This window comes from Protomyctophum parallelum (assembly GCF_964188405.1).
Source record: "Protomyctophum parallelum genome assembly, chromosome: 8".
NCBI classification, from domain to species: Eukaryota; Metazoa; Chordata; class Actinopteri; order Myctophiformes; family Myctophidae; genus Protomyctophum; species Protomyctophum parallelum.
Window position 1 is genome coordinate 47758724 of NC_139703.1, and position 288358 is coordinate 48047081.

The 288358-nt window shown below is 43.5% G+C and overlaps 7 protein-coding genes across 17 annotated transcripts in view; 5 read left to right on the plus strand and 2 right to left on the minus strand.

Annotated features, from left to right (window-relative positions):
• The window catches only part of id1 (inhibitor of DNA binding 1, HLH protein), a 1339-nt gene extending 66 nt beyond the window's left edge, over positions 1–1273 (plus strand). Inside the window, exons 1-2 of the mRNA XM_083770791.1 lie at positions 1–456; positions 719–1273. The exon at positions 1–456 is cut by the window's left edge and continues 66 nt beyond it. Coding sequence (XP_083626917.1) covers positions 94–456; positions 719–754 — 399 coding nt within the window. The 5' untranslated portion in view covers positions 1–93 and the 3' untranslated portion in view covers positions 755–1273. The remainder of the gene's footprint in view (positions 457–718) is intronic.
• Positions 1274–5802: 4529 nt separating this feature from the next.
• Positions 5803–56055, minus strand: ncoa3 (nuclear receptor coactivator 3). 5 transcript variants are annotated; one of them, XM_083770703.1, is made up of 23 exons: positions 55955–56055; positions 33527–33596; positions 29592–29696; positions 28332–28492; positions 25405–25505; positions 25019–25193; positions 22950–23126; positions 22644–22730; positions 19964–20107; positions 19660–19807; positions 18942–19516; positions 16676–17655; positions 16448–16571; positions 15593–15847; positions 14508–14720; positions 13231–13348; positions 11712–11883; positions 10914–11258; positions 10467–10685; positions 10012–10267; positions 9042–9243; positions 6581–6758; positions 5803–5984 (listed from the first exon to the last, which is right to left on the minus strand). In XM_083770703.1, the coding sequence occupies exons 3-23, from the start codon at positions 29675–29677 to the stop codon at positions 5973–5975; spliced, it is 4728 nt and encodes a 1575-aa protein (XP_083626829.1). In that variant the 5' UTR covers positions 29678–29696; positions 33527–33596; positions 55955–56055; the 3' UTR covers positions 5803–5972. The 5 variants fall into 5 exon arrangements, with proteins under 5 accessions (XP_083626829.1, XP_083626828.1, XP_083626825.1 ...); XM_083770702.1 differs by having other exon boundaries at positions 28332–28495; XM_083770699.1 differs by having other exon boundaries at positions 22950–23129; positions 28332–28495.
• A 9113-nt stretch (positions 56056–65168) lies between these two features.
• Positions 65169–94827, plus strand: zmynd8 (zinc finger, MYND-type containing 8). 3 transcript variants are annotated; one of them, XM_083770707.1, is made up of 21 exons: positions 65169–65290; positions 74313–74383; positions 74753–74904; positions 75621–75845; positions 76503–76616; positions 79729–79794; positions 80046–80138; positions 80220–80307; positions 80392–80447; positions 80534–80611; positions 80732–80847; positions 80939–81432; positions 81556–81690; positions 82461–82616; positions 83630–84160; positions 85741–86250; positions 86395–86594; positions 89413–89493; positions 89600–89678; positions 89798–90037; positions 92352–94827. In XM_083770707.1, exons 1-21 carry the CDS (start codon positions 65277–65279, stop codon positions 92519–92521), a joined length of 3669 nt encoding a protein of 1222 aa, XP_083626833.1. In that variant the 5' UTR covers positions 65169–65276; the 3' UTR covers positions 92522–94827. The 3 variants fall into 3 exon arrangements, with proteins under 3 accessions (XP_083626833.1, XP_083626835.1, XP_083626834.1); XM_083770708.1 differs by lacking the exon at positions 65169–65290 and adding an exon at positions 66207–66289; XM_083770709.1 differs by lacking the exon at positions 79729–79794.
• A 490-nt stretch (positions 94828–95317) lies between these two features.
• On the plus strand, positions 95318–121693 carry dido1 (death inducer-obliterator 1). 4 transcript variants are annotated; one of them, XM_083771412.1, is made up of 17 exons: positions 95348–95450; positions 97830–97938; positions 98285–99380; positions 100108–100513; positions 100624–101349; positions 103735–103960; positions 107568–108156; positions 108305–108464; positions 109348–109464; positions 110645–110806; positions 111125–111287; positions 111571–111639; positions 111673–112036; positions 112432–112579; positions 112704–112793; positions 113840–114035; positions 116036–121693. In XM_083771412.1, the coding sequence occupies exons 2-17, from the start codon at positions 97863–97865 to the stop codon at positions 121102–121104; spliced, it is 9657 nt and encodes a 3218-aa protein (XP_083627538.1). In that variant the 5' UTR covers positions 95348–95450; positions 97830–97862; the 3' UTR covers positions 121105–121693. The 4 variants fall into 4 exon arrangements, with proteins under 4 accessions (XP_083627540.1, XP_083627538.1, XP_083627539.1 ...); XM_083771413.1 differs by having other exon boundaries at positions 110645–110758; positions 111571–112036; XM_083771411.1 differs by having other exon boundaries at positions 98297–99380; positions 111571–112036.
• Positions 121694–123031: 1338 nt separating this feature from the next.
• On the minus strand, positions 123032–129548 carry LOC310863679 (opioid growth factor receptor-like protein 1). Its single transcript, XM_083772178.1, has 8 exons — positions 129017–129548; positions 128162–128224; positions 127935–127967; positions 125818–125875; positions 125595–125673; positions 125290–125356; positions 125047–125195; positions 123032–124221 (listed from the first exon to the last, which is right to left on the minus strand). Exons 1-8 carry the CDS (start codon positions 129500–129502, stop codon positions 123588–123590), a joined length of 1569 nt encoding a protein of 522 aa, XP_083628304.1. The 5' UTR covers positions 129503–129548; the 3' UTR covers positions 123032–123587.
• A 7692-nt stretch (positions 129549–137240) lies between these two features.
• LOC310863061 (potassium channel subfamily K member 15-like) lies at positions 137241–206343 on the plus strand (the record flags this gene model as incomplete). The annotated part of the gene is made up of 5 exons (XM_083771183.1): positions 137241–137523; positions 138350–139096; positions 202475–202517; positions 202635–202668; positions 206257–206343. The coding sequence occupies 5 exons, from the start codon at positions 137241–137243 to the stop codon at positions 206341–206343; spliced, it is 1194 nt and encodes a 397-aa protein (XP_083627309.1).
• Positions 206344–283850: 77507 nt separating this feature from the next.
• cdh4 (cadherin 4, type 1, R-cadherin (retinal)) overlaps positions 283851–288358 on the plus strand; it is a 310166-nt gene continuing 305658 nt past the window's right edge. For both annotated transcript variants that reach the window (XM_083771514.1, XM_083771515.1), the window contains exons 1-2: positions 283851–284046; positions 285358–285469. In XM_083771514.1, the coding sequence (XP_083627640.1) occupies positions 283990–284046; positions 285358–285469 (169 nt within the window). In that variant the 5' untranslated portion in view covers positions 283851–283989. The remainder of the gene's footprint in view (positions 284047–285357; positions 285470–288358) is intronic.

Genomic DNA, 288358 nt, shown 5'->3' on the forward strand with positions numbered 1-288358 from the left:
TTTTGCTATCACTGTAACTTAAGCTACTTGGCTTTCCCCCACTATCGTTTTCCCTCGCCATTCTTGGAAACTACACCTCAAGTACGCGTCAAGATGAAGGTTGTTGGATCTACCTGCGCCCTGAAGAGCAAGGTCGGCGGCGAGGAGATGGTGCGCTGCCTCTCGGATCAGAGTCTGGCCATCACCAAATGCAAGATTCCGCTGCTCGACGAGCAGATGACCGTCTTTCTCCAGGACATGAACAGCTGCTACAGCAAGCTGAAGGAGCTCGTGCCCACCCTGCCCACCAACAAGAAGGCTAGCAAAGTAGAAATCCTGCAGCACGTTATCGACTATATCTGGGACCTGCAGGTCGAGTTGGACGAGCCGGAGAAGAGCCGCCAGCACGGCGCAGGCAGCCTGCCTCGCACGCCACTGACCACCCTGAACGCGGAGCTCGCCAGCATCTCAGTTGAGGTAAATATCGCCATCAATGTATATAGCCTATTTTCTCGGTGACTCGAATGTCTTAACACAACAAGCCTGAGCCGGTGGCAAGTTGTGCGTTGAGTTGCGTTATAATGATTCATTACGCATGATAAAGCAACTCAACGCACAACAATGATGGCATTATCGCTATCGATAGCTATAGGCTATGCTTTGTAAATGGGCTGCTGTCCCTGATTCCCTGTTGATGTTATGATTATGTTCTAAATATATTGTGTTTCTTTCCTTGCAGAATGGATGCTCGGACGACAGAATCATGTGCCGCTAGAATCCATGTTGGAGCATCGTCTCATCATTCCAGCAGCGAGCACTATGAAGAACGAACAAGGCTACTTGATGTGACTTTCAAACACATTTTAAAAAAGAACCTTGAACCGAGTAGGGACGTTTCGAACTCCCATGCTAGAAAATAACACTCTGTGGACATTCTCTTGTGGAGAGGATCTGTCACTCGAGGCCCTCGATTCATCCGAGGTCCTTTGGAGAAAGACTGGTGTCCAAATAGACTGGGTTAGCCGGGAGATCACGGCAGTTAGGCTTCCAGCGCAACGTTGCTTGTTGCTTGTAGAGTTTCTAAAGAAAGCTAATATTTCTGCTACGTTTTTGTATCTTGTGTAAACAGTGTAGAAATTTTTTAATTTTGTTAAAGGAAATTTACATTTCTCAGATTCCTGAGCGAAAGATTGTATTGTATATTACAATGTCACGTTACGTGAAAGCTATTGTTTCTTACAATGTACTTAATTGTGTTTTTATTAAAACATGACAAAATATTTTTGAACAAGAATATTGCTTCACTGAACTTTATTGTGTGTGTGTGTGTGTGGGGGGGGGGGGGGGGGGTTTACAGTGCAAATGTGCAATATACATTTCTCCTCACCTCACATAAGGGTTATCTTAAAATGCTAGGATGGGGTTAAAGCACATATTAAATAAGTGTAAATTAAAACATTTATGGTGATGTGTTTGGACCTAATCTTAATATAAACTGCAGTCTGCAGATGATTTGCTAAATGGGCTCAACTGAAGAGGCTGTCAGCAACAAGCTAAAGCAAAGAATAAATGAAGCCAACTCATTGTTGCCTCATGTAACATAAAACCAGGGCTGGTGGCCCAGTCATACCAGCTAAATTGGTAATTTGTTTTTGTATGGCTCATTAACGTATCAAATTACAAGAGGAAGTATCCGTTTAGTCCAGAGATAAGTAAAGTACCTAAAATCAAAAATATGACAATTGCAATGCTATATATGTTATTCAAAAGGGCTACATATGACTATAGGGTGATTTTTATGAGCCATGTTAGTTGGTGTAGACAAAATAATACATATGCACAGTTATTGAGTTAGGGTTAGGCCTATATTAGTTTAAAAGTTGATTTAGCCTATAGGCCTATATACTTCAACACACATAATTTGGAAACCAATATAAATATAATAGCCTAAATCAGATCTTGAGTGGTCTTTCAGCAGCAGGGCACGGGTTAAAATGGTTTGGAGAGGCAATTCGTTATTTGATTTATTCTGTCTCCCTGGTGCAATGTTTTTCCCATTTCCCTGCGGTGCGATGCGCACAGCTGCAGGCACGGCCAGTGTGTGATTGTGTTTGTGTGATAGCTTTGTGCCAAGGGCAGGGGAGGGCGACGGGGCCCAGACTGAGCGGCGCCTCGGCACACCTGGGGAAGTTCAGGTTAAATAGCTCCACATTCCTCAACACACAGCTGATTGAAACATTAACAAACAGTAATCCACGAGCCAGGCCACAGATGGGCCGGGAACGCTGCCAAGAGAGAGACTCTTGCTCTCTGTTATAGATTCCCACACAGTACAGTAGTTATAAGCCTGCCTGCTATTAATATACACTACGCCTTTTTTTCCCCCTTCTTTTTTTTTTAAAGAAAGAAACCTAGGCTATACAGTCTTTGGGTTCAACTCAGAGAAGCAGCATAATATTGAAAAGCAGAAACTTAGCATGTCATACACAATTATTGAACTGCTTCTTCTTCTTATTATTATTATTTTTTTTGCTATTCAATAAAACGTATGTGTCATCATCTACACATACATTTGACATATTCTGGTTGAGGCTATTGTGGTCTCCACACGACCACACCTATTAAGTAAAATAAGCTACTATGCATTTTATTAGGCTACTATTAAATCAGGGTATAACGTCAAAAACATGTTTTTAAATTCAGCATACCTTATATTATTATGTCTCGTTAAGTACAAGTCAATTCGAATTGTTGTTGTAAATTAATGCCCTCTTGCGGCCGTTTAGAGAATTGCCATCGGCATCTACTACCGTCAACTCCATTGAACCATAAGGAGTAACGACACGAGTATAGACAAGAGCGCCACCCTCTGTCTTCTAGGGTCATTCGACATGTCTACTCTTGCAGTCAATAGTGTTGGTCGGATCCAGAAATTATGATTTTGTCGTCAGTCTCCGTTTTCGCCCCTGTCCGTCAGTCCGTCCCACTGACTGGACCGATCATGAACTGTGCATAGTGCACGCCTGTGTGGGGCTACCCGACTGTCTGCCCCGCATGCAGGTCATTATTATTTTTTGCCAAATAGCCTACATTGTGATATTATACTCCTACAGATTGTTCTAAACATCACGCTAATTATACGCTGTATATAATTCAGGACGCGCTATAACTCTTGGTACTAGGTAGGTAGTATGGCCTAAGAGAGTTTAATGAAGAAGACCAGATGACAGCATGTGATATTTGGTAAGAATGTCTTAAACCTAGAATTACAAGACATAACTTTAAAGTCCCAATCCAGGTCACATACAGTAGGCTACATAAGTTTATATTCACATTCTTTTAGTTTAATTTTTATAATAGTTTGGAACTTTGGTATTACCCCATCACACTGTATACAAGCATGAACAATAAACAACCCTACATATGGAAGCATAAAGCTGACAAAAGCAATACAATTTAAAAATTGTGACATAGGGACGCCTACTGTGGCTGCCACACGATTGAAGATTCCCAGGCCACTATAGGCTATGTAATTACGAGACATGAATGCAGTGGTTATTGTATAAAACTAACCCAGTCACAAGATGTTTATATTGGACACATGAGTGTCTCATGTGGTCATTTAGCCCATTCTGACCGGGCACCCATTTTGGTGTCAGCATCATGTTATGCTTTAGCTATTTAAAAATAGCAGATCTACAAGCTCATATCGCGCCACCGAGTGGCGCGATACGAGCTTGTAGGTCTGCTATTTTTGAAAAATCGAAGAGCGACTGACATTTTTAGAATCTGATCTCAGGTCAGAATGGGTTCATCAGGACCAGTGTGTGTCCGGCGGAAACCTCGTATGAATCTGATCTCAGGTCAGAATGGGTTAGAGCTCTAAACGAACATCCTCAAAAATAATTAGCCATCTAATAGGGTTAGTCCCCTGTCAAGAGTTGAAGTCAGTTAAGACTTGAGAATAATAATAATAAAACATGTGTCTAACCATTTGTTCATTTACATTTTTTATCTCAGCCTGGATTTTTAAGAAGCCTATTGAATACAGAACCAACAAAAGGACATTCTGGAGACAAAAGTGTTTAAATAGAAATTTGTATTTACATCAATATCAACATCAAGAGAAGAAACAAAAATCATCTGTAATATACATCCTATCCTGTAAAATGACAGCTTATCTCATTTCCAAGAATGATCTCCAGCCTTACTGCTTTTCTTTTGCACTTCATTTTGTGTCCAGATTTAGTTAACTTCAGGAAAATGAAGTTATTTCCTGAAAAATATAAAAGGGATTGATTGACATGTAAAAAAAAAAAAAAAAAATGAATTTCATCCCATTGGTATTCGTCATTCACAGCCAAAATCCATAATTCTTCCAAATGTAGGACTTCTTACTACGTGGTTGGAGTTGACAGTCCTCAGAACAGCACAGATAGCTTCCCACTGCCCCCCACCCCCCCCCCCCCCATATGATATGTACCCATTTACCAGTGGCATAATATAATGTATGTAATAATATAAAATGTACACCAGCGATCTCAGAAACTATACAAAGATGTGGAAAAATATCTTTGGGATTGTGCATGTTTTTAAAAAGGTAGATTTCTCAGTGAATTGAGAAGAACAGTCAAAGGAAAATAAGAGGAAGGGTAAAAAAAATACACTCCACAGCAACAGTTTGGTAGAGGAGGCAGAACGCTGTCAGGAACAGACCTGGTGGAGTAGCCAGGAACGATGTGTTCCCATCCTCGTGGTACTGCAGACACACACATACACACACACTGCACCAACCACGCTCCAGCTCTCTCTCACTCACACACGCATATCGCTGCAATGAATAAAATCCTCCATTATATTGAGGCTGTCCTGGCAGAGTTCACTTCTACAATCTATCAATATATGATAATACGAAAGCTCCAGCCTTCTTTCTATCCATCGGATACTTGTCGGTAATAAAAGTGTCTGATGAAAAACCCATGGCTGTTATATTTTTTGGGGGGAAGAGAAAAAAAAGTGTTTGAATTTACCAAACAAAAACCCAAGCGCCTGCTAATATTTGTAATGGTTAAACGAAATAACTGCAAAATCACCCAAAGCGGCATTGACCTATGAGCAAATACAATTTATACTCTGTGCAATAAAATGGGTCTATAAAAAGCATGGCCGATATATTTTGTAACATATTTACAATTCATATTCACAGAGGACATTTGTGACATCTAATACTGCAGTACCATTTCTTTGCTTGTTGTGACAGGGATTATGTTGCTCAGGTTCAGCCTAAAAGCTTAGAGAGGCAAGAGTTATTGCTCCAATCTGCATAACGTAGAAACAACCTGTGTGCTTATAGCTCCCATTGACTTCTGTAAAAAAATGAGGCGCATCCGAAAGGCTAAGAAGTGAAAGTGGAAACCCATTGGTGTGAAGGCATTAAATCTCTAATAAGGCTGTAATATTTAAGAAATATTGCAACAATCCTTTTTCCTTATAGAAGCCTCCAGGTAAAGTGCAGCCACAGCCAGTTGTACCGCGTAGTCCCAATCTGCTTGCAGCCACGTGGCTGAACACTGCCTGACAGTTCCATGTTGCTCATGCACAGATTCATACATGTGTGCACAGACATTGACAGGATCTTCCATTAGTGCAGGGGTCAGAGGTCAGGCTAGTTAGTGAATCTGAGGAGGGGGGAAGGCATCTCTTTATTTGGCCCATTGGGTTGTCCCTGTGGTGTGACTCAGGTCTACTAGAGGTCTGGGATGGAGGGGGTGTGTGTGTGTGTGTGTGTGTGTGTGTGTGTGTGTGTGTGTGTGTGTGTGTGTGTGTGTGTGTGTGTGTGTGTGTGTGTGCGTGCGAGCGAGTGTGTGTGTGGGGCAGGGGTCCCCGAAACCCAGCTTGTCTTCTGCCTCACACTGCTCCGCCACAGCTGGAAGACTCTGGAAGATTCTACTGCCCTCTTCATAAGGACTCTTTACTGCCGTCAGTGATCCTCCTCAGCAATATTTCTGCAATGACAAAAAGATATGTATGGAAGAATATTTTACAGTTTAACAATAGACTTTATTGTCCAAAATTATATCAGTGCATTTTAATTGTAAATGTCACTGTAAAGTTAATAATAATTATAAATCGGAACTATAAATAAATATCAAACTAATTTCTACAAGCATCATTTTCTGCCATAATATTCTGTAAAAAGAAGATAAGCGCATTTCGGATAACATACGGATACAGTATATCTGTGATAACGAGTATACAGTCTCTATTTAAAGACAACATCTACACATCCCTGTGCCCACCAAACACTTTCTTTTCAGATAATTTAACAATGCTAGTCAAACAGTGTGACCCCAACCGAAAGAGTGGTTTATAGCGATTTAAATAAGTTAAATTTCTGGCACACGCACTTTGAGTAGAGAAAAGACAACAAGCTGTTATCAAATAACGCAAACAAATGACAATAGAATCCATCAAACAAATGACAATAGAATTCAATGCTCTGAAGAGATGTTTGCAGGGGTTTTCTTTCCTTTCTTTGTTGTTCAGAACAGGATTATAACATGGTATAAAATCTATCACTGCCCCTGTCCTGGTTATGTACCTGATCAGGTCCCATCGGCATTCGGCCCATTCCCATGGAGTTCATGCCCATTTGGCCCTGCATCGGTCCTGCTCCTGGCCCACTGACTGGCCCGGGACCACCCATGGAATTGTTCATCATCATCGATCCAAACTGGCCCTGGTTGCCCTGCTGGGGGAACTGCTGCTGGGGGTAGGCACTGGACAAAAAAACACAAAGAAATACATTAGATATATCCACAAGGAAATATGAAATTATATACACACTAGTCCAGTGTTTCCCAACCTTTTTTGTGCCAAAAAATCCCAGGGCACACTAGATATACAGGGGGTGGGGGGTATAATGTATATATATATATATATATATATATATATGTTCTCATATAAACAAGATGGCAAGTTTTATTTAACAAAAATATTTTTAATATTTATATATTTTATTTCCTGACCTACCAATTCGAATACAATTGCTTTCATTACGTCACGCATGATCAATAAAGTTTTGAGTGCATGCAGTGTCACAAAGTCACTTTCTGATGTCACTGCATGCTAGTGTCTGTGTTGTGTGTGTGCCCGTGTTGCTCGCAATCTGGACACGGTGAATCACACATGTTTGTTCACGGCAGTCAGGCAAGAAAGACTTCCTAAAGTTTCCATAAAGTTCACTTGAAAGTTACGTTTGAGAAACGTATATACTTATGAAGTCACGGTATGACAACAGCGAACGTCATGAAACATGAAGGACCTGGCTACTGCTTCTCTCTCTTGTGTCGTCTCACTCGTCGACATGAGTTTAGCTGTATGTAGCTCCGTCCTGGCGATTTGTAAGCCCATCACTGCCGCTTTTGCAACACAGTGTGGGCTTGTAGGTCAGCTTAAAAGACAACAACAAGCCCAGGCGGTGGCGTAACCGTCTGGGCACCCGACTGGTAATCCAGTCGCAGTGTGCCGCGGGTTCGGGTTCGCCCGAGCCCGACGCGGCCTTTACTGCATGTCTTCCCCCATCTCTCTCCCGTTTCCTGTCAGCCTACTGTCTGTCCCTTCAAAAACCAATAAAAGGCGTAAGCCGCAAAAAAAAATCTTAAAATAAAATAAAAGGACAACAGCAAAAAGCAGGCTGGAACGCACAGAGGCAAGCAGTGTTTTTTTTATACAGTACGTGCCAGGAGAGTAGGTGATCTCCTCATGTAAACAAAGCCATACATTAGCATTTCTATGGCAGAGGGTCGTTAGGCTGGTGGGGATTGGGCAACAACAACTGCAAGCAGCCCAGTATCTATTGCTATCGGGGGGAGGGTCAGGGTTACTTTTCTTCCTGGAAATAAAAACGTCTGGGTTCCGAGGCTACTTTTGTTCAAATCAAACGGCACACCTGGCCATTTCAAACGGCACACTATAGTGCCGCGGCACACAGGTTGGGAATCACTGCACTAGTCCATACCATGTTAACCCATTATGAACGGGCACCCATTTTGGTGTTAGCATCATGTTATGCTTTAGCTATTGAAAAATAGCAGATCTACAAGCTCATATCGCGCCACCGAGTGGCGCGATACGAGCTTGTAGGTCTGCTATTTTTGAATAATCGAAGAACGACTGACATTTTTAGAATCTGATCTCAGGTCAGAATGGGTTCATCAGACCAGTGTGTGTCCAGTGGAAACCTCGTATGAATCTGATCTCAGGTCAGAATGGGTTAATGGTGTGTGTGTTGTCTCGACGTGCACACACGTGCACACACTAACAACAGATAGCCATCCGAAGCTAATGTGAGTAGCCTTTCCACTAGATCGAATCAAACACATTTATACAACTGAATAAATGTAGATACGTATTTTGGTACCGTCGCTTCCCGACAAATAACGCAGACTACGTTTTTTTACTGGGGAAAAGGTTAATAATGATATTGATTGAGCACAACTGGTGAGACAGATGACTCAGTACTCACTGTGGGGCTGGGGAAGAGAGTTGTTAAGAGATTAGCTTGGGAACTGGGAAAAAAATTAAATAAATGATGAGTAGACTAAACAAACAGTACAGAGGCTAAAGTTTTTCTGACCCGTGGTTAGATTGCAAATTAGGCGACACTGTGCTAATGACAGACGGAAAATTAAGGCCCGGCCCTACCTGGGCCCTCATCAAACCCTGTACACTCAAGAGAATGTCCCCGCTACCATACTGTATGGAGCTTACCTGACATTCCATATGTTGATCTGACCTCATCAAACCCTGTGCACTCAAGGCATGCTCCTTATATGTCCAGTACAGAATTCATTCCATGTTGATCCAACACCCCATGCCAAAGCACCAGCTGCCGTCAATGAGGCGTCTTACTGGTTTGTAACGGTCATATCTTTGAGATTCCATTCTAAATCGGCTACGATTAGCTTTTTCAGATTTACGGGAGGTGCTCATTTGGCGTGCAATTTTGCATGCAGTTTAATAGCCAGAAGGCCCCCCCGCCGAACTACCCCTCAACTTACTTGTTGCGTGGCATGCCACCCTGTGGCATGCCCTGTGGCCAACCCTTCATCTCAGCAGACTGGTACATCGGTCCTGCCTGGGGACTGCCCGCCATCCCTGGCATCATGGCATTCTGAGGAGGGCCTCCCATTCGCCCAGGTATCATGTTGCCTGGTGGGCTGCCTGGACCAATGAACGATGACTCCCCCTGCTGGTTCATGCCTGCATGTGCACAAAGAACAGTCTTAACCCATTCTGACCTGAGATCAGATTCATACGAGGTTTCCACTGGACACACGCTGGTCTGACGAACCCATTCTGACCTGAGATCAGATTCTAAAAATGTCAGTCGTTCTTCGATTTTTCAAAAATAGCAGACCTACAAGCTCGTATCGCGCCACTCGGTGGCGCGATATGAGCTTGTAGATCTGCTATTTTTCAATAGCTAAAGCACGACATGATGCCAACACCAAAATGGGTGCCCGGTCAGAATGGGTTAAGCACTGTAACGTGGGATGAATAATTCACATGGAAATTGTACAGTGCATTCTAAGGTACATTAATATTATGAAATATAAAGATTTATTATATCAATTAAAACACAAAAGAGGAAATGTGCCATATGTTATAAATAAATAAATGGTGCATTTATATCGCGCCTTTATCCAAGGCGCTTTACAGAGATTGTGCATTACATTCACCCATTCACACACACATTCATACACCGATGGCAGCGGAAACCATGCAAGGCACCAACTAGCACATCGGGAGCAATTAGGGGTTCAGTGTCTTGCTCAAGGACACTTCGACAGTAACTCTGGGGGAGCCCGGGTTCGAACTGGCAACCTTACGGTTACCATCCAGGCACTCTACCCCTGAGCCACCGCCGCCCCCAGTTCAGACAGTCTGAGAGGTGCTCACCGGAGGCTGTTAGTATATATAGTATAGTATATATGCCTAAAGTACATGAGAAAGAAAGTGGTGTCTTACCATAATTGCCCCCATAGTGTTGTCCAGGCTGGTTCATTGGGGGACCACCCATGGGGCTATCCATGCCCGCTGGAGCTGTGACATTAGGAGGTGGGCTGAAGCCTCCAGCTGGCCCTTGGCCTTGCTGCTGCTGCTGCTGCTGCTGTTGTTGCTGCTGCTGCTGCTGCATCAACATCATCATTCGCTGTCTTCTTAGCTGCATAGTCATCATTTCCCTGCTGCGCTGAGCAATCATCTGGGCATTCAGGAAACCAGGCTATGGAGGAATATGAGCAGTTCAGAGATCAGCTACTTGGTAAAAACATTTGACCTGTGAGACATTCAGCCTATTCTCTTTTACAGATCTGCTTGCAAAGGAGGTTTAACTGTAGAATAAACGTGAATGTATTTACATCTGATTTTACTCAAGAGTGTTGAGTGCATGTGTATTGCATCAGGGTGAGGCGACTACATACCTGACCCATGCCAGGTTGCTGCATGCCAGGTTGCTGCATGCCAGGTTGCATGCCAGGCTGCATGCCAGGCTGCATGCCAGGTTGCATGCCAGGTTGCATGCCAGGCTGCATGCCAGGCTGCATGCCAGGCTGCATGCCAGGCTGCATGCCTGGGCGCATGGCAGGGTTTCCTCCAGGGGCAGATTCCATCTTCATGCCCTGTCGAGTCTGGTTCATAAACTACAAGATAAATATACAAGGTTTAATTTGACATTTGTACTGGACGTATTCTAAACAAGCATAATTTACATTGATTCTAAAATATTTTGTTCCAGGGAGCACCAAAAGCAAAGATTTTAGTTCAAATCTTTGCTTAAAAGAATATATATTATCAAAGATTTGCACAAATTGTTACAAGCTTGTATATCTTTTTTTGTGTGACAAACAATGGATTCTGTGATCACTCACCTGCTGCCCTTGTAGTCTCTGTTGTAACTGCAGTCGGAGGGGCTTGGTGGCATTCATCATGCGTGGTCTCATCATGTTGGCACGGGGGTTACCCATGCCGGCAATACCTGGGAAGCCTCCCGGCTGGCCCATCTGGTTCATCATAGGGTTGAAGCCTGCAGGAGACTGGCCCTGCATTGGGCTGCCGCTGTAGTTGGCCTGCATACCCATGGTGGAGCCACCGGGGGGGCCAGGGTAGCCCTGGCCATACATGGGTTTCTGGTCCATGACCATGGAGGAGTCGGGCCCTGGAAAGGGTTCCGATGGTTGACCCTGACTCTGCTGTTGGCCCTCAGGTCCCGGACTCTGTGGGGTTGAAAGAGTCATGATTTAGAGTTTAGAGTTTTATAGTGAAAATGCTCTTGTATTACAATTCCTAAATGGATATGCTTTTCTGAAATGTCTTCCATTATCAATGCATACAAGACTACAAGTACCCATTTGCTTACCCGTACTATAGAACTACAGTTTAACCCATTCTGACCGGGCACCCATTTTGGTGTCAGCATCATGTTATGCTTTAGCTATTTAAAAATAGCAGATCTACAAGCTCATATCGCGCCACCGAGTGGCGCGATACGAGCTTGTAGGTCTGCTATTTTTTTTATTATCGAAGAACGACTGACATTTTTAGAATCTGATCTCAGGTCAGAATGGGGTTAATCAGACCAGTGTGTGTCCGGTGGAAACCTCGTATGAATCTGATCTCAGGTCAGAATGGGATATACTGTATATCATAGCATGAGTTCTGTCCATTACCTGGCTCACAAGGTCAGCGATGCCCAGAGCTCTGTCGATCTCCTCCAGAGCGATGACATCCGTGTTGTTGAGAAGAGAGTCAAGTTGGTCCAGCAGGGCACGCTCGTCACTCTGCCCCTCGCTGGTGGACGGCGGCACCAGGAGCTCATCCAGGGGGTTCCCAAACTGGCCCCTGGAACAAACACATGTTAGGAGCTCATCTAGCCCATTCTGACCTGAGATCAGATTCTATAAACGTCTTCTACATCCTGACAGTTTTCTGATAAAGCTATGTTTCTATGTCAGTCGTTCTTCGATTTTTCAAAAATAGCAGACCTACAAGCTCGTATCGCGCCACTCGGTGGCGCGATATGAGCTTGTAGATCTGCTATTTTTCAATAGCTAAAGCAGAACATGATGCTGACACCAAAATGGGTGCCTGTTCAGAATGGGCTAGGGGGTTCCCAAACTGGCCCCTGGAACAAACACATGTTAGGAGCTCATCTAGGGGGTTCCCAAACTGGCCCCTGGAACAAACACATGTTAGGAGCTCATCTAGGGGGTTCCCAAACTGGCCCCTGGAACAAACACATGTTAGGAGCTCATCCAGGGGGTTCCCAAACTGGCCCCTGGAACAAACACATGTTAGGAGCTCATCTAGGGGGTTCCCAAACTGCCCCCCCTGGAACAAACACATGTTAGGAGCTCATCTAGGGGGTTCCCAAACTGGCCCCTGGAACAAACACATGTTAGGAGCTCATCTAGGGGGTTCCCAAACTGGCCCCTGGAACAAACACATGTTAGGAGCTCATCTAGGGGGTTCCCAAACTGGCCCCTGGAACAAACACATGTTAGGAGCTCATCTAGGGGGTTCCCAAACTGGCCCCTGGAACAAACACATGTTAGGAGCTCATCTAGGGGGTTCCCAAACTGGCCCCTGGAACAAACACATGTTAGGAGCTCATCTAGGGGGTTCCCAAACTGGCCCCTGGAACAAACACATGTTAGGAGCTCATCTAGGGGGTTCCCAAACTGGCCCCTGGAACCAACACATGTTAGGAGCTCATTTAGGGCGTTCCCAAACTGGCCCCTGGAACAATAACACATGTTAGGAGCTCATCCAGGGGGTTCCCAAACTGGCCCCTGGAACAAACACATGTTAGGAGCTCATCTAGGGGGTTCCCAAACTGCCCCCCCTGGAACAACACACATGTTAGGAGCTCATCTAGGGGGTTCCCAAACTGGCCCCTGGAACAAACACATGTTAGGAAACTGAATGACAAAGAAACTAAATGACAGCTAAACTGAGAAAAAACCACCCAACAACAAAAACGTGAATAAGGGAGGACACGTGTGTTGCAAGGACTCATTATGAATCACTAATCATAAATGCTGAGGGGTGCAGATAGTTGGGACTACATGGCATGCATACAAAGTATCTAGACTAACAACATGACTACATCTAGTCTCTGATACATACAGAGCAGTCTGGGAAGGGGCTGTTTGGAATGTCGCATGCATAACAGTCCATTGTGTTCACCTGTTGGTGTTATTCTGTGGTCTGTCCATTCCTATGGCAGAGTCTGGCCAGGAGGGGGACTGGGGTGGGGCACCTTGTCCACCATAGGGACTCATGCTCATATTGGCTTCATTGGGACCTACAGAGATGGCAAAACGTATATCATTCAGGAGGAGATATACAACATACAACAAAGAAAACATCAAGCATAGAATGACTAATGCTAATAGACATGGATTACATTGTAGAACTGGTGTTGATGTGGCAGGCCTGTAATAATGTCTCATCAACAAACTGCTAATAAAGATCTTGTAATTACATCAAACTCAAACCACACGTCAGGCTTTGCAAACGTTTGGGGACATTGACTTACATTCATTAATCATTGTCAATCTAATATGAACACAACTGTAGAGGCTTAATGTTCATATTATGACTGCAGTAAAGCCACTTTAGGAACACTGTTGTCATCGCCAAACTGCGTCATACATACTACACTTTTTATGATCGTTTTTGGCTTTTCTGGGAGAGAGAGACAGGGAGTGACACGAAGCAGTAGTCAGACCCACGACTCGCTGTCAGAGCCTATGTGGTATATGCCTTAACCACTAGGCCAATGTTTGTCATACTACACTATTTTAGGATGGCAATTTTATTCATGCAATTCTTCATACATATAACCCTAAACCCGATCTACAAGCTCACGTCACAACACGGCGTAAGAATGCGGTGTGCGCCATTTATGGTGTGCGACACCAGTATGCAATGAAGTATACTAAAAACCTAAACTATATAAATTAGTGGTGCACGATAAAATCGGTAGCATATAGAAATCGGCCATAAAAATGCCATATTGGTATCGGATCGGTCTCTAAATAATGTGACTAATGACTGTCACTTTTGTTTTGTGTATTTCTCTCTTTTTTTTAAGATATTCTTTGGGCTTTTTTGCCTTTAATGACCGACAGGAAATGGGGAGAGAGATGGGGGAGTCGAACCCACGCCATGCCGTCAGGCTGGCTTAGCAGCCTAGGTGCCCGGACGGTTGAGCCAACCGTCCGGGCACCTAGGCTGAATCGGTCAGAATCAGTATCGGCAGATATGACCCTGTAAATAATTGGAGATCGGATATCGGTCATAACTTCATAATCGTGCAATCGCTGTAATATAAATGCTTGATCCTAAACCTGAAGACATCATTTGAGGACCAGGAAAAGGGAAAATCTCTGAAATTCTACTGTAGTCTTGGCCCTCACAAGTACAGTAGCACCAGTACACACACACACACACACACGTACCCATATCCAAGAGTTGCTGCTGCAGCATGGACCTGCTGTTGCCAGGCACACTGTTGGAGCGGTTCATCATGGGTCCTCCCATCATTCCAGGACGGGCCATACCAGGGTGCCCCGGTGCTCCCACAGGGCTGGCACTTGACCTGGGCATTCCCCACTCTCCTGCCCCCGTCATGGGTGGACGTTGGGGCATTCCCATGCCTCGACCCATACCTCCTTCACAACAAACAGATCACGTGTCATTCATCTGGCCCACTTGGCAATAGTCAGACTAAGGTGGCAAAAATGGTGACACCAATATGATGATGATTTTCAACATTGCTAGTTGTCTCACGCTGTGTTTCTCTGAAATGCTGCTGAAGTTATGTGGAACAGTACATCACTGGGATCAAATCCAACCCTTACTTCCTGTTTTTTAACCGCTGCCTGTTCAGTTTATGGCAAAATTGTGGTAACCACCCTAAAGTCCTCCCTTATCTTTACTGTATAGTGTATACTAAACAATGCCTAAACATAACTTACAAACTGAATTAATAAAATCATGTAACTAAATGTAATGCCTGTCCATGGAATGCAATCATGGGAATAATAGAAATAGAGAGAAAGGCCAAAAAAGACAAAAAGGTGTATGCTCTCTGTGAATATATATATATATATATATATATATATATATATATATATATATATATCTTAACCCATTCTGACCGGGCACCCATTTTGGTGTTGGCATCATGTTATGCTTTAGCTATTGAAAAATAGCAGATCTACAAGCTCATATCGTGCCACCGAGTGGCGCGATACGAGCTTGTAGGTCTGCTATTTTTTTTTTAAATCGAAGAACGACTGACATTTTTAGAATCTGATCTTAGGTCAGAATGGGTTAATCAGACCAGTGTGTGTCCAGTGGAAACCTCGTATGAATCTGATCTCAGGTCAGAATGGGTTAAAACATTTTATGACTGCTATAAACAATGAACTAAAATGCCTATACTGCCATTTGAGAAAGGTCATAGGAGATCTAATGCAGTTTCAGTTTGTTTATTTTGGACAGTGGTGAATAAACCAGAGGAAGTGAATGAGTCAGTTACTTGTGGCGCCACCCCGTGGTGGACAAACGCCCATGCCTCCAGGGAACCCGTTAGCCATGGTGGCTCCGGTACGGATGGGAGTGTCCATGTTCTCATGCTTGACCAGGGTAGGACAGGGGACATTCCTCCTTCCAGCCAGCCCTCCTCCTACTGCTGCTCCGACGACTCCTTCTCCACTGAGGGGCTTGGAATCCACGGAGAGGGCCCTCTGATAGGGTCCTCGTTGACCGGCTGTCATGGGGCCTCTCTCTCCATCTGTAGTTCACACAAAGTTAGGTTACAGTTTTCCAACACATACCGTGGTTTGTTTCAGTTAGGAGGAAGGCCCTGGATGCAGGCCTTTTCAGTACGGTGGGGAAATCAACTTATAGTTGTGTTTTAATGCATTTTTAACCCATTCTGACCTGAGATCAGATTCATACGAGGTTTCCACTAGACACACACTGGTCTGATTAACCCATTCTGACCTGATATCAGATTATAAAAATGTCAGTCGTTCTTCGATTATTCAAAAATAGCAGACCTACAAGCTCGTATCGCGCCACTCGGTGGCGCGATATGAGCTTGTAGATCTGCTATTTTTCAATAGCTAAAGCATAACATGATGCCGACACCAAAATGGGTGCCCGTTCAGAATGGGTTAAAGTCACAGAAGGAAGGAAAGATGCAATTCCATGATTTATTAACTGCACATTTACTGAATTAGAAAAATGTGATCATGTTTTAATGATTTTGGAAACAATGTAAAGTAAAACAATAAATAAACCAGCAAAATCTAAAACTAAGCAATACTATAAAGGGCTGAGAAACACCCACCACAACAAGAAGGTCAAGCATTTGGTTTTGTCACTTTACCATGTAAACTGTCAGGAATATTCCCCTGTTTGTTTGCTCTTTCTTTTGCAGCTCTTGAGTCTGGTTCAGGGTAGAAGGCAGAGTTGTTCCTGGGCCCTCCAAGAATCGTCTCCAGGGTCTCCAACTGTAAGAAGATGCAAACATCATGAGGAAAGCAGGAATCTACAAATGTTCAAACTATACAGGTACAACATTTACAGCCATCTCTTGTTGGACAAGTATGCATACCTCATCGGTTGGCTCAGTCTTAACCTTGCTGTCCATCGAGTGAGCGTCAGAGCTAGTGACCCCTGACGCCTGGGCTCCCCCCCTGCCCTCCTGCTCCTCTAGTTTAGGCTTGATGTTGCCACCTTCTTTGGAGTCATCCTTGTTAAGGAGGTAGTGAAGGAGGGCATGGGTCTTCTCCTTCTTGGGACTGTGCTGCTCCTGTTTCACATCCAACCCCCTGGACGACCCTGGCGCCGTGGTGGCAGACTCCACCCCTCCAGTCTCCAGGGAGGTCTTACCTGTAGCCTCGGCCGTGATACGGGCCACCTCATCGGGAGTGTTCCCGTTCTGCAGGAGTTTGTGGAGGATCTTGTGCTTCTCTTGCAGGGACTGGTTGCTGAAATGGCCCACCCCTCCGGAGGAAGACACTGCCCCCAGACCCTGCTGGCCCAATCCGACTGTGGAGGAAGTGGGGCTTGTGACCCCGGGACCGTCGCCCTCCTTGGCCTCAGAGGTGGATCCGGTACCGGAGCTCGGAGCGGGGTTTGGTGGCACCAGGTCGTCTGTAGGGGAGGTGAGGAGCTGAAGAAGCTTCTTGTGACCCTTTGTGTCGGGGCCCCGTCGACTGGGCTCTAACCCGGCGGGACCCGCGTCTCGGCTGTCCTGGCTGTCCAGCTTTTCGGGGGGAACATCGGTGGAGGTGGTATGTGGGTGCTGCTGCTCCCCTCCACCTCCCAGCGAACCACACGGACTCTTAGAGTCAGAATGGGCCAGGGTTCCCATTTTACAGAGTCCTCCTGGAGCCTGGCCCTGGCTGCTAGAGTTTACACTGGGAGAGTTGTCTGGTTTGTGGGGGTGAGGAGAGCTGAGGGGGGAGGGCATCGGGTTGCCCACTCCCTCACTGATGGCCTGGAGGGCGTTCAGGGAGCTGCTGGAGAAGGTGGCTCCTCCTCCACCTCCAGAGCCACCCGGGTGACCAGAGCTCATGGGAGAGTTCAAACCTGCAAAAAACACAAGCATCAACTTAGGTGCTATTTACACGAGGATGGTGTTCATAGAAAACGGCAAAATAAAGTATCGTTTGCTGCTGTCATTTAGACGAGAACCGTGTTCTCAGGAGGTGAAAACGCAACGAAGTGAAACCACCTCCCAGAGTGGAAATCTTTGAGAACGCCGTTTTATCCCTTCTCCGTGTAAACAGGCAAAACGGTGAATCCGCAAAACTTATGACATCATGGCTCACGTTGGCTTACAGCGCATATGTTTATTACATTGATGCAGAGCCATATACTATGATATAATGGAGTTCCTGAACAAGCCCCCCTCCTCGCCTACAAAGTGCTGCTCATCAGCGATGGTGAATGTAAAACCATGATGTAAATAAAAAGCCTTGTGATAGGCGGCAGCCGCGGCAGCAGTGTTGCGCGGCACTGTTTTTTGGCAAATCTAAGCCAGCAAATTTAAGACGATCTTTTCAAAATAAGAGTACCCTCTAGAGTATTTAAAAAAAGTTATTTGCACATTAAAACTACAAATTAAGCATTTAACTGATGCTATAAGACACACATTATGTTTCTGTGTTATTTAATTACTTATTTTTACACAGAAACATAATGTGTGTCTTTACAATAACTGTAATGTAATAATAATACTAATAATGTAATTATTTAATTAACTACACTTTTATTCTGAAAGCAACCGAATGTCTTAAATTTGCTAGCTCTCAAACAGGAAGTTCTAGATTTGCCAAAAAGACGGAGCCGTGTTGCGCAGGCTTGCGTGAAGGGGTTCTTCTTCTTGTACGTGGGTGACTGGTCTATTTGGCAGCCCGTTATCGCCACCTAGCGACATTATAGCATAATAGCACATTATAGCATAACGTGTGCGTTCTCGTGTAAAGGGTCCAACAAATGTTGAACGCAACGGAACTTTGACGTTTTATCCGGAGATGGTCCTCGTGTAAATAGCACCTTAGTGCAGTCCATAGCTATACCAGCATCTTAACCCATTCTGAACGGGCACCCATTTTGGTGTTAGCATTATGTTATGCTTTAGCTATTGAAAAATAGCAGATCTACAAGCTCATAGCGCGCCACCGAGTGGCGCGCTAAGAGCTTGTAGGTCTGCTATTTTTGAAAAATCGAAGAACGACTGACATTTTTAGAATCTGATCTCAGGTCAGCATGGGTTAATCAGACCAGTGTGTGTCCAGTGGAACCTCGTATGAATGTGATCTCAGGTCAGAATGGGTTAATATCTAAAGAGAGGTTTCACATCTGTGTCATACCTCCGGGTGAAAAGGGACCGGAGCCCATCTTGGGGCTCCCCCGGACCCTGGGAGAGCCCATGACATTGTGTTGGCCGCCATTCATCCCTTGACTGGCTTGTGGGGGGCTGGTCATCCCCATGCCGTATCCCCCTCCTCCTCCGCCTCCATGGAACTGACCCATCTGCTGGTGTGGATGCTGCTGCTGCTGCTGGGGGTGCATGCCGTGGTGTTGGTGGCCCATTTGGTTCATCTGACCCATGGACCCCATTTGGTTCCCCCCGGAGTTCATTGGATGCATGGAGCCCATTGGATTCATCTGATTCATCTGGCCCATGTTGTTCATCTGATGCATGGAGTTCATCTGATGCATGGCGGGGTTCATCTGGTTCATTGCGTTCATCCGGTTGCCCCCTGAGCCGTGGTATGGAGGCGCACCTCGCTGTGGCATGGTGCCCTGTTCGGCCATGCCGTAGGTCCTGTTCATGCCCATGCCCCTTCCTGGGCCCACGCTCATCTGGGGGTTAGGGTTGTTAGCGGCCATTGCTTGAGGCCTCATGCCGCCCCCCTGGTTGTTCCGGTAACCGTTCTGCTCCCTGGGGGAACAAAAGGAATGCTCCAAGATGTAATATACATTCCAAGGAAAACAACAAACTCACCATTTCCAGCCAAAAAGGACAAATCACTAAATGTTTTACAATCAATGTGTTAAAATATTCTGTGTTGAGTGGCCTCGAACCTTTGGAGCAGGTGTGTGGACAGGAAGGTAGGCGGTTCGCTGGAGTTGGGGTTCCTGCAGAGGTCACTCCTTGTCTGGGCTGTTACCGGGGTGCCATCGGCCATCGAGAAGCGGTAAAGAGGCGTCTCAGAGTGACCGTGGATGAAAGCTGGAACAGAGATAAGTACATCACTTAACATTGTAAACTAAACATAAGAAGTATTGTAAAAATAAGGTGACGTTGTTGATTGAAGTTTGACTATGTTTAGTTAGGTAATAATACTGTAGGGTTTGTCGGGGCAGAGAAGGTTAAAAGTGGGCATACCGTCATGGTAGTGGCGCTTGTATGACCAGGGCTGTCCCTCACTGCGATGGAGAAACATCTGCATGCAACGCCTCACCAGGTCCTCCCAGCCCGGAGACATAGTGGTGTGGAGGGTGTTCTGCTGTTCAATCTCAATGAGCTTACCTGGAAAGTGGCAGATATACAATGAATGAAGCTCTACATGGCAGCTGCCGATTGTAAACAAGTTTTATTGCTAGTTACAAGGAATACTGAAACAGATTGTGCAGCTCAGTTTGTGTATGTCTATGCAAATCACTGCAGATTGTACGTTAAATACATTAAGCTTTAGGCTACATCTAAAGCCCAAACCACACCAATGGGTCGCCATGCAACACCTTGCAACTAAGTGGTTGTGAGTAGACCATAGACTGTAAAAAATATGGACAAAGCGTTCCCCGGGTCTAACATGGACGTAAAATGAAGCCTGAAATCCCTTGCATTCTAATGCACTGTAAGTCGCCATCTTTCTAGATCCGTTTTAGCCCAGCTGGCCATTGGCTGGCCCAGACAACGAGGCGGGACTTCCCCCCTTCTTCTCCGTTGGTTTTTATTTTGACTCGAGTGGGTGGGGAATCCCGATCATAGACTGTAACGGTAGCCACGCCCCTCAGAACATGCGCGACTTTATGGTCATTTTTTAAATAAATGGGACCATAATTTTCCAAAAAGAATATTATGACATTAGAAATGAGACTTTAAACTAGTGACTGGAAGCAGAAAGTATTCATGACCATGTTTATTAAGGTAATACAGTCTAGGTGAAGTTGGGCCCAAATACATGGCCCTCTATGGAGCTATGGGGCTTTTTGGGTCCAGTCCAGCGCCACAACAGGCCATTATATGAACTACCGATTTCAAATGAGGCTTCACGAAATATCTGGCTGACTGCCCCCCTGGAGTAGACCCATGTAGACGCATGTAGTTGTAAGGTACCACTGAATTGAACCAATTGAATCCCTTTGGCTTTGACTTGGGTCAACCGGGGTAGACATGCACCAACGTGCAACAGGACATATCACACCGCTGGGACCAACACTAAAACCGCTTTGTTGCGACTCTCAACCGATTGCTGTGGTTTGGGTAGAGACAGAGTCATCTGGAATAATGTTGCTTGACAAAACATTTAACCAGGCTATTGTGCTGAATATAAGATTTTTCCCAATGGAAATATCCTTAAAAAAAAACAGGGTCGTATTATAAATCGGGGACTAGACTATTTGACATTCAATGTTCTTTTTCCACAAATTAGTCTTGAAAAATGGGGGTTGTCTTATAATCAGAGTCGTCTTATATTCGGCACAATACGGTACATAGATTGCTGGCATAGGTAGTGGAGTCATTCCCACATTGCCCTCCTTAATGGTTAAATATTCTGTCCGTCTATATATTTGTCCCCACGTTATATGAATATGTTCTGTAGATAACCACTCAAACCCTCAGCTCTATAGAGTGTCGCAGACAGTCCCACCCCCCTACCAATGTTGTCATGAGTTGTCACAACTAGAGTTGGCTTTGTCCGCGGCGTAACCGTCTTTAACCCATTCTGACCGGGCACCCATTTTGGTGTTGGCATCATGTTATGCTTTAGCTATTGAAAAATAGCAGATCTACAAGCTCATATCGCGCCACCGAGTGGCGCGATAAGAGCTTGTAGGTCTGCTATTTTTGAAAAAAAATCGAAGAACGACTGACATTTTTAGAATCTGATCTCAGGTCAGAATGGGTTCGTCAGACCAGCGTGTGTCCAGTGGAAACCTCGTATGAATCTGATCTCAGGTCAGAATGGGTTAAATAAATACTTTTTGAAATGTCTATGGGACAAAATGCAGTGGGAATCATTTCCTGGGCCTGGCGTCGTCATGAAAGGGGGCAGGACTGCGACGCTCTATACTTAGTGTCTTTTCGGTTTTTCGCTCTACATTCAATTTCTTCGCTGAAAATAGGCGTGGCGGGCTGGGACTATGTATAGGCGTGGCGGGCTGGGACTATGTATGGGCGTGGCGGGCTGGGACTATGTATGGGCGTGGCGGGCTGGGACTATGTATAGGCGTGGCGGGGCTGGGACTATGTATAGGCGTGGCGGGCTGGGACTATGTATGGGCGTGGCGGGCTGGGACTATGTATAGGCGTGGCGGGCTGGGACTGTGTATAGGCGTGGCGGGCTGGGACTATGTATAGGCGTGGCGGGCTGGGACTATGTATAGGCGTGGCGGGCTGGGACTGTGTATAGGCGTGGCGGGCTGGGACTGTGTATAGGCGTGGCGGGCTGGGACTATGTATAGGCGTGGCGGGCTGGGACTATGTATAGGCGTGGCGGGCTGGGACTATGTATAGGCGTGGCGGGCTGGGACTATGTATAGGCGTGGCGGGCTGGGACTGTGTATAGGCGTGGCGGGCTGGGACTGTGTATAGGCGTGGCGGGCTGGGACTATGTATAGGCGTGGCGGGCTGGGACTATGTATAGGCGTGGCGGGCTGGGACTGTGTATAGGCGTGGCGGGCTGGGACTATGTATAGGCGTGGCGGGCTGGGACTATGTATAGGCGTGGCGGGCTGGGACTATGTATAGGCGTGGCGGGCTGGGACTATGTTTAGGCGTGGCGGGCTGGGACCATGTATGGAACAGCAACATAATACTGATGTTCATGATAAATGCTTACCAGAGAGTTCATGGCGGGTGCTGAACCTTTCTGTCCTTTCTACTGCGGTGATGCGACGTGCCACACAGATCATGCATGACTGCAAGTCTGGAGAAACCACAAACAAATAAATTATGATTCCATTTTAGACTGGATAGCTTAGGAAATAAATGTATATTTGATAAAATAAAGTGCATACTGTGCATTGCATAATGTAAAAATGGACTGGAATTAGATAAAGACATATGCTGTCTGTCTGTATCTTTGTACTACATGTGCCTTCTTCAGCACATGGCCTACGGTCAATAAAAGATATTCATCTCCTACCTTCTCCCTCTTCCATCATGGCACGGGGCTGAGTCAGGGCGAAACACTGCATGGTCTCATAGCGCCCTTCCTGCGTGGGCCCGTGAATCTGACCATGACTAAACTTCACCAGCATACGACAGTTGAACGTGTGGCTCTTCTGCCTGGGTGCCTCTCCACCCCATGAGCCGCCATTTGCTGCTGGTTGACAAATATGGGAAGATACAAGTGTTATACGTTTCATAATGAAGGGGGAGAGGGAGAGCGCGGCTTACATGTAAAGGCCGATTTATACTTGGAAAAATTGACATTAAATATGGATATAAAACGGACGGAGAAGCCCCGTCCGTACTCTGCTTTCATTTCATCTGTCTTTCTGCACGTTTTCTGAAAGCTTGTGGAGGTTTCAGTATAGACCGATTCCGTAGCTGGTCTCATGGTCGCAGCCTACGTATTTCCTGTAGGCGGACTCGACGTAGCTGCGGGAGTAAAACCCTCGCCAGGCACCTCTTCCACTACAGTGAACTGCAGAGTGACTGATGTTAGTTTGCCTCAAACTTTACTCCTTTACCTGCTTTTTTACTAACACTAACATTACAAAGATGCCCAGAACATCGAGATGAACCTGTGTAGTTTATGGCTGCTCCAACAGTAGTGGCAACATAAAAAATAAAATAAAACGGAATGTCTAATATCCACCGCGGTGGCTGAGACCAGAGCAATAATTGAGTAATGGTTGAGACGAAGCAGTGAAAGTCCGCCTACAGGAAATACGTAGGCTGCGACCATGAAACCGCTACGGAATCGGTCTATATACCAGGTAGATACATCCACAAAACCCCCTCTACGGTGGCCATGTTTGTGTCAAAGAGAACAGGAATCAATGTCACCTAGTTTGCACAGGAAGTGTTACAAGGGAATTGTACAGGTTGGTAGATAATGTTGCCCAATCCTGCCCTCTAGAGGCTGAAATGGGTGAACTTACATAATTAAGAATGGTAAATGGTGCATTTATATTATTTACATGCATTACATTCGGCGGAAACCATGTAAGGTACCAACCAACACATCAGGAGCAATTAGGGGTTCATGCTTCGACATGTAGACGGGAGAAGCCGGGATTCGAACCGCCGACCCATGGATCATTGGACGACCTGCTCTACTTCCTGAGCCACAGTCGCCACAGTCGCGCGAATGGATTAAAGTACGCGAGCAATGACTTTTGAACATATTATACATACATTCTTTTTTTTTTTTTATGATATTTTTTTGCGGCTTACGCCTTTATTGATTTTTTTTTAAGGGACAGACAGTAGGCTGACAGGAAACGGGAGAGAGATGGGGAATGACATGCGGTAAAGGCCTTGTCGGGTCCGGGAGTCGAACCCGCGGCACACCGCGACTGGATCACCAGTCCGGTGCCCAGACCGTTACGCTACGGCCTGGGCCTATACATACATTCTGAATGGGAATATTACTAAATGAGAATGATGACTGTGTGCTCATGAATGTATCACTGTGCTTTCAAGTCACCATGAACTCAGATTATGGGTTAATGTCATTCAGGGTTAGACATACAATAAGGAATGCATTGCAGTAGGATTGTGTGTGTGTGTGTGTGTGTGTGTGTGTGTGTGTGTGTGTGCGTGCGTGCGTGCGTGCGTGTGTGTTGCTAATTAGACCGTATTGATACCTCAGGGAAATTCCGTGTTCAGCTTCACCCAGCTGATTGCTGCTAAAGTGTTCAGATGGAGCGCAGGGGGAGGGCAGCGCAGAATAGGGGGTTAACCCATTCTGAACGGGCACCCATTTTGGTGTCAGCATCATGTTATGCTTTAGCTATTTAAAAATAGCAGATCTACAAGCTCATATCGCGCCACCGAGTGGCGCGATACGAGCTTGTAGGTCTGCTATTTTTTGAAAAATCGAAGAACGACTGACATTTTTAGAATCTGATCTCAGGTCAGAATGGGTTCATCAGACCAGTGTGTGTCCAGTGGAAACCTCGTATGAATCTGATCTCAGGTCAGAATGGGTTAAGTGTCTCGTGTGTGTGTGTGTGTGTGTGTGTGTGTGTGTACATGTCTCACCATTGGTCTTGGGCAGGTTCTTGTGGAACTCCTCCCGGTCGTCCTCATGGAGGATGTTGTAAACGCTGGTGTTGATCAGCTCTTCCTGTTTGTACTGCAGGTACTGAGTCACATTATCCGACACGAACACAATGCTGGCCTCTCTGTTCACCACGAACAGAAAGCCATCCAGAGCCTGAAGGGGACAGAGAGGGTCGAATGGGTTGAGAGTTATTGATGTACATATTTCAATTACACACAGGCCACTCGATCACTGGCTGACCTCCTTCATCCCCCAGAGAGCCCTCTCTAAACTTAGCCTACATGTGAGTGACACTGCCAAAGCATTGGTCTAATATTCATGTAAGTTGGCCTTGTGGCCACTGGTGAGTGTCCCCCGGGCTGACCTGGAGAAGCAGTGGTCCCAGGTGGTCCTTGTCGATGACTCCCTGGCCGGTGGACGACACATCCGCCTTCTGAACGTCATCGTCGTTATACGAGTTCTTGCCTGGGGGCGGGAGAACACACAGACACATTGTGTCAACTACAGGAGGGTGTTATGTGTCATGCATGTATTAGTACTTTACTGTGGTGAATTTACAGCAATGAAAGTGCCTGAGAGGGTGACACTTTGCTGTGAACCATTTGTTTAGGGGACAGGAGCAACAAGAAAAGAAACAGCATAAATTAAGAATATAAATAATCCTGGAAGTACAGTAGATCTGGCAGGAATGTCATCTTGTTCACCAGTAGGACTCTTGACTAACAACTAACAATAATCATTCCATTGGGATAATTTAGTATAATACAGTGGTTTTTCAACCCTTTTCATATCAAGGCCCATTATTTTATTTTGCATTTGATCCACCATTTGATGACATTTAGGCTTGCAGACGACGCGAAACTAAAGAATTTGTACATGTCCATGCTGCATTGATGTTGGTACTGCTTGAATCTATTCTACGTCCGCCTGCCACTGATTAGCCTACCGACACTGCCGGCCTTACCAGACTTTCCTCCGCTGGACAGTCTGATGCAAAATACAAGAGAATGACAGCTTGGTGACACACCAGAATGCAGCCTTGTAACTTGTAACTTTTATTTTTGTAGAAGAGGCAAACTATATTGTTTATGCCGTTTGCTTTGATGGAATAATTGATTGAACACGTATGCCGCAATAATATATTTGTATGTGTAAACTTGTTGTTATTGTACTGTAAAAAGGTCTCCTTTCCCTTCATCTTTATCGTGTATTAATCTAATTATGTCAACTAATACTATTATACTAAACACTTTACTTAGAACACACCCAAATAAAATCATACTGTAGTACAACATATACGTGTTCAATCACTTATTCAAAGCACACGGCATAAACAATATTAGTTTGCCTCTTCTACAAAAATAAAACTTACAAGTTAGTTCTCTTGTATTATTTAACCCATTCTGACCGGGCACCCATTTTGGTGTTGGCATCATGTTATGCTTTAGCTATTGAAAAATAGCAGATCTACAAGCTCATATCGCGCCACCGAGTGGCGCGATACGAGCTTGTAGGTCTGCTATTTTTTGAAAAATCGAAGAACGACTGACATTTTTAGAATCTGATCTCGGGTCAGAATGGGTTCATCAGACCAGTGTGTGTCCAGTGGAAAACCTTGTATGAATCTGATCTCAGGTCAGAATGGGTTTAATCAGACCAGTGTGTGTCTAGCGGAAACCTCGTATGAATCTGATCTCAGGTCAGAATGGGTTAATTACCACCGTCCACGGAGTAACCTCGCATCTTGGAGGACAGTCAACACGGGCAGTGTCGGTAGGCCAATCAGAGGCAGGCGGGGGGGCGTTACCATGTCTATGCTCGGATGTAGAATAGATTCACGCGTTGGTACCATAGGAGAGATAACAGGCAAGCGTTGATCAAAATAACAATTCTTCTACATTATCTAATTCTGTAGACAGATGTTTACCAATAATGTAACTCTTGGAGTGTAAAATGAAACCAAATGGACCCGTACGGGTCCATTTGGTTTCATTTTACGCTCTCAACTCAACTCAACTCAACTTTATTTATATAGCACATTTAAAACAACCATAGCTGCCACAAAGTGCTGTACAGTACATAGGTAAAACAGTAAGTTAAAGATCTATATTTGGTTAACCAACTCTCCCATCATTTAGCAGGGGACCACCTGGAATCCACCTCAAGGACCACTGGTTGAAAACCACTGGTCTAATAGAAAGCTTCAACACTGTTCTGACTGGTTGACTGGAACCCATCACTGAGCATAATGGAATAAAGTACTGCCAGTGGCCACCTGGTGGCAGCATGAACCATGAGCTCAAAGAAAACGACACAGCTGACACACGTTTCCATTTATCCATTTTGTGGCTGAAGCTTTGTCAGACACTGCTCTACATGACATGAGGTGGGACTTCTAGGCCACTGATAAGGGGGACATCAAACTGAATTATATTGCATTTCATTTGTTGGCATGTCAAAATGACAGCCTGATAACAGAGGGAGGAACGGAAATTATGCAAGGGGGGGGGGGGGGGAACACAAAAAAGCATCTAGAAAAAAGAAGGGAAGAAAAGGTTTGTGAAAAACAGAGCGCTGGTGAGAGAGAGAAGAGGAGAGAGAGAGAGAGAGAGGGGCCCTCCATCATTCCTCTTCTGTCACTATGGCAACCTGGCTCCACAACGCTGGGAGCAGTGGTAACCAGCTGTGACCCTCTGGGTAGATTCCAATATGATAGCGCTGCCTCTGTCTCTTCCTTCCCCACTTAACCTCACAGATCTCATCAGGGGCCAGCTAAACAAGGTGGGAGCAAATAGCCCTGTTACCTACCCAGAGTCATTTCAGATCCGCACAATTGACGGGGGGGGGGGGGGGGGAAGGGCCTCGGGACGGGATGCAGAACACATTTCTACTGGGACTGGAACGGGATCCTGAGTGGCCAGTGTCATTCTTCTCTGAGAGCGAGGATAGTACTGGCACTATCATGCTACTAGTGTCACTGGCAGCCTTGAGCCATCGTCACCACTGTGGCTGAGGCTCAATTACTGGTGACGGTGTTCATTTCCCCTGGTGATGCAAACAGCCAAACCTGGCTGGTTGAGGCCGCCCGCCTGGCCTTGAATCTGGCACACCATGCTATTATTTTGTCCTATTAAAAAGCTAGCTGGATAAGACTTTAAATTATTCATTATTTACTTACTCTCCCAAAGAAAAACATGACGATGTAATTTGATTGCAATGCACAGACCATAATATACAGTTTTGATGTTTAGCTTTGGTAATAACTGGGTACAAATATGGCCGCTGTGGTACCTTGCTCTTTGATTTGTCTGATCTGCCGTACGGTCTCCTTGAGGATGGCGCACTTGTCAGGCTTGACGTTAAAGCTGTCGATGTTGGAGAGATTGGCAGAGATGAGCTCGGCCAGCTCCTCGATGTACTTGCTCTCCTGCTCTCTTCGTCTCTTGTCACACCTGCTGGGGCATCAAGGGGTCGGGGGAGTTAGACACAGTGCTGCTATGACAACCACAACCCCGTTCATCTGTTATGGCCTGCACGTAGCCAGGGCTCAGATGCTCCTAATGTTTGGCTCGTCGTTAACGAGAGGCTTTTAAATGAGGGATAGGTACAACAAAAAGGACAAAATATCTACACTTACACTTACTAGTTCATGCTGTGTGCATAAAAAGAAAAATAATCACACCCGTGTGAAGTGAGGGGCGCTCTTATTATACGTCATCATACATCATCTCGTTCTGGCCAATCACAATTTGCGTCCTCACGTTTTGTCTTCAATGTTTGCGTTTACACATGTTTGTGTTTATACACTTTTGTCTTCAAGCTGGACATAGGATTTTATAACAGAAAAAAACAAAAGTAATAATAATAGTATGACCTTCTTGCTCAATGGATAATATTAAGTGATGTTTGTGAATAAAGCTGCAGTATTCAGTGGTGACTATACAGGCTGGCTGCATGTCCTAGTAGTGTGATGATGAGGTCAGTCAAATGCAAATAGCGATCTTTACAAAAACCTCACCTATACAAAAGTGCTTCACAAGAACAATGTTGGTGTGACACCCAACTGTGCCACTCCCTTTGAGTCTAACTTTCACCAGGCACTTCCTGGTTGTGCTGAATGTCGATGCTGCATTAATGTATGACCAAAGGTGGTTCTGTGCTATGATGACATCATGCAAATGGCGAGTCGTTTATTGGCCTACGTTTGAGAGGACAATGGGACATACATACTGTACTGTACAGACATGCACTGTTTTAACCCATTCTGAACGGGCACCCATTTTGGTGTCAGCATCATGTTATGCTTTAGCTATTTAAAAATAGCAGATCTACAAGCTCATATCGCGCCACCGAGTGGCGCGATACGAGCTTGTAGGTCTGCTATTTTTTGAAAAATCGAAGAACGACTGACATTTTTTAGAATCTGATCTCAGGTCACAATGGGTTAATCAGACCAGTGTGTTGTCCAGTGGAAACCTGGTATGAATCTGATCTCAGGTCAGAATGGGCTAATGAACCACTGACAGGGACTCGCCAGGCTGTGTCACTCACCCGGGGCCTGGCGTGTCGCAGGTGGACAGCTTGCGTTTCCGGTCGGAGCACAAGGGCTCCAATGAGTTCTCTCCTACTCCACTCATTCTCAGCGCATATTAGCACCTGTAGAGAGAAAAGCCTACAATTAATGTTTATGCAGGCACACACGCACAAAATGTTTATGTCCACATAATCAGAAGTACAGGAATACCTTGTACAAAAAGAACATAAACACAGCCAATGCAGTTAAACGATAGGAGAACACAGTTACAAAGTGCATAGACAGCAGAACATGGTTACATACAGTATAGTTGACATACATGTCGGACACAGCAGACATAAATCATGGGTAAAGGCCAACGCCTCCTCCAAATTGAGCGGCTTCCTATAATAATGGCTGATACTGAGCAGTCGGATGATGTACTCTGATGGAGTGCCCCTCCTGAAGAACTACTAGTCCTCATCCTCATTTGTTCTCAGCATCGGACACAATTGGTGATAATTAAAGTAATGGTCTCAGCTTCCTCACTAGGAGCTTTGGAACTTTATCCTCTTTTTTATTTTCAACACCAAACAATTAATAAATTAGTCATCTGGAATTTCATTAGATTTTTGTTATCCATGACAATCTTTTTGTGTCCTATCCTGAAATCAATGTCTATTATTGTGCTTAAATATTGCATATTGTGTACACATTCTGTACCTGTTGTATTTTTGTATTTGTGTATATTTAAACCTGTCATGTTTATTATTATTAGTATTGTGACACTGGAAACTGGCTAATTGGTTTGGGCTTAGGTGGCATGAGTCACCACCCATCGTTAGAGCCAATCAGTTGTACCCCTTCCTGTATATAGGTACACACCCATTCCCTGTCACACTATTCCTGAAGAAGATCCTAAGGGATCGAAACGTTGAATCAAATAAACCAGTGGAGCTGAGTTTTTCATACCAGTGTTGCAGACTATTTTTTCTCTCTCTGATACTGAGCAGTACCTTGCTAGTCCCCCCCCACACACACACACACACACACTAATCTGTTTTTGTGTGTAACATAAAATACTGGTAAGGATGGTATAGGGCTGGTCGATATTGTAAAAAAAAAAGAAATTATCACAATATTTTTGCCTGCCACCTGAATACCTCAATATCAATAATGTGAAGTCAAATGGCATATAATAATTATTATGATTATTACAATACCCATTAATATATCTCTGACATGCAGAAATTCCGGAAAACGACCGGATTAAAGGAAGATCAACAGACACCTCAAAGCTACTTTGTATTAATAACGCATTTGATCCTGGGAAGATTCCGACAGATTTGTGAAGGAAGACTAGTTGGTTAGTGCAGAAGCCCTTGGTTTCTGTGTGCAGCGCCTGATGGGAGTGAAATCTCATCTGTTCCACTGTGAGGAGCGACTGATGATGATGTAGTGATTTGGAGCCTCGGGGGAGATGGGTCATCCTGCGTTCAGCCAGCCAGCCTGCCCGCCCGCCTGGCCACTAGAGCTGCTACCGGCTGGCTGAATGGTGCCGCTAAAACAGCAGAAACACACACCAGAGTTCCCAGAGCACATACATGCTCAGGCATGTAAAGGCACGGCATGGGCAAGGAGATATTCACTAGTAAACCTGTACCATTACAAGCAAGAATAAAAGGCGCTGCTAGAGGTTTTCGAGCCTATAGAAACAACTCGGGCGTCACGGCAGGCTGTATTCCATCAGCTAGAAGGAGTTCTGCCTTTTCCGCATTCTTCTGTACTTGGCATTCTCCATAGTAAGCTACATCCGTTCTTTCTTCCAGTAGGTTGCGACTGCTATCCAACCACCCCTCCCCCCATCTCTCTCTCTCTCTCTCTTTCTCTGGGTGTAGCAGTGCTGGGCCGGGGACCCTGCCCTTGTTTTCCTGCTCTGGCCTTGCCCTGTGACTGACCCCCTCAGGGTTCACGCCAGAGGAAAACCTCTAAGGTCACTGCTCCTTCCAATTCCCACCCAGAAATGCATTATATACAGTCACACACACACGACTGGTGTGGATGGTGTACAAATGGACTTATCCAATGCACGTTATCTACATGTACTGTACATATGTATGCATCTAAAGGCATGCGCACACACATTTGTAGAATGAGTTCACGGTAGAATGGAAAAAAGCAGGACAGATGAGTCGTTATGCAACTCCGACTGCAGGTTGAAACGTGCCTACTAATACTACTACTACCACTACTACACAGCAAAATCATCTCGAGTGTAAAATGGACCCTCAGTCAGAGTGAAATTATTACTCCAGCTGAAAATACAGTAACTACTACAATATTGTCAGCTCAAGACTAAAAAAAAGATAAATTTGGTGCCCCGGCCGGACCACAATTTATATAAACAATATATTATGAATTAACCACTTCAGCCCTATAATATATTAGATCTACTATTTTCATTATTTATTAAACATTTTTATTTTTTATTTGTGGTATTCTTTTTCTTTTTTTTTTTTAAAGAGAAAAAGAAAAAGCTCAGGAAAAGTCTAATCAATTTTACTCACGGCTCATAAAAAGATACTAATGGGTCTGTGACCCAAAAATGGGTCCTGCCCCATTGTTTGGGAAACACCGTCGCACCGAGTCTCAGACACGCGCCGTGCACCATAAATCTCTGCTGCGTGCTCCCTGTCCGTTTACCTTTCAGCACCTCTCTCTCTCTAAAGGCTGATTTATACGTAGGCCGTACGACGGTGTCCTGCACCGAGAATAGCCGAGCTCACACAAACGCAAACGCCTCACTTCTATTTTCGGAGAGCGACACCACCGTACGAGCATAAGTAGTATAAATCTGACTGCCCCCTTTCTGACTTAATCTCTCCCCCTCTCCAGTCTACCGCACTCCACTCTCCCTTCCCTTCCCTTTCTTCCTTCCTTCCTTCCTTCCTGGTTTGTGGCCTACGGCTCACCTCTGCAGCAATGGAGCAAGATGACATCAGCCTTCAGTCAGTCAGGCCCACATCCTGAACCACACAAACAGAGCTGGAGGAGCCGCTCGGCTCCGAGGCCTTTTTGAAAAGGTGGAATTGGAAATGTAGCAGCAGGCCAGGGTCGAACTTTTTCTGCCCAATGGGAAAAAGCCAACATCTCGTGGCACATCTGTATTCATAGCGAACATTATGATCTCTACACTACAGGCTCAGTAGCTCACCACGCATTGAGAGCTTGAAGATGTGCCATTTTGGCAAATTTGGTACATTTAAAATAAAACGCCATGACCAAAATAGGGATGCCAAGTGGTTAAAATATATTTTTTTTAGGATTATAGAACAGAATTTGCCTAGAGGGAAATTAATATGCACAGAGGAGTAAATTAAAAGAAAAATGCACTATTGTATAGCAATACATTTGCTATAATAATGTGTGGTTGTCACAATATTCCACACACACCTGGACTGCCTCTGTACACAGTTTGGGAACCACTATGGAGAGGAATGAGAAAGCCTCCAAGCTATGGCAAATAAACTTCAAAGCCAGAAACATTATTTGTCCTGCATGATGAAGAGACATCTCTGGACAAAAGGATTACAATTGTGTGCTCACTACTAGTGTTTTAACGTTTTTAGTTGACCAGATAAGACAAAACCAATCGTCGTGCGACGTAGAGTGATAAACTCTGAGAAGCCGTCCACCTTGCCACAGATGAGTCACAACAGGGCTGACTCTGACATTATGCAAATGTACCTGAATCTATCACTTCTGACAATGTGAAACTTGCCCAAAGATAATTGTGAATATGTGCTATTCAAACCATCAGTTCCACGCACAGCTGCTAGACAATTCTAGAGTATTAAATATCGCTGGTTGCTAAAAAATTAAATGGCATTAACCTATGAAGAAGCTGTCTGGTGCACGTGTGTGTGTGTGTGTGTCCCACATATGTAAGTAAAAAAAATAAAAAAAGACTCACCTTTGCCAGTCCAAGCATAATCCAGCTCCATCCAGAGTCTGTATGGAATTAATGGTCAAGCAAGCATATCCTGAAAGAGAAAGATTTACATAATCTTAACTGTGCAATTCTTAGTTCTTAGAATCTCACGCGCACACACACACACACACACACACACACACACACACACACTGTATTTCCCGTTCCAAGTGCGTTTGTCATATGTAACGTCATTTCAAAGCCACCTCAGGTACATTGTTTAACCCATTCTGCCCGGGCACCCATTTTGGTGTCAGCATCATGTTATGCTTTAGCTATTTAAAAATAGCAGATCTACAAGCTCATATCGCGCCACCGAGTGGCGCGATACGAGCTTGTAGGTCTGCTATTTTTTAAAAATCGAAGAGCGACTGACATTTCTAGAATCTGATTTCAGGTCAGAATGGGTTAATCAGACCAGTGTGTGTCCAGTGGAAAACCTCGTATGAATCTGATCTCAGGTCAGAATGGGTTAACTATTTTCAACAACTGGATAATATATTATTGGTGGGTAGCTCTTGTTGAGCCGGTCATTTTGAAAGTAGCTCTCAAGTAAAAATCACACCCGTGTGAACTGAGTGGTGCAGCTCCCCTCTCTCTCTCTCTCTCTCATTAGCAGGCACCATTGCAGCACTATCCCTCTGTTTCTGGCGCCCCCTACTGGTACCCTATAGTCATATACTCGTCCTCATGGCCACATAGGCGGGTGGGTTACATGGACATTGCTGGTTGTAGGAGTGGTTGCCCCACTCAAAAAGGGGTGGGTACCCCTGGTATACACATTGTGCGTGTATGCACATATGCATGTATGCATGCATGTACACACATGTGGAGAGTGGGCGTCAAAACGTAACATGCCCATATGAAATAGAGACCACTTAAAAACTTAGTATATATTCCCTTTCCTTTCCTTTCCAATTGCCCCACTTTGAAAACCTAAAGCCTTGTGACCTCCCATTATTCATCTTGTTAGTAGTGCCTAACATTTCTTAGATCCAACTAGTTTGACTGAACATTTCATTAGACGGAAATTCAAAACAGTACCGGTGACTAGTATTGTAACATATCGACATTATCCAAAGAGGCTCTTTGATTGGTTGAATAATATATACAACAAACAATCTATGTTTGATGATGACACTGCTACACTTCCTGTGAGAAACAATATTTTCCTCTTCCATTTTGTGGTTACCTTAGTAATTAATGGGAATAAAGTGATTTCTAGAATTGCACAGGAAGCGACTGCAGATAGCATCCTGTTTGCGTCCTCCTTCAAACTGTCCCACTGCATCATCACTTCCCCTTCCTATTTACATATTCTCTTCATGTTGCCTGCTCACTGCCTTTCTGCTTCCTGCACACACCTTGTACCGTTGCTGTTGGTAGAGTAGAGCATTTCCAGTACTGCTTAGTTGATTGTCTTAACAAGTTATTGACTACATCTTCATGCCTCTATTAATCTGCTAATACGAAAGTGTAGGTGATTTGATTCAAACATTGTCATGTCCTGACCCCAAAGTTGGGTTATTTATTTTACTTACTAGTACTACTAAGTTATTCAACTACTACTAGTAGGGCTGTGTATTTAGCAAGAATTTGGTGAAATTATATGCATCATGATACAGGTCAGGTTTGCATTCAGAATTTCAATATATTGCAATATATTGTGATATTTTAACCCATTCTGACCTGAGATCAGATTCATATGAGGTTTCCACTGGACACACACTGGTCTGATTAATCCATTCTGACCTGAGATCAGATTCTAAAAATGTCAGTCGTTCTTCGATTTTTCAAAAAATAGCAGACCTACAAGCTCGTATCGCGCCACTCGGTGGCGCGATACGAGCTTGTAGATCTGCTATTTTTCAATAGCTAAAGCATAACATGATGCCAACACCAAAATGGGTGCCCGTTCAGAATGGGATAAGCAAGGCAATTTTATTTAATTTTAGGAAAACTAATAGTACAAACCATGGGAGGAGCGATTCTTAAAAAAAACCCTCCTGTGAGTGTGTGTTTACACACCATTGAGTACTACCCGTTGTTAGTATACAAGTATCCAATGCGGTAACCGTGGGCACTAGCCTACTCCGGAACGACTGGGAGGGAATGCATTTTTGCAATACCAGTTGTACTTGTCAGAATATCCCCAGAATAGGTTCTTAGAGTACACAGTGCAGCATCCACTACCATATGACCAATCGCTCATGCCGTCAAGAATTGCTGATGTTGTGCTGATGGAACATGAGCATGGCGAATGGAGCTGGTGCACGCTATCGCTTACACTGTTGACACAGCACAAACAACAAACATGATGCAAAGAAGCTCAGCCAATCAGTGTGAAAGTGAGCGGTCAAGTTGGCCAATCAGGTAAGCCGAACACTTCTGTGGGACCTCCACAGACTTGATGACAGACAGATACAAACACCAATGTGTTCTTGATAATGTTGGTCCGACCAAATTCTGCACTTTACCCCCCGGGTCATATAGGAGTCAGGACACACACACCACGTTTTAGGTCAGTCAACTGTCGGTCTGATTTATACTTGGTAGAATGACTGCGTCATGCACTGAACATAGCCAATCTACAAGCTAACAATGCATGGCATCCAACGGGTAGTGCGGGACACCATCATACGACAGAGCATAAATTAGGCATGTTGCACTGCTGTGTTGTTGTTGGCTTGTAGATCTGGAATATAGATGCGTTATCACTACGTGACGCGTTGTTAGGAGAGGTGCAAGTTGGGAATGCAATCAATGCATGCCCCACCGGATTATGCAATACCTGTTGTACCCAATATCAGAGTATGAATGAATGAATTTTATTTATATAGCACCTTTCCAAACAAAGTTACAAAGTGCTTTACAGACAGGTTAGAAACAACAATAAAAAACAACACCAACAACATCAGAAATAACAAAGGATAGAATCACATCAAAACACATCAAGGAAAAAAAAATATATATATATACATACAGGTCCATCCCAACTAATTAGAATAATCTGAAAAAGTTCATTATTTGCCATAATGTAATACAAATAAATAAACTTTAATATATTTTAGATTCATTACACAACAACTGAAATAATTCAAGCCTTTTATTGTTTTAATATTGATGATTATGGCGTACAGCTCCTGAAAATCTAAAAATCCTATCTCAGTGAATTAGAATATTTTACGAGAAATGTCGACCATTTGAAAAGTATATTAACCCATTCTGACCGGGCACCCATTTTGGTGTCGGCATCATGTTATGCTTTAGCTATTGAAAAATAGCAGATCTACAAGCTCATATCGCGCCACCGAGTGGCGCGATACGAGCTTGTAGGTCTGCTATTTTTGAAAAATCGAAGAATGACTGACATTTTTAGAATCTGATCTCAGGTCAGAATGGGTTAATCAGACCAGTGTGTGTCCAGTTGAAACCTCGTATGAATCTGATCTCAGGTCAGAATGGGTTCATGTATGCAGTTACTACTTGGTCTCAGCTACTATTTCATCAATGGGGTGATCAACCTGTGGCACTGTTGAGGTGTTATGGAAGCCCAGGTTTATTTTGTATTGTTCAGTCTTTTATGTCTCACACCTTCCTCTTGACAATACAACCAAGATTCTCTGTGGGCTTCAGGTCAGGCCAGTTGACTGGACAGCTGGAAAGGAAAATTTGCATCTACATGAAGCTTGTCAACATACTGAAGCACAATGTACTCTAAAAAGATGGCTGTGTTGAAACCATTGTTACATTTTCAGTCATGAGTCAGTCAGTGGATCAACACCAGCAGGCCTAAATCATCACTGTGTTTTGTCATGTCCAGAGTCTCAACACAACCATCTATTGTGATATTTAACAGCACTGTGTGCTTCAGTATGTTGACAAGCTTCACGGAGATGCTAATTTCCCTTTTATAGCTCGATTTGACAACTGCCCACAGTGCCAAAACTATACTAGTAACTGGTGTACTGGAATACTGGACAACACACCCCGGTGCGTGCCCGTTTTTCCTCCCGGAATTTTCACCAGTGAGGGGGAAAACTTTGTAATATGCTATTGGCTTTGTATTCTTTTTGGAAAAATATAAAAAAAAGATACTCCTGTGGAATATTATTTTACTTATATTGACCCTATAAACAATTTAGTATTGTTTAGTATATGTAAGGTTTTGCACACTCAAATGGTACCTCGACAGATAATCCCCACATATCCTACAACAACTTCTGTGAACAGACTTCACTGTAGTAGCTTTTCATAAATTATATTTGTACAGACAGCTGTCTGTTGTCATGAAAGTTTATAGTTAGAGAAAGAGTCTGCTGTCCAGCCTCTCCCACCCCTCACTGGGGAACATTCTGGGAGGAAAACAGAAACTGGGGTGAGTTGTCTTGTTACCGTGTACTGACCATGGTATTACTGTGCTTAACTGTCCAGTCAACTGGCCTGACCTGAACCCCACAGAGAATCTTGGTTGTATTGTCAAGAGGAAGGTGTGAGACATGAGACTGAATAGCAGTGAATACAAATTAATTTACGGCTGTTATCAAAGCAAACCTGGGCTTCCATAACACCTCAACAGTGCCACAGGCTAATCACCTCCATGCCACGCCCCGTTGATGAAATAATTTGTTCAAAAGTAGCCCAGACCAAGTGCATACATTAATATACTTTTCAGATGGTCGACATTTCGTTTAAAAAAAAAAAAAAAATAGATAGGATTTTTTCATTTTCTTTTCATAATCATCAATATTAAAACAATAAAAGGCTTGACTTATTTCAGTTGTGGACCTGTACACATATACATATGTATACATACGCCTACATACATAATATGTATGGAAGTATGGATCCATTGTACGTCTCTTAGGGTCTGTGTGGGCAGTTTCTCGATATACACAAAGAAAGACAGATATAAACTCACGCACGCACATCAATTCTACTCGAGAACTGTCCCGCTGCGGTGCCTAGCTGGTGTGAAGTCAGTTGGATCGGTGGTTCTGGATGTATAGCAAGAATACTAAGTTGGGAATGATGAAAGTTGGGATCGATGTCCAACACGGTCATACAAGAGCTGTTGTACCCATTGTACCTGCCTGTCTATGTCCCTTTAACCCATTCTGACCGGGCACCCATTTTGGTGTCGGCATCATGTTACGCTTTAGCTATTGAAAAATAGCAGATCTACAAGCTCATATCGCGCCACCGAGTGGCGCGATACGAGCTTGTAGGTCTGCTATTTTTTTTAAATCGAAGAACAACTGACATTTTTAGAATCTGATCTCAGGTCAGAATGGGTTAATCAGACCAGTGTGTGTCCAGTGGAAACCCTCGTATGAATCTGATCTCAGGTCAGAATGGGTTAATGCCCATATATGGATCTGTCCGCTATATCAGTGGTTTTCAACCAGTGGTCCGGGCGGGGACCACCAGTGGTTCTTGAGGAGGATCCAGGTGGTAAAATTAGTGTAAAATGAAACCAAATGGACCCTTAAGAGTTTCATTTTACACTCTCAAGAAGAGCTAAATTATTAATTGTTAAACATCTGCATTACTTGATTTACAAGAAGTCTACACAATTAGAGAATGTAAAATATAAATGCTTATTTTGATCAACATTTGCCTGTTATCTCTACTAATGGTACCAACATCAATACAGCATGGAATTGTGGACATATTCTTTAGTTTTGGTTGTCCACTGCCCTATATGCCTACATATGGAGAAATGCCCAACCACCGATCCGACTTATTTTACACCTCACACACACACACAGATTTCGCACATTTATAGTTTATTATGCATGAAGTTAACACACACACACAGAAAGTCATATGGTGTTATGCCTTCATACAGCGCTACATGATCTTGGGCAGTTGTGCGTGTGCGCGAGAGCAATTTTCCTCCACACAGATCACACCAGAGGCCCTCGCTACCGAGCTAAAGCTGCAGCTGAATAATTAAACGGACACAGCGTGCCTCATACCATCAATGGCAGAAGAATCCACACATTTGTCCTTCAGACAAATAAAAGTCAAGTGAGGCAACACACACACACACACACACACACACACACACAGTCACACACACACCTTAAGTCCTAATTCAAAAACATAACTGATCGATCTCTTAAAGTCGGGATACATTGTGAGCTTCTGAACATTGTGAATTTTGAGTGGTGCAACCACTCCAAGGATCAGCAATGTCCGTTCACCTATGTGTGTGTTCACCTATGTGGTTCATGAGCACCAGTATGACTACCGTACCAGTAGGGGCACTGTTGTGCCAGAAACAGAGAGAGAGAGATAGTATTAGTGCTGCACTGTTGCCTGCTAATGAGAGATAGAGATAGAGATAGAGAGGAGGGGGGGGGGAGTTGCAACACTCAGTTCACACAGGTGTGATTTTTTTTACATGCCCATAAAAAGGGACACCAGGTTGAAAGCGGTTAAAGAAATGAATGAGGTGGAATCCAGAGCAGAGCTGGAGAGGTACCGGGAGGGGAAGGAGAGGTACAGGGAGGGGAAGGAGAGGTACAGGGAGGGAAGGAGAGGTACCGGGAGGGGAAGGAGAGGTACAGGGAGGGGAAGGAGAGGTACAGGGAGGGGAAGGAGAGGTACAGGGAGGGGAAGGAGAGGTACAGGGAGGGAAGGAGAGGTACCGGGAGGGGAAGGAGAGGTACAGGGAGGGGAAGGAGAGGTACAGGGAGGGGAAGGAGAGGTACAGGGAGGGGAGGAGAGGTACAGGGAGGGGAAGGAGAGGTACAGGGAGGGGAAGGAGAGGTACAGGGAGGGGAAGGAGAGGTACAGGGAGGGGAAGGAGAGGTACAGGGAGGGGAAGGAGAGGTACAGGGAGGGGAAGGAGAGGTACAGGGAGGGGAAGGAGAGGTACAGGGAGGGGAAGGAGAGGTACAGGGAGGGGAAGGAGAGGTACAGGGAGGGGGAGGAGAGGTACAGGGAGGGGAAGGAGAGGTACAGGGAGGGGAGGAGAGGTACAGGGAGGGGAAGGAGAGGTACAGGGAGGGAATGATAGGTACAGGGAGGGGAAGGAGAGGTACAGGGAGGGGAAGGAGAGGTACAGGGAGGGGAAGGAGAGGTACAGGGAGGGGAAGGAGAGGTACAGGGAGGGGAAGGAGAGGTACAGGGAGGGGAAGGAGAGGTACAGGGAGGGGAAGGAGAGGTACAGGGAGGGGGAGGAGAGGTACAGGGAGGGGAAGGAGAGGTACAGGGAGGGGAAGGAGAGGTACAGGGAGGGGAAGGAGAGGTACAGGGAGGGGAAGGAGAGGTACAGGGAGGGGAAGGAGAGGTACAGGGAGGGGAAGGAGAGGTACAGGGAGGGGAGGAAGAGGTACAGGGAGGGGAAGGAGAGGTACAGGGAGGGGAGGAAGAGGTACAGGGAGGGGAAGGAGAGGTACAGGGAGGGGAAGGAGAGGTACAGGGAGGGGAAGGAGAGGTACAGGGAGGGGAAGGAGAGGTACAGGGAGGGGAAGGAGAGGTACAGGGAGGGGAAGGAGAGGTACAGGGAGGGGAGGAGAGGTACAGGGAGGGGAAGGAGAGGAGAGGTACAGGGAGGGGAAGAAGAGGTACAGGGAGGGGAAGGAGAGGTACAGGGAGGGGAAGGAGAGGTACAGGGAGGGGAAGGAGAGGTACAGGGAGGGGAAGGAGAGGTACAGGGAGGGGAAGGAGAGGTGAATAGGAGGGGAAGGAGAGGTACAGGGAGGGGAAGGAGAGGTACAGGGAGGGGAAGGAGAGGTACAGGGAGGGGAAGGAGAGGTACAGGGAGGGGAAGGAGAGGTACAGGGAGGGGAAGAAGAGGTACAGGGAGGGGAAGGAGAGGTACAGGGAGGGGAAGGAGAGGTACAGGGAGGGGAAGGAGAGGTACAGGGAGGGGAAGGAGAGGTACAGGGAGGGGAGGAGAGGTACAGGGAGGGGAAGGAGAGGAGAGGTACAGGGAGGGGAAGAAGAGGTACAGGGAGGGGAAGGAGAGGTACAGGGAGGGGAAGGAGAGGTACAGGGAGGGGAAGGAGAGGTACAGGGAGGGGAAGGAGAGGTACAGGGAGGGGAAGGAGAGGTGAAGAGGAGGGGAAGGAGAGGTACAGGGAGGGGAAGGAGAGGTACAGGGAGGGGAAGGAGAGGTACAGGGAGGGGGAGGAGAGGTACAGGGAGGGGAAGGAGAGGTACAGGGAGGGGAAGAAGAGGTACAGGGAGGGGAAGAAGAGGTACAGGGAGGGGAAGGAGAGGTACATGGAGGGGAGGGGAAGGAGAGGTACAGGGAGGGGAAGGAGAGGTACAGGGAGGGGAAGGAGAGGTACAGGGAGGGGAAGGAGAGGTACAGGGAGGGGAAGGAGAGGTACATGGAGGGGAGGGGAAGGAGAGGTACAGGGAGGGGAAGAAGAGGTACAGGGAGGGGAAGGAGAGGTACAGGGAGGGGAAGGAGAGGTACAGGGAGGGGAAGGAGAGGTACAGGGAGGGGGAGGAGAGGTACAGGGAGGGGAAGGAGAGGTACAGGGAGGGGAAGGAGAGGTACAGGGAGGGGAAGGAGAGGTACAGGGAGGGGAAGGAGAGGTACATGGAGGGGAGGGGAAGGAGAGGTACAGGGAGGGGAAGGAGAGGTACAGGGAGGGGAAGGAGAGGTACAGGGAGGGGAAGAAGAGGTACAGGGAGGGGAAGGAGAGGTACATGGAGGGGAGGGGAAGGAGAGGTACAGGGAGGGGAAGGAGAGGTACAGGGAGGGGAAGAAGAGGTACAGGGAGGGGAAGGAGAGGTACATGGAGGGGAAGGAGAGGTACAGGGAGGGGAAGGAGAGGTACAGGGAGGGGAAGGAGAGGTACAGGGAGGGGGAGGAGAGGTACAGGGAGGGGGAGGAGAGGTACAGGGAGGGGAAGGAGAGGTACAGGGAGGGGAAGGAGAGGTACAGGGAGGGGAAGGAGAGGTACAGGGAGGGGAAGGAGAGGTACAGGGAGGGGAAGGAGAGGTACAGGGAGGGGGAGGAGAGGTACAGGGAGGGGAAGGAGAGGTACAGGGAGGGGAAGGAGAGGTACAGGGAGGGGAAGGAGAGGTACAGGGAGGGGAAGGAGAGGTACAGGGAGGGGAAGGAGAGGTACAGGGAAGGGAAGGAGAGGTACAGGGAGGGGAAGGAGAGGTACAGGGAGGGGAAGGAGAGGTACAGGGAGGGGAAGGAGAGGTACAGGGAGGGGAAGGAGAGGTACAGGGAGGGGAAGGAGAGGTACAGGGAGGGGAAGGAGAGGTACAGGGAGGGGAAGGAGAGGTACAGGGAGGGGAAGGAGAGGTACAGGGAGGGGAAGGAGAGGTACAGGGAGGGGAAGGAGAGGTACAGGGAGGGGAGGGGAAGGAGAGGTACAGGGAGGGGAAGGAGAGGTACAGGGAGGGGAAGGAGAGGTACAGGGAGGGGAAGGAGAGGTACAGGGAGGGGAGGGGAAGGAGAGGTACAGGGAGGGGAAGGAGAGGTACAGGGAGGGGAAGGAGAGGTACAGGGAGGGGAAGGAGAGGTACAGGGAGGGGAGGAGAGGTACAGGGAGGGGAAGGAGAGGTACAGGGAGGGGAAGGAGAGGTACAGGGAGGGGAAGGAGAGGTACAGGGAGGGGAAGGAGAGGTACAGGGAGGGGAAGGAGAGGTACAGGGAGGGGAAGGAGAGGTACAGGGAGGGGAAGGAGAGGTACAGGGAGGGGAAGGAGAGGTACAGGGAGGGGAAGGAGAGGTACAGGGAGGGGAAGGAGAGGTACAGGGAGGGGAAGGAGAGGTACAGGGAGGGGAAGGAGAGGTACAGGGAGGGGAAGGAGAGGTGAAGAGGAGTTAATGCAGATCTAGTGGAATAAAGGGAGGAGGAATGAGAGAGAAGAGGGAGGGCAGTGTGCTGTCCCAGAGCTGCAGCAGTGTTGCCATGTCCGAATATATAAGCGACTTTGGGCTTGTTTTTCTGTAAAGTTGCTTGTCAATTATTCGTGTTTGTTTGTATTTGTTTTGTTTTGCAAAAAATATTTATATCATATTTTCAAATATCCGATGCATAGGTTTTTAAAGTGCTCATGTGGCCTATAGTGGCTTCTTTTGGGCTTGTTTTCGGGAATAAACTTGGTTGCTTATTTCTCTCACATAATCTGGCAACATCGTCACTCAGTCAGGACCAGAATAGTGAGGACATTCCAGCTGAGCCTGAAATAAAGCCTGCAATCTGAGCTCCCTGAGACGACGACCCGCAACAAACACCGGCCCACTCAAAACAAAGATCACACACACGCACAAACACACACACACGCACACCTCAACATACAAGACGTATAGGTTCTAAAGCAAGAGGGGTATAAAGATAGTTAAAACACAAGGTTTTGCCTTTTAATTAAATAAATCTAAAACTCGTTCACTTCCTGAAACCATTACATTCAGGCTTTCGTTCACTATACAATAGACATTGCAATTGTAATTGTAATAAAAGGTATACAGGCTACTGTTGTTCCTGGAAAAAATACCACATTTAAGTATCAAAGTAAATAAATATCCTAGAGTCTCTAGGACCTAGACAAAGAACAGGTATTGGTCAATTAACATCGAAGGTGCAACTATTATGCTACAACTACTATTCAGTGTACTGACTTAATTAGGTTGCTTTGTATAAAATAAAAAAAATTGTGGAAATAATTCTCGACAGATAAAAAAATACTCCACAGGGACGGAAACGCCACTGAACATTGAACGTGAACAAATTTGAACATAATCATTCGTTCCCTGAAATTAATGTTTTTTTTCCCCTACCACTATAGACAATTAGGGGTGGCCCGCCCATCACATGATCACACACACACACACACACACACACACACACACACACACACACACACACACACAGGAGTTTAGAATATCAAGTGCAAAGAGGAAACAAGAGGACAGAATGACTTCCTGTTTTTCTTCAAAGAGCTGTATCACAAGCACAAACATTTACTGCCAACCATATACCACACCAGCATTGATTCAATCTGTAGTCCCTTCTGCCGCCAGATTAAGCCGTGACTTTTATTTTGAAGACCCCAAAATGAACAGGAAGTGAACTCGCCTAAAACTAAATTTGGCTAATTTTGTCTTTTTATAAGTTATCCGAAACGCGAGGTAGCGACAATTTAGTGATGAGCCACTAAACATCAGCGATGGCAGTCTTGACATTGTCTTCACTTGAGAACCATTTATATAAACAGAACCTGCATTATATCAAAGCCAATGTTGGAGCGGACAGCCATTGTTGTAGAGACTGGTGCCTAGTAGGCCTACTCCACATGATTCTGATAACAAGCGGGACCATGAAGAGCTGGGCCTGGGAGGAATAATGGGTGAGACGGAGATGGTCGACGCACAATGGGACGCAGGTTTTGTCTAGTGGGGAGGGAGGACGACATATGCCAAGCATGTGTGTACATGTGCAGACTTCTAAAAAGTTGAGCAGTAAAAAGTGTAAGAAAGCCTCCATTATCCATTCTGAAGCGTGCTGGCAGCTCTGAAATTCCAGCCAGGCCCCAACTCAAGACACACAGACAGACAGGCCCCAACTCAAGACAGACAGACAGACAGGCCCCAACTCAAGACACACAGACAGACAGGCCCCAACTCAAGACACACAGACAGACAGGCCCCAACTCAAGACAGACAGACAGGCAGGCCCCAACTCAAGACAGACAGACAGACAGGCCCCAACTCAAGACACACAGACAGACAGGCCCCAACTCAAGACACACAGACAGACAGGCCCCAACTCAAGACAGACACACAGACAGACAGGCCCCAACTCAAGACACACAGACAGACAGGCCCCAACTCAAGACAGACAGACAGACAGGCCCCAACTCAAGACACACAGACAGACAGGCCCCAACTCAAGACACACAGACAGACAGGCCCCAACTCAAGACAGACAGACAGACAGACAGGCCCCAACTCAAGACAGACAGACAGGCCCCAACTCAAGACACACACACACACACACACACACACACACACACACACACACACATCTAGACATGCACACAAACACACACGCATATCTAGACATGCACACACAGTACACATCTAGACATGCACACGCACGCACACATGCATATATAGACATGAACACGCATGCACACACGCATATCTAGACATGCACACGCACACACGCATATCTAGACATGCACACGCACATCTAGACATGCACGCACACGCGCATATCTAGACATGCACACGCACGCACACACGCATATCTAGACACACACGCATATCTAGACACACACACACACACACACACATGTGTTGTGGCCTCATAAATACTTCTTGTATCTCCATGTGAATATGCAATCAAATCAAACCTAAAACCAAAATTAGGCCTAACTGACTGAGCTCAACAGGTCAATTTTACATACATAGATTACAGACAGATTTCTGCTCTTTCCACCATCCCTGAAGCTCAGTCAAGAGACTCAAGATACAGCCTTTACATGTGAAATAAATGCCTGAGCCTCAGTGAACAAAAGCTACAGTTTACAGTCACTATTACATTCCCATGGGGAGACTGCTTGTGTTGGCATGAAGCACACCTTTTAACAACCAACCATGGTGACGCAGAGTGGGAGAAAATATATAGCGGTAGTGATTCTTCATTCTATTAAACCTTTTTCATTTCAAGAGCAGTCCAAGAACAGTGGGATATGCATTAGGCCACAGACCCCCATTTGATGATATTCTATTCTCTGGGACACAAATCTGCAGTTTATGTCTCCATTGCAATCTGAGAGTGTAAATTGAACCAAATGGACACTTACATGTCCATTTGGTTCCATTTGTTTTACCCTCAGAATTACAGACCTCTAAGTGTCCATTTGGTTCCTAAATATCAGTCAGTTTGCAGGGGACCTCTGGACGAAGTGGAGAGCTAGAGAGTAAACCTCACTGTCTTATTGGTGTCAGCAAATCATTGGGGAAATAAATATATCGTCACCTTCAGGCAGAAACATTTCATCTCTACATTTCAATATTTTATGTATTCTTTTGCAGAAATTGGCCTCCTGGTGGCGCTATAACAAGGCCATGTGAAACATTTGGGAGAGTGGTTCAGCTCTGGCATCCAAGGAGTGTGTGTGTGCACAGTTTGGCCAACGGTGGCAGAGATTAGCTGTCCACAGATGGACACACACACGGACGGACCGACGGAGTGTAAAACATACTCTCCCAATGCCTTCGTTCGGACTGGTGGAGACAAAAAGTTCCAGACAAAAGTGGCCGACCTACAACAGTACAACGCGTTTTGAGCTTGTTGATGTGCCATTTTCACTATTTCTTAAACTTTTAAACACACCCATCAACATTGCAATGTTGCTAGGGTGGGAGGGCTCAGGGTAGACCAGGGGTTCCCTAGGGTGGGATGGCTCAGGGTAGACCAGGGGTTCCCTAGGGTGGGATGGCTCAGGGTAGACCAGGGGTTCCCAAACTGTGGCGTGCAAAAACGCCCTATAGGGGGTGCATGACATGAAAAGGGTCATGGTAAAACACTGTTGTAAGGAGATGTATAGAGCAGCTGTGGGAGTGTGCATACAGCAGCTGCATGTCTCTCATTTTGTGATTATTTGCCATAATCATATTAAAACATTTATCATTTTTTTGCCATATTTGGCCAAATACAATGAGACTGAGCGTTGGGAACGGGTGAGTCAGCTAGGTCAGGAGGTAACAGGGGGGAGCACGGCCAAAAAGGTTTGGGGACCACTGGGGTAGAGGATAAAGAAGAACAATAACTTGCAATGGGCCTGGTCGATACACTACTACACCACAAAGACACATATACCTGTCTAACTACTTCAAAAACATCAATGACGTCCACAATCACAACACCAGAGGGAGCTCCACAAATCACGTTCAACCCAGACTCAAACAAGGGATATATTTTTCCTTCTATGCCACAAAAAGGTGGAACGCCCCAACAACAGTCATAAAGGACCCTACTCTCCTTTAAAACCGCTCTTTAAACTGGTCGGAATAACGTGTCCCTTCCACGCGCTACGTCCGGCCGGGGAAATTCCCCTCTGTCAGGTGAAAAGAAGCAGCTTGGACTCCTCATGCATAGAAGGAGGCATGAGGTCAGTCCGCTGCCCCCCCCAGGTTGGCAGAGAAGTGTAAGCGCCCAGGATTACATTAGATAATTGGCACTGGGTGAAAAAGAAAAACTGGGTTACAAAATCGTGGGATAAAAATTTAGTAAAAAAAAAACGCTCTTTAAAAAAAGAAATAGCATTTACAGGTGGCTACAATTCACAACTGGGCCCAGCAAAATCCCCCCGTATACTGTTCATAATTTTCTTTTCGACTTCTAACCATTGATACGGTAAGATGTTTTTGCATAGTATAGGATATTTGCCGGTCATTAAATGTTTAGACCCCAATGGAAACAAGCCATATAGGCTTTCTTGGGTTTAGAATTCTCTTAGACCTTGTATCAAACTATACTTTCCTGTGCTGCTAATAAAGTATTCAATCAATCAATCTACACAAAGCCAACTTATTGTATATACACCCAAAGTGTAAATGTGCACAACAGCTGCTGAGTCGACATCCTCACTCCCTGCATATGCCAATGGTCAATGCCTGTGTGTGCAAGTTCAAATCGATTGGTCAACCCACTGGGGAGAAAAATGTTTTATAGTAGGAGCCAGGATAGTAAGATACAGTCATGCCGACTATCCAGAAACGTAAAGCTTTAAACCATTTGACAGATTTATTTTATAACTTAGTTTTACATTGTAAAGGATTTTTTTAAGTAGTAGAAGTAAGGCAAGAAGGGTGCCTGGTGGCTAAGCCAGTGCATGTGCTCCTTTAAGCACAAGGACTGACCTGGGTTTGAATCAGACTCCCATCTTTTCTTGCATGTCTCTCCTCTCGAAGCACTCGATTTCCTGTCTCTCTACACATTCCTATCTGAAATGGAGCATAAAATGCCTCAATTAAATCTAATAAATATGGTGAATAGAACATGAATTAAAATGTTGGCTTGGCCAATTAATGTGAAATTATTTTGAAGTAGTTACATTTTACTGAGAGGTACTTCAAGAACACACTCTCCCTCTCTCACACACACACACACAGTCTCGATAAAAACACCCTTTTGTTGTACCAGTATCCCTCCCTACAGACACACACAGCCTATATGGATGAAGGTGGTGAGTGAGAGAAGGTAGTTCAAAGCAGAGGGGAAAATGCTCTCAGAGAATTGCCTTTTCCTCAAGAAAACATCCCCCACCTCATAGCAATGCACCTAATGTGCACACACACACACACACCCCCCATTTTTCCTCACACAAACTGCAGCGTGCAGAAAAACCAGGGAAAATAAATGAAGGTGCAGACAAAGAGATGACAGATTCCTGTGTGTGTGTGTGTGTGTGTGTGTGTGTGTGTGTGTGTGTGTGTGTGTGTGCGTGTGTGTGTGTGAGTCTGTGTGTGTGTGTGTGTGTGTGTGTGTGTGCCCTGCATGCATCTTCGACCACGATCCATCATTAATACAGACAAAGAGCCAAGAGGGGCAGGACAGGAATCGCGCAGGCACGCATACAGACTCACCTACACACACACACAGAGAGCTGCATAAAGCCACACATCCCTTCCAGCCATCCTCTAGAACTGTTATGTGTGTTTATGTGGGAGCTGAACAGATATGATTTGACCACCCCGATAAAGAGCATTTCCCACAGAACACTGAGGCAGTGACCAAACCCATTGTGAGAGGCTGTGTGTGATCTCACAAGGCTAATATTATGGAAATTAGTTAATTAATCAATGGCTAAACAGCCTTTTATCTGGCAAGTCAGAGCGCCAGGCTTGATCAGCCTCCATGCTGTCCAGGGTGATAACAAACACATTTTCTATCTGCAGAGGCAGTGGAGAAAGACAATCTAATCTAACCACGGTCAATTTGGCGCGACGATGCCAGCCATTGTAAACACTTTGAGATATTGAAAAATAAAATAGACCTCATATCAAGGTTCAAACTAAAGTCTACAGTAACCTTCTTTGTCTGCATGCTTCAGCTGTGTCACAAAAAAGAAAAGGCCACTATTCATTTTCAGAATGCAACGCAACTCTTTGCAATGATTTTTCCTCACTTGCTCGCTCTCTCTCCCTTTCCTCCCTCCCTCCCTGCTCTATCCCCCTCCCTCTCTCCGTCCCTGCTGGATTGGCGGAGTAAACACAGGAAGAGAGCGGGCTCTGTTCCACCCAGCCAAAGCAGGGGCTGGGCGTTCCTGCCAAGCTCCTGCGCTGGGGTCAAAAGTTTACTGTGGTTTTTGTTTCACCTTTCCTCAGCCAATCGCAGCGCCACGCTGCGGCGGCCTGAACTCTGAACCCTGCGAAGAATTCCACTCAAAAGGAGGGTCTGACGCCAGTTTCACAACTAGAGCCCTCCCCTCCTCTCCATTTCCCCCCTTCTACTCTTTCCTTCCCCCCCAACTGGCCAGTTTCACTTGTTGACAGAACTTAGGTAAAAGAGATTCCAGGAGTGAGGTATGGGGAGCCGTATGAAAGAGGACTGCAGATACTTACACGCTATAATCAAGCATTGAAATGAAACATAACAAGTCTAGTTAAACATACCAAAGCCATTTGAATCCCCAAAACATCAAGGATTGGCAAAGATTTTTACTTCTTTTTTTGCACAAAGAAACAAGCTTTTTTACAGATGAAAATTTCTAACAATTTACATTTTTATTCCATGAGCAAACTTGTGGAATCATAAAAATATCACTTCAAAATGTCCTTTAAGTGGATGGGTTCTCTCTATTCTCCCTGCAGGAGTGCAGGGCCAATGCATGTATCCTTCCCACCACATGCCACCCAGATTCAGGTTAACACTATTAAAAGCGTGTTTAAATGACTTATGGGGACAAGCTGGATACAGGGGTCACAAAGACCAAGTGTTGAAAGACAAGACAGACCGAAAGCCAACGACGGTGGAAGACAGAGAGAGAGAGAGATAGAGAAGGGAGGAGAGGGGGAGGGAGGGCATACTATGCTAGGCAGGCGGCCGAACGCTCAGGGATCGTTTCAGAATCAAATCAGAGTCACTCCGTCTGACTGGACACATGCGCACACGTCCTGAGCAATAATCCTACTGCGGGTTTGTTTACGTCTCTGTGGCGCTGTGCTCTGCTCCATCTGCTGGGTGATTAAGCGTGCACGGCTAATCAAGTCCCTCACACAACAAAGCACCACGAGAAGGCCTGCAGGCGCTGTGGTAGGAGCTGACCGTGTTCAGGTCACCAACAGCTTACAGCTACAGAAAGAAAAGATGGGAGGCCGGCGTTCAGGCATTCATATTCATTTTAGAATATCTGCCTAGTTGCTCAATTAGTGGTGGCTTGATGAGCAAATTTGAGAATTGATGAATCGGGACAAAAGTATTGGTCAATATAAATATTTGTTACAGTATGCTGCCACACCAGATGGCCTTCTAACTCACACTAGCAGCATGGTCGCACTTAGTCATGCAGCTCATTTAGGATCATCACAACATTGCTAAAACTGTACAGTTACTATAGGAGAACTAAAGAAATGTTAATGTTAAATGATAATCAATTTAGTTAGTGGCTGCAGCCTTTGTGTCAATATCAACGCGGCAACGCCTACAATACAACATGAAAGCTACACTGAGGAGGATGAAACTCATCCTCACATGCTTTCTTGAGTCCACATGTTCGTACAAAAACATAGGACGAGATAATTGTGAGTGACATTTGAACATGTTTACAGTTTAGGGAAAAAGTAGCCACAACTTTGCTCCAGATGATAAGTGTCCCAATATATATGTTTTCATCCGACAGGCATAGATATGTTGTGATGTTTCCATTATGAATAATTGCCAGTCTGAATATGCTGCCAATAACGACTTTAAATTGAGTCCCTGGATCCCGCATTCTGGATTTGTCAGTAACATGCAATTGTATAGCGATACGTTTATTTTAAGAATTACGCCTATCTTAAGATAATTAAATTTCTGCTTCATCAGAAGACTTACTTCCTTTTTAAACATTGCAAATTCATGCTACATGCCCAAGGTTCTTACGGAAACTGTTTTAACAACAATTTTAGGACAATGTATAATTTACGGATACAAAAATGTTGTCATACAACTGTTGCTGTACTGTGAAACATGGCATGAGGAACACAGAAGTGGAGACTACTACTGTAAAAACATGAATATGTTGGAATATGCCCGTTTCGGTTTCGTGTTAACAGGAACTCTGGACTGGAATGACCGTTACTTGCATAAACAAATATAACTAAATTAAAATCTAGCTTCCATAAAACCATAAGAAACATGAACAAAGCTGCCTGATATATATATATATATTAACATTTCACGTTGAAGAGGGGGCATGTGTATATTGTGCTTGGTGAGTAATAATCCAAACTGATAAAAGCATTTTGTGTGCCCAATACTAGGACTAGGACTAACATCATTTGCAGTGTGATGTTTTGGCAATTAAATTCAACTATCGTCAACATCAAGTTTGGAATGATACAACATCATTGTTACCCCAAGTGTCAGCCGGGCTCTTCAATAATAGGGACAATGACAGGGATCAGATGAGCGCCTCTTTGCTAGGAGCGTTGCCTTAACAACAGACCACATGAACAGGAGTGACGTCGCCGTGCACAGTCAACAGAAGTTAAATGTCAGGAGGGAACATTTTCCACTTCATTCAGTTTAGGGGTGGTTCTCAATTAAGAAATATAAAATTGTTTGGATTTTATGTTCAGCATAAATTAGCTGAAACGTTCCTAGCCAGTGTTGACGGCGCACTGTAGTAAATCTGGAGCCCACTTGTCTCCTGGACCCAGAATAGCGAGGGGCCTCTCGCTTCGAAACCTGGAATTCTGTGTCACTCAAGACTCGACTTTGCGCCACACTGAAGGGGCGGAGGCAGGGCAAACGCAGGGCAGGAAGAGGGTGGGCAAAACGCAGGCAGGAAAGGAGGGCAAAATGAAAGCAAGGTGGCCAATGTAGTAGTTGAGGAGTTCATCCAGAAAAGACATGCTCACAGGTTTTCCTCTTTTCAGACGAGAGAGAGAGAGAGACAGAGAGAGACAGAGAGACGGAGAGACAGAGAGAGAGAGCGCATCTGGCAACATTTATCTCACTAACCAAACTTTTTTCTCTTCACCCTCCCTTTCTGCCCTCCCTAAACTTTATAAAAAGGGGCCCTAAACAAAACACAAACACCATCTTGCTAACATTTTACAATGGTAGCAAAACCGGGACAGGGAGCTACCCTGCAGTTGGCTTGTTCAGGTGAACCCATTTTACGAGCATTCTTCAGCTGAGGGAGAGAAAGTTAAAGGGGGAGTTGAAGTTAAAGAGGAAGGGCAGAGAGGGGGGGGGGGGGACAAAGCCCTTGGCACCCCCCTTCCCTAATAAACCCTTGCTTCATCCAATCAGCAGTGACTGCAGAGAGTGAACTTTTCCAAAGGCTTGCTGGTTATAAACTGGAATTGGGTGCAATGATTGCTTCAGGCTGCCCGTTTGGCTTTCAGACGTGTGCATGGCTCACATATGGCTCAACTAGCCTAGCATTTGGGTATTACCTCAGAGTTGAAGAAGAGGGGAACGAGAGAATGAATGAGATGTGACTTCAAATACAGCCAGACTCCAAACTGCACAGGCTGACTTGGACCACAGCGATGCAGCTGGCTGGGTTTCTCTAAATAGTGAATAACAATCTAGATCCAGGCTCTCTCATTTTATCCCCCCTCACTTATTCAGGCAACATCGCAGTGAAAGTATTTCAACAGTTGCAACAACTATCTTGTTGAGCAAAGGCTTCTATATTTAGCATTTTAGGAGTGGGCAACTAAACTAAACCTACCTGTTGAGTAGTACCATGGACACTAGCATGTCATGTGCAGTCTCTGTTCTGCTCAAAAACAAATGAATGTATGAAATGTTTGCAATATAAAAAAATGGAATAAAAAAAAACGCAGTGGTTTGAAGCTGTCAATCTAGTTTTGGAGTCCTATTCAAGCAACCCCCACCTCTTGTCCTGCAGCCTGACAGAAAGGTACGACAGAGAGAGATCATATTTCAATTAGGGAAACAATCAGGCTTTCCTTTCAGCACACTGTGTCTTCAGGACTCCTCACATAGCCAACGATCCTCTCTCTCTGCCCACCAATTAATGTTACATTAAACACACACATACCTCGTGATCATTGGCAGCTAACTCCAAACGAAACTTATTATCTCCCTCTCTCACTCCCTCTCCCTCTCTCTCTCGACAACACGCACACAGACCCTGACGACACACTGAAAGAATGCCATCTATTCAGACATCAATGGGGCAAAAAATGCAGCTCGACAAAGACAGAGTGTAGACAGTTATCAAAAAGTGGCCTCTCTGCCACACAAGGATTGGTGACTCCTATGGGTCCATTTGGTTGCATTTGTACACAGAATTAACACTCAGGATTTCACTATGTAGTTAAGAATATATGTTAAGCAGATTTTTGAAATGCTAGACCAATCTTCTCATACAAACATTGTATTTAAGGTTCTATTTTACATTCAAACTAATGTACAGCCGACATTATCAATAATATCACAAGATCAATAACCAATAATTATCAATCAGGTAACGGGTTGTCTTCTCTGACCCCCAGTAACTGCCACCAGAGTCTTCTCTTCAATCCCATGAGAAAAAAAGTGATAAGTTAATGAATTATTGAGAGCATTGGGGCTGGCAGACAAAGACCAAAAGCCATGCATCCAAGTCACTTCTTCACCCCATCTGCAGTCAAAGAATCCCCTCAAAGATTGATTCATTGTTAACACAGCCTGACACCCTGTGTGAAGGGGAGAATGAAAAGGGGAGATAAAGGGACAGAGAGGGGGGCTCCATTTGCCAAGAATATGAGTAGAAGCAGTTCATTGGACGGGTTCCCACAGTGGTCAATTCTGCCACCTACAAAAATACCACATGCACAACCTTGAGTAATGACATTCCATCAGACACAAAATAAAGACAAATTTAACCCGCCTTGGGATTGATGTTCCTCAGTAAGCTGCACCCATTCCCCAAATTCATGACAGTCACACGAGTCTATGTTATTGAAATGGCACAGACATCCATTGAAGAAAAAAATATATATATTATAAACGCATCCAAATATATCAGAGAGAAGACAGCTGACTGACACAAAATAATGCCTAGAATAAACAAACAGAGGCCTAGAAAAATAGTTAAATCGTTTTAGACTGCTTTAGCTGGTCATAGGCAAGAAATGCCAAGAATAAAGTAGCACCACTGTAGATGCCTGCAAGTATTGGCATGGATGCCTCCGGGCACAGAGAGCGACAGGCAGGCAGCACACCTAGACCTCAATCGTTTCATTTAAATGACTAACCTGCCTCTTCGCTGTCTGTCTATACATGAGCAAGCTCTCAAAGAATGTTCTCTCGCTGTTTCAGAAAAGTGACTGTTCAGCATGCACGTTGCACGCACATAGTGAACGAGTTGGAATCCAACCTGAAAGCTCCTGCATGTATTCCATCCATGTGAAAAAACACACACACACACACACACACACACACACACACACACACACACACACAGTCACACACACACACACACACACACAGTACACATCGATCACAGATGAACACATAACTGCTACATCCAAGCAATAAACGATGTACTGTCCGCCTGATCAGTGTGGCACATTTACAAATTTAGCCAATAACAAACCCTCCCAGACAGTTCAAGTTGAGTTGCCATCAGTCAGTCATAAACAACGTTCTGCACAGGAAACTTGACAAATAACAACTGCTACATTGTAGCTCGCGGACCGTATGTTGCCAGTGAACACATCGACAATTTCGTGCGCGCGTCGGTCACGGCTACTACAACTGGCTGGTGCAAAAAGCAAAAAAGGGAAACAAATCTCTAGGGGAAAAGTCAATAGAAACATAATCGGGGAGAAGAAAGGAAAACCGAAGGTTTTCTAAAGTTTAAATGTAAATGTGGTGACGAGCTCACCTATGTGATATTCTCGTCCATAGCAGCCCATCCGATCATAAAGCCTATCTATCCTATCAAATTAACTTTAAAGCTGATATAAGCTATATTGGATATATTAAAAACCACCAACGCCAGTATAAGAAGGACATATTAAACAGGGCGATATCAAAGTGATCCTTGTTTGCAATAAAGCAAATCGCAAACATTCCACAACAAATAGGCACTAGTCGTTGTATCGCGGTAGAAACACAGCTCTGTTCGGCAACGGAGCGACACAAACTGCATCGCTGGAAAAATGCACACGAATAACAAATACACACAACAGTGTTCAAATAAATCGGGGGTTCAACAAAATTGTACTAAATAGCTGAAAACTCACCGGCTTCGATGTTTTCATTGAGTAGACCAGTTTCTTTTATCACCTCTATAAACTCTCCGCCATCTTCAGCAGGACCGTGTTTGTTTAAATGGGAAACACTCCCAAAGCGCAAGTCGCAAGAAGCCAGCTTGTAGTGGAGCGATTGGCCTTCTGGGTAATGGAGTTGTATTCAACCTAGATCCTTAACGAAACCGAATGGCTCGTTCAGAAAATGAACTACACGTACACGAATACCCATTATGTGATATTATGAGCAGAGCAGCGTCCAAGGATATTATTAGGGGACAGAAATAAAAAACGCATGGGTCTTTTTATAGTATAGAAGCTATGCAAATGACGATACAATTGTATTTTTAATACAATTCATAAAACAAACTCAAACAAACATCCCATCAAGTAGGCGGCGGTTATATGTCAGCTATGAAACATGAATGCAACATGTAAGTATTACATTGTGTGCACTACACTTTATGCACAGTAGGCTATAACACATTAGTAAGTAGGCTAATTCAGATTTTTGATCCAATTGACAGTAGGCTATAGTTTGTCAGTGAAGTTACGGGAGGTGTGCGTGCCCTGGCAAACCAACAGGAGATTGTGGGGAGCCATGGACGATGGAAGAAACTGTCTCCATGGTGATCTCGTAGGCACACTAGTGTAGAATTTCAACTGCTGGGGAAGGAGTGAGGCGGGGGAGGGCATGAGGAGGAGAGGGGGGATGGGGGAGTTACTGGGTTTGAGAGAAGAGGAGGCGGTGTAAAATACTAGGTAATTAGCTCCTTACTTGCTCTTTCCTGTCTGGACATAATTCTATCCACAATCAGTACCAAAAACGTTTGAGGTGGAAAAACGAAAAGGGGAATGGAACAAATGACAGAGGTGGACATTTAAGAAAAGAAAAAAGTTTTGCTCAGAACCTCTAGGAAGCTTTGTCTTGAATGGAAGAGTTGAGAAATCCAGTGAAGTTCATTACCTTTGGCAGTGGCTATAGTTTTAATACTAATATTCATAGAACATGCCTAAATGAATGTCTGTGTATTGGCAATGGACATGTTATAATTGTTATGTTACTAATACATTGATAAATAATCATCCAGCACACAACTTACATATGGGTCACTTGATGCAGGCATGATTGAGCACAAATCAATAAAGAATAATTTGCCAGCTTCTAAGTGAAGCTTGACACATGACATATTGAGATATAACGTCATGACAGAAACAACGCTAAACAGGAAGCTTTGCACACTCCTGGTGTCAGTGGTGTGCATGCTTATTTTTGTTGTGTGTGTATGTATGTACTATGTCCGCATAAGTGAGAGCCTCAATTACATTCCACATAGACCAAAAAGGGGGGGGGGGGGGGGGGATGTTTGTGCCCCTTCCCCCACAAAACACCAAAAACTGACCTCCCCCTCTGACAGAGAGTGTGAGCCACTTCATCCCATCCCCCCTCCTCACTCTTCAGCCTCTCCACTTTCAAAGGACAGAATCACAGAAGATAACAGTTTGAAAGGACAGGAGATAGCCCCATAATCATTCATGCATTTAGATTGCTTTACCTGCAAACAACTAAAGGCATGCATGCCTTTCTTTGCTCCAATCCCCCACCCCCACTTCTTCTCAGCAGTGGCACACATATCCAAAATATAACACAGCATAAGGGCCATCAAAATATAACATGCCCACTTGCAATAAGTGTGTGTGTGTGTGTGTGTGTGTGTGTGTGTGTGTGTGTGTGTGTGTGTGTGTGTGTGTGTGTGTGTGTGTGTGTGTGTGTGTGTGTGTGTGTGTGCTATTCCTTGTTACTGACTAATGTGCAGATGCAGTATGGGTTTGATTGGCTATATATACATACATCTGGTATTTCTTCCACATAACAGCTGGAAGTGTGTGTGTGTGTGTGTGTGTGTGTGTGTGTGTAGTTGCGTCTAACCTCCAGGTTGGGAACTTTTGGGCATTAAATAAACTGTGAAAATCACACTGAAAGTCATAGGAGGCAAGAGCTTCAGGCCTATGATTGATTGTTTGCTTGAATACTGCAGTTTATTCGACAGAAATGTAAAAAACAAAAAAAACAGCAACAGAGTACAACTAGACACAGGTCTCCACCATGGAGGATAGGAGTGTGTGTGTGTGATGTTTGGCAAAATGTTTAGGAGTAATATAAACATAGTTAGTTTGTTTCTTGCAACAATTTTCTTCATTTTGTTGAGGAAATGCAGAGCCAGATCACTCATAGCATCTCTGAGGATAGAATTCTGGATGAGCAGGATTTTGTAAACAAAATGGGCTACTCCTGAAAACTTTGGAAGGCAATCTTAGCTAATCAGTGTAGAATCTGAGAAATCCAACAGGCTCGTCTTGATCACATGACTACAGAGATCATGTGTACCGATTTGCGTGAGATTTTAAACAATGTGTTTTGCAGAAATCGGCCTCATGGTGGCGCTATAACGGACAGATGTGGAGGGATGCAGGGAAAATGCTTTTCAATGGCCTCTAGGGAGTGCGCATACATAAGTTGTCGATGCAGTTATAGGAAAATACACCTCTTCAGACTCCATTTTAGCCCGTATCACTCCGTAGAGACTCCATATATGGATATATTTCAGAACCTGTTCTGACATTCCATATGTTGATCCTTCCCCATCCATCCTTCCTCTTCGATGTCTCCCTTTTGACTTATACCTGTCCATTAAAATTTCAAAATCTAGACGGGCCTGCCCCAAAGTTATTAGTGCAGCCGCGCCCGGCAGCCGGCAAAAAATAGTTCTCAACAGGACTGAAAATTAAGGCCCGGCCCTACCTGGGCCCTCATCAAACCCTCCAGATCTCCATATACTCTATGGAGCTGACCTGTTCTGACATTCCATATGTTGATTGTTGATCTGACCTCATCAAACCCTGTACACTCAAGACATGCTCCTTGGCCAGTACAGAATTCATTCCATGTTGATCTGACGGTAACAAGACAACTCACCCCGTTTTCCTCCCAGAACTTTCCCCATTGAGGGGTGGGAGAGGCTGGACAACAGACGGCTGGACTTTGAATTTCTCTAACTATAAACTTTCATGACAGCAGACTAAGTACAAATATAATTTATGAAAAGCTACTACAGTGAAGTCTGTTCACAGAAGTTGTTGTAGGACATGTGGGGATTATCTGACGAGGTACCATTTGAGTGGGAAAAACCTTACATATACTAAATAATACTACATTGTTTATAGGGTCAATATAAGTAAAATAATATAGCCTTTCCACAGGAGTATCTTTTTATATTTTTCCAAAAAGAATACAAACAGCCAATAGCATATTACAAAGTTATCCCCCTCACTGGTGAAAATTCCGTAAGTAAAAACGGACAAGCACCGGGGTGAGTTGTCCAGTATTCGATCTGATCCCCCATGCCAAAGTACCAGAGCTCGCCCAGCAGTCTGCCGTCAACGGGGCGGATGCGTGCATGCTTCTTGCCCTCATGCGTCTTACTGTTGTAACTTAAATAGCATTTTAATGTAGACATATAGCACTCTATATAGTCAAGTGTATACGCATAGTTTCATAATATAGATATTCATTCCACTGTTGGGTTCTTAGCCTATGTATGATTCTTGATGACAATTTTTTCTATGTATTAACAACCATATTTTTGTTCTTACTTAATGTAAGTCTGCTAAATGCCTAAAATGTAAATTGTAAAAGGGATAGCACCAATAAAGGTCTTGTTTCCATTTAGGCCCTATCCAATCTAGAATCAACTAGAACTGCACTCTGTCGAGTGCCTACTTACGCGTTGCACACAAGTAGGCATATAAATGGCCTACTATAGTGCGCAAGCAGAGCGCGCAAGTACTGTCGACCGCTACGAACATTCAATCTCAGCCTCTCTGTGAAATATTGGTTTCAATATTGAGTTATTAGGTTTTGCTATGTGCTACGTACCTAGTCATTGGAGGTAAAAAAAATATTATTTTGAAGTATGGTAAAAGAAATACAGTCCCATTTAGTAGTGTCCAGGATCCACTTGTAGTTTCTCAAATAAAAATAAAACATGGATATCAGATGAAAAAGATCTATATCAGTTGAAAAGATAAAATATATATTATCACGTATATAGTATAATATTATTTATTTTAAACCTTCAATAACCTTGCTTTCACTTAATGTTGGATTATAGTGATATCAATACTAAATCATGGTCTGAGTAATAGGTGTCTCTAACTTCAATATTTGTATTGGTATTTTCATATGTTACTTAAAATATATCTAAAATACTTCTGTAGTTGGATTTGTGACTAATTGCTTAAAGCCTAATCCGGACGTATGTGGGATTTTGTTCCAGGTAATCAACAAGTAACTTTCTTAAAGTTTCTGCATCCATTATCTTTATACGTAGGTAATTATTCATATGTAAGTTGTATATGTATATGTAATTTGTAAATTGAAAAGTAGTATGATGTGGTCACTTGGGTTGTTTTATGCGTATGCCGTGGTATTGATTTTGAGTGTGACGTAATGAAGACATGTATCAATGCAGGGATATAACTGGCTTTCGAAGGTGACGTAATAAAAGGTAGGTTTCAGATTACATACATATGTATGTAGCAATGCGCGGAAAGCAGGGATTGAACCCGGGCCTCCCACTGTCGTGCCAATGGGGCTGAGCCCGATTGGCAGGGTTGTTGCAGGCTGGGTCTTGGCTGGGGGCTACATATATATAGAGGCATTACCTTGAATCCACCCGACACTGAAACATATCTTTATTACATCACCATCGAGAGCCAGTTATACCCTGGCATTGGTACATATCTTCATTGGTCAATCTCAAAATCAATACCACGGCATACACATCGAAGTGCCGGACAAACCACATTACTTGCATGCTCTGCTTGCGCAAAACGTACGAATATACACAACTATATAGTCAAAACAGGAAATCATCATAGAGAAGGTAAAAAGGGAAAAGAAACATATACAGTGAGGGAGAAAAAGGGATGGGTGGGGGATTCAGATTTTACAGGGGCCAGTTTCGAATTGCAGCCGTCCGTAGGTGCCCTTTGAGAGCAGTTTTTATGGAGTCAAGGGATTCGCATGTCTTCATGACTGTTGGTAGGGCGTTCCACATTTTGGTGGCATAGGAGCGAAATGAATTTAGTCCCTTGTTTGTGCCGAATCTGGGTTGCACATGGTTTGTTGAACTACCTCTAGTGTTGTGGGTGTGGACTTGACATTAAGAAAGTATTTAGACAGGTACATCTCAACTGGTATGTGTAGAAGGAAGGCACTGGAGCAAACTCTGACAATTAAAGCAGTTTAGGGTGCAGGCAAATACTGTTGCAACAAGCAGCAAGTGTTGAAGCGGCAGCTTTATATTCTGATAAGCATTTCTTATCTGATAGTGATAGTGTTTGTTCAGTAGCAGGAGTCTCCCCATCTCTCTAACTCGGTCGGGATACACATTTTATTCAGGAGGGACTTTTTTGATATATACTTTATTTTGTATTATCTTTGTTTTTTAATAACAAGCGGGTCATCTTGGACATCACAGTAGGCTACAATAAAATGAGTACACTTCAGTAATTCTTTTAACACTCATTATGTTACGGGCTATTCAGTCCAGAAGAGTGGGATCCGATATTAAAGCAACATCAGTCCTCTACAAAGTTCTGCAGTCCATGGCAGTTTGCCAACAGATATTCCTTTGCCAGCTATGCTGGTGTAAAGTCTCTAACATTATGCCACCCATTTTAATAACGTATCTCTCTTTCTCTTTCTTTACATTCTTTAAACCAGATATTTAGTGGAACCTTTGTCCAATTACTTAATTATTTTGAATGCACCCTAATGAGAGTTTTATCACCCATGCAGAATGGCTTGGGGAGTAAGAAGAAAAGTCACCCTTTTCACATTGGCCTATTATAGCGCCACCAGGAGGCCACAATCTGCCCTGCCCTGGTGGAGACCTGTGCCCCGAGGGGCACTTTTTCTAGTTTGTAGCCTACAGTTTTTATAGTGCGAAAAAAAAAACTATGATTGATCAGTTAGGTTTTTGTTAAGACCACACAAGCTCGAGGACGCCATCTAAAGGACTACAGTTCGAATTACGAGCACGTTCAATGAAGTGGGAAGAAGCACACGTCCTGTCGGAGGGAGAGACGCCGTCGTCTATTCTTGTTCAATGTTCTGGAGTCTGGACATGATGATGATGCAGCAGAGAGCTTTGGTGAGCGGAATAAAACGTGAAAGCGTTTGGTTAAGATATGAGCATGCGAAATATGATTTGGCAAACGGACAGACCCCGGAATGCATTGCACACCTTGGGACTAGTTGGTATTTCCTGCAGTGGCACTGCTGTGTTCTCTAGCTCTAGTGTAGTCTAGCTGGCATACTAAAGCTAAATTAGCGGTATTGGAATTCACACCTTCAGCAATAAACATGCCAAAAAGCCACATATTAACGTGTGCCTTTTAGAGAGGTCATGCAGGGACAGGTTGTCAGTCAGTGTTGTAAACACAGTGACTCTCACGGACTCACGATGCACATTGTGATTTAAGGAATCATGGATAGCATTGAGCAGCAGATATGTCGTTGTTCCCCCACAAGAGGGCGTTGTTATAAAGGTTAAATCATCCTGGGTCGGGCCATAGTCGGGGCCCAGTTAGCTCTGGTCCATAGCCTTTTTGATTGATTGATTGAAATATTTATTAACAGTTTGCAGAATTTACAGTACATTTCAAGCACAAACTCAATACAAAGACTGTTAACTGTGAGTGGACGACCCAATTAAGCATTACACTTGTTTACAACAGGGTCCACATTGTTCAATTCATCAAAACATTTAGAGACATACAAATAGACATTTCTATGTAGCTAAAGAACAGAACAGGAATTCATCATATAGGAAGCAAAAAGGGAAAAGATACATATACAGTGAGGGGAAAGGGGGGGGGGGGTGGGGGGGGCATCCGTAGGTGCCCTTTGAGAGCGGTTTTGAAGGAGTCAAGGGATTCACAAGTCTTAATGACTGTTGGTAGGGCGTTCCACATTTTGGTGGCATAGGAGCGAAAATAATTTAGTCCCTTGTTTGTGCCGAATCTGGGTTGTACATGGTTTGTTGCACTCCCTCTGGTGTTGTGGGTGTGGACTTTGTTTACATTAAGGAAGTATTTAGACAGGTACATGGGTATCTTGGTGGTGTAACGAATCTTGTGGACCAGACCCATTGCAAGATGCTGTACTCTGTCGTTGACCCTAAGCCATCCCAGCCTGTCAAAGTGGGCAGGGGTGAGGTGGGTTCGGGGGGTGAGGCCAAGTAGGAGCCTAACCAGTTTGTTTTGGGAGGTCTGGAGCCTTGTTTTAAGGGCCTTTGAGGTGCTGTGGTACCAAGAGGTGGATGCATAGTCAAAGAAACCTTGAACGAGGGCTCCTGTTAAGGTCTTCAAGGTGTTTTTGCTGACCAGTGAGGAGATCCTGTAAAGGAATCTTGTTCTTTGATTTACTTTTTTGATTACGTTGGTGGCCATTTTATCACCGGAAAGATTGGCCTCCAGGATGGAACCTAGGTAGGTAATTTGATCTTTTCGTGTGATAATATTGTCACCCACTCTAACCAAGAAGCCATCTGCCTTGCTGAGATTACTATTTGATCCGAAGAGAATGGATTCAGTTTTTCCCAGGTGTAAGGATAGTTTGTTATCAGCGAGCCAGGTGCAGATTCTACCGAGTTCAGAGCTGAGGGTCTTTTCAACCTGCAGTTTGTTCCTGTCCGAGACCAGCAGTGCTGAGTCATCTGCGAACAGGAACAAGTTGCAGTCACAAGCTGATGTCATGTCATTAACATATATTAGGAACAGTAAAGGCCCTAACCCTAACCCTAATGCCCTTTGCTGCCGTTACATTAAAGGCATAGGAGCTATGGATCAGAGTTAGGGCCCAGTATGGTCGGGACCAGAGCCTTAGATATAGACAGAGTTACGCAAACTGCGTTCACTTCACGGGACCAGTCCAATGGCGGCTTCTCTACATAGACAAGTCCTGGACCCGGAAGTAGGCAGAAATGCATTGGACTCAGGCAACAACCCAGTTTTAATGATCTTAAATCCCTTTATTTTAATTGTTTTGTAGTAACCGTACAACAAACATTAAAGACACTTTAGTTGTTACCGTACAATACTTTAAAACAGTTGTCATGTTGCACACATGCAGTTAAAATAGCTCTTATTTGCGCCGCCCTCGTTGAAAACAATGTATTTCCAACTCAGTTCAGGCTACATGAACAGCGCTGTTCCTGCCCAGTGCCCCCTCGTCGCAACTCTATTAGATGGGTCTGGTCGGGACGAAAATAACTGTGGCTATGTGTTAGCTCCATAGAGTTATACTCTAAGGTTAGCTCTGGTCCGCATAGACCATAGCCTTACTGCTCGAGCTATGGACCAGAGCTAGCTATGTGTGCTTACCGCTTATATCCATGTTTATCTAATTATCTTAGAAACGAAATAGCTAGCTAGTGTTTCGAATTTCGAAAGAATTGCAGTTTCGAAATACATCTATGATAGTCTTGATCCAAGGCTATCGTGACAACATGCACTGCAGGACTACGTTTCTAACATGGCCTTCGTACCAGTTACTAGTTCGATAGCCTTGTACACGCAATGTAGCTCTGTTTGGAACCTCTCAAGTGACGAAACAGATTTCACTTCTTTAACCAAGCGTGTGCTTCCCCGTAGCTCGTGCTATTTGTATAACAGGTTTTTATTCACCCCCCCTTCTTCCTGTCAGCGGATAGTTTAACTTTAGGGTGGGATCTACTGAGACAAAGGCCTCCTTGAGCACATACAGGCCTGGGGCCTGTGCACTACTTTTATCAAAACATCTTTTTCAAGGCCTCTCCTTGAAAAATACAAACGGATTCAATGTTGAATGGCAAGGTGACGAATCTGACAGCTGTGCTCAACAATTTTGGCAGTCTGATCTATTTTACGTTATGTTTGATTTGGACCCAAGCTCTTCTCTGTGTGTTTACAGCGATTCAGCCTGCCTATTGCCTACTATGCCTAGTGCGAAACAAAAGACGAGCAGCAGCCAGGAAATGAACTAACCAATCAGCACCGGCCTTACATCTCCTCTGTGCGAGCGGCCACTCCTGGCGCGCCTTGCTTCTATCAGAACAGTGAATCATACACGCACACACACGCACACAGTACACACAGCCCTGCCTGGAGAGAACCGTGGCTGCTGTGCTGTCTGACTAGGGTGAAGGCTGACAGTGCTGTCCTCCATGTTTTAATAAGCATTGACATATCACACTGAGTTTTGTTAGGCATGCATCCACAGAGGTAAGCCTGATTTTCATTCTTTCACATATACTGCTCTGTTGATAAAGCTACCAGCCACCATGTGAGATCTGTGCCTGAGTAATACATAAGAATAAAGGTTTGGCTGAGAGGGAGGGAGAGAGATTGCTTCTCCCCCCACAGTACAGGAATGGAGCCTAGAAAGGGGTGTAAAGCACAGTACAGTGCGTGTCCCAAGTCCAACTGGGTGACTGCCTGGACACAAAAGGCATGGAGTGGACAGTCACTGAGACATTCGTAGTCATAGGAGTCCTGTTTTCTATTGTCAAGCCATGGAGAGGATTGAGTTGTTGTAGGAAGCAAGAGGTTGGCTTTCACAGGCCTGTGCTGTCAAAATGGCAGGCCTGAGTAGGAAGGGGGCACACGGTTGTTTGTAGCTGCAGGGTGAGAGAGGGAACACAGAAAGAGGGGAATGCCTGGTGGAATTAACAGATGGTACAACTGACAGCACAGCAGGAATAATTTAGGCCTCACAGTGGCACCAGAGCAAGGGGGGACGCGTTGTTAATCATATGCCAACCTTAAGTAATGATCCTGAAAAGACCTCATAGCTGTGTTCTATCAAGACTGTTTTTAACGCATGTCATCCAGAGCTCAGTACATCCTTAACAGAATTAAACCCTTTTTAAATGGCAAATGACAAAACATGTATTAAAAAAAAAAAAAAGGAGTAGGTCCTGACAATTTCCTAAAATAAAAACAAGACAAACGTTAAATGCAAAATAAGCTTATTCTTTCATGGCATGGGGGAGAATTGACTGGTTCTGATGGTGTGCTCTGTTTCACAGTGCTCAGTTCTCTGCTGCCGAGCGGCAGCCATTTCATAGAGCTTCCCTTTTCTGTCCCTCGGTTTGAGGCATGCTGGGTATTTGTATGTGAGGGAGAAGGGAAGAAGAGGGGAAGGACTTGCTCTTGAAAAGATACTGGATAGAAAGCCCATCCTGCACACAGAGACTAGAATATCCGTTTGATCTCAATCAGGTTTGAATGCATGTTATTGATACATAACTATATGTGTATGCTTTTAATTTGTATTTCCAGTATGTATCAGTCCTGATTGAGTTCATTTCTCTGTGTGTGAGGTTTTCAGTGAAAAGGTTTAGATCAGTTTCGACATTTCGTTCATTTATTCCAGTTTTGTAAAGATGAGGAGTTTATACTCCCCAACACGTGAAATGTGTCAAGGGCATCGTTTAATGCATCATTGTTGTATGTGAGGTTGCCTGCTGACAAGTATGCAGTCTTACATGTATGACCATGGGGGAAAAAATGGCCCAGATATAATGTCACACATTATTGCCCAGCTAGGGGTTCATCAGCCTTCTGCAATTTATTGAGAGCAAATCTTTTCACCCCCTGGCTTTTTTTTGTGTGAATGGTGTGCGGTAATGCCTCTAATCCCATCATTCCTCTCTGGAGTGTGGACTGGCATTACTGCACTAGAATCTGTTTTGCATCGACACAGTCTGTTCGTAGGGTAAGAATGTGAAAATCCTTTTCATGGCAGTCTGTCATTTTCAAATTATTCCCCAGACCCCTATACCACCTGACCTTTCCAAATGTCCCTGCGTAATCCTCACCCCACCCCCCACCCATTTGTTTTCCTTCTTTCCCTTATTATATGTACGTACCTCTCCATTCTATAGCATTGTTCAGGTTTGTGTTGTGTTGCAGTGAAATACTGAATAGAAGAGGTCTGTCTGAAATTAATTCTCAAGAAAGAATCATACAATGTCACTTTCACAGCTGGGTCTGTGAATGTTTCTGATCAAGCTCATAAAACCTCAAGCCAGCATTGATTTTTGTGAAGGTATGCTAATGGCAGAAGAGAACACACTACTGATGAAAGAAAAGGATTGTTGGCAGTAGCCTGTATATTACGTAAATCGCAACCATTTTGACTCGGAGGCCTGTGTGACATTTGCAATCCTGTCTTTGTGCTCTGTGGAAAGGCCCTTGCTGCCTACCACCCTGCTGGTCTTTCTCCAATGCACTCGGAATCGCAGTCAAATTGAGGTGTGTTTATGTGCTGTGTATGCAGCAGCAGGGAGAGTGTCTTCAAAATGGACGACACACACACATACACACACACAGAGTGCAGTGCAGTGAGGGAGGGAATTTGATCTTCACCCTCTCAAGCCTAGGCAACTGCATCTCCTGTTTGATTAGAGAAGACATGCTCATGCTGTCAAGGTGGCCTGGGTTTTAGGGAAGTGGAAGGTTAGTTTCAGTGGTTTCCCCAGCTATAGGTGAGCAGCAATACACTCTGCATTGCAGCACTGCATATCGAGAGCGGGGAGAAGAAAGCCTGTGTGGCACACTGATCCCACACCCAATCAGGCTCCTCCGTGTGGCGCTCAGACCAATCGGTAGCCCACGCTGAGGTTAAAGATTGAGAATCGCAGGGAGAGAGAGAGAGAGAGAGAGAGCAGCAGGGAGAAAGGGCCTTCTGGAAAACCTGCACACATCCATGATGGCTCATACCCCCAACGACCTCAATAACTGAAACAGATTAAAGAATAAGCTGAAGAATCTGTGTGTGAGTAAGGCAACAAAAGGTATGCTGTTGAATTCCTATATTGGAAGTATATAGAACTATGTTGTATCAATAGTGGGTGTAGGAATGTCAGTAGGAGGCAGTTGGTTATATTGTGTGTGCTCTGTTTTAAATGTCAAGTGTTTTGTCTGAATGAGCAGATTTGTTTTTGTAATGTTTTTATTTCATTGTTATGCTTTGTTTCTGTATCCTGGCCTGGCCAAGGGGAGGTGTTGCTGAGGTTGTGATTGTCTGGTTGTTGTTCAGGGAGTTTGGATGAAGAAGAGGAAAGTGGTGCTATTTTGTTTTCCTCTCATCTCAGCATGATTCTAACTTTTCCTAGTGATGGGAGGATCAAAACATGGAAAATGCAGTACTTATCATGTAAGACTATTGTAACAGTACTCTCTGCAAGAGCTAAATAAATTACATTGAAGCCAATTCAATGTACTGTGACAAAATTGATACATCAACAATGGAGTTTATTTAGCCTGGGGGAAAAAAGACGATTCACGTCGACTCTGATGTGATAGTGGGTAAAACCTGTTGATTTCAATTATGTTATGAAATGGTTAATGAAAACAAAGAAAGGCAGGAGCGCCCACCACTAGTGGGGAGGTGCTGAAAATGGGAGACAAACTTGAAAAAAGGGGAAGGAGAGGTCGCACAGCTCGTAGTCATGCGAACACCTTTTTTTAAATTAGATTACCGCACACTGCCACTTGCTAGTTCAGAGCAATTTTATTAATTGAGCAACGTTTCGGTCTTGCGACCTTCCTCAGGCTTAATTCAAGAATGGGCTGACATTGTCACTAAATACATTTCAGGAAGTGTAAACAACCAATCAAAATGCGTGTATTGGTTGTTTAACACTTCCTGAAATGTATTTAGTGACAATGTCAGCCCATTCTTGAATTAAGCCTGAGGAAGGTCGCAAGACCGAAACGTTGCTCAATTAATAAAATTGCTCTGAACTAGCAAGTGGCAGTGTGCGGATGGATGTCCCTTCTTCCACATTGTATACTCTTTGTCATCATCGCACCTGCTCCAAATTGCCTGCCGGGTGTGCGGAAGTCTTCTCTCTATAAAATTAGATTACCAACATTTGGCAACAAAATGCCTTCTTCAGGGTATGAAATAGTTAATACCTAATCAATTTCATTAACCCATTCTGAACGGGCACCCATTTTAGTGTCGGCATCATGTCATGCTTTAGCTATTTAAAAATAGCAGATCTACAAGCTCATATCGCGCCACCGAGTGGCGCGATACGAGCTTGTAGGTCTGCTATTTTTTGAAAAATCGAAGAACGACTGACATTTTTTAGAATCTGATCTCAGGTCAGAATGGGTTCATCAGACCAGTGTGTGTCCGGCGGAAACCTCGTATGAATCTGATCTCAGGTCAGAATGGGTTAAGCACTTGAAGTCATAGGAAGCTGGATGGATCTCTTTCTTTAAAGGCCCACTTAATGTAGACTTGGTCATTGAATATATGTCTTCACTTACCAAAGTGCCAAGAGGTCAGAACTCAGGAAAACCACAAGGGATGTGAGAAGAACTGAGCCTACTGTTGGTCAGGGACTCAGGGCCCAGTGCTCAGTGACCTAGCTTTGAGGTGAATCAGTCATTTAATAAACACTACATCCATATCTCTACAATTGCAGTAAAATAATTGATTCATGTGTTATGTATCTTTAATTTGACTTGAACATGAAACTACTTGAAACATCAGTCTGAACTTGAATCAGACTGTGAGCATTCTGCCTCACTACTTTCTGAATAATCAGATTCATCATCTGCTTCACTCTCTTTTACCTCGGTGCTCTCTTCACCTGACCCTGTTGCATTTGCAGGTAGATGTTTACTAGGGAGATCAGGTTGTGTGGGGTGGACAAGACATGGACAGGGCTATAGCAACCACCATTCCCAGCCATGTCCGAGTGACTAGGAAGGAGTGCAGCTTCAGGGAGGAGTGAAGTCGGAGGAGTGGCTTATTTTCGGTATCAGCCGGTAACACGTTGGTGGATATCTGCATCTGGAGGGAATTATTTCTTCTTCGTTTTCCCACTTTATAGCACAGACTTCAGCCATCATGCTACCGTTCTTGTCACAATAGATCACTTAAGGTCAAGCTATCTCGTAGAGCTGCATGAACGGAAGAGGATGGTGTCAGCCTCAGCCTGGTCTAAACTGTAAGTCTGTATTGATTGGTGCAGTGAAGCCAACAGAGTAGATAATCTCTGCATCTTCATTCTGTACAAGATCAGTCAGGTAACTACATATTCGTTTTTTGCAGCCACCCCTTGTTACTGACGCTACACAGCAGCGTTTTGAATACTCTGGCACAGGTGTCACCCTGTACCCACAGGTCTCGCTCGTCATCTTTAGTCGTGTATTTGCTGCCTCATAACGGCTCATTCACAGATGATACAGTGAGCAATGAGCATGCATCACTACAAGAAAGGTGGATGGGAGTTTGTGGATATATTCAAACCACTTGTATGATATGCCAATCTGTGCCAAAATCTGCCGCTCTTCTGTTGATGGAGTTGCCATCCTCCAGATCATGCCCTTGTCAATGAGAGCAATGTCGGATTCCTTCAGATCTACAGATTGGAGAGAGAAGATCTGGATGATGTTGCTCTTCTGTGTCTTCCTGTATAGACAAATCCACAGAGGGGTGCCCTGGGCACGGCCATTACTGAGGCGTAATCCATGGAGCAGGTGCTCCGTAGGCCAGGTGTGGCTAATCAGTGCTGCTGTGCTTAATGGTACACCTCAGTAATGGCCGCACCCAGGCAACCCTCTGTGGATTTGCCTATATGCCATTGGAGTTTAATAAGGGCACACACTCCTCAACAACACAACGTCCCTCCCAGAATGTCAGGGAGGTTCACACAAGTTGACTGACCTCAATCAGGTTGATCACAGCCATCATGCCGTGAGAGCTTTTCACACATCTGAGCAGCTCTTGCCTCAAGTTCCTCCCCCGGCCTTTCCCTGCATGGCCCCTTGGAAAATGTCAATCGTTTACTCAGATGGATTTTATTTTTTATTTTTTAAGATTTATCTTTGGACTTTTATGACTTTATTGATAGGACAGTAGACTGACAGGAAATGGGGAGAGAGATGGGGAGTGACATGCAGCCGAGGTAATCGGGAGCGGGATTCAAACCCGCAACACGCTGTCAGGTTTGCATTAGGCAAGTTGGAAATAGAAGTCAAATCAATCGTCAAAACATCTGTTTCGAGGTGTTATTAAGTCCAACAGATGGAGGATGAATGTGTCGTTACTTCAGGATGAAACCTTTTCAAAGGTATTAGGGGAGGATCTTAAAATGTTTCTTGATACGAACATAGGATCAGTAGAGAGAATATGTACGGTTTGGGAGGCCTCCAAGGCATATATTAGAAAACATCTGTTTCTGATTCTACCGTACTATTGTGGTTTAACTTCTAACAAACGCAAATATATTTGCTTAAACATCAACAATATCTCAGGTTTAAAGAAATGGACATAATGCCTATTTTATATGCAAGGTATGTTTCAAGTGCCAGATATGCTCCAAATGCAGGCTATATTGCGGAGTCAATATTTAGCCACGAGCCCTAAATTGTGAAACATAAGATGTGCTGATGAATACCTACCCGGTGATATTTTAGGAAACTGTTTGTTTTTCAATTGTCAGTCAGTAAAGTACTGGATTCCATATTCTAGACTAAAGATGGTCCTAGAAGTGGATGCTGTTGAAGTGGTAGCTAGTGTAACGGTGACACAATGTAGCAGCCTTTAGTTGGTGGTTGCTTTTAAAAGTCCTGATGAAGATAAATGTTGACAAATAATAGGAACTTTTTCTCTACTGGTGTGCAGGCTTTTTCCATTTGTTGAATTGTTTGTTCTCTGCACCTCAGCGTTTCTTTCTATTGCTCAGGAACTGTTCTCACCACTGTACAAGCTGGGCACTTTAGGGCCATAATCAACTAGTTTAGTGTGACAAAAGAAATAACTCGCACAGACGGGTGAGACAGTTTAAACAAGAATGACTCAGTCATAACTGCCAGGTGCAGTGCAGACTTTTTTTTTTTTTTTTTTTTAAGATTTGTTTTATGCTTTTCTGCCTTTTATTAATTGTATGTAAGGGGTTTGGGCTTTTATGCCCTTCAGACTATGGGTAAGTCTCCCATTGGCTTAGAAGCAGCCAATCATGAAAAAATGTCTACTAAGGTCGTCTTTACGGTCGCGAGAAGTAGCAATGTAGACCAGGTGCTTTTCAAGCACCTGGCAAAAAAGCTAATGTTCATGATTTGCGGCATTTTGTACAAAACGGGCCACACTCTAAATCTTAGCCAATTAGCAGGGAATTTGGGAAATCAAAGAAACCCGTCTTGACCACATGACTATAGACTTAGAGATGATGTATAACGATAAAATCTGAAGGAGTAATATCCAAAAATGTGTTTTACACTAGAGGTTTCCATTTACATCTAGTAGCGGAGGCCCGTACATCGTAGACACACGCAGACCGTTCTGTAATGTCCTGTAAACAGACGAATGTTACAGTGAATTGTAGACACGCAGTTTGACGAGCCTACTAATTAGTGTGTCTAGCACACTTCATTAGTATTCATTGGCAGGTCTATTCACATCAGACGGCAGACGCCACACAACATTATCACGAAAAAGTCCCCTTGCTGCCTTTAGCCCCTGCTCCTGCGTATCAGATACACCCTTTTGTCAAGGGCATGTGCTAGTCGTCATTGTGTTCTAAACATCATATGGCGTGTTGAGTTCCACTTCCACGGTAGAACACACCACTGCCTTTCGTTTGGCTGTTGGTGGGTGATAGCGGCGAGGGATGGGGCGATGGGCACAGTGGACATCTGTCCCCCCCCATCAAACAGGGGCGGCACGTGTCACGTGACAGTCAGTGAATAGCCAATCACTGCGCTGTATCTGTCCAAAAGGTGCAGGTGAAATTGTATAGGGCACTTTATGTGGTGTAGCTGCTGTAACAGAAGAAGCTGGTGATAACATGACATCAGGGTAACACAGAGAACTGTGGCCTATGATGCTAGGGGACGGGGGGTGTTGTGGGGTGTTGTTTTGGTGAAAATAAAGTAAATATTGCAAGCACGTAGAAGTTGTTGAATGGAGTCACAGATGGTGTCACTGATGTCGCGGGAGGGGAGTGGAGGCGTGTGGTCTGCCGTGACATGACGTGTGAACATAGAGGACAATCAATGCGGAGGGGAAGTGAGTGACGAAGGAGGAGCAGTAATAAGTACAGTGGGGTACAGTAGTTTCCGACCAGTGTTGGCGACGTCACAGTGTGTGAGTTGCGGATCTGAACTGTTGTGGGCGTGGCATTATGCCAAATGTTCTTGTGGGCGTGGAAAAAGCCAAATGTAATAATGGATAAGTCGGCCTCCTGGTGGCGCTATGAATCGCACATGTGGAAAATGCAGGGAGTGCACGTACAACGTTGTACACAGATCGGTGCAGTTATAGGTAAAATACTAAAGACACAAATCGGGCAGTTATAGCGCCACCATGAGGCTGATTTGAAATTGTGCCATTTCGTCCTCTGCCTAGTATAGTGGGAGCTAGTGTTGCAAAATTTCACAGAAATCACACTATGTAGATGTTTTGAGGCAGTTTGTTTTATATTAAAACGGAGCAGTCCTGCAAACTTTAGAAGCCAATGATTGCCACCCCTAATAGCAGCTGATTGTGCCTTTTGCCAGCTCAAGACGACATATTTTAATGCCAATAGAAAAATGTTATTGATTGATTAATTGATTAATTTTTTTAAATTTCCATATCACACAACGGTAGTGCTGGATTTTGTGATTAATTACGCCAACGGGAGTCTAAGGGTTTTAACTACCGATTTGCTCAGACACATATGACTCCATTCATTGTCAATGGCATTTGACAGGTTTGTGTTAGCACAAAAATCTACATTATAGCTGAATATAGGAGGTGCTAGCGCCCCTCAAAAATCTGAAAGACTCGTTTAATTGAATGACTATAGAGAGACTGTGTACCGATTTGCGTGATATTTGCACAGAATCTGTAGGTGTACTGTCCAAAAATGTGATTTGCAAATATCGGCCTTCTGGTGGCGCTATGATGGGGCCATGTGAAATAATTGGGGTAGAGGTCAGAAACACGGACGGACGGAATGAAAACATACTCCCCCCATGCCTTCGGCCTGGTGGAGCCAATTACAGAACTCTGATCAGATATGTGATGGCATCACACTCTAAAAGCATATTCTTATGTTATCAGTGTAAATCATTTACTTGAATCATCAGATACAAAATACAAACCCAATGATAGTCGTTACAGTTTGCAATAGGTTTCGTCGCCCTATTGTAAGTCACTGTACGGCTATATGAGGACTCTTAAGGTTATTGTGGACAAATCCTTGATGATGCCTTGCCTTTCTCCTCTCTGCGTCAGTGTGTCTGAGGAGGAGGGGAGGACAGAGATAGATGCAGCAGAGGCAATGGAGATCTCAACACGATCCAAAGGTAAGAAGATACAAGGCTGTTTTTAGAAAGCTCAACAGAGCTGTTTTTATCCCTACCTACGGGAGTATGCGGTAATAGTGAAAGTGTTTGGTCTTCCCTTCAGGGGTGTGTACATGCTTTCACTGTGGTTTGCGTGTGTGCATGCATGTGGCAGTGAGCTGCAAAATAAACAAGATGGAGGATTACTTTATATACTGCTGCTTTTTACATTTATTTTATGTCAATATCATTATGGTTACTAGCTGCAACCCCCTGTATGAGTACACGGCAACACTCCTGGATTGGAGATCTGGTGTAATTGTGTCAATGCCTTTTTAAATCAGAACTGTGTCATGCTGTGTTTGTGTGAACTTCGACCCTTATGTGTAGGTTCAGACCCAGGGTCAGCAGAGAGGATGGTCCAGAAACGCAAGATGCCCAGTCCCTGTCACTCATCGAATGGTCACTCCTCCGCTGAAACCTCCCCTAGCCCAACAAAACGGAAGAAGAAACCAGGGGCAGTCGGCAGTAACAAAGACCAGGTACAGCCCCCCATCCCCCCGAACAATCTCTTCTTCGTCCATAAAGAAAAAATGTAATCACTTAACCATAAAAATGTTGCTAGATCACAACACGTCACTATGGCGCGTTGTAGCTGTTTTTGTGTGTGTGTGTGTGTGTGTGTGTGTGTGTACTGTGTACCTATAATGACGTCCCAAAATTGGATACCAGAATAGTTTAGAAGGGAATCACCTACCTTTTTATTGAAATATTATATTAGCTGCAGCCAAGCAGCTAGCATGAGCGGCAGAGCCAGAAAAGCCACTCTGTCAGACGGTTGGTGTGTCTGTCGGTCCAGAACGTAAATGTATTTAAAGACATTGTAACAGTTGCAGATAAATTAGTATTTATTAAATGTAATGTACGTACATACTTACTTCGAACCTGGGCACTGCCAACCCAGCGCATGAGTAGCTAGCGTCTTTTTTCAGATTCCAGCAAACCTAACCGAAAAGTATTAATTATAAAGTTGAACAGCACATTCAATTAAGAACAGCAAACGTATAACATTTCAATACAGTTTTACAGTTTGAATATATAACACGGCTGTTGCAGTATGTACTGTTTTATTTACTATAGAAGTGTGTGTAGCCTGTGATTTCAGCATGCCCATTGCCCACCATTGTCCATTCTACAGATGTTTATTCTCCTGTAGTCTCATTGCTATTTTGATTTGTTTCTTTTGTCCGCATTCCAGTCAGAACTAAGACATGGTCCCTTTTACTACGCGAAGCAGCCAGCACTCACTAGTACGGACCCTGTTGATGTTGTACCACAGGACGGCAGGAATGACTTCTACTGCTGGCTGTGCCACCGTGAGGGCCAAGTGCTCTGCTGTGAGCTCTGCCCCAGGGTGTACCACGCCAAGTGCCTCAAACTCCCAGCCGAGCCCGAGGGCGACTGGTTCTGTCCAGAGTGTGAGGTACATACTCATGATCGTGTATAGGGATGCACCGATCCGATACTCGTATCGGAGATCGGCGCCGATCCAGGCTAAAATTCTAGATCGGGTATCGGATCGGTGGCCGATCCATTATCCGATCCGATCCGATAATTATGTGTAATTACAGTATGAAAACAACTCTACCTCCTCTGTGACACAGCAGTGTAGTATTGACAGTATAACATGTGGAATGCAGCCAGGCTAGCCTGCGCACACATTAACCTGGTCTAATTGTTGCACAGTTATTTAATAAATAATTCAGTGCATTTATATCTGTGTTTGTTACATTTTGTTTTACAAAGTTGGGAAAGTAATGTTTAAGTCAAGCCTTGATGTTGCCTTACACAAAATAATGATTCCAGACTCCACACAGTGAGGCATACAGCTTAATAGGTTATTACGTTTCTTTGTGGGGGGTATCGGATCGGTACTCTGTATCGGCAGATACTGGACCCCCATGTATCGAAATCGGTATCGAATGCCAAAAAGCCGGATTGGTGCATCCCTAATCGTGTATACGGGTGATGGGACCCCTGTGTAGCTGTAAGCAGTCAGTTTCAATCAATTCTGGATGACTTTTCAGGAATATGTGGAACTCCTCAAATTGTCAACTCTTTTCTTCTTGGTGTCTTTCAGAAAATAACAGTTGCAGAGTGCATAGAGACTCAGAGCAAAGCAATGATGATGTTAACTTTAGACCAGCTGTCTTACCTGCTCAAGTTCGCCCTACAGAAGATGAAACAGCCAGGTGTAAGTACATTGACGATTGCATTTTAGTGGAGAATTTCACCTGATTAGATTAGGTTTGGGGTGGGAATCATTTTCACTATAAAGAAGGGCTGGGTGATATCATATAAAAACAAAAATATCAACTATATTAGATTTTTTCAAATCACCAATTTAGTCATAATGCCAATTCCACCTACGTACATGTTTATAGACCCTGAAACTGGCAACCCTACTGTTTGGTCTGAGAAGGGTATAGAGTAGTGAGTAGACAACCACATGCCTCCTTTCAGCGGGAGGACATAACATGTGCAGAGGAACACACTATACCTCCCAAATTTGCTCCTAAATGAACAGACGTCTCAAACAAGCTGTAGGAGGCACTAGTTCAGCGTCAGAGAAGGCCCTCCCCTGCCAGCTTTGCACCCACAAACATGTGAGTGTCTGGCCAAGCTGGAGGTGCTGTGGGGGAATCAACCACAGTAGTGGGAAGATACTTTACCCCTGCGGCGCAACCCGGTCGACCCATAATTCAATGTATATATATCTATGCATTTTCTTTAAAATTGTCTTTTTTTATATATATTTAATATTCTTTCATAAGTTCTGCTTTGTTCTTGATGGAAATGAGAGTGACTGTAAAGGTGGTAGAGAGAGAGTGGGAATGACATGCAGCAAAGAGACTTGGGTTGGATTCGAACCCAGGCCAGTTGTATGAATGTTTACCCCGCAAAACTGCCTTTATCAAATGCAATCAGATATGCACAGAATAACAAATATTATTATTATTATATAGATTATGCTTGTGTTTGTAAGAACAAAAAAAAAGTCAGCTGCGGCGGGACCTCAGTGGAAGCGAGCTGCAGGGCCTTAAGAGGTGAGCTGCAGCAGCGGGGCCTCAGAGGTGAGCTGCAGGGCCTCAGCTGAGCTGCAGCGGTGGGGCCTCAGAGGTGAGCTGCAGCAGCGGGGCCTCAGAGGTGATCTGCAGCGGCACAGCCTCAGAGGTGAGCTGCATCGGCACAGCCTCAGAGGTGAGCTGCATCGGCACAGCCTCAGAGGTGAGCTGCAGCGGCACAGCCTCAGAGGTGAGCTGCAGCGGCACAGCCTCAGAGGTGAGCTGCAGCGGCACAGCCTCAGAGGTGAGCTGCATCGGCACAGCCTCAGAGGTGAGCTGCAGCGGCACAGCCTCAGAGGTGAGCTGCAGCGGCACAGCCTCAGAGGTGAGCTGCAGCGGCGGGGCCTCAGAGGTGAGCTGCAGCGGCACAGCCTCAGCGATGGAGGCTCTGTGGCGCTGAGCTGCCAATGGGCGTCACTGTGCGGCCGTGGCAGGATCTCGCCGTCACCGTGTGGCGGCCTCTCTGCGTTGCTGTGCAGCGGCTGAGCTTCTCTGGTGCTGATGGCCGGTGGCGATGAAGCCTCTCCGGTGCTGGGCTGAAGCGTGGGCTCTGGTGCACTGGGAGGCAGTAAGGGCTCCTGGGCGCACTGGTGCCAGTGGGAGCGACCACGCCTCCTCCTGGTGCCCTCTAGACAGACAGGTTGAGGGGGAACGGGGTCTGGGCAGGTGGGTTCCAGGCTCATGAACCCAAGCCGAATTGATGGAGCAGGCTGGTCGCTAGCCAACTGGAGGCTAGTAGGCCTGGGGGCGGGGCTAGCTGACTGGAACACAGGCTGGGGAGCAGGACAAACTGGAGGTACTGCTTCCAGCTGCTGGTGGTTGTTGGAATGCCAAGGATGCCAACATAGCAGTTAATTGCCTGTTGGCTGTTCCATCCACCAGTCATGCTAGTACTGGTTTCTTCTTCATCGAACAAAATGTCTCTTTCAATGCCAACCGTAGAGCCGTTTCCTGCTGCCTAATACAGGTGGTGTTCTTAATAGCAACGAGGTCGTCGTCGAGTTTTGGACCCAAGTGCAGAACCACGCAGGCCGGCAGATCAAGTTCAATGATGATTTATTAACCCATTCTGACGGGCACCCATTTTGGTGTTAGCATCATGTCGTGCTTTACCTATTGAAAAATAGCAGATCTACAAGCTCATATCGCGCCACCGAGTGGCGCGATACGAGCTTGTAGGTCTGCTATTTTTTTTTAATCGAAGAGCGACTGACATTTCTAGAATCTCAGGTCAGAATGGGTTAATCAGACCAGTGTGTGTCCAGTGGAAACCTCGTATGAATCTGATCTCGGGTCAGAATGGGTTAACAAACTGGACAGACATACTGTTGGGCAGGACACACCCCATGACAACAACTATGAACTGGCAACACAGAGGCTTAAATAGACACAGACAAACTAGACACAGGTGAAACATTAACTACAAACAACACATGCTTCTCTGAGACTTAACTGGACATAGGTGAACTACAATTGTTTGTTTAACTGCTGCCCTAAACAAACATTAAAAGTCCATAGACTTGGCTGCCATTCGATTTATGTCATAAGTGCTCTAAAAACAAACAAGCCCGTAGACTTGGTCACCATATGACGTCATTTTCAAAAACCATGCATTGGAGGGGCTGGTGCCACTCAAAAAGCACATTATTAAGATAACCGATATATATTCAACATTTAAGATGTTTTTTGCAGATACTTTTGTATCTTCCAAAAACATCATCACAAATATATCTTATTGCCCAGCCCTACTACAAATAGGTTGCTCTCTGTTTACTTTTTTTTTCTTTCTTTTTCATTGCTATACCTGTGCTAAATATTCCACATCCCACAAATTGTATCTATTGAATAGTGGCATGAATTTGTTGTTACCAGTCATTGTTATTCCAATAACGCTCACAAAGCAAATCACAGTTGAATGTTATTGGGCTTGTTTTTTTTGCCGTCATGCTTTTCCTATTCCATTCCATAATGCCTGATGCCAGTTTTTTAAAATATTAACTTTTGTGTCTTTGGCATGATGAGTTGATTATATGCATGTACTATAAGGCATGTATTACGCCACTAACAATCAGACTCATAAACTGTAGTTGACCTGTGTGATCTGGCTGGAGTTCAGAAAGTTAGTAGTGAGGACACAGCTGCCTCTCTTTTATACGTCGTCGTATACGACCCTTTCACTTCAACGACGTTTGACAACAGGGTCGTGCGACAAAGTATAAATTAAGCCTAACTCTCTTTCAGGACCAACCCCGCTCGTCACCTTTCTCCCCACACGCAGCTTCCACGCAGAGAAAAGCTTTTAATTGGGTAATAAATCACACCACTAACAAGACCCCATCATAATTTTCTTCTTCTGTTATGTTTGTTTTTCCTTCTTTTGTTTCAAGTAGCCTTTTTTTTTTTAGAGCTTTGTTCGTCGATATTGTCTTTCCACGGGGGAGGTTTGAACAGCATGTTGTTATTGTTGTGGTGTGCAGTGGTGGTGGTGGTCAGAGCTGTGGAGTGTGTTGCACCCCTTTGTTCACCGTATGTTTCTATATTCTGTGCACCGTGTCCAGACGGAACCCTTCCAGAAGCCTGTATCTCTTGAACAGCACCCAGATTATGCAGAGTATATTTTCCACGCCATGGATCTCTGCACATTGGAGAAGGTGAATCAGAGCATCATGCATTCACTTTGAGACAATTTGACAGGACACTCACTGACTTTTTTTCCCCCTTTATTTTTACAGAATATCAAAAAGAAAATGTATGGTTGCACAGAGGCCTACTTGGCAGATGTAAAATGGATTCTTCACAACTGTATCATATACAACGGAGGTATGTTGCTCAGCTTAGACCTGCTACAAGTTTGATCCAGCCTTTCAATCAGTTGTTTAATACAGACGAATCACCTTCTTTTAGGCAATCACAAACTCACAGCTACAGCTAAAGTGATAGTGAAAATCTGTGAACACGAGGTGAGTATGTGTGCCGATAGGGGAGGGCACAAAAGGATTTAGTTGGGAACTGGAACTTCATACATCCTTTGTTGCTTGTTTTGCAGATGAATGAGATTGAGGTGTGTCCTGAATGCTATCTGTCAGCATGCCAAAAGAGAGACAATTGGTTCTGCGAGCCATGTGTAAGCTCACTAATTTCAACTATTTGATGATGATTATGATTCTACACAGTTTTATTGATATATTCTCTTATATTCTTCTACACAAAATCTCTGCATCTCAACTGTTTCTCATATTTGCAGAGTAATCCACATCCTCTGGTCTGGGCCAAACTGAAAGGCTTTCCATTCTGGCCTGCCAAAGCACTGCGAGATAAAGACGGACAAGTGGACGCTCGCTTCTTTGGACAGCATGACAGGTAATGGCTCAATGTGCTTTAATTTCTTGGACTGGGAGGCACCTCACTGTGTCACATGGTGGGACGTTATGGTGTTAATCTTTATCCTCAGGGCTTGGGTCCCTTTAAACAATTGCTACCTCATGTCCAAAGAGATTCCATTCTCTGTGAAGAAAACCAAGAGCATCTTCAACAGTGCCATGCAGGAGATGGAGGTGTACGTAGAGAACATGAGGAAGAAGTTTGGAGTGTTCAACTACGCCCCCTTCAGGACGCCCTATGCCCCTGATAACCATTTTCAGATGCTGCTCGACACCTCCAACCCTGCGTCTACCCCCATCAATCCTGAGAAGCAGGAGAAGATCAAGCTGAGCTTTGATATGACGGCGTCTCCCAAGATACCACTCGGCAGAGGTGTGATGTCTGGGGCTGGAATAGGCATGGCAGGCCGGCGAATCGCTGTTAATGACGTGGCTCGTTCGCCCATGAGCACTAACTCCTCTGCCCATACGGGCTCGGATGGGGAACAGGACACGGCAGACAAGTCCCAGACAAAAGCTGCAAACAGCCAGTATAGCACAGGGGAGGAGTCCATGGACTGTACAGGTATACGCAGACAGACACTTTATCATGTCTGCATCCAGACACAATTTATGCATTTTTTTTTTTGTATGTGTATTCTAGGCCGGATTGCACATAGGATACTTAACAATAGTTTTCTTCATACAGCGTCACCTGCCTATGGACGATCTGTTGCTGCAGGCAATGCCTTGGACAGTCCCAAACCATTCCATTCTCAAGCCCCCCTTTCTGCCAAGCAGGAGAAGACTCCACCAACAGGAAGCATTTTAAACCTCAACCTAGGTGAATCTCTCATTAGGCATAGGATATTTGTGGCCATGCTTCATAATGGCTATTCTCTATGAGCAAATATAGATATGGTGAACTAAACTTTTAAGGTAGCTCTCCACTGCACCGACGTTGGCGGCATAAGTGTTGGAAAGTGTCTGTTGCCACAATTCTGCAGTTAACTGGGCGGTGGGTACACTGGGCGGTGGGTACACTGGACAGTGGGTACATTGGGCAGTTAACTGGGAGGTGGGTACACTGGGCAGTTAACTGGGAGGTGGGTACACTGGGCGGTTAACTGGGCAGTGGGTACACTGGGCAGTTAACTGGGCAGTGGGTACACTGGGCAGTTAACTGGGCAGTGGGTACACTGCCGCGTCTGGTCGCAAGTTGTAGGGAAGCGGTGAAAGCCAACCCAGCAAGCTTGGTCGACTTCCGACCGTCTACTAGCAGCGGGCTTGTTGTTGAAAAAGATATCAAGCCATATGCACCATAGTAGCCTTCTGTCTGTGTCGGCTCTCGGGTACGTTCACACCTTTTTCACACCTTCCAAATCCAACTGACTTATCTTCCGACTTAATTCGACTGCTAGTCTGTAGTAATCTACCTTTATTGTTAGTTGAGCCGTTGTGAAGAGGTGAGTGCATAACTATTCTAATGAGGCTGTCTGTACGTATGTCACTGTCTGCACAAAGTGCACATTGTCCACCAAAAAGAAGGAGCTATGCACACCTCTAGGCCTAGGCTTTATTTAGATTTTTCGATTGTGTGTTGTGTCCTGCCAGATCGGAGTAAAGCAGAAATGGACCTAAAAGAGTTGAGCGAGACTGTTCAGCAGAAGCAGGGGCCCATGCCGGTCCTCACCTCACCCAAAAGACAAATCAAGAGCCGCTTCCAACTCAACTTGGACAAGACCATTGAAAGTTGCAAGGCCCAGCTAGGTGAGGGACTGTTTTCAGTGAGCAGGTAGAGTAAAAAGAGTGATTGAATGAAGCAATAACATCCCACGTGTAATAATGATTTAGAAGTTGGTGATGTTGAGTTACACCATAAAGGCCCAGGTTTGATTCCTGGCTGCGGTGCCTGTGGCTCGGCCAGGCCATCCAATGAACACAATGTAGTGAATGTACCCTTCGCTTCGCTAAGCCCCACCTACTCCACGCTGCCAGACCAAGGACTGGCAAGCTGGCCCTCCAATGATGGGCCGGGCCTCCAACACTTTGTGACTTTTTCCTCCAGAACTCTTCCCCGAGCCCATCCGAGGGGACTCCTCGCCTGGACACATCTCTTACATTATGAACGACGGATGTAAACAAAAAAAAGAAAATAATTGTCGAGCGATACAAATACGTGATTTAGCGATAAATCCACCGTCCACGGTTGGAGCTGAGAGGTGCGCTCGGCATGGAGTTTATTTACCGGTATTTATTTTTTCGCCTCTACCACTGGTGTAATAACATCAGAATTCGGTAAGGAAAGGGTCAGGGTGAAAAGACCCCTTCCAACCGTTTTCTGAGTACGTGGAATCTGTTGCTGGTTCCTAGTCACCATCAGAATATCGTGATATTCCTATTGTTTGTGTGCGGGCGTTGGGCGAAATAACATCGACAGTTATGACAGCTTGCCAGACGTTGCCAGACCAGCGACGGTTGCTAAGCTAGCATTGGACAATCACTTTTGGGGTGGGCTTTAGCGAAGGGTCCATTGTTTCCAGTGGTATTTGTCCTTGACTAGCGATTCCTACTGGTTGGTGAGGTACCTGTTCTGTAGAAGGGGAACTGCAGAAGATGGAGTGAAACTCCTTGCTGTCAGGTAAAACACAGAGACTATAGTAACTCCATGTTTATCAAGGCTGGCAGTGATAGAGACTGTGGCACATAGGGAATCGCCAATGACTCAATTTGTTTAAAAAGATAAGTTGAATGAAACCCACTGTTTTCTTGGCTTTGTGCAGGCATAAATGAGATCTCTGAAGATGTATATAAGGGCGTAGAGCACAGCGACTCGGAGGATTCTGATAAATCGGACTCCAGTGACAGTGAGTATGCCAGTGACGAGGAGCAGAAGCCCAAAGAAAGACAGGATGCTCCTTCTAATGACAAAGGCCAGAAAGAGCCTTCCAAAACCCGACTGAAGGACCAACCTCCATCCCCAAACCAAGATAAGGACAGCAAATCTGAGAATCCGGTGGTATCAAAATGCTCTTCAAGTGACGAAGGTGCTACCGTTTCTGATACCGCAGGGAGACCATGTGGCACATCTGATAAAGAGGGCCGAGAGAAGACAAAAGCAGCTCCGGCATCAACTGTTCCCAGAGAGAAACCTCCGGTCAAAGAGGAGGTGAGGCAGCCGGTGCCAGTAGACGACTCTGATTCAGAGAGGGAGCTGGTCATTGACCTGGGAGATGAACAAGGAGGCAGAGAGAGGAAGCGGACTAGAAGAGACAACACTGCTGTTAAAGAGTCGTCTGCCAGTAAGACTGAGGGTGAGTGTTCTGTTTTTTCTAAGGATGATGATATTACTCTACTACTGTGAGCTCAGTTATTGCAAGGGTAAGTACCGGTAGTAAGCCTTGCCGAGCCATGAGGCCCATAGGGCAGGAGCCCATCTCCTGTTTCTGTAGTGTGAGGCAGCTTGATATATAAGTACACTCCCTGGACATGCGGTACAACTACAACCCTTGGACATGACCCTAGTATGTCGCAGGGCAGAGTACCTCTAATTTACCTGTTCACCACCGCTGTGTGTCTAAGGGTTCGAATCCACCGTGGTGCATCTGGTTTGGCGGGTGTGTTCGGGGGAGGGTTAGTAATAATGACTCCTGTGGGTTGGGGACTGGGGTGGCGCTTGTCATTCTACCGGTGGGGGCTCCTCAATGGCAGGTGAGCAATAAGTGTACAATAAGAGGGGGCAGTTAATTGGGATGAAAAAACAATTGCTATGCTCCATGGATTGCTGTAGAATTTGCTCTCCAGATGATGGCCCCTTCTGATGTTGGTGATACATGGTATTTGCCATCATTAGGTCTAAATCTTAAAACACAAGATACAGTATCTCAAAATATAATGGGCAGATGGCCATGGGAATGGGTAAGGCCATTTATGCTCCCTGGAGAATTAAACTTCCTCTAGTGCAGGGATGTTAACCCATTCTGACCTGAGATCAGATTCATACCAGGTTTCCGCTGGACAACACACTGGTCTGATGAACCCATTCTGACCTGAGATCAGATTCTAAAAATGTCAGTCGCTCTTCGATTTTTCAAAAATAGCAGACCTACAAGCTCGTATCGCGCCACTCGGTGGCGCGATATGAGCTTGTAGATCTGCTATTTTTCAATAGCTAAAGCATGACATGATGCCAACACCAAAATGCGTACCCGGTCAGAATGGGTTAAAAGAAAGGAATAAAAAAGATAGAAGGCGTGGCCGAGACTATGTTTCGACCCTATCCATCCGTCCGTGTATGTGTGGGTATGTGTTGGTCCATCTGTGTACAGCTTATCTCCGGCACCGTTGAACTGATCAGCGTGAAACTGTGCACACACACTCCCTGGAACTTCATATCAGCCTGTTATAACGCCACCAGGAGGCCCAATTTAGCTAAACCCATTTTTGGATTACTCCTACAGATTTTGTCCAAACATAGCACAATGTGGTACATATTGGGCCCTATCTTGCATGCCGTCTTACCCCTTATCGCTAAACTTCAATTTTTTTCAATTTTGAAAAATATTTAAAAATAGTTGTTTTCTATTTTGAAAAATATTTTAAAATAGTTCAAATATAGCCAATCTACAAGCTCACAACATGTCGATGTAGATCGGCAAGTTCAACTATTTTAAAATGTTTTTTTGTTAAATAGTAACATTTTGCTAAGTTTAGGGATAAAGGCTAAGGCATGCAAGATAGAAGATTGCTGGGAAACATTGCATGCCCACTAAGCCAAGGAAGAACCTCCAAGTAGTGCTTTTTATGGCAAAAGGCAATTAATTTCACTATATGAAAACATTCACAACTTTGCTGAAATTATATTAATTAGCATTCTATGTTTCCCTCTGTGCAGGTAAAGCCCCCACTCCTTCAGCTTCTCAGTCTCAACACAACAAAGCCACTTCCTCAACCTCAACCAATGTCAAAGACTCTACACAACCCCCTATGGCCCTTCCCCTTACTATGGTCGGCTTCACCACTGCCTCTCCTGGAGCCATGAGCCCCGCCACCACTCTGTCCAACGCCACCCCAGCATCGACCCTCGCCTCCTCCTCAGCTCCAGCCACTCCGGTATTGAAAAAGCAGCGCCCTCTGCTGCCCAGGGAGACTGTGCCAGTAGTGCAGAGAGCTGTGGTCTGGAATCCCACTGCTAAGTTCCAGACCTCTTCTCAGAAGTGGCACATGCAGAAGGTGCAGCGACAGCAGCAGAACCAGCAGTCTACGACGACTGCACAGCCACAGGTGCCCTCCCCAGGACAAGGCCAGGCAACACTCAGCCAGGCTCAGGCCACGGTAGCAGTCCCCACAGCGGCGTCTATGTCAACACAGAGCACACGCTATCAGACCAGGCAGGCTGCCAAAGGTACATCAAACTTGGTACAGGTTCTAATGATTTCCAAGTGTAATGGACGATTCAACATATACTGTGATTAATCGGTTCTAGCCAAAAGACGTCCTGGTTTGGATGCATTATTGTCAGTGATCAGCTGTCCTCTTCTCATTCTAGCTGTTCAGCAAAAAGATACTCCTCCACTCGTCATGTCCACCTCAGCTGTAACCCTGGTAACCAGTGCTCCAGTCTCTGTGGCTGCGACGACAGCGTTGGCTCTAGGCACAGCCTCTTCCTCCTCCTCAGTTTCAGGAGACGTGCAGATCCCCATGGCCTCAGCAGACATTGCAGCAGACATCACAAAGTACACAAATAAAGTGAGTATTCGTAGATTGATCGCTAATAGTAAGGCAAGGCCAGTATGAATGTGTAACACATTTCATGCACGAAGGCAATTCATGAATTCAAGGTGCTTTACATAAGACTGCACAAGTTGGCACTCAACAGAGTGCAGTCCTAGTTGTCATTTGTTGTGATACGGCCCACCACCACTGTGTCGTGAGCAAACTGGGCAGTTCTTGGCCACTGATGACCGAGTGTGCGGAAGGTACAGCAGGGGACTCAGTATGCAGGGGGGCTTGGGTTTTTAGGGTGAGGGTGACCACTTGAGGTCTGGCAGTCAGGAACTACAGTACCCAGTTAGCAAATACGCCCTGCCCTACTAGTAGTAGCCGGCGGGGTAAAACGAGCACTCCTACTAATACAATATTAGCACTTTAGGGTTCGGTCACAGGTCTGCCATCTTGTTAGCCAGCCTGGTGAGGACTATGGTATTAAAGTCAGAGGTCTAATCAAATAACAGCCTGGCATATTTCCTCTCTTTGTTGTTGTCAAGGTGGGAGAGGGTGACATGTGGAACCTCAATGAATCTATTTAGTTCAGTACTGTAGGCAAACTGCAATGGTCCCAAGGTGCTGGGGGGAGAGGTGCCAATGTGATGCTTAACTAGCTTCTCAATTCACTTCATGACTGCTGACGTCGGCACTACTGGGCACGGGTGGTTGTCGTTCAGGCCAGCTGGAGTCATTCTTGGGTACTGAGACAATGGTGGACCTTTTTTTGAAGCATGTGGAGAGTGGAGACCACACACTGGGCTGAGGAAACGTATGGTGGTGAATACTGCCACCAGGAGGTCAGCACAGGTCCTTTTTTCACACCCCTCTCACATCCTGTTCATTAAATACGGGCGTGTTTACTTCCACAGGGGTGGAATACTCCCTATCCTTGTTGTCTCTAGGGCTACGTATGTATGCCAGCTGCGGGGCTCGCATTATTAACCCATTTTAGGCGGGAACCCCTTTTGGTGTTAGCATCATGTTATTCTTTAGCTATTGAAAAATAGCAGATCTACAAGCTCATAGCGCGCCACCGAGTGGCGCGCTACGAGCTTGTAGGTCTGCTATTTTTGAAAACTGTCAGGATTTAGAAGACATTTTTAGAATCTGATCTCAGGTCAAAATGCATTAAAGAACCACCATTCTTCTGTGCGTTAGAATCTGGTCTCAGGTCAGAATGGTCAGCCTTCATCCCTCCTGCATTGTTCTGTTGGACCTGAGCCTCCACTTGATCCATATAACACTGCTTTGCATCAGTTAATGGGTTAATCCACTTCGCTCATAGCGTCCCGCAGGGATGGTTTTTCCTCAGAGCTCTGCTGCCTAACCTCCTACTACTACTAGTTAGGTAAAGTTAGCGTAAATTGTGACAAATCTGCAAAAACAACATAATCTTACCACTAGCTTTCTTCACAGATGTGTTCATAAAGGTGTCTATCACAGAAACATTTGTTCCAACCCAAATGGGGTACCATTATCAACCAATATAAGGCAAACAAAAATCATTATACTTTAAGTAGCATGTGACATGTCAAACTAGGGGGTTTTCATGATGCTGAATCCATTCCAAGCATGAGTTTTGCACGAGAATACTCCTTGGGCTAAATTCGGCCATAGTCACTTGCCCAAATGTGCTGACCTCATCACATTTGTGATGACTGCTATGGGCCGGCTATACCAGAGTGAGAAGAAATCGCATTATGATCTGAATTCCCTATACCGCTAGCCTGTGAGACAAACCACATTTAAATTATAGTATCTGAAGATAAAGTTTAACGGAAATTGATGCCCGTTTGTGGACATTTGTTCAGGCATATTCTGTCAAAGCTGGCTATCTGGCTAAAAGTCAAGCAAAGAACAAGATTTTTGTACTGGTCAATAAGAATACATTGAGGACTCTTGTAGTTGCACTCATCTGGGATCCGATGGTAATTCCGACGGAGCATTAGTCCGACATCCGGGAACAACGGTCGGACTAGCGCTCGAACATGTGCTGCTCCCATGCTTGCGGTTATGGTTAGGTTAGGTTTTGAGGTAGGTTGTCAGTCTAATAACTGCAATTCGGAACTGGCCCCAAAAAAGGCATAGCCTACCCGTCCCCCTGAGCTGTTTACTTACATATATTTAGCCCCTCCTGTGCCCAGCTTTCCGGGTTTGTGTAAACACAGGCAAAGTGAGTACGCAAGTTGTGATTGGCCGGTGTGGTTGGGTGGGAGATGTGCCATTGGTTGAGCATCGCATAACGATTGTGCCACGGGGGACACCCCGTTGTGTATATACAGTATGTATATGTGGCTGATAGAGAGATGTCTGACATCTATGGGGATGAGCACCCCATAGCGATAATTTGATTGGCTGAGCACCGCATAGCGATGATTTGATTGGCTGAGCAATGTACGTATTGAGCATAAAAAGTGAGGACAGAAAAGTGAGATTGCCAATTGTGATTGGCCGGACTGTGATGATGTATGATGATAAGAGCACCCCTCACTTAAGTTCACACAGGTTTTTTTACTTTTCGTTTTCTACCCGTTTATATGACGTTTTTGCATAGTACATTTAATGATAGACAAATGTCTATCATTAAATGTTTGAGTACAAAAGGACCCCAATGGAAACAAGCCAAACCTTGTATTGTACTGTACTTCCCTGTGCTCGCCCACGCAAACTCTTAGTAAAGTATTCAGTCAATCAATCAAAGCTGCCCACACGTTCTGTGACCATGATTAGCTATGATTTTTGGGTAGCAATTTAAACGCTCTTTATTATTTTGTATCTGAATGTTGCTGTCTTCTTTCAGATTGTGGATGCAATCAAAGGAACAATGACAGAAATCTACAACGATCTTTCCAAAAGTACTTCAGGAAACACAATAGCAGAGGTATTGTTTTTGTTTACTTCAGCCCTGGGAGGATGGACACAGAACTGATCATGCAAATCATATTCAATGTCATGAAATGAGTGTCTTTTTGTCTTTTTTGACACAGATTAAACGGCTGAGAATAGAAATAGAAAAGTTTCAGTGGTTGCATCAACAAGAGTTATCAGAAATGAAACACAATCTTGGTAAGAAAATGGTTTTAATTGGTAAAATACTACATCCATGTAGTGGGAGGTAAATACTACATGTAGGCTTGTGCGTTTATTCAAGTTTGTTTGCTTGCATACTGTGTGCACACATGCAGAGTTGACGATGGCAGAAATGAGGCAGAGTCTAGAGCAAGAGCGGGAGAGGTTGGTTGCCGAGGTGAAGAAACAGATGGAGGTGGAGAAGCAGCAGGCGGTAGATGAGACCAAGAAGAAACAGTGGTGTGCTAACTGCAGAAAAGAGGCCATCTTCTACTGTTGTTGGAACACAAGCTACTGTGATTACCCTTGCCAGCAAGCTCACTGGCCAGAACATATGAAGTCCTGCACACAGTCGGGTAAATAAGTAAATAATTAGAAGAAATACGCTCAGTGGCCACATTAATAGGGCCAGTGCATAGGGAGGCGTTTCACTTTCACAGGTTATTCTGGTTGCCACTTTCCTGCCTACCAGTAGGCTAGTAGGCTATAGTAGTAGGCTAGTCTGCTATGGGGGAGAGCATAGTGACGCGTTCGGTAGGATTTTGGTTTATTTGGGCGCCATATTGCTGGATGCTAGGCTACTTGGCTGCCAGTCTGTAGTTCGTAATTTGCTTGTCAGTGACGCTGGTGTGTATTCTGTGACTGCAGTACACCATCTTCCATCTCTCTATTATCTTTGACTTGTCACAACCACCACGAGAGTGACGAGTGATCAGTCAAACATCTGTTCTCTCCGCAGTAAATAAATAATCTGTCTGTATGCGATCTGACCATTATCATTCTTATTACACGGTCATCCTCGTTTGAGGACAGGTAGATGTAGCAGATCTAGAGCAGAGCATAGCCTACATGTGTTTGGGAATGTTGCTGGTTAAGGTTATGTTATTTTGTCAGCTGACACCCAAATCAAAGAAACCATACAGAGTGTATTTCATTATTTGATATCTCCGTCAGTCAACGCACTGCAAGGCTACAATGGAAGCATCATTCTGACGGCCCACGTGGAATGGACAAGTTAGGGTATAAACTAACAGGGCAGACCCATTACTGTTGTGGATCAAGGTTATGTTATTTTGTCTATAAAGGTATATGTCTACAGTGAGGCTGGAAAATGTAGCCTCGCAGCCTACTACTATAGCCTACTAGCAGGCAGGAAAATGTCAACCAGAATAACCCGTTCTGAGTGAAACTCACGCCTATAGGGCACTGGCCCTATAGGCTACATTTTCCAGCTTCACTGTGGAGACATATACCATTGTAGATAAATTAAATAAACAGTGTGGTTTGGGTGTCGGATGACAAAATAACATAACCATGAATGCAGTGCGTTGACTGTCGGAGATATCAAATACACGCTGTATGGTTTCTTTGATTTGGGTGTCGGCTGACAAAATATCATAACCTTCAGCAACATTCCCAAACACATATTCTCTGCTCTCTACCTGTCCTCAAACAAACGAGCATGCCAGTGTAATCAATATATAATGGTCAGATTGCATACAGACAGATTATTTATTTACTGCAGAGAGAACACATGTTTGACTCATCACTCGTCACTCTCGTGGTGTTTTCCCCCCTCTCCCTGGTTCCATAAGGATATGTCCACATGTCTTCTCGTCAAGTAACATGTAAACATTGAGAACTGTTTTGACGTGAGGTGAGGGGAGGGGAGATCAGTACACCCGAACATTTTCTAACGGCGAATAATAATAATGCCACCACCGCCGATCCAGAGCCATAGAGTAGAAGAGTTGTGACAAGTCAAAGATATTAGAGAGATGGAAGATGGTGTGCTGTAGTGACAGTGTACACACCAGCGTCACTGACAAACAAACTTACGAACTACAGACTGTCAGCCAAGTAGCCTAGCATCCTACTAGCCTACATGTAGGCAGGAAGATGGCGCCTAAATAAGCCAAACTCCTACCAAACGCGTCACTATGCCCTCCCCCTAGGTACACCTGTTCATTAATGCAGACTACATACTCCTCCAAACAGAGTGACGTGGCTGCAACTCAGTATATAAACTATTGGATGCAGAAAGGGCTAAAAGGTTCGGTTACAGTTCCACCATTAGAATGAGCAAGTGACTTTGAACATGTTATGATTGTTAGTGCTGGACAGGATGGTTCCAGCATCTCTGATAACCTCCTGTACAGCACTGCTTCTCAACGAGCATCCAGTCACTTTTTTAGTGAGAGATGACTGGATAGTAGGTATTGGATGGAGCCCGCACACCACGGGTATAAGAAAGACGTTCTTTATTGAAATACTGACTGGATAGTGACACACTTGATACTAAATACGTGTGTACTGTGTACCTAATACAAATGGCCATTGAGTGTATGTATTGCTGTATTGTCAATACAAATCATACAGTATTCATCTATGTATGCTGGCAAGGATTTGTACTGTAGATATACAAATGAATGTCCACTTAAAGCATGCTCTCCTCCGGTTAAAGATGGAGTGCCTTTGATTGTGAGCCCCCCCCCCCCAAAAAAAACATGATCATCAGGTATATGATTATACTAGGAGGAAGTTTATTTTATTTTTTTGTACAGAAAGTGTTAAAGATTTGTTTGGCTTGTAACTGCTTTTTGTGAAAAGGTTAGGCACATAACTTTCATGTATGTGCGGTTTATAACTATTTTGTTATCTAATTTCTAGCAACAGCCCCACAGCAAGAACCTGAGTTGGAATCCACAGCAGATCTTCCTCCAAACAAAGGTTTAGGACAGTCTAGCAGTGGCCCAATGCCACCTGCAATCTCTGCACCATCAGACAAAGACTGTGACATGGAAAAAAAGACTGACAATGTTGCTGTAAGTTTGTCATAATCTGTCATTACCATACTTCAAGCTGTGGACATTTTGTTTGTGTACATGGATATTTCTCTGTGCCATTTTCTTAAACGGCTGCTACTGGAGCAACTCATTTTTTATTTATTTCTTATTACCAGTTGTGGGCTCACATGCTATATTCAAATACACTCCCCATTTCAATTTGACAGATTGACAGCAAACAGCAAATAACCACTAGAGGGGGCCAGTTCCATGCAAAGGCCTTCAAAGCACTTTAATATTTCCATGTACACCTTTGCAGTAAATTGGGTGTATGCTAGTGCTTGACCTGAAAATATTAGGCTGTGAGCATAAGCGATTGGAGAATTTGTTTACAAAAATGTAATTCCATTTGACGGACCATTTAATTTTTAGACTGTTGACACAAATGTCTGTAAAATACTCAATATTATATGTTAACTTATTTGCATTACTGTAATGTTGCTTGTTCAGTAGCGCTCAGAGAAAATAACAGGTATAAACATTTTACATAGGCTGTTTATATATTCAATAGAAATACCTGCTCGAGAAAGAACAGCAGAGAGTGAAAACACTTGGAATTACAGATTTGTTTTTAAACATGATTTATGCCTTCCCTCTACCCCCCGATAGTACCTACTTCCTCATGCACTAGTCTTACTGAAAAATAAACACATTCTGTAGTGGGATTACATGTACGCCTGCATGCATCAAAAGGACAAACACATTTCAGACAACTGAAATGGGGGGAATTAAATGCTTCTATCATGCTGTTCAGCTGTTCACATTTGCACATTATGTTCGGCAAGTGCCCATGGCTGCAAGCAACTAGATACTATTTTTGATATGTTGAATATAGAGTTGCGACACCAACCATTGACAGCCCTAGCCCCTCTCGGAATCCTACATAAAGCTTTTCTGAAATTTGTATGAGTTTTATGTAGGGTCCCTGTTCATGACTATATTTCCGTATGGGAATTCTCGAACGCGGACATAAACATGCTCTCTAAGATTGAATCTGCGCCGTTTTACGGCCTTTTTTAGTTTGCGTTATTCTGAATTCGGGAACTTTAAGTACCTATACATTCCGCTGCGAATATCTCCTGTGGCGCGGAAGCCGTTAAGTATTTTTAATCTTTGTTTGACCGATTTGGTCGCTTTATTTCTTGTTTGTTTACCGTTTATTGTACCGCCTCCCGGTGTGCGGTTGGCTTGTGCGGCTACGTCCCTGCCTCTGATCTGCTCTGTCATAGCTATAGCGCCACTAGCTAGCCAGATAGGCGGTACAATGAGGTGTCAATAAACAAGGAAGGAAGAGAAGAATCAAAGCGACCAAATCGGTCAAACAAAGATTAAAAATACTTAACGGCTTCCGCGCCACAGGAGATATTCGCAGCGGCATGTATGGGTACTTATACTTCACATATTCAGAAACGCTCACACGGAAAAATGTCGTCAAAGAGCGCAGACAGGCGCTAAACATGTTGTTTATGTTTTATGAATGGTTGCGTACCAGGTGGCATGGTAGTGATGCAACAGGACCCAATGCACTGGGTCGAACAAATGTCAGAAACTTCAGTAGCATTGGGTTCTGCTTGGAGGGCTATGACAGCCCATGCATCCAAAGTTTCCAAACAGAAAAGTCCTATTTGATTGTATTAAATGATGTTAAACTCGCATTGCCGCTGTATGGAAAGCTTGAATGATCCTCTTTCTTTCTATCTGCAAAGTTCTTTTGTTTCATAAAAATACACCGTAGACATATTATTAGCTACTTTCTGACAAGAAATTCTGTGCAGGTGATACTTTTTCTAAGTGTTGGAGTTTGGAAGCGCTTGTTTTCTATAACGCAACGTCCTGCTGCCTCCTGCATATGTGCATTTTCTACACAGGTGGTACAAAGGGCTGTTGAGTGACTTCCAACAAGCACTTCCAAACTCCCAACGTTCCAAAATTTCACCTGCGTGGAATTTCTTGACAGATCTTCTGTTTTCGATGTATGGGCTGTCAATGGTTGGTGTTGCAACTCTCGATTCAACATATTAAAAATAGTATCTAGAATTGCTTGTGGCTACAAGTGCCACAGTTGACAATTGTATTGCCTATGTTTTGGGTGCCACTGTAATTCCCCAACAAATTGTTCACAAAAGGTTTTCTGTCATCCGTTTCAGTATATTGATTTAACTCTTGAAATAAGTTGTTTTACAGTATTTATTTAAAAAAAACTATTCTTTACTGTTTCTGTATAGTTTGGAAGTTCATACAAACTGTATATTTTTGTCAGCACGACAGTGTCATTGCTGATGTTTACATTCTGTACAATAAAAAAATACATACAATATTTTACCCCGTGGTCTTTATAAGGTAAGGCTGGCCTTATATACAGAAGAACTGCGTCACATTTAAGGCTGCATCAGTGATACACTTGCATAAACATTGGGCTGCCCTACCTACCACAAACATTAATGATAATAGCACTGGAAGGAAACATTTATTTTATTTTTATCTAGCTGACTGCTCTTTAATAGGACGGCAGATGTTTAAAGTTAATTCTGGTTATGGTTGAAATAGGTTTGTTTGTATTAATGTTTCATTAAGGACAGGCCTATATTTTAGTTTCATGATGTGGTAAGAACGTTCAAATAGCATGGGCTATTTATTTTACATCAAGTCTTAAGTATTTCAAAATGCATGTTCCTCCATATCCCATGTTCCTCGCCAGGCCCTTTCAACTGTAGTTCCCCTCCTATCCAGCAGAGGGGCTGTGGGATTCTCAAGGCCGGACGGTAAACGGTCAGCCATCTGCCGCAGTCAGTAACAGGCAGCAAGTTGTAAGCGCGAGACGCGACGACGACGGACGACTACGAAGCCAGCAGGTCAGGAATGGAAAATGGAGGAATGCCCGAAGAAGGATCTTGCGAGAACATATCATCGATAGTTTGACCTGGTATGTGGGTGAAATAATGCAATATAACAAACACTGGCGTCTGGATGTACGTGTGCATGGCGTATACAAATGTTTCTGTTGTGTTCCTGCGCGCCATAAAATGTAAGACTGTCGAGGATGGCCGAGACAAGGTTGAACATGGTGCAGCTAACGGTTAGCTACAAAGCTAACGCACCGTAACCTTGTTTACCAACGTTAAACCGTTACTTATGCTAACGACTAGACTACTGTAGCTAGCCACACCGACTAGCTTACAGCATATACAGCACGACCACAGCGATCGATCGTCACTAGTATTGGGTTTTGGATTTCGAAATAAATGTGCTTTAGTTTAGTGCATGGCGCTGTGCACAACGAAGGAGCAGGCAGTCACAGACGGTTCGTTGTGTTCACATTCCTGCTGCAACTGTCTGGCACGCGGCTCGGCTCAGCAGTTGTTACTTCCTTGTAGGGTGGGAGAAGACGAGAAAATGCACCCAACCGTCATTATTGGAGCACAGTGGTTAATTCCGCCATTCCATGTCGTCGAACGTATACGTGCTGATGATCGGAAAGGATTCCTTTCCGTTTGATCGATGATGTATCTGCTGGTCTGAGGTTAGCCTTTTTCCTGACATGCGGGTTATTAAGTAATCGGGTAACTTAATATGATTATACACAATGCCTTCCTACTGATCTTGTTAACCGACAATGTTTCTGCGTCTAAAATGGTGCTGGGAATAACGGTGTGCATATTTGATGTGGGTTTAGGGCCCTTCCTAGTGAGGCCGCCTGTACCTTGCATCGGCGCGCACCTTTCACTCATACAGTAGCCTCGGAGACCAGACAACACAACACAGGGTTTCGGTCAGACGGGCGACGGCGACTAAACACGACGTTGCTGTTTAACGGCGTTTATTTAGCTCGGTTTACTTAACACTAAATCACGTGTGTGAACCTTTGTATATGTGATGGATCAATGGGCTCCTCCCATACTTTTTTTTCCCTTCTTGGCAACAGTTTCTCCCTCTCACGTGGCACGGTATCGTGACCACATCCTTTTAAATGTATTTGGCCATTATAGATGGACCGCAGCGTCTTGACTTCTGCATGGGCATTGATGATAGATAATGTCGCATGGTAGATGCTTGCGTTCATTTTAAATGGAATAGCTGACCCCTCCATGTCGATATAATTTAATAAAGTAACCACTAGTTATGAATGCTTTGGTGTTCTAGACTAGAGACAACTGACTGCAGATTTGCCCATCCAAGTCTGTATACTATGCAAAGCCATTACTGTAACTGCGGATAAATTAAACAAATGTTTGATTTACGCTTTTCCTGTGCTTCATTTGACATGTCCCGCCCCCATGTCTAATCTCCTTAAATATTTCCTGTATATTAGTCTTGAATAATTGACTAAATTTTTTATATGAAGAAGTGCTGTGCTTTCCAGTTTTCCACCGTTACTGAACTTGCAGGTACATACTTGTCCCTCCTATATGAACCCATTATAACTCATTGAAAACACTTTCTGATTCTGGTGACTGACATGGTCCTTTTTTGTGTGAGGGGGACTTGTTTTTAAATTTTATTATTAATTAATAAAACAAACAAAATAAATTAAATCAGTGGGAGTGTGTCTGATTAAAAAAAACCCTCAAATATCTAAATATTGAATCAAGCAACCTAAAAGTATCTGGGTTGCACACAAAAGTTGACTAAATTTTTTATATGAAGAAGTGCTGTGCTTTCCAGTTTTCCACCGTTACTGAACTTGCAGGTACATACTTGGGCCATTTTTTTTAAACAAAGTTTGTTATGAAAGGCCAGCAAATTCACCCGTGTGAAGTGAGTGGTGCAACGTGTGTGTGTGTGTGTGGGGGGGGGGGGGGGGTCCCCGGAAGCTCCAAACCCACAGGAACGCACCCAGGGTGCCGGTTCCGGCGAGCCGCTCCGCTTCTGAAACGGTAGAGAAATGACAGTTACCATGTGGGGGTCCCTGGGGGGTCCCCAGAACATCCAGACCGCCAGTTAATATTGCATTTGTGTTAGGTTGCGCACAGGTGGTGAAAAATAACCATGCTGTTTTCAAGCTCAGACCCACCCAGCCACCCACACACACAGCTCCGTAAGGGAGTGGTTGCACCACTCAAAAAAAACGAGGTTTTATGATATGCCACCGTGGAACCTTTGTCTTTATGAAAGCTTGTTTGCTAACCAAGGTGTTAAGTTAACAATAACTATGGTCTGAATCAGTGTTTCTTCATTGCCTATTAAAGGCTATAATTGGCCATAATGTTAAAATTCCATTGTAGCAATGCTGTCTTAAGTGTTGCAATACATTTTTTATGAACTGAAGTGTGACTCATAGCTGCTCTCTTGTTTTCTTCTGTAGACAATCAAATTGAAAGTAGTGGTTGACTCCATCATGGAGGAGAATGTGAGCCCTGAGCTCTCTCTAGCTCCAGAGCAGAGCCAGGACCATATGGCTAGCTGCTCACAAGGTATCTCGAATGAGCTTCTTTCCCTAATTAGTGAGGGGTGGTTGGTTTCATTGATAACTGGGCACAATTTAAGTGTTGGGTTTGATGTGTTTTGGTGAATTGGGTTCAAGGGTAAGTGAAAATCGCCCTTTTTCCCCCTCCATTGTAGCTCTCACTTTAAAAAAAAAAATCTCTTCTTTTTCACACTTCACCGTCACCTCCTTTTTAAGGGTTAAGGCAGCACGACCACAAAGCAATCCTAAGTTTCATAGAGATAAGAAAACTATATTGTGGCTCTCAGCCAACCACATTGCAATGTTCACGTGCCTCGTTTATTTGCCTCAACTTTCTGTTATTCTCTCAACAGCTGTTGCAGAAGAAGAGGAAAAACAGTTTCACGAGCAAAACGAAAATGCTACTCAAGACAAGGTAGAGAAGCCAGAAAAATTGCCCAAGGCCACAACTGAGGTGAAGAAGACCTGGGGATTCCGTCGGACGACCATCGCTAAGAAGAGAGACATGCCAGGGGAAACGGCTTCTGAGAGCCAAGACAACCGTGGACCCGTACGCCGTAGTGGTAGGCAGCCGAAACGTACCGACAAGTTGGAGGAGTTCCTCTCCACCACCAAGAGAGGTGGAAGAAAGAGCGCTCCGCCCAGCATTGAGAGTGGCGACCCCCCGTCCCAAACGCCCACCGATGCGGAGACCGCCTCGGAGGCCAGCTTCGACGGCAACGCGGATGCAAAGACTGTTGATGACGACAAGGCCGATTCTCCAGATAGGCGGACAAGGAGCAGCAGTGCCAGGAAACGGACAACGGGGAGGACTCGGGGCGGCAGGCGGACGCGGAGTCGAGGTGGCGGAAGTGCAGCCAGAGACTGCGGGAGCTCGGAGAACGAGGAGGACGGAGATACCGTCGACAAAACCCAGGTCCTCATAGCCGAAGAAAGCCAGTCTAAAGAAAAGAAGGACCCCTGTTCCAAGCTGCTAGCAAGCGGGGACGTGGCCCAGCCTCCGCCAAAGCTGGACTCTGAGAAGGAGGAGGTCACGGAAGAGGGCACAATGGAACAAGATGACACGGATGACAAAGTGGAGCCAAGACCAGAGACTGAAGATAGCGAAGGGGAGAGCGAGGAGAGGCCTCCCCGTTTTGCAAAGCGAGGACCAATCAGAATTTATGTTAACAAGAAGAGGGTGGCCAATAAGAATTCTGCTCCTGTCAATAAAGCAACAACCGTCAATAAAATCCCTGCTACTACACCACTTGTTAAGAGCACCACTCCGGTCAACACCAAAGCAGTGCCAGCGGCACCAATGTCCAGCAAGTCCCAGGACGTGGAAGGGGGAAAGGAAGTCGATGAAGACACTTCGACATCTACATCCTCATCATCCTCTGACGCAGACGACGGAGGATATGACCCCAATGCACTGTACTGCATCTGTCGGCAGAAACACAACAAACGGTACATTTTATCTGTCTTTGGTCCTACTTATCTACTCTTTTGTTTGAGAAACACTAGTCCTCAATGTGTCCATGAGTCAGAAACTTTACTAGGAGGACTTGTGTGCAACTGTGCACCCCAGACAGTTTTTCGAGTAGCTTGATTCAATAGTTAGATATTGGGTATTCTTTTTATCAGGCATGTCCCTCCTATATGAACCCATTATAACTCATTGAAAACACTTTCTGATTCTGGTGACTGACATGGTCCTTTTTTGTGTGAGGGGGACTTGTTTTTAAATTTTATTATTAATTAATAAAACAAACAAAATAAATTAAATCAGTGGGAGTGTGTCTGATTAAAAAAAACCCTCAAATATCTAAATATTGAATCAAGCAACCTAAAAGTATCTGGGTTGCACACAAAAGTTGTTACAATGATCCCAGAAATGTTGCAATGTCACCGCTTTCATTTTTATCTACATTATTTTAATTACATTTCTTATTGTTTATTGTTAATTTTGATTGTTTAAAATGTTCTCAAATTGAAATCTAAATCAAATCGCTGTAAATTAAGCAAAACAATAGAGAGATGAATTGCAGCCCTTTGTTCTTTTAGTAATTTAGTAATTGCTCTTTAAAATTGCAGTCCTAGTCTGAAAGCATGCAGTTAGCCTGAGTGGGAGCCATCTGCTCCTGCCTTCCCATTGCATGGTGATAATAACAGAATTGCCCTGTGTTCTGTCCAGGTTCATGATCTGCTGTGACCGCTGTGAGGAATGGTTCCATGGAGACTGTGTGGGCATCACAGAGGCCCGCGGACGCCTCATGGAGAGGAACGGGGAAGACTATGTCTGTCCCAACTGCACTGTGAAGAAAAGCCAAGTGGTCAAGCCAGCCACAGCGTCCCTGGCTGCAAGCACCGAGACCGGGAAGCCCCGAGCAGATGGAGCAGCAGCAACCCCTGCTGGTTCCACATTCGCTGCTGTGACAACAACGGAGGCCGGTAAAGTGGACCCCGTCGCTACGGCTGCCAGCCAAATGGTGGCCGCTGCATCAGATGAGAAGGGAGGAGGAGAGGACCCAGGCATCAAAGGCAGAATAGAGAAAGCCATCAATCCAACTGGGAAAAAGAGGATAAAGATCTTTCAGCCGGTAGGTGTTTTTTGTCAACTTCATTTTCTTTAAGCCTGTGATATTATGGACTTTGAAAAGTTGTGTTGTGCATGTTGTAAGATTCTCTCTACTGACTTTGTGTCTTCCAGCAAGCCGCACAGCAGACACTGGGGCCGAAGGCAAAACCAACGGCAGAGCAGAAAGCTGTACCAGATGCAGCGCAGATAGTGGCCTCAAATGTGGAGCTGGACACAACACCAGCAGCAGCGGTGGTGGTTCCCAAGGTAGAGCAGACCATGGTTCCCAAAGTAGAGCTGCCCACGGTTCCCAAGGCAGAGCTGCCGACAGTTCCCAAGGCAGAGCTGCCCACGGTTCCCAAGGCAGAGCTGCCCACGGTTCCCAAGGCAGAGCTGCCCACGGTTCCCAAGGCAGAGCTGCCCACGGTTCCCAAGGCAGAGCTGCCCACGGTTCCCAAGGCAGAGCTGCCCACGGTTCCCAAGGCAGAAGAGACCACGCTTCCCAAGGCAGAGCCGACATCGGTTCCCAAGGCAGAGCCGTCATCGGTTCCCAAGGCAGAGCCGACATCGGTTCCCAAGGCAGAGCCGACATCGGTTCCCAAGGCAGAGCCGACATCGGTTCCCAAGGCAGAGCCGACATCGGATCCCAAGGCAGAGCAGACATCGGCTTCCAAGGTGGCAGAGGAATCTTCTCTTCCCAAATGTATCGGGCCTGGTTGTGAGAAAGATGCCCAACCGGACTCAGTCTACTGTGGCAACGACTGCATCCTGAGGCACGCCGCTGCCGCCATGAAGTCCATCACCACACCCAAGGAGAGGGCCAAGGCTCAGAAGAAAGGCACCAAGTCTGCACCCAAGGTAACTCGGGACAGACATTCTATGGCTTTTACCTGTCCCTATCACAAAGATGTTGACATCACATTGATTTAACCCAATTTGCTTGCTAAGTACAAATTGTACAGTATATAGTAGCATAACATTTTCATAATTTTTTAATAAATATTTGAACATTTTCAGAAAACTTAGAATATAATTTAGAATTTAGAAGGTGTTTTTAGAAGCGGCCACAGTCTTAAATGGGTTAACAAAGGTTGTGCAGTGAATTGGACATAGACATTTATAGAATAGAAACTTAGCTTCATGAGAGATGTTATTTTGTCTCCATGGTAGTTGAAGTTGAAAAAGATAATCAATTAAACTAAACTTACCTTTTTTGTAATAAAATAATTTGTTTAGTGATGTCATGTAAATGTGTGCCAGAAAAAGAAGAAAAATATATATTTACACAAGTGTGCGCACACAAACTTGTAACATTTCAGAGTTAGAATGCTTGTTTTGTCTTTGTTTTGTCCACTGAAAAATTGAGGTCCGGTTTCTGTTTGGAGTCGACCTAAATGATGAGAATTTCTCATAATTTATTGCTTTATTATTTATTTATTTTTTACTAACATTTCATGTTCTGAATTAATAACATGGATTCATTGAATGATCAAGAAAATGATACAGATTAAAAATATATAATTGTTAGTTGCAGCCCCGTTAGAAATAGTTAGGATGCAGTAAATGCAAAATTTACCATCACACCACAACTGTATGTCCATATAACTGATGCCAGCACATAGTGATCATTAATAATAATATAATAATCCTGAAGCCATGGTTTTATACTCTTAAATTGGTTGTAAAACATGTACTATATTGGATTTGTTCTAATTTCTGATCAAAGAACTTTACTTAAATGTCTGCCTGCTGGATTCTTGTTCTTGAGAATGGTTTGTTTGCCCTCCTTTCTGAATGACCTTGATTACAAGTTATAACACAATTTATTAAGATTTCTGTTGAGAGGGGGCATGGAATTTTATGTATTTTGTCATCTTTTATGTATGAAATATTTTCATATTTAACTTAATAAACTTAACTTAATACATTTAATTTCATATTTAACAATGAACCAGCCTTCTTAAATACATATATTGTTGTTGTCAATTACTGTTAGCCAGATTAGCCATCTGCCCTAAGCATGAGGCTGGTATATTCAAGAGATTTGTTTGATTGGATTGATTGTTTGATATGCCCTAAAAAAAGAATCAAACAAGGGTTTTGGCATAATATGAAGATAGATGGAAAGTAAGATAAGTTATCATGGCTCGTGCTTGGATAGTGAGATGGTGAGTTTTGCCCTAGAACTGGGTATTCAACATTTTAACATTTTGTAACAATCATCAAGAAAAAACGTATGGCTATTGAATCCTCTTTGCAAAGAAAAGGCACTGTTGAATGTGATTCTAATGCCTCATGAGGGAAAACTTGTCTTAAAAACCAAATATAACAGACACAAAAAAGAATAAACTTTTCTTTAGTTGCATCCCTATTAGAGGTGGGCATGGTGCAGTAAATGTAAATTAAAATGCTAGTCTCACTTGCACAGTTAAGAGTTTTATGGGGTCCACACAGAACATAAAAACATGACATTCGACAGTGATATATAAATAACATAAAATGCAAAAAAAGGGTAAATTTCCTTCCAACAATTTCATCCAGCTTTCTCCGATTCCCCATTTTCTTTGAAAAGAGAGAGGAAACAAAAACGATAAGAAATGAATTACATATTAACATTCCGTTCTCTTAAAGTAGAAAACAAAATTAGAGATATAAATTGAAACTATAATCCTAATCATGACTGAGTGTTTGTGTGTGTGGGTTCAAGACGCCTCTTCAATTGTCTCTTGAAACTTGATTTTATTTTGTGATCATATCTGGCAATTTGTTCCACTCGGCCATGGCTCTATACAGTGTATACACAGCATGGGGACAGTTTGAAAGGTTGGATTTAAAAATGGTTTAGAATGATGTGAATTTGATGTAATTCTGACTAAGATAGGTGTTTCCAAATGATGCAATGTAACTGTCCTCTTAACCCATTCTGAACGGGCACCCATTTTGGTGTCAGCATCATGTCGTGCTTTAGCTATTGAAAAATAGCAGATCTACAAGCTCATATCGCGCCACCGAGTGGCGCGATACGAGCTTGTAGGTCTGCTATTTTTGAAAAATCGATGAACGACTGACATAGAAACATAGCTTTTTCAGAAAACTGTCAGGATGTAGAAGACATTTTTAGAATCTGATCTCAGGTCAGAATGGGTTAATATCAGGACCCTGTAACCAAATGATCCTCAGTTGCAGAATCCTTCCTTTTATGCTGTCATTGAACTGACTCAGTGTGTCTGTGCGTCCTACCAGAGAACAGCCGCTGGTCGGAGGAAGAAGAAGACGAGGAAAAAGTCCACAGAGGAGGAGCTGCTGTCAGACAGTGAGGAAGACGCCGATCCTGAACCAAATCACGAAGGTGAAGACGATGCAGCTGAAGAACCACCGGCCACAGCATCCTGGTCCTGCGACCATAATTACAATGCAGTAACGCCAGAAAAGACTTCACCAATAGCACCAACAGTGTTAAACAAAAAGTGTATGTATCTCTTTGAAGGTCTTGACAAATCAATCCTAACCATCTGTCTCTTCACATTAGGGGATTGTGATACAGGGCAAATCTGTTGTATGCATTTGGCCGTTGCTGCAAAACCACATTGTCTTTTTTCCATTATTACATTTGTAAATGTGGTTCCTGTAATTCATTAGAGATGGTCCACTCATGGTGGAGAACCACCAAATAGTTTTATAGAAGAGCACACCCTGATATCAGTTTTTATTGATTTACAGAGTGTTATGAATTGGTTAATGTTAAAGTTGCTTGATGAATTATGCACATCATTATAAAAAGGTAAGTGCCAAATGTTGCTATAGGTAAGTATTATTCAGTAATCCTGAAGAGTTGTGTTTTAGAATCTCATGGTTAAAACGTGAGTGTTTGGATGAAGACCTGTGAAAGTAACATGACAGATGAATACACACAGCTTGTCATCACTTACTCTCAGTTTAACATAATACAGTTTCCATGAAATGTATGATTGTCGTGGAAAGGTTGATTCTGATGTGAGCGTGTCAAATTACCTATTTTATTTGCCTGTGCAAGTGTCCCTGCACCCTGATTCTTCAGCTATAATGTCGCTCTCAAAACAAGTCCTTCCCGGCTCTGCAGCAGGTAGGTTTCAGTGACTTTTTCTCCCTGATTTTTCAGGGACTCACTCAAAGTTTACGCTCATATTGAGCTGATGATGACCAGCTCATATTGAGCTGATGATGACCAGCTCATATTGAGCTGATGACATCAGGAAAAAATGGCAGTCTAACCCTCAATTCTGAGGGTTAACATGGCTGGCCTTTTTCATACTTTTTTATGCTTGTTCAATGTCATGCATCACAACGTGGGAAACGTTGCTATAAAATAAAAGGTATTACGACAGATTTTGGATGCCTGGCTTGATTATGTGAGCAGTGTCGGATTGCTGTAGGATGTCCTGACCAGTTCAGCTCAGAGAAGCATATGCCACTCCTCTACACACACACACAACACGCCAAGGAAATTTGACGAGCCGCCGGATGTGAAGTTGGGATTGAGAAGAACTTGATTCTGCCAGAGACCAGACCATCTTGGGATACTCCACTAAATTCAGAAAGGCGGCTGCAGCAGAAGATGGCACTTGAAGATGAGGCCATTGTACTCACACTTATTGGCGAGATTCACATTTAAACCTTTTGCACTCAACTGCATTTGATATTTGTTTGGATTGTGTTGAGAGTTTGCTTTTTGCTATGAAATGAGGACATTGTCATCTACGAGGACTCTTGGAAGGCAGTGTTAATGATTTGACCTGACAAATTTAAGTGTTTATAAAGAAATCACTGCTCAAAGAACCTAGTCTATCCATTATGATACAAGGTGTGCAACATATGTTTTATAGTTTGAGGAACAAACATGGTTCAGTGATTGGCTTATTTATGGCCCCATGCTATTTTGATGACTGAGCAGATTTATTTGCCATTCAGTAGATGCATCTTCTACTGCTTTGGCTCTACAATGTGGCTCTGCTTTAAAAAATAATAATCTGAATTCACATTGTAGAAAATGACAATTTTAGCCATTAACGTGCACAAAGTGGGTTATACTTTTACAACCATTTTGAAATGGGACATGTTGTGAGGAACAAACATGGTTCAGTGAAATGGCTTATTTATGGTCTCATGTTATTTTGAACTTGGTGATATTGAATCAGGGAGAAGATTTATTTGACATTCAGTAGATGCATGTTCTACTGCTTTTTGGTCTACAATGTGGCTCTGCTTTAAAAAGATAATCTGAATTCACATTGCAGGGCCGAATTATCCATTGGGCCGTGGCCAGGGGCCCTTGGCTCTCAGGGGCCCTTTGGGGAAACTGGGTTTGAGGCACGGCATTGGGTTTGAGGCCCTTCATTGGCCATTGATTGTGTTAGATTTAGGTCAAAAAAAGATGATAAATGTAAAAACTGTGCGCTATGGGGGTCCCCAAACACTTACAGGCCCAGGGGCCCTTGTTGGGGTTAATCCGTCCCTGTCACATTGTAGAAAATGACTCTTTTAGCCATTAGCATGTGCACAACGTGTGGGTTATACTTTTACAACCATTTTGAAAATGGACAGGTTGTGAGGAACAAACAGGTTTCAGTATTTATAGCCTCATTCTATTTTGAACTTGGCGACTGATATTTTGAATGAGGGAGCCCATTTAGTTGACATTCAGTAGATGCATGTTCTACTGGTTTGGGTCTATAGGCTCTGCTTTAAAAAAAACTGAATTCACATTGTAGAAAATGACATTTTTTGCCATTAGCATGTATGCAAAGTGTTAGTTATGCTGAAATGGGACATGATGTGAGGAAGAAACATGGTTCAGTGATTGGCTTATTTATGCCCTTGCGCTATTTTGAACTTGGTGACTGATATTTTGAAAGAGGGAGCTGATTTATTTGACATTCAGTAGATGCATGTTCTACTGCTTTGGGTCTATACAATGTGGCTCTGCTTTAAAAAAAAAATCTGAATTCACATTGTAGAAAATGACTTAGCTATTAGCATGTGCACAAAGTGCTGGTTATACTTTTACAACCATTTTGAAATGGGACATGTTGACAGCTGAATGAAAACAAAGCTGATGAAAATAATTATGTTATGGCCATCAGCTTATCGTAGAGTTGGTTAAAGTCTACAAATGAATTGCGCCACAGCGATGCTTCAATGAGCAGTTCTTAGGGATTGTGGATGGAGTGGAGAAAATCAATTGGCTAGTAGTGTAAAGTTGTTACTGCACCAATGGCTTGTGTTAAAAGTATGTTGATGTTTTATGAGATGTGGTAAGTTGTCTTGGTATTCAGGAAAGCACAAACACATTTTCTCTGATAATTTACCTCCTAGATAACCACTCTACATGATGATTTTTTACTATTTTAGTTTTAAGATGTCTTCTCAGAAATACACTGAGTCAACTTTGACCCTGGTTTCAGCAGCATGTCCACATGAGAAATGTGACTTCACTGTGGGAAGGAGTTGCTTGTATGTTAATGCAGCCGAGCTGACAAGGAATGTACGTCATCAGAATTATTGGGTAAATGTTGGCACATAACAAGGGCTGCAACTAGACATTTGTTGAGCAAGTTGCTCAATCCCTCAGCTTCACAATCAAACATGGGTTTAAAATGTTAGGAAACTAACATCTTTGTCAATTGGGGTTACATTGATCTCTCCATTATCACCACCATTTCAACTGTTAAATTCAAGGCACTACCATTGAAACTGTATCGCCATCCTCTTCAAATAAAGAGGGCATTAAGAACAAGCTCTGTGTCAGTTTTATTTTTTTATTTAACAATATTTGGTTTATAGTGCTGAGATTGTTGGCAAAATATGTTCATGTAATTGTTTTTATTGATTGTCTCAAGGAAGTCCTTATGAACCTAAAATGGATCATGGCCTTTCTCAAAAGTCACTGTCAATGTGATTTAAATTATTTTTTTGCGATCTATGACTCAATGACCTCTTACAGTTGGTACAGTCATTCCTTGTCTTGCAGCCATTAATGAAGTGTAAGTGGTTATGGCATCTATATGTTTTAACACTTTACTGTTGTGTTTGGTTTTCAGCTCCACTCAACGAGGAGAAGCAGACCGAAAAGGAGCCCAACGATCCAGCACCTGCTGAGAAGTCCACTACGACTCCAGTCAAAGCAAGTAAGAAGTCTCCAGGCACTAGAGGCCGTAAGAAGTCCCCAGCCGTCAAAGGAAGTAAGCGGTCCCCACGTGCCAAAGGGGGTAAGAAGTCCCCAGGGGTCAAAGGAGCGAAGGGTAAGAAATCTTCTCCTCAAGCCAGCGGCTCTAAGTCCTCCAAGAAACCAGTGACGCCACCTAGTAAGATGGCACAGTCCAAGAAACCGGGTCCATCACCTACCCCATCACCCTACCCTTCCGGTCCCATTCACATCACGGGGGCGCTCAGAGTCCAGAAGTCCAACTTCACCATTCCTAAGAAGCAACCACAGCAAAAAGACTCCCACTTGGACAGTCAGTCATCCCCCAGAGTCTCATCTTCCTCAGCCCCCTCCAACCACAGTCAGTCATCCTCCAGACCTCCCCAGCCAGCAGCTTCAGCACCCCCCATGTCTCCTACGCCTCCACCCAATAATCAGATGAGAACGAACATCCGCCGCTCACTCACAGACATCCTCTACAAGAGGTGAGTGTCCTGCCAAGATTAAAATGTATTGTATGTAAGAATCATGGAATCCTACCCTGGTCCCTTGAATAAAATGGAAATTATGTTCATATCATGTATTGTAAACACTTGGTGAATACAAATACTTATTGGCATTGTGTATCACCAGGGTGAGTGACAGTGATGATCTGAACATGTCTGAGAGTGAGATGGCAAGGCTGTCCGTTGCCATTGAGAAGGAAATGTTCAAGCTGTGCCTTAACACGGACAGCAAGTACAAGAACAAGTACAGGTCGCTCATGTTGAACCTGAAGGATCCCAAGAACAAAGTGAGTCAAAGTAAACATGTCATAATTTGTATGGTTAGCCTTTTCACACAGTTGAATCGCACGTAGGGAAGCTAAGGATTATAGCTTGTCATCTTCTAATCTAACCCATTGGTTTCCAACCTATTTATACTGAAGTACCACCTAAGAAAAGATTTGGCTTTCTAAGTACCACCATAATAACTCATGTTAAAACACAGGAGCGCATACCTGCCCTTTTTGTTCCATTCCTAAGCTGCGCATGCAATGTGAATTATGTGATGATTTGATTGGTTGAGCACAAAATGTGATGAACAGTTCAACCAGCTGAGCAGAATTCCTGATGCTGCTCTGACAAAACTCAGTCTAATCACTTATCAGAACAACTAATATTTCTAATTCTATTAATCTGTTCTGTAATATAAATATTTCATTCTCCTCTGTGCACCACCAGAGGGGAGCTCAAGTAACACCAGTGGTACTAGTACCAATGGTTGGGAACCTTGGATCTAACTGCATGCTTTAACCCATTCTGACCTGAGATCAGATTCATACGAGGTTTCCGCCGGACAAACACTGGGTCTGATGAACCCATTCTGACCTGAGATCAGATTCTAAAAAATGTCAGTCGTTCTTCGATTTTTTCAAAAATAGCAGACCTACAAGCTCGTATCGCGCCACTCGGTGGCGCGATATGAGCTTGTAGATCTGCTATTTTTAAATAGCTAAAGCATAACATGATGCTGACACCAAAATGGGTGCCCGTTCAGAATGGGTTAAAGACACGAAAAGAATAAGGAGATAGCTTGTCTTAATTATCATGATCTGTGCACAATTTTAAGTGTGAATAAATACCTGGCTCTGCCTCATTTATATGACTGTATAATAACGGCATATGTTTTCTCAGGGCTTGTTCTACAGGGTGGTGTGGGGCGAGGTCTCCCCGTTCAGGCTTGTGAGACTCAGTGCTGAAGAATTGCTCTCCAAAGAAATCTCTGAATGGAGGAAACCTGACCATCCTGAGGTAACTGTTATGAATAGAAAGGGAGTCTACCAACGCGCCTCAAGCCTAAAACGGCTGATCCGGTGCTTCACAGGTGCAGGGACATCAAAGTTGCATAAGGAGAAGAGACTGGAGCAGCACGGACATTTAGAGCCTTTTATTTAGGTGCTGAGTATACAAAACGACTAACGTTTCGACCTTGCGGTCTTCATCAGAGTCATGAGTCAGTTGACTCTGATGAAGACCGCAAGGTCGAAACGTTAGTCGTTTTGTATACTCAGCACCTAAATAAAAGGCTCTAAATGTCCGTGCTGCTGCTGATGTTTTGCATAGAATCATTATTGGAAGCATAGTCTGAAGAGTTTCCTAGTGATCTTAAGATCGCTAACGCAAGTGTGCTATCTTTACACTTTCATTTGTTTTTGTTTTTGCAGAATGGACACCTGCCATTAGGGCTGGGTATTGAGACAACCTCACGATCGATACGTATCACATGATACAGAGACCACAATACCATATGTAATCACGATACGCGTTGATTTTAAATGACCGTGTGTCCTACTAAATTTACTAGAGACCACGACTGCCGATGTTTTGACAAATAAATTGTCCGAAAAGTTTCCAAAACAATTTGAAAAAGTTAGTGGATAACATTTAAACAAAAAGCAAGGAAAAATAATAAATTTTTGATGGATAAACATACAAATGATTTAATCAAATATCGTAACTGTCAGAAACAGATTCTGATATTTATTTGTTTTTAAAGCCACGTCTCACACAGAATTTCCTGTCTTATCGATATGGTTACTATTACTATTATCGGCAAGGGATACGATTATTGCCATATAGATGAATTGAACCCCTACCTGCCATGTGCCAAAGTCTTCACCTGTGTAAACTACTTGGGTCAAAAAAGTAATACTAACCCATTCTGACCGGGCACCCATTTTGGTGTCAGCATCATGTTATGCTTTAGCTATTTAAAAATAGCAGATCTACAAGCTCATATCGCGCCACCGAGTGGCGCGATACGAGCTTGTAGGTCTGCTATTTTTGAAAAATCGAAGAGCGACTGACATTTTTAGAATCTGATCTCAGGTCAGAATGGGTTCATCAGACCAGTGTGTGTCCGGCGGAAACCTCGTATGAATCTGATCTCAGGTCAGAACGGGCTAATATATCACTTCATTGTCATCACTAGGTCCAGAATGCCGGTGCTCGACCTCATTCAGGTCAGGCCAAATCCAGCCAGAGGCGTGAGTCTGGCTCTCACAGTGTTGACGTGGAGGATGCTCCACCGACGTCTGATGCAGATGTATGTATCTCTGCAGCCTCTTCATCTGCTCGCATGGCTACTGCTGCAGTAAGTGGCAGCATGCACTCCTTTCCTTTCTACTCACATTTCCTATTTCATTTCTGCTTGGGTTTGTCACTGCACAAAATACTCTTACCAACTTTATAGGAAGCTTTATATGCCAGAGATTGACCGATTATTAGTTGATTTGCACACTGTCCTGTTCCTTAACATGCTTTTCTCTACTTTAATCAACTGTGCCCAAAACCTTGATATACCTAAAATTCCCTCCTGAATTTCCATCTCAGTCTGCCATTCTTTATTATTAGTTCAGTAATAGCAATTACAATTAGATTTGAGGGAGATTTCTCGTTCCAATGTCCACAGGACCATGAGGATTTCAGCACCACTCCTTCAGTCTCTGCTCCAGGCTCTGCTGTAGAGGGGAACGGTGGCGGCAGCATGCCAGACATTTTCAGTACAATGCTCAAGGACACCACGGCTGAACACAAGACTCATCTCTTTGATCTCAACTGTAAAATCTGTACAGGTAAACCGGAATATTTACATGATGTCTTGGTCCCTTTCAGCACCATAGATAGACTGATTGATTGAAGTATTTATTAACAGTTTGCAGAATTACAGTACATTTCAAGCACAACTCAATACAAAGACTGTTAACTGTGAGTGGACACTTAATATTTACAAGAGGCTCCACCTTGTTCAATTCATCAAAACATTTAGAGACGTACAAATATACACTAATATATAGCCAAAGAACAGAACAGGAATGAATCCTAATACCTAATACCTCATCTTAATAAATTTTCCAGGCCAGAAGTCAGAAGATGAGCCCGCATCTAAGAAAGTGAAGCTGACCAAAAAACAGGACCTGCTCTCGGGTCCCTCACCCTATCAACATCAGGTCCCTCAAGTTTATCAGCAACAGGATACACTGGGCTACCAGCCTGGCCATGAGATTCCTGCAATAGACCCACTGGCCCAGCCGCATTACCAGGACATTACTAGCATGATAGCTCCACCTCAGGCCCCCACGCCTGTCAACATCCCTGCCGTCTCCTCTGTCACCATCACCCGCAGAGATCCTCGCATGAACCGGCACAGCGGTGGTGTGACGGCCACTGTCACTGTCCCTGAAGCGCCCACAGTGATGCCTGCCTCTACAGAGGCCGCCATCGTGGCGGTTTTTGCTCCAGTGGAGGTGGCACCCAAGGGGCCCTTACCGATGCCGCCAGCTGCGCCGTCTTTGCTGACTGTGGCTAAAGCAGCCAAAACCAGGTATAAATCAATACAAAAGACTGTTGTATGGCTCTGATTGGTTGCTTTGCTTGTAAAACCACTACTTGCATTGTTGTTTCCAGTATTGAGACCCTTAAACACAAAAGGCATTATTTTGCCCCAAAGTTTTTATTTTGTCATTCGTACATACACACAGAATGTGAATATTACTTTAATCCGAACAAGGTAACATTTTCACTGTAAATATGAATAAAGGTATCAACCTGTATGAATGCGGAATCAACTATGATAGTGATACCAAATACTTTATTGTAATTTTTAGTATTATTTATTAATTCTCAGTGTGTAAAGACGTTTAGACATATTAGCCCTCAGATCATACATACACAGAGCAATATCACTCAAAAGTAAAAAATTATTTCTTTTTTTCCCAGCACATCAGCGCCACCTCTTGAGGGTGAAACTGCCCTCTTCCTCCATGGTCAGGAGAAGATTTGGAAAGGTCTCATCAACATGCAGTCTGTGGCTAAGTTTGTCACGAAGGCCTATCTAGTTTCTGGATCCTTTGAATACTTGAAAGAGGTTTGTGATTTTGCATGTAATGTGTGTGTGTGGGTGTGGGTGTGTGTGTGTGTGTGTGTGTGTGTGTGTGTGTGGTCTCATAATTAATGGTCTCATAATTAAAATCTCAAATGTGATTTTGCAGGATTTACCAGACACCATCCACGTGGGAGGACGCATATCTCCCAGCACTGTGTGGGATTATGTTGGGAAGCTGAAGACCTCTCTCTCAAAGGTTTGTTTGACAAAGCTTTGTTTTAAAACGCTCTTCCAAGTGATTCAATTCACACTTAGAATTGTGCATCTTTTAATCACTTGAAAATGTTTTTGATGATCTGATTAATATATGCAATTTAATTTACACCACAAAGTGACTGTGAAGATGTAATCTGTTTGTTTGTTCATCCAGCAGTGTGATACATCACACAACCAATTATTTGATTTAATTCTTTTTTTAATTCATTCTGTTGATCGACTAATCCAGTGGTTTTCAACCTTTTTTATGTCGAGGCCAATTATCTATTCAGCATTTGAGCCAGGGCCCACCATTTGATCAGATTTTAGCCTTGCAGACCCAAAAATAAAGAATATTTTGTTATTGTTGGATAAGGTTTTGTCCACAATGCCATGCTGTATTGATGCGGTACCATAGTAGAGATAACACACAAACGTTGATCAAAATAACACATTTTTCTAATTGTGTAGACTTCTTGTAAATTAACCCATTCTGACCTGAGATCAGATTCATACGAGGTTTCCGCCGGACAAACACTGGGTCTGATTAACCCATTCTGACCTGAGATCAGATTCTAAAAATGTCAGTCGCTCTTCGATTTATTAAAAATAGCAGACCTACAAGCTCGTATCGCGCCACTCGGTGGCGCGATATGAGCTTGTAGATCTGCTATTTTTCAATAGCTAAAGCATAACATGATGCCGACACCAAAATGGGTGCCCGGTCAGAATGGGTTAAGTAATGCAGATGTTTAACAATACTTGAGAGCGTACAATGAAAAGCGTGCAATGAATGAATGAAATGAAAACCATACAATGAAAAGTGGACCCTTTAGTTTCATTGTACACTCAACAGTTAAAGATTCTTTTAGGGTCCATTTGGTTACCAACTCTCCATCATTTAGCTGGGCACCACCTGGAACCCCCTCCAGGACCACTGGTTGAAAATCACTGGACTAATTGATTATTCAATTAGTCTGGGGTCACTCAGTCAGTCACAACATCTCTCTCACTCTCTACCTTTCTCTCTTTTGTGGCTGTCCTCAGGAGCTGTGTCTGATTCGTTTCCACCCAGCAACGGAGGAAGAGGAAGTAGCGTATGTGTCTCTCTTCTCTTATTTCAGCAGCAGAAAACGTTTTGGCGTGGTGGCCAACAATAACCGCCGCATCAAAGACCTCTATCTAATCCCACTGAGTGCCAAGGAGCCATTGCCCGCCAAGCTTTTACCCTTTGAGGGGCCAGGTAAGATTTCACTGGGATTACACTACAAATCTACAATCATATGTTGTGTTTTGAATGCAACTGTAGAAATGTAAATGTTTTTTTTTTCTGTCAATTTTTTTTGATATTTTGTATTTATCACTGGAGGCAGGTTACCCACTTTCAGCTGGCGGTCCCTATTTCTGCCATGTCTCATTATAGGAAGAACAAAAGCAGATTTACAAGCTTATGGGTCAAATGAGAACTTCTATTATTTCTAGTTTGTACTGTAGGGGGCACTCCTGTGCTCTTGGTGTTCCACATTCACCTCTGTACATGTGACCACTTAATGTGTACTCTACTGTTTCCATGTAAATGTCTTTGTATCACTCATGTTTCTTATAATTTGTAATAAAGGAAGTTGTGCATCGCAGGTGGGTGCCATTTTAGTTCAGTCTCAGCTTGTTGTTTCTTTAGGGTTAACTCTTAACTTGATATCTAAGTGCTTTGTACCTCCATGCTGAACATTTTCCCAGCATACCTTGCTGCAGTACTGGATATGGCATCTCTCTGGACATCTGGACTAAAGCATCAATCATCAAACCATGATACTAGACCACACATCATAAATACTGTATAGAGGGTATGCAAATGCATAAAGTGAGTGGCAAAGTGAGTTTAATGTTGTTTAATGCAACCAGATAGGACTTTTAGTAGTAGTTTGTGGTAGTTTTTTTTGCCACTCAGTAGGCTTCTGGGTATGATGATTAGGGGTGGGCGATATTGTGATAAATATCGTTGAGACAATACAATGTCTCCACGATATGCCTTTTCAGAGATATTGTATATATATCCGGATATGATTTGTATTTTGGTCTAAATGGTCTGTTACCACTCTTACTTTTAGTTTGTGTTACCTTGTAGGTGGTTGAACTGTTCATCACATTTTGTGCTCAACCAATCAAATCATCACATTGCATGGTACAACGTTCACACAAAGCTGTCCATAGGAGGGGCTCAACAAAGAACCATGAAAAAGTATTGTGATAGTCTTATATCGTGATACTGCTTGAAAAGAATATTGTGATATCTTTCCATATCGCCCACTCCTAATGATGATGATGTCACGCGCATACCCTCTATATGCTAGGAGAGTCGATGTCAGAGGAGTCAATATCGCACATTCTCAAAGACGGATCCACTCATCCACATCCTGAACATTGGATACAGAAAGAGGACTCTCTAAATACTGAGAATGAATAAAGCAACATTATACAACTGCATAATATATTCTATTGTGTATAGTATACTGTATATGAACAGTAAATTGGTACATCTTTATTGATATTATAAGAAACTCCTTTACAAACGGGCAAGTACAAATTACTCATGACAACACGAGATGATTTGATTTGATAAAGGATGTCAATGCAAGAATATTCACCCTGGATTATTTGGATGTAGTGGTAATATTCCCGAAGTTGTATCTTCAAAGTCACAAGCACAGACAAATAATGTCATATTGAGAGATGTATTATATTAAATTTGTCATTGGTTGTCTGGTATGAAATGCATTGCGCCAACAAGTGGTTAACTCATTGTCAGGCCTCCTGGTTTAAAGGGTTATTTTCTTTCATCAATGATGATGGTTGTGTTTTATTTCATTTATTTTATATCCGTTATTGAACAATTAATTAATTAGTAACTGATGTATTACTGTCTGTTTAATTGCAAATATGGAAAACTAGGTTTGCCTGACAACAGTATACTGTGTTAATTGTTTGTTTTTATTGGTAATGTATGTAAAGAAAGCTCTCATTTCTATTTGTCCATTTATGTGGTCATTACATTTCTGAGATTTACGTGTTTTACATATATGTATAACTAGTTCTTAAAGTAAATTGTATGTTCATAGCACACACACACACACACACACACACACACACACACACACACAGACAGACAGACAGACAGACAGACACCCATGTGACTCCATCAGAGCTGGTCTTTTCTAAGTTCTTTTATTCCTTTCTGTCTTACAGGGCTCGAACCTGCACGTCCTAACCTGCTTCTGGGCCTGCTCATCTGCCAGAAGGAGAGAAAGCGGGCTGGTGCTCTGGTAGAAGGTGATGAGAAACGTTCCAAGACCCACACTAAAGATGTGGATGAAACTGGACTTCCAAAACCATCCACCTTGGTCAAAGCTGAGAAACGGCAGAGCCTGGAAGTTGCGTTCAGCACAACTCCCCCAGGATCACCGCCAACCCTCGGTTTCTCAGATGCCACTGGCAGCCCTGTTACTGCTTCATCCGTCCTGTCCATCTTGTCTTCTGTCAAAGTACCTCCCACCATGTCCACCATGACAGGCAGAGATTCCCCATCCTCGGGGGGCTCTGTTGCTTCTACAGCAGCCAGTGCCACGCCTCTTCAGACTATCCTCAAAACTCTCTTTGGGAAGAAGAAGCATGACTCGGCCTCCAACTCTCCCTCTGATCAGGGTGGGGAAGGCTCCCTCCCACCTGCTACAATGCTAGATCCCATTGTCCAGCAGTTTGGACAGATATCCAAAGAGGACCAAGAGGATGAGGATGAGGATGACCGGCCATATGACCCAGAGGAAGAATATGACCATGGCTACAATCCACCTAAGAAAGCTGTTGATGTGGTCAAAGAACCTGAGGTGTGTAAGCAGCCTGAAGAGATGGTCAGTGAGGTGGATGATGTGGCTTACGACCCAGAGGATGACTCCATCTTTGATGACGTCAAACCAGCTGTCCCCGACCAAACAAAGGCCACATCTGAAGGATTGACTGAACCACAAAGATTGACTGAACCACAAAGACTCCCTGAGAGCCTCAGCAAGCTGTTTGAGGATCAGAAAAAGCACAAGGAAAAAGGAGAGCAAGACAATCTACAAATTACGTGCACAGGGACTTCAATTACCCCATTCTCCCTCACAGACACTCTATTAACACAGCCTACAAAGTCACTTCTAGTCAATAGTCAGCTGCTGCAACTGGGCAAACAGGTTGAAGAACTAGTAAAGTCTTCATCTGTTGCTCCTTTGATCAATCAGAGAAGAGACCCACGACAGAGTAAGGACCCTCGTCAGGCTGTAGCTACCACGAAATCGACAGATGAACCGGAGGAGAAAGAGGAGTCACCTGCTCTGATTACGGAGCAGGTGACCACTCCACCAATACTGCCTCCAGTTGAAGAACCACAGGATGAGGAGGTAGAGGAGGTTGAACACACAGAGTCTCCACAAGAACAAGAAGAAGAAACACTGCAAGAGGTAGAGGAGGAGGAGGAAGAAAGTGAGGAAGAAAGTAGTGAGCCGCTTCCATTCTTGGATTCAGACAAGGTAGAGGTGTCAATTCCCTTGTTAGGAGAGAAGATGGAACATGATAAGGGGGTCAACTGCAGGGAGGAAAAAGCTAAAGATGAGGAAGCCGAGGCAGCCAAGGCTGAAACTGAGAAGGACAAGTACAATGTGTGGCCCAATGCTGCCAGTATTTTAAAAGCTGGCGAGGATTCAATGTATGCCCAGAACAGTCAAGATTCACCCACTGACTATTATAATACATCTTCAAACATCTCTACAGTAACATCCGCAATCCCTGTACTTGTTCCGAGCTCTGTGATGGATGACAGTCGTTCTTCCTACATGTCCCACATGTCACATGTGATGGATGACAGTCGTTCTTCCCACAGGTCCCAGATGTCACCACCACATTTCGTAAATGAATATAGACCTCCAGCAGCTGACATTCCCGTTCCAACTCGCTTCTCCCCACAGAGTCGCCCTCCGATGCAGAGACCACCCCCAATGAATAGGCCACCACCAATGTCTATGCCTCCGGCCATGCAAGGCCACCCCCCAATGCAGGGACCCCCTCCACACATACAGGTTCCTCCAGCCATGCATGGTCCTTCCCCCATGCAAGGTGACAACAGCCAGAAGTATGGCCGTCCTCCAAGTACCTATCCTCCATATCAGAACCAGTGGGGAGGCTCCCAGCAGCAACCGCCTACTGGACCTCCTCCCCAGAATGTTATGGCACCTAGGGGGCCACCGCCATTCCCACCAATGGGTCAGAGAGGACCACCTCCTCAGATGTTTGATCCATCCAGGCCTCCTCAGCACATGAGACCGCAAGGTCCCATGCCTCCTCAGCACATGAGACAGCAAGGTCCCATGCCTCCTCAGCACATGAGACAGCAAGGTCCCATGCCTCCTCAGCATATTGGACAGCAAGGTCACATGCCTCAGCATTTGGGACAAGGTCCCGTGCCTCAGCATTTGGGACAACAAGGTCCTGTGCCTCAGCATTTGGGACAACAAGGTCCTCAGCATTTGGGACAAGGTCACATGCCTCAGCATTTGGGACAAGGTCCCGTGCCTCAGCATTTGGGACAAGGTCCCGTGCCTCAGCATTTGGGACAACAAGGTCCTGTGCCTCAGCATTTGGGACAACAAGGTCCTCAGCATTTGGGACAACAAGGTCCTGTGCCTCAGCATTTGGGACAACAAGGTCCTCAGCATTTGGGACAAGGTCCCGTGCCTCAGCACATAAGACCGCAAGGTCCCATGCCTCCTCAACACATTGTACAGCAAGGCCCTCTGGGCCATCCTCCACCTCAAAATTATGATGGACAAAACAACGTACCTCCAAGATTCGCCGGTCCTCCTCCACCGTTCAATTTCTCTGGATCCAGAGGCCCTCCACCGCAATTCGCTGGGCCACCTCCTGGTCACTTTGATAACAGATTACCCACGCCGTCCCACTTCCCTGGACCCAGGGGTCCCCCGCCATCTCAGTATGGGGCTCATGGCTCCCAACCACCAATTATAGACCCAACACGAGGGCCTGGAGATCAGAATAACAAAGACAGTGCCGGCCCTTACAAACAGGGCATCGACCAACATCAGAACCAGAATCCTCTTCCACACATGTACAAAGACAACCAGGCCCCTACACCAGGCCACCAGGCACACAGAGGTCCCCCTGCAAACCAGTATGAGGATAGAAGGGGGCCATCTCCTAGTGGGGAGATGAGTGGACAACATTTCCACCCACATAGCCAGTATGGGAGCACTAGAGCACGCTCTCCACCGCCACACAGAGGATCTTTCGATGACCACAGAGGTCCCCCCACTCAAGACAACAGGGGGCACCCACCTCAGCACTTCAGTGGGTCCGAGCGGTACCGCCTTGATAATAGAAATTCTGATGACAGACCTGCTCGTCACAGTGGGCCTCTACTGCCGTCTGATGACAGACCTGCCCGTCACAGTGGGCCTCTACTGCCGTCTGATGACAGACCTGCTCGTCACAGTGGGCCTCTACTGCCGTCTGATGACAGACCTGCTCGTCACAGCGGGCCTCTACTGCCGTCTGATGACAGACCTGCTCGTCACAGCGGGCCTCTACTGCCGTCTGATGACAGACCTGCCCGTCACAGTGGGCCTCTACTGCCGACTCCTCAGGACGGCCCCATACTTCCGCCTGGTCGCCCAGGAGGCCGCAGTCCAGACCTGCACAGGGAGGAGCACTGGCGCCGGCACTCACCTGACATGAGGAGAAGGAGCAGCTCCACTCGAGAAGGCTCCGAGCCTCGTAGCGGAGACAGGCTCAGTCGCTTTGACGGAGGGCACCGAGAGCCACCTCCTGGCCTGCTGCACCTCTCTGAGGAGAGGCAGAAGGAACCGCCCGAGGACCGCCGAAGGGACCGGGACCGAGAAGGCTCAGAGCCTCGTAGCGGAGACAGGCCCAGTCGCTTTGACGGAGGGCACCGAGAGCCACCTCCTGGCCTGCTGCACCTCTCTGAGGAGAGGCAGAAGGAACCGTCCGAAGACCGCCGAAGGGACAGGGACCGAGAAGGCCCGCATGGCGGCAGGCCATCATGGGACAGAGGCCAGAGCAAGCGCTGGAGCCGAGAGCGGGAGTGGGACAGCGAACGTGGTCGAGAAAGAGACCGCAGTAGAGGCAGAGAGGGAGAGAGATACAGGGAGCTGGAGGGAGAGCGACGCAGGGAGCCGGACGGAGAGAGACGCAGGGAGCCGGACGGAGAGGGACACAGGGACCCTGAGGTTGAGAGGCGCAGGGACCCTGAGGTTGAGAGGCGCAGGGACCCTGAGGTTGAGAGACGCAGGGACCCTGAGGTTGAGAGGCGCAGGGACCCTGAGGTTGAGAGACGCAGGGACCCTGAGGTTGAGAGACACAGGGACCCTGAGGTTGAGAGACACAAGGACCCTGAGGTTGAGAGGCGCAGGGACCCTGAGGTTGAGAGACGCAGGGACCCTGAGGTTGAGAGACGCAGGGACCCTGAGGTTGAGAGACACAAGGAGCCTGAGGTTGAGAGGCGCAGGGAGCCTGAGGTTGAGGGACACAGGGAGCCAGAGGTTGAGAGACACAAGGACCCTGAGGGGGAGAGACACAGGGACCCTGAGGTTGAGAGGCGCAGGGAGCCTGAGGTTGAGGGACAGAGGGAGCCTGAGGGAGAGAGACACAGGGAGCCGGAGGCAGACAAGAGGAGGGACAGAGAGCAAGACAGGGACAGAGAACGAGACCGGGACAGAGGCAGAGAAAGGGATCCCGACAGGAGAGACCATGACAGAGACAGGGATACCGACAAGAGAGACCATGACAGGGATACCGACAGGAGAGACCATGACAGAGACAGGAATACCGACAGGAGAGACCATGACAGAGACAGGGATACAGACAGGAGAGACCATGACAGAGACAGGGATCCCAGGGCTCCCGACAGGAGAGACCATGACAGAGACAGGGATCCCAGGGCTCCAGACAGGAGAGACCATGACAGAGACCGACTGAGGAACCGTGAGCGCGACAGAGAACACGACCGTGACAGAGAACGAGACAGACGAAGCCGAGACGATAGAAGAGAGCGGTCCAGAAGCAGAGACAGAGATCGCGGGAAAGAGCGGAGAGACAAGGATAGGGACAGAGACCGTGACCGGGACAAAGAACGTGATCGTCGGGACAGGAGTAGGAGCAAAGAAAGGAAGAAGGACAGTAAACATGAGGCCTCCAAAGAGAGAAATAAATCCGCAGAAAAGGAGAAAGGTAAAAACACGTCCTAGGCTCTCTTTCCAGAACACTATAATACTGTCCTAAAAAAAGACTTTTCAACTATCACCAGTCTGTCTCACACCTGTAAATATACTTTGAGGATATTTCCATATTATGTTGGTATGTTCCTACTAGAAATGTCTAACGTTATTTTTTGTGCCACTTACAATATTAGTTTGTTTTATCACATTTCAAGAAGCCGAGGGCCATTTGAGTTGTATGCAAAGCCTATTACATACAGTGCACCATTCAACAAACTGTCAAAAGCATTTTTTTTTAAGAACCACATAATAAATAACAAATGATTACTTATCATCCATGGTATGTAAATATGAATGTATTTGTGTATATTCTGATGTTTTTAATCAAACTTTTCTAAGTAGAGAAGATTTAAGCCATATATTTGGAATGGATAATGTGAAAGATTTAGGAAACACTGCATAACTCTGCCGCCATTGCACCATACTACAGTGTGTGTATATGTTCAGCAGCTTTCCACTGAAGGGTTCCATCTTCAGTACCGGTCATGGACTGTTGTTTTTGAAGTCTCGATTTTGCTTAAGCTTAATCTCAATCAGTTAAATAAATCATCTTTTTTGACATGTCTTTCTTGTGCTTCATTTTTATGTGAAGGGTCAGGTTTGTTATTTAAAGTGTTGGCATACAATTGTTTAGTCAAGACCATGATACCATGTATTGGTTTCAGAAGATATTTATTGTGTGTTATGTGACATGTTTCCTAATCAACAGTACAGCAGTCTGAGATCAAGAAAGGATACTAGAGCTAACTTACTTTTACTAAACTGTTTTTTAAATTTAGTTTGCAAACTTCTAGATAAGGAACAGAGTAGATTGTTTATTTGTCCTTAAGGAAATTAATTTTGCGCTAAGCAGCCATCAGGAGTCTTCAGGACACAAATCACACAAATACAAAGTAGCCTACATAAACAGACCACACAATATACTTACAGAGGAAAAAGTGTACCAGTCATAGTTTAGGGAGAGGAATCGCATACCGTATGCACAGAATGAAGCATTTAATATACTTTATTATTTAGACTAAACTGCTGAAGTAGCTTTGACCATAAATTCTGTAATTCTCTTCAGAATGTTGAACAGTAATGAGTGTGGAGGGGTGTTGGTTTGGGTCGGTAATTTTAATATCAAGGTCGGCAGAGGAAAAAGCTCAATCCATAACATTTTGTTTTCAGATTAATAATTAAAATTAATTCATAGTTACAACTTCTTTCCCCCAGTGTTTTGCAAATTATAAAAAACCTTTAATACATATCTCATTTACACAAGGATTCAGAGTCAGACCCACTGTATTTTCAGTCGCTGTAGTAGAAAAACACGCATGATCGATGTTGCCACATTTGATTTTTGAATTTGAATGGTGCTAATGCTAATGAGGTGATGCTCAGTGCCTGATTTCCTCCGTGCTATGGGAATACTGGCCATTTTAACAGACTTGATCATTTTGCTTCTAAAGTTTTTCATGTGCCCACTGCCTTTTGGCTAACTCCCAGGCCCAGCGGGTTGTCATGTAATAGTCATGTGCCTTTTTTGTGAGGCCACTCAACCATAAATGCCTGATTGCTGCAGTTGATTTTCCTTCTTTAAGGTTGTGTGGCTTCTGCAATCTTCACAAAGGAACTATGGATCTCATTCATAGTGATCATTGGGGTTCAAATATTGCCTGGTTACATATCTGTACAAAGCCCTTTCATCCCCGTCCCTGTGGTTACTCAGTTTGGCCTTAACACCCGAATCTAGGAAGACTGCATGTTTACAAACTGGCAGTGTGCACAAGGAGTTTGGGTCTAGAAAAAATAATAATATATATATATATTTCTTTTTTTTCTTGCATCCTCAATAACATATTTGCAATTGTATTTTATGAACATTTTAAGACGGTGCCTAATCACAACAGGATAATACATTTAAACAATATATATTTGTATTCACATAATCAAGAAAGTAAGCTGTATAGTAGAGTATGTTACTACAATCACCTCCAACCATCTGTAGTGGATTGAGATCAGATGTTCTCCCTACTCTTCTACAGAGAAAATGTTGACCTTGGTATTAGGTAGTACAAACTAAAATAGCCGTGCCAGAAGCTGGCCAAGCAGGAATTTCCTCTTGCCTGAGTGGTAGAAGTTGGGTTCAAATCTCAGTTGTTACAGAAGAGGACACAAAACTTAGGGATTGCACCTAGCAATGAATTCTATAATAAAATCAAAATTGTTACACAATGAGGAAATATCAATTATAAATTGTGATTCTCAAAGTTACAAAAAAAACACACGCTATTCAAAACAAAATAGCGTGTGAAAGAACAAACCAAACTCCCTGAATACAGTTACAGTAGATAACTCAAACAAACCTAATTTCAAAATGTCAAACATCACTGGTTCTATAGAGGTTATGGCAGTATGGGTGGGTCAATTTTCACCACTGTCAGCCTCTTCAACACTTCAAGACTAGGTACTTAATTTGCATTCATTTGGCTTTCTGCCATCTTATCATTGCTTCCATCAGCTGAGTTTTGGTGGATTGGTTTTGGAATGACATCCTCTCCGGTCTCTTCAAATTCTGCAGGCAAGTCGTCCTGGCTTGGGAGGTTGCACTCAGAGGGTGACTGGTTGATGGGTTTCTCGTGCATGTCTGAATATCTTTCCACAGGTTCTGTTGATGAGGAACTGCCAAAGTATTCCTTGATCTCTGCTCCCATGCCGGGGGAAACGAATCTGTACGAAGTGGTCTCGTTGTGGTACAGATAAACATCTGAAACTTTTCCTTTTTCAGCCCTCTCATCAACGTTGACCATTTGTTGACCATTCGTTGTCGTCGACCATGCCATCTGTATCTTCCTTGGGCACCACACAAATTCTTCTCTAGGCTTATAGTTCGTGTAGGCAAATTTTATCAGACTCCTGCGTCTTCTCTTGTCAAGCACAGCAAATAGGAAATAGTTAAGCACACTCTCCTTGACAGCTGGAAGTACTTCATTGACAAGAGTCTCGTGCAGGAAGAAGCGTACCAGGGGGGCTTGATAGTGAGCGAACCCCAGGGTTCCCAGGCACTTCAGGATGCGGGTGATGCGCTGGTTGTTGTGAGTGTTCCTGCCATTGCATGTCAACGATACAAATAATACAAAGGTAAATAAACAATCCAATAACCACTTAACAGTTTAGGCTCCGCTCACAAATTTGAAACGCGTGTTCTGTCTCTGTTCTGGGGGGAGAGAGGGGGCGGCAGAACAGCTCTCAATTCATTTTCAATGGGAGTCACATGGTTTTGACAAAACAGCCTTGCTTGATGGCTCTGTTCGGCAAGGCTGTTACGTCAAAACCACGTGACTCCCATTGAAAATGAATTGCGAGCTGTTTCTTCCCCCCAGAACTAAGACAGAGACAATACATCGTGTTGAATGCGGCCCGGAAGAGAATTTCTCAATTCCCATATTTCCCATAGATGTTTAAAATAGTACCTATTTAAAGACCTGTAATCCTCAGACAACTAGGGTGGTGACAAATCATGACAATAAACACAATTGTTTGGGCCGAACAAATAATTAGAAAGAAGAAAAACAACAAAAAAGGTGTTGTACCCTGCCGTTTTTTTTCTTCTAATTATTTGCTCAGCCCAAAAAAAATGTTTATTGACATGATTTGTCAGCAACCGAATTGGCTTTGTCCGAGGCTTTAAAGGTCATGAATAAATACTTTCTGAAACATCTATGGGAAAAATGAAAGGACTGCGACACTCTATTGGCTCCTGAATTAATAGTAACATAACCACAATGCATTAGGGGTATGATCTGCCAATTAGCCAATGAGATTAATTGACCCCTTAATTATTGGAGTCAGAGCTTGTAGACATTGGATAAAGAAACCACAACCTCATAGATATGATTAATGCTAATTCAAAATTAAGAGTCAGTTAACCTGTTAAGGTTAGCAAATCTTTCCTCCCAGTTGGATGCTCTCTGGACCTCTCCTGTTTCCATATTGGAGAGCTCAATACCATAGAAGTCCAACATGAGCTCATAGGACTTGCGCAGGTTTGCCTTTGCAACATCATCTTCAAGGAAAGCCTGAAGAAAAATATGTTGTCAAACACATTGTTGTCGAAATATCTTGTCGAAAACACATTCTTAGAAATCACACAATTTATTTATTGTCATCCACCTCAATTTCTTTTTTGGTCAGTTCCACAGCTTCATTGTTGACTCCTGGCTCTTGGAGTGGGAACAACCTGTGAGAACGTAATACCGGTATTTACTTAATGGCATGTTTTTGGTTCGGTCTTCATGGTGCATAAGTAGTTGGTCACAGGAACAAGGACACTTGGAGGTGTCGGAAGGAGGAGAGGACACTTGGAGCAGCACGGACATTTTAAGCCTTTTATTAGGTGCTAGTATACAAAAATATACTAGCACCTAATAAAAGGCTTAAAATGTCTGTGCTGCTCCAATAGTTTGAATATAACTTACCACTGAATAAATGTATGCACTCTCTCCAATTTGTAATAGTCCCCAAACCATTTATTGTGAAACTCATCCATATAGATGCCTAATGAGAAAAGAAATGCGGTGAGAATGTATTCATCTTTATCCGTAAAAAATAAAATAAAAAGCAGTGCATGTTTGTCTGAGTAATGTATAAAGAAAATAGGCGTTTTAGGTCTTTATACAGTATAGTTCACAGTAGGCTTACCATCAGGAGAAGAAGCCCTATTTCCAAGGTAGAAATCCAAATTAGGCATGTGATACTCCTGCTCAAAAAGGAAATGGCAAATTATTAAGGCAAAACTAAACCACTTAATCTACTAATTCGTATGATGAATAGCGAATATAGCCAATCTACAAGCTCACAACATGTCACATCGTGATGCATTCTGAACATGTAGATTTACTATAAAAAACAGCAACTGGGCAGCCAGGTTGAAAGTTGCTTTAAAGGGATATTTCACTTTCTACTCAGGCTTATGTGAACACCACAGACAGTTTTTAAGTTTCTTGATTCAGTATTTAGATATTTGATATTCATTTTAGCTGCCCTGCCCCCTTCCTATACAAACCCATTGTAACTTCAAACTCCATTTTAATCATGATAGATTCAACAAAAACACACATCCTTTTTTCTGGTGACTGATATTGTTCTTAGAATTATTACAAATAAATGAAAACAGTAAATGAAAAGAAATTACGTGGTGTTTTCAATTAATCTATCATGGTTAAAATGGAGTTTAATTGAAGTTACAATGGGTTTGTATAGGAAGGTGGCGGGCAGATAAATGAATATCAAACTAGATAAAGTGGCAATCGGCACAGGTCTCCACCAGGGCAGGTCAGGTTGTGGCCTCATGGTGGCGCTATAACAGGCTGTTGAGGAAGATTTGGGCCGGAGGTTGGTGTTGGAGGGATGCAGGTACAATGTTTTTGTTTTGCACAAAGCGGCCTCCTGGTGGCGCTATAACAGGCCGTTCTGGAAAGTTTGGGGCAGAGGTTCATCGTTGGCATCCAGGGAGTGTGTGTGCAAAATTTGGCATCGACCGGTTGTGTGTGTGTGTGTGTGTGTGTGTGTGCGAGTGCATGACGCGACTTGGCTTGTTGTAGCGCCACCATCAGGCTGTTGAAAACTGTCAAGTGGCATTTCTTCCTCAGCCTAGTGGGAATATGCGTGCACAGTTTCATCGCAATCGGACGCTGCGTTGAGGAGTTGTGGTGATTTGTACAAAGCGGGCTACTCCTGAAAAGTGTAGGAGCCAATCGTGGCCAATCAGGATGGAATATGAGAAATCAAAAAAACCTGTCTTGATCACATGACTATGGAGATCATGTGTACCGATTTGCGTGAAATTCGGATAAAATCTGAAGGAGTAATAATAGAAAATGTGTTTTACATATGTCGGCCTCCTGGTGGCGCTATAAAGAGCAGATGTGAAAAATTCCAGGCAAAGGTTTTTCCTTGGCCTCTAGGGATTTGGCATACAAAGTTATCCACAGATCCGTGCAATTAGAGGTAAAAACACTTTTGGGCCAGTTATAGCGCCACCTTGAGGCTGAGTTGAAATTGTTCATGTGTCATTTCGTCCTCGGCCTAGTGGGAATGTGGGTGCACAATTTCACGGAAATCACGCGATGTGTTCATGATTTGCAGCATTTTGTTTGAAACTGAGCACTCCTGTGAACTTTGGAAGCCAATGTTAACCAATCAGGATAGAGTCTGAGAAATCTGAAAGACCCGTTTCGTTGAATGGCTCTAGAGAGACTGTGTAGCAATTTGCGCGATGTTTGGACAAAATGTGTAGGTGTACTGTGCAAAAACTTGTTTTGCACAAAGCGGCCTCCTGGTGGCGCTATAACAGGCCGTTCTGGAAAGTTTGGGGCAGAGGTTCATCGTTTGCATCCAGGGAGTGTGTGTGCAAAATGTGGCATCGAGCGGGTTAACGGTGGCCGAGATTAGCTGGTCACGGACACACGGACGGACGGACACACAAACGGACGGACGGACACACGGACGGACGGAGTGCAAAACATACTCTCCCCACATGCCTTCGGCCTGGTGGAGACAATAACTAAATACTGAATCAAGAAACTTAAAAACTGTCTAGTGCGTTCACAAAAGCCTGAGTAGAGGATAAAATTACCAAAAGTCTTTTTGTGAAAGTGAAATATCCCTTTAAGTGTAATATAATGTAGGCCTGGCCTATAACAAATGTTTTTAACTGAGATTTTTTTTTAACTTTCTCAGTTAAATACATTAGTTTGTATATTTAGCAAACTAATCCAAAACAAAGACAGTAGGCATTTAAATTAAAGTGCACTCACTTCCTGGTTCCACTGCTTGTATCTGGTCTTTTCCTTATAAACAAAGAAAAACAATTAACCAATGCAGAAATAAAATATAAATTATAAGGGTGTGTGTGTGTGTGTGTGTGTGTGTGTGTGTGTGTGTGTGTGTGTGTGTGTGTGTGTGTGTGTGTGTGTGTGTGTGTGTGTGTGTGTGTGTGTGTGTGTGTGTGTGTGTGTGTGTGTGCGCGCGCGTGATGACTTACAGGATAATTGTGTCGGAAGTTCTGCATGTCTCTTGCTGCATTTCTGAATCTGCCAAATTTGTGCTACAAAATACAAATACAAGAATTGTAGCCTATCAGTGGTCTAGCAAAATTGCCATTGATTGATTGATTGAAATATTTATTAACAGTTTGCAGAATTACAGTACATTTCAAGCACAAACTCAATACAAAGACTGTTAACTGTGAGTGGACGACCCAATTAAGCATTACACTTGTTTACAAGAGGGTCCACCTTGTTCAATTCATCAAAATATTTAGAGACGTACAAATAGACACTTCTATATAGTCAAAGAACAGAACAGGAAGTGATACATCTGGGGAAAAAAGTTTCTAAAGGCAGGTGTTTAGTTGCCAAGGATGGTTCAGCCTTTTTAAAGCCACCCAAACTATCCATATTGCATTCCTTTAATTTCTAAAAGTAGCCTACAGCATTAGGCCTATATAACATTGGCAAATCAATATTATGCCTGGGAAATTTGTTCCTTATAACCATTGCATTTTAACTACAATTGTAGCTTGAAGGGAACTTTTATTGAGTTATAGGTAATTGCCGTAGTTTACACTCAATGTTGACAATGGTATTCATCTGGGTCTGTGGCACGTTCGGAAATACTAGCGCACTGAGCGAGCGGCGTGAGCACACTGTGCGGCATTTCCGCGTGCAGTGCATGACAGGCCACTGCATGACGTCTGGTCTGATCTGATCAGGCCCCCTCGGGAGGCGTAAATTGAGAAGTGAAAATATAAAACACAAACTATATCCAGTAGGCCTTATCCACCATAATCCTCAAAATGAACCACAGCAGCATAAATTACAGGACCTCTTCAACTCACATAATTAGATGACCTCGGACGGTCAGTCGACTGTGAGTGGCTTCTCGACATCTCCCATGTTGAGTCGTATTCGCAGCAAAACTCGTCAGTGTAATCAACGAGATATTCACTGCTTTCGAAATCTTCCTCGGTTCTTGGCCGCTTCCCGGATTCCACATCCTGACAGATGGGATCTGCTGCTCTTTTACCCACTGCGGACGGCGTAGCTTCAATCGGATCCTCTCCCTCCGATCCAAACGGGCCTACGGACGGGGTGGCATCACGATGAATCACACTGGGTTCAAGTTGTTCTTCTGTTGAGACGGTGACCGAGTCGTTGTCGTCGTCGCTTTCTTCGGACGGCCTCTGCGGTAAGCTGCTGCGGAAAACACCAAACCAAGCAATAAAGCCAAACACAGCTGCTGCTAACATTGTGCGAGGGTAGTAGAGGAAACGTCCTATTAGTGGAAGGCCTAAACCTAAGCGACGCAAAAATGGTAGCGCCATAGTTGAGCTGAAGGCTGAAGTGAAGTCTACTAAATGCAGTGTACCATTTGATGTCTAGTGTTTGTTTCACTTTCGTTTTTCAAGTGCTTGACTTGAATACTGGACAACTTGTGTTTACAGGAAATCACATGATAGGCTATTGCCCACGAAATTGCGAAACCATGCCATGAAACGTGGTTCGAGTCTGTGCAAGTTAATTAAGTTAATTTGTAGTTTACAGTAGAGTTCTCAAACTCTGCCCGAACCCGACCAGGCCCGACCCGACCCGACATTTTAGGGCCGGGCCGGGCCTAAAATGTATGCTAATCAGTAGGGCCGGGCCGGGCCTGGGGCTCCATGAAAAAAAAAATATATATATTGAATTTGTTTAGAATAATAAAAATAATAGTTATTTTCTGTCTGTTTGTGTATTTATCTATTATGAAGATGGTGCTGACTGGCGTTTCACTTTTACTCTGTGTAGAGTTCTCAAATTCTGCACAAACCCGACCAGGCCCGACCCGACATTTTAGGGCCGGGTCGGGTCTAAAATCTATGCTAATTAGTCGGGCCGGGCCGGGCCTAGGGCCTGATCAGTTAGGGCCCAGTTAGGGCCAGGCCTTAATTTTCGGGCCCGATGAGAACTCTAGTTTACAGGTTCATGCTGGCACATTGCAGTGCTAGTGCCAGTGACACCTAGCCCTACAAGCAGAACCCAATGGTACTGAAGTTTCTGACATTTTTTAGACCCAGACCATGGGGTCCTGTTCCAGCTCTACCCTGCCACCTGGTACGCGGCCATAAATAAAACATAAACACCGTGTTTACGGCCTGTCTGCGCTCTTTGACGACTTTTTTTTCCGTGTGAGGGCTTCTGAATCTGTGAACTATAAGTACCTATATGTGACAGGGTGGTATGAATTAACTAAGCCAGACTACGCCACGAGGGGAGTTTCACCCCAAGAGATATTTACTAAGATATAAACACCCAGAGCACTTAATGACTCCTCAACACAGGTTCGTTTTACATGTAATGAGGCAGGCAGAAACGTGGTTGCAAAAGGTACGAAAAGGATTTAATTAGAACTTCATTCATTAAAACATTTCACTGGCCATAATAAATGCATTCACTGGGGGATAAAATATACCGTCATTATAATAAGTATAACTAACATAACTATAAATAACAATATATATGCACACAGGCCAATACGTCACTGTGGAACAGTAAACATGTATCACTTCTCATTAACCACAGGTGTTATTCAAGGGGAATCAGTAGGATGGGCAGCATGGATCAAATAAATACTAGTCAGAAACAACCCATAAGGAATAAAACCAGTTGCTCTCCAGTTGAGTGGAGGAGTGTGGACAGATCACTGGGATGATTTCCGTGTGTAAACCAAGGACTGTCTAAAGAGGACGGGACGCGGAGACCGTAAGGGCGCCGCCATGTTGCTCACATGGTGCTCCATGGAAGGAAAGAAACATGCGCAATGGGCTTTATGCAGCCATCACTTCCTCGTTCAGCTTCCTTGGTCTCAACTGCGCATGTTTCTTTCCTTCCATGGAGCACCATGTGAGCAACATGGCGGCGCCCTTACGGTCTTCGCTTCTTGTCCTCTTTAGACAGTCCTTGGTGTAAACTCCCAGCAAAGCAGCAGGTGTGGTGCTGGCCCTAAAAGCACAAACGGCCATGTTAAACTAATACTTAAAAACTACAATTCCCTGAGGCAAGAACAGCGAGAGCACAAGAGAACCTACCGCATTAAGGAGGGACGAGTGCACCGTTGTAGTGCCTCACGTAGCAGAAGCCAGGTAGGGAAGTCACTGGAAGAACAACAAGAGCCCATGTTTATATTTATGTATGTATTTAGACAGGTACATGGCCATGGGTATCTTAGTGGTCACTGGCGTAGCGGATCTTGTAGACCAAGCCCATTGCAAGTTGCTGTACAACCATTCCAACCTATCAAAATGAGCAGGTTGAGGCGGTTTCTAGTGGGAATAAGGCCAAATAGTAGCCTGACCAGTTTGTTTTGGAATTTCTGGAGCCTTGTTTTTAGGGACTTTGAAGTGTTGTGGTACCATACCAATTTGTATGACACAATGATGAATACTTTATTTGAAAAAAATGTAGACATCTTGCTCCGGTGTGGATCTTCTTCAAGTCAAAATAACAATGTATGTTCAGTCCTTCCCTTTATAGCCTACTGTTTGTCTCCACCAGGCCGAAGGCATGGGGGGAGAGTATGTTTTGCACTCCGTCCGTCCGTGTGTCCGTGTGTCCGTCCGTCCGTGTGTGTTTGTGTGTGTGTGTCCGTGAGCAGCTAATCTCGGCCACCGTTAACCCGGTCGATGCCAAATTTTGCACACACACTCCCTGGATGCCAACGATGAACCTCTGCCCCAAACTTTCCAGAACGGCCTGTTATAGTGCCACCAGGAGGCCGCTTTGTGCAAAACAAGTTTTTGCACAGTACACCTACAGATTTTGTCCAAACATCACGCAAATTGGTACACAGTCTCTCTAGAGCCATTCAACGAAACCGGTCTTTCAGATTTCTCAGACTCCATCCTGATTGGTTAAGATTGGCTTCCAAAGTTCACAGGAGTGCTCAGTTTCAAACAAAATGCTGCAAATCATGAACACATCGCGTGATTTCCGTGAAATTGTGCACCCACATTCCCACTAGGCCGAGGACGAAATGCCACATGAACAATTTCAACTCAGCCTCAAGGTGGCGCTATAACTGGCCGAAAAGTGTTTTTACCTCTAACTGCACGGATCTGTGGATAACTTTGTATGCCAACTCCTGGTGGAGACCTGTGCCCAGAAGGGCACTTTTTCTAGTTCCCTTTGAGTGCCACCCCCACAATGACGGCAGGTGTGACTCATCATCACCCACTACGCACTACATGAGTTGTCATTAAAGCATTGTTCAAAAGCATGAGAAATACAGAAAACATGATATATATTTTTATAAGATATTCACTTTTACACAAGAATAATGGCCTGTCAGGTCTGTGGACATTCAATCAACTCCAAGTAGGCCTATTACAAATGCAAAGTAGTACACTAGTACAATACCACATGCCATAACATATCATTCATCATCATATCATCATACTATAATTAACCAAATGTCTGTCTGAATGTGTGTCTGTCACTGTCACTGCCGTAGCTCCTCACTGCCTACACCAATCACTCCCACTTTTCACACATTTGGGAGTATCTGTGCGACTGGCCAAATTACAAATGGGGGTCTGTGGGCTAATAACTGTAAATGTTGCGGTCCTTGCCATGAACATATTTCCCTACCATGCATTTGTACGAATACTTTCATGTTAAGCCCTACACACACCGTCTGCGAACGCCGCGTGTCAAAACAGCCGCCTCCGTTATTTTCAATGAACCTATCCCACACACAGACAGACAGACAGACAGACAGACAGACACCTAAAAGAAGAGACATTGTGTTGCACTTCTGCATTGTCTATAAAAAAAATCATAGCAACCATCAACATTTGTAGCCTTTCCCTATATGGGTGGAAGTTGAATCTCTGAGTTGTGTGATTAACGTTTGTGGCAGATCAGATTCTGCATTCAGTATTTTGGGCAATTTTGCCATATGGACCCCTCCTGCAAGCCTTTGAAGCCAACCCCACTGCTAAAAACTAGGACTATTGGCTGTCGGACTATGTAGTCTGTATTGTATTGTATTGTATTGTATTGTATTGTATTGTATTGTACTGCTTCTCATCATGCACCTTGTGCATTAGCCCTGGTCCAGTGCTTAGAGCGAGTCTCTCACTGACGCCCTGCCAGACTCCCATCCACTGCTCACTAGTAGCTTTTCCCACTGCGTACGAGGGTTTACAATTCCCCGAAAATAAACAAAACAACGTAACTACTCACCGACACAAAGCCTACTAGACCTTGGTAAAAGTGTATTCTCGAAGCTGGGAAGCGTCTCCCAGCTTCTCTCTAAAATGCACTATTTTATTCATTAGATAAAATGAATCCAACCAGATCGGTGCAGGCAAAACCCGTAAATGCCATAGTAAAATAAATTACTCTGTCCGGCACATTGCTGTAAATGGCACAAAGTGCATTTTAGAGAGACGCTTCCCAGCTTCGAAAATAAACGTTTTTTAGACTTTTTTTTCCTGCTACCTACAGGAAATACGTAAGCTGCGACCCGTTTCTGAATTTGTCTATATATACCGCCTCGATGTGCCGTAGGTGTGTCTGCTTCTGGTATGTCTGGATGAAATGATATAATGTAAAGTAATTTGTGCCACTGCTTGGCCATCTGCAGATACTAAACTAATCACATTTGAATGAACAGGCAAGGAATCAAGTTACTTTGAACATTGTTTTAGATTATAATGCTCAATTTATACACCATGGTTAATACCAAAGATTTTTGCTGTGCAGTTTTCTTGGTCATATTTCCCCACACTATATGTAAAGTAGAGTAGATAATGGATTGTATTATGGTCATACAATTCTTGGCAGTTTAGCTCTATCAGAGTGTGCATCCACTTACTTTTAGATTATCCTGCTGTGGACCGGCAGTCCGGCACCACTAAAAGGATTGGTGTGCATAGCATCCTTTTGCACATACAATACAACCTTATCACTATTGTTGTAAATCACAGGTTGTTTGCGTTACATTACTACAGCTCATTTTCCATGGGGATAGAACATGCACAAATGACCATCGAGACAACAGTCTCTATGGTCTCGACAACAGTCTCATCCTGGTGTTAATGTCTTCCTGGGAGAGATAGAGGGATATGTGGATCTGGCAAAGCCATGCTGTACAGTACACATGAGAGATATGAGATCAGTATCACATCAGATAAGATAATACACTGGCAATTCTGCATGGACAGTGTAATTAGAGGTAAAAGTCATTCGACCACAGGTTAATGAGACTATAAAAGTTATGTCTTTTTTAAATGATAAAATCCACACACTGCTGAATTGTTTTGTCATTATTGGATATTATTTGTGTTCAACAAACGAGATCAGAACAATGAACTGATCTTGAATGATTCGTGTGCACTTAAGCTCATTTGAGTAGAAGTGTAGGCAAGGCTAGTAATTATCTCTTTTAGGGACTTGCTTTTCTTCTTTTCAGGCAGACAATTGTACTGGGGTAATTTTAAAGGACATTCAAGACCTGTTTGCAAACTGCATGAAAATAGGTTTTCTACAGTTGAATATCGCTCAACTTCAGCTTCTTGAGACCATAAATCCATGAATGACTTTATTTATTAGATTATGCGTTTGTTTACTCTTTCTCCGACGTCATTAACATGTTTTTTTTTTTTTAAGATATTTTTTGTTGCTTACGCCTTTTATTGATTTTTGAAGGGACAGACAGTAGGCTGACAGGAAACGGGAGAGAGATGGGGGGGATGACATGCAGTAAAGGCCGTGTCGGGTCCGGGAGTCGAACCCGCGGCACACTGCGACTGGATTACCAGTCCGGTGCCCAGACCGTTACACTACGGCCTGGGCCGTCATTAACATGTTAACTGAAGAATTGTTAAACATCATTGTGCAGTTAATAAGTCATGGATATTTGAATTTCAAGTCAGTATTTTTTCGTAAATGCAACTATAATGTAACTTTGACAACAAACCAGCAAACAAACAAACAAACAAACAAAACAAATGAGTACGGTATATAGTGTGCAAGCAAGCTTGAAGTCTTTGCAAGTTGATTTTCATAATGTACTGAAATGAATGGAATCCAGAGGTTTCCTCTGGATGCCTGGAAGATGGCAGCATGTAATGTATGCATAGGTAAGTCATATTCAATTGTAAACATGACCACCGGTATGGACCTCTATATCTATTTCAGTCAGACATTTATTGCACGGTGGAGTGCATGAATAAGCACTATGAATTGGAATGGCCTGAAATGGGTCTGAACTTCATGGAGAATGTTAACCCATTCTGACCGGGCACCCATTTTGGTGTTAGCATCATGTTATGCTTTATCTATTGAAAAATAGCAGATCTACAAGCTCATATCGCGCCACCGAGTGGCGCGATACGAGCTTGTAGGTCTGCTATTCTTTTGAAAAATCGAAGAACGACTGACATTTTTAGAATCTGATCTCGGGTCAGAATGGGTTCATCAGACCAGTGTGTGTCCAGTGGAAAACCTTGTATGAATCTGATCTCAGGTCAGAATGGGTTAAATGTAATTAGGTAATGGCCTCACAGTACGGACCCTGTCACCCACCCCTGTTAGCACAGTAAGGGGTTATTCTGCAGAATGTCCAATATTAACATAACAGTGAACCAAATGCAGTGAATGACACTGAAACCCTGACAGTCCTCACTTGTTCATGCACCCTTAGTCACATTGATTCAATAACAGTACACTACGACTTTGTCACTTCACACTAATGTGACACATCCATCATGCTCCTGGGGAACTGACTACAACCATGACACACACACACACACACACACACACACACAGCTAACATAATATGCCGACACCCAAACAGAAAATGTATAGGTCACGTCTCTCTCTCTCTCTCTGCTTCCCTTTCTGTGTCTCCTTAAGTGTGTTCAACTTAATGATGAGGGCCTGGTTCATCGCCCAGCGACTAAGAGGGCTCTGTAAAGGTCAACTCTGAACCAGCCAATGCTTCACTGCTCAGAGTAATGCATTACTCAAGCATATTGTGAATTCTTGGCATATGTACGCTTCACAGGGCAACACAATCAAGACGCTATAGAGTACAGAAAGGCCAGCTGTTTATTTGGCGTCTCTGTAGCAACCCCTGTCATTCTGTGATACAGATTACACACAGTAAAGTCCCTGTGGCGTTCATTCTAACTCTGGGAGTCACTATAGACACTTTTAGAGTCAAACTAACACCAAGAGGGTTTGATCTCACACACACACACACACACACACACACACACACACACACACACACACACACACACACACACACACGTTACATAAACCTAAGATTTTAGCAGGTATAGGTCCATTAGAGCAAGAACGAATTCAGCACCATGGACAGCATACAACCACGAATCAGCACCACAAGTTTGCTAAACGCTTGAAATCTCTCGCAATCAATCTTAGTATCTTACAATATAAAACTTGATGTAGTAGTGATACTGTAGCCTATAGCCATATATAGACCTTGACCTTGATAAACAAAAGATTGTGTTCTTTCCTGTCGATTAACCTTGCTCTCAGGCAACGCTGTCCACACACCAATTTGGCTTTGAATTTGCGCCATTGACACCTATCTGGTTTCAACCAACGTGTGCGAGAGAGAGAGAGAGAGAGAGAGAGAGAGAGAGAGAGGGGCGGGGAAGGGGAGAAAATGCGCGTGTGTTTGTTTGTTTGTCTGTGTGTGTGTGTGTGTGTGTGGGGGGGGGGGGGGGGGCGTATGGGGTCGAGCTAGTTAGTTAGCTTAAGTAACCTGGGTCACGGTGGGTGCCGTGGTTGTGGTTGATGCTCGTTAATCCCGAGTGTTTCTAATTAGGGCAGGTCCAGGATGTAGTTACAGTCTCAACAGGCAGCCTTCAATCAATAGTAATCCTAGGAGGCGCGAAGTGCTAAAAGGCCTCATGTCGGTCACTTCACCTCACTGAAAATATGAATGAGGCTGCAGCGTGCGTCGCATCGCGCCCACCACCACCTGTGTAGCCTCTCTCCTCCTGAGCAAAAGTCTCTGCTGCCCACTCCAGTTGTTTCGGAGTGAGGATGAAGATACAGAACATTCGGACCATCATCCTCATTGTCTCAATGGTTTCCTACCTGCTCGTTGGAGCCGCGGTCTTTGACGCACTGGAGTCAAAAAGTGAGAGCTCAAGGAAGAAGATTCTGGAGCAGAAACTCAACGAGCTGAAGAAGAAGTACGGCTTCACCGATGATGACTACAGACAGATAGAGAAAGTGGTCCTGCAGTCGCAGCCACATCGCGCCGGGAGACAGTGGAAATTTGCGGGCTCTTTTTACTTTGCAATCACCGTTATCACAACAATTGGCAAGTTGAATTCCTTTATCACCCCTCCTCAATTTCCCACTTTCTGTTACTCAAAGGTCGATCGCAGCAGGACCGTTATAAAGTCTCTCTTCAATATTTACAATTTAAGGCTTATGGCAGACGCTCTTACCCAGACCGATTTTACAGTATACAGTAAGTGGCATAAACTCTAGTTCAGTCCAGTAGCAACCCTTCATTTTTTTTAATAAACCCGCAATTTGACATGCTTTAGGCCAGTCAGTGAAACTCTGATCAAAATAACAATTTTATAAGTTCACGGGACTGGACCCCATAGGATAGGAGAATAGCTCATCTGGTCAACAAACGGCAGGGTGAGCGGTAAAGTACAGGTATATATATATATATATATATATATATATAGGATAAATATATAGTACGTAGCTCTGAATAGGAGGATACAACAGAAAATGCTAAAGCAACTAGCATCAAAGCTATGTAGATTACTTATATCTAATCATCAATCCTTACATTTGTGGACAAGCAAACATATAGGCAAACATATAGGCTCTTGTACATCATTATGTACAATACATCATCACCTGTACAAGATGTTGATTTGCTCAGACACATATGACGTAAATTATTATTTACTGTTACAAGTAACCAACCTATACTAGCATCTAACATTTAGATTGAATTAATACGTTGACAGATATTCATTAGAAATAAGGTGTGCTATAGGTTGGTTTAGTTGGAATTTGGAAAGCCATTCCACAGCTTGGGAGATATTATATGTTTGTATGAGATTGTATGTGATTATCTTTTGTGCCTCATGTCATCTATATCCTCTACTATGATTGTGTAGGTTATGGCCATGCCGCCCCACGCACTGATGGTGGAAAAGCCTTCTGCATATTTTACGGTGTCTTGGGCATCCCTCTGACTTTGGTCATGTTCCAGAGCCTGGGCGAGAGGATTAATACTTTTGTCCGCTATCTACTGCGCCGATCAAAGCAATGTATGGGCTTGCAAACAACGGAGGTGTCCATGGGAAACATGGTCCTGGTGGGACTCCTGTCCTGCATGAGCACCCTGTGTGTGGGAGCCGCAGCCTTCTCCCATTTTGAAGGCTGGAGTTACTTCAACGCTTACTATTACTGTTTCATCACTTTGACTACTATAGGCTTTGGGGACTTTGTAGCCCTGCAGAAGAAAGAGGCTCTTCAGAGGCGAAGTCCCTATGTAGCATTCAGCTTCATGTACATCCTGGTCGGTCTGACAGTCACTGGAGCATTCCTTAACCTGGTAGTGCTGAGGTTCCTAACTGTTGGCCCGAAGGAGCCAGAGAGGGCCTCAGAGACAGATGGAGAGCAGCAGAGTGGAGAGACTAAAATATGCCAGGAGGGAAGACAGGGGGAGGATGACGAGCAGGCCACAGACCTGGGCAGTAAAGAGGGTGGAGAGGACCACAGTAGCCGGTGCAACCTGACCCTTCCCATGGAGGGTGGCACCAGTTGTACCAACCTCCTGTCCCCCTCTTTGGTAGAGGAGTGCATGGTGGTGACATCTGGGACGAGAGACGACACTGTGCAACCTGAGACCAACAGAATCGGTGCCTTTCTTACCCGTTTGTGTTGCAGCCTGGATACTCGTTCTGACAGCTACTCTCTGTATCAATGCGAGCAAGCAGGCTGCCACATCAACCCTGTCTTTTACAACTCCATCTCCTACAGAGTGGACCAGGTCTCCTCTTGCTCAACGAGCACTTCAACTCAGGCCTCACCCAGTAACATTGCACTTCGCACAGGCAGAACTCACATGAGGAGGAAATCATTTTAGCTCCACAAACTATAAGTTCCCTTTGTTATGGACTTTTCTTTTTATGCACCACAGAAAGTAACATATTTTCTTCTGCGTGGAACAAATTGCTTTGTGTATTTCTAGTCACATATGTAGCACTACTTCTGACTTTGGATTACCATGAATAATGTAGCAAAATATATATCAATAGGCTGTTTATCCATTAAAGTCTGTGATCTTCAATATTTTGATCTCTGGTACAATTTCCAAAACTACAAAATATATTGTAGAATGGCCTGTTTATGAATAGAATAGTTATGCATATGTCTGAGTGATATCATAGACATTCCGCTTTGATATCTCCTGTGACCTGACCTTTCTTTCCAGTCACTAGTCATTGGTGGGGTTCTTAAAAGGACCGCACTGTACAGTCCATTGCCCCAGTTGGTTCCCTTGGTAACGATCCATTTCCAGTGCTTAGTGCAATGGAAAACTGGCCTTGTACATGCACATGCAGTGCCGTCGTATGACGGTATCCTGCATGGAAAATAGCAGATCTACAATCGATCATATTCAATGTGATGCATGTCAGGTATGAGTGTGGGTTCAAAAAAGAAACTGATTGAAAGGGAAGACCTATGGAATGGGTTTTTTGTCTCCTACATCAAGAATGAGGTTCTTTTTCCTTTTCAGTTTTGTATGTTGCCTTTAGTTTGATCACCTGTGGAAAGTGTGGATTCATACCCTCAGCATTATGAAGACTCTAGCTTAGCTTTAGCTTTTTTGCCTTTATTGATTGTGGAAAGTGGAAATAGTAGGAACGGAACTCGAACCCGCAATGCGCTGTCAGGCTGCATTAGGAGCCTAGGTGGCCGGACTGCTTGGCCGGCCCAGGCCTCTCAAGTTTTAACCTCATGAACACTCATACTGTTTACATATAGGATCCATACCTTCAGATCAAGAGGGTCATAGGTTCATAGCTCCTAAAACAATAGTATATGTGAAGGTGCAGTTTAAATCAGCAAGGCAGTTGAAGACCAGGTCGACTGAAGACAACTTTATTTATTTCGTTGCAACGGATGAACCATGATAACCAAACGGCGTGCTTATCACAATGCATAACATTTCACATACGTACAGTCGTTTCATTTTATACATGCACAGAAGGTGTCACACACGTCACACACAAAAGACAAAATGGGCATTTGGGGATAAATATCTGTCATCGTCCATACATTCAGTACATCTTACCGCCTTGACTGTTCGTTCGTTCACCTTCCTGTATTTAGCAGAGAGAAGCATCCTATAATGGTTTACGACCGGGGAAAGTGTGGACGGACGGTCTCCGCCAGACCTTATTTGGCAGCTTCTGCCATGTATGTCCACCCCTCCCCTGTCTGGTGTTTCTTTGCATTCTGTCCAGACAAGATAATCTGGGTGTGTCAGCAGCATAAGGTCAGTGCTTTAAAGGGTTTTGGTGGTGCCGGTGGCTATCCTCCTGCTAGAGTTAAAGGAGAATTCCATGCTAGAAGACTTTCTTACCTTTATTTGTAGTTGTTACGTCCCCACCAAAGAGGTCCAGGTGTTATTTTGTGGGAAAGCTCCTTATTGGCTATTTCCCCTACCATAAGCCCTAAATGAATTGCATTTAATTGAATGGGGCTATGGGGTGTTGTGCTAATTCGCTTATTTCCATCCCTCAAAATTATAATTCTTTTGTATATATCCTCTCTTCATAATGTAAATAATATCCCAAGCGGCACACTTTACTACTTCTTTAGATGGAAATAGCCAATAAGGAGCTTTTGCACAAAAAAACACCTGGACCTCTTTGATGGGGACGCAACAACTACAAAGAAAGGTAAGAAAGGTAAGAAAGCATTCTAGCATGGAATTCTCCTTTAAGTATAGACACCTCCGGCTTGACCCCTTGACCTCTCCTGCGGCTGTATCCTCCTGCTCTGCTAGTTCAATGTCAGTGTATACTATAGAGGCATGCATACATATTCGTGGATTACACAGTCCTGAGTACTATTCTTATTTTAATATCTCATTCCAACTACATGATGAGCATATTTGGACATAATGGAGATAATATTTAGTATAGAAGGCACACATTGGTTACATATAGGTTACAGAAAATAAAGGATGAAACACTCGGCCTCCACATATACTGTATAACAGCTGAATGCAAAGACAATCAGATATTTGTTGAAGGCGTAATATGAAAATGTTCTGTGGATTGCCACCTCCGTATTTTTTATCTAACTACAGATTCAAGTACGCAAATTGTTCCTTTCTTAGATTCAATAATTGCTGTTTTCAATTGTGATGCTTTGTATTGTCCTGTTGATGTGAACCATTCAGTAATATATTTAAAACATGCATCATTATCAGTCCTCAATGATTATTAAGGCTATAGGCTACCGGTATTATAAATCTGATCTGTGAGAACACCTCACCAGGGCATTGTTCTGGGTGGGCTGTTCGTCATTTGGCCAGGACTGCAGTAACCTGTTGTTTGGGGATAAGGTCAACATTCAGGATGTCTTCAGAGAATTGTTGTGAGATGCAACAGGAACCTGTTGTGCCTGAGGGAAAATAATGTCTTCTTCAAATATCCACCGTCAGATTTAAAGTTGCCTCACCTTGATAATCGCCGAGGACTGATAATGATGCATGTTTTGAAAATGTTACTGAAAGGTTCACAGCAAGTTAATCTAAGAAATAATACTTGTGTATCTTACTTATCTGTGTATAGTTTGCTCAGATCTCAAGTTTAACCTTGTATTGTTACAAATACATTTTCTTTTCACATTTGTTTCTCACATGTTTCATGTCACTGATGTTAGCTGACTTTGACCCATTTTCTTCCTTTTTTTTGTGTGCATACATACAGACAACTACATCCCTTCACCTATTTCAAAACACAACAAAACACAAGGAAATTTTAAAAAAATAGTAAAAGAGAAAAAAGAAGAGGGTAGGCCCATGTTAGACTAAAAACGTTCTTTTCATTAATTTATCTGTAAACCTATAGGGGTAAGGTACATTTAATATAAAATATACAGACAGAGAAAATAAAAAATGAAATAGAAATAAAGGGGGGGGGGGGGGGGGTAGCCTAGGCTTTTGTTTTGTGATGTTTGTAGTTCTTCCATTTCCTTTTTATTTCTCCTTTGTTTTTATTACTGAATACTTAGGTCTAAAAAAATAAAATAAAATAAACAACCACACAAACAGGAACAGTATGTTACTTTTTTATTTAAAAGATAGAGAGCCCATCTTTTTTCAAGGACAATATGGGTGTGATCCGCATTATTCTCCCCACATTCCCTCCAGCAGCTGGAGTTTACTAGTGTGTACTTGGATATAGACAGAGAGGTGTTTGGAAATACCTTATGTTCATCTTCCAAGCATATTCCTGCCAAAAGGGAGATCTTAAATAGTTGAAAAAATCTTTGAAACTCTGATTCAACTCATTCCCTTGTATGATTATTCTCAATTCTTTATCCCATCTGTCCTTAATGTGATCTAGATCTTCAATCTTATCTTCCTGAATTATTTGGTAAATTTGTCCAATTGTATTTTTGCTTTTAGGCTTGACATTTCTGAGATTTATTTTTAATATTTATGAATGTGAAGAATTAGTCGAAGTATTACAACATTCACTTTCCACAAGGTGGTTTGTCCAATATACAGTAAATACTCTCTCTTGGTAACAAGATTTGTCTGTCATGTTCCTATATTCACCATTAGAGGGCAGCGATGCTCTATGTATTTTATTTAACCCAATTGAGCTCTGTACAGGTTCCTCATGTATTCACCAGTAATGATTACAATTATATTTGATGCCTTTGAGAATCTTTTATTTGAAAAGTGTGTGTGTGTGTGTGTGTGTGTGTGTGTGTGTGTGTGTGTGTGTGTGTGTGTGTGTGTGTGTGTGTGTGTGTGTGTGTGTGTGTGTGTGTGTGTGTGTGTGTGTGTGTGTGTGTGTGTGTGTGTGTGTGTGTGTGTGTGTGTGTGTGTGTGTGTGTGTGCGTGCGTGCGTGCGTGCGTGCGTGCGTGCGTGCGTGCGTGCGTGCGTGCGTGCGCGTGCGCGTGCGCGTGAGCGAGCACAATTGCATTGCATATTATCTACAGAAAACCGTCACTACGTACACCATTGTGTTCAAATAGATTAGGCGTATAGAACATATGAAGCTATTTCCAGTTTACAATAGGGGCTCAAGGTAAAGGCCACCCATTCTGACCTGAGATCAGATTCATACGAGGTTTCCACTGGACACACACTGGTCTGATTAACCCATTCTGACCTGAGATCAGATTCTAGAAATGTCAGTCGCTCTTCGATTTTTCAAAAATAGCAGACCTACAAGCTTGTATCGCGCCACTCGGTGGCGCGATATGAGCTTGTAGATCTGCTATTTTTCAATAGCTAAAGCATAACATGATGCTGACACCAAAATGGGTGCCCGTTCAGAATGGGATAACAATTGCTGTGGGAATAGCTTCTGGGAAAGTGAATTTGGAGCCTGAGATGTATTTAGTCAAGTGTAGGTCTATATAGACTTGCCTCTGGATGTAGGCTATATATGTCTAGTATGATTTATTCAACTGTAATTCAGGAAGATGTCTACAAACCGAGAGAATAGTTAAACGATTATTGCATTTGTGTGTGGCATAACAAGAGCACTCTTTTGTAAGCAATGAAAGCTATTATCTAATTTGCATAATCACTCCATTAATATAGTGCAGATGCCTTTCTGTTCTGATGCCTTCCTGATGTTCACGGCTATCACACTGCTCTGACACTGTCAGACTCAAATGTTTGGAAAAATATCTGCACAGACCACTGAGCAAATGCCACAGTGCGAGAAGAGGCTAATGATGTTGTGAAATGAGTCACTCATGCAGAATCAGTAGCTTTCCATCACTTCAAGACATAGACATTTGCATAATGTTTTGGTGCCGTTTTGTTATCTCATGATGGCTTGTGGCAGAGAACAGTTCCTCTGCGTTACTTGCAAGCATTTAAAATAATTGTAGTCCCACGGTGGCATTAAATAAAACACTTTGTCATTATAAAAGGACAATTGTGTCTGAGAAACATACTGCACCTGCTCATATGCCTCTACAGGTGGTAGTAGTGCTCTTCTTGAAACCCTAATTCTTCACACTAGTGCACTAGTGATGGGGCGACTGTGGCTCAGGAGGTAGAGCAGGTCGTCCAATGATCCATGGGTCGGCGGTTTGAATCCCGGCTCCTCCTGTCTACATGTCGAAGTGTCCTTGGGCAAGACACTGAACCCCAAATTGCTCCCGATGTGCTGGTTGGTACCTTGCATGGCTTCCGCCGCAATCGGTGTATGAATGGGTGAATGTAATGCACAATCTATGTAAAGCGCCTTGGATAAAGGCGCTATATAAATGCACCATTTACCATTTAACCATAGGTGGTGGATCCACTTATTTTACAAACTAACACACACAAGACCATCACTATTATATTACCACAGAATTAAATATGGAACTCTGTGGGAGTTTTTAAAGCTTTTATGTGTAATGCTAGATTTGGACACTTCAGAACCCACAGACACTAATTGCTACACTGGTATGAGATCTCTGAATGAAAAATCCAACAACATTAAAAGAGGAATATTGCATTATTTAACATACACTGGCTTCTGGGGAGTTTCATTTAGATTCTACGCAACATTCAGATCCCTTTAAGTATAACCAGCTGAGATGTTTTTCCCAAAAAGAGGAGAAAAGCTGTGCAATCTATACCAATATCAAATCTGTGAATATAGGCCTACTCCTGTATGTCACCATCAAACACCAAGAAAGCGTACAAAATAGCTCTGAATGGCTGAGAAAGATGGTGAATAATAATTGCATTGTCACATATTTCTTTGTGATTACAGAAGAAACCTGTCAAATGATTCCTCTTAGTTTCCCTGTATTGAAGGGCATCTATTGGGCATTTAAATGCTGAGGGACAGTAGTATTGGTTCAACTTGATCCTCTCAAAAAATGTTACCATGTGCTTCGACAGTGCATGAGGCTGTTAACAATACAAAGATTCATGCCAATAAGCTATTCATGAAAATACCTATGGAAGCTACAAATTAAACCAATAATGGCTATCATATTATGCTTATGGATATACAGTATATGCAGCTAAAAAAAACTATACAATATTTAGTATTGCACACGCAGCCCACCCAGAGGAAATTTAGGAAGACAATACAAGATAAAGCAACTAAAAACAAGTGTCATATTTATGCAGATTGATTAAATTGGTAGAAATTAAGATTCCGTTGGAGAGCTTTGAGAAAACAGGCATTAATAGAAGTTCATTGTTGGGGTAATTGCTCATTAGTTTTCATTTCCAGGCAATTTGCTGCTTGTGTCGAACAGTGTGGAGAAGCTGTTTTTACTGGGCGGTTGTCTCCTTTAATCAGACACAGTGTTTTTTAAGCACTCTGCTTGGCTAATTGCAGAGTTTCAATTAAGGCCTTAAAGGGGAGTTTGAATTACTCTTCAGCCATGTAGTACGATATTGGAAAATACATTTAAAGATTTAAATTACAAAATGGGGACCCCCAAGTTAAATCTATTTGGTCACGGACCCCCATCTGAAAATACTTTGTGTCAGGGACCCAGATACAAGATTTATGTTGTTAAATTTGTTCCAAAAATATTCCAAATTAAAATGCTATGTTCAAATAGTCAATGTATAGTCTAGTGGTTAAACTGATTTTGGTGCTATTAACACATTTTGCTGGAGAGGAGACCCCCTGGAACTGCCCCAAGGACCCCACTTTGAGAACCACTGATATAAGTTTATTTCTTTTTTTATATATTTTTTATCCCACGATTTTTGTAACCCATTTTTCACCCCTGTGTCAATCATCTAATGTGATCCTAGGCTTTACACACCCTCCGCCAACCTGGGGAGAGCAACGGACTTAACTCATGCTTCCTTCATGCTTGAGTGTCCAAGTCGCTCCTTTACACCTGACAGGGGGGAGTTTCCCTGGTTGGACGTAGCGCGTGGAAGGAAGTTATTCCAACCAGTTCCTTTCCCCTCCATCAGGCGCCTCGGCTGGCCAGGGGGAGGCATTACTGCATGTTTTTGTGAGGGTACCTACCCCAGGGGACACGGGGAGAACATGCAAACTCCACACAGAAAGGCCCTTTCGCCAACCCCGACTTCGGGTATGGGCACTGATGACGCAGAGGAGGAAACACGCCCCCAGCACCCACAGCGCCCCGAGCGGGAATCGAACCCAGGACCTTCTAGCTGTGAGGCGACAGCACTACCAACTGTGCCACCATGCCCCACTGATATAAGGGTTAAACCAGCTGCTAAGTGTTTCCGACCTCCACACAGTGTTCCTTTGTCTCCTCGGGCTATGGGATAAGAATATAATAATGTTCTCAGAAACACTTTTCTTTCCTATTGTTAAAGCACCACTTCACCCATTTTCAACCTATCTGTATCTTCATATGATTATTCCTCAATAATGCTCATTTTAAGATGGCACCATCTCTGTAACCTTTTCTCTGTGTCTCAGAGGAGGGCTGTGTATATTTCAGAAACCTGCCTAGTAGTGGCCAACCAATGACATAATTGGTTGGCAGGTTTGGCAATTTCAAACAAAATGTCAATTGTATTCTTTAGTAATGCAAGAGCAATGGCTTCTATTTCAGCACGCTAACTTAAGAAGAGAAAGGCTGTAGTTGTATAGTTTGTGATCCCGATGTTTCAGAATAGTCCATAGCCCACCAATGAGATAGATAGGGGTGAGTGTGTATATATATATATATATATATATATTATATATCTCTTATTCAATTATACACACACAATAAGGGTCTATGTGTTTTATATTATAAAACACATACAGGTGGACCCTTATTGTTTGCCAATACGGGGCCAAGAGGGGGACAGAAGATGACATAATGCCTCCTTCATTCATCGCCAATGCTTTTTGGATAATCTTGTCACTATTATTTTTGTTGATTTTAGTTCTGCTTTCAACACGTACCATTCAACGCCCTCACATGATCAAGGAACTGCAGCACCTCAGCATTCACGTTTTGAGTTATAGACCACAAACAGTAGGTACATTATTCTCCATTATCACCAACACCGGTGCCCCCCAGAGTTGTGTCCTCGGTTCCTTCCTCTAACAGTCTACACATTGTACACAAATGTCTGTATTAGCCCTTCACCCAACATCACATACCTTAAATACTAAGTCATGACACTGCCATTCTGTCGACTGCTTCGACAATAACTCTATTCAAGAACACCATTTCTCATTTTACACAGTCTCGTGATGGACAAAACAGAACTGGTCATTGCAACAACCCACACTAGACTTATATTAACCCACTCCTCATACATGGCAAAACAGTAGAACAGGTTGACATTTTCACAAATATTGCACTCTCTTTGGACAATAATGATTTTTATGTAATTGGTAAGACACTTTTTAAATAAATCTAGCACTGTGCACCTTTAAAGAAGTTTACTTTGCAAATGTTTTCAGTATCTGACATCCATTGTTTAAACATAGCAAATACAAAAATCTTCTCCAAGTGCACTGGAGTGGAATTTCTTTCCCCAATTAAATTAAATTAAATTAAATCTATAAGTAAATAAGTAAATAAACTAATAAAGCATTTGCGGTTTGGAGTAAACATCATAAAACTGCACAGTGCATGAAATCTGTAAAAAGAGCTGATGAGCCAAAATAAGAACCAGCCCTCGAGGCAAATTCTTCTCGACACACTACTAGCGTCTCATGTGAGACACTGTCGGTAGAATTAGTGGAGTTGGCTGTTTATCCCTCATCTTCTCAGGTGTGCTGCTTTACAATTAGACAGCTTCATTGAGTACCATATAGGCTTCTTGCCTAAACAGGCAAAACAGCAGTATGGAAAGGAATTTTGTGTGCATGCAAATGTGCGTGCGTTCGTGCATGTTGTGTGTGTGTGTGTGTGTGTGTGTGTGTGTGTGTGTGTGTGTGTGTGACGTGTGTGTGTGGAACTTGGAGTATATGCCTTTGCGCCCGTGATGCAAGGTTGCTGCCTGTGGAAGATTGATGTCTGTGTTTAAATATTGTCTTTATTGAGTCTGAGTGCTCCTCTGTTAGAGGACAGGCCTCTGGGGCTGTACATAACATTACAACACCTGGGGAGGAAGAGAAAGGCATGTCGCTGTGATTCAATGTGGGTGGTATACCTGATTGACAGACTGTCAATGTGCCATTCCGCATGAGCAGTGGTGCATAACTTATTAATGTAAAAAAACCTACAGGTCACCCTCATCTACTTCGCAGCCATCCTGTATTATTGTCATTATGTGGAGCATATCAGACTTGTACACGCTCTCGTCTGTCCGTGAGGCTGTAGTTGCAGCCGCAGCAGAATTTGAATGAGTAAGATAAGGGCAACAGAGGGACAGATACAGTACAATGGTCCTTAGTCACATGGATAACAAATGCATCTCCCACATTCTTAAAAAAGAAAAGAAAACGCAAGCAGGGAACAGAGTGAGAGCGAGAGGACCCATATAAAGAATAGTTCCCATTTGAGATATGAAAAGCAAATTATTCATAGTTTTTTAGCTCAGATTTTTTTTTTTTAAGATTGACACAAGAGTGATTTGTCGCCTGTGTTAATCTTCCTAAACGAGGGAGAGACACAGATCTTTGCTGAGGCCCCTGAGTTAAATTATTCAGCATACTGCACTTCTGTTCTATTCCATTTATCTTTTTCTCCCTGTCAACTGTCATGAGTTGTTGCAACTGGAAATTACGTTGCACAGGCATAGTTTTTTTTTATAGAGGCATGCTCATTAGCAACCATATTGGGAATAGGAGTTAGAAACAAAAAGAAAAGAAGAGCACGGCCTACCAAGACAACCATTCACATGACTTGAAAATCGTGCCTTTCTGTGACATAAGCAGATTTGCCAGTGCTTTACAAAATATAGCCTACCTTCTGGTCCATTCATGTCAAAATAGTAGTTAGCATTTGGTAAACAATACCATACATTAGTTCAGTCAAAGCAACTTTGTTTTCCTGTCGATATATGAATATAAACATTTCAACAGCAAAAAGAACAGCAATTTGGTCCATCGTGCCTGCCTACTGAGGCACCTAATCTCACCCACAGTGTTCATTTTGAACAGTCACTGTTGTTTATCGCAGTGCCACTATTAGTCTCCAATGCCTCGCCTGTGCATTCTCAGATATAATGATTTTAATATTCCATTGGTTTGCTTCTTTGCTGGTCTACTGAGCAGGAAGCAGACATTTCCATCAACAGAGCTGTTCCTGGCATTCATCATAAAAGGTCTGCCCAGGAAACAGACAGCTCTTTACTCATCTGCATCTGTTTGGTATGCCAACTGGGTGAAAATCTACATCGACACACACACACACACACACACACACACACACACACACACACACACACACACACGCACACACACGCACGCACACGCGCGCACTGTTATTTCTGATTAGCATATAATGCATCAATTACTTCACTTTCCCTAAACAAAAATGAAAACACAAGTTTTGTTACCAAGGAAACTATTATAAGCGTGCTTATGCCAAAAGTAAATTAGTTTGGCAGTGAAATCATGATAGTGATGAAGAGAGGCAAATGTGAAGCTGCAATTCTTGTCAGTTACCCTCTGTTCCAACATGCTGTGATGGAATACTATCTGCCCTCAGGTGCTTAAAGGTTAAGTTTGCCAAATTTAGACAGAGACCTATAATAATTATAGAATTTGCATCTTCATACCCCCAGTGTCATCTGTCAGAATGTAAACATCTACCATGGAGCCAGGTAGAATTTGGGATACGCCTCCACTCCAGCCCTCCACTGAGTGAAATCTGTGCATTTGTGCTGCATTCTGGGCTGTGAAGGTAAAGATAATAGTTGGTCACCTTAGGTCTCACATACTGACTGTTTGATCTGTTTGATCTGTTTTCACATAACCCTTCAGACATCTTATTAGCAGCAGGAGGCCATAGAAACTGGAACTTGCTGTTTCAACCTCTCTGATGCTAATATTCTCTCATGATGCAGATCCATACTGGCCAGAACTATCTGGAATTCTGGAGCGACCACTTTCCTCTTATTTGAGACAGATCCCTGGTTGAGATATGCCTCATTGATATGACCAAACTGGAGACAAAGAGTAGGTGTTGGTCAGGCAAGTCCAACAAGGGCTTGGCACCGAATGCCATTCAGGTCACTGTTTGCATATAACCCCTTGGCCTATCTGACGGTGGTGAGGGTTGGAGGGACTGAAGGAGATGGGGATGGGCTGGGCATTTCCCCACTTCTTTGCTCCCCCTCTTACCTCTTACACAGTCAGCAGCTACACTCAAGGTTTTGTGGCATGGCCAATGAAAATTGGAGGAAAATAAATGCACATATTTAAACGAATGAATGACTCCACAAACATAAACAACATTAATCACAAACAACATACATTAATAAACAACAATGAGTGTGCCCCGAAGGCCCCTGATTCATGCTGAGATGTCCTTTAGTTATCTAATTGCACACCCTGAGATGCTACAATATTGACTCACCCCTGGATTTGTCTAGAAAGCCAAAATAATCTTGCAAAGAACTCCTCCTCAGTCTGTCGATTTTACTGCTTGCACCTGTATTAGTAAACGCCTCTTTATTCTTGATTCAATGAATGCAAATAAATACTTAAATAAAGAAAATGTGTCGACTCCAGTGAGAAAGTGGTCAGGTACACTAATCTGAGCTCGGTTTTTCCGAAGATGAGGTTTATACTGAGTAGATGCTACAATTTACAATTTACAATTTAGGCATTTAGCAGACGCTCTTAATCCAGAGCGACTTACATTTAAGCAAGAACAAAAGCATGGGAATACATCACATGAAAGCATTTATCATGAAACATGCGTAAGCTAAGAAAGTAACAGTGGAATATCTATATAATGAAACTATACATACACTATACATATAAACTATACATATTTACTACTATGCTATACATATGTACTATGGCGTGCTATGACTATATACAATACAATTATAGTGCTGTCTACATAACATGCTATAAGTCTGTGTCAAATGCTATCTAAGTCAACAGAAATGCTATCTAAGGGGTTAGGGTAAGTGCTATGGGCCATGATGGAGTCTGAAAAGGTGGGTTTTCAGGCTACGGCGGAAGATTGGGATGCTTACACGAATTTGACATAAGTATATGAGTACTACAGTAACAGGTGCAGGTGCAGGAGCAAGCCATAGAAGATAACGGTCAACCCCACATACTGTAAACTGCTTCCAGTTGTTACCCTCAGACAGGAAATTATGTTTTACCCCAACATGGTTAGAAACAGCTTCAATGCCAACAGCTATAGCTGTTGAATTCAAACCAGGCTTAGCTAACAAATCTTAATGAAACTGCGTTTATCTATTCATTTTCATGACAGTTTATCTGTTTTTAAATTATTGTATTGTGCATTTCAGGTGCAATTAAGTATTGTGTGTAGTATAGTGTTGTATCAGCTGCACAAACATAATTTCCATGTCTATTTCTATTTATGCCTTGCATGAATCCGTTTTCTACTGATCAATGTTTTTCTAATTAATCATCCACAGGAGTAGAGCAATAATGGGTTCATTTGAAAGATTCCATGATTTGGAATAATTGTTATGATCTTGTATACATCATGATCCTATTGAAAAAGATATGCACAGCACATAGTTTATGCATTTAAATGTTTGTGTGTGGCCTTGTGGGCAAACTGCTTACAGTAGTCCACAATTCCTAGCGGCTGGCATGCAGACAGAAATTATACTGTATAGTTTGTTGTGGTTTGATTTTTTGTACAGGGCTGTACAGGGCGAGAAAGCAGCTTCTGGATAGAGATAACGCAATTCACCTCCAAAGGCTGACATTCCAGAAATTCAGCAAATCAAAGAGCTGAAGTATTTTTCAACCAATCGATCAAGGGATGATGATACCATTTTGTACAAGAGAAAGACCCAGGGCCATAGCCCACTTCATTTTCACAAAGTATTGGAATGGCTGGAAATGACAAAACACCACATTCACTTGAATGGTAAATGGTCTGCATTTCTTTAGTGCCTATCCAAAGTGCTTTACAATGTGCGTTAAATTCTCACACACATTCACAAACCCACGGTGGAGGCAACCATGCAAGGCACCTCCCTTTCCATGCTCATCGACAGCAGTAATCAGTGTCTTGCTCAAGGACACTTCGACACAAAGCCAGGAAGAGCCAGGGATCAAACTAATGGCTGCTCTTCCAGCCACTGCTAAAATACCACACATACCTGCCAACATTAGAATATGAAAAGATCAAGTGCTTTTTAAAGAAAGGTAAAGAAAATACTACTACCACCACTACTATTAAACAACTACCAATAATAATAATAATAATAATAATAAACAACTTGATCTAAGTGTAGCAATAAGATTGTATCCAGTAGTGAGAATAGCCAATCTACAAGCACAAAGCTTGTAGATCTGTAATATTTTGTATTTTTGAACATTGTGAAAGTGAAAGTGGTTATGTATATGTCTATGTCTATATCTATATATATATATATCTAATAATACATTCAACTAAACAACTATAATGAATTCATTACATTGTAACACAGATTAGTTTTTCCATTTCCTGAAAAATAATTGTTTCCACCTGACAGCGATGATGTTTTGGATTCTATCTTATTTTACCTAGAGATGCACATAGTTGAGCCATGTTTTCAGCACCCTCTGGTGGACAAAATGTGCATAGTGTGCATGATAGTAATGGAGCGCACAGACTCAGACAGCCTCATTACAATAGTGTAATGACCCCTTCACTACACGTGTTGTCATCTGTTTGTTCCTTTTGGTTTGTATTTGGTCCTAATGATTTGTTCTTTTCTGTCCAGTGCAAGGGGAAAGGGCCAGCCTGCCAGGCGTGCGTCTATGCAGGACGGAACACAACTGACTCCACTCGTCCCTGGAGTAAGCAGGTTGGCCAGCGCATTTTCTCTATTATCCTACCAGGCATTGGCAACAGCGTTTATTTGCTTTTGCACTTACACATACTTACTACATTTTCATGCCTGAAGCAGGTGGAGGACTGTCGCAGGAAAGGCTGGAGATCCATTTGAATGCCAGCGGAGGTGCAGGGTCTATGGAAGCCTGGGCATAACGGGTCAACATCATCAACATCAGCCGAGATGGCTCTGGCTGATAAGGATTAGTGAGTACTACTGGTAGGAGTGGGGTCACTAGTATGGCTGATAAGGATTAGTGAGTACTACTGGTAGGAGTGGGGTCACTAGTATTAGTGAGTACTACTGGTAGGAGTGGGGTCACTAGTATTAGTGAGTACTACTGGTAGGAGTGGGGTCACTAGTATGCCGTTCGGTTGGGTCTCCAGGTCTGTTGTGAAAACCGAAACACCCAATTGGGCCTCATGCGCCAATAAGTTCCTAACTTACATTTCTTCCTAAGTGAATTCCTAAGAGAAGTCAGATTCATGAAACGTTCTTAACTAGGCAGAATTGTTCGTAAGCATGTTCTTATGATGATGAATCCAAATCCTCGTACGGTAACTTGAAGGGGTGTGCCAGTTCATTCAAATTATCATAGGTAGACGTAAAAAACATTTTAGCACTGGAGGGTGGATATGGAGGGGCTTTAAGGCAGCAACTGCTTGGTATGTAATGGTGAAGAAATAGGGGTGTTGAGGGTGATATGGTGGTGCAAGGGGTGTGATAGGGGGGCTTGCAGGTAGGAAGCTTACAGGAAAATGGAGGTGGGGTGGCGGTTATGTGGTGGGTATGGTGCATTTGTTTGGGTTGGGTTGTAAACGCTAAAGCAGTGGTTCTCAAACATTTTCATGTCAAGGACCCCCAAATTGACATGCATTCTGCAGACCCCCATATGAAAATATTTTCTGCTAGGGAAATGTTTTAAAGAGTTATCTCCCGGGGCAGACTGATAAAGACAGACTGCTTTCTCACTTTTCCTCTTGAGCCACACATGTTCCATTGTATTTCGTATTTCATTTTCTGTTTATCATAACCTCATTTCATACTCAACATTCCCACATGTCAGTATTACAATATATTCTCCTTAACCTGTTATTGTTCTCCATATTTTCTGTTAGAGTCAATGGTCATTATCAAACACTGTTTGCTAACTATGCCGGCTAAGTTAGCAATCAGTTGATCTTGACTTGTTCTACAGTTTTATATGCATATATTATTTCATTTCATTTCATAAATGGGACAGAGACAATTGGTTGGTCAAACATACTTTTATTCCTTTCAAAGTCAAACAGTTTTAAGTTATCATTACTATATTGTCAAACACACACTACTCACACCATCCTCATTTCCTGAGTCACCACAAAAGAGTCACCACTGAATCCACTGCTCCTTTTATAGGTGGAGGATTCAAATTGGGTTGCACCATTTTACAGGGGTGCATGTGTCTGGCAATGCATACTATTTAGTATGATTGCAAAGAGACGGGTTGTTTAAAACCTGGGTTGTTAATTACTTTAGGATTGACAAGGATACTGTAAAGTTTGGGAAATGTTTTCTGTGTTACATGTTCACTAGATTTGCAAGTGAATACTTTGGGGAAACCTGTCTCTAGACAGATGGTTTGAGCCACTAGTCAGAGGCCTGGGTTTGAATGGAGGTAGTCTAGTCAGTCCTTTGGGAGACATGGAGGGAGAAGGGGCACCATGCGGGAAGCTCTGCCCTATAGGACAGTGATAGGATTTGTAATGTCCAGACTGGGTGCTTGAATTGAAGCATATAATGTTATTTTCATTTAGGGAAGTTATATTTTATTTTTGTGAAAGAAATACTTTTCCTGAATTTTTTTTATTTTGAACATTATTTTTGGAAACCTTTTGAAGAAAATAAATCTTTGGCAACAATTGAGATTTTTGGTATGTCATTTTTCTGTGCACCTAGCCCTCATCAAACGGACTCATTTACACAGACCAAGGCGCAGTTGGAAGAAACACATCGACTCACTGGCCTTGGAACGTCTCGGGAACCCCCAGGAGGAAGTCACTAATGTTGCTCTGGAGAGGGAAGTCTGGAACACTCTGGTGGAGCTGTTGCCCCCGCGACCCGACTACGGATAAGCGGTTGAAGATGGATGGATGGAAACCACTTTGCAGGTGATTGAATTAAACAGGCTAAAGAAGCACACTATCAGTCCCATTAAGAAGGTGGAAATACCATGTGGTATTACAGAATTTGCTCAAACCGTGGCCTCGCTCTGCGCCCTTCCATATTATGGACACCGTGCTGAACGAACACACATATGGCATACCACTTTCATTGGGGGAGTGTCCATATGTTAATTATATTCGCTTTGCGCAATTTGCTATTAAGTCCCTTGACCTAATAAGAATCGGGGCATACCGATTAGACCTGGGTCTGACCAGCTCTTAAATGCAAAAAGCAATTTTGATTTTACACAAGGCTGCTCAGTAGTGTTTCCATGTCTGTTTATTATAAGAGACTTTGGGCTTCTTTGTCTGTAAAGTTGCTTGTAAATATTGGTAGTTGTGATCCTCAGTGATATTGCCATGTCAAGAACCCCCAGATGAATGCATTTGCCCAACTAAGGACCCTAATCCAAAAATATTATATTCCTCAATTGTCACTTTTTTCCAATATTCCTTTTGAAAATAGCAGATCTACAAGCTCACAATGTGTTGTGAGCTTGTAAATGGGCACCAGTGCCACATTGGCACAAAGGAGGGTGACAACTGAATATTGTCAGTTTAAACATCTATAGTCAAATAAATGAAGTCCCCCACATTTGTATGTAAATTACATTCTGCACAGCACATTCTATACATTCATTAAAACTATGAACTCTGACTGCATGGGGATATATTATAATGATCATTATAAGAAAAGAAGGAAGAACTTTATTTGTGGACAATCAAAATATGAAATTGTAATGTGGTTTGATATGGCTCACTGGCTATCTAGAAAATAAAAACATGGCACTTCATTTAAAAAAGGTTGCAGACCCCTGTTATAGGCGCTTCTTTTGGGATTATTTTTATAGACTTATTTACTTTCTATGAGACATGGCAACAGCAGGCTTTCTGTGTTAAAAAGTTGAGATTTGAAACGGTCATATATTTCTTTCATTTCTCAACCTTTAAAAGAATCACACCCGTGTGAACCGAGTGGTGCAACTCCCCCCTCCTCTCTCTCTCTCTCTCTCTCTCTCTCTCATTAGCAGGCAACAGTCTGTCAGCACTGTCTCTCTCTCTGTTTCTGCATGGCACAACAGCGCCCCTACTGGTACTCATATGATGCTCATAGTCACATGGTGAACACATAGGTGAACACATGTACACGGACATTGCTGGTTGTAGGAGTGGTTGCACCACTCAAAAATTAAAACATCTCCATAATCATTGGGAGGTTTGCTTCCATTCGCTGTATCGCACCCGAAATGCCCATAATTCGTTTTTTCAAATGTAAAATTCTCCATAATCCTTGAAGTTTGCTTTCATTCGCTGTATGATACATTATGCTATTGTTATCCAGTTAAATAATATATCACGTAAAATTGTATGTTCGGGTTAGAGTTAGACGATCTGGGAACATTACGCATGGATTGACAGCCTATGCTGCGTATATACTCGCAGTTCCATTCCGATCTGAAAGGTAGGTGCCATTTCAAAGGCTTAGTTATTCATTTATGAATCAAATTAACTAGAATAAAGATTTTTACAGCTGTTTTCCCATGCTTAGAACAGAAACATATGATGTGTCTGTGTAATATCTCCCTCCCTCCCTTAGTATAGCCTATACAGCTGCCACCCTGTCATGACTTTCCAATTAACACTGCAAGTTACTTAACAAAATAGAGACCTAGGCCTACAAGCTATGCACATCATGGCTGTGACGGCTTGTAGATCTGTTCTTTTGAGGCACAAAGGAGACGGCATGCAGTGCAATAGGAATAATTAACCCAAATGTGACAAAGTCATGTCATGTCTATGGTGCCTGCCTGCAGAAATGTAACCACTCGCACGCTATTAAAGCAAAGCCGAATTTGCGCATATCGTACCGGGGATCAGCTGACTGCTAAAGAGAATGGCACCCACCAAGCTGATTGGGTTGATGCAGGTGACGCCCTAAACACACCCATGACTAATTCAAGGCCGTTTTGCGCACGCCACGGGTGTCAGAGCGCATTGTACCGTTTTCATAATTGCAAAATGACATTTGCCACGCCTCCACCTCTTAAATTCTGTCATATTACATGTTGGAAAATAGGAAGTTCTAAATGGCACCATAGTCTTCATTTGACAGTGCAGTGGAGAGAGGCTGGCTGTCCGGCATTTTGTGGATGCAGATATGAGTATGTTTCTCTGCCGGGTTTTCTTCTTTCTTGTAAAAAGTCAAAATGTCGCCTTCTTCACCAGTTGTCTTTTCTGTGAAGCCACAATATTTAGACCTTCATTTCAGCTCCACATTATTGTTAATATTCCAGTGATCGTTCAGTACAACAACACATCAAACAACATCTGATACCCCATTGATGAATAAAACAAGAAAACCAGACACTTTTGCTGACGGATAAGGGCATGACATTATGAACTCCAAGTCTCCTATTTGTTCTGCTGTATGAATCTGTCTGTGCGTCTCGCTCTGGCTGTGCTGGCCTCTGCATGCCTCCCACTTAATGTGTGTAGTCTCTCGTTTTAACTGCAAGAAACGTCAAGACATCTTGAATGAAATACGCCACCTCTGAGACAGAATCGGTCATCATTATCCCAGGGAAGCCTTACCGCATGCTGAGAGATCTCCAGTTCCACCATCTCCTTGTACTGAGTCAGGAGAAGAACAAAAGGGCACAACTCACTAGTCAAATAGGTGTGTGTGTGTGTGTGTGTGTGTGTGTGTGTGTGTGTGAGTGAGAGATCTCAATAGACTTGGCCAATCACTGCCAACTGGAGAGTGTAGTGGTTGAGGGTTGAAAACCTGATGACCTCTCTTCCAGGCCAAGGCATCCATTAGAAATGGATTATATTCGCAGCTTTGATGTATTTACAAACTCATATCTTGTCTGGCCAGTGGCCACCCCTAAACAATACAATATATTATTTTTTTTTAGATTTTTGAAGGGACAGACAGTAGGCTGACAGGAAACGGGAGAGAGATGGGGGGATGACATGCAGTAAAGGCCGTGTCGGGTCCGGGAGTCGAACCCGCGGCACACTGCGACTGGATTACCAGTCCGGTGCCCAGACCGTTACGCTACGGCCTGGGCCAACAATACAATATTGACCTAGTTTTGCAACCCCCATATTTTCCTGAACTACTGATTTAACAACATACACGTACTGAACAAACAAGCACTCACACAGTTATGTCCATAATTATACAATTGAGAAACATCGCACAACTGTCCAACAAATGCAATAATACAATCACTGTATTCTTTCAAACAAACCATACAGCATACAATGTACTGATAGGTCTGCATACATTTCTGCAATTAGTGTATTTTAGTTGTTGATTATTTAATGTTTCTATAACTTTCTTTAAAGGAGAATGCCATACTAGAAGGCTTTCTTACCTTAATTTGTAGTTGTTACGGACCCGCCCACTGTCCTTTCTCTCCTGCCAGAACTAACAGGAAGCTCTCTCTGCCTTGTGTATTCTTGGGGGATAGCAGGCACTGGGAGGTCTCTAGGACTATGGTTTGCCTCCTGTCTAGTGTCCTCCTACGTCTCACCATGCTGTTCGTCTGTGCGGTGTGCATGTGTCCGTCCTTGTCCACACTTGGCCTTACTCTGGTGTATATTGAGTCAAGGGAGCCTTCTCTGCGTCTGTGTCACTGTCATAGTAAAGATTGTGAAATTCAAGCTGTTGGGGATACAAGATGAAGTAATGAACATGTTTCTGTTTCTGTAATGAACATGTCTCTACTTTTTTTTTTTTTTTCCAAGATATTTTTGGGGGCTTTTTGCCTCCACTGATAGACGTACAGTAGACCGACAGGAAATGGGGAGAGATATGAGGGGAAGACACGCAGCAAAGGTCGCCGGGATCGGGACTCCAACCTGCGACAACCTTTACCAGCGAATTTACCACGGATTACCAGCCTAGGTGGCCGGACCACTAGGCCGGCCATGAGCCACAATGCTTTTTTTAAGTTCCTCATAGAACTTGGTTTGTGAGTACATGAATCATGATCATGATTGTTGTAACTGGGATGCCATTGAAATCTGTGGATCCTCTCAGTGTGAAGGTGTAATTTACAGAGCGCCTTAACGTTCCCAAAACTCATCATTAGTCTCATGCCACCTGTAGCTGTCTGGGCCTTGTTTTGCCATGAAAATGAAGTGATGAATGAGGATCTCTCCACTTTGTGATATCTGATCGGATCATCAGGGTATACTTACTATCCTGTGCTCATGGACTCCCACGATCTCCACTCCCCTTTTTTTTGGCACTCTCTCTCACTGTATTTGCATTGAATGTTTCCATGTTCTGTAGTCAGACTCATAGGAGGCCTTAAGTATGTTTCACCAGTTTCAATTGAAACGGGCCTCCACCCTCAGGGGGGCCTCAACAAAATAATGTCATAGGTATATGGGGGCCTCATATTTGGTCTTGAAACGGGCCTCCAGATTCCTAAGGCCTTCCCTGAGAACACACAAACACACCAAGCTGGCCATAGGGGGCGCTAGCTCCCCTCAAAGAGCCAGAATGCAAAATGCTTGTCATTCAGCCTCACTTTGAGTTGCTCAGTGGACTGTCTCTCACACAGCGATATGGATAAAAATATCACACCCGCGTGACGTGAGCGGCACTGTTATCACCATACATCACATTCCGTGCTCAGCCAGTCAGCTTGAGCACATTCCGCACGCACGCACACGCACACACAGCAGACGCTCTTAATCCAGAGTGACTTACATTAAGCAAGAACAAAAAAGCATGGGAATGCATCACATAAAAAGCATTTATCATGAAACATGCATAAGCTAAGAACGTAACAGTGGAATATCTATATAATGAAACTATATTATAAACTATACATATATACTATACTATGCTATATGTGTGGAAGACCCATAGATCCATAGACCCCAAGGTAGCCACAATGAAGTAATAAATATAGCAATAGAGTTCAAAGGGTGCAGATGAAGAACAGCTGCACTAACTGGCGTCGTTAAGGCGTGCATGGCAACAGTTTGTGTCTTGTGTGATGTCACACCAGAAGATATAAGATGATGCACCGAAAATGACTGTAGACGTCGAGAGAGAGAAGAGAGAGAGACAGACAGACAGACAGACAGACAGACGGACAGACAGGGACAGACAGACAGACAGAGTGATGTTGTTTTGGACCGTCTCCAAAGCAGGAGGACCAAAGCAATACGCTCATGTTGCTGTAGCAGTGAGGAACAAACTGTATTCCTTTGGAGGCTACTATGTTGGAGAGACCTTCAACATGGGACAGATGGATGTCCATGTCTTCAACACAGTGTCTTTATGCTGGAAGAAGTTACCTCCAGTGGAACCTGGAAGAGAGGACGGTCACCTTGAGGTTCCATCCATGCGCTGGGGCCACACAGCTGTGTTGGTTGAAGATACAGTCTACATCTGGGGAGGGGAGCCTTACTGCAATGTGCTTTATGCATTTGATGTTGACTCCCACAGATGGTTCGAACCCAGGGTTTCTGGGACTGTTCCAGAGGGGAGGTGGGGCCACTCAGCCTGTGTGTTGGGAAAGGTCATGTTTATCCATGGAGGATACACCAAGCTGACTGGATACACTAATGACATGTACAAGTTGGACACCAGCACAATGGTCTGGACTTTAATTAACACCAGAGGAACTCCACCTCCTGATTCACACAGTCACTCTGCTACCATCATTGGTACCAAGATGTTTGTATTCTGGGGCAGGAGGTCCCAGGGGTGCTACAACACCATCAGAGTGTTTGACACGGAGACCAACGTCTGGCTGAACACACCTTCTGCACAACTTCTACCAGAAGGACGCTGGGGTCACTCAGCATTTACCTACAATGGCGAACTGTACATATTTGGTGGCAGGAACGGTAACCAGACCTTCAATGATGTGTGGAAATTCAGTCCAGAGACCTCCTGGAAGAAGGTTGAGCCCAATGGGAGAGGACCATGTCCAATGCCTGGTATGTGCTGTTGCATTGTGGGAGATCGTATCATCTTCTTTGGAGGAAGAAAAGGAGATCACACTATCTTTGATGAGCTGTTCATCTTAGACTTGAGTCCTTGTCTTAAGACGTTATGCAAGCTAGAAGTTATTCAGTACGCTCTGGACCAATCAGAACTCCCACACGACATCAGGTGGGAACTGGTAGCCATGGCAACCAACGACAACAGACAACAACAACAACCGAGACCACATTCCAGACGAAGGAACAGCAGAAAGATCAAGAAATGATGGATCAACATCTCATCCCACCTGATGGTGAGCCACCTCTCAGCATCACTTACTGAGATTCAAACCTCAGGAGACTCCTTCTCTCCAGACAGGCTCTCTAACCATTCAGCTAGGCATCAAACAATGACAATTGTTCCGTCCAACACAATGCGGTGGAAACACAAACCTGTGTCTGTATGTTCCAAACTGAACACGGTGGAACTCTCTTTATTGTGTATTTATTTCTATGATCTTTTTTTATTTAAAGGACCAAGGAATCCTGAAAGGACTTTATTGTTATTGTTAGTTTTTTTTTTCCTTTTCCTGCCAAAAAAATAATAATCGCGAAACTCGGCCTACAGAAAAAACAAAACTCTTAAGGGCGACTGTGGCTCAAGAGGTAGAGCAGGTAGTCCAATGATCCATGGGTCGGCGGTTCGAATCCCGGCTCCTTCTGTCTACATGTCGAAGTGTCCTTGGGCAAAGACACTGAACCCCAAATTGCTCCCGATGTGCTGGTTGGTACCTTGCATGGCTTCCGCCGCAATTGGTGTATGAATGTGTGTGTGAATGGGTGAATGTAATGCACAATCTATGTAAAGCGCTTTGGATAAAGGCGCTATATAAATGCACCATTTACCATTTTATCTGGTACACAGCAAGCAAAAAGGAATCAACACACCAGCACGCCAGAGACTAGAATACTTCAAACCCAAACAAATAGTTAATAATAGAACTACAAAACGCACGTTGGAGATTAAACAACAGATAACAGCCAGCACCAGCAACTGTGTTTATTTAATCACATGTGAAAAATGTGGCTTACAATATGTCGGAGAAACGAGTAAAACAATAGCTGCAAGGCTGAGACAACACAAATACAATATTAACAATGAAAAAAAGGCAACGAAAAGGATTGTTCAACATTATGGCACATGGCATTGAAGCTCTAAAAGTATCTGGACTTCAACACAATCCCAACTGGACAGTAGGACAAAGACGTTTTAATGAAAAACAGTGGATCAAGAACCTCAACACGAATTTTCCTGGAGGTTTAAACATGCCAAAATATTAGACAAGTTGTTTTGATGTTCTACCAAAACTCCACAGCCATATACATGCTAAACACAGCCAACAATCAATGGAAATCAGACTTTGAATATAGGGGACAAATTAGCACATTCCACACCAAGCCAACCTGGGAAACGAAGCAAGAGTGTACAGTGCACTGAAGTCCCCTCAGTCAACCCCCGCCACTCTTGGCCCTCTCTCTCTCTCTCTCTCTCTCGCTCACTCACTGCCTTGCTCTCCCACAATGTTCATGTTAGTAAAGTTACACCTATTTTATGTAAATAACATGGTAAAATGTGCAGCATTGGGAGGTAAAGGGGAGACACTTTAATTGTGAAGGGACGACAGGATGAGGAAAGGTGGTGTTGTTGCTAATTGTCGAGAGTAATGGCTATATGGCTATGGTGATATTGAACAGTCAAACTATTCGTATCAATATACTGTACGTCTGTATCAACAAAATAATGATGTCATAGGTATATGGGGGGCCTCATATTTGGTCTTGAAACGGGCCTCCAGATTCCTAAGGCCGCCCCTGGTCATGGTCAGACTGAACCCACCCTTTTGAGTTTGTTTGGGTTTGTTTATGTAAAGCTAAGTAGCCCTGTAACAACATAATTGTTGAAATTAACCAAAAGTCTGATTGCGTTGTCTTGGCCTGAAGTGAATTGATTGGTTTGGTTCGGTGGTGTAGGTGATTATGCGTGCTTCTTACAAGTCTGTCAGTATTCAGCTTTGTCAATAACACTGAGCTTCTTACGTTATATGGGATCTGTGTGTGTGTGCGTGTGCGTGTGCGTGTCCTGCCTACAGCCAGCGTTGCTCAGCAGAGCTGTATCCCTGAGAGAGGTGATTAACCCATTCTGAACGGGCACCCATTTTGGTGTCAGCATCATGTTATGCTTTAGCTATTTAAAAATAGCAGATCTACAAGCTCATATCGCGCCACCGAGTGGCGCGATACGAGCTTGTAGGTCTGCTATTTTTGAAAAATCGAAGAGCGACTGACATTTTTAGAATCTGATCTCAGGTCAGAATGGGTTCATCAGACCAGTGTGTGTCCGGCGGAAACCTCGTATGAATCTGATCTCGGGTCAGAATGGGTTAAAACAAAGAGCTGAGAGCCAGGAGGTGTCTCTGCTGGAGGCCAAGCGGATATTTCACTGTTCAGTTCAACCCCTCCGTACTGCAGCACTGTCCGCATTAACCCATTCTGACCTGAGATCAGATTCATACGAAGGTTTCCACTGGACACACACTGGTCTGATGAACCCATTCTGACCTGAGATCAGATTCTAAAAATGTCAGTCGTTCTTTTATTTTTTTCAAAAATAGCAGACCTACAAGCTCGTATCGCGCCACTCGGTGGCGCGATATGAGCTTGTAGATCTGCTATTTTTAAATAGCTAAAGCATAACATGATGCTGACACCAAAATGGGTGCCCGGTCAGAATGGGTTAAAATAAACGGTTTATCACCAAGGGAGAAACTTTATCTGGAACATTAGTACGATTCGATTATAGCAAATTTGGGCATGGTGTTGATGAGCGGAAAGCTCATGCGATTAGAGCAGAGCATAAGGAATAAACTCGGTAGTATAAAATATCAAACATAATTCACTACCGTATTCCTACATTTTCACTCTTGATTACAGTAGTAGAGGAAAATAACTATACTTTGTTGTCGCAAAGTGTGATAAGCGGACAGTATATTATTTTGTGTTTCTGGGGATGATGTAGGTCATGTTTAAAAATACAATGGTAGCATGCCCCAAAATCCTATTCTGCTACTTACCCCTATACTATGTGTCAAGATACTTGACACATACAAATTTCAGATTACCATGTCGATTTATGTAAGTTTAGTGAATTCACATTTGCCAGATTTCGCCATATATAGCCATATAGGGTGGGGTATTTTGACAACTTTTTAATTTTGACAACCCTGAGGGCCACTGGCTGGACCCCACTTTGAGAATCACTGTAGCTAGCTACTGCAGCTGTGTAAAAGGTCTGTTGTTGAGGCTGGATCATGTGCCTTTTGGCTTTTGTGAAGCAATGTAATATTATATAGACATTATGGTGAGTTGCATGGCTGTCTTCTGTCTTTTATCCTACCCTTGATGGCACATTTAACCCATTCTGACCTGAGATCAGATTCATACAAGGTTTCCACTGGACACACACTGGTCTGATTAACCCATTCTGACCTGAGATCAGATTCTAAAAAAATGTCAGTCGTTCTTCGATTTTTTCAAAAATAGCAGACCTACAAGCTCGTATCGCGCCACTCGGTGGCGCGATATGAGCTTGTAGATCTGCTATTTTTCAATAGCTAAAGCATGACATGATGCCAACACCAAAATGGGTGCCCGGTCAGCATGGGTTAACGCATCCAAAATTGGACTGAAATCGGAATATATTTACAATGATGCAGAATTGCCTTTTTTGTCTTGCGTTGAATTTCCATTTACCTCATACATTGAATCATTGTATGAGGAATCATTGAATTTAAAGTGACTCGCCTCATAGCTGCCTGTTTCTAAAGTGTTTCTAAAATACTCACTAGAGCACGGTGGAACCTCATTTCTCATTTATATATTATGTGACAATCATACTGTCACTGTTGAGTGGAAGACTCACTTGGAAAATGTTTCGGTAAAAATATCCTGGACGTGCTTTTAAAATGCTCCAGAAGCACTGATTTGAGGTCAGTTTAGCCCTCGACATGGAATGTTTCCCAGTGGAAATGTTAAACCAAATCGGTTGAGGATTCAGTGAGTTGATGAGCTTTATTGTAGAGATGCCTCCTACTTAACCAATTCTGAACGGGCACCCATTTTGGTGTCAGCATCATGTTATGCTTTAGCTATTGAAAAATAGCAGATCTACAAGCTCATATCGCGCCACCGAGTGGCGCGATACGAGCTTGTAGGTCTGCTATTTTTTTTTAAATCGAAGAGCGACTGACATTTCTAGAATCTAATCTCAGGTCAGAATGGGTTCATCAGACCAGTGTGTGTCCAGTGGAAACCTCGTTTAGAATCTGATCTCAGGTCAGAATGGGTTAAATAGACATCCAGTTGACCATACAGTACATGCATTAGAAGCCATGGCTTGACCCCAGCTGGCAACCAGAGTTGTCCAGTCTGCTTATTTACTGCGACTTTGGACTTGTTTTTTGATTTGCATTGTGAGCTTGTAGATCTGCTATTTTCAAAAGATTTGTATACATTTTGAAAACTTGAAATGGGATATTCTGAATAATTACCGGTAGTACTTTTACATGTTCATGCCAATACATTTGTTTTACGCAAGTACATTTTGAATTCTGGACTTAATTGTAACAGTACTTCTACATTGCAGTGTAAAATAATGGTGTACTTTTTCCACCACTGGTGATATGTCCATATCACCATGCAAGCACCACCAATCAGAGATGTCGCTGCTACACTGTAGGATTGTGGGTAGTACAGTATTTCCCCATGACATCGTAAATACATGTTTTTCTTAAAATTACGTTGATTTATTGGCAAAGCTTTGACTACCAAGCAATCTTCGTTCCTACTCTCACCTATGGTCATGATCATGAAGTGTAGGTCGCGAATACAAGCGGCCGAAATGAGTTTTCTTCTGGTGGCTGGCATCTCCCTTAGAGATAGGGTGAGCAGTTCAGTCGCGCGAGAGAAACTCGGAGTAGAGTCGCTGCGTCTTCGCCTGGAAAGGAGCCAGCTTAGGTGGTTCGGGCATCTGGTTAGGATGCCTCTCGAGCGTCTCCCTAGGGAGGTCCTCGTCCCACTAGGACTGAGGACGGTTGAAGATGGATGGATGGACTTTATAGCAACACAAGCAATCATTATTTTGTAACCCATAAGTCTTCCTTGGATGCTTACATCGGGTAATAACAAAATCCTCTTGAAGAATAGCAATGGGATTTTTACTTCCGGCAGTAACTCACTGTTGAGATCTATATTGTTCATAACTTAATTTCATATAAAATAAAACTGAATACACATCTTTGTCTTTGCAAGAGCAGTCCTGCACTTCATGTGCTGCACTGTTGCATTTCAAATTGGACTGCTGTTGATAGCAAGCCCCTGGAAACAAATGCAAAGTGTGACACTGTGAAATTGCTGATTGTATTTTTCCCTCTAACCCCATTGCGACCAGCAGACTTGGGAACTTTGCAGCTCCCTGCTGGCACTGCAGCAGATGATGAATGACGCCATGTTGAACTAGTTTAAGAGGAGCATCACACTATCGCTCATTTCAAAAGGCACTGCTTCACAGGGCTGGCCTGGGGAACGGCATGGAACGTAATATCCATCAACAGCCAGCCAAGCGATAGTGCTATCAGCAAACACAATTTAGACCTTAGGAACATTATTGTTTTTCTTCCCCTCCTCCGTTCATCTGAGCACAACGATGAACTGCCTGAGTGATGCTCATGTGATGAATATGATGCTGCTGTCGTAGCGTTATGAACTTGCTTCTAATGGGTGGAATTGAGTTTGGACTGGAACACATTCTTGCAGAAAGCTCTCCCTGTTTCCCTTCTGACTAATGTGTTTGTAAGGTGTGTTATTGTTTAGTTTGTGTTCATGCAGTGTTCATTGTAATTTGGGTCAAATTTGTTGACACCTCTCAAATGCAACCATCTGTGAATTATCATATTCATGGTTGCTTAACATCCCTAAGTTTCACCATGCACATACAAAAACACAAATGCCCTGACTTAAACAATCAGCAATGGCAGTAATGTATTCATGCACAGTTTTCCCTATCTGTCTCATTTAGATGACGCAGATGTCTCTGAAAACATAATTTCACAGCTCATGAAATTTTACTTCGTGCCACTCTTGCACTACCCCATTTGTCATGGTTCTCACTCATTTCATTCATCAAAATGACACACAAAACGTGTATTTGGTGACTGATAATCAGTCCTATGGCTCTTTGTATTATTCAGCCAGTGAAATGGGCATGGGCAATGTGTGAAGAGGCATATTTTCAGTGTTCAGATCAGAAATACTGTATTTGTTTTACACTGAACTGTTGCATTGCTGGATTCCGCACCTGAGAGGCAGACTCTCCCTTAACCTCAAATGTTTTCAAGCAAATCTACAGAGAGAGAGAGAAAGCGGTGTAAGATGGAGAGTGAGAAGAGAATGACACAATGAATGGCTGCAGTGTAATCCTTGTCATTTTGGTGAGGAGGATGTTCAGTGTTTGAACAGAGAGCGACGACGCGGGGGAAGAAACCTCCAGGATGGATGGATCTCTCAGATTAACCCATTCTGACCTGAGATCAGATTCATACGAGGTTTCCACTGGACACACACTGGTCTGATTAGCCCATTCTGACCTGAGATCAGATTCGTGGGAAAGGTTTCCACTGGACACACACTGGTCTGATTAACCCATTCTGACCTGAGATCAGATTCTAGAAATGTCAGTCGCTCTTCGATTTTTCAAAAATAGCAGACCTACAAGCTCGTATCGCGCCACCGAGTGGCGCGATACGAGCTTGTAGATCTGCTGTTTTTCAATAGCTAAAGCATAACATGATGCTGACACCAAAATGGGTGCCCGTTGAGAATGGGTTAAAGTGCCCCGATAGCTGCTCTCACATCACATCACATTGCCCACCATCAGGGGGGGAATTCATTTACTCGCACACAGAGATAGGGCAACTGAGAGGACAGAAAATGGGAAGCAAAGCCCTGTCTGGAGGCTTTGTAGGAATTGAAAGCGGTTGAACACTCTTGAGGGGCTGTGGTAAAAAAGTCCACAGACGATATAGCGAAGAGCCTGTGGGATGAGACACGAAGCAGTGAATGTATATATATATATATATACACTGAAATATGGGAATGTGCTTTCCCTCCCTAAGGGGCGAAACATTAACCCAGCTGTACTGTGCGGAAACTGCATGGAACAAATTGTGTTTCAAAAAGTGTTTCAGTGCAAAAAGTAGTTCTGCATTGGCTGCACTATTAATCTAATGAGTTTGACATCCTATTTGGTCAGCTGTTGCATGTTGCCCTAATCTCCTCACCATTACACAATGGTTAAAAGTAAGTAGCCTCTGGGCCCAGGCCGTAGCGTAACGGTCTGGGCACCGGACTGGTAATCCAGTCGCAGTGTGCCGCGGGTTCGACTCCCGGACCCGACACGGCCTTTACTGCATGTCATCCCCCCATCTCTCTCCCGTTTCCTGTCAGCCTACTGTCTGTCCCTTCAAAAAACAATAAAAGGCGTAAGCCGCAAAAAAAATATCTAAAAAGAAAAAAAAAAAAAAAGTAAGTAGCCTCGTACAGTATGGTCCAAAGGTCATGACAGGACCTTATCGCCTGTTTCGTAGCCAGCTTTATACGGTACATCACATGGACATCATGCTAGTATGTCGCACAGGGCAAAATAACACAGTCATCACAAATGTGGCCCAAGGAGTGTTTTTTGTGCAAAACAAATGCTTGCAATGGATTCAGAATCATGAAAACCCCCTAGTTTGACCCGTGACATACTACTTAAAGTTTCCCAAGTGAGTTGGCTTGGAACAAATTGAGAGGTGATAGTAGATATACTGTACCTTCATGCACACATTTGTGAAGAAAGCTAGTGGTAAGCATTTCTTTTTCAGATTTGCCAGAAATTTCGCTAACTATTACACCCAATACAGTGCTTTATGCTGAGTGCCAACCATGGAGGCATTGGGCCATATGACTTGGTTGATGACTGCACCACGACCTCGCAATCACAACTAAGGCCACTGAGCTCAGAGACATAGAAAGGTCACTGTAAAATCCTGGAACATGTGACGCGTTTAAAACCAAAACACCAGTGTGTAATAATTAAATGCCAAATGTTTATATCTAGCCATAAAATACACTAGAACACGAGTACACCTCAAACACCTCACGAGAACACCTCAAACTGTTTAGTTTTCTAATTCTAAACACGTATATGACTGATTTTTGATTGTATACCTAAACACATAAATAAATGATGTGTTTTATAGTGTTTAAAAAGTGATTAAACATGTTCTTCTGTTTATAATCTAAAAACACTGTGACACGGGGTGTGCACGCTCATCCGACACACCAACGTTCCGACATGCGGAAACCGGAAATCACCTGTCGCTCCCGACATGCGTTGGTCCGACATGCGTTGGTCCGACATGCGTTGGTCCGACATGCGTTGGTCCGACATGCGTTGGTCCGACATGCGTTGCGTCGTGCTTGTGGTTAGGGTTAGGTTGTCGGTCTAATGACTGTCACAATGAAGTGCTCAGAATCTAAACCCTTGGATTTAGTGTGCCTCCTTCTGCTCTGGGCCGTCTGTATCTCGAGGGAAGGCAAACTTTCACAAGTTTCCGCGTGCGTCACAGAAGGGGACATTTGGTAGGCCGATCAGAGGCAATGTAAACATTTGTTTTGCCCTGCCAATATAAAGCTCCATTGAATTGATCAAGACCCGGAAATGACGTGCTGTGATATAACCCATTCTGACCTGAGATCAGATTCATACGGAGGTTTCCACTGGACACACACTGGTCTGATTAACCCATTCTGACCTGAGATCAGATTCTAAAAAAAAAATGTCAGTCGTTCTTCGATTTTTCAAAAAATAGCAGACCTACAAGCTCGTATCGCGCCACTCGGTGGCGCGATATGAGCTTGTAGATCTGCTATTTTTAAATAGCTAAAGCATAACGTAATGCTAGCACCAAAATGGGTTCCCGTATAGAATGGGATAATATATATAATAACTCTATGGTCTCAACCCAGAGTCTGTGTTTCAATACATTTGTGAAATTACTTAATTATTTACACTTGCTATAATTATATCCTTTTTGGCTATATGAGTTTTCTTTAAAATATGATAATATTATTAAGCCAGCTCCCGTAATAATTTAACATTTTCCATCTGGCAACACTTTTGTTTTTGGGAGTGCTGATTCCATTTTATTCAATGTCCTCCTGTGTGTTGGCTGGACAGACGCTCCCTAGCGAGACACATACTTTTGTGCAATGGTGTTGTTGTGCGCCGCCGAGAATAGCTGACAAATAAGCTCACAAGTAACGCGTTGTGATAGCGGCCATTGTGAGCTTGGAGGTTTGCTATCCTCTGCCGTTCTATGTGCCCGACACCTTCCCGTGATGGAGCATAAATTAGGCTGGAGGGGCTGCAGCTGTGCAAGCAGGCAGGCTCTGCTGCCGTGATCTTGGCGCCATTCACACCTGAGAGACAGCTGTCTCCTCTGTGTCTCCTGTCTCTTCTGTGTGGGGCGACTGTGGCTCAGGAGGTAGAGCAGGTCGTCCAATGATCCATGGGTCGGTATCATAGCTCTGCTGTTGAAGCTATTTATAGTAACTATTTTATACAGTCCTTGTTTTTATAGTCTTTAAAGTATATGGTGGAAAAATACCCATCAGTGATGTTGTCTGATAAGGTGTCAGTCAATGAATTATATAGGGTTTAAGTGGTTAAGGACTTTTAGGGACTTTGGATATAAATATACACAGGGGCGGCGGTGGCTCAGGGGTAGAGAACCCGGACTTTCCCAGAGTTAGTGTCAAGTGTCCTTGAGCAAGACACTGAACCCCTAATTGCTCCTGATGTGCAGGTTGGTGCCTTGCATGTTTTCCTCTGGCATTGGTGTGTGAATGGGTGAATGTAATGCACAATCTATGTAAAGCGCCTTGGATAAAGGTCCTCATTATCTCCATGTATGCTCTAAAAGTGTGAACAATTCTGCTGCTTTTTGTACTACTCATTGGTTGCTCTGTCTATCGCTCACAGAGACCATTAAATACCATTCGGCCAAATCAATAGGCTATGGCACTAATAAGCACAAATGCAAGGAAGTTATACAAAAACGATTGCTGACAAACATGCACCACCATGCAGGTTCATGCTGGAGCCTTTCAAGCAAGCCACAAAAGGCTGCAGGGGGGAGTGTCAGATCTCTCTTTCATCCTCCAGCCCCCTGCATTCTGCTGACCTTTTTCATGGCAGGCCTCTCCCAGTTGTGTAACGGAACAAGCGCTCCTGCAGTAGAACTCCCGGTGTGAGCTCCCTTTGGGCCAATTATGGAGCCATCCCAAACTAAAGGGGAGGAACAGCGCACCAGCTGCTGTGCATGGACACGAACCTGGCTCACATGAGGACGGATGCACACGGTCAGCATAACCATCTGATATGGGCTACTGCTGATTTGGCCATGTGATGTGAAACAGTGGTTTATGATTCTAAAGCTTCTTCCACTGCGATTGCTTCAGATTGCGGCAACATTAGAACATAGAAAGCATTCTGTCCCTTTCATTACAAAGGTGACTATATAAAGGCAATTCTATCTATATCTCTATATTTTGCACAAGACTGGAATGAAATGTCTGTCTGTTCTTGCCATTAGTAACACATTGAATGATTAATGTATTTTACATATCTGCAAAAACCTTGAGTACACTATAAACATATATAGTCTACAGATGTTGCATGTACTGTAAGATGAAGACAACTGTAATGAGTCCTGACTCCTGTCAAGTAAAAACTCACAGGGCTAAAACCATATGCCATAACAGTGTGGCAAGGCATTTACTCTTGCACAAATGATGCCTGACATCAAAATACTTCATTTGAAGATGTTATATCAAGGAAAATGAATGAAATTTTAATGTTTTTTGGAACTGGGTTCCCCAAAAACCCTGATAATATATGAACAGGGCTGAGAAGTGAGTTTGCCCCAAATACAGGCCTATCTATTGCAAGTCTCCAGGTTGGCACACCTGTTTTGATAAAATGACCTACAGATGGAGCCGCATGCATTCAGCTCTGTCCGTCGGTCACAACCGTACTTCCATACATTTGAACTACTTTTTGCAACCAGTGGAGTTGACCATTTTTTAAGCTGGAAGCTTCCTGCTTGGCTAAATCCACTGTTAACTGTCATTCTACTGCCAGCTTTAATATATGCAACTCTGCTGAAATCAAGTGAGATCAGGTGAAGGGGGAAGGAATAGAGGGATTTCTCCCTCTGCACCTCACTGAAGCTGCCTGTATAAGGCATCACTCCACCCCTGAGCAGAGATAAGGAGGACTGTGAATCCCCATGAGCTCCTTGAATCACCACAGCATCTGGGGATTGCGTGGAACAGCCCGGAGCGCCAACGAGAACAGACGTTAACTTTCATCAACCAAAGTTCCCACTTTTCACACACGTTGACCTCTTTTCCGTACATCTGTCAGGTGGAACTTGTTAACTATGCAGATTGTGCTGTGAGGCACGAAACAGACTAGGCGAAAACATTACTATGTCGTCAGCCACTTAACCCTGATAAACTCATGCTAAAATACTGTACAACATCCAGTCCCAATTTCACATTTAATTAGCTGGGGTCAGAATGTAGGATCGTAGGGAACAAAACAAGCATCTTATGTGTGCTATAAATCATACTGTACTTTCCAGGCCAGGATGTTTTTATTTCTTTATTTGGGTAGTTTTTGCACTGCTGCAATGTATCATTACTGCCGCTGTCAGCCACGGCATCCTTGCAATTCTATTCTCTGTAGCCAAAGCAGATAAATCAAGGGGTTACAGCCCAGGGGGGCAACTACTTAATGATATGGTCTCTTAATTAGATAAAGAAACTGCTCCCGGTTTACCGTCTGCTTAAGCTGTGGATGAAGCACATACTTAGTAGTCAGTAGCCAAACGGGTCGTGTCCTGGTATGTGTGCTGTCGCAGACTAGCTGTCCAATGTCCTGTGGTTGTGAACACGTTGGACAGAATGGCGGTGGCACATCAGGTCTCTCGCAGATGACACGTTCTTGTTTTCTTCTTTTCATTGCATCAAATGTGGCAGTTTGATGCAAATGAGAAGCATTTGAGAGCAAGAGTTAAAGAAAGTATATGCAGTGATGACAAATTGTTGCATAATACATCACTGGTTATTTTTAGTTGAGAAAATTATGTTGGTCTCTCTTTATGTGAGAAACATATGATAATGGTACACACAACCACAAACACACATGCATGTGCACACGCCGCACACAACACACAAGCAAACAAGGCAAGCACACGAGAAGAATACGTGTGCACGCGCGCACACACACTCTGCGGCTCTCACAATCACATTCCCAAGATTGACTGGAAAGACATCACTCTTTTCCACTGACTTTAGTACATACTGATATGAACTGGTCTATAGCTGAAAGGCCCGCTTTTCTCTGTGTTTAATCAATTTGCTGTTGGACTTAATTGACACGATTTTTTCCCCTGGTCAGGCAGTTCTGGAAGGGTGAAATTGAGGGAGGGAGTCACACCACTGTTCATGGGGCCCCATGAATCCCAGTCTATTGATCACACCGCTGCACTGGTATAAACCACATCAGAGCCAGTTGCCTTGTCAGCAGTCTCCCCATAGGATCTTCCCAGTTGGAAGAACACTGTGGGAATGCAACCAAGAAACAAAGGCTGCAAACATATGAGTTGATGAATTGATCAGCATTTATCAAGGAAAGGCTCACACTGCGGCTGTGTCTGTAAAGTGAACAGTCAGCATTCTGCAGGTGTTTGCATTCACATGTTTCCAGATGAGTGATGCAATCAAAGGCTCACTTTATGGCACCCGCTGAAATGTCAGGAGTGCAATTTAACAAACATAGGGCAATTATTCATTATGACTGAAGTATTTCAACTGTAAGTTGCATTCGCCAGATAAATGATTTAATGGAGTGGAGCGACGTCTCACAAATCTGCCAAGGCAAGCTACTGTGCTGCATTTTGTGAGGAAAAGGGCAATACGGTTGCATCATTCGAGTCATTAATTTTGTCAAGATGGTGTACTCGTAAGAAGTTCTCTTCTGTATGAGTGATGAGCTTAGAACTATTATGGCAGTAAATACACAGTTAATGTACATGAAAGGATTGATCATTGACAAGTTGTTTGATGAAAAATCCGTGTGTGTGTGTGTGTGTGTGTGTGTGTGTGTGTGTGTGTGTGTGTGTGTGTGTGTGTGTGTGTGTGTGTGTGTGTGTGTGTGTGTGTGTGTGTGTGTGTGTGTGTGTGTGTGTGTGTGTGTGTGTGTGTGTGTGTGTGTGTGTGTGTGTGTGTGTGTGTGTGTCTCAAGAGATATCTCATGCAGAGAGCAATATTTCTCAGTACGAAGATTAAGGGGTACAATCTATTAAGACCGTCAACAACACATAACCGTGTAAGGATTTCCAGCTTAAATATTTAATGTTTCATTAACATCTTAAAAATGTTATTTGAGCCGGGGGCGCGCTACATTTATGTCAAACAGTTAGAGGCCAGGCCATATAGTAACTGAACAAACAAAATTCCAGTTTGAGATTTCGCGGACTACGCAAGTATCCTAGCTACCGGAGAGTCTGCCGGTCATCAAATTATTGTCTTAGAAAAACAAAAACAAGACAAACTTCTTCCAGGCTTCATGGGCTGTGTAATTGATAGAAAATAGGTAATTTCTTTGAGTGAACTTCTCCTTTAAGGCCATTGGAATGGACACTTAATTTCAGTCTGCAACAAGTAAAAATGCTGTTCATTCATGGTTCATCCTTTTTGTTTAAAACATCTACTTGATTTCACACTCTACTTATTTATCTCCCCGGTTTGACAGTCCCTGTACTCTTTCAAAACTGCAGCTGTGCTCTCCTATTTTAAGATTGTATTAATGTCCAAATCTATCAACTACGATAATGCTGTTAGTATTGATTTGGCCTTGTGGAAGGGCTGAGTTGAACGCTCCCATGAATAATGGCTGTTTGATTGTGCATCACCGGTTGCTGCTGTGACCTTTTGTAGAGCATGGGTTTATTTATTTGAAATCATGTCTTTGTGTATAAGAGTAGGCTATGTCATTTCATTTGAATGCCCTTTGGATGAAGAACATGAAGATGAGACTGTGAATTTCTTGCATAACATGATGCATCACATGTCCATTGCAACAATATCAGGACAAATGGCCCTTGGTTTTATATTCCACTCCAGGTCTGTAAGCTAGCAGTTTGACAAGCTTCCATCGGCCTGGTACAGGGAAACAAGCATGCCCGCCTGACGCCTGTCAAGGCGCCAGCAGCTGATGTCAGAGCAGGGAACAGTGAGAGGACTGTCAGAGCCAGTCAAATGATTCCCCCTGTCCCGATACAGGTCCTGACAGGCAGATAAGCTGTCCTTACATACATCCCCTTCCCCATCTCACCCCTTGTCCTCCTCTGTCTCCGTGGAAACACTTCTACACAGATGATTGATAGAAACGTGTGGGCAGAAGACTAACATCAACACCTGTCCTGTCGCTAGGTCTTCTTCAGTGACACGTGTTAACACAGGGGTTCTTCCTCTATTCCTCCATCACAAACAAATGTCACAGGTGTCTTCCTTCTGTCGAATACAGTGCTATCGAGTTCAGCCAACTAGGCTAGGAATTTTGCTTCTAAATCCATTTAAAGAGGGTGATAATTATCGAACTATAATTAAGCAAAGTGTGTGCGTGTGTGCGTGCGTGCGCGTGTGTGTGGGGGTGGTGCTCGGCCGTTCTGGACAACTAACCGAGGTATGCACTCCCTCAGCTCCTCAGCGAGTTTGAAGTGCTAAATTGTTCTATATTGTGATTAATCATTGCTATAATTTGTTCATTAAAGGACAACTTTAGTTTTTTTCAACCAAGGTTCATGTTTTAGGTTGTTATTAGAGAAAGTAAAAGATGAGTGTTAATTTTTCTTCATTTGCTGCTTTCTTTCGTTTTAGGGATTTTAGCGTTTTTTGACAGGGGGGCGGGGGCATTCGAGCATGGGGCTAAATATGTATTTCTTTACAAAATATTATGGCGATTTATTTTTTTATTATTTACTATAGTCCTAATATACCCCAGGAAATTACATCTGGCCACAAAAGTTCACAGGATCTACTGAATGTGAAGGTAGCCTATTGGGGGGGAAGCCACACTGTGTGTCATAGGCTCAATATGTCAGTTTGACACATTCAGTAGATCTCGTGATCTTTTGTGGCCAGATGTAATTTCTTGGGGTTTAGTAGGACTAGAGTAAATAATAAATAAAAAAATCGCTATGACATTTTGTAAAAAAATACATATTTAGCCCCATGCTCGAATGCCCCCGCCCCCCCTGTCATAAACAGCCAAAATCCCTAAAATGAAAGAAAGCAGCAAATGAAGAAAAGATTACATTCATCTTTTACTTTCTCTAATAACGACCTAAAACATTGATTGATTGATTGAAATATTTATTAACAGTTTGTAGAATTTACAGTACATTTTAAGCACAAACTCAATACAAAGACTGTCAACTGTGAGTGGACGACCCAATTAAGCATTACACTTGTTTACAACAGGGTCCACATTGTTCAATTCATCAAAACATTTAAAGACATACAAACATTTAGAGACATACAAATAGACATTTCTATGTAGCTAAATTCATCATATGGGAAGCAAAAAAGGGAAAAGATACAATATACAGTGAGGGAAAATGGGGTGGGGGGGGTGGGGGGGATTCAGATTTTACAGAGGCCAGTTACGAATTGCAGCCATCCGTAGGTGCCCTTTGAGAGCGGTTTTGAAGGAGTCAAGGGATTCACATGTCTTAATGACTGTTGGTAGGGCGTTCCACATTTTGGTGGCATAGGAGCGAAAATAATTTAGTCCCTTGTTTGTGCCGAATCTGGGTTGTACATGGTTTGTTGCACTCTGGTGTTGTGGGTGTGGACTTCGTTTACATTAAGGAAGTATTTAGACAGGTACATGGGTATCTTGGTGGTGTATCGAATCTTGTGGACCAGACCCATTGCAAGATGCTGTACTCTGTCGACGACCCTAAGCCATCCCAGCCTGTCAAAGTGGGCAGGGGTGAGGTGGGTTCGGGGGGTGAGGCCAAGTAGGAGCCTGACCAGTTTGTTTTGGGAGGTCTGGAGCCTTGTTTTAAGGGCCTTTGAGGTACATGAACCTTGGTTGAAAAAAACTAAAGTTGTCCTTTAAGGTATGAGGCCTTCCCATCTCTCCAACTCTTTTACCGGATATAACAAGTACAATTGTTATAAAAAAGTGATGAAAAAAGAAAAAGACACCCCCCCCCCCCATTCACAGTTAGTGAATGGGGGGGAGTGTTTATGCAAGTATCTAGGGGTGGAGACAATTCAGTATCTATTGTCACACCCATTCCTGGGCTCAGAGATGCTAAATACTAAATCTTATTATGGCAAATTCTGTACTTTGGTGTTTACAGTTCAACAAGTTTCAAATGGTCATATCTTCTTCATTTCCCCTGAGCAATACATCATATGAAAGGTTACAGTGTGCAGTTTCATAATATGTAAAGAACTGAAAAATGACCATGGCCCCCTTGTATATTAAAACGGTTTCCGTGCCGGGAATGGATTACTCCAGGTTACTGTCGCTGCCATATACGACATACCCGCCTTTTGTTTTATGTGTTTAATCCGCTGTATTGTAATAAATAAAAAGAAAATCGGTTTTCGTCGCGGAGATAGAGACTAGATGCATTCGCTTTGATGACGAAACCGGAAATCGTCACATGCTGTGGGCTGCTAGGGCTTCTGGGAAATTGAGGCCAATGGAAATGCATGGGGTGCAACGCCTCATTGAGACGAGTCTTGTGTGCGTCTTCCGGGTGCACCAAGATGGTGGATGATACGCTCGGATCACAACAAACCACGGGAGCTTTTTTTGCTGGAATTTCGCGGATTAAAAGCCCAAATAATTCAGCGTATGCTCTAAAGGTAATACAACAATCTCGGCAGTGAAGGGGGGTTGATTAAAATGCGGGTTAAGCGTGTAAAACAGTCAAACTGTTAAACCACTGTCCCCTGTCACAAATAATTTTAAGCTATTTTCTATCAAAGTGCTGGAGACACGCTGTTATACTGAACGATAGCAATAACACAGGGTTTAAACGTATTTGTTTGTTTTTACAAAAACTAAACATTATACATTAACTTTTGTCTCATTTCAGGAGTTAATGTGATAACTCTGACTTACAGGTGCGTTACCAGTTCAAATCATATATAAATAACGGTAAAGGGTCGCACACACCAAGACTGCTTTTCAGTACTATTTTATTCTTGCATTTTCTTAACAGGAGACAAACGTTTCGGCTATCCAGCCTTCATCAGTGTCCTTCTGTCTTTTGGATGTGCGTGCCTTTGTAAACCTTTTCCTCTGATATGGGCCTCTAGTTTGAGGGTGGTAATCTTTACTAGATGGGCGGCGGTGGCTCAGGGGTAGAGTGCCTGGATGGCAACCGCAAGGTTGCCAGTTCGAACCCGGGCTCCCCCAGAGTTACTGTCGAAGTGTCCTTGAGCAAGACACTGATCCCCTAATTGCTCCCGATGTGCTAGTTGGTGCCTTGCATGGTTTCCGCTGCCATCGGTGTATGAATGGGTGAATGTAATGCACAATCTCTGTAAAGCGCCTTGGATAAAGGCGCTATATAAATGCACCATTTTAAAATGCACCATTTACTAGCAGTGCAATGGATGGGTTATATTTCACAATGTTATTATAAGCTAGCTAGGTCTATCCCACCCTATCCAGTCTCAGTGTGAAAAATTCATTACCCCCTGCATGGAACTCTGAGTAGTTATAAAGCTAAAGGGCAAGTGATTCCAGTTTACCACCTTCAAACTAGAGGCCATGAAGTGAAATTGAATGAAATGAAATGTCAATGATCTCTATATACTCTCTCATTGAATACATTTAATACATAATTGTAGGAGCAATCAGTGCTTAGCCCAAAGTTTAATGATCAAATTGTATATGTAACAACTCTTTCTTAATTGCAATACATCTTACCATAATGATGATTGTCTCCACCAGGCCGAAGGCATATGGGTAGAGTATTTTTTGCAGTGTGTGTGTGTGTGTGTGTGTGTGTGTGTGTGTGTGTGTGTGTGTGTGTGTGTGTGTGTGTGTGTGTGTGTGTGTGTGTGTGTGTGTGTGTGTGTGTGTGTGTGTGTGTGTGGACAGCTACCGTAATCTCTGGCACCGTTGGCTTGATCATCAAGCAGATCGGTACACGAAACGGGTAGGGTACTCCGTCCTGGCTTCCAAAACAATGCACGCCCACAACAAACATTCCTGTCCTGGTGGAGACCTGTGCTCGGAGAAGCACTTTTTCTAATTATGTTGTCAAATATATTTAATAGAATTGAGGCATACATGTACGGTATCTGGATTACTGTCAGTGCTTTACGGCCTGTATAGTACCTCTTTATCCTCTTTCTCACTTTCCCCACCCCATCCCTCTATCTCACCATTCCTCCTCTGTCGCCAGAGCTGTGCTCATATCCATTACATGACTCCACTCCCATGATAAATCTGTCTGTCAGAAAGACATCATAATCAAATTGTTCCAGAGGTCATTTAACATTGCAGAGGAGGGACTTCACTTTAGCCCTCGGAATATCCGGCTCAAATACAATTTATGTGTCAGAGATGAATTGCGGAATGAAACATTTACGGAGAAAATGAACTGTGTTGCCGACTGAAATAGCCTTGTTACGTCCAACTCTGTCACTTTATCTGCTAACTTCCATCATTGGTATTTAGTTGCAATTCTCCCTGCTCCATGCCTGTGACTTGCATAAATAAGACATCATACTTAGTTGCTGAAGAGTGAGCCAAGACATTGTGGATGAATATATTTTCATTACTGTTGTGAGTTCAAATAAGTACAGTAAAGTAGCCTTGCAGAGCCATGAGGCCCATAGGGCAGGAGCCTATCTCCTGTTTCTGTAGCGTGAGGCAGCTTGATCTACAAGTAAACCTGGACATGACACTAGTATGTCGCAGGGAAATGCAACCCTTGATGCTGAGTGTCAAGCAGGGAGGCACTGGGTCCCATTTTTAGAGTCCCAGTCTCAGGGCGGACAGTAACCACAAGGCCACTGAGCTGGTAATAAGTACAGTACTTGCTGTATAGTTTATCCATCAGAATAATTCTGTAACACTGCACGCAGATTTGTAAGTTGCTATGAACAACCGCTCGCTAGATCAGTATTTCTCAAATGGGGGGGACACCGTACATGTACGGTGTCCCCCCTGCTTGACACTCTTGACACCCCCTGCTTGACACCCTGTTCGCCGCCTGCTAACTTGCATTCACTGAGTTCAGTCTGGGCATTATGAAATATAACTAACATACTGATGGAAGATGGATTCTTTGAAGTCAAGGTCCAAAACAAGAACAGATGGACAGAATTTCATCAAACTAGTTGGAAATGATTAGGTGGATGCCACAAATAGATTATTCCCTTTTGGATCAAAAAAGATCAAAGGTACACAGAACAAGAGATGTTAGTTTTGTGCCTTTATGTTGTTTATTGTATTAGGTGATGATCTCTGCCAGTCTGTGTTGTCTAATCAGGGTCAGATCATTTTGAATATGGCATTCAAAGCATTTCCTCTATTATTTCGGTGTTAGATTTCTGCCTCGTTGGGAAGCCATGGTGACTGAGTCCATATTTATGTTGATTATGCATTATAAAACTTGAAAAATAAACAAGTAGACACTTGTTGGAATTAGAACAGTTTTCCAACATCAAGGCCTACTGCAAGTCATGCTTTCTTTTTAAGTCAAAACATTTACAAATGAATTATTTATTTTATCTGTGTTTTTATAGGGTTCATCAAAGAGATGCTAGCATACCTAATGCATAAATAATGCTTTGCACTTTCAAGTGTAAAGTTGCACTTTTGCCTGAGGTACGTATCTTAGTCCTGGTTGTTTTTGTATCTCTTTTATCATTCTTTGAAAATACATGGAATCAGAATAAAATGAGGAGAAGCAAGAAATAAAAAAAGCACAGTACTGGTTACATGACCCCAAGAATAAAGGTCAAAATGACACATTGGTATTTGTCATATAAACCATGTAAGTTTGTCATTTCTGGCAGTTTGCTCTGTCCAGGCCAGCCATGGGTGAAAAAAAAAAAACAATTAAACTTTCTGATATGCCACTCCATCATTCCTCTGAGGTCAGTTGTGCTGCATCGGCACCATGTGATTACACATCGCAAGTTGCCAGCTCCCTGGTGGGTTGAGAGCATCTGAGTAGGTATGGGTCCATGATGATGGTTTTGATTGATTGAAATATTTATTAACAGTTTGTAGAATTTACAGTACATTTTAAGCACAAACTCAATACAAAGACTGTCAACTGTGAGTGGACGACCCAATTAAGCATTACACTTGTTTACAACAGGGTCCACATTGTTCAATTCATCAAAACATTTAAAGACATACAACCATTTAGAGACATACAAATAGACATTTCTATGTAGCTAAAGAACAGGAATTCATCATATGGGAAGCAAAAAAGGGAAAATATACAAGCACTGGGGAAATATACAATATACAATATACAGTGAGGGAAATGGGGTGGGGGGGATTCAGATTTTACAGAGGCCAGTTTCGAATTGCAGCCATCCGTAGGTGCCCTTTGAGAGCGGTTTTGAAGGAGTCAAGGGATTCACATGTCTTAATGACTGTTGGTAGGGCGTTCCACATTTTGGTGGCATAGGAGCGAAAAGAATTTAGTCCCTTGTTTGTGCCGAATCTGGGTTGTACATGGTTTGTTGTACTCCCTCTGGTGTTGTGGGTGTGGACTTCGTTTACATTAAGGAAGTATTTAGACAGGTACATGGGTATCTTGGTGGTGTATCGAATCTTGTGGACCAGACCCATTGCAAGATGCTGTACTCTGTCGACGACCCTAAGCCATCCCAGCCTGTCAAAGTGGGCAGGGGTGAGGTGGGTTCGGGGGGTGAGGCCAAGTAGGAGCCTGACCAGTTTGTTTTGGGAGGTCTGGAGCCTTGTTTTAAGGGCCTTTGAGGTGCCAAGAGGTGGATGCATAGTCAAAGAAACCTTGTACGAGGGCTCCTGTTAAGGTCTTCAAGGTGTTTTTGCTGACCAGTGAGGAGATCCTGTAAAGGAATCTTGTTCTTTGATTGACTTTTTTGATTACGTTGGTGGCCATTTTATCACCGGAAAGATTAGCCTCCAGGATGGAACCTAGGTAGGTAATTTGATCTTTTCGTGTGATAATATTGTCACCCACTCTAACCAAGAAGCCATCTGCCTTGCTGAGTTTACTATTTGATCCGAAGAGGATGGATTCAGTTTTTCCCAGGTGTAAGGATAGTTTGTTATCAGCGAGCCAGGTGCAGATTCTACCGAGTTCAGAGCTGAGGGTCTTTTCAACCTGCAGTTTGTTCCTGTCCGAGACCAGCAGTGCTGAGTCATCTGCGAACAGGAACAAGTTGCAGTCACAAGCTGAAGTCATGTCGTTAACATAAATTAGGAACAGTAATGGCCCTAGTATGCTTCCTTGTGGGACACCACAGCTCACTGGGAGGGGAGGGGACAGTGTTCCGTTCACCTCCACCATCTGTTCTCTCCCCTCCAGGTAGGATTGCATCCAGCTCACTGATGTGCTATCAAAACCAATAGCTTTAAGCTTGTTAACCAGTATGGAGTGGTTCACGGTGTCAAAAGCCTTTTGGAGGTCCAGCATGACCATGCCGCAGTATTTTCCAGCATCCACCTCGTGTTTGATGTGATCGCTCAAATAGAGGAGGCATGTGTCAGTGGAGTGGGATGTTCTGAAGCCAGATTGGAACTCGTACAGCAATTTATTAGTGGCAAGATACTTTTCAACCTGTTCATAGACTATTTTTTCCATCACTTTCGAGATGGAGCTTAGAATAGAAATAGGGCGGTAGTTGCCGGGTTCTAATTTACTCCCTTTTTTGTACAAGGGGGTTACTTTGGCCAGTTTAAAATCTTGGGGGACCTGTCCCTGTTTGATGGAGAGGTTAACTATGTGGGTGATGACTGGAGCTAGCTTGCCAGCTAGCTTGCCAGCTCCCTGGTGGTTTGAGAGCATCTGAGTAGGTATGGGTCCATGATGATGATGGGTTGCCAGCTCCTGGTGGGTTGAGAGCATCTGAGTAGGTATGGGTCCATGATGATGGGTTGCCAGCTCCCTGGTGGTTTGAGAGCATCTGAGTAGGTATGGGTCCATGATGATGATGGGTTGCCAGCTCCTGGTGGGTTGAGAGCATCTGAGTAGGAATGGGTCCATGATGATGATGGGTTGCCAGGTCCTGGTGGGTTGTGAGCATCTGAGTAGGTATGGGTCCATGATGATGATGGGTTGCCAGCTCCCTGGTGGGTTGTGAGCATCTGAGTAGGTATGGGTCCATGATGATGATGGGTTGCCAGCTCCCTGGTGGGTTGTGAGCATCTGAGTAGGTATGGGTCCATGATGATGGGTTGCCAGGTTCTGGTGGGTTAAGAGCATCTGACTAGGTATGGGTCCATGATGATGGGTTGCCAGCTCCCTGGTGGGTTGAGAGCATCTGAGTAGGTATGGGTCCATGATGATGATGGGTTGCCAGCTCCCTGGTGGGTTGTGAGCATCTGAGTAGGTATGGGTCCATGATGATGGGTTGCCAGCTCCTGGTGGTTTGAGAGCATCTGAGTAGGTATGGGTCCATGATGATGATGGGTTGCCAGGTCCTGGTGGGTTGAGAGCATCTGAGTAGGTATGGGTCCATGATGATGGGTTGCCAGCTCCCTGGTGGGTTGAGAGCGTCTTAGTAGGTATGGGTCCATGATGATGGGTTGCCAGCTCCCTGGTGGTTTGAGAGCATCTGAGTAGGTATGGGTCCATGATGATGATGGGTTGCCAGATCCCTGGTGGGTTGAGAGCATCTGAGTAGGTATGGGTCCATGATGATGGGTTGCCAGGTCCCTGGTGGGTTGAGAGCATCTGAGTAGGTATGGGTCCATGATGATGGGAATGTAATTCTGTTGAAGAGATTAGATTCAGGCTGCTCAACCCTGCGGTGAAGCTTAGCTCATGGTGTGACACATCTGTTTGGACATTAATTGGCTTCAGTCACTCGGAAAACGTATATTGGGGCCATGGAAAGAAGAATAAAATAAAAAATATATGAATGAATGGTCTGTCCCTAAACGATGTTGTCCTTCAGGCCGAACTGAGTGGGTACAGAAACAGAAGTAGGCCTACCAATGATATGATGATGACCCAGCAGCTTTGTCAGATTGGAGAATATCTGTTTGAGAGACAAGAGAGGGACATGGTAAATGGTGCATTTACCACACGATTTACCGCACGCACGCATGCACACCGTTTTTGAGACATGCAGACTGCTAATAGTTTTAGAAGAATGCATGCAATCCTAATATTTCACTTTCTTTACAAGTCTGTATAGACTATACAGTACAAACGCTTATATAGTGTAGAAACAATATTGTGTGTGTGTGTGTGTGTGTGTGTGTGTGTGTGTGTGTGTGTGTGTGTGTGTGTGTGTGTGTGTGTGTGTGTGTGTGTGTGTGTGTGTGTGTGTGTGTGTGTGTGTGTGTGTGTGTGTGTGTGTGTGTGTGTGTGTGTGTGTGTGCGCGCGCGCGCTACACTTGGGGAGCATGGGGAGCTCCTTGCACAGTAAAGTCAACTTTTACACGTTCAGAGTTTGCTGTGGAGTAGCCTACTCAAGTTGGTCAACAGAGACAAACGTATCTCACTACACTGAGTCAGAATGATGCACTTCCTGGCATGACAGGTTATAAACCAGACAGATGAGACCAAGCAGGGTAGAGAGGTAATGTAGCCAGGTACACTTCAGTACCACCAACTGCTGTGCAATTCATGCACGCACGCACGCACGCACGTACGGCACGCACACATGCACGCACGCACGCACACACGCACGCAAATGTCCAGTGGCCCATGGGGACTTGCCTGTCACAGAAGTTGTATCTGTCTCATTAAAGGACCAACTGGGACCATGAGTTTTAAGCCTCATTCCATCACAGTATAGAGTAATGGCTTTAAAATAGCTGCCCCGTGGGACTTGTTTGACCTCTGACCATAGTACATGTACCTTATTACGGCCATTATTATTCAGAAGATGTATTAATGTGGTCGCATCCCGCTCAATTAACCCATTATGACCGGGCACCCTTTTTGGTGTCGGCATCATGTTATGCTTTAGCTATTTAAAAATAGCAGATCTACAAGCTCATATCGCGCCACCGAGTGGCGCGATACGAGCTTGTAGGTCTGCTATTTTTTGAAAAATCGAAGAACGACTGACATTTTTAGAATCTGATCTCAGGTCAGAATGGGTTAATCAGACCAGTGTGTGTCCAGTGGAAACCTCTCATGAATCTGATCTCAGGTCAGAATGTGTTAAAGAGAGCTGATGAATATTCTATTCAATGCTTCGGCCCATGGCACAGTCTCATCTCCCATCAGCTCCCAGAAGGGGTGTTTCAGGGCTCAGTCAAACAAACCTCAAGTCACATTCAAATATTATTATATTCATTGGTGGGATTAAAGTTCAATGTTAGATACAACACTAATTGAAAGCCCTGCGCCCGTTTATACTTTCACCTTTGTTCGCCTACCAAACCACACTGTTTGCACAAAACTCTCCATTCACAATACCTATACTCCATGCCTGTCCAGACATAACGCACTATGTTGCATCCATGCAACTGTCATCATTACTGTACAGTTTGCATGAAATACCATGTTATTGCGCAACATTTCACTGTGACGCAAAATGCATCACAATTTAGGCCACTCCCCTTTCCACTGCACACTCTGGCCCTTTTTTAAACCGCCTCCTCGCCCCTCTCCCTACTCGGTATGCGCATTCACGCGAGGCTGCGCCATATTAAATGTCGTCCGAAACCAAGCAGCCTTGAGTGGAAGTGGCTTATAAAGCCCTCAAGGGGCGAGTCTATGCCGATCTAAACTCGATTGCCCTGTGCAGCCCTGCTCTGTGTCCGTCCGTATCAGTTTGTAAATACATCGAAGATGCGAATATAATCCATTTCTAATGGTTGCCTTGGCCTGGAGGAGAGGTCATCAGGTGGTCTCCAACTTTCTTAGAGTGTTTCAACCCTGCAGTGATTGGCCAAGTCACTGCCCCTCTCCTCCAGGCTTCCAGCTATAGACAAGTCCACGGAGGGGCACCCCGGCCCGCACGCAGCCAGAGATGGGCAAAATACATTGAAAATGTATTTTGATACAAAATACAAATACTGGGTCAAAAAATGTATCTAAATACAAAATACATCTTCCATCCCAGCGAAATACAAATTACAAAATACAGAAAAAGTATTTCAAATACGTATTTCAAATACATGTATTTCAAATACATGTATTTCAAATACTGCCCATCTCTGATGGGCAAAATACATTGAAAATGTATTTTGATACAAAATACAAATACTGGGTCAAAGAATGTATCTAAATACAAAATACATCTCATTTCTTCCATCCCAGCGAAATACAAATTACAAAATACAAAAAACTATTTCAAATACGTATTTCAAATACATGTATTTCAAATACTGCCCATCTCTGCACGCAGCCATCACCGAAGTGCAACCAGCACCGGGAGGGCGAGCCACACCCGGCCAACAGGCTGTGGTTCGAAACCTGCCGGCCAGGTGCAGCAAACCAGTGCTGACTGCTGACCACACCGTGACCTCAGCGACCGCCGTGCCCAGGGCACCCCCCCACGGACCCACCCACTGTCCTTTCTCCCCTGCCTAGAACTAGCAGGAAGCTCTTTACAGTATGGTACAGTACTTCTGGCGGCACTACAACAGCCCACTTCACATTTTGACTCTTGAACCGTTGGTCTTACAATCAACATCTTTTCCCTGCTGTATTCCTTGGATCATGACACAACGGGTCCAGTTTGTGCCAAACTACTGTAATTTCTCATCATTTCACATTTTCTTCAAAACACACTTGTTATTACTACTGATTATGTCCATAACTCACACAAATTGGTACACATTATCTCTGGGGTCATGTGATCATGTATAATTCAGATTCACATCCCATTCCTATTGGCTAGAACTGCCTTCCACATTTGCTGGACCTGGGCAGGGGTAGTGCAGGGGTAAAGTTCCATGCAGGAAACCTGCATGGAACTTTACCCCTGCACTACCCGGACTACCCTAATCATTCTTTATTTGAATGCATTTAATTAGGATGGTGATAACACATGACATGGGCAGAATTGAACACAATTGAGTATGACAGTGGAGGAGTCAGAGTGGAATGGAATGGTCGACCACAGCTGACCACAGTGGAATGGACACAGTGAAGCCACAGCAAATGGCACAGTCGACCACAGCTGTTTGTCTTGGCTTTTAACTATTGCTGTCGGAGGACCTCCGTGGCTTGGATCACTTGATTCAGGTCAGAAGTTGCACGCCATATGAACAATTATAAAAACACACTTCGTTGTGTTCAGCTCGTCTGTCATTGGTTCGGGGAGAACAAAGGTTTCGTGGTTCACTGAGACAGCGTGCTGCATGGGAGTCAGTGAACAGTGTAAAAAGTGTAAGGGTGATGACCCTAGTGTTGCAGCCATACACTTAATTAATGAGGTCTGGATCACCATGTCTCATCCATATTATGTTGGGTTATAATGAGGGCCACAGGCTGATAAGACATTTAACTCTGATCAGGCTTATTAGGGACTTGCGGGCATGAGGCTTGTAAATGATGAGAGAGAGAGAGGGAGGGAGGGGGGGGGGGAGGAAAGAAAATCATTCTGTGTGGAAAATATATAGACACTACTGGATGTCCTATAGTTGTGTATTCTGTTTGATTTTGTTTTGCAGAAGCAATTACACTACAGTGCAGCTACACACGCGCGCACACGCACACGCACACGGCACACTCGGAAGTGAAATCAATGAACTGACAAGCTATGCTGTTAAAAGCCCACATACAGCTGAGACATGCCAAACACTGCATTCACTGCAGTGCAATTAATTTACTGCTCTTAAGCTTTGACCCACGACACGTTTTCACACTCCACTGCTAATCTGCATCAGGTCACTATATAGGATGTAATTAGCCTGAAATGCCTGAAAGGCGTAAAGAGACCAGAACAAAAGCATAACGAAAAATATTGAATGTCAAACTACCAGCGTTTTACATGCTTTGGACCAGTTCATTGATCGCAAAGATAAGATGTTGGTGGCAGACACTTTGCCGATGGCAAAGTATCAACATTCTTTCTTAGGATTTGGGATACAGTCCATTTCCTTGATAGGTGCAAGTAATGCACCATGACATGTCTGCATGGTCCATGCAGACATGTCATGTCATGTGCATTAATTTGGACAGTCGCTAGCATTATCGAAATAAAAAGCAAGGTACATGGAGAGCGTTGCTATAGGGAGTGAGATGGAGTCTGAAGAGGTCAGTCTTCAGATGGAAAATACAGTGGAAAATGTTAATGAATGAATTGTCCACAGTCAGTCTACCGGTAGACAGTCTACCCTGGCTGGTGATGAACACCAGCCAGGGATGAAAACATTACCCTGTCTAACCTTCTATAAATGCGTGGAATCTCTGAGTGTGAGTTAGTGTGCATCTCGAGAACATACTGTAGTTTGACTCAGTCTTGTTTGTCAAGAGCTTGTCAAGAGTTTGGTGCAAAATAATAAGTCTATGCTGTAAAATCCCAAGTGCTAAGTTAATTTAACACGGGATATTAGAATGCCTCACCAAGGCGCAATGACCTTGCCAACCAGCCGCCGATGAACAGACTCGGCAGCGCCATTGGCACATGACTGCGTTCAAACAGCTGAATGTACATTACTGGTGCAATATGTCATGCTTTCTGTCCATCTGACCCCACAAATTGACACTTTTTCAAAACATGCAAAAAAATAGCGGATGTATAGGCTTACACAAAGTGACATGCACGCATGCACGCGCACACACACACACACACACACACACACACACACACACACACACACACACACACACACACACACACACACATATGCACACAGATATAGTCTCAGCACTGAAATGTTTTTCTTGCTCAGTAAATTAGTCTTGCTCATGTGTGAAAACAACCAACTGTTATCTGTGTTGAGCAAAATAGGAATCACACCAGTGTGAACCAAGTGGTGCAACTCCCGTCTATTGGTTCTCTGTATCGTTCCAATTTGTATCATTCCAATTTCTTCTCTGTATCGTTCCAATTTCTTCTCTGTATCGTTTGCGTCCAGCAGGTGGCAGCCATGTCACATACTTCTCTCGTTCCAATTTCACGCATGCGCACACCACTCGTGCTCACACGTACACACGTACATCACAAACAGGTACACAGGCACACGGACATTGCATGCTGGATGTAGAAGTGGTTGCACCACTTAAAAATAAAGAAGCAGCAGCTTTTACAAAGTAAAAGACAGGAAAAGAAAGAAGCTTAGGCTACACACAGAAAATTGCTTCCAATGGATGTTGGATAAGCCACACGTGGACCAGCAGGGGAGATTGTGCCATAATGACAGGTGATGGTGATGCCAGAGAGAACTCTTAATGATGCTGCTGGCAAAGAGAGACAGTAGCACTCGCAGATGCGAGCGCCGCTCACTTCAATACCCAAGCCAGTACGTACGGGATGTACGTAATTGGCATTTTGACGGGGGTATAATTCCCATATGCCTTTGCCTTGAAGAAAAGGGAAAGGCATATGGGTATGCAGCAGCTGGCCACCTTCACATGCATGTGGAGGTGGTGCAGAAGAGCAGACAGGCTGAATTTAGGAAGGACCGCTCCGCTGCTGCATCTTCACTGAGTAATGACCTGATAATTACACCCCCGAACCACTGTACACATCGATACCACGACAACGACAGCATCGCAAGCAGAGAGGTTGCTGTGGGTTTCACACTTCTGAGAAATAGAAGTGCGAGCTTTGGTCCGTCTTCTTGCAAACTGCTGTGACATGCTGTGTGCCATTTCCAAGCTGAAAAGTGTCCAAAGGAGGAAGACCAGAATGAAAAGACAGAAAATGAAAAGCTATTTATAGGGGTGGGAATGGGATTTTTGCTTTGTATTCGGTGACCTGTGGTTTTTGCCTTATCGATTGCCATTTTCAGTATCAACGCATGACTCACAACTGAGACTGGGTGTTTCGACTTGCGGAATCTGCAGTTATCTAAGTGTAGACTTATACACATGGCTGCACGTGGAGATACACGTGTGGAAGGTGGGCTTTATTCATACGTACATTAAGAAATTCAAACTCTCTCCTTTCCAGAGGGCCAGCAGGCTTCCATGTCAACACTTCATCACTACCTCTGAGTCCATGGGAGTGTGTGTGTGCGTGCGTGCGTGCGTGCGTGCGTGCGTGCGTGCGTGCGTGCGTGCGTGCGTGCGTGCGTGCGTGCGTGCGTGCGTGCGAGTGCTTGCTTGTGATATGCTGTGTCCATACAAAGCCTGTGTTTAATGTTTGGTAACAGGGTGTGGAAAGAAAGGTAGGAAAAAAGGTAGACGGAGTTGCAGGGAAAATAAAGAGATAAAGGCAGAGAGTGAATCATGGAGGTGTGAGCCTGAGGCCAACGCATCCTGATGCCTCCTCTTTAGGAGCTGGGAAATGAAATGGGAGAGGTGATGGAGGGGAGATGCCATTCGCCAGCCCTGGCCTTCGCCACATTATTCTTATCCCCAGCACCAGCCTGTGGCTGGAGGGTCCCCGCACTGACGAGGGCTGTGGTGGTGGTTCCATGACCACAGGGTACCCATGGAGCTCGCTCAGGGTATGAATTATGTATGACAGGGCTGAGCTAACTTGATTCAAAACAGACTCAAACTGCAAGTCAAGGTCCTGTAAGGTTAGAAGCTTTATGGGACTCTAAGCCTGCGGATGGTTAGTGTTTCAGGAGAGGTCAAAGGTTAATTGGGTTTTCTGGGGTCTCTGGTGTGGACTTGTTTTGCAGCGCCTGTGTTGCATTTCATGAGGACAACAGTCTCTCTCTTTCCACCTTTCTACCTCTCTTTTTGTGCTGGCTGCTTTTCTTTCATTTTGTGCATTGCAGAGTATAGTATATCAGTGTGGGAGGATATTACCACTGGCATTTCAATGGTGAACGGACCAATTTCAAAACACATCTGTTCAATTATACCTGAGAACCCTGAGATAATTACCTCTCTTCCCTCCGGCCTTCACTGAATTACTATTGATTCCAACAGCGTAGGAGCCAGCCCAAGCTCATATCTACAGTATTGTGTATGTAGAGAGATTATTCCATCACACACATGCATGATTTCTACTGATGACATTGTCGCCATTCCATCTATGGGATGTGAGCTAAAAGCCTGAAGAATTCCATTCCATCTATGGGATGTGAGCTAAAAGCCATTCCATCTATGGGATGTGAGCTAAAAGCCTGAAGAATGGAAGTTGTGCCTGTTCTCCTTTTGGCATTAGTTATTTTATGGCACAGTTGGTAGTGCTGTCGCCTCACAGCTAGAAGGTCCTGGGTTCGATTCCCGCTCGGGACGCTGTGGGCGCTGGCGGCGTGTTTCCTCCTCCGCGTCATCAGTGCCCATACCCGAAGGCGGGGTTGGCGAAAGGGCCTTTCTGTGTGGAGTTTGCATGTTCTCCCCGTGTCCCCTAGGGTAGATAGTAGATACCCTCACAAAAAACATGCAGTAATCCTGGTCTCTAAACTGCCTCCCCCTGGCCAGCCGGGGCACCTGATGGAGGGGAAAGGAACTGGTTGGAATAACGTGTTCCTTCCACGCGCTACGTCCAACCAGGGAAACTCCCCCCCCTGTCAGGTGTAAAGGAGCAACTTGGACACTCAGGCATGAAGGAAGCATGAGTTCAAGTCCGTTGCTCTCCCCATGTCCCCCATATATGGGGACTAGGTTGGTGGAGGGTGTGTAGAGCCCAGGATCACATTAGATGATTGACACAGGGGTGAAAAATGGTTTACAAAATCGTGGGATAAAAAATATATTAAATTAAATAATGAAACCAGCAGGAAGGCCGGCACCTGCCGGAGAAGGTGGGGGGGGGGGGGGGGATTATGCCACTCCACTGCCACTCCCCTCAGCGGCAGTGTCTGTGTCGGTCCATTTGGCGGCCGACACCGCAACTGCCGAGACATGCGTTGCCGGTCACTGTGAGGTTAGGGTTTGGGGTAGGATGTCAGCGTCGCTAGTTAAAACTCACCCGTAGCTCCTGACATGCGCTGCCCTGGCTTCCCTGTGAGGTTAGGGTTAGGGTGTGTTAGGGTGACTAATGCCACCGAGAAACACTTGCCATTTGCCTTTTCTGATTGGTCACTGACTGACTAACCAGCAGGCTATTTTTGCCTTTGTTCCGCCTTGTTTATGTAGTAGTCACCAGTCCCAGTCACCATGCTGCACCTATTGTGTTCCTTTTTACTGACTGTTAAAGGTATATTCAGTGATTTCACTTAATTCAAATATCACTTATTTTTTTGCTTTGTTGTGATAATCCTCTCTACTATAGAGTGTGCTGACCATATAAAGAGTTCCTCCCTGTCCCCAGTTAACCCCTGGGGTCAAAAAACCTTAGGTTTCGTTTTTGGCTCTCTATCCTGATTGGATGAAAGGCTTAGGTCCCAGCCAAAAACGAAACCTAAGGATTTTTGAGTGAAATCACTGAATATACCTTTAAATAAGAATTCAATGCACAGAATATCAATACGAATGTATAATACGATGTTATTTCAATGGTAGTGGATGGAGAGAGAGGATTTTTGTCCAACCACGAAACGGCAATCACTGGGTGCGAAGAGGGGCACAGCCATGGGTTGGACTTGACAAAGGGTGAATTGGTGGCGACTCCGCGGAAAATGCTGCCTCAAACAGAGAGGAAACTAATATGTAACTGTTACAGCCAACAAAGATATCGAGCGGAAGAGGACAATATTATGAAAGTTGAAGTCTCCTTTTTGGATAAGAGTGCTGCACATGAGCACTTCCAGTAACTAAATCTGATAATGAAGGTTAATCTTTCATTTACACTGACTGTGAATGTGTAGATCAGATATATGTATAAATCAGGCTTACGAATTGACTGAGAATGGTATTTCACACCACTGAGCTGAAGACAATTAACAGAATGCCAGCTCTGTTGAGCAAGTTGTCCTTTTCAAGAACAGGTTGTTGCACAATGATACAATATACTGACTACAAGCTTCCGATGTTTTTAATTATGCTTCTGAGATGTTCACAAAATGTGCTTATGACTAATTTGTTTTTCTTTTCCTCAGCAGTTGCCACCTTGATATATGATATTATGCACATTTTACACTTTTCATATTGTCAATCTAATATAACCACATGCTATACACAGTGCCTCATTTAAAAAAAAAAATCTTCCTTAAAAAAACAAAAACATTTGACACTTTTTGAGAGTGATTGTTTTTTTGCACTTTTTTGCACTATTTATCTTTATAATTGTCTCCACCAGGCCAAAGGCATGGGGAGAGAGTATGTTTTGCACTCCGTCCGTGTGTGTGTGTGTGTGTGTCCGTCCGTCTGTCCGTCCGTTACCAGCTAATCTCCGGCACCGGCACCATTTTTTTTACTCCTCCAGATTGTGTCCAAAAATCTTGCAAATCGTTACACAGTATCTCTATAGTCATGTGCTTAAGACAGATCTGTCCGATATTTCATATTCCATCCTGATTGGCTATAATTGGCTTTCAAAGTTTGCAGGATTGGCCTGTTTTGAACAAAAAGCCTCAAATCATGAACGCAGTGTGCAATTTCCGTGAAATCTTTCACGCACTTTCTTACTTGGCTGAGGAATATATCCCACCCTTTTCACATTGGCCTGCTATAGCGCCACCAACAGGTGGATTTTTATAAAACACATTTTTGGAACGAAATGCCTCAAATCATCCAATTGCCATCAAAGGCGTATGAAGAAATGGAACCCTTTTCACATTGGCCTATTATAGCGCCACCAGGAGGCCACAACCTGACCTGGCTTGGTGGAAACCTGTGCCCCGGGAGGCACTTTTTCTAAAATAAATATTGTGTAAAAGATTTTACACGTAAATTGGTAAATTTGTATTTGCGAACGCAGTGAGCACTAACTATGAGACCCTGCAGATGCATGTCTGTGTGTCTGTGTGTGTGTGTGTGTCTGTCTGTCCCGCTGTGACACCACCCGCCCGCCACCAGAGGGCGCAGCTGTAGCACACACACACACACACACACACACACACACACACACACACACACACACACACACACACACACACACACACACACACACACACACTAATTGTTGTTATTGCAATATACGAGCTGCGTTCGCTTCACGCGTTTGCGCGTCTTACTTGTGTATTTGTATGCTACAAGGGTGCAGATAACTGCCACAGAAAAGCCAACCATCCTTACCTGATTCGGATTCTAAAAACTCCTGACTGTGGCCTTAGGGCCTGAGTACTTGTGTCTGCCTAGCATACTGTATAGCCTACAATACATGCTGAGACATCCTCTTCTTACCATTGATGATTGATAAAGCCCGACACACACCGTCTGCGACCGCCGCGGCACAGTATTGCCGCGCGCCATAGCCGCACGGCAACACCAACAGGACGCGGCGTGCTACCACGCGGCTGGGGAGTTTTGTTGACTATATTCCATTGCCACGCCCACAGATAGCCGGGTGGAGGCCGCGCGGCAACGCCTGGAAAATAGAACAGCGGTGCATCGGCGCGGCAGGCGAGGCGTGAACGCGCGACAGCGCGCGTCGGATGCAGCCGGTGTGCGATAGGTTCATTGAAAATAATGGAGGTGGCTGTGTCCGCCGCGCGGCGACGCGCGGGGGACGCAGCCGGTGTGTGGTGGGCTTAACATAGGCTATTCAACAAACTTCATGATATGGACAGTCATGGACTCCACTGTTCACTCTTTGTTTTCAATAGTAGAAAAATGTACAAAAAGGCAAAGATCTATATAGGCTCAAGTCCAACAGTTTACATCCGACTGTCACTTTAACTAATCTCTTCCATATTCCCAAATTGAATTTACTAGCCCTTACCCGTTGCGCCACCCCCCCCTTGTGGCCGCGGGGGGTACTGCGCCCTGGGTCTCGTTTCGCATTTTTTTATTCACTAATAAATTAATTATTAATTTAGAATTTGTTAAATTGGAAAAAGGGCTTCGTTAAGACCTCCATATTATTATGGTCAATGCCTGTGTGAAAAGCGATTGGTGCAGGTGGTGAGGAGATACGGCGGTGTTTCTGACAGACAAACATTCAGATATTGACTGAATTATAGTATGATGATGATGATGATAGTATGATGATGACAGGCACAAATCAGGCTGCCCGCTTTACTTTCCAGCTGAGCTCAGGCGGCGCAGATGTTTTAGGAGCTCCCCACAAGAGTAGCGGATCTACAAGCTGACAACGCACAACAGTGCAACGCGATGTGAGCCTTGTAGATTAGTTGTTTTTGTTTGGTAACATTGTGTATATCTATAACACAGTGAACTTATTTTCAGAGCTACAAGCTGTGTGCCGATGTTTCTTCTCTCTACAAAAGGCCGTACCTTTGAAAACATCTTACCAAGCATACTTTGTTATTCAGGTCTATAGGCCTACATCATAGAATCAAGCTGTATTGTCGAGATGGATATTCATTTTAGAGGCTTTGGCGGAACTTATTCAGAAAACAAATATTTGAATAAGTATAACATTGATCTGTCCCCTGCAACCACTGCACAGGAACATTATTCATGGTATATTAAAAAAGCCCTTTCGATAATGGGGGGTGTTATTTCTTTCTATATTTTTTTTTAATCCTGGGCCATGGCTCAGTGTTCCAGGCACCGTGGCTGGCAGTCCAGTCTGGCAGTGTGCCGCAGGTTCGACTCCCCCATTTCACCCCCCCAAGTCCTGTCAGCCTACTGTCTATCCCTCTATAAAAAAAGAAAATTATAATAATAATAATATGGTTCACCACTTGAATAAAAGCAATTACACACACACACCTCTTAAACATATATATAGCCTCTAGATATTAGTTTTATTTGGGCATACATACTGTAGGTATGAACACACACGTACAGTATATGAGAAGGTTCCGTTCATTTTCCAATCTAGTCATTTTCTGTCAAGTCTTAAAATGCCTATACCATTTGTCCTGTCCGAGAAATACAAGTGCAGATCGTAGGTCTCATCAATGCAGTGCTTTGTGCTTTGCATAGCTGCTCTCCAGCTTTACAGAAAATCGATTTTCACCCTTCAGAAGGAACTGTGTTGAGATGTTTATTCCATTCACCCCAAATTAGATTACGGACCAGTGGAGTGACCCTGAAAATATCCATTGCAAATCAATTTCTTAACCAATTTAGGCCTGAGGCCGATTCTAAAAACGCCTCTAAATCCTGACCTAAGGTTTCTGAAAAACTTCAAATATTTATATAGCAGCATCAAAAAATTTACATTTTTGAATACTGTACATACTGTACAGAACCCAAAAATGGGTTCCCGGCCTGAGGGGGTATAAGACACCAAAAGGGGTTCCCGCCCAGAATGGGTTTTAACCCATTCTGACCGGGCACCCATTTTGGTGTCAGCATCATGTTATGCTTTAGCTATTTAAAAATAGCAGATCTACAAGCTCATATCGCTCCACCGAGTGGCGCGATACGAGCTTGTAGGTCTGCTATTTTTGAAAAAAATCGAAGAACGACTGACATTTTTAGAATCTGATCTCAGGTCAGAATGGGTTCGTCAGACCGGCGTGTGTCCAGTGGAAACCTCGTATGAATCTGATCTCAGGTCAGAATGGGTTTTAATGCACAAGTTAGAAAATAAAGACTATCAGCAGGGTGTTTTTTGTGTTTACAAAATAGGCTCAAGGTATTTTGTGACATATGTACTGTACAACACCACAATACAGCAGCTAGTAGCAATATATGTATTTACAGTATATAAAAAATAACTATGTTTAATTCGATCATCTGGCTGACACTTGTACACAAGACACTGTACTTTGTGTAGTAACTGCTTAATTTCTAGATAAGATTGTATGTATTCCCCTGCCTGCTATTTGTGTCATCCTGTTCAACCTAATATGTTTTACATTGTTTAATTTAGCTAAATGGCATTGCCAGTGGCATTATTAATCCACAGATCTTGTCTGAGTACATTTACCCTTGCAGGGTGGTCATTTTCAAAAAGATTAATACCTTGACCAACAATCGTAATCTGTGTTTGGTACCGCAATAAGATTCTATTCAGTCTTATCTATGTTTAAAAGTCTTCATGAAAGAACAGCGTCGTATACCCTCTGAAACTCTACACGAGCAGAGAGATGGTGACTGGTAACTTCATTTTCAGCAGGGGAGACGATCTGTCTGCCAAAACTGCTCTTATTTAATGTCTGGTGGACAGAGTGTGAGTGACTGAGCCTGTGGCTATCCAGAGAATACATAACACTCCTTCCATGTAACAACAGTGAGATCCCCAGCAGCCCCATATTATGATACTCTGAATCTGATACTTGAAATGCCAAGAGTATTATGGTGGCAAGTCCTCAGCCCCTATTGCAAATTGTTTTATATGGTCATATGGATATGTATTTTGTTACTACTACAAACAAACTCTCACAAGGAAAACAAAGCGGGTTCCAAAATGTGCAGTGTCTGATTAAGAAAACTCAGGATTCTTCATCTTGTGGATAAATTATACCCACTCAATGACACAACACGTATAGGCATATGCCCGCTGATTAGGGCATTCACTTCTAGTCATTTTTACTACTCATGTTTAACTACCTATTATGTAAAAATTATATAATAATACAAATATTTACTTGCAATATGATCCATCCCATGGTTGAAATACACAGGATTCTTTTACACCGTGGCTCAGCGGGAGTCTAACAGCCTATACAGTACCAGTCTGTCTGTCTATCTTGCAAAGTGCTGACACCAAATGTACCTCCACTAATGTAATCTTGTCATAGCTGACTGATATCACTGGATGGCCACCTGAAGATTATATGATCTCATGATCAAAATAATGGTATTTCGATAGATCATTTTTAAATTTACCTTTAATAGCCTAGAATGATACAACAAAATCCATGGGGCTAAAGCTCATGATATGAAGATTGGAATCTACACTGGCTTAGAAATTCTAAACGGGGCCATGGATCAATTCCCCTTTATTGGAAACCAATTTAAAGTCAGTCAGAGTGATTCTGTTGGCTCCAGATCCAGATGCTGCTTCTCCTTATCTTAGGACTGTGCTGACATTCTGGATATACATTTATCCTCTCCTCTAACCAAAAGCACTCACTCACGAGTCACTACAGTACTTACTTACCTTTACTGGTTTTTAACCAGTGCATAGACGAGTAAGGAAGGTTGATCATTAACAAACACATTTACTGATTTCTGTCAAACTCCTTTCTATTGTATCAGATCAGTTCATTTTAATGACCATGCAACCAAGGTCGGTAGAATTTGCTTTCGGTACAGTATGGCGATTTTTCACCTGGTGCCAATTGTCTAAACTGTAATCCAGGGCCCTATTCTCCCTTTGCCAACCTGGTGAGAGCCCCTGAACATCATCATGCTTCCTTCAATGCATGAGGAGTGAATAGGCTGCTTCTTATCACCTGACAGGGAGAGTTTCCCCAGTGGGATGTAGCGTTTGGAAGGAACACGTTATTCCAACCAGTTCCTTTCCCCTCCACCAGGCACCCCGCTGTCCAGGATTACTGCATGTTTTTTGTGAGGGGACACGGGGAGGACATGCAAACTCCACTTTTGCCAACCCCACCTAGGCTATTGGGCACTGATGACGCGGAGGAGAGAGCATGCCCCCGGCAGCATCCCTGCCGGGAATCAAACCCGGGACCTTCTATCTGTGAGGCGACAGCAGTCAGTATAGCTGCTGTGTAGCAGGTTTTGCCGTCCCTTTCTTTCCCTATTTTAGTCGTCTGTGTCAACTCCCTGGAGGAGGAGCAGCAGGTATAGGTCCACCAGGTCCAGTAGGTACAGTAGGTCTCTTTCCCTAACGGCGCTAATAAGCCAGGTCAGTATTAACCCATTCTGAACGGGCACCCAGCATCATGTTATGCTTTAGCTATTTAAAAATAGCAGATCTACAAGCTCATATCGCGCCACCGAGTGGCGCGATACGAGCTTGTAGGTCTGCTATTTTTGAAAGAAATCGAAGAACGACTGACATTTTTAGAATCTGATCTCAGGTCAGAATGGGTTAATCAGACCAGTGTGTGTGTCCAGTGGAAACCTCGTATGAATCTGATCTCAGGTCAGAATGGGTTAATATCACAGTCTTTGTTCCCCAAGTCGCATGCATGCCCGGGGGAAGTGGAACTGGGTCTACGTGTAGATTTGAGGCATCAGTGTGGAGGATAAAAGTCTTGGTGAAGTCGGGTGCTTTTAGGTTCAAGTTTCAAGGTCTTTATTAATGTCCCAGAAGGGCAATTATAGGTTTACAGCAAGAGTAGTGGTTTAAAACATACAAACAATACAGGACAACAACATGAGACAACAGGACATGAGACACCATAGCATAAACAGAGGTCTGGGCGCATCTAGAATCAAAGATAAAAAATAAGAAAGGCTATACATTCAGAAAAAGTGCTAGGATATAAAGTGCCGGCATAAAGTGCTTGTTTCAACATTATCGTCACCACATTACATGTTACTGGCAGCGTTGACTGCACGAATCGAATCGAGGCAGGGACAAAGGAGTGCTTATATCTGTTGTTTTTGACAGGCTCGTCACAGAGCGCCTCCTTTAGGAGGCCGTCTGGTTTTGGGACAATTACGATAGGGCTCTTCTATTACTCTTAAAGGAGAATTCCATGCTAGAATGCTTTCTTATCTTTCTTACCTTTCTTTGTAGTTGTTACATCCCCATCAAAGAGGTCCAGGTGTTTTTTTGTGCAAGAACTCCTTATTGGCTATTTTCCCTACCATAAGCCCTCAATGAATTGCATTGCATTGAATGGGAAATGAATGGGGCTATGGGGTGTTATGCTAGTTCGCTTATTTCCATCGAAAGAAGTAGTAAAGTGTGCCGCTTGGGATATTATTTACATTATGAAGAGAGGATATATACAAAGAAATTATAATTTTGAGCAATGGAAATAAGCGAATTAGCACAACACCCCATAGCCCCATTCAATTCCCATTCAATTCAATGCAATTCATGTAGGGCTTATGGTAGGGGAAATAGCCAATAAGGAGCTTTTGCACAAAATAACACCTGGACCTCTTTGGTGGGGACGTAACAACTACAAAGAAAGGTAAGAAAGCCTTTTAGTATGGAATTCTCCTTTAATTCAAGCATTTTATTTACTTCCTCTTTAATAGTGATACGCCTGGCCTCTTGGACGCGGTAGGGCCGCTGCCGAATAGGTGACAGCCCAAGTGTAATAATAAAGTCCTAGGGGAACAGGTATAGGTTGGGAACTACTCCTGCTGAGAGGGTGGCGCTGCCTCTAGTGGTCTGTATGAATATTTGGCTAACTGGGTAGCGGCGCTGGTCGCCGTGAACGCAGCTCACTAGCAACGTGTTCTCTAGTGGGCCCGCATACTCGGTGTGGACAAGGGTGACTACGTTACCTGAGTCTAAAGCCAAATTCCAATACCCCAAATCTCGTCTGCTTGCTCACTCACACTCGGTCACTCCAGCATGGTAGTGTTACGGTGAAATTAGTGACCTGCTGAAATATGTGACAATCGTGTAGACAAGTTTACAGTTTGTTTATTAGCAGAGTTCAAGTCCTAGCGGTATCAGTATACAGGCCACGTATTTAAAGACCTCCATGTAAGTTGTGTGAAGTCCACAAGATGGTCACATATTTCGTCAGGTCACCAATTTCACCATAACACCACCATTCTGGAGTGATCGAGTGTGAGTGAGCAAGTGGCCGAGATTCTGGGTATTGGAATTTGCCTTAAGAAGGCCTGGGTGTTGACGCCATTTATCCTAACGGGACCTGGCGACGGGACCCGGTGCCAGTGCGTAAGCAGGGCTGCGGGCTCTCAGTGCTGGCGGTGGAGGGCATGAGGACGTCACGGTCCCTATCTGGACAGGCCCAGGAGTGGTGATCGGCCTGGCCACACACACATAGCAGCGCCGCTGCTGGGGTCGACTGCCTCTGTCTGGCGGGGCGGCAAGCTTATTGAGGGTGGGTGCCGTCGTCTGTCATGGCCGCTGCGCTCATTGCCGCTCGGTTTTGGAGCCTCCGCCTTCGCTCCCAATTATGGTACCACTGTGCTCGAGCCGGGAGACTCAACCCTTGAGTCGAGGATGGTGGTGTTTAACCTCTGGAAATCACGTGACTCGGCTAGGGATAAATCTCTCCATGCTCGTTGGGCATTCCCGGTGAGGAATGGGGCTAGCCCAGCCAGCAACTGGTCAACGCTCTCCGGCTGCTACGCGCTCAAACAGCTCGATGTATGCTTCAATGTCATCGTCGGGGGATAGTTTGGTAAGTTTGGTAAGTACTTGGCCTGGGTTTCTTGCAGCGGGCGCTGCCTCTCGAGCCGAGGTGGCGTACTAACTCATGTACCACGGCGTGCAGGTTGTTTTGGCTCTGAAGGAGCGCGTCAATAGCTTGGCCCTGCTCCATTTAAGCAGAGAGGTAGGTGTGGCTCTGTGTAATACCCACATTCTCCATCAGATGTCAGCACTGAGCATACACCAAGACCCAAGGCAGTTTCCAGGTATTGCCATCACGGCCGTTTATTGTTACAGAAGTCTTAAACTTAAAGTGTCATCATAATAATTAAAATTGTCCTTTCTCTTTCAGGTTTTGCCGTCTCTTTCTTTCCCTATTCTAGGTTCGGCGGCGGCGTCTCCCCGGAGGAGCAGAAGGTAGGTTCAGCAGGTACAGTAGGTACAGTAGGTAGGTCTCTTAACAGCCCTAGGTCCCTAACAGCGCTAATAAGCCAGGTCAGTATTAATATCTCACTCTTTGTCCCCACAGACAGGTACGCCGTTCCCAAAGTCGCACGCCTGGGGTAGTGGTACTGGGTCTGCATGTAGATTTGATCAGGGCGGCAGGTTACTGCCGAGCATGCCCGTCGCCCGATCTGTCCCCCATAGCAGTCAGTGGGGAATGAGAGCAGAGGCAGCCGCTGCTTCCTCTTTAAAGGACAACTTTAGTTTTTTTCAACCAAGCTTCATGTTTTAGGTTGTTATTAGAGAAACTAAAAGGTGAGTGTTAGTTTTCTTTCATTTGCTGCTTTCTTTCGTTTTGGGGATTTTAGCAGTTTTTGACAGGGGGGCGGGGGCATTCAAGCATGGGGCTAAATATGTATTCTTTTACAAAATATGATGGCGATTATTTTTTTTATTATTTACTATAGTCCTAATAAACCCCAAGAAATTACATCTGGCCACAAAAGATCACAGGATCATATTGAATGTGACAAACTGACATATTGAGCCTATACACACAGTATAAGCCTTCCCCCAGTAGGCTACCTTCACATTCAGTAGATCCTGTGATCTTCTGTGGCCAGATAATTTCCTGGGGTTTATTAGGACTATAGTAAATAATAAATAAATAAATCACCATCAAATTAATTTTGGTAAAGAAAATACATATTTAGCCCCATGCTCGAATGCCCCCGCCCCCCCCTGTCAAAAAGAGCTAAAATCCCTAAAACGAAAGAAAGCAGCAAATGAAAGAAAATGAACACTCACCTTTTAGTTTCTCTAATAACAACCTAAAACATGAACCTTGGTTAAAGTTGTCCTTTAAGGTGTCAGAGCGCTGCAGGTGCGTGCACTTGGAAGTGATGTATAGGACATAGACGGGATAGTATTTGCCGTCAATGACGAGGCCGAGTGGGCGGTGTCTTCTGGCCTGGGCTGCACTCGGTCTCTTCCCCACACCCCGGAGGCACACTGTCGCGAGTGGTCGCCTACTGTTTCGGCTGCGCACAACAGCTGCGCACAGTTTTTAGACAGCTGGTGGATGGAAAAGAAGCTCCACCTCCGCGCCCGACTGACGCGCCCGACTGACGCGACGGACAGCTTCACGGACGCGCTCTCCTCCGCGTCAGTCGGGCGCGGAGGTGGAGCTTCTTTTCCATTCACCAGCTGTCTAAAAACTGTGCGCAGCTAAAACAGTGAGCGACCATGCGCGACAGTGTGCCTCCGGCCGGGGACTGACTGTCTGGGCTGAAATGCTCAGGTGGCGGTTTGTTGCCTAGCGACACCCCACAGCAGAGCTGCCATGTCTCACCCTTTGAGTGTGACAGTCACGCAATTTAACCCTTTACCACGCACCACGCCACACATGCCATTTCACACGCATTATAATGATAAATAACAATTTTCTCTGCGGCGCCGCGTAATAACGCACGCTCATGTGTGCGTCCTCACAAACGGTAAAATAGCCGATCTGATAGCTGATATATGCAGGAGGGTAAACAGTGGACCAAATCGCATGGAAATGAGCCATGCAGAGTTTAACATCGCTTCGAAATATTTTTCATGGAAGACAATATAGCCCCCACAAGTTACAACAAGTGAGTAAGTGACCTGTGACTATCTCTCTTCTATACTGGTGTGTGGCGTCTCTTGCGTGATATGAGGAAGTGGAACGGTGCCATAGCCCGTGCACATTATAGAGACAAAGTTGTGTGTGTGTGTGTGTGTGTGTGTGTGTGTGTGTGTGTGTGTGTGTGTGTGTGTGTGTGAAGTGAAGGGAAGGGGGAGGGGCCGCATCGCGACTTGTTTCTGTTCATAGAGAGAGAGAGCCCACAGATGTGTTTGAACTAAGAAAATGTAAAAATAAGGAATTTTCCCACATTCCAGTTTTCTGACATATTCCCCAATTTCCACTGAGATTATGGGGTGAATGAATGTGGCCAGACCCATCTTCTCTTTCTGTCATAGTGACATTGTAGCCTACTGCATCAGATCATGTCCAAATCAGGTTCTCCAATCTCCAGTAGCCTCTCCCTTACGGAGCTATGTGTGTGTCTGGCTGGGTCTGAGCACTATGTGTGTGGCTTGCTGGCGGGCTGGGTCTGAGCACTATGTGTGTGGCTGGCTGGCTGGCTGGGTCTGAGCACTATGTGTGTGGCTTGCTGGCTGGCTGGGTCTGAGCACTATGTGTGTGGCTGGCTGGCTGGCTGGCTGGGTCTGAGTACTATGTGTGTGGCTTGCTGGCTGGCTGGCTGGCTGGGTCTGAGGAGCATAGATAGATAGATAGATAGATATCTTTTTCATTTCTACTTTAAGCATGAGGAGGCTGTCAGTGCAGGGAGAGCAGCTGGCATGGAGGTGAAGACATCAGTGTTAAGGTTAAATATCAACGTTAAAACGGGCCAAATTGACATTAAAAAAAGCCAAAAAAAATTGCCGGCCCTTCGGACGGCGTCAAACACATTAAGACACTAGAGTCTCACTCTTGACATTTTCTGAAATATGGCAGCCCTGCCCCACAGTAAGTAAATAACATACAAGATCTGAAAGTATCTGGATTCCAATGATATCAATCTTTTCCTCATTTGGAGTTGGTGGTTTACTGTTGCTATCTTATATTGGATTAGCTTAGCTATCATTGTTTGTTCATCTTAGTTGTCGCCAACGATGCACTCGCCCTTCGCAAGGAACTTCAGCAAAAAGTTCTGAAAGTGAGTACCATAGAAGTCTCTGATACAGTATGTTACGATGGCACATTGCTCATCAAGCGTGTGAAAAACATTGTGCATGTGCGTGCAAAGCCGTGCATGCGTGCGTGCATGACTGCATACTTGTGTTGCAGGATAGTTGCAACTTGCACGTGTGTGTAAGAGTGTGTGTACTGTATGTGATTACCGAGTCCTGCTGAGAGCGCCCCAGTGCCCCCGAGGGGTGGCAGGGGACAGATGGCTAGGAGGGGCTGCAGTGGGAGCTGCCAAGTGGCATTAGTCACACCCATTACTCACACAATCTCTGCTGGCAGACAACAAGTGACTGAGCTACTGATGTCCACATACCAGGAAGCTCTCATTAAGAATCTGTGCAGGAAGCAACAATGGGAGAGCAATTATAAAAGTGCATATACTGGTGAGAAAGGATGGGAAGAGAGAGAGGGAGGCGATGTCTGCCAGCATAGTTTGCACCATTATCAGCAGCAGCAGCGGCAGAAGCAGCAGCAGCAGCAGCAACAACAGCGGCATCGTTACCAGCCTGCTTGGGGGGTATAATCTAGTTTCCAAAATAATTTGAATACCTATGCTTTGCTCCCAGAAGCAAAAGAGCACAAATTGCACTTTGCCACACAATCAGGGGAATATAAATGATTTGGCTTTGCGCTGAAATGTGTTTTCAAGGTTGCCCTCTTTCCCGGTGCAGGACCCCGTCTGTCATTCCTTCACATTTGAGGACAAACACATCCTTTGTGCTGCTGATCCCTGTGCACAGAGGTGTGATCCAGGCCAGGCGTTCATTTTCCCCTTTTAGAAGCCTGCTAATGAAGTCACAAACAGCCTGACCCCACGGGATGTGCCCAGCTTCTACAGCGAAGATGGAGGGAGACTTGAGGACTAATTGGCAGCACCCTTGTTTCCAGTGTAATTGCACTTATCTAGCGAGTCACCTTCGAGGGTCATTAAGAGGCTCTGGATTAATTGAGCAGAGCGTGGAGGAGCAGAGGAGAGAGAGAGAGAGAGAGAGAGAGGGGAGCCAAGCACAGCAGATATTTGGCCCATTACTCTGATAGTAAACTTTCTAGGAGTCTGACACGTCTGCTCATGTGGGACACTTTCAATCAGCCAGCTTAATCGCTCCTCCAATTTGACTGGGAAATGCACACAGGAGTTTTTCTTTTTATAGAATTCTTGATCGTCATTTCACAGCTGTACTCCCACCAGCCCACTCTAATAGGCCAAATACACTCCTTTAAGAGGATGATGGTATAGCCAAATGACGCTTTTAGAAAGGAATTTGTGTTTAAAAGCTTTCCAAGTTGGCGTCTACAAACAAAGCACGCAACACACTGAGCCAACTTTCTCCATGCACACTGCCAGGGAATTCCAGTGGTACCCCATGGGGTATTTCCTCGTTGAGAGTAATATGAATCTATCAACCCAAAGAGCTGTACAGTATGAGTACAGCATGTGATAAACACATTATGACATAACCATTCGTCTTTGCCCTTGTGTAGTCCAGCTAATAATCTTTATCAGTGGTTTTCAACCTTTTTCATATCAAGGCCCATTATTTATTCAGCATTTGAGCCACGGACTATACAATTTTGATGACATTTAGCCTCTCAGACCCAAAACTAAAGAATATTTTGTTATCGTTGGATAATATTTTGTCCACAATTCCATGCTGTATTGATGTTGGTACCATTTGGAGAGATAACAGGCAAACGTTGATCAAAATAACAATGATTTTACATTATCTAATGTGTAGACTTCTTGTAAATTAAATGTAACTCTTGAGAGTGTAAAAAGAGTTAAAGGTCCATTTGGTTACCAACTTTCCTTATTATTTAGCTGGGGACCACCTGGAATCCCCTCAAGCACCACTGGTGGTCCCCGGACTACTGCTTGAAAACCACTGATCTATATGACTGCGCGGACGTCTCTATCACATCAAGGGCATATACTGTAGAGTGACAACATTTAACAAAGGTATTCCAAACTGAATTGAAAATTGATGCTTGGGGGAAATTACTTATTTAGGTTACTTTGGCTTGCTTTAATGATATTGGAGGAGCTGAATTCATTGCCAAGGTTACCTGTCTGTCATATTGGAATGCATCTTGGCCTTGCACTACAGTGGTCATTCTCTGTTGTGTAGTCTGTTAGGCGATTGTGTGATGACTCGGGTTGATACTGTATGTGAGGTCTAAGGCCCAGACCTGGCTTTATAAGTCAAAGTCAAGGGTTTGGCCTCTTCACTTCTGATGGCTCAGCAACTTAGAAACACATTCGCTGGCTGCGGGGTGGCTGGGTCACCGCTACAATGCTCACAGCAATATAGCTTCTTATTTCAAAGACAAAACATCCCATTCATTGTGACAAGACAGATAGCAATGTTGATTCCTATACAGTACCCAGATGTTTGTTTGAACAGATTCGCGGCTGTGGAAACAACAACAAGCACGCACTGGATGAAGTAACCTTCAGTAATGCTTTCAGATGAATCCATCTACAGTACTTGAGTTGTCTTGCCTCGGTGTGTCTCCACCTACACCTGGATGAGATTTGGTGTTTGAGTAAGAGATGGATGCTGATGGGCCTGACCTTTTATTTGTATGCTACACCATGCATGGTATATGCTGGTACAGAGAACCCACAGTGTCTGACGTTCAACGACAGCTGGTATGTGCGTATGGCATGTTTGTGTGTATTCTGAAATCTCTCACTAAAACATCCGCTGCTTTCTCATAGCAAAAGACGCAGAAGGCAGATGAAAAGGGCATATTTGAGTTCCGCCTCTTCTGTGCAGTAGAATAAAACCCTAAAGGACAACGCTTTCAACAACTGCATTAGAGAGAGAGAGAGAGAGAGAGAGAGGGATGCTATACCGTAGTCAAATGTCAACATGATAAATCCAACCTTTACAAGCAGTCTCTGCTGTAAGCAAGTTCGTGTCCCAGAATTAATAATCGGATCTATCAAATTGTTTTGGAATAATTAATGCCACACTGACTGTCATATATCCCCACTGTGGGGTCTATAAATCGCTCCTTTAAAAAGAGGTTATGGCTTATATATATATGTCTGGTGCTGTCCTGTGCAATGCCTTAGGGTGAAAAAGGGCCTTTTTATTGGTGGCGAGGATGGCGCTTGTTAACCCATTCTGAACGGGCACCCATTTTGGTGTCGGCATCATGTTATGCTTTAGCTATTGAAAAATAGCAGATCTACAAGCTCATATCGCGCCACCGAGTGGCGCGATACGAGCTTGTAGGTCTGCTATTTTTTGAAAAATCGAAGAACGACTGACATTTTTAGAATCTGATCTCAGGTCAGAATGGGTTCATCAGACCAGTGTGTGTCCGGCGGAAACCTCGTATGAATCTGATCTCAGGTCAGAATGTGTTAAACAAGCTTCGCTGGAGCTAGGAGCTGGGTGTCAAGCCCACGTGAAAGATAGATCAATCTCTGAGGCCTGTTTCAACACTGATAGATGGAAACAGAGGGGGGGAAGGAGCTGTCATTGTTTGAAACATTTTTGTTGTTGTTGGTTTTTTTTGGGGGGGGGGGGGGGGGGGGGGTCCCAGCAGCCACTACTCAGTCTAGCTACAGTCAAAAGAAACCTCGGTAGAGCCACGACACATCCGCATTCATCCACTCCCCAAAACCATCCCACATTTGCCACTATAGTCACAACCCATGAAAGTACATTTAGATTCAGTCTAGTGGAAGTTTTCAAAGAACCACACAGATTAAATGGGCTCCATTTTCGTCGCCGCCGTTACCCGCCATGCGGGCCGCAAGTCAGCCACTGCCCGGACATTACGAGTATATAGGAGCTTGCTTTGTCCCTTAATGGTATTTTGGTCCCACGTCACCCGCTATCTATTATGTTGACACCGGTATTTGCGCCCAGAGGTGTGGTCATGGGCGTGTTGGCACGCTTTCCCCTAAATTGCCATTTGGGATGGCGCATAGTGGAGTTTAAAAGCACCCGTAAAGCCTTAATGCCAAATTAGTTTGGTATAGCGGCACGCACTGCGTGCCTGCAATGGAGATGTCCGTGGAGGCTGTCCGTCAGGCTGCGTCATCTCTCCTATTCTCCTACGCATCTCTTTGTAATTTTCCTATAATCAGCAGAAGTGAGTGCCTCATGCCACTTCCTTGTGTCCATTGTGTTTATATAATTTGCTCGTTCAGTTTCATCACCCCATATAGCGCAGCAAATGGGATTTAATCCGAACTTTCCTTTTCGCTTGATACTGTTTCGTAGAGACGGCCTACAGACACGATCTATATACCAACAAAAAAAAAGCCAGAATTTCATAGTTTACATGAGAATGAAATTTTACAAATGAGCGAGATCTGAGTGTTGTGATTCAATGAAAAAAAGAAAAACGGAACGAGAGGGAGGGGGTGTGAGTGAGTGAGACTTCAAGGCAGCAACACATCACTCTTCCATGGGCTATAGACCGTAAGGCTATGAAACAATATAGCACTGGGCATAACGGGCGACGGATAAGGGATCTCTTAAAGGCAATGGCATGTGGCACGGTGATTGGTTTAATTATTGTAACGCCCAAACCATACATATGCATATTGTAACGGGTAACGGAGGTGTTTTAGGGATTTAGACAGGTAATCAAAATACCAACTTTAGTGGGGGAACACCCCTTCCGCACTGCTAAATCCCCAAATAGTGTATTTAGAATGCTTGAATGAAAATGGAGCCCACGTAATCGTACTATGAACGCATTAATAACGTTCCCATCAGTGTGCTATTAGGTGTGACCGACACCAAATCAATACAGCCATGTGAAATGACAAACTTCTGAGGGAATTTATTGCTAATGTTCATTAACTTCATTAATGAAATACATTTCAGATAATTATGGTTTTATAGTCGTTCCAATCTGTCTTCCAATCTATGCCTTATCCCATTCTGAACGGGCACCCATTTTGGTGTTAGCATCACGTTATGCTTTAGCTATTGAAAAATAGCAGATCTACAAGCTCATATCGCGCCACCGAGTGGCGCGATACGAGCTTGTAGGTCTGCTATTTTTGAAAAAATCGAACGACTGACATTTTTTTAATCTGATCTCAGGTCAGAATGGGTTAATCAGACCAGCTTGTGTCCAGTGGAAAACCTCGTATGAATCTGATCTCAGGTCAGAATGGGTTATAAGATGTGAGAGTTAGAGCATAGAGTTCCAGGGGATGTGGTTGTAATATCGAACACACAAACGCCATACACAAAATGACATTCATGGGAAACTGCATCATGAATGATCCAATCTCTTACAGAATATTGAAAACCTATATGCAACAGCATGAATACTAGTCTAACAGTAGTTTTCACTTCTTTCGCACTACACATACATTCTAGCCGCTCTCGGAACCCTCCGTAAAGCTTTTCTGAAATTTGGATGTCACTTTACCTATAGGGTCCCTGTGCATTTCTTCCACGCGCTATGGTAGGCAGATGTAAATACCCTCTGTTCAGGCCGTGCTGCTGTAGCCTGGTTAATAAACCAGACCGAATCAGCCGTTGGCAAAAATAAATTGCCTGCCGGCGGATTTCGGTCTGGAGAGGCTCAATTGTACGCCCATTTCCTACACCAGAGAAACGGGGCGGCCAATCGGGACACGGTATGCAATATGGGCGGGATTTGGTACAGTGACTTTCAATGCTTGAGACCTTTGACTGACAGTAGCTCTGACCAATTGCGTCAAAGAGAAAATGTTTCCCTGGAAATTAAATCCAAGCTGAGCCTCCCCAGACTAATATCCCGCGGTCCGTGCGATATTAGTCTGGTTTATTAACCTGACTGCTGCTGCCTGGTGGTGGTGGTGGTGAGATGTTTCAAAAGATGCATGAAACTGCTATAGGAGACGACGGAAACGTGAGAGAATGTTCATTTGGCGCAGATGCCGTGAAGTACTTTGTTTGACCGCTTTGGCTTCTCTCTTCTTCACTTCCTTATTGACTTCCCACCGAGAGTGGCTAGCTGAGACAGAGCAGATCAGAATAATGATATTGTGTACAGTATGCAGTCATTGGCGGCCTTTTATATATTTCAATCGTAACAGACGACGTCACACTGATAAGCAACAGCATGCGCGCGCATAACGGCAGCAGAAGAACACCATGCACCTCTCATACGATGCAATGAAAAACTGCACTAACTGCGTGTAAAAAATGCCCCATCAAACTTTCAGATGCTGTTTTTATCCCAGTGTGGAGGAAGAATGATTAGGATTTTATTATGATCTCTCGCCCTTGAAATATATAATCCATTGGTTTCTGTTGTGTTTGAACAATAATAGCAATTCAAAACAGTTGTCCTCAAAACCACACCTCCAGTCACTGTCATAAGAACGGGAGGGTGCGCTCATGATAACGGCAGCAGAGCCTGCCTGGTTGTCCATGGCTGCACGCACACCTGCAGTAACCTGACGCTGCCAGATGAGGGCGGTATTGGGTAACCATGTTCCCCAACACAGCACTCATCTGGGATCTCTCAGGCAGTTGAGCTGACAAAAATCCGTTCCGTACCGGACCAATCAGCGTGAGCAAAGGGCGGGATATGTGCGAAACCGGACGTGAAGCTATATAGACACGTCAATATGATTGGTTGTGTTTGCACGCCCACACGGTGATAGACAGACGGTCCCATCCAATCATCTACCAAGTATCTTGAAAAAAAGGAACAGCCCCGTCATCGAATTTGCTTCCGCGATCCCAGATCCCAATAAGCTGTGAAACAAATTTGTGTAGCAAGCTTCTTGGATCTGGCAGCGTCAGGTTACACCTGCAGCCCATCAAGTATAATTTATGCTTAGCAATAGCATTGCATCGCAGCCTTCCAATCAGCCTTGACAATTCAGCTTCATCCTGTACGTCCACTTACCACTAGTTGGCAGCAGCTAATAATCACTGTACAGTACTTGACCTGTCACGTTGACCTGACGTTGACCTGTTTTTCTTTGTAATTGTTCCCACTTCCCGGTGTGTGCACTCACTGCACTAGCAGCGCTGAGAGTTGCGATTGCATCATTGTATAGCCTATGCTGCCTCCCAGTTATACCTTACAGTAATTCAAGACAAAGTAAAATAATTGTTTAATCAAGCTGCTTTTGTGTATTTTTCTATGCTGTTCATGCTTTGAAGACCGATAATACACACTGATTAATTACACTAATAATTAATAATAATAATTATTAATTATTAAAATGATGACGTCATGAACGGGGCCTCCCGATCCTTAACCCATTCTGACCTGAGATCAGATTCTAAAAATTAGTTAGTCGTTCTTCGATTTTTCTAAAAATAGCAGACCTACAAGCTCGTATCGCGCCACTCTGTGGCGCGATATGAGCTTGTAGATCTGCTATTTTTCAATAGCTAAAGCATAACATGATGCCAACACCAAAATGGGTGCCCGTTCAGAATGGGCTAAGGCCGCCCGATGCAGTAAGCAGTAGCCTAAGTATATCAGTAAAGAGGACCAACAAAAAACCATGCAGCAGATCGAGTCAAAATTAACCCATGAATCTTCGAAGAAATCAGACTACACATACTTAACCATAACCCTCTCTGTTACAAGAAGTTCCGTTGTCTGTAGTGAGTAGATAATTAGATAGGGGAATTGAATGAAAGCTACAGGAAATGATGTCACAGGAGATAAGCAATAGCATGGACATCAGACACCAAGGACACATAAATTATTTCCCCCTTCTTTAAAAATGACCTTTTTCCTCTCATCATTGTCCCTGCTCTCTTTCCATAATGTATCTTATCTTACATCAATAATTAAACCCACGAGGGAGTACTTTATGATGGACATATTTAAACCTATTTAAAATGGAGTTAAAGATGCTATCACACTGCAATAATGAAATGCACTTCCCATTGCAGTCAGAACTGCAGCATCACTCCCAATCTTCCGCCGTAGTCTGAAAACCCACCTTTTCAGACTCCATCATGGCCCATAGCACTTACCCTGACCCCTTAGATAGCACTACCGTAGACTTAGATAGCATTTGATACAGACTTATAGCATGTTATGTAGACAGCACTATAATTGCATTGTATATAGTCATAGCACGCCATAGTACATATGTATAGCATAGTAGTATATATGTAGTTTCATTATATAGATATTCCACTGTTACTTTCTTAGCTTACGCATGTTTCATGATAAATGCTTTTATGTGATGTATTCCCATGCTTAATGTAAGTCGCTCTGGATTAACAGTGTTGGGTCAGCTACTTCGAAAGCGTAGCTTGTACAGCTACAAGTACCTCACCATGGCAGTGGCAGTATAGCTTGATCAAGCTACATTTCTGCCCATGGAGAAATGTAGCTTGAAAAGCAACAACTACATAGAAAAAGTAGCTGAGCTACATTGATAGTATATCAAGTGAAGACTGACAGGAAAGAGGGAAGGAGAGAGGGGGGGGGGGGGGAGAAACCATAGAGTATAAAGAAGGATAGAGACTGATCTGGCGCGAAGCTCCGCCCCCCCCCCCCCTCCGCTATTCATGTCAGTGGAAGTTGCTCAGTGGCGACCGTCTCAAAACGTCTACTTCCGCATTGGACCACCACATTTTGGTGGTCCAATGCGGAAGTGCCACCGAGTGCTCAATGTTAACCCATTCTGACCTGAGATCAGATTCGTACGAGGTTTCCGCCGGACAAACACTGGGTCTGATTAACCCATTCTGACCTGAGATCAGATTCTAAAAATGTCAGTCGTTCTTCGATTTTTTTCAAAAATAGCAGACCTACAAGCTCGTATCGCGCCACTCGGTGGCGCGATATGAGCTTGTAGATCTGCTATTTTTCAATAGCTAAAGCATAACATGATGCCGACACCAAAATGGGTGCCCGGTTAGAATGGGTTAAAGCCCAGCTGCACGGTTTCCGGTCATGAAGCCACGCGGGTCCGCCTGTAGTCCCTCCTCTTACCACTAGGGGGCCCAGTGCTTCAACGATGGAGAGCCTCACTGGCCCCTTGGGAGAGAAACATGCAGCAAAGGTCGTCATGGACGGGACTGATGTATGCTATTGGCTCAGTGGGACCTACCTAGTGAGGACCGGGGGGGACAGACGACGTAGTCACGTATAGCACCTCCATCCCACTCTTCCCGTTCAACACCTGCTGCCGACAGGCAGCCCATAGGAGTTGATAGTGACAAATATTGTCATTGTTTCAGATTGCTTCATGACTATAGTGTGAATAAGCCTATGGTGAATAGAGCTCTCCAATGCTAATTTTCACCCGGTCATGGTAAAACTCCAAGGAAAGACTTGCTATGGGTGCTGATGATTACTCTCTTTCAATATTTATGACACTGAAATGTCCTCTCTGATGCGCGATAATGCAGGCTGTGCAACACAGAGATAACTATAGTATCTCATTAACCAAAACACATTGTGGATTTCCTGCTAGGAGAGGGCTAAACAAACAGAGTGGATTTATCCCCGTTTGATATAGAGAAGCATGCAAACATCCATAACTGAAATCGTTGTGTCCCATGTAACCTTTAGTTTTAGTTTTCTAATTCCAAAACAATTATGTGAAAAGTACAAGGAGCTATTCAAGTGTGGCTTAAGTTTTGGACTTGCTAACTATACATTATCCACACAGTGTTTGAAAGCCTAATTACTTCAGCTATAGAAAAGTCGATGAAAGACGCCCCCCTTTAATTCTATTGTCTCTGCAAAGATGCTGTTGTGCAATCTGATATGAAATAATCTGTCCACGTGCCTTTCCTCATGAAGCATAAAGGTGATTTGCACTGTCAGCTGTCTCCGGGCAGCACATTTCCCCAACATTAACTGTGCGATTAAAAACTCATTTCAGCAGTAATTCCACAGTTAAGCACCTTTTCCTCTCCGGCGTTAGATCCTCATAATCCTTCCTCTGACGTATGCCTCCAACCTCCATTCCAACCTGCCGCCGAACCAAATGTTTTAATTAAAGGAAGAAGTGTGTTTTAGGAAATAATAGAGCTCCCAATTGGAGTCCAGCAATGTGCTTTATACATCTCTGGCCAGAACTGTGAATTGTCAACATGAAATCGGTGCGTAAAATGTTTTGGAAACTTTGTGAAATCCAAGTAAACAGGTGGTCCACTCTGACATCAAGAGGGAAGGTGTTTGAACAGCCGGATATTAAATAATTTGCTACACTCTTACACCTAAGGACTGAGGCATCAAATATCTATCACACCCAGTCTTAAAGCAGAATTCCATACTAAAAGGCTTTCTTACCTTTCTTTGTAGTAGTTACGTCCCCACCAAAGAGGTCCAGGTGTTTTTTGTGCAAAAGCTCCTTATTGGCTATTTCCCCTACCATAAGCCCTAAATGAATTGCATTGAATTGAATGGGAATTGAATGGGGCTATGGGGTGTTGTGCTAATTCGCTTATTTCCATTGCTCAAAATTATAATTTCTTTGTATATATCCTCTCATAATAATGTAAATAATATCCCAAGCGGCACACTTTACTACTTATTTCGATGGAAATAAGCGAACTAGCATAACACCCCATAGCCCCATTCAATTCCCATTCAATGCAATGCAATTAATTGAGGGCTTATGGTAGGGAAAATAGCCAATAAGGAGTTTTTGCACAAAAAAACACCTGGACCTCTTTAATGGGGACGTAACAACTACAAAGAAAGGTAAGAAAGATAAGAAAGCATTCTAGCATGGAATTCTCCTTTAAATTCAAACCTTATATGTTCTTTTAAACATTCTCTTCGAAGACATGCTTCTCGTTATTTTTTTTATTTTTATTTTCCCTTTTTTTTTTTCTTTGCTAGTTCATAATTTAGTTTGGGGTTGCAGAGTGTTCAAGGAGCACTGTTGACAGCTCCAAAACATTACTTTGAGTTTAAAATGCACTAGGCCTATACTGTGGGTAATCTGAAAACTGTCATGTTCCTGCTGGCAGTTCCAACGGTAAGCCCCAGGCAGGCAGAGCTATCAATAACTTCGACTTCTTTCACCGTCTGATATGTTGTTCATTGTCAAGTCTTGAGCATCTCTAGATCTCTCCCTTGTATCTGCACACTTGAAGATTAATTTAAGTTTCCCAGATGGTGTGAAGTGTATGATATGTATCGCATCATCACAGGAACACATGAGATTGTGACGATGACCTTGGGAATGCACAGGATTCTGTCAAAGGAGGCGTTGGGGTGGTGGGGTGATGACGGTTGAGTGTACATGAGATGCAAGTATTTGGTAACGAGCAGTCCAAGCCAGAATCAAAGAGAAGGAGGAGGTACTTAGCACTCCAATAAAGTGTTGCTGCTGCTCTTTTCTTTAGCTGTCTTGGAGATTTACAGTATACTTTATACGCCAACTGTAGCAGTGCCAGTGGTATTGATCCCCCCTATAGTCCATAGGTAGCACATGCTCACTCTGTTCATGACTCATACATCATAGTGTTCAAAAGAGGAACAACTACCATCTTTCATAATAGTGCAATCATGTCGGCATTTTTTTACCCTTCAGCAAAGAAACTGGGCAAGCGTGTCCATGAGTGATGGCTGTGATACTGTACCACTAAAGCCTATGGAGGAACAATACAAATCCTTGCACAATGTTATGACAACATCTATAATTGCAAATGTGTAGTCACTCCAAATCATCTTTAACTATCTTTACACAGCATCCACAAAACAATCAATGAAATTCAAATTGAAATAATGAGACCTGTGTTATAATTTGGCATTCTTATAAACAACATGCAAACAATTTTGTTGTCATGTCAAATAGATAGAACATAAAAATCACACCCATGTGAAGTGAGGGCCGGGCGCTCTTATCATACGTCGTCATACGTCTCATTCCGTCCAAGCAGATATACTTTAGTATGTACTGTACATGAGCATGATGAGGTTTAGCATAAGTGGGAAATTGGTGAGTCCACAATTAGCTCAGTATGTTTAGACATACAGTAAAAAACACAGGGCAGGTCCACAGGGAAAGTAAAGCCTATACAGAACATGAAGAGATGGAAACAAAACAAAAACAGTCAATTTCAAGTAAAAAGTTAAGTAAAAGCGTGGTGATAGCTGATAGGTGGTGATCTTTTCAGCAGTCGGGGAGAGAGAATCTTTTCAGAAGTTCAATTGAATTGAATTGAAAATTATGCAGATTATTTGTTGCTGTCGGGAGTAGGGGTGGGTCCCGAAACTCGGGACCAAGTATGTACCGAACCGAACGTGCCTGGGTACCGGGGGAGGAAACCACCGAACTCCATTTCAGAGACAGTGAAAAGAATTAGCCAGAAACTGCAGGCTTTGAAGTCGGCCTTTAATTATTCACAAGGGAAATTAATTTTGCTGAGGTCAGTATATAGACAGGACAATATACCGTAAATAAATACACCACAGTTAAATAATAATAATAATAAACTTTATTTATATAGCACCTTTCATACATAAATGCAACTCAAAGTGCATTACAGAGCAGAAAAAATAACAAATATAAGAAAAACAAACACAGCATTTAAACAGGCATGCCGTTAAAACAATAGGACAATAGCAAAGAGCATAGCACAGTGGCAAATCAGGCAAAGACAGTGGTACAAAAATAAGAACAGATATTTTAAAACTCAATTAAAAGCAAAGGCGATGAGTCTTAAGCTGTGTCTTAAAGATGTCTATAGACTGGAGGGTGCCTGTCTGATCTGCAGTGTTTTTTTTATTCCAGGCCGTTGGCCCATGAAAGCAGAATGCTGCCTTACCACATTTCATAGCCACCTTTTTAGGGAGTTCGAGTAGGACCTGAGGGGGGGGACGGTTAGGGACATATTTGGCAGACGGTAACAAGAAGACTCACCCCGGTGCGTGCCCGTTTTTCCTCCCGGAATTTTCCCCAGTGAGGGGGATAACTTTGCAATATGCTATTGGCTGTTTGTATTCTTTTTGGAAGAATATAAAAAGATACTCCAGTGGAAAGGCTATATTATATTCCTTATATTGACCCTATAAACAATTTAGTATTATTTAGTAAGGTTTTGCCCCCTCAAATGGTACCTCGTCAGATAATCCCCACATATCCTACAACAACTTCTGTGAACAGACTTCACTGTAGTAGCTTTTCATAAATTATATTTGTACTTAGGCTGTCTGCTGTCATGAAAGTTTATAGTTAGAGAAATTCAAAATCCAGCCGTCTGCTGTTCAGCCTCTCCCACTGGTGAAAATTCTGGGAGGAAAACAGAAACGGGGTGAGTCTTCTTGTATTCTGGCAGACAATCATGGAGATAAGAAGAAGGTGCAAGACCATTGAGAGCTTTATAAATGAGTAAAATAAATTTAAAATCAATTCTAAAAAAATGACACCACACACTGAAAAATACTATAAAACAGCAGTCCCCATGCAGCTGTCCCACATACAGTACGATTCAAGGCCTGGCCAGCGATAATTATGTGGAATGTGACTGGTTGAAAGTGTTCTTGAACCGCACCCCTTGTGGGCAACAATCAGCTGGGTCAAGCCGAAACTGAATTTCCCCTGCTGGTTCAATGTTATGGTTTAAGCCATTCTGACCTGAGATCAGATTCATACGATGTTTCCACTGGACACACACTGGTCTGATTAAACCCATTCTGACCTGAGATCAGATTCTAAAAATGTCAGTCGCTCGATTTTTCAAAAATAGCAGACCTACAAGCTCGTATCGCGCCACTCGGTGGCGCGATATGAGCTTGTAGATCTGCTATTTTTAAATAGCTAAAGCATAACATGATGCTAAGTGGCGGCGGTGGCTCAGGGGTAGAGTGCCTGGATGGTAACCGCAAGGTTGCCAGTTCGAACCCGGGCTCCCCCAGAGTTAGTGTCAAAGTGTCCTTGAGCAAGACACTGAACCCCTAATTGCTCCCGATGTGCTAGTTGGTGCCTTGCATGGTTTCCGCTGCCATTGGTGTATGAATGGGTGAATGTAATGCACGATCTCTGTAAAGCGCCTTGGATAAAGGCGCTATATAAATGCACCATTTACCATTTACCATTTATGCTAACACCAAAATGGGTGCCCGGTCAGAATGGGTTAATTAACATGTGTACACTCAGAGTTACAAATGGATACATTAACCTTGACAATTTGACTGTACTGTATATGTGATGAAATACATTCTCAATATCGCCTGTGGTGTACAACTGAGACCAAACAGACTAACGGAGTCGTATCAAGGCTGGATAGTGGATACATAATACATTTCAGGCAAAAATTTATGAATTCCGTTTTTATCATCACTAGGCATCATAAAGTTGTTTGACATCTAAGGCTTTACATGGCACCAGATAATTACAGTTTCATTGAAGGCAATTTATAGTCAGGTATATTTGTGTTCTCTAAAGCATGGACGATTAACATGCCAGGTCATGCAGACATTGATGTGTGAGAAGAGTTTGCCAGCATTGACCTTCATGATTTGGATATTTGAGAATTATAATTAAAAATACATCATTACAGGCCTTTCCACTGATGTTTATGAATGCAGAAAAATTGGGGAAATGTCAATTTATATGTCCATATGGTAATTTTCAAACCCATTGTAGTTCAGGTTCATTTGAGTAATTCTCCCCAATCTGAAAAGCACATTTTGCCCATTGACTGATGGTAGGGTATAAACTAAAACTATTGAGCGTGGCAGTCCCGCCCCCTTACATGAAGATGAGAGACCTCTCGAGGGGGCGGGACTGCAACGCTCTGTATAGATCCACCTGCATGTTATTCATTCATTGTCTCTACTAGCCTGGTTAATAAACCAGACTAATATCGCACGGACCGCGGGATATTAGTCTAGGGAGGCTCAGCTTGGATTTCATTTCCAGGGGGGCGGGTTGAAACATTTTCTCTTTGACGCAATTGGTCAGAGCTACTGTCAGTCAAAGGTCTCAAGCATTGAAAGTCACTGTACCAAAGCCCGCCCATATTGCATACCGTGTCCCGATTGGCTTAACTTAAATGTTTATCCCACGATTTTGTAACCCAGTTTTCTTTTCACCCAGTGCCAATTATCTAATGTAATCCTGGGCGCTACACTTCCTCTGCCAACCTGGGGGGGGCAGCGGACTGACCTCATGCCTCCTTCTATGCATGAGGAGTCCAAGCTGCTTCTTTTCACCTGACAGAGGGGAATTTCCCCGGCCGGACGTAGCGCGTGGAAGGGACACGTTATTCCGACCAGTTCCTTTCCCCTCCATCAGGCGCCCCGGCTGGCCAGGAGGAGGTCCAGGCTTTCATTTTTGTTGGTGCAAAAATTGAAAGCCTGGAGGAACGCATTGGCCGCTCTGGTCTAAAAGTGGGAGTCAACCCTTCCGGGTGGGCGTCGCTCCAAATGATGTGACGTAGCGCTGCACTAGGGGGGAGAGGAGGGGCCGGGGGTGACGGACAGATCGATGAGATCCAATCAGGGCGTGCGCAAATCTCAGCCGCGACCCGCCCCTCTAGACCAGAAACCTAACACGTTAGCTCAGGCTACCTTGTGGGCAACAATCAGCTGGGTCAAGCCGAAACTGAATTTCCCCTGCTGGATCAATGTTATGGTTTAATTAACATGTGTACACTGAGAGTTACAAATGGATACAACCCAGAGATACAATCAGAATGTATAAATATTGGTCAGTTCATAAAATATTGACAAATCTCAGCTATCTAGAGATGATCTTGTCATGTTTGTGATATGTGTTATTGATAGAGTGGTGAGTGCTAATCGGTCTGTGTAATTGCGAAGGGCTTGCACATGTAGATCAATTAATAATTGATTTGATGTTAGACATAGGCTACTGTACATACAAAGGAACACTGGAAAATATGCTGAAAAGAATGACTATTCATACCATGACACCTTTGGCACTCCACCAGAACAATAAGTAATGGGTTTACAGTAATCAGATTACAAAGGAATGGTAGCTAACCTGTTTTTTTTTGTCTTTTCTGAGAAGCATGTTTGAATGGAAGGCGAAATATGACAATACAAAAACTTTCCACGAATTGATATGATGGTTTATGAGAACGTTATGAGCACATTATGAGCTCATTTGTTAATTTGCTGGGGAATTCAAGTTTCAGCTTTACAAAGCTGATGGCTGCGTAAAGCACTTGGGGCGGAGGTGTTAAGGATTAAGTGTCTTGCTCAGGGACACTTTTACACTTGGACTGGGGTTGGGAGGCGAACCGGAGACCTTCTGTTCACCAGACTGCCTGCTATAACCCACTAAGCTACCGTCACCCGTAAAAGACTGCTATACAGCTGATCCATTTATTCATTGAACACAAATGCAGGGACAAATTAGCCATTGGGCCAGTGGGGCCGTGGCTCTCAGGGGCCCTTCTGGGAAATTGGACCGCGCAGTACTAGGTTTGACGCCCTGAAAAGGGCTCCTGCGGCCCTTCATTGGCCATTGATTTGGTTAAATTTAGGTCAAAAACATGATAAAAACACGGAAAACCACAAAAATGTTGCGCGCACGTGCGCTATGGGGGCCCTGCTAAAATGACCGGCCCAGGGGCCCTCTTTGGGGTTAATCCGTCCCTGCACAAATGTACAATGATGTGTTCAGACTGCACAAGCAGTCTGTGCTCCTTTCTTTATTGATGATTCGTGCTTTATTCAGTCCTGTGCTCCTTTCCATGTTGTTGACGGAATGGGTAACCCGCAAATCTTAAGGTGATTAGCTCCACTGAGAACGTTAATGCTTAATTTATACTCTGTCGTACGACGGCGTCCAGCAATAGCAGTTCTACATACTCTAAACAAATTACATTAGCTGTGTCCATACAAGCAAGTGTAAATCAGGCTTAACACATTCTGAACGGGCACCCATTTTGGTGTCAGCATCATGTTTAGCTATTGAAAAATAGCAGATCTACAAGCTCATATCGCGCCACCGAGTGGCGCGATACGAGCTTGTAGGTCTGCTATTTTTGAAAAATCGAAGAGCGACTGACATTTCTAGAATCTGATCTCAGGTCAGAATGGGTTAATCAGACCAGTGTGTGTCCGGCGGAAACCTCGTATGAATCTGATCTCAGGTCAGAATGGCTTAAGTCCTCCCTATAAAGAGCTGGCTGAGTAGCAGCTGGATGCCAATAATCAGTTGAGTTGCAGTAGGTCCTAAAGACTGGGTTAAGAGAACATGTGGCCTTGATTAATGTATGCATAGGTTAATCTATCTGTGCATATGCTTTGACGCGTTTACGCTTTTAATCATAATTGGTTGGATACGTTATGTTAAATATGTATTGCCAAGGCCTCCTATATACATATTGTAAGTGTGCGCTGCATGCATGAGTGCGCACGCACGCACGCACGCACGCACGCACGCACGCACGCACGCACGCACGCACGCACGCACGCACGCACGCACGCACGCACGCACGCACGCACGCACGCAAACAAACAAACAAACAAACAAACAAACAAACACACACACACACACACACACACACACACACACACCGGTACACACCCATAGACGGCTAGCCTCTGGCAGGGCTTCACAGTAAAAAACAAAATCAATTTAATTCAATTAGACAGACTGTAAGGTTATTGATCATTACTGCTACAGATAAAGTCTTAGAGATTACATTGGAATATTTCTATCCTGTATACAGACTGTATACAACAAGTAATGAACATACTGTTTGGGGTTATGACAGAAAGGGAAACATTAACCAGTAAGAGAGAGGCTTTTATTCATGTGTTCTGTTACAGTATTTCTGTATGCACGCACGCACGCGCACACACACACACACACACACACACACACACACACACACACACACACAGGCTGAAATGATTCCTTTATGCAAGATAGGAATCACCGTGGTAGTATTAATCTTCCCTCCCTGAAGGTAGCAGAGGGGTTAGGACGCTAGGTTCTGCCTGTAGAGATGAAGCGCTGCCCTAGCTGCTCCAATCACTCTTTAGACCTTTCTCCACATGAGATCGCCTTACACCAGATTAACTCCATTTGTGTTTTTGTGTTCCAGGCAATTAAACGTGCGTGCGTGTGTAGAGGGTTAAATGAGATCACCAGGAGTAATTACCAGTATCCATCACTGCAACGCACATGTTGCCCTTTTTTCTTTTAGCAAACATGTGCATCTGGTAGCTGACAGACTTCTCTGCCAGGACTAAGTAGCCACTAAAGCATCTTAGTTTTGTAAAGATTGTTCAGTGGAGTTTAATGGTAGGCCTTGAACCCAGAGGCGACCTCACAGCCGTACTGTCACCACTGACGTGAGCAAGGAAAGGAAGGAAATGATATAGTACCAAAACCTAAAGCAGTCAAGAGGTGCATGCATAATTATTGCACATCCAAGCATTTCGACGGGTGCTGGATAAAAAAAATAATGACTGCAAAGAGTAGTTGTTGGATTATTAGTACACACACCATTTCAAGTTGGAATGGTCACCATATCTGTTTGTCTGGTTAGAGAGGTCCCTATCATTTTAACTCTGGCCTAATTAACCCCTGTTTGTTGTTTTGTCCCCTGACTCCATACACCACTTTGTTGTTCATAACAAATATTACATCGCTCCAGAATCATTTATGTTATCTTACTGTCGCCACACTGGTCTATACAGCATCTTCTCTCCAGTTAATATTGTCAGACAGTGTTTTGGATTAAACTGCTTACTGCAGCTTCTTTATCAAGCCTTTGGAATGTTCAACAAAACGGATATGAAAGTGCTAGCGATAGAGGTAAATTAAAGGGGAATAATACCACTCATTTTCAACATGTTACTATGTCAATATACAACAAAAAAGTCCCCCCATTCTGTGTATGAAAACATCTGTGTATGAAAAAAATCAGTAACATTATGAAGTACATCTCAGTGACATCACAAAGATGTACTTCATAATGTTACTGATTCTTTTTCAGACCTCCAGTTCTAGGCAGCACAGAATGGGGGGGACTTTTTATTATTATGTCCATACAACATAACAACTCTAAGGTAGGGTTTATTATGTCCATACAACATAACAACTCTAAGGTAGGGTTTATTATGTCCATACAACATAACAACTCTAAGGTAGGGTTTATTATGTCCATACAACATAACAACTCTACGGTAGGGTTTATTATGTCCATACAACATAACAACTCTACGGTAGGGTTTATTATGTCCATACAACATAACAACTCTAAGGTAGGGTTTATTATGTCCATACAACATAACAACTCTAAGGTAGGGTTTATTATGTCCATACAACATAACAACTCTAAGGTAGGGTTTATTATGTCCATACAACATAACAACTCTACGGTAGGGTTTATTATGTCCATACAACATAACAACTCTAAGGTAGGGTTTATTATGTCCATACAACATAACAACTCTAAGGTAGGGTTTATTGTGTCCATACAACATAACAACTCTAAGGTAGGGTTTATTATGTCCATACAACATAACAACTCTAAGGTAGGGTTTATTATGTCCATACAACATAACAACTCTAAGGTATGGTTTATTATGTCCATACAACATAACAACTCTAAGGTAGGGTTTATTATGTCCATACAACATAACAACTCTAAGGTAGGGTTTATTGTGTCCATACAACATAACAACTCTAAGGTAGGGTTTATTATGTCCATACAACATAACAACTCTAAGGTAGGGTTTATTATGTCCATACAACATAACCACTCTAAGGTAGGGTTTATTATGTCCATACAACATAACAACTCTAAGGTAGGGTTTATTATGTCCATACAACATAACAACTCTAAGGTAGGGTTTATTATGTCCATACAACATAACAACTCTAAGGTAGGGTTTATTATGTCCATACAACATAACAACTCTAAGGTATGGTTTATTATGTCCATACAACATAACAACTCTAAGGTAGGGTTTATTGTGTCCATACAACATAACAACTCTACGGTAGGGTTTATTATGTCCATACAACATAACAACTCTACGGTAGGGTTTATTATGTCCATACAACATAACAACTCTACGGTAGGGTTTATTATGTCCTTACAACATAATAACTCTAAGGTAGGGTTTATTATGTCCATACAACATAACAACTCTACGGTAGGGTTTATTATGTCCATACAACATAACAACTCTAAGGTAGGGTTTATTATGTCCATACAACATAACAACTCTAAGGTAGGGTTTATTATGTCCATACAACATAACAACTCTAAGGTAGGGTTTATTATGTCCATACAACATAACAACTCTAAGGTAGGGTTTATTATGTCCATACAACGTAACAACTCTAAGGTAGGGTTTATTATGTCCATACAACATAACAACTCTAAGGTAGGGTTTATTATGTCCATACAACATAACAACTCTAAGGTAGGGTTTATTATGTCCATACAACATAACAACTCTAAGGTAGGGTTTATTATGTCCATACAACATAACAACTCTAAGGTAGGGTTTATTATGTCCATACAACATAACAACTCTAAGGTAGGGTTTATTATGTCCATACAACATAACAACTCTAAGGTAGGGTTTATTATGTCCATACAACATAACAACTCTAAGGTAGGGTTTATTATGTCCATACAACATAACAACTCTAAGGTAGGGTTTATTATGTCCATACAACATAACAACTCTAAGGTAGGGTTTATTATGTCCATACAACATAACAACTCTAAGGTAGGGTTTATTATGTCCATACAACATAACAACTCTAAGGTAGGGTTTATTATGTCCATACAACATAACAACTCTAAGGTAGGGTTTATTATGTCCATACAACATAACAACTCTAAGGTAGGGTTTATTATGTCCATACAACATAACAACTCTAAGGTAGGGTTTATTATGTCCATACAACATAACAACTCTAAGGTAGGGTTTATTATGTCCATACAACATAACAACTCTAAGGTAGGGTTTATTATGTCCATACAACATAACGACTCTAAGGTAGGGTTTATTATGTCCATACAACATAACAACTCTAAGGTAGGGTTTATTATGTCCATACAACATAACAACTCTAAGGTAGGGTTTATTGTGTCCATACAACATAACAACTCTACGGTAGGGTTTATTATGTCCATACAACGTAACAACTCTACGGTAGGGTTTATTATGTCCATACAACGTAACAACTCTACGGTAGGGTTTATTATGTCCATACAACATAACAACTCTAAGGTAGGGTTTATTATGTCCATACAACATAACAACTCTAAGGTAGGGTTTATTATGTCCATACAACATAACAACTCTACGGTAGGGTTTATTATGTCCATACAACGTAACAACTCTACGGTAGGGTTTATTATGTCCATACAACATAACAACTCTAAGGTAGGGTTTATTATGTCCATACAACATAACAACTCTAAGGTAGGGTTTATTGTGTCCATACAACATAACAACTCTAAGGTAGGGTTTATTATGTCCATACAACATAACAACTCTAAGGTAGGGTTTATTATGTCCATACAACATAACAACTCTAAGGTAGGGTTTATTATGTCCATACAACATAACAACTCTAAGGTAGGGTTTATTATGTCCTTACAACATAACAACTCTAAGGTAGGGTTTATTATGTCCATACAACATAACAACTCTAAGGTAGGGTTTATTATGTCCATACAACATAACAACTCTAAGGTAGGGTTTATTATGTCCATACAACATAACAACTCTAAGGTAGGGTTTATTATGTCCATACAACATAACGACTCTAAGGTAGGGTTTATTATGTCCATACAACATAACAACTCTAAGGTAGGGTTTATTATGTCCATACAACATAACAACTCTAAGGTAGGGTTTATTATGTCCATACAACATAACAACTCTAAGGTAGGGTTTATTATGTCCATACAACATAACAACTCTAAGGTAGGGTTTATTATGTCCATACAACATAACAACTCTAAGGTAGGGTTTATTATGTCCATACAACATAACAACTCTAAGGTAGGGTTTATTATGTCCATACAACGTAACAACTCTAAGGTAGGGTTTATTATGTCCATACAACATAACCACTCTAAGGTAGGGTTTATTATGTCCATACAACATAACAACTCTAAGGTAGGGTTTATTATGTCCATACAACATAACAACTCTAAGGTAGGGTTTATTATGTCCATACAACATAACAACTCTAAGGTAGGGTTTATTATGTCCATACAACATAACAACTCTAAGGTAGGGTTTATTATGTCCATACAACATAACAACTCTAAGGTAGGGTTTATTATGTCCATACAACATAACAACTCTAAGGTAGGGTTTATTATGTCCATACAACATAACAACTCTAAGGTAGGGTTTATTATGTCCATACAACATAACAACTCTAAGGTAGGGTTTATTATGTCCATACAACATAACAACTCTAAGGTAGGGTTTATTATGTCCATACAACATAACAACTCTAAGGTAGGGTTTATTATGTCCATACAACATAACAACTCTAAGGTAGGGTTTATTATGTCCATACAACATAACAACTCTAAGGTAGGGTTTATTATGTCCATACAACATAACAACTCTAAGGTAGGGTTTATTGTGTCCATACAACATAACAACTCTACGGTAGGGTTTATTATGTCCATACAACGTAACAACTCTAAGGTAGGGTTTATTATGTCCATACAACATAACAACTCTAAGGTAGGGTTTATTATGTCCATACAACATAACAACTCTAAGGTAGGGTTTATTATGTCCATACAACATAACAACTCTAAGGTAGGGTTTATTATGTCCATACAACATAACAACTCTAAGGTAGGGTTTATTATGTCCATACAACATAACAACTCTAAGGTAGGGTTTATTATGTCCATACAACATAACAACTCTAAGGTAGGGTTTATTATGTCCATACAACATAACAACTCTAAGGTAGGGTTTATTATGTCCATACAACATAACAACTCTACGGTAGGGTTTATTATGTCCATACAACATAACAACTCTAAGGTAGGGTTTATTATGTCCATACAACATAACAACTCTAAGGTAGGGTTTATTATGTCCATACAACATAACAACTCTAAGGTAGGGTTTATTATGTCCATACAACGTAACAACTCTAAGGTAGGGTTTATTATGTCCATACAACATAACAACTCTAAGGTAGGGTTTATTATGTCCATACAACATAACAACTCTAAGGTAGGGTTTATTGTGTCCATACAACATAACAACTCTAAGGTAGGGTTTATTATGTCCATACAACATAACAACTCTAAGGTAGGGTTTATTATGTCCATACAACATAACAACTCTAAGGTAGGGTTTATTGTGTCCATACAACATAACAGCTCTAAGGTAGGGTTTATTATGTCCATACAACATAACGACTCTAAGATAGGGTTTATTATGTCCATACAACATAACAACTCTAAGATAGGGTTTATTATGTCCATACAACATAACAACTCTAAGTTAGGGTTTATTATGTCCATACAACATAACAACTCTAAGGTAGGGTTTATTGTGTCCATACAACATAACAACTCTAAGGTAGGGTTTATTATGTCCATACAACATAACAACTCTAAGGTAGGGTTTATTATGTCCATACAACATAACAACTCTAAGGTAGGGTTTATTATGTCCATACAACATAACAACTCTAAGGTAGGGTTTATTATGTCCTTACAACATAACAACTCTAAGATAGGGTTTATTGTGTCCATACAACATAACAACTCTAAGGTAGGGTTTATTATGTCCATACAACATAACAACTCTAAGGTAGGGTTTATTATGTCCATACAACATAACAACTCTAAGGTAGGGTTTATTATGTCCATACAACATAACAACTCTAAGGTAGGGTTTATTATGTCCATACAACATAACGACTCTAAGGTAGGGTTTATTATGTCCATACAACATAACAACTCTACGGTAGGGTTTATTGCGAACACAGTGAGCCACTTACTATGAGACCCTGCTGATCATGTCTGTGTGTCCCGCTGTGACACCACCCGCCCGCCACCAGAGGGCGCAGCTGTAGCACACACACACACACACACACACACACACACACACAGGGCGCAGCTGTAGCACACACACACACACACACACACACACACACACACACACACAACCACACACACACGAGCTGCGTTCGCTTCCCGCGTTTGCGCGTCTTACTTGTTATGTCCATACAACATAACAACTCTAAGGTAGGGTTTATTATGTCCATACAACATAACAACTCTAAGGTAGGGTTCCAAGACTTTTCAGGTGTCCCACAAATTGAGACCCTGTCCCACTTGTCCCACACAAGCGATACTTCTGTCCCTCAAATGAACAGTTTGGATCTGGTCACCCTATACTCTAAGGTCTATTCATGACATAGTAAAATGTTGAAAATGAGTGGTATTCCCCTTTAAGTACTGTACCGTAGGTGAACGCAAACAGCAGCGTGAATACAACTTGCGCCTTTGCATCTTGAGACTTCAGCATCATCGTCTCGTGAAACATCATCATCATCATCATCATCACTGTGCTGAACCACTCAGGGCTCGCCAACCAATGCCACATCGGACCTCGTCATGTGACATTGTGGATATGGACTGTTCCCATCCAATGAACTATAACAACAACAGTCAATTCCCATCTTAAAAACCATGGACAAAGCTTCAGAAGACTATTCGGACATTTCGATTATTTCTGTAAATTGTACCATTGTATCCGAATAGGCAACACATTCTTTGAGAAAATTAATCTTCACTAAACTTTAAACTTTATATCTTCGTTGACGACTGGATCCTTTTGTCTTCCGATTTCAATTTTTGGGTCTTTCAATTTTTGGTTTTAAAAAGGATCTTTTACAAAGGAATTTCTCTCATTTTCAAGGTAAAATATATTAATTCATTTTGATTCATTTGGGTACATTCAAAGTTCTCTTAAAAGGTTTTATTCATTGCACTGTATTCAAGCAAACAAAAACTAATAGAATACGCACATCACACATTTTCTCTTTTTCTGGCACTGTCTTAAAGCGACAGTGTCATAATATATTTGGTTCCAACTCTGGGTTCTTATGGTCTTAAACTGACAGTCCTATATATTTCCATAACTATTAGTATAATTTCTTTCTGTTTACATTTTCCGGGTGGTCTGGACATACAGACCACCGATACAGACTTACGTTATTCACTTCAAAACATTCTCATCATAATGGTTAAATTAGAACCATCAGTAGTACACTGGGAAGATTTACTTATTATTATTATTATTATTATTATTACAATTTACAATTTACAATTTAGGCATTTAGCAGACGCTCTTAATCCAGAGCGACTTACAATAATCAAGAACAAAAGCATGGGAATACATCACAAAAGCATTTATCATAAAACATGCGTAAGCTAAGAAAGTAACAGTGGAATATCTATATTATGAGACTATACATATAAACTATATATCTATACTACTATGCTATACATATGTACTATGGCGTGCTATGACTATATACAATGCAATTATAGTGCCGTCTACATAACATGCTATAAGTCTGTATCAGATGCATGCTATCTAAGTCTACAGAAATGCTATCTAAGGGGGTAGGGTAAGTGCTATGGGCCATGATGGAGTCTGAAAAGGTGGGTTTTCAGACTACGGCGGAAGATTGGGAGTGATGCTGCAGTTCTGACTGCAATGGGAAGTGCATTCCACAGTTTTGGAGCCAGAAGGGAGAAGAGTTTGGGACGTGTGGAGCGTTGTTACATTGTTTTTATAGATTTTTCAACACACAAGACATACCAACATAAATATATACACCACTAGACTACACATAAGCATACAATACATTAAGAAAAATAAGTAAATAAAAAAAGACTGAAATACAGGACCAAAACAGACACACAATAAAATAAGGTAAAATAAAAATATAAAGGTAACAAGGTTATATCATATTGCATTATACTACAATGTTCTCAAACAGATCGTCACTTGCCAAACAAGAATAATTAAACTATATTAGACAGCAGTCCTAGGAAGATTTACTTATTGTACTGCTTTACTGCATATACAGCATTATTATCTGAATCAGAGTTTATGCTTGGTAGATTATACACTATGCTAGTGCTGCATTTTCATGAAAACGTGATACGAGCAGATTTTACACCTTTGACTGCCAGTCTGCCACTCTTCTCTACGCCAGGCCACATGGAAATGGAGCTCTATCGTATCCCATGCAGTAAAACAGAAACAGGAAGAAGATAATTAATAGTCCCTTTTTTGTCCCTATCGCTCTGCAGGCTGTTCTTTGTGGGATATTATCCTCACATGTTTATGTAGTAGTTTAGAGAGAGATTAATATAATGACATTTTTACCCATTTTTTACACATTTTCTGCTGGCGAGAACCACAGGGTTTTCAGACCAGGCACTCGGTACCAAGGGGTACCCACGCACGCACACGCACGCACGCACGCACGCACGCACGCACACACGCACACACACGCACGCACGCACGCACGCACGCACGCACGCACGCACGCACGCACGCACGCACGCACGCACGCACACACACACACACACACACACACACACACACACACACACACACACACACACACACACACACACACAATGCACGTATATTCAACTTCACATAGTTGTTTGTCTTTGATAATTATTTTCATCTTACAGGGATGGACTGCACACTCATCCATCTCTGATGTATATGATCTGAGATATTACATGGTATATTGGATCACTGGTTGAGAATATTGCCTGCACTGAATGAATGTGACTTTGAGCTGTTAAGTTATCCGTGGAGCACCAAAGGGTGATACACCGCAATACCAAGGTCAGCCTTTTGAAATGCAGTATTTAGTTTGTAAAGTATAACCTTACTTTGGAAAGGCTAATGTTGGTTCAGGCTCAGTGTGGTCAAAAGCCTCCCAGTCACTTCGCCACCACAGACATTATTTATTAACTGGCAGGCTGGGGTTCCGTTTGTGGTTGAGAAATGGCGATTTGGAGGTGTCAGGTCAACAGAATTAGCATAGCGAATCCCAGAAGTGTAGGGTTAGATTCGAGGGTTAAATTGAAGGGAAGGCGTTCACTCTCCATTGGTAAAATGCTTGGTTGTGTCTTTTTAAACAGCCGCAAGACAACAGCTTTGTTGGCAGTGAATGCACATGCTATCAGTTGTACGAATGCACTTTGGCCTATTGAATGATTAATACATACTGTATAAAAGTGATGTGAGGCACTATTAAATGGCCCAAAACGCCTGTCACTCTAACTAGCTTTAATCCATCAATACCAAATGCTGAGCCAGCATGCAAAGCCCTACACATAAACAAAACACTTGCCAAAGAGAAAACGGGGTTGGGGGTCAAAAAAATACCCTATACCATTTATAATGATCTGCAGGCAAGCATGCAGGGCTGGAAGCAGGTGACCTGCTCTAGCTGTAAGTGAATGAATATTCTTTAAGCACTGGTGAGTAATGCACTACCAGTGCAAGTTGCATGCTTGGAAGACAAATGCATACTCATAATGCTGGAGAACATTAGTGGGTGGGGGCCCGGGTTAGGACCTACAGTACTCTTTATTTAATATAGTCCTCACAGATGGATTGATACTGTGAGGCACAGAACTGCAACACTAATAATATATTTTGTGATTATAACCCTGGGAAAATAATATCCATTCCAGTGATACATTGCAGATGTTGACTGTTGGCTTCAAATTCGGGGTTCTCTAGACCTCTGGGTATCACCCGGGGATAAAACACAAAATTGTGTTCTTTCACTCCAGCAAAATTCAGTAAGAATAACAAAATCGGCGAGTGCAGCCAGAAAAAGACCAAAGGGTTAGAAAGATTGTTACGAGGAAAAGCCGCATGCTTTATCTCCAACAGGCATCACAGATGTGGCCCTCTATTGGACCCATTTCTCTGACAGATTGCCGACTGTGCGAGAACAATACAGAGCAATCTATAAGATCCATTCACTTCCTGCACATTATCCGGAATTCCTCCATTCACAGTGAGTCCCTTTAATTGTGAGCAGTGGACCATTGTTTTCCTGCAGGGAGTCCGATGAGAGGACTATGTGAGCTAACAATGTCCTCAACATGCCTGGCCATTGGCTGCTCTGTGTGAAGCTCGAGCGTTGAGCAGCTGTCAGAAAGGCCTGTAATTGGAGTCCATTGCACCATTAGGCCTGCCCATTAGGCCTGTTATGATTGCTGTCTGTCTCTGCTACAGTTCCACACTCACTGTCTCCATTTGACCCAGAGCACTCCTTCCTACATGGGGACAGGGCCGGGACTTAATGACTTGTCACAAACCCACCTGTGACTCACTGGGCTGACATTCCAGAGTCAGAGTCTCTCCCCATGCACTGTTTGATCAGTAAAGGTCTCCGTCCATATGGGGAATCAAAGTGTTCAGTGGAGGCAAGAAAGAAAAGTGAATGATTGTACTCTGACATAGCCATGCAGGCGCTAGCAAGAAAAAGACTGAGTGCCAGAATAGGAAGGTAATAGAAAGAGAGGGGGTGGGAGGTGAGTGGTTGGGTGGTACACACTGCACAGTATGCTGTCAGAAAGTATAGTGCTTAAACTGGTAGCCTATACTGTATTTGGATTGATAACACTGCTATCCCCAAACACTGGTTTAACTCCAATTCCTTTCATCTCATCCCCTTGTTTGAACTTTTCTCCATACTCCACAGCAGCTGAGGTAAACAAACTTGAGAACAGAATCGAATACAATTCAGGAAAAATGCACCGTCCACTTACTTTGGTCGGCTTCTGAGGCCATGGCTACTACCATCCATCTCCCTCATTTAAACGTTTCTGCTTATTTCATTCACTCTCTCCTTCTCCGTTAAAACGAAATAATCGCAATCATCGCACCCAGAAATTGAATCTAAGCAGAACTAAATCCTTTTCACAGAGCCAGAGGCAGAGGGATCCTTCCCCTACTTGACCGGAAGACAGACTATAATGAATGGTTTCCCTCGCAGCCAACTGGTTTGGCTACTCCAACCGTCACTGTAACACCATAGCAACTGCACACTGCTTTGAGGTGAAGATGAAAACTAAGCCAGACACTCTAGCAAAACATAACACGCCACATTTGAGTTTTCTCTGGGGGATGGCGGGGTTACTTTATAGCTCTGAAACTGGAGTCAAGAGTGGTGGTTGTGTTGGCGGCAGGCGCAACAGTCCCTGGAAACCTCATCATTTACAGAACCCTACATGGGTCTCTGCCCACCTCCTCTGGGAGAGTTCATGAAGAAAAAAGATCATGTAACTGGTATTGGCACCAGGTTTAATATTAGAGGAGACTTTGAGGTGCAGCACGACAAAACATATCCTATCAGTTCAGGGGAACTAGGGGAATATGGGGAAATTCTTGATAAGCCTTTTGGATTTTAACTTCCTATGCAAAATATTAATATGTATGCATTTTTATCCCTGTTTTGAACCTTTTTTATGTGCAAAACCTAAAAAAACAAATCAATTCAGGGCACCGCAGCATGGAACAACTTACCTGGCTGTAACCATTAGAGAATGTCCACTTCATTTAAACATATCACCTTAAAGATTGGCTGCTACTGAACCACACCTGTCATCACTCAGACAATAGTTTGGATTTATTTTTGCGGCTTACGCCTTTTATTGGTTTTTTGAAGGGACAGACAGTAGGCTGACAGGAAACGGGATAGAGATGGGGGGATGACATGCAGTAAAGGCCGTGTCGGGCTCGGGAGTCGAACCCGCGGCACACTGCGACTGGATTACCAGTCGGGTGCCCAGACGGTTACGCCACCGCCTGGGCTAATAGTTTGGATTTTTATTGCTCTATTCGTTTATAGTCTTGTCTGAGGTTACTTGGCAGGAATAGGCCTGCCTGTTTCTTCCTGAAATATCACATTTTCTATTATGCATGAGGAGTCCAAGCTGCTTCTTTTCACCTGACAGGGGAGAGTTTCCCCGGCCGGACGTAGCGTGTAGAAGGAACACGTTATTCCGACCAGTTCCTTTCACCTCTATCAGTCTGGCCAGGGGGAGGTAGTTTTAGAGACCAGGATTAACTGCATGTTTTTGTGAGGGTATACCATTACCTACCCTAGTGGACACGGTGAGAACATGCAAACTCCACACAGAAAGGCCCTTTCGCCAACCCCACCTCGGGTATGGGCACTGATGATGCGGAGGAGGGAACACGCCCCCAGCGCTCCAATCTATCCTTGAGTCTAGTGACAGTCCAGGTATTCTATTCTATCTATATGAATTGATAATTATTGTTGAAACCAAGATCTTGTGTCTCCTGTATAAACGTTTTGGATGCCTTTTTCCACCCTCTGCAACATGAATATACTACAGTACTTGAATGGGAAATAGGTGAATAGGAAAGTGGGAACGTGAAAAGAAGTATTTTAAAAATCCACTAATATTTAATTATATATAAGAAATTAATACACAACAAAGTCACTGTTAGTCTTAACCACTTAATGTTTGAGCGGAGTTCCTCAGGTCTCTATGTTGGTGTATTCTGAGAATAGCAGATCGACAAGCTTACAAGACGTCGCAACACGATATTATATTCTGCGAAAGCTTTCCCCACAATGCAGATGCTGGGGTTTAAGTGGTTAAGGAAGATCAGTTTGAATGTATTCCTCAAATATATACTGTATTAGTCAGGAGTAGGGGAAAAAACGATTTTTCAGATCCTTTAGCTGTTTAGCATAACCCAACAGTCCTCCATAAATCGCAATAGACTCACAGAACTATGCTCATTTCTCAATAATTCTTAGCAAGAACCTAATAATTCTCAAGGTTTTAAAATCCATTTTGTGAGAAGAAACTACATTAGAACGTACAGTATCAAGATAAAACTCAAAATCACATTATTAGAATCACTAATTTGAAGTTGCCCAGAGCAAGGCATTCATTTGCCTGTGTGGATCACACAGGAAGGAGTTTAGGAAGGAATAATCTGCCAAACCGTACACTCAGGATGGATGTTTCCATTGACAATATCAGAAGGAGCCTCTCCAGTACGCTCCTTGTCTAGACTGGAACAGGATGATATGCCACCGACATGGTGACATGACACGTCCAGGTGAATGTTTCAGAATAACTTGATTGATGTGTCCTGTCTGTGTTCTGGTGAGAATTCACAAATGTGTTCTCTGTTTTGTTTTCTCTCTGCTCAATGCCACCTGGGGCGTTGGAAGAAACTGCTTGACCTCTCAAACCAAATTCACACAGTCCCATACACAGCCATTCGTGCATGCTTTTAATCTACAGTAGCACAAATATGCCTGCATGTTTCATATAAATGCACGACGTGCATGTGCACTGCATGCATTGCACATACTAGCCAAAACCTACACATCCACATGTGCATATGCATATAGTTTGCTCTTGCCTCCTTTTAAAGGTATATTCAGTGATTTCACTTAATTAAAATATCACTTGTTTTTTTGTTTTGTTGTGATAATCCTCCCTGTCCCCAGTTAACCCCTGGGGGTCAAAAAACCTTAGGTTTCGTTTTTGACTCTCTATCCTGATTGGACGAAAGGCTGGGTCCCACAGCCAAAAACGAAACCTAAGGTTTTTTGAGTGAAATCACTGAATATACCTTTAATTTGTTCTTGATCAGATTTTGAGTATCTTATTTTTTTTGTAATCTTGTTTAATCTTGTATATTTTTCTTTAGTTGGTCTCTTTTTTTATGTAAAGCACGTTGGGCTGCATTTGATGTCATGAAAACGGCTATACAAATCAAGTTTATTATTATATTATATTATAGTATGATCCATGGTCCAGTCCTGCCCAGGAATGCCACGATGCACTAGCCTGTGGGAGGAGATGGGCTCTGGTAATGACCTGGAACAGTACTCAGTGAGGCCTCCTCTGGACCACTGCCCTGGCTAACAGATGAGTCTCCCCTGCATCCCATAGCAGTGAGGTGGTCATTAACCCATCCTGAACGAGCACCCATTTTGGTGTTAGCATCATGTTATGCTTTATCTATTGAAAAATAGCAGATCTACAAGCTCATATCGCGCCACCGAGTGGCGCGATACGAGCTTGTAGGTCTGCTATTTTTTGAAAAAAAATCGAAGAACGACTGACATTTTTAGAATCTGATCTCAGGTCAGAATGGGTTAATCAGACCATGTGTGTGTCCAGTAGTGGAAACCTCGTATGAATCTGATCTCAGGTCAGAATGGGTTAAGGAAATCACAGCTTCCAGATCCCACCCGGTGTGTAAGGATGAGAAGGTTGCCTGGCATGGTGTCTGATTATGGGGAAGCTGTCTGCATGACCAGCATCCCTAGGAGTTTGGAGGAATTGGATCATTCACAGCTACACTAGACAAGCTTTAGCGTTTAGCGATAGGTTCAGATATGACTTATGGCTCTAAGAACAGTAGAAAGGGGGGGGGGGGGGGGTAGCTATAGACTGCTGGATCCCTGGCTAATAAGACAAATATGCCTTAAAACATTATACTTGCCCTCTACAACTGCTGTATATAGGAGGTGCTATCTTTCACTTAATAGGAACTGCAAGTTAATTGATGATGTCATATGTCAATATGGTCTCAAAGCAAGTATCAAAGCAATATTTTAAATACTTTTTATTAGCAAGTGCATTCCATATATTCCATAGGGCTGGACCACACATGAACATATGACATCAACTTGCGACAGGAGCAGTTCCTATTGAGTGAAAGATTCTCTATTTATGAAAGAAATAAAATATTGAAGGTGTTTTAATTTTTTAATTTTAGTTATAGAGGGCAGATATAATGTTTTACGGCATATTTGTCTTATTAGCCAGGGATCCTTTTAAAGTTACACTTTCTCACACATTTTAGTGATCAACTGTTTCCCAGACCAGAGAATTGGCGACATAATATTTTTCACTTCAAAAAGCATCAACCTGTATTCATTTGTTTATGTGAAATATTCGCAGATGCATTTTCTGGTTTGTAAGGAGTAGGACCTATAAGCCTTCTATTACTTAAAGATAATCATATGAATATTGTGAGCAGCCATCTAGAATAGGGTTATTCTGCAGTATACATTTGTATTTCCCCACAGAATTAGACAAATCACAGTGAACCACACAGCTTAACTGATGCAGCTATGCCAATCACAGCTCACCTCATGCAATTATGTTAGAACACTAACTAGCACATTGGAGTTTCATTCACGAACAGCACATCATATCGCTTCAGATTACACAGAAGCTGTGCAGTTAATAGACTGTCTTGATTTTTGATACAAACATTTAAACATTGTCACGTGTGGGTGAAAATGCTTAAGAACATGCTAGAATATGTATTACAGCTTGAGGAGTTTTGAGCAAGACAAATGCAGACAAGGAAAAGCACAGCACATTTCCAAGTTGCCCATCCGCTGCCTGCTTCACACCAATGCACCCAGAATGGTCATTTTAGACATAGTAAGCTAATACTAACTGTCTTTAGAACTTGCTTCTCTAGGGGCACGGTGGCACAGTTGGTAGTGCTGTCGCCTCACAGCTAGAAGGTCCTGGGTTCGATTCCCGCTCGGGGCGCTGTGGGTGCTGGCGGTGTGTTTCCTCCTCCGCGTCATCAGTGCCCATACCCGAAGGCGGGGTTGGCGAAAGGGCCTTTCTGTGTGGAGTTTGCATGTTCTCCCCGTGTCCCCTAGGGTAGGTACCCTCACAAAAAACATGCAGTAATCCTGGTCTCTAAACTGCCTCCCCCTGGCCAGCTGGGGCGCCTGATGGAGGGGAAAGGAACTGGTTGGAATAACGTGTTCCTTCCACGCGCTACGTCCAACCAGGGAAACTCCCCCCTGTCAGGTGTAAAGGAGCAACTTGGACACTCAAGCATGAAGGAAGCATGAGTTAAGTCTGTTGCTCTCCCCAGGTTGGCGGAGGGTGTGTAGAGCCCAGGATCACATTAGATGATTGACACAGGGGTGAAAAATGGGTTACAAAATCGTGGGATAAAAAATATATTAAAGAAAAAAAGAACTTGCTTCTCTATTGTATATGTTTTTGAAGGAAAAAACTTCTCTTATGTTCTCCACATCAGCATCTTCAAATGGGAAATTAAAATATGGTAAATTATCATTGAAATTGCACCATGTCACGTGAAGGCTGACACTTATAAGAATTGTGGTTACAATTAGAAATAAATATGAAAGAAGGGACCGCTGATGACGGAGGCAACAAATTAGATTTTCAAAGGGATGCAGATTTCAGCACTTTGAAATCGGTTGACCATGGGCCAAACTGTCCACTCCTTCACCTTTCATTTTCAAAGCTCGCTCCAGGAAAGACATGATAGAAGGCTCAATATTTAAATGCTTCCAGGCCTGACAAGCTCTTCATGCTTTTATTCAGATTTGTTATAAATATTGATAATTCTGCTCCTAGCATCCATGTCGCACTACAATGTGGTCCGTGGGAGGGATAATGGACAATCACCCACACATTCTTTGTAATCCAAGAGCCATCATGAGAGAGGCCTCTAATTAACCCATTCTGACCTGAGATCAGATTCTAAAATGTCAGTCGCTCTTCGATTTTTCAAAAATAGCAGACCTACAAGCTCGTATCGCGCCACTCGGTGGCGCGATATGAGCTTGTAGATCTGCTATTTTTAAATAGCTAAAGCATAACATGATGCTGACACCAAAATGGGTGTCCGTTAAGAATGGGTTAAATCCACCACAGCTATATCCATCTCTGGAGCTCAATGACATTAACATTTTAATCAAGATGCAGTGTTGTTAAATGTGAGGAATTGTTATGAGATTAAATTTATGCTACAGCACAGAATAGCACCGCATTAAAATGCTCTTTTCATTTACTCTTCACGTTTTCAAGTTTAAACCGGTATTTCTCCAAGGTAAATGGAAAGGTTCTGGGTATAGTAAAAAGACCCAGTGTTTCTGTTGCATATTGTTACCAGGGGAATACAATCTCTGATCTATAACGTTTTACTGGTACATTGTTACATTGTTACATTTCAAGCAGTTAAAATCTGTTTTATTATTAGGCTATTCATATCTTCTAATATTAAAAAGGGCTTAAGGGTGGGCCGGTGGACCACATTGTCACGTCCATGTCACTATGACTCAGCCATATAAGGACTTCCCAACGCAGCAACGCCAGTGTGTTGTCTAACTTGTCTCACCTCAATCATGGCATCAGGCGCAAACAAATCAGTGTCCTCCACATATGGGCACAAAGGGGACATGCCCATATATGGGCATATACTGACGTCATCAGTGAGTGAATTATTGCCATAAAAAGGACCGACTTCAAACTCGGGGCGTGCAATGGCAAGGACTCAAATCAAGGGAGTGTTGCTCAGAATCACCAATCCATCCCCAGAGCCTTAGATATAGACAGAGTTACGCAAACTGCGTTCACTTCATGGGGCTTCAGTCCAATGGCGGCTCTCCTATACATAGACTTCTATTGAGCATCGGGACAACCAACTGGGCCAAGTCCTGGACCGGACGTAGGCAGAAATTGGACTCATGCAACAGCCCAGCTTTAATGATCTTAAATCCCTTTATTTTAAATTGTTTTGTAGTAATAGTACAACATAAACATTAAAGAGACTTTAGTTGTATACTGTACAATACTTTAACCCATTCTGACCGGGCACCCATTTTGGTGTCAGCATCATGCTATGCTTTAGCTATTTAAAAATAGCAGATCTACAAGCTCATATCGCGCCACCGAGTGGCGCGATACGAGCTTGTAGGTCTGCTATTTTTGAAGACTTGACATTTTTAGAATCTGATCTCAGGTCAGAATGGGTTAATCAGACCAGTGTGTGTCCGGTGGAAACCTTCGTATGAATCTGATCTCAGGTCAGAATGGGTTAAAACAGTTGTCATGTTGCACACATAGCTCTTGTTGGCGCCGCCCTCGTTGAAAACAACGTATTTCCAACTCCAGCTTGTCTCAGTTCAGGCTGCATGAACAGCGCTCGAGCACTCGGTTTCTGCCCCCTCTATATCGTAACTCTTCTATTAGAGGGCTCTGGGTTTCTGCCCCCTCTATATCGTAACTCTTCTATTAGAGGGCTCTGGGTTTCTGCCCCCTCTATATCGTAACTCTTCTATTAGAGGGCTCTGGGTTTCTGCCCCGTCTATATCGTAACTCTTCTATTAGAGGGCTCTGGGTTTCTGCCCCCCTCTATATCGTAACTCTTCTATTAGAGGGCTCTGGGTTTCTGCCCCCCTCTATATCGTAACTCTTCTATTAGATGGCTCTGGGTTTCTGCCCCCCTCTATATCGTAACTCTTCTATTAGAGGGCTCTGGGTTTCTGCCCCCCTCTATATCGTAACTCTTCTATTAGATGGCTCTGGGTTTCTGCCCCCCTCTATATCGTAACTCTTCTATTAGAGGGCTCTGGGTTTCTGCCCCCTCTATATCGTAACTCTTCTATTAGATGGCTCTGATCCAGCCAATATGCTAATATGCCTAAAGTTCCCGCACTCTAGATGCATGGGTTCAGCACCTATAGGGGGCTGAACCTGTAGTAACATTATATTGAGTTCCTCCACTGGTCCTGTTGTAGGGACTGAAAATAGCATGAAGCAGCATACCGTACGTAATATACAACATTGTGATGTGTGGGACAGTGACACACAAACCCTCCCCTTCCCCATGAAGTTAACAACACATACAGTATCAGCAGAGTTTAAAGGGATTGTGACATAAAAAAAAGGTTTTGGAATTGTTCTTGTTTTTTTTTAGGTTTTCTAATCTCAATTGCACCCAAAAAACATGAACTTTTAACATTCAGTATAGATTTTCTGTGATCTGGGGTTTTCTGGCTCAAACAGGTGCTCTGATTTGCCGGCAGTAAGTGACATCACTTACTGCAAATCCCATATATGTCAATGGGATTTGCCAGCAGATGTCACCGTTTCACTGTGTTGCCTGTTTTCATTGTAGCTCAAAAGGCCCAAAAAACCCCAAAGAAAACTTCAGACCACAGAAAATCCACTGAATGTTTCAAAGTTCAGGTTTTTTATTTTGGGTGTAATTGAGGTCATAAAACCTAAAAGAAAAAAGAAAAAGAAAAATAAATGAAAATGAATGTCATAAAACCTTTAAATCCTACCTGTATTGAATGTGCCCACACACCAACCACTACAAACCGCTGCACAGTATCTTTGCCACAGCAACAATAAAACTGTCTGCAATGCAGTCACAATCAAATGCAGAGGAACCAGCTTTAATACAGAAATAAAAAAGCCTGTACATTTTCCACACAGCTTTGCATGTCTTCATGGCTCATCTGCATGGCACAGGGGAACATACAAGACGCTAGGACAGGGGTACCGCGGTCCGCGACCGGACCGCGGACCACCTCTTTGCGGACCACCCAAAAAAAAAAAAAAAAAAAAAAAAAAAATCTTGTTTTTTTTTAAGTTAATAATATAAATAACATCAGATGGTACATTTCTCATGTGAAATTGCTGCAAAGGCCCCCAAAATGTCCCCCAAGGGCCTCCAAAATTCTGGCGCGCGCTATGCGCGCGCGCAGTGTGGCCTGCCAGGGCGTATAACTCCCGGCCTGATTTGGAGTTCCACTCCGGGCCTGCACTCTGCACCCCATTATTGGTTGGGTGGAAGGGGATCTGATTTGTATAAGCTTGGCTTGACCAAACTAAACGGGCATAGAGCCCCGCTCTCCGATGGACGCCGCGCATGGGACCGGACCTCGGTCTTATTCAAAAAAATATTGTGGACCTTCATCATTTCTAGTTGAGGACCCCTGCGCTAGGACATGAGACACCAAGCTAAAGTACATTTGCAGTGTGTGTAGAGCTTCATGCCATGCCTCTCCACACTGCCCTTCCAACTAACTTACTTCTTTTACCCCTCCACCGATAGTGAAGACAAAGTCAATAGTTTTGTCTCCTTACTTTGCCACTTTGCCAGTTCTAACTTCTAGTATGGGTTTTTTTTTGCTCAAGGGACAGCACTTTGCCTGTGAGTTCTTTGCTTACTCTACTATTTCTCTAGATCTTAATCACTTAATCTTATCACTTTATCAGTGTGCATTGTGAGATGCCAATTTCAAAGTTTACTTATCACAGCATCCTTTAGCCAATTACATGCAGCCTGCTTGCACTTATAGTATCATATCAGGCTTTTTTTTTATTAATAGAAATGTTGCTGCTGCATGAGTTCTACATTCAAGGGTTACAGTACTAATCTGAAGTCTATGGTGAAGCAGATCTCTTTTCCTTTCATTTGTTAACATTACGTTATTATTCTATTGATGGATCGGGGGTTGACTTGTGGGGGTGACTTTGTGTTTTAAATGCCTAAATTGTACATTTTAAAATTGACTTTATTATGAAAACCTCTCGGTTATAGCCTCAAGTAAAATCTGCAGCAATACAGATTCACAGAAAGTATGAACAAATACCTCTGAAAGCCCTGAGAGCCCTTGTGCATTTTCCAATTTTCCAGGGCCCCTCGTGGACTAGGAACACTCATCAAAGTCTGCGAGTGTGGACTGTGAGATTGGGCAATTGACCACTTTAAATGGTGCATCAATTATCAAGACAGCAAGTGCTATCCGTCAGGCCCAGAAGTCACTCAGTGTGGGTGAGATAAACAGTACGGGTTCCTGTCAAATCGAGTTTAACGGGGAGAAAGCCACCTGAGAAATTGCACTAGTTGTTAATTCAGTTTGAGTGTATGTTTGTTAATAAAGGCCTTATGCTCTCTGCTGCTATGAGTTCATTTACAAAGCGTAATGCTGAACATTAATATCAATACACACAGTAAAGAGAGAGGTCTACAGTGGAGAACAGGGGGATTCAATTGCACAGAATTTAATTTGGTGGTTTCATGTCAGCATAGATATCCTGAAATTCAGACTTGTCTGAAGCTCTGTTCAATATCCTTGCCTGACCCCATTCTCTGATTTCCTTCCCTCAGAGAGAGATGCATTACCCTGAAGGAGAAAAAAAGGAGGTATAAATCTCTCTCTCTCTCTCTCTCTCTCTCTCTCTCTCTCTCTCCCTCTCTCCCTCTCTCCCTCTCTCTCTCTCTCTCTCTCTCTCTCTCTCTCTCTCTCTCTCTCTCTCTCTCTTTCTCTTTCTCTTTCTCTCTCTCTCTCTCTCTCTCTCTCTCTCTCTCTCTCTCTCTCTCTCTCTCTCTCTCTCTCTCTCTCTCTCTCTCTGTCTTTCTTCTCCCTTCCAAATATTCATGCCGCTCATGCCCATGAAACCACAGAGGTGCTCAGAGGCGTTGCAGCCTCCCTGTGCAGAGAAAAGGCCACGTGTGATTTCCAGGCATACACTAAACCCAGGTTTCCCTGGAGTAGCCTGGGACCCCTTTTCCACCGGTTGGTTCCCAGTGGGAACCGGTTCAGTTCTTTTTGGTTTTTAGTCCATGAGCCAGAGCTCCAAAATTGGTGGGCAAACTATACCCTATATTAAATTGTTTATAGGATCAATACAAGTAAATTAATACATGATAACCCTTCCACAGTAGTAGCTTTTTCATGTTTTTGATTATTTTGCATATTTTCCTACATAATGCCTCATTTGCATATTTAAAAATGTAAAATTTGTAATACAATAAATCATTGTCTTCGTGTAAGTACTCAATTGGGGGAGTTTAATGGTGATAACAATCTAATATAGGTATGGTTTTGCCCACTCAATTCATAATTCACGTTTCAATCTTGGAGCTCTGGCTCATGGACTAAAAACCAAAAAGAACTGAACCGGTTCCCACTGGGAACCAACCGGTGGAAAAGGGGCCTAGGGTTGTCAATAGAGCACCGAAGTCCTGACGTCACTGTCAGTAGAGCTAGGGCGGCAATCCACAGATTCGTGTACCTTTTATTTGCATTGTAATCTCCATACGGGGATTTTAGATCGCCTCATATAAGAACTGTGTTTGAAAAATAAACCGATCACCCCAGCCTTTTCACTCATATGGATATGAAGCATCGTCTGAAGGAAATGTACAAATATACCCAAAGAGTAACAAAATAAGTGTTAGAAACAACCCAAACAACCCAGAGACTACATTTCCGTGTAGGCGAGTGGCTGCATCTGCCCGTCGCACAACAGAAACTGAATATTAATTACGTTTATTTTTATTTTTATTTTATTGATATTTATTGTTTCATGGTTAGTCGAGTCGAGTCACCACCAGCTGAGCTTACGTCAACGAGGAATCTCAGGAACGCAATGTGTTGACACCTGGGCGTAACGGGCGTGACGTATATTAGCAGCGACATTGCCTTCATATGTAGTTTCAAGGCTTTTGCGGCCACATTAATTCCATTTTCTCCAGAAACTGGCTGTATCAAATATGAATGGACATCATTAAATGACGCACAGCCACTCCCCTGACAGAAAGGCCGGGGTGGTCGGTTTATTTTTCAAGCACAGTTCTTATATGAAGCGACCTAAAATCGCCCTATGGAGATTTCACTGCAAATAAAAAAATACATGAACCTGTGTATTGGCGCCCTCTACTGAAAGTGACGTCAGACTTCGGTAGCCTGGTTAATAAACCAGACTAATATCGCACGGACCGCGGGATATTAGTCTGGGGAGGCTCAGCTTGGATTTCATTTCCAGGGGAGCGGGTTGAAACATTTTCTCTTTGACGCAATTGGTCAGAGCTACTGTCAGTCAAAGGTCTCAAGCATTGAGAGTCACTGTACCAAAGCCCGCCCATATTGCATACCGTGTCCCGATTGGCCACCCCATTTCTCTGGTGTAGGAAATGGGCGTACAATTGAGCCTCTCCAGACCGAAATCCGCCGGCAGGCAATTTATTTTTGCCAACGGCTGATTCGGTCTGGTTTATTAACCAGGCTAAGACTTCGGTGCTCTCACAACCGGAAAGGAAAGAATACTACCATAGATCTTAGCTCTGCACTTGCACAGAAGACTTGGCCCGGTGATTCAGTATACTGTACTGACATGAAAACACTATGTTTGAGTGTAGGGCAGGCACCTCAACAGCAAGGACAATCTGAATCCCAACATATTCCTCTGAATGTCGACTCTGTTAATCACTTCCAGTAATAATTAATGGGTGCACTCAACGAAAAATATTATGGAACAGATGTTTACTCAACCTAAGTCAATAATCGCAGAAACCTTCAATTATGGCGCACCTATAGGGAACATAGATGGAGCATTTATCCAAGCCAATTGACAGGAGATTGAATTGATTACCTTATTATAAGGAGGCTTGGTTATTATTGCCATAACTCACTGGCCGTTAGCAACCTTTTACACCACACACACAGAAAGACGGCAAACACGATCAAGACCTAATCTCACAACAACAACATATTCATCTCGTCTATCTGATTAGGTCAGTTGTAAAAGAAAAATACTGTCGGAGAACAGAGGGTATCAATTTTATAATATGAAAATGATTTCCATAGACACCTCAGGGTGGTCTGATACTGCTGTGTGGGAGTCTGATTGGATGTCATCATTCACCACTAAACAGCCAGTCGTCTTCTGGAAAATCACCTCCCAACCTTTACGAAGCCATAATGAGAAAGAATAAGCTTGTGAGTTTATGCAAATGCTTAGCATTTTATACTCATACAGTGAATCCAAACTTGAACTCTGTCCAAGTTCAATGTGGTGTTGAACTTGGACAGACTTTAGTAGTTTAGTAGTTATTGAGGCAATTTTTTGTCTGTAGCAAGCGTGCTACTTTTCGAAGTGGGGGGACGCCCCATAAGACACGTGTGCAGTCAAGTCAAAAAACATATTTTTGCCAAAACAATTATTTGTTGAGAGAGTTTGATTTTTTTATTTGATTTATTTAGAAAAGCAATCATAATACAGCATTATAATCAGCGATCCAAGGATTACACAGTAAAGTCCAAAGACGTATTTCCACTGGGGTCCTCTCACACTGAACAGAACAATACTTTAAAATACATCACAAATACATAACAGTACATATACATTACATACACAACACAAGTACGTCCCTATCCATCCCTCTAAGATGACCCTTTATAGGGGAACCTTTTCCAGTAGCCATTTTTTTGTCTTCTGTTTAAATGTCCTCAAATTGGATTGGATTCCAGGCTATTCCACTGTGTGGCTCCTATATAAATGAATGAGCCTTTGCCCACTTTACTTTTAAAAGCAGGGAGCACCACATCTGCAATACTGGCTCTGGTGAATTGGTTGTGTACCTCGTTTACCTGCCTGAAACGTTCTTAAAACTTCTGGGACCTCTCCGTATTTAATTTTATGGACCATGTTTAGTCTAGCCATTGTAACCTTTGATTCAACCGGGAGCCAGTTCAGCTCTCTGAACTGGTTCCTTCCTATATGGGTTCTGGGTTCCATCCCTAGTATAACCCTGATCAGTCTATTTTGAGCTGACTGTAGCTTTGTTTTAAAAGACTTAATCAAGCCCTCGAACCACGATGTACACGCAAAATCAAAGTGGCACAGGATAAGGGAGTTTGCTACCACTAATTTTGTCTCCCTATCCATGTATCTTGCTGTTCGAGCTAGAAACGTAGTCAGTCCGGAGACCTTGTTTAGCACCTTGCTGGCCATATTTCGGCCGTCTAAGTTACCCTCTAAAATACAACCCAAGTATTTCACTGATGATTTTGCTGCTACATATGTATTCCGAATTTATTTTGATCTTGAAGTCTGTGCTTCTTCCTAATTAGATTTTCGAGCCAAACAGAATTGATTCTGTCTTCCCTGAGTGTAAAGATAACTTATTATCTATAAGCCAGGAACTAACATTGGCTACTTCCTCAGTCAGGGAGCTTTCTAATGTGGTTTGATCCTTGTGGGACATTAGCAGTGCAGAATCATCAGCGTACAGGAACAAATCACAGTTACAAGCATCTGAGAAGTGGGGGGATGGCGCTCCCCCGTGTGACCAGGGCCGAATCAGTCACACAGTAATTGGACAACAGAATATTATTTATCGTTATTACTTTGTAAGACATACACAATCTTTAATTATTTGAGTTGCACCGTTTAAAGTGCGAGAGATATCAAAGTTGTACACCTTAATGAAGTAGATAACCCTGGACTACGCCATCCGTTGATGAATTGAAGAGCAGCGGAAACTCTTCTGTCATTCTTATTCTTAGCTTTAGTTTGTTCAAGGACAGTAGGACACACACAGGTTCACGTTTTACCAGGTAAGAGAGCAGGACCCATGAATAGGAAGAGAGAGACTGACACCAAACCATGGATCAAAAATATAACATTTGTTTTATTGTCCTGCCACTAAAATACCATAAAACCACGTCATACTGTACCTAGTCCGGCGGAAACGGAAGTCCTTGCATACATACAGGATCATATATCCAATCGACAGCGGTAGGTATGTACCGGTATATAATAAGTCACTGAACGGATATACAATACAATATTAGTGCAAAATAACATAAGGAAGAAAATTAAAATTAAAACCTATTTGACACCAGTCACACCCGCGCCCCCCCCACTACACCCCTGTCTACAGTATCAGGGGCACTGATACAGTGTTTGTCTTATATGGAAGGAATGCTGAAAAGGGAATGATGCAGGGTCTTTTTCCAGTAAATGTCTGGTGCTTTTATCATTTCGACTTCAAACTCTGCGTTCATATTGCCTTTTATGATGAACTCCTGTCCTGTTCTCTGGCTATATACGTAGAAGTGTCTATTTGTACGTCTCTAAATGTTTTGATGAATTGAACAAGGTGGACCCTCTTGTAAACAAGTGTAATGCTTTATTGGGTCGTCCACTCACAGTTAACAGTCTTTGTATTGAGTTGTGCTTGAAATGTCCTGTAATTCTGCAAAATTCAGTTCAGTTATTTTGTTCTCAAATGTTGTTATTGTGTTCTGTTCCAGTCTGTTCTTTAATGTTCTCTCTTGTGTTTCCGGTAATCATGCTTGTGTTCCTGAGTTTATGGGAGAATACATTGTTGTGCCTCTGACTGAATGCATTTGAGTCCTACATTTCCTGAGTCAATTCAACACACATACTCTGTGTGTTGAATTGATTGAATTGGGACGTTCACCCTTCGTGCACTGCATGATACAGGGAGCATCTGAACTTTTCATCCTGCAAGTATGTGTTGCATGCAATCCTCCGACAGCTTTCACACTTTGCTCAGCACTCTTCATGCTACACCTCCTCCTCCCCACAATTCTCAACACGTCAGGGACGGTCAAGGACTGTGTGTGTGTGTGTGTGTGTGTGTGTGTGTGTGTGTGTGTGTGTGTGTGTGTGTGTGTGTGTGTGTGTGTGTGTGTGTGTGTGTGTGTGTGTGTGTGTGTGAGATATAGAGAGGGAAAGCGAGATAGTGTGTCTCAGTGTGTGGGGGGGCTGCTGTCCAGGTTCTCAGCCTATTGCGCTGTCAGGTCTGTGGAGCTGCAGATCTTTGACAGGATGTCCCCGGCTTCACCTCTCTAGGCATGTTATGTCTGCAATGCTGCATGCATGTTCATTCATTGTGTGCACGAGTGGCATTACTTCTGTGTATTACTGTACTTGCTGTATGTGTCCTGTGTATGAGTAGCTGTGCACGTGGCATGCACTTGAACCTGAGAGTAGCCTTGCCCCTGTCCCTGTTGTTTGACTTTTCAATATTTATGCTCTGAGAAAACTGACTTACGGATTAATGCAACCCTCAAAGAGAATACAGCTTGTCAAATCTTTCACTGCCCCTCTGTGTATGGAGGAGAGAATACATCAACGCTCAGACTGAAACTTCTGTTTTTCCTTAAAATATTCTCATGCTGTTCCAAAGCTTTTTTTTTTTCTTTTTTCTATAGCACATCATGCAACAGCACATGAACGTTGAAAGCACATTGTGGGCCTCCCTCCTGTGGACCTTCTCACAAGGAAAATGTAGTAAAAAAGTATATTATATTGAATCTTATGAAAAGCATATTGTACGATTCAAAATGTGCACCATTTGGACTCAACCATCCAGTGTGTAATTTTTTATTATGGATTATAGGCACAGTTAGTGCTGGGTTTGTTTTATGTCAAATGACTGCCGTGTTGAGTTCACATGGTCCACATTCCGTACATTTAATATATGTACGTACATATCTGTACATATTATATATGTACAGATATGTACATAATTATGCTGGAGACATGGCTGCTATACCATTCACTCAACAGCTACTGTTTAGTGTGAAGAGATGTTGTTTTGTTTGCCCTTTGAACCCTTGATAGCGTGTCTGTGCATTCCTGTCATTCAGCGGGACATGCACTATTCAGTTCATGCTGGAGACAACATCCTGTTCACTAGCCCCTCTCATCCCTGCGTTGTGGCCTCGGCCCCCTGCCAGCCTGCCTGTCCCATCGCATGCTGCAGCTTGACATGCAGCAAACCCAGGCTGACAGGTGGCCAGGCAGTGTCACAGGCTCACCGCAGAGACCGTCAACTGTCTCCGCTTATATCCTCCTCTCTGCTCCCTGACCGCTCCAATACACTCACCCACCGCCTCACCACTATACCATCCCCACCTCTTCGCTTTTCTGAGGATTCTGTTTCAATAGACTAGACCTTTTTACAGTTGCTTTGCACATTTTGTAGATGTGCACTCAGCTTTCATTTTAAAAGATCTGTCATGAAGAAGCTGCTGTGTCAAATGGAATGTCGTGTCTCACATGTTTTGGCTGTCTCTCTCTTGGAACACCCACTTCAGAGGAACATTTATTTGTGTGTCTATTTAACCCCTAAACCCTATTCCCTATACTTTGTTGACCATGGGTCCCCTATATAGCCTGGCACAGTCGACCTTCATCTCCCTTAATTTGCAATCGCTACACGAGGCAATTTTGTCCCCCTCTACACCAAATCTCTTCACTGAAAATAGCCGATCTACAAGCTTGCGATGCGTCGTGAGGTTGTATAGAATGCCTATTTTTGCTGAATGTTTATGCCTATGACATGTCCAGATTAGGGATGTTATAGCGTTCAGATGGTTAACATGTCTGTCTGTCTCGTCTGAACATCATTGGTTAATTTCCCAAACCCTGCTTGAATCCATGTTGTCCACCCAAAAACCACAAAGTCTCCCATGCGGAGAGATTGTTTGCAGAATCCATGATTTACTCTAAAAAGAAACAATTAGCCTTATTAAAGCAGACAAGCCCTCAGACGCGGATTCATTGAGCTGTGCGTCTGCACTCATCCTTTCAGTTATTCCTATTTCATTCCTCTGGACCCCTTTTTGTTTGCGCCGTCCCTCAGCTTCCACTGTAATTGGTTTTCATGTAAATGGAGACCTGTCAGGAGAGCAGCGATTGCGGAGAGAGGATGAAACAGTGTGAATATGTTATTTTTTCCTCTTCGTGCACAAGCGCATCAGCCTGCACACACATGCATGCACGCACATGCACACACACACACACACACACACACACACACACACACACACACACACACACACACACACACACACACACACACGCACACACACGCACGCACACGCACTGACGCACGAGTGTGTGTACCAGAACATGATAAGTGATTAGGCGGTTTCCATGGACGTCTTCCTAATGAGGACTGAGGTGACAGCTGAAATCCAGATATTATAATGCATAGCAGCACTGGTCCCAGGAAATTGTTCCATCTCAGAGAAAAAAATAAAACCCTTGGTGCCTTTGTGACTGTTAAATGACCCTAGATCAGACTTAATTTTATGTTTGATCTCCCTTGCCCCTACTGTGTGATGGCCATGAATATGTGATTTTGTCTATTCAGAACATGATGAAAGTGTATTGATGGCTCTGTCAGGACAAAGGTGTGCAGTTAGAGGAAATTGTCAGCGCAGTTGTATATGGTGGGATACTGGGATGTGACATTGCTAGCGCTTGATTCCTCAGGAAAGTCAGCACTCCCCTCCCCGCCCCTCGTTTCACATTCAACCTATGTTTGTACATTTGGAATTCAAAAACATAAATAAAAAATAAATAGCTTGCAGCGTGAGCTCACAACACGTCATTATGTTCAATTCAATTAGATTTGTATTTTATTTTATTTGTTCATATGGTGCATTTTCACCCCAAGGGGTCAAGAAATATCAACAGAACAAAACAAAACACAGATAAAAAAAAAACATAAGCATTAAAAATAGTAAAACATTTGGTTCAGTTAAAATCTCGGGGTCTAGGGGAAACTGTAGTGCAAGAGAAAAGTAGTTTTAAGCTTAGATTAGTTTAGATCAGCTTCATGGACTGGGGAGTATCCCAAAGTGTAACCACTGACGTTGTCCCAGCACCACCAGGAGGCTCTGCTTTCCCTAACGGTTCCATTTCCCCGGTGGGGGGTTGTTATAATTGTACATAATATCTCCCTCTTAAATGGTTGTCTGCTAATGTGCTGAGCAGGGAGTAATAATATAAGCAGAGCCTGAACACCAAGATCAAATATAATATTCACACTCGTGTTTACGTTTTAGAAATGTTCTCAAGCTGTTATTAATTGGTCTCAATCTATTCGTGAGTTATCTGACTGAAATGCAGTAGTGCAGGTGTAAGACCTGTTGTGTTTGTATTATTGTGTGTTACTGTATGTATAACTGTTCCGAAATCCACTCGTTTCTATGCATTTCAGGGGGTTGGGTGTGTCCCTCATTTCAAATTCTGAAAGGTGGCAACCCTGGTATACATCGTATAGTTATATATATAGTTACTTTCTACTGCTCAGGGCTCTGATCTGGTCTAGAACCCACTTACTGTACTGTATCTGGTAATTTGCACACACACATTCTGTACATGTGTCGTATATGGACAATAATAATTACTATATCATGCTATAATCAACTACACTCTGTGCTAAGTAAAATGTTGGAGTCTGTCTGTCTGTCTGTCTATAGCTGAAAACAATCACTCAGTCAAGTACTCTGCATTGTTAATTACTCCTGTGAAGCTTCTCTCAGGTGTGAAGGCCGCCATCTGCTATTATGCAAGTTGTTGATCTGCATACTATGTCTCAACAACAGGTCACTTGATTATGTATGCATCTGCGATTCCTATGTATGTAAAATCAACCAACACCCAAAAACCTCTGTTTGATGTTAGACTGCATATAAGGTCCGGTTGTAAGTGAAACGGGGGTCTGATGGCAGGCGGACCATCTAGGTGGTCAGTCTGTGGTGTGCTGCCGTGGCACACAGCTCATGGGCCGCGGGAAGCGATGCTATTCTGTATTGGTTTTTGCCTTCAATAAATACAACCCCATGGATCTTCAGTTCACATCTCTGCCTGCTTGTTCCTTCATCCGATCGTCTGAGCGTCTGAGGCTTTGATGCCTGGTTCTGCAGTTTGCTATTTAGAGAAGAATCTCATTCAGCCTTTTTTGTCTATTTTTGTCTAAGTTTTAGTTAGTGTACTGGAAGTAATATTTACTTCACATGCATATACTTTTTCCACATCCACTCGATTAACAGCCATGTTGTTAGTACGTATATAGGGCAGTAGATGAATAGCCGACAAGCAAAATTACCAGCACAAGCCAATGTAACATAGAAATCTACATTAAAGGGCCATTCACACTGAGCACTATAACTATAACCATAACATCTAGTGAAAATAAAGTCAAGTGGATGGCAGATGCAGTATGTTTACAGTTAAGAGATCCACAAAGACATAACTTTGCATTTACCATGGTCATAAACTTATGTATTTGCATGACTGTTTTGTCCAGGTAGAAGCAGCTGTACATGTAAACAATCACTTTCTGGCATGACAACTGTCCATGGTGCTGAATCAGTGCAGTCTGTATGTTGGTGTGTACAATTACCTTAGGTGTTCCAAATGGCTATACCTAGTGTTATTTTGCCCTTGATATCTGTCCCAGTCCCAGGCAGGGCCGTGTGTTTTCCTTGTTTGTTTTAGTCTCGTCAGTACTCTGTGCACTGCATGTGTGGCTTGACTCCCGGTAACCACTGACTTGGCTCACCTGTTCCCGGTCCTCATTCTCGCCAGTTAATGCACCTGCCGGCCATCAGCTCACAGTTAAAGCACCTGCCGGCCATCAGCTCACCTCAGTCTCCCAGTATTTAAACCTTAAATCTTCACTCCACTCATCATCAGATCTTTGAACAACCAACAGTGGTAGTAGACGCTCTAGCCAGTAAGACAGTACTCATTCCTATAGTGATTGTTCTCAGTGAACTTCAGTGTTTCTAGTTATTTGATGTTGCTATTGGAGTTTTTTGCCTGTATTAATTATCCTCTTCTGAAGTTCTGTGCCTCACACTGACCTGCCTGTTGCTCTGAGTTACCTGCCTGCCACTTTGTTCTGCTCATTCCCATTTTGTGTCAATAAACACCAATTAAACTATTATTCTGTGTCAGTGGCTGCATTTCGGTCCACCAGTTCTTGGTATCGTGATGATATCTTGCAATCAAGATACGGTTTACAAATGCTTGCTTCTCAGTACATAAAGTTTGCACCTATAAATCCGTCACAGGGGGGGGCACACACAAAGCCATGCGGCTCAAATACATGACAAGATAACACTTTTGTACTTTTTTAAATTTTTATCCCACGATTTTGTAACCCAGTTTTCTTTTCACCCAGTGCCAATTATCTAATGTAATCCTGGGCGCTACACTTCCTCTGCCAACCTGGGGGGGCAGCGGACTGACCTCATGCCTCCTTCTATGCATGAGGAGTCCAAGCTGTTTCTTTTCACCTGACAGAGGGGAATTTCCCCGGCCGGACATAGCGCGTGGAAGGCACACGTTATTTCCGACCAGTTCCTTTCCCCTCCATCAGGCGCCCCGGCTGGCCAAGGGGAGGTAGTTTTAGAGACCAGGATTACGGCATGTTTTTGTGAGGGTATCTACCCTAGGGGACACGGGGAGAACATGCAAACTCCACACAGAAAGGCCCTATCGCCAACCCCCGCCTCGGGTATGGGCACTGATGACCACCGTGCCCCATTAATAATATCAAAGATAACACTTTTGAACCAACAAGATGGCAGGTTTTCTTACACAATGAACTACACCCTTTACACCGATTTAAGTATACCTTGGTATGCTCATCACTGAAGATTGTCATTTGACATTTGACAATGTACAATTAAAGACACTGGGCAAGGAATTGATATCGCCTTCTCCTCCTCCCAGGATCCCCTGCAGATGGTGGAGCACTAAGCCTTAAGCGCACCATGGGGACTTCATTCCTTTTCATTCCAGAAGCTTTGAGATCACAGCAGAGCTAAAATGATTTTAAAAGACCCACATCACCCCAGCAATAGACGCTTTGTGCAGTCAGGAAAACATGCTGTCACAATGTCACCACAGAGAGAACAAAGGGAGCTATACTTCCCTCAGGCTATCAAAGATAGTAATTTTGGGGGCCATTTTCAAGCCTTTATTGATATCTCATAGTTGAGAGCGACAAGAAATGGCAGGAGAGAGCAAAGGGGACAGAAATACAGTAAGAGTCGGGCCTCGGGTGGGATTTGAACCCAGGTCGGCCGTGCGAGGACTGAGCCTTATTGGCACTCTAACAGGTGAGCCACCGGGAGTCCCCCCCCCCCAGGTCACCTGTCTTTCACCTGCAATTACTCACTCACTAGCAGAGCAGAGCTACAAAGGCAATTTGCACTATATGTATACTTGGTTCACCCTTCTGATGTATATGAATGTATTACATTTATCCCAGTCAAGGTTCGGAATAGAGTCGCTGCTTCTTCGCTTGGAAAGGAGCCAGCTTAGGTGGTTCGGGCATCTGGTTAGGATGCCTCTCGAGCATCTTCCTATAGGGAGGTCCTCGAGGCACTTCCCACTGGGAGGAGACCCCGGGGCAGACCAAGGCGCAGTTGGAGGAAACACATCGACTCACTGGCCTTGGAACGTCTCGGAATCCCCCAGGAGTCACTAATGTTGCTCTGGAGAGGGATGTCTGGAACACTCTGGTGGAGCTGTTGCCCCTGCGACCCGACTACGGATAAGCGGTTGAAGATGGATGGATGGATGGATGGATATAGAGGTTTGGGCTGGAGATACCCAACATCAGCGTACATCGCCGTTGTTAGGGAGAGAGTGGAAGGGGAGAGAGAGACTTTATATTGGGAGAGCGAAAGAGACAGAGAGGGAGAGAAGGATATGGTCAAAGGTGAGTATGAAGCAAGGAGGGCGAGGGAAAGAGTTAAGGATGTACACAAATCTGGACACACTGATATTGATGGGTTGCTGATTGCTTTGTGATGCATTGTCAGCGCAATAACCTTGTCAATGCCTGGCAAGATAACATGACGATGCTTGTTTTCTGCTAGTTATACTTGCGCAAGAAGAGCGCGCAAGTAATAATTTCGCCCGGTCTTCGTTCACCGTGACAGCCAACCCGCCATTTGATGTGTATGCAAAAAAAACAGCAAACCCGTGCCTGGTTTGCTGGGACCAGATTACATAAATGACCATATGTCTTACGTCATCATTTAGAGCTAGTCATACATATACTATCTATATTAACAAGTCTAAAGTTGTCACGTGCGAAAAAGATGTGCGCATAGCCAATGAAAAGATGTGCGCATAGCCAATGAAAAGATGTGCGCATAGCCAATGAAAAGATGTGCCACTAGCCAATGAAAAGATGTGCCCATAAAGCTCTCAGCCCCCCCCTCTTTGGCTGCTGTAATGTGATCTCCCCTATGGATCTCTGCACTCCGCAGAGAAACCTTACCTATAGTCGCCTCACCATTTCGCTTATTCCTTCTAAATCTCTGCATTTAAAATATAGGTCGCTCAGCGAATGTGTTAGTTACATTAACATTGTTCTTATAAACTACTTGGTTTGTACCTAACTACTACGATTAGACAGATCGCGTTTGTTATTTCGCTACTGCCAGTACTTCTGATTGCACGCACACACACACGCACACACACACACACACACACACGCACACACACACACACACACACACACACACACTAACCCGTGTCCCACACACACACAACACTGCCTCGCGGATTTAAGCTGTCAAAACTATTTTGTTAAAGTTACATATGCCACAGACACTTGCCTGAACTGTGCAGCTGATATACAGCATTGTCAGGAGGCCCACTGAAATGTGTCCCAAAGATATAATATATTATATGGTGAGCCATAATAATTAAGAGAATATAGTTAAGATGAGCTTTCAGGATACAAAGGGTTAATATATATGATTAATCTAAACTAAAGAAAATGTCCTTATTTTGAGATGAGTACTTTTATTTTGAACATAACACTTCCTTTTTCCTGTCCTGTGTGCAGAACATGCTACTTCCTTTTGAGCCACATGAGTGAGAGAAGAGACAGCTACTGAACAAGCCATATTCTGAACAAAAGTTATAAATTACTTGATACAACTCAAGCTAAAACAGTCTAACAACTGTAATTATCCAGAAGCAACTCATCTGGGTGCAGCGAGAGTGACCTGACGTCAAAGTGAGTTTTGTGGAGAATTACCCATGGTGAGAAGCTGTTCACTGCTATGCTAACATTAGCTCTACTGCTAGTAAACACACAGGGAACTGCCATTGACTTATGCTACAAACGATAGCATTTTAATTCTGAAGTGGTCATGTGAGATGAATGAACTTAGTTGATGTTGATGTTTTATTGTATCCTTGCACAGCTTGTACATGCCGAATGTTTATTGGGAGTAATGTCAAATACTTTCCTGTGACTTTGCACACTGAGAAGCACTTTGGTGTTAAAGCTATTTTTTACGGCATGTGTCTGTATCATAGACTGTAAAAAATATGGACAAAGCGTTCCCCGGGTCTAACATGAACGTAAAATGAAGCCTGAAATCCCTTGCATTCTAATGCACTGTAAATCGCCATCTTTCTAGATCCGTTTTGGACCAGCTGGCCATTGGCTGGCTCCGTTTGGGTCCAGCTGGCCATTGGCTGCCCAGACAACGAGGCGGGACTTCCCCCCTTCTTCTCCGTTGGTTTTTATTTTGACTCGAGTGGGAGGAGAAGACTCTTGAGTGGGAGGGGAATCCCGATCATAGACGGTAACGGTAGCCACGCCCCTCAGAACATACGCGACTTTATGGTCATTATTTTAATTAATGGGACCATAATTTTCCAAAAAGAATATTATGACATTAGAAATGAGACTTTAAACTAGTGACTGGAAGAAGAAAGTATTCATGACCATGTTTATTAAGGTAATACAGTCTAGGTGAAGTTGGGCCAAAATACATGGGCCTCTATGGAGCTATGGGGCTTTTTGGGTCCAGTCCAGCGCCACAACAGGCCATTATATGAACTACCGATTTCAAATGAGGCTTCACGAAATATCTGGCTGACTGCCCCCCTGGTCTGTATAGGGGAGTATAGCGTAGTCACGCGTTCGGTAGGATTTTGGCTTATATGGGTGGCTGGGTGCCATCTTCCTGTGAATCCTGCCTACATGTAGGCTAGTAGGATGCTAGGCTACTTGGCTGCCAGTCTGTAGTTCGTAAGTTTGCTTGTCAGTGACACTGGTGTGTATACATACTGTCACTGCAGTCTTCCATCTCTCTTATTCTCTCCTATCTTTGACTTGTCACAACTCTTCTACTCTATGGCTCTGGACGGTGGTATTACTATTATTAATTATTCGCAGTTAGAAAATGTTCGGGTGCTCTGATCTGATAGCCGCCTCCCCTCTCCTCACGTCAAAACAGTTCTCAATGTTTACATCTTACTTGATGAGAAGACATGTGGACAACTGGACATAGGCACCCTCAGTTGAGCTCTTCTCATTGTTCACCCGTAGGGTCCCTTTGCATTTCTCCCACTCTCTATGGTAGACAGCTGTACATAGGCACCCGGGCAGGCTCCATATATGGAGCTGGCCTGTTCTGACATCACAAAACTCCATATTTGGGCATGCCTGACACAGAACTCCATATAGGAATAAAGGGACACAGAGAGACAGCTACAGAAATCTCCATATATATATATATATACTGTATGGGCAGAGTACCCGTTCCACAGATGGGTGGAACGGGTACTCTGGCACGGGTACAATGGGTCACCGAACTTCATATATAGGAATAGACAGAGAGACAGATACGGAAATCTCCATATTGACAGACACGGGTACAACGGGTATTGCATAGCTGGATGGGGCATGCATTTCCAACTTGCATCGTTCCAAGTAGGCCAGTGCCCAACGGGCACCACTCTAGTAAACACACAAAATCCAAATTCAATTGACACTTTGACAGAAATAAATCACACCTGTGTGAAGTGAGCAGTGGAACTGTACCGTGTTGGGGTCCCTGCAACATGCAGATCCTGAGGAACGCGCCCAGCTTTCCATGCTCGGAAATTGCTACGTAATGGAGCGGTTAGGCACCGCTCAAAAAGGAATAGGCTGAAGCACAATGCTAATATTTGCCTATCCTTTACAATCCATAACAACACTTACTATCTGCTGCAAGATAAAGAGGAAAAAGAAAGAAAAAAGATTTACTCAAAATTTTTACTTTTTAAATCTCCCCTGAGATCTATACAATTTCAACTAATCACTACCATTAACTTTGAGAAGTGAATCACATCTAGCTTTTAATGTGTCTTCAGGGTATTCACTCACAGCCAGACACAGAGAGATCAAGGTGAAAAACTGCACAGAAGTGTTTTAATGGACAGCTCATCAACCTGTCAACCCCTGTGTCCTACGGTCCTACCCCACTCGCCTTCCCTCTCATAATGCTCTGCATCCTCCATAACAAAGCACAGGAAAGCCAATAAAGGTTAAGATTTTTAAATGCATCCCTGCATGAGGGCTCATGGGAAGACAGACCTTCTAATGGAAGTGCTCATCAGTTTGGCCAAGGCAATTAGCCAATCCCTTCGTCTTGGAGGTGACTTCGTCGTTAGGGGTGAGCATGTGACATGCAGAGAGTCTACACAGCAATTAGTGACTTTTAGACCTGTTGGTGCAAATGCTTAAAGCCGAATGCATTAAAGACCATTAATGCTTTGACAGGCAAACGTCAGGTCAACTTTTAATGTATTCCCATCAAAGGTGACCCTTGTTGAAGCTGAAAACAAATACACACACACACACACACACACACACACACACACACACACACACACACACACACACACACACACACACACACACACACACACACACACACACACACACACACACACACACACACACACACACACCCCTAACCATGCTGTAACACATCATTTACACTTTTTACAGAGTGGCTCTGTAGTTACAGTATAATCTTCTTTGGTTTTGCTCAATTTCTTGTACTAGTCCTTACCCGTTGTGAGATATTTGCCCCCCTTGTGGCCGTGAATGGTACTGCGCCCGGGTGCGTTTGTAATTGACTAATACATTAATTAATAATCATTAATGTGTCAAATCGAAAAAAGGGCTTCGTTACGCCCTCCATATACATATGGTCAATGCCTGTGTGAAAAGTGGGAGTGATTGGTGCAAGCAGTAAGGAGTTACGGCACTGTTTCTGACAGACACACACCACACACACACACACACACACACACACACACACACACACACACACACACACACACACACACACACACACACACACACACGGACAGACATTCGGTTAATTATAGTATGATATGCTACAGTAGGTACCTTCACGCATATTCTTTCACTCATATATATATATTTTGTATTTAACTTACATTTTGTGTGTAGTATTATTATTATTATTATTATATTATATGGCAGTTGGCAGAGACCTTAAGACCAAAAGGATTCCCCTTGGCCTTGTGGCACAGTGATACATTTCCCTGATCACCTGTGTGCAACCTGGTGGTTACAATAACCATTGCCACGGTATTATTGCCACGGTGGTACCTTCCTTAGCCCATTCTGATGAGCTTGTAGATCTGCTATTTTTAAATAGCTAAAGCATAACATGATGCTGACACCAAAATGGGTGCCCGGTCAGAATGTGTTAGGTACCACTCAGCATGACGGGTGTTTTTCAGCAGCACACATGATGACTCATTAATCACAGTCTTGAAGACATGGAACAGTCTTCCCATTTCTTCTTAAATTAAACCGCTTCCTTTCATTTCTTACACAAATCACAGTCGCCTTCCTTTTCTATTTCACAGAGAGAATTCACCTTGGCGAAGCTCAGGGAGCAGATGGTAGCCCTTATGTGCGAGCAGCATTGTCCACAGCTAATGAATTGATGTCTCTATATAAACACCTGACAGTGGGTCAGGCAACTTGAGGCAAGCAGCCTTGAAAATACGTAGCTTTACACTCTTTACACAACTTTGCTTCTCAACGAGTCTAAGGACCACTCCTTCCTCCCTTTTTCTCTGACTGCTTTGTAGGCACAGCAATGAGGGAGTCCATCCCGAATGGGGTAGCCCTTCCCCAGTGCTGTGTTCTAGCTCTCACATAATGGGGTAGCCCTTCCCCGGTGCTGTGTTCTAGCCCTTCCCCGGTGCTGTGTTCTAGCCCTTCCCCGGTGCTGTGTTCTAGCTCTGGGGTAGCCCTTCCCCGGTGCTGTGTTCTAGCTCTCACATAATGGGGTAGCCCTTCCCCGGTGCTGTGTTCTAGCTCTCACATAATGGGGTAGCCCTTCCCCGGTGCTGTGTTCTAGCTCTCACATAATGGGGTAGCCCTTCCCCGGTGCTGTGTTCTAGCTCTCACATAATGGGGTAGCCCTTCCCCGGCGCTGTGTTCTAGCTCTCACATAATGGGGTAGCCCTTCCCCGGTGCTGTGTTCTAGCTCTCACATAATGGGGTAGCCCTTCCCCGGTGCTGTGTTCTAGCTCTCACATAATGGGGTAGCCCTTCCCCGGTGCTGTGTTCTAGCTCTCACATAATGGGGTAGCCCTTCCCCGGCGCTGTGTTCTAGCTCTCACATAATGGGGTAGCCCTTCCCCGGTGCTGTGTTCTAGCTCTCACATAATGGGGTAGCCCTTCCCCGGTGCTGTGTTCTAGCTCTCACATAATGGGGTAGCCCTTCCCCGGTGCTGTGTTCTAGCTCTCACATAATGGGGTAGCCCTTCCCCGGTGCTGTGTTCTAGCTCTCACATAATGGGGTAGCCCTTCCCCGGTGCTGTGTTCTAGCTCTCACATAATGGGGTAGCCCTTCCCCGGTGCTGTGTTCTAGCTCTCACATAATGGGGTAGCCCTTCCCCGGCGCTGTGTTCTAGCTCTCACATAATGGGGTAGCCCTTCCCCGGTGCTGTGTTCTAGCTCTCACATAATGGGGTAGCCCTTCCCCGGTGCTGTGTTCTAGCTCTCACATAATGGGGTAGCCCTTCCCCGGTGCTGTGTTCTAGCTCTCACATAATGGGGTAGCCCTTCCCCGGTGCTGTGTTCTAGCTCTCACATAATGGGGTAGCCCTTCCCCGGTGCTGTGTTCTAGCTCTCACATAATGGGGTAGCCCTTCCCCGGTGCTGTGTTCTAGCTCTCACATAATGGGGTAGCCCTTCCCCGGTGCTGTGTTCTAGCTCTCACATAATGGGGTAGCCCTTCCCCGGTGCTGTGTTCTAGCTCTCACAAACTAATGTCTAGTTTCTGCTTGCAACTCGTTAGGGATGGTGTAAAGGTATAGCCTGGTTAATAAACCAGACTAATATCGCACGGAAACATTTTCTCTTTGACGCAATTGGTCAGAGCTACTGTCAGTCAAAGGTCTCAAGCATTGAAAGTCAATGTACCAAAGCCCGCCCATATTGCATACCGTGTCCCGATTGGCCGCCCCATTTCTCTGGTGTAGGAAATGGGCGTACAATTGAGCCTCTCCAGACCGAAATCCGCCGGCAGGCAATTTATTTTTGCCAACGGCTGATTCGGTCTGGTTTATTAACCAGGCTAGTAAAGGTAGTGTTCAATCCAGATGAACAGGACACACTTCACTAACAGACAGGCACATTAACATTAAGACGTAGACGTTATTATTATTACACATGCATACGCACATACAGTGCCTGTATCTTCAATCTACAAACACCTTACGAACGTATGGTCCACCCTCGAATATGCCCGTGTTTGTGCAAATATACACAAGTACACTGAGCCTCATTTCTTAACCCATTCTGACCTGAGATCAGATTCATACGAGGTTTCCGCCGGACACACACTGGTCTGATGAACCCATTCTGACCTGAGATCAGATTCTAAAAATGTCAGTCGCTCTTCGATTATTCAAAAATAGCAGACCTACAAGCTCGTATCGCGCCACTCGGTGGCGCGATATGAGCTTGTAGATCTGCTATTTTTCAATAGCTAAAGCATAACATGATGCTAACACCAAAATGGGTGCCCGTTCAGAATGGGTTAAGCAACATACAGACAAATTATCTTGTTATTCCTTCCTTGTTATTCCTTCATATTAAATTAAATTAAATACCAAGCCGTCAAAATTTTAAGTTTTTTTCAAACCATGAAAGAGGAAATACATTAATATTTAAAGTCAAGTCTGCAGGCGACATCTCACATCAAAGTAGCCAGAATTCAACCTCAATATTTGATTAATGCAGACCATGCGGGCCACTCCATCTGGACTGAAAACAGAAGTTTTCACATTTAACCTTAACACTAACCGAAACCCTCACCTAAACCCATTTATTCTTAAAACGCCTTCTAAACCTTTTGATTGATTGATTGAATACTTTATTAACAGTTGGGAGAAAAGAAAGAACAGGAAAGTACAGTTCAATATACAAGGTCTGCTAAGAGGATTTGTCTATTGGAATAGGAAAGGACATGATACCATCCAATTCATATGTAACATGGTTCACCATCTCCGACGCTTCCTTGGCACAGATGAACACATAATTCATACATTTTGAAAAAATGAACTTCATGGGAAAACCATGCTCTGTTACATGGCTTAAATATAGATGTTAAATAACCAACATGTATTAAACATACTCAAACACAAGCACATCAACCGTAGATCTCAAAAGTACTCTCTGATGTTACATCTGAGCTCACCAGTGAGGTATTGTGAGGATACTTCTCTGTACATCTAAGAATGTCTGTAACAATACACAGCCACTCACTCGACTCACCCCCATCTCCCCTCACACACACACACACACACACACACACACACACACACACACACACACACACACACACACACCGATATTACATTTAAGACATTCACCTGTGTCAGCAACTTTGTAGATTGATTTGTAGTGTATGTGTGCATCATAAGCCAAATGGTCTAAGTGTATGAAAAACAAGGGCCATCACCTTTTATGTCTCGCCCCCCAGTAGTATAGGGGGATTAGAGGGGTCGCCCAATAATGTGGATGGGTCTGTCACGTGTCACCAGATGCTTTTCTGAATATGCTGCACCTTCTGCTGAGTTTTTACACATTTAAGCTTAACGCCAGTGAAAATCAAGAGTCATTTCAACACCAAACAAATTTCACAGATAAATGTTTTCAATGTGAAGGGGAGGAATGTGGGTGGCCACTGCAGCTATGGATGCTGTGGGATAATTGTTGTGGTTTACTGCCTATAATGAAACAGATAATTTGTGTACACACTGCTCATTGTTCAGGAAACAAAAGATGACCGTCGGGTATTCATATGCCTTTTTTTACTCCATCCTTGAGCAGAAGTAACATTTAAAAACGGACCAGTCCTGGTTTAGCATCTGATATCCGTCTCCTTTGATATTTGTTTATGCAGTGGCTATTAAACTTAAATGTTGATTCCATATCAGAATATATATATATATATATATATATATATATACTACTAGGCAGCTCCAGGGGGAGCAGTTTAGTACAGGCATTATATGGGAAAAAAGGGGTCAACCTCCAACTAATTGCAAAAAAAACAAACTCAGCTGATTTTGTATCTTACATATGTCCTGAATAACATACAAAAAGTCCCCTGAAATTGTCTGAGGGGAAAGTGTTGAAAATGACCTGTACAGTATGGCCACCATAGACATCCAATATAAGGCAAATAATTTCAAAATGTCCTTTTGCTTTAAGTACCATGTGACATGTCAAACTAGGGTGTTTTCACGATGCTGAGTCCATTCCAAGCATTAGTTTTGCATAAAAACACTCCTTGGGCTAATAACGGTCATAGCCGTCATCACAAATGTGATGGTCAGCACATTTGGGCAAGTGGCTATGGCCGGTATTAGCCCAAGGACTGTTTTTATGCAAAACTAATGCTTGGAATGGACTCAGCATCGTGAAAACACCCTAGTTTGACATGTCACATGGTACTTAAAGCAAAAGGAAATCTTGAAATTATTTGCCTTATATTGGATGTCTATGGTGGCCATACTGTACAGGTCATTTTCAACCCTTTCCCCTCAGACAATTTCAGGGGACTTTTTGTATGTTATTCAGGACATATGTAAGATACAAAATCAGCTGAGTTTGTTTTTTTTGCAATTAGTTTGAGGTCAAATTACATTATTACTGGACTAGTTGGGGGTTCAGTGCCTTGCTCAAGAGCACTTCAGCGGTGTTGGGTGAGTGATGACAATCACTTCCCCACCCAGATCTTTCCTGCCCGTCCGGGGAATCGAACCGGCAACCTTTAGGCAACAAGGGCGCTCCTCTAACCCTTAGGCCACCGCTGCCCCAATGATAATGACAACATTATAAGAAGATAAGTACTCTAGTCTCCATGATGCTTAGGCCTGTATTAAGCCCGACACACACCGTCTGCGACCGCCACGCGTACCGCCGCGGCACAGTTTTGCCGCGCGCCATAGCCGCACGGCAACACCAACAGGACGTGGCGCGCTACCACGCGGCTGGGGAGTTTTGTTGACTATATTCCATTGCCACGCCCACGGATAGCCGGGTGGAGGCCGCACGGCAACGCCTGGAAAATAGAACAGCGGTGCATCGGCGCGGCAGGCGAGGCGTGACCGCGCGCTAGCGCGCGTCGGACGCAGCCGGTGTGCGATAGGTTCATTGAAAATAATGGAGGCGGCTGTGTCCGCCACGCGGCGACGCAGCCGGTGTGTGGTGGGCTTTACAGAGAGAAACAAAGACTGCCGAAGCAGGAAACCTGCAACACTCCAATTTAGAAGGATGACTTCTTGTAGGTGCAAGGCTCAAAGATACTCAATTAAAATAATGAATGCCAGCACTCATTGAATGTCCTTTTTCACATTTATTTACCTCTGACGAGCCAACGTACGCGTTTCGGCCAGAAGGGCCTTCCTCAGCGTTGTCACACACCCTTCTGCCTAATCCAAAACCCACTCACTTATCTAGTGTCAAACACTGGCAAACAGGTGAGTTTTTCTAAATACATTTGCTAGTATGCAAATAGTTGTTTTTCCTTTTGGTTGCCTAATCAAATTTAACTCTAACTTGGATCATTAAGCTGTAATGTGCATGTAAGGCATTTAAACGGTAAATGGGCTGTAGAGCTTTTCTAGACTTTCAACTCAAAGTGATTTACATGCACATTCATACAGCGGCCAGTAGAGGCAGCCATGAAGGAAGCGACCTGTGGGTGTTAGGGCCGATTCATACTCCTATTTTACCGATGTTTCGGCGCTGTAGTGCCGAAATGATTTCGGCTCGTCAGAATTTTTCAGTAGCACCGAAGAGCCGACTTTAGGACGGTACCCGCCCCCCCCGAACCTCAAATGACGTCAAATTGTAGGCTTTACAGCGCCGAACCGACTTTTATTCGGCTCTAAAATAGGAGTATGAATCGGCCCTTAGGGGTTCTTTCACTTTGATGCCATGCCAGGAGGAGCAGGGATGAAAGGGAACCTTCCTGCTTGATTGATTGAGCTAACGGGAGTAGAACAGTATACAGTATACTCAATGCTAAAATCATATAATCACAGATAATTGTTTTTGAGCGGTGCAACCACAACTATAGACAGCTATGAGTGTCCCTGGGTCCCTGGCTGGGTCCCTGGCTGGGTCCCTGGCTGGGTCCCTGGCTGGGTCCCTGGCTGGGTCCCTGGCTGGGTCCCTGGCTGGGTCCCTGGCTGGGTCCCTGGCTGGGTCCCTGGCTGGGTCCCTGGCTGGGTCCCTGGCTGGGTCCCTGGCTGGGTCCCTGGCTGGGTCCCTGGCTGGGTCCCTGGCTGGGTCCCTGGCTGGGTCCCTGGCTGGGTCCCTGGCTGGGTCCCTGGCTGGGTCCCTGGCTGTGACCGAGCATGAAAAAAAGCGTTTGGTTGGTTTTCATCTCCAAGTGTCACTGTTGTGCAGTCTAACACACACACACACACACACACACACACACACACACACACACACACACACACACACACACACACACACACACACACACACACACACACACACACACACACACACACACACACACACATATATATTAACTGTATATATGATGATTTCGGGTGTGACAGTACAGTACAGTACAGTACAGTAGAGGGACCATTTCGGACGCAGGGTGGCTCACTGGAACCGGGCCGGCCCCCTGGGCGTGTTCCTGGGGGTCTGGATGTTCCAGGGACCCCCCGGGGACCCCCCCACACAGTAACTCATTTCTTGACCCTTTCGGATGCGGGGTGCAGCTCGCCGGAACCGGGCCGGCACCCTGGACACGTTCCTGTGGGTCTGGAACTTCCGGGGACCCCCACACACCCCCCACCCCCCTCACTTCACACAGGTGTGATTAGTTTTTTTATACTTTCTCACCTATATATGCATCATAGCATTTCATTTATTCTATTGTGTTAAAGTGTTTACAGTATACATGAAGCTTCTGTTGTCTCATGCTCTGTCAACATTGTTGGGAATGTTACTTCTCTATAATTTCCATTGGGGGTACTGAGGCATCATCCCAGCCAGTTTGCAATGCTGTTAACCACTGGCTTTGTCGCTGCCACTGAATTCACTGTGCTAAGAGCATGTTAATGATAGAGCAGGGGTGGGTTCCCTCTGAGCCATCACACAGCCACGACTTCCTTCCTGCCCTTTGGATGGTAGGACAGGGGAGTGTTGGTCCCTCAGCAGTAGACAGCAGAATGTGTTGTATAATTACACTGTACAATCTCGGCACACCCACACCAATACTTTTCACTTGCTCACACTTTGTTGAAGAGTTTCTCCTCCAGTTCTCGTCAATCTTCCCTCAAGTTCCTTAATTCCGTTACTTGGGGTTTCGCTCTGGACTAAATCCAGACCTACTACGGCATCTCATTCTCTCAGATTTTCATTTGGTGGTTTACTTTCAGTAGGCCTGCATTTATTTTCAATATTTTGGTTCATGTGTTGTGTCTTTTTCTTTGTTTTCATGCATGCCTCACCTCTGCCTCTAATTCTTCCACCTTCTTTGTGTCTCTCCCCCTCCCTTCCTCCTCCTTCTTCATTTTGCTGTGCCAGCACTTTGATAGTGAAAGAGCTGAGGGGGTGGTGGTGTTCTGGGCGCAGGGGGATGGGGGAGTGATCTGTGGCCCCAGATGAGAGGAGTCAATATTTCATATCTATACCTGGAAGGAGATGCAGAGGGCAGTGCAAATTCAAATAGGGTAAGATGTATGACACCCATGCACAGATAGATTTTGAATCGCCTCACCAGTGCAATACACTGCAGCAGTCTATCCCATTCTGACCTGAGATCAGATTCATACGAGGTTTTCCGCCGGACACACACTGGTCTGATTAACCCATTCTGACCTGAGATCAGATTCTAGAAATGTCAGTCGTTCTTCGATTTTTTTCAAAAATAGCAGACCTACAAGCTCGTATCGCGCCACTCGGTGGCGCGATATGAGCTTGTAGATCTGCTATTTTTCAATAGCTAAAGCATAACATGATGCCGACACCAAAATGGGTGCCCGGTCAGAATGGCCTATAGTAATGCAACCAATGGCTGCTGACACTCTAGGAATCCATTAATTTCTACATTTGCAAATAGAACACGGTTGCCACGAGGATGGCAACGTTAGCGCTATGGAAACTGCGAAATTGAATGTGAGCACAACAATAAAAGTAGTGCTGCATTAGCATAAATCAAATTGTCTGACTTTTTACATCTCTGAATAATATTGTGCACCGTACTGTATGCACGCAAGCGCGGCTGGAAGTTTTTGAATAATGCTTTTGGTGAATGGCAACATATTTTCTCTGTGATCCGGTTTCACGGGTGATTATGCAGTATTGGTTTCAAAGGTGTGTTGTAATGAGAGTGGATGAAAGGGATGTTCCCAGGCCCTGCCGTCAAATCCTATTCTTACCCCTGACTATCAGCCATCACCCATCGCCCAGAGAATAATGCCTAATTTATGCACCATCATATCATGGTGTCGCACACTGGAAACAGTAGATGTACAAACTCACAACGAGTCACGGATGCGATGCATTGTGAGCTTGTAGCTCACCTATCTTTGGCAAGCAACACCATTCTCCTTCATGTTGGGAGTATAAATCACGCAATAACTCGGCAATCACTTCACATGTCCGTCTCTGGTATATCTGCTCTCCTGCAAGAGAGCAGCAAATGAACTATAGCCTTATCAGCAACGGAACAGTAGCTTTGCATACTGTGGTGTGATCACTTTCACCGCGCTCATGGAGTTGTTAACAATGTTGTAACCGTATCCCTCTGTGCCAACTTATTTCTATGGTAATGGGGAGTTCATATATGTCATATCTCTAATATGTAGCTGCTAGCAAATCAATAAAGGGCAGTATGCTGGCTGCATGCTGTGCCTGATAAAGCATGTGTAAAATGTATGTACAGTAGGAAGCATGCATACATCCAACTCTATTATCCACATCATACATTTGATATAGCCTAATAGATTTTCTCAGAGAAATTGTACATGGACACCTAATCATATAGCTATTCATAGCGAAGACCACAATAGTTATAAGATGAAAGAAATGTTGCCAGAGGCGTGAAAATGAGAGGCCAGTAGAAAATGTTTATGGAGTACTAAAACAATGCCCTTGCCAGGAGAACAGTGTTGGATAGAGTTTTGTGGGCGCAACACATCCAATCTGTTATCTCCACAGAAGCCTGCTCTTTGCTCCTTTTCGCAAGGTCTTGCCACTTGGGGGCCGAGCTTCTTCATTCCGGTTGCCTGCGTTTGTTTACTTAACCCATTCTGACCTGAGATCAGATTCTAAAAATGTCTATTACATCCTGACAGTTTCATTATTAACCCATTCTGACCTGAGATCAGATTCTAAAAGTGTCTTCGATTTTTCAAAAATAGCAGACCTACAAGCTCGTATCGCGCCACTCGGTGGCGCGATATGAGCTTGTAGATCTGCTATTTTTCAATAGATAAAGCATAACATGATGCCAACACCAAAATGGGTGCCCGTTCAGAATGGGTTAATGCTACACTCCACTTTCACACAGACACATAATTAAATCAAGCTTAATCCACTATTTATGCATTTTGCTCCTGCATAATTCACTCTTCAGTGTTATTGCATTTTTTCTTTACTGAGACAGTCAGAAGTTGTGGGGTTGCCATTATTGAATAGAATAGAACACCCCCTAAGCTTGCATCTTTTATTAATTAATACCTCCCTCCCCCACATACCATATTATGAGAGTACACAATGCACTTACCTATAGGTGCTGTGTTTGCATTTTTAGTTAAGCAGGTTACATTCATTTAATTCTTCTTCTCTCCTGTGTAATACGTGCAATTATACTGCATTATACTGCCTCTGGAGAGTACAATTGTTTTCCAAGAACATTCTTTAACAGCACACGCACGTTGAAAAGTGCGCTCCTCTGATTGCAGATCAACGCCAGGCTGGGTTGCATACCCAAGGCTGTATCAGTCGTGGGGTGCAGCACTGCAGCCATCATGACACCAGGAAGCTGCAGGGGAGAATCGAGATTGTACGACAGATGGTGCAACTGTTCGTGTTTCAGTGTTTGTGGTGCAGCCTATTTGCAGAAGTGTAAGAAGTGCTGTGTAGGATAGAATAGGATCCTCAACATGTGATTCCAAAATGGGGAACATTTTGTGCTGCATTTATGATATACTAGAATTTCGCGGCCGCTTTGCGGCCGCTCATCCCAGAGTTACGTTGCCGTCATAGACTGTAAAAAATATGGACAAAGCGTTCGCCGGGTCTAACATGGACGTAAAATGAAGCCTGTTATTAATCGCCATCTTTCTAGATCCGTTTGGTACCAGCTGGCCATTGGCTGGCTCCGTTTTGGACCAGCTGGCCATTGGCTGCCCAGACAACGAGGCGGGACTTCCCCCCTTCTTCTCCGTTGGTTTTTATTTTGACTCGAGTGGGAGGGGAATCCCGATCATAGACTGTAACGGTAGCCACGCCCCTCAGAACATACGCGATGTTTTTTTTCTTTATGGTCATTTTTTTAATTAATGGGACCATAATTTTCCAAAAAGAATATTATGACATTAGAAATGAGACTTTAAACTAGTGACTGGAAGAAGAAAGTATTCATGACCATGTTTATTAAGGTAATACAGTCTAGGTGAAGTTGGGCCAAAATACATGGGCCTCTATGGAGCTATGGGGCTTTTTGGGTCCAGTCCAGCGCCACAACAGACCATTATATGAACTACCGATTTCAAATGAGGCTTCACGAAATATCTGGCTGACTGCCCCCCTGGTTGCCGTGCACTATGGGAAGAAGGAAATTGCGGGAGTTGACTCCACATGTAGTAACCGATGGGTTATTAGTTATTATTATGTGTCCTTATTAGTGTAGTGTAGTGTAGTCAACACGTTATGGCTCATACACACTGCCCGTTATTTCCTCCGATTATGCTGTCGGGGAGCATTTTTGGCGCTGGCCGACAAAACCCCTGATCTGACGTTAAGCGGTGCCCAAAAGTTATAGATCACAAAGGCTTTGCAGGTAGAGCACATGACATGGCCCTAAAAATATATATAATCTTAATATAAAAACTATTTTTGCATCTGCTGCTTGAGATGACCTGAGATGACTTGATTGATTGACATAAGAAAGGGCCTGTCAGCTCAAACACACAATGCAATAGTTGTTGTTGCGTACAATCATCAGTAGCAAAGTCAAATACCAAAAATAAAAACCCTACCATTTCCATTTCCCCCGCTCTATTTCCCATTCCATGTGCGTTTTGGCATCACTGCACTGGCTTCCGGTTGTTTTTAGGATTGATTTTAAAATTATTTTACTTGTCTATAAAGCCCTCAATGGTCTCGCACCTTCCTACCTACATGACTGCCTGCCTAAATATGTCCCAAACCGCCCGCTAAGGTCTTCCACTGCTGGCCTGCTCGCTTTGCCTAAAAAAATGGCAACAAAAAAATACGGGGAAGCAGCTTTTTGCTTCTACGGGCCATCGGCATGGAACAAGCTCCCTCTGTACCTTCGTCAGGCAGCCTCTGTAGACATTTTTAAAGCTCAGCTCAAGACCCACTTCTACAACATTGCCTTTAAGTGATCTTATATTTTTTGTTATTCATGTCCTCACTGTACTGCATTACTGCTTGTTTTTTAATGTCGTTGCCTTGCTTTTCTTTTATTCTCCATTGTTCTGTAAAGCACTTTGAGCTTGAGTCATGAAAGGTGCTATACAAATAAAGTTTTATTATTATTATTATTATTATAGTTTCTCTGGCCTCTGTACTACTGCCACCTACATATATATATATATATATATATTCATTCCGTGGGTAAATCCCTGTCGGCTACCCACATATTGGTAGCCTATATTAGCCCAATATTGGCGTTATGCATTTCACTTGAATAATGTTGTGTGCGCACGTGCGCGTGCAGAGAAAGACAGAGTTATTTAATGAAAGTGAAGATTATAACGTCCTGTATTGGTAGCCTATATTAGCCCAATATTGCCGTTACGCATTTGACTTGAATAATGTTGTGTGCGCACGTGCGGAGAAAGACAGTTATTTAATGAAACTCAAGATTATAACGTCCTGTCTTGCTGGTGCCGCATATAGCCTGCATGGCTATTCCTGTGTGTGTGTGTGTGTGTGTGTGTGTGTGTGTGTGTGTGTGCAAGCCAGGCGTGCGTGTGCGTGTGCGTGTGCGTGTGTGTGTGTGCGCAATCAAAAGTACTCTGCAGTATGGCTGGCAGGCGAAATAGCCCAATGCGATCTGTGTAATCGTGAATACTTAGCACAAACCAACTTCTGACAAAGATCAATGTTGATGTAACTAAGAGATTTGCTGAGTGATTTAAATTTTATATACAGAGATTTAGAAGGAATCGTGAGGCTACAATTCCTCTCCCCTTCCTTGTTTCTCTTCTCCTGCTTGAGATCAGAATCAGATTCTGAGAGCTAGTGTGGGCCTATTAGAAGACAGGGCAGTCTTGCCAGGTTTGCGAATTGTAAGCGAGTCGTAGTGTGTGTTGAATGGCATTTGAATGGCATTTGTGGGCTTGTGAATTAATTTTCTCACATGTAATTTGTGCTCACTTGCATAGACCTGGCGAATTTAGCGTGGTGAAAGGGCAACAGTGTTCCGGGGGTGTGGGTGCTTCGGGCGATAATGTTTGTAGTAAACGAATGCATTGGCGGCGTGAGTGTGTTCATTTTTGGTGGCAGTGCCAGTGCCAGTGTTTGGCGGGTGGTGTTGAGGTTTGGCGTTCGGCGCGATAGGAGGAGATAGGTCCCGAACACTGCGAAGGTAAGTGTGTGACGTCACTGCCGTGTGAGTGTGTGTGGGTGTAGTGTGTAAGATGGTGTTGTGGGTGTTGCAATAGCGACGTAGCTGTTGTGGCTTTGGGTTTCTTGCCATGTGTTGGGTACAACTTCTCCAATATAGAATAGATGGTATTTTCTTGTGAGAAATAAGCTCTGCCTGCTTTATCAGGAGCATGCAGAATTTGTGATTTGTAATGTGCATCACAGCAAGATGTTGCGCAATACAGTGTGTCTGACAAAAGTAATATTTGTACAGTATATATGGCAGTTGTGGGGAAGCGATGTAGTGCATAGGGATTCGGGTGACGTGCAGGATTTCTTGTTCATGGAGAGATGTGTGCTAACGGAGTGGTTTGGTAGGAGAAGGAGAACAGATAAACGGCCATCACGGCCATGTGCTTGTGTACCCCCTTTCCATTAGGGTAGAAGGACACGGTATGCGGAGTAGATGGGACAATTCAGACAGACAGGGGCTAAAACATAACCTCTGCCACCAGCTTTTATTAAAATAAAAGAAATATATTAGTAACACTTGATTAAGCTTAGAGTCATGGCACTAAAGATAACTGTCTCCGAATGAAATGTATCACAATAGTGATTTTAGTAGGCCTATACGGTCAATTATCGGTATCTTGATGAATATAGGTACAGTCTATCAAAAAGGAACATGAATGAATTATCAATGTAAAAAATATTTTTTTGTAACTTTTTTGGTGCCATGTTGCAAAGCTGCAACTGCTTCTTGTTTTCTGCCCAATTGTGCCTTACATGTTACATGTGCCTTACATGTTACATGTGCCTTACATGCATGTTAAACATGGATATATCGTATAAAGTAGACTACTTCAGCCATCACAAACCATTTCCAACAATTTGCAGCTACAGTATTTCTGAATTTTGAGAGGATGTTGTCCATTACATCAAAGACATGATGACAGAGACTTAAATTAACTGATGAAGTCAACCGATCAGAAAACAGGAAAGTTTGCGTTGTCCTGAACAAGAGTAGGACACACACACACACACACACACACACACACACACACACACACACACACACACACACACACACACACACACACACACACACACACACTGTACAGTACCGTAGGCTACAGCACACGGTACATTTATTTTGTGCCCTGAAACAGCACCTTAAGCCCATTCTGACCTGAGATCAGATTTAAAAAATGTCTATTACATCCTGACAGTTTCATTATTAACCCATTCTGACCTGAGATTAGATTCTAAAAGTGTCTTCGATTTTTCAAAAATAGCAGACCTACAAGCTCGTATCGCGCCACTCGGTGGCGCGATATGAGCTTGTAGATCTGCTATTTTTAAATAGCTAAAGCATAACATGATGCCGACACCAAAATGGGTGCCCGGTCAGAATGGGTTAAGCCCATGCAGTCCACACTAACGCAGCAAGTTGCAACTCCACTGCTCACATACACACAGTATGTGACCCATGGATATTTTCAACATGAACTTCAATGCAGTACTTTGAAGTTGAGAAAGTGAAAATAATAATGTAACGGTCATGAAGACGGGTGGCTGCACGGTGTCTCCCTCAGAGTGAGAAGTTCAGTCACCTGGGAGACACTCTTTCACCTTCACGTGAAAAGGAGCTGCATCAGTTAAGGTGGTTCGGGTCATCTAAATTAGTATATGGATGCCTTCTGAGAGTCTCCCTAGGGTACGTCCCACTGGGACAAGGCCATGAGGCAGACCATGGACCAAATGGGGGGGATTATATTATATCTCCACGCTGGCTTTGGAATGCCTCAGGATCCCCCACCATGAAGTGGCTAATGTAAAAGGAAATCTGGAGCGCTGTGCTGGAGCCTGGAACTAAGCTTGCCCCCCCATGACCCCTCTCCGGATTGAAGATGGATGGATGGAATGATGATATAAACAAGAATGAGACATTTTGAAAAAGAAACAATATTTACAGGAGGCAGGCAGTAGTCACCCCACACACAGACAGACAGCACACGTATCAAATATTAATTCATAAAGGTCAAAAGGGAAGTGGAAGCACTTTCAAGCAAGCACATCCTTGTTCTTGTCCATCCATTTACTATACACTTTTTTTTTTTTTTTTTAAGATATTTTTTTTGCGGCTTACGCCTTTTATTGATTTTTGAAGGGACAGACAGTAGGCTGACAGGAAACGGGAGAGAGATGGGGGATGACATGCAGTGAAGGCCGTGTCGGGTCCGGGAGTCTAACCCGCGGCACACTGCGACTGGATTACCAGTCCGGTGCCCAGACCGTTACGCTACGGCCTGGGCCTACTATACACTTTCTATCTGGAGAATGGAGATGTTTTAAAAAATAATGTGACAATGGCCTTCATGGTCATTCTGATTCTGCAATACAAATGTTGGCTCTGGGGAGTCTGGGCTCTACGTCCACGCAGCGAGGGAGCTCTGCCAACTGGAAACAGACAGAGAGGTTAATTAGGCGGAGTAGATTCTGACGTTTCGGTTCAAATGAAAATCAAATGACATCCACCATCATCTATCACCGTCAGGACACACACTGTGTGAGCTGATCAGGCAATCATTGTATATTGAGACACCAGTCAAAAGGTCAGAGAGAAGCAATCGGCTCCGTGCTCATTTCTGTGCCTAAAATGTGGAGAGCACCCCATGGACTTGGGTCATTATTTATGGTCCATATAGTCATAGCTAGTCTCTGATAAAGGCTGACCTATTACCTAATGATCTCTCCCTGCTATTTGGGCGCTGAGAGTAGGCCCCTGCGGAGACAGAATGAACCGCTGTGCTGGTGAAATATGTGCCAAGCCCATTGGAACAGTGCACAGACATCTAACACATTATCTAATAATCATGGCTGTATTAAAGAACCAGATCATGGGTGAAATTGTTTTATTCATATGAGGCCTATTGCTCTTCCAAAGTATGAGGGTAAATGTTTCTTTTGGTCGTTGATTGAGTATTTGTTTCCTGTGATTTCCTGTGATTTTGTTTTATATTATAGTATTATTTATTTCCGATTTTGCAGTTACAAACTGTTTTGTTTTTATTTTGTTTTCCCTTGCAGAGTAAGCAGAAAAGAACTTTGAACACCATTTTGTACAAAGCAGAATTGCAACGCCTCAGATGACAGGCTGGATGGATCTTTATGGTATGTTTGTGTAGAATTGGTATTACAGTTTAATGGAGCTCGCTTTCCTCTGCTGGTTTTCATTTCCTCCGTGTATTTCACATGGCTATTTACACCCTCAAAGCTAGTTTAACCTGAATCTTCTGGTACAAACTTGCACATAAATGGATGTTACCATATGTGGCTCACTATACCCTATACACACCATAGTATTAGGGTTGTAATATTAATGACTGATATTGATGTTTCAGACGCTATACTCTATAAATGCTCATGTATACTGTATATGTCACAGTAAATGTGGAAAGATGGGAAATGTGTAGGTTTACCAATGTTAATATTTCCCTGTGGGTTGGGAAATCTATAAATGTTCTGTCTTATGTAGCCTATACATTTCCCAGAAGACTGGCAATTGTGGATAAATAGAAATAAACTGACACACGCTAACACATTAACACCATTGTTAGATAGAGAGGATGCCACATTACCAGAATGACCTGGCGGAAAATGTTGAAGAGGGTTGACCTAACCCAGGGGTGTCAAACTGGTCATCCGCGGGCCGCATGTGCCTCGCGACGTCGTCTTCTGCGGCCCGCCTGCCTGCCTTAATTATTTTATAGCCAAAATATAGGCTAATAAGTAAGGCTGCATGATATATCGAACATGTACCTTCATCAGAGTGGAGAATATAAGTATAAATCAAGTTGAGCAAAGCCACTCTTCTCTTCCCCTCTCTCTAACAGACACAGTTAACGATCGCTTGTTAAGTGCCTGCCAGACAGACAATCAGATGAAATGAAGGCAGGTGTAGAGTAGAGTGTAGACTAGTGAACTGAACATGTTGTCTTTATATCAAGTACTTCATACCAGCCCCTTATGAAACTACTTCTCCCCAAATCCAAATGGATTTCATTTTCCATCCTGAATGGCAGTAACTAGCATACAATGAGAACTGAGAAGATCTCCACAAAGGTTTACTCATCAAGGTCCTAACCCAACCGAGATACACTTACGTTATCCGGGTTTTAAGCTTGAGGCTTTATTTCAACCATAGAACCATAAAACCATAAAAATGAACGTTGTAGATTTGCATCATAGAATGTTGGAGTATGGCTTGGTTAACGAATTGACGGGTTAGGATAAGGCTGCTTAGGGTTGGTTTCGGGTTACATTTAGGCTTTTAGGGTGTAGGGTTAGGGTAATATACTAAAAATCTAGGATCGAGTCAACATTGTCCGCATCTAGGCACATTGACACGCTGGGCTCTGAGCTGAGCCTATTCTACTTCCTCCTCATGGAAAAATATAGATTTTCTACTGTATCTATTGATTGCCTGTTTTATGGTACAAGCTAATAGGTTGAGTGTTCTCTTATAGGGGAAAAGGGAAAACAAACCAAAAAACAGCCAACAGTGTTATGAAGGACAAATGGGCTTTGACTGTTTGAAAAGGCTTGGCCTCCACACAGTATCAACTTATATTGATTGCATATGAGTGTTGGAATCTTTAAACAGACAGAGAGAGAGAGAGAGAGGCGATGGAGCTCTACCAAGTCATTACATCAGGACAAGAAATGAACGAAAAGAAAGTATTTATGATACACGAATCGAAGAATAGTACAGCCTGTACAGTCTTTGTTAACGTGTTCATAACTTATTCCCCCTTTTAAAAAGAGGATTGGGACCAATTTGGTGAGATTTGTTTAATAATTTAGCATGGCCTTAAACCAATTCGGTTCAAGTGCCCAGATGGTATTTTTATTAGGCAAAGGCTCGATACTCGAGTGGAATAATTTACTTGCGTTTTCAAACTGGCAGAGCACCTTCGAGCAACAGAATTTACTGAGCAGAGAATCAGTCAGTCTCCTCTTCAGGGTAGTAATTCAGCAAAACAATATTTTCATGAATATCATTGTGTTTGTTCTTTGGAGGGAAGCGTGGTGTTCAGTGGTTTGCATGCCTCTGAGGCGTGTCTTAGAACTATTAACTGCTAAAACAACGTGAACTGAGGCATACAGAGAGATATACAATGTGTCTACACCGCAAAATCCCAAGTGTTGATTAAACCCCGACCCGAGAGTATAAATATTTTCCTCAATACTGTAGATACATTTTTACTCTCAGGGTTAAATTAACAGTCAGGATTTTGTGAGAATTCATCAAACTAGGGACATATTACCATGGCCGTTTCATATTTGGCATCTTTGGCATGTCGGGAGTGTTGTCGGACGAATGACTGTAGGACTGTTTGTACTATACGTAATTGTATTGTTTTTATGATGAATAAAAAAAACCTATTAATAACAAAAGAATAATGGAAATCATGTGAGGACATTCGGCAAGCTTCAGCCCTCTGCTTCCTGTCAACAATTTGCCCCTTCTGGGGATTGAGCAATGTATGCAGAACAGTAAGAGGTAACATATCGTTAATAAAGTCATTGTGTATTGTATAAGGCGGTGGCGGGTTAAAGTCCTTCACCAGTCATTGTATGGTTTTCCTGCCAAGACCCTGAAGGAATATGGATTGTGGAGGCATGTTCTGATCATTCTGGCTGGAGTCAGTCAAACATGTCCACTGAGCAATGCTTGACTAAAGACTACAGGTGCAGGGTTACAGGCTACGTCTTCTTTGTTGAACTTGCAGTTTAATTTGGAATCACTCAGACCAATAACGGTACAGTGAGGAGGAGGATTTCTATAGCCTTAATCAATCATGAAGGAATTCCTGGAGTGGAGGATGAAAGATAAAGAAACAAAGTGACAGTGACTGGGATAGACTGGGCTGTGGTGATTGACACTGGCATATTCTTTGTGATGGGATTACGCTGTCATAACCTCTCAGATATGGAAATTGTGGCACTTATCTGAGGCTTCTGAAATGTCAGCATTATGTTGTGGACCCAACGAATGCACTGCTCAACTATTGCAAGTAGCCTAATGGCCAGGCTAGTCCATTCTAGACTCACAATACACACATAACAACATAGCCTACCTACTGTTGATTGAGGTTATTTATCCTAATTCTAACATCATTCTATAATCTGTTATTGTAACTGTCCCAGAAGGAGAGACAGCGTTCAGTTATGTTTTTGTTTATTTAACATTCATGTTCATACTGGGTTAAAAAGGTTAATTTCATATTAGTAGACTATTATAGTATTAAAACGACAATTGTTTAAAGGTCATACATACCACAATGTACCCTTGGAAAGGAGTCACATGATCAGAAGAGAGTTGCTGCAGAGAAGTCAGTTTTACATCAGAGAGAGAGAACTAGAAAAAGTCCCCCTCGGAGCACAGGTCTCCACCAGGAGTATAGGAGTGTTTGTGATACTGTAGATAGTGTATACTGTATACAGATTTGCAATTTGGATAAATTCTGTACAAGTAATGTAAAGAAATGTGTTTTGCAAAAAAGCGGTCTCATGGTGGCACTATAACAGGCAGCTGCGAAAAATGCAGGGCAACGTTTTTTCCATGGCCTCTAGCACTCGCATGACTGAGAGGTCGTCATGACCTATTTTTTGAGATTTTGAAGTTGATTATCTTTACCCATGAAGCTTTCAGAAGGTTCCCCTTCCATGACCATTATCATCAATCATCATTCCATCATCTCAGAATTTTTTACACAATGCTACTTCTGTCACATTTTACTTCAGTCATGCAAGTGCTAGGTAGAGAGGGCGCATACAACATTGTACACAGATCTGTGCAGTTATAGGTAAAAACTAAATTTGGCCTGTTATAGCGCCACCATGAGACTGATTTAAAACATTCTAACCCATTCTGACCTGAGATCAGATTCATACGAGGTTTCCACTGGACACACGCTGGTCTGACGAACCCATTCTGACCTGAGATCAGATTCTAAAAATGTCAGTCGTTCTTTGATTTTTCAAAAAATAGCAGACCTACAAGCTCGTATCGCGCCACTCGGTGGCGCGATATGAGCTTGTAGATCTGCTATTTTTCAATAGCTAAAGCATAACATGATGCCAACACCAAAATGGGTGCCCGGTCAGAATGGGTTAAGTGGCATTACTTCCTTTTCCTAGTGGGAATGTATAATGTGTATAATTTTACGGAAAAAGCATGCTGTGTTCATGATTTGTGGCATTTTGTTTCTAAACGGACCAATCCTGCAAGCTTGGGAAGGCAATCTTGGCCAATCGGGATGGAATATGGGAAATGGGACAAATCCCTGTTGAGCACATGAGTATAGAGATAGTGTATCGGTATATACACATTACACTATCTATTTGCGTGATGTACTGTATGGTTAAAATGTGTACGTAATGTAATGAAATGTGCTTGTATAAATCGGTCTCATGGTGGCACTATAACAGGCCGTTCTGAAGAATTTAGGGCAGAGGTTAGCCTGAGCTAACGTGTTAGGTTTCTGGTCTAGAGGGGCGGGTCGCGGCTGAGATTTGCGATACGCCCTGATTGGATCTCATCGATCTGTCCGTCACCCCCGGCCCCTCCTCTCCCCCCTAGTGCAGCGCTACGTCACATCATTTGGAGCGACGCCCACCCGGAAGGGTTGACTCCCACTTTTAGACCAGAGCGGCCAATGCGTTCCTCCAGGCTTTCAATTTTTGCACCAACAAAAATGAAAGCCTGGTACCGAGGCTAGGGCAGAGGTTAGTCGTTGGCATCCAGGGAGTGTATGTGCAAAGTTTGGCATCTGCCGGACTAGCCATGGTTCATGACTCTCGTATTCATACGAGAGTCATGAAGAAACTTCACCCTGTTTTTTGCGCTCGCTACATTTACAAGATTTCCGTATATATAAACATTCAGAATTCAAATATAAAGTACTCACAATTTGTCCCACGGGTGTTAGTTAGTAGCAGCTCCAGCGATTAGAATTTCTGCATCCCGCGTTGTTTAATAAAAAGCATTTTTATCCGAGGTGTTATTTTGCCATTGGCTTTCATATCAACTACGCGCCCCTATCGGTCGGGAGGAGGGTGGCACTCGGTGTGTTCGATATTAGGTACGCTGACCGCCCTGCCAATACAGACTAATAGGCGAGTGCGCTCCCGGTGTGCAACTGTGGCTTTCCCAAACGAACCCCGTTTGAAAAAAGTAGCCGGGCGCTCGGACAAAAATGCTTTTTATTAAACAACGCGGGACGCAGCAATTCTAATCGCTGGCGCTGCTACTAACTAACACCCGTGGGACACTTTGTGAGTACTTTATATTTGAAATCTGAATGTTTATATATACGGAAATCTTGTTAATGTAGCGAGCGCAAAAAACAGGGCAAAGTTTCTACATGACTGTCATGATAATCATCATGGCAGTCATGTTCCAGGGCTACTGCCGGACCAATGGTGCCGGAGATTAGCTGTACACGGACGGACAGACGGAGTGCTAAACATACTCTCTCGGAGACGATAATAATTCACCTGCACATGGTTCAAGAGGCACACACGGTACATGTTCTTTATTATGTGTTCCTGTTTTCCTCTTTGTCCCTATGCTATGTCCTCATTATTTTGTACTGTAATTACAGTACCCTACTATATATTTTTCTATTATATTTTGCAAATCCTGTATGCAATATTTTTTTAAACGTTGCAATGTTTATATTTGGTTTGCAGCTTACTTTTAACTATGTCTGCACCTTTATACTTTTCTTTTGGGTTCTAAAAATTTGGCATTAGAGCCACTATTGTTCAATATATTTATATAGTCAAATTAGCTTGATATGCCCTACATGCTGATTAATTGCAGCCTCATCCTTTTAGATGCGGTGGGCGTGTCTAGCTTGATTTTCATCATTGCAACAGAGCTTGTTCCTTGTAGACCTGCCCATATGCTGTTGTATATAAATACGCCTCTTGGTGTTGCATATTCATACCTGACGAAGACACACAGTTGTCGAAACGGTGTTACAAATAAAGAATTTTCCTGGGAGCTACAATTCAGTGTGGTGCGCCTGTATACGGTTTGTTGTGTATGTATTGCTGTAATGTAGAACTGCAAACTTTGTTTGAGAATTGGATGCACCTGTGTGGACTCACTAATCAGAGGACTCATCATGTACAGCCGGCCTATACCTACCGGTATTGTTTCTTACTACAAGGTGTCTTGGTGTCTGTTTGGAAAAAATAAAACCAAGATAAAGTCAAGACATCCGTGTATGATGCATGGCCTCCCGTGCACATCGAAGCTGTGGCCGTTACAGTTATGAAGCAGTTTATTACTGGGCAGTGGGCAGGCTTAATGGCAATTAAATAGCCTATTTCAAATAGTTTCGCCATATTTAAACAGTGGAAGAGGGACAGGACAGGGGTGTGAAATCGTCGGTTTGGGGATGGACAATTAAGGGATATGAATGGCCGGTTGTCACTCAAACCACTAGTTCCGTGTGCGTGTGCCCGTGTATAGCATATTAGTCAAACACTAAACCGTCAAACTATTTATCTAAACACTGCAGTCTGGATTCTGGAAACCCCATTTTCAGCCGGCCCATGAGTAATCAGAGTGACACTGACAATGCCATGCTTTCTCTATAGTGTGGGTAGGAGGGGTTATAGTGACGCTGTCATCCAATAGGCACCGACTTCCATTGTACAGAGCTCAGCATCTCCGGCTCAGCGGCACTTTTGCGCTAGACAAGTAGGGACGGTTTCTCACAGCCTGCTCCGTTTGTGCGCGGCGGAACTCCGCATCCAAGAAGAGGGCTTCGGGAATTACTACTATTTGGCGAAGAACTCGAGTTGGCTCGTCTCCCCCCATCGCGTGATTCGCGTTCATACGGCTATTTGCAAAGATGAATGTTGGCTGCGTTTTCATACTGGCGTGCACCTTACTTGTGGGCACATCCTTGGTAAGATTAATTAATTCATTTATGTAAAAGGGATAACATCTTGCGAAAGTACTGCACTGCTGTAGTTACATACAAGGCACCGCTTTGCGGTGCCGTGCATGGAGCAGAAAAGTGACAGTCAGCCGCTCACTTTCTCTGCAGTCTTGCGGTAAAGGTAAAAATGATGCGTATAATCACCGTTTAGATATATGGCAGTTGGCACATGTTTTTATCTGCTGAATAAATATTAAAGTTGGTCAAAAACTATGAATTGTTCTCCGCCGTATTCCCACTTTCTACTGCGGTGCATATTTATTGCAGAGGATGCAATATATAGAGTAGACCCCACGTCCGCTGGATTCAATTTACAGGGCTGTACTATAGCCTACTATCTTATTATTTTCTGAGAGAATATCGTTCACTTCTCAACTGATTCTCATTTTGCAACATGTAGGCAGGCTACATGAATTGAAAGGAATGGGCTGATAGCATAATTATGAATGGATATTCGCAGAAAAATAAAACTTATAGAGCAGGCTACATATTATTGCATGAATACCGTTTTCATAGCATTCTGCATGTGATGCATTGAACAATATGTCTAGGCCTATATGGACAATTTCCTCCACAATGCATACAATGTTAATTTCAAATATGATATAACTTGTTATTTTGCCAAGCAGTATTTGCACACAATGAATTTAACTTGTTAATTGATGCAGGAGTATAGGCTAGCTATAGGCATAATTATGAATTTAATGTTGAAACCTACTAATGAATGATATAAGGGTTTGCTTTAGCTATAACTTTATGTGGTGGATAATGACTGGGTGTCTGCCTTTATGAATATGAAATATCTTGGTTTATTTGTCACATAATTGTGTCTATAATAGCATACCTTATTTCTATTTGACTCTCTCCTTCCATACATCTAAGGGTGGATGATATAGGCATACTTTCACCATCATCATCTGCATCTTCACTCTCATTAACATTGTGATTTGTCACTCATTGCTTCATTGTGATATAGTCCTCCTCACGGTTGGTGATGTCATCCTCATCCTTCCATACACACATTGAACCATATCATACCCAATACTAATCTCCTCAGAATTTACTTTCCACCGCAGTGATTTGGAACAGGTGGCCAATGCACCAGATGTGGTCTCTGCTCGTTCAAGTACGATGTGCTGCCGACTGAAACAAATATGTTGCCCTGTAGTCAGAGAGAGAGGTTTAATATGAGTGTTGAAGGCTTTCAGAGCAACCTGTGTCCTGGTAGTCGCAAGTCAATTTGCCCATGCTTAACAGGCCGTGTTGTTTTTTCCTCAGGGGACTAAGGCAGGCCAGCCGCAGAAAGCCCCATGCCATCCAGGCTTCTCCCAGAACTTCTACACAGTGATTATCTCAAGGGATGTACTGCGAGGCCAGAGTATTGTCAAAGGTAGGCACACTGTCTTTACTATCTCCTTTACTGAAGGTGTGGCCGGAGACATACTGTACAGCAGCCTACATTATAGCACATGGCTATGGCATCACTTTGGGAGACGGTCAGGTCAGGACACAGTGGCTGTGTCCCAAAACAAACATCATCTCATGATGTGGAGCACAGGCATGGTGCAAGGTTCAAGTCAGATAAATCTACAATTTACCATTTTCAATTTAGGCATTTTTGCAGACACTTAATCCAGAGCGATTTAAGAACAAAAAACATTACCATACATCATATACATAACAAAAGTAAGAATGTAACAGTGGAGCATCTATAATGAAACTATGTACTATAGTGCTATGTCTGCATAAAATGCTATCTAAGTTACATAAGTTGAGCCTTTTCATATGCCTGTAAGGTCGTCGGGGCTAGGGCAAGTGCTACGGGCCAAGATGGAGTCTGAAGAGGTTGGTTTTCAGACTACGGTGGAAGATTGGGAGTGAGTCTGCAGTTCTGATTGTAATGGGAAGTGCGTGTTGTCCCGGTGTTTTTAGTGAAAGTACTTCCAGCTTCCCTGCGTTGGCTGATCTGAGTGTGCGGGAGGGTTTGTAAGATTCGATCAGACTTGCAAGATATGGGGGTGCCATATCTTTGGTTGCTTTGAATGCCAGCATCAGAGTTTTGTATTCTGTGCCCCCGGGCAGCGAGTCAATGGAGGGAGCGGAGAATGAATGAATGAATTAAAAACTTTATTCCGAACATGAAGGGGGGAGACATGTGAGAATTTTGGCTGGTTGAAGACCAAGCGAGCTGCGGCATTTTGGATCAATTGGAGAGGCTTAAGTGCACATGCTGGTAGGCCAAAGGAGGGGGTTACAATAGTCAAGTTTTGACATAACATGTCTGGATAAGGAGCTGGGCTGACTCCTGGGTGAGGAACGGTCCAATTCGTCGAATGTTATAGAGTATAAACATACATACAGGATCGAGTGACAGCTGTAATGTGTGCTTTGAACGATCTTTGAATCTAGAGCTGTGATCTTGCACGGTCTGAATATATCTTTGAACATGATGACACAAAGTGATAAAAGGTTAACTGTTCTATTGATTAATTAATGAGTTGGCCCCCATATGAGACTAATTTCAAGTAAATATTCCATTTAACTTTTTATTTAATGCTCAAGGTGGGGATTCAAAGCAGTAACATTCAAAGGGCCTATTTGTCTCCTGCTGTGAATGCTTGCTGCCCAAAGCATTGCTGTTCCATTCTGTCTCCATTGCTCATTGTGATTCATTTTCCAACACTTTATCTTTATGTTTTTTCAGAGGAATTCAATTCGTTTTTCATTGGCTTCATTTATTTTTAGTGCAGGCATCTATTGAGAGGTTCATCTATTCTCCAGCAACATGAAATGTTGTATTTCTCGAGTCTGGCTCATCTTAGCATGAATATTGGTCATAATATGACCAATATTGGATGATGTTGATGTATATTATACATCAACATCATCCAATTCAAAACCATAATTAATAGATAAATGCATTTCTGCCATGCTGAAATGCATGTATGCATTTCTTTTTAGGTAAACAACCTCCATTTTTACCACAACTGCTTTGCACTCTGACCACAATATTCAATGAATGAAATATAGTCATTGTCATCGTATGATTGCAATCACTGCTGGCTTTCTAGGTAACAGAGTGGGCTTTTAGCTGCTATACTACATAATTATCTTTTTAACAATTTCAGTCATGCAGTACAGTAGTATAGTACTATTGCAGAGGCTTTTGGGACTGGCTCTTTCTTTCTTTCTTTCTTTCTTTCTTTCTTTCTTTCTTTCTTTCTTTCTTTCTTTCTTTCTTTCTTTCTTTCTTTCTTTCTTTCTTTCTTTCTTTCTTTCTTTCTTTCTTTCTTTCTTTCTTTCTTTCTTTCTTTCTTTCTTTCTTTCTTTCTTTCTTTCTACATATTCAGCTAGCATTACCACTTCAAGCCTTTACTCACACTTTAGGGAGAAACGCAGCAGCAAAGTGCAATAAGCTTAGCTCTCCCTTGGCAACTTACTTTTGCAGCCAAATATTTATAGTCTATTGTTACATGAAATGTTATTTGCCAGGAGGAGGAAATGGCATTCACATTAACGGCTGTTTGGAGCATTTTCCAGCTCTGTGGAAAACAATTTAATTTTGTTATTTAGTCAGGGCACTCCCCTGACAGGCTGCACCATCCTAGTCAGCCTCCAGTTTGTATCAGGGGTATAGAGTTCACACTTTCTGTAATTTGGTTCAAGTGTTTAGAGTGTGATGCATCTCAACAGCTAAGGTATCCCCTTGCGTTCTAGGCATGTGCAGGAGCTATTGTACCCGTGTGTACAATGCATGTGTGTGTATGTCTCTTAGATGTCTGTGCGAGTGTAACTTTTCTTCCCCAAGAGGATGAAAAACCCAGTGCAATCACCTTCCAAATTCCAGCTTAGTCTTCTTGTGCTGCAGAACTGTATCAATTCGATTTAGTTTATCTTGTACATCAGCTATAGCCTCGATACAATATTGCTTTTTACCTCTGGTTTCATTTTGTCTATCTCTCTATCATTTTGCCTACCTTCCCCTTTCTGTGTTCATCGCAAAAATCAATCTGGGAGCTGTGTTGTCCCCCTGTCTGACCACTGGAAGGGATATGGGCTGCAGAGGCCTAAGTCCTCATACTATGATTAATGGGCTTGTGGCTAGCCTGACTGAAGGTCTGTTTTTTCTATATAGTGGAAAACAAAACAGGAGGAAGCCTTTAGTGCTAACACCGCTGTGTGGATAACCTAAAACCATCACTTTCCAGGAAAATTAATGGGCTAGGTAGAGAGACAGGAGGAACATGGATGGTACAGTATAAGGGGGTTGCTGGACCAG

Bases quoted from the DNA above. Each gene is read 5' to 3' on its own strand.
- ncoa3 (XM_083770699.1), bottom strand. From the start codon at position 29,677: ATGAGTGGAGTAGGAGAGAACTCATTGGAGCCCTTGTGCTCCGACCGG. The intron at 17,656-18,941 runs GTATGACACAGA...TGTTTTTTGCAG, and splicing joins CGGTCCCTTTTCACCCGGAG to GTTTGAACTCTCCCATGAGC. The intron at 10,686-10,913 runs GTGAGTGATCAC...TTTATCTTGTAG, and splicing joins AGAGACTACAAGGGCAGCAG to TTTATGAACCAGACTCGACA.
- LOC310863679 (XM_083772178.1), bottom strand. From the start codon at position 129,502: ATGGCGCTACCATTTTTGCGTCGCTTAGGTTTAGGCCTTCCACTAATA. The intron at 127,968-128,161 runs GTAAGTCATCAC...TTTGTTTATAAG, and splicing joins ACTTCCGACACAATTATCCT to GAAAAGACCAGATACAAGCA. The intron at 125,876-127,934 runs GTGAGTGCACTT...CTTTTTGAGCAG, and splicing joins ACAAGCAGTGGAACCAGGAA to GAGTATCACATGCCTAATTT.
- dido1 (XM_083771411.1), top strand. From the start codon at position 97,863: ATGGAGGAGAATGTGAGCCCTGAGCTCTCTCTAGCTCCAGAGCAGAGC. The intron at 101,350-103,734 runs GTAACTCGGGAC...GCGTCCTACCAG, and splicing joins GCACCAAGTCTGCACCCAAG to AGAACAGCCGCTGGTCGGAG. The intron at 108,465-109,347 runs GTGAGTCAAAGT...ATGTTTTCTCAG, and splicing joins TGAAGGATCCCAAGAACAAA to GGCTTGTTCTACAGGGTGGT.
- zmynd8 (XM_083770707.1), top strand. The intron at 80,139-80,219 runs GTGAATCAGAGC...TTATTTTTACAG, and splicing joins ATCTCTGCACATTGGAGAAG to AATATCAAAAAGAAAATGTA. The intron at 80,448-80,533 runs GTGAGTATGTGT...CTTGTTTTGCAG, and splicing joins TGAAAATCTGTGAACACGAG to ATGAATGAGATTGAGGTGTG.